This window comes from Rhinoraja longicauda, chromosome 10 (assembly GCF_053455715.1).
Source record: "Rhinoraja longicauda isolate Sanriku21f chromosome 10, sRhiLon1.1, whole genome shotgun sequence".
Classification (NCBI taxonomy): Eukaryota; Metazoa; Chordata; class Chondrichthyes; order Rajiformes; family Arhynchobatidae; genus Rhinoraja; species Rhinoraja longicauda.
In genome coordinates, this window is record NC_135962.1 from 44,276,368 (window position 1) to 44,514,055 (window position 237,688).

The 237,688-nt window shown below is 43.7% G+C and overlaps 1 protein-coding gene across 1 annotated transcript; it reads left to right on the forward strand.

The window, feature by feature from the left end:
* Window positions 1–5,703: 5,703 nt before the first annotated feature.
* On the forward strand, window positions 5,704–228,992 carry slc24a4b (solute carrier family 24 member 4b). Its single transcript, XM_078406780.1, has 16 exons — window positions 5,704–6,072; window positions 6,916–7,029; window positions 138,022–138,098; window positions 146,767–146,841; window positions 150,510–150,594; window positions 152,216–152,319; window positions 156,051–156,125; window positions 167,351–167,376; window positions 168,407–168,460; window positions 178,697–178,785; window positions 182,834–182,986; window positions 193,321–193,487; window positions 200,043–200,157; window positions 204,068–204,180; window positions 209,847–209,912; window positions 220,388–228,992. Exons 1-16 carry the CDS (start codon window positions 5,922–5,924, stop codon window positions 220,538–220,540), a joined length of 1,617 nt encoding a protein of 538 aa, XP_078262906.1. The 5' UTR covers window positions 5,704–5,921; the 3' UTR covers window positions 220,541–228,992.
* The last annotated feature ends 8,696 nt before the right edge of the window (window positions 228,993–237,688 follow it).

Here is a 237,688-nt window from a genome sequence, read left to right on the forward strand (position 1 = left end):
TTCACCGTCCGGCGCGGCCTGGAATAGGCCGTGGACCTTTCACCGTCCAGCGGGGGCTTCAATATCGGGAGCCCCGACCGCCCCGACGTGGCAACTCCAACAGCCTGACCGCGGGAGAAGAAGGCAGGGAAGAGAAAAAGACATTTTGTCCTTCCATCACAGTGAGGAGGGACTGGAGGAGACTCACTGTGATGGATGTTTCTTTTTGTTTGGTGTTAGTTGTGATTGTATGTGTTATTGCATTTTTATTGATTATTCTTATTGGTCTTATTGTTCAACTGCGGGTAATGTTTCATTTCACTACACATTTATGTGTATGTGACAAATAAACGACTATTGACTATTGACTATTGATATGATGCCTAAAATTGCTTATAATATTCCAAATGCGGCCTTACCAGCACCTTATAGAGCCTGAACATTACATCCCTGTTTTTTTGTATACAAGCCCTCTTGAAATAAATGCTTTCTTTACTACGTATCCACTAACTCCTCCCAATCTCTGTTCTCTCCTGCCCAGTCATGTATCCTCCTACTGCCCTCCACAATACCTCTCCTTCCCCTCACCCGAGAACTAGTTCCCTTATACAGGTGACTCACTGAGCTTATCACTTTAGCTTGTTTATTTTCCTCTCTCAATACACAAGCTTGTCCACACAGAAGGCAGCACTGACATTATGAGCATCAACAAGCAGAAGACAAAATGTATAACTGTTCCCATGTTTGGCTTGAGCTGGAATGTTGTTGTTTGTAGGTTTGTTTTTTATGTGTATGTATGCGTGTGTGTGTGTGTGTGTATATATATGATCTGTTTATATGTGTATATATGCGTATGTGTATATATACACACTGAACTTTTTTTCTCGTTTATTATATTGTTTATAGTGTTTACATATTCTGTTGTGCTGCTGCAAGTAAGAATTTCATTGTTCGATTTGGGACAGATGACATTAAACAATCTTGATTCTTGACTCTCGTGTTATGAGCTGGGTGCCACAAATTTGCGAGAAATTCAAGGGTCTGAAATAATTGCTGATACTGTTTACCAGGATGCTGAGAGTCTTCAGTTATGTAGAGAAATGGAAGAAATGGAGACTGTTCTTTGTAGAATATCTAAAAGACTATTCATGTTAATGAAGTGCTACATCAGATAGGGGAGAAATGTTCCCCTGATATATATCTGTAATCAGATGTTATGAGCTTAAAATAATTGCCAAAATGCTAGAGGTAGCATGGTGGTTAACTTACTTGGCTGGCATCCAGAAAGCCAGACCAATGATCGGAAGACATGTGATCAAATCCCACTGTGACAGCTGGAGAATTTAAATTTAAGTAGTTAAATAAATCTGGAATTAAAATTGCAAAGCTAGCGTCAGTAATGGGAACGATGCAATGGCCGGCTTGCTGTGCAAACCTGTCTCCCTGTCTAATGACATTCGAGAAAATAAATCTGTCACTCCTGCTGGTCCTGCTGGTGACTCCAACTCCCTCTTTGACTCAGAGGTCCTTGGGATGATCAATAAACGCTGTCCCTGTCAAAAAAATACAAAGAGCGATTTCTTCACATAGGGAGTTGCCAATGTACTGAGTGTACTTCCTCGGAGGGTGCATATTGCAGTGGAAACTTTCAAAATCAAATGGGCATGGATTATCGGGCAAGGGCTGGAGGATAGAAATAAATTATACAACCCTTTCAAAGATCCAGCAGAGATTCAAGGGATCTCATGCTGACTTTTGCACAACAAGATCCCTTTATTCTAAAAGTGTAAAGTTCCCTACTGTTACGTCTGTGCTGTAAAGGTAATTTGCTTCTGAAATTACCTCAGGAACAGAATTGAAGCTTGTATTCAAGTTTCAAGTCTCAGAAGGAATTGCTCGTGGTGAGTTAGACAGCCCGTTGTTAATTTAGAAGAGTCCACTTTTCTATTTACGTCGAGGCCCACTTGTACATGATGAATCAAGAACCGGAGGACATAGGTTTCACGTGAGATGGGAAAGCTTAAATAGGAACCTAAGGGGCAACATTTTCACTCAGAGTGTGGTGGGTATATGGAACAAACTGCTGGAGGAGAAGGTAGTTGGGGCATGTTCTACAACAGCATTTAAAAGACAATTGCACAAGTACATGGATAGGAAAGGTTTAAAAGGACACAGACCAAATGCAGGCAAATGGGATTAGCTTAGATGGGGCATCTTGGTTGGTATGGACATTGGGATGCAGGGCCTGTTTCTGTGCTGTATAACTCTATGAGTCACAATTGAACATCCAATTACTATCACACTGCATTCTCTAATATCTTGTGCATAGGTTGGCAGCTACATTTCCTCTGTTATAAAATTATTTGTGGTGGGAAGCCGCTAAGCACGTCAGGATGATAAAGATATGGTACATTATCATCTCTGAGTGCTCAGGGTTGCCAGACATTACAAGCAGCATCGCACAAATGCAAGTCTTTAAGGGTCTTTCTGGGATTGTCTGCCATTTGCTAAGTATCTCCCAGTGTCCACAAAATGATACTTTAGTTTAGTTTAGAGATACCGTGTGGAAACAGGCCCTTCGGCCCACCGTGTCCGTGCCAACCAGCGATCCCATACACTAGCACTGTCCTACACAGTAGGGACAATTTACAGTTTTTACCAAAGCCAACTGAGTGACAAACTTGTACATCTATGGAGCGTGGGAGGAAACCGGATCACCCAGCGGAAACCCACATGGTCACAGGGAGAACGTCCATACTCCATGCAGACAACATCCTTAGTCAAGATCGAACTCGGGTCCCTGGCGCAGTTAGGCAGCAACTCTACCACTGCGCCACAGTGTCACCACAAATATTGGCTTCTTGACAAACGCACAGTCCACGAAGAGGTGGACGATCATCTGATCCACACCACATTCCTCTTCAAGACAATATGTGGATGGAATGAAACTCTGGCTGTGAAGGAAGCAGCCGATGGGGTGTACCTCCTTCACTGCCGGGCAAGTGAGCTCTTAGATTGGTGATCTCTGGCAATGAGGCATTCTTCAAATAACTTGACAGTCTACTCAGGAAGCTATCCCATAGGATCTATCATATCAAATCTCCCACAGGGCCTGCAGGGTGCTCTGCGACGACCACCGCCTGAAAGACTTGTGGTCAAATATATTTTTCTGCAGGAACTTTCTGCGCCAGGCCCATCCTTCGCAACACCGGGGACAGGTAGAACCTCAGCAGGTAGTGGCACTTGGTGCCCATGTGCCTTGGCTCTCCGCTCCGCCTGATGCAGCCACACCTGAAGGTGGCCATCAGGATGACCTTTTTTTATATCAAAAAATACTTTATTCAAATAATAAATATCATTTACAAAACATCTTTTTTAACAAGCCCATCTGACATTTCCGGAGGTTACATTCGATACAGGCATTCACTTAGACATTTACATACATTTACCCAGTATCCCTTATTTGGAGGGGCGTCTCTCTCCACCACACCCTTCCCCCCATGTCCAGCAGCGGAAGGACCCTAGACTGTGCTCCTCCCCCACAGGGCCTTAGCGTTGGCTGTACCAAGCTTCAGTGCGTCCCTCAGCACGTACTCCTGCAGTCTGCAGCGGGCCAGTCGGCAACATTCCTTGACGGACAGCTCGCTCCGCTGGGAGGCCAACAAAGCTCGGGCAGACCAAAGAGCGTCTTTCACCGAGTTGATGACCTTCCAGCAGCACTCGATGTCAGTCTCCGAATGCGTCCCTGGTAACAGTCCTGTAGATCACAGATTCCTCTGTGACGGAGCTGCTCGGAATGAATCGTGACAGGGACCCCTGCAGACCTCTCCAGACTCTCTTGGCAAATCCACACTCTGTGAAGAGGTGGGCCACCGTCTCCTCTCCGTAGCAGCCGTCCCGGAGGCAGCGTGCGCTGGTAGTGAGGTTCCGGCGGTGCAGGAAGGATCTGACTGAGAGGGCTCCCCTCACTGCCAGCCAAGCCAGGTCTTGGTGCTTGTTGGTTAGTTCTGGCGATGAGGCATTTTGCCAGACAAGCTGGGCAGTCTGCTCTGGGAACCACGCCACAGGATCCATGGAGTCATTCCCCTGCAGTGCCTGCAGGACGTTCCGTGCTGACCACTGTCCGATGGACTTGTGGTCCAAGGTGTTGGTCCGGAAGAACCTTTCCACAAACGACAGATGGTTCGGCAATGTCCAGCTGACTGGCACATTGCATGGCATCTGCGTCAGGCCCATCCTTCGCAACACCGGGGACAGGTAGAACCTCAGCAGGTAGTGGCATTTGGTGCCCACGTGCCTTGGCTCTACGCTCCGCCTGATGCAGCCACACACGAAGGTGGCCATCAGGATGAGGGCCACGTTGGGCACGCTTTTACCCCCGTTGTCTGCCGACTTGTACATTGTGGCTCGTCGCACCCGGTCCATCCTCGACCCCCAGATGAAGTGGAAGACAGCCCGGGTGATCCCCTTGGCGTAGGAGGGAGGGACAGGCCACACTTGCGCCAAGTACAGCAGCCCCGAGGATGACCACAGAACAGACTTGACCCGATCAGTGATGACCTTGGAAAAGATGTTGTCACCTCTCCCCCCCCCCCCAAACCCGTCCGGTCCCGCATGTAAGCCATGGTAATCAAATGATTTTTTTTTTCTCTGAGACACATCACGCGTTATAATTACGCAGCAACGACCTGGCACGCTTCTTTTTACTAAATGCATACACATTTCTTTGAGGATAACTTGGGAAAACGTGTCAACCCTGTAAAAACTACAGCCGCCCACAAATACTCCCAGGCACGTTTAACTGGGCGCTGAGAGGGGTGAGGGGTGTGATTCTTGGTTAAAATCGGATGGCTGTAACTCAGGCATCTTGCGGGCTGAAACACACACACACACACACACACACAGACACACACACACACACACACACACACACAGACACACAGACACACACACACACACACACACACACAGCTCCCGGGGAAATCTAGCGCCCACGGTTTTAATAACTGCTGCCCCTCGCTCGGGGTGACTGAACCACAAGGATGGCTGGTGTCCTTTTGAAAAGCTTTGTTCACTACTACTCTCTCTCTCTGCATTCAACCCACCGCGTGTGTGCATTACACACATACACACACACACACACACACACACACACACACACACACACACACAGGTGTGAGCTGGATAAAGGCCAAGCCTCGCTAGCTGGGCTCTTCAGTACGTACCGAATACCACAGCCACACCGGACAGGCAGATATGGGTCTATGTCGGAAGGGGCTGGGGCTGGGACTGGGACTGGGACTGGGGCTGGGACTGGGACTGGGACTGTCCGGCGGTCTGGTCAAGGGATAGAGGAAAGGGTTTGGATTGGAGGTCACTCGCGGTCAGAGGCAAAGTTAGAGAGAGGTCGAAGGATGAAGATCAGATGAGAAGGAAAGAGGGACCAGGGAACCACAGTGGAACCTGGGGGCGACCTTGCATTGCATCTGCCAAATACAAATGTTTTAAAATGTATTAAAGAGTAATTTATGTACTGGATCATTTTCGTTTTGTTCTGATCGTCCCCTTTCGTATTTATTTTTTTAAATGTGGTTGGTGGGGACAGGGGGTCAGGGATTTTTTTTTTGTTTTTTGTTGGTAAAACCCCGTTCCTCGTCATTACCCGGAGCGAAGAGCGTCCTCAAACTGACAGGCTCCTCTTTCTCTCTTGAAACCTGGTGCTCACATGTGATCTCGACACTGCATCAAGGGTTTTTTTTCTTCTAATTCCTCCCCCCACTCTCTCTCTCTCTCTCCTGTTAACGGCGTGAAATGAGAAGTGGCGCCGGAGTTTAAACAGGCGGTCAAAGGGGGTGGGTAGCCGGGGCTCACCACATCTCGCTGTGATCATTTTACTCCTACCCCCCCAAAAAAAAAGAAACACATCGAATTTGTAAGAGGCGATGGATTCAGGCATCAGACGGCCGAGAATCACAGCGTTTGAAAAAATGACCAAAGTTCGCAGGAGGAGAGAGATGATTCTCTATCAGATTGGCGTTCCCTGCTGCATTCTGTTCCTGGCCTGGTGCATGTGTAGCCTGCTCTCCAGACTAGGTGAGTGAGCTCGGTCTTCTTCAACTTTCCCACCTGGTATCTGTGCTGGCAAAAGGCTTTATATATATATATATATATATTTTTTAATTTTTTTTTTAAACTAACGATAATTGTCCTTCCACTGTAGATATCTAGATAAATGAGGGTATTTATTCACAAAATAACTCAGCAGGTCGGGCAGCATCTCAGGAGAGAAGGAATGGGCGACGTTTCGGGTCGAGACCCTTCTTCAGACAGACTTTAGATAAATGAAGGGTCTTACGTCCGTGTTTCAAAATGCATTGCAGGCAATTTAGACAGTTTAGAAGATTTTTATTTTTAAAGAATATATATATATATATATATATATTTATGCTTTTAAGTTTGTATTTTCCCCTTGTTACACCAGCGGAGCGGTGAACTTGCAGAGAACGAGCCTTGCACTGAGATCGATTGGACTGTAATAGCCGAGAAGGTTAAGGTGATTAGAAATCGGCCACTCTGCAATACAGCTTTGCTAACCTGCCACCTGCAAGTTTCCTCAAGAATACCACCGCACATAAAGGCTCCCGTGTTAATCCTGTCAGTCTTGTCCAACCCCGAGGGGTAGCATAGGCTGGATATTATTTTGCAATAAAATGGAATTCGTTTTATAAATTAACTTTATATCGCGGGTTTGTCCACCTTAATGGCTATATGGTTCAATTGGATGCAAGTTTGAGAGATTGTCCCTGTATGTAGCGTGTTAGTGGTGGGTTTAAAGTACAATGAGGCGCTGGGTCTAGTAGGGTTCGATAGGTGACCTGAGCTGTCGAGTCGATATCTCCCTTGTAAGTAACTCATGCCAATTGTTCATCCGAACAGAGCGAGAGAAACAGACTGGACAACAAGCCGTGCGGGACCTAAGGTGGTGGAACAGGAAGTTAATGGCAGCGGCGAAGGACAACGGTACCCAGACAAAGAACTGTACCGAGCCAGGTAAGGGGCACTCCAGATTCCGCCGGCTGCACAACAACATCATCATACTTCACACCCAGGAGAACCTTTTTACTGCGAGGAAACATATAATAAACGGCAATTGAAAAGGGTTTGGTTGGTGTTCTAGTCAAATATGCGCTGCTATAGTAACCCGTTTAAATGAAGATGTCAGTGTGTGTTTGTGTGTGTGTTGCTGGAGCTATTGCCGTGGAGCCGGTGAGACCAAAGGGAGCAATTACTGCAGACACGCATCTTCTCAATGGAAGCTCTCTTACAGTTTCTTACCCCGTGTAGTGACGTTTAACACTAGGGAAAATACATTTCGTGCAGAGCGATTTCTGGAACTACCTTGATCGCGATTATCAACACTAATTAGGTCTCTCACCAGTTAAGGATTTGCCTGGAGGTTGGCTTACATCCAAAGTAAATCCCCCTTTTGATTTAATTATATTTTTTCCTCTCTCTGGCTATTGCAAAATAGTCTTGTAGCTATTTCAACTTCTATGGGTTGTTGATGTTCTGTTTTAAAACTGTTCTAATTTGTTTCATTGGGTTGTTTAAATTAATACTGACTAGCTAATTAATTTATTGCATCGTATGGTAGGTGCATTCCCAATCTCGTTGTACCCCTGTACAATGACAATAAAGATATATTGTATTGTATGGATTCACCCTCCTTAACTTTGTGAACTTTTGGTTGCACAATATTCTGGCCCATCTCTTTTATTGGCTTCATTTGGACAGTGCCTTGTCACTGTAAAAGGCAGCAAAGAGCCCGGGCAATAACCAAATGGTTATTTAAGTGATTTTATACATGATCTATCGGAATTTATATCTGAAAGCTATATGATTCGGGATGTGTTTTTTTCCAAACGGCTTGGACCGTTGAGGTGGAATTTGAGAACAAAGATTCAAGGGGTTATCTGTTACATGCATTGACAATCTGAATGTAAGAGGAATGATTTGCAGGTGATATGATGATTGTCAGTGAGGTGGCTGGTGTTTAGCAACAGTATAATATTGGTCAGTCGGTAAAATAGGCTGGATGGAATTTAATCCTGAAAAACGTGAGGTGACGTATTTTTTGAAGTCTAATATGGCTAGGATAGACAGATTGTATGATAGAATCCTGAGGGACTTGGTACTTAATACTGAGGGCAGATTATACATATCCAGGGACCACTGAAGGCATCAGCACAGCCAGATGAGATGGTGAGGACACTTGCCCTCATCACCAGAATAAGGCCACACACAAACTAGTGGAAGAACATGTCATAATCCACAGGGTATCATATCATATCATATATATACAGCCGGAAACAGGCCTTTTCGGCCCACCAAGTCCGTGCCGCCCAGCGATCCCCGTACATTAACACTATCCTACACCCACTAGGGACAATTTTTACATTTACCCAGCCAATTAACCTACATACCTGTACGTCTTTGGAGTGTGGGAGGAAACCGAAGATCTCGGAGAAAACCCACGCAGGTCACGGGGAGAACGTACAAACTCCTTACAGTGCAGCACCCGTAGTCAGGATCGAACCTGAGTCTCCGGCGCTGCATTCGCTGTAAAGCAGCAACTCTACCGCTGCGCTACCGTGCCGTAGTTTACCACCCACTGGTATGAACATTGAATGCTCCAATTTTAAATAATAATCTCCTCTCTCTTTTGTATGCATCCCTCCCCCTCCAAATCCCACCTATATCCCTCCCCCTCCAAATCCCACCTATATCCCTCCCCCTCCAAATCCCACCTATATCCCTCCCTCTGGCTTTATATTTCACTCATCTTATCTGATGCTCTTTTGTCTTCCTTTCATCCCTAGCCTTTGTCATCTACTGCACCCATCTGCCCCACCCATCACCTGTATCCTCCCATCACTTGCCAGGCATTGTGGCGCCCCCATCTCTATTTTCCAGCATTATCCCCACTGCTACAATCAGTCTGAAGAAGGGTCCTGACCTGTAACATTGCCAGTCCATTCCTTCCACAGATGCTGCTGGACCCGCTAGAGCTACTCCAGCACTTACCTCTGTTAGCTGGGGTGTAGAATATAAACATTTAGAATTTGTGATGCAGCTGTATATCTTGTTGGTTAAGTTGTAGCTGGTGTATTGTGTGCAATCAGGTTGCCATGACTGCATGGAAAGATATGACTAGAGTCATAGAGTACTACTGTGTGGAAACAGGTCTTTCGGCCCAACGTGCCCACACCGGCCAACATGTCCCAGCTACACTAGCCCCACCTGCCTGTGTTTGGCCCATGTCCCTCCAAACCTGTCCTATCCATGTGCCTGTCTAACTGTTTCTTAAACATTGGGATAGTCCCAGCCTCAGCTACCTCCTTTAGTTTAGTTTAGAGATACAATGCGGAAACAGGCCCTTTGGCCCACCGGATCCATGTCGACCAACGATCCCTGCACATTAACACTATCCTACATACACACAAGGAACAATTTACTTTTATATCAAGCCAATTAACCTACAAACTTATATGCCTTTGGAGTGTGGGAGGAAACCAATATCTTGAAGAAAACCCACACGGTCACAGTCCTGTAGCAGCTTGTTCCATACAACCACCATCCTTTGTGTGAAAAAGTTACCCCTCTGACTCCTATTAAATCTTTTCCCCTTCATCTTAAACCTTTGTCCTCTTGTCCTTGATTCATCTACTCTGGGCAAGAGACTCTGTCCATCTCCCCAACCCCTCAACCTCCTGCACTCCAAGGAATAGAGTCCCATCCTACTCAACCTCTTCCTATAGCTCAGATCCTCTAGTCCTGGTAACATCCTCTTACATCTTCTCTGTACACTTTCCAGCTTGACAACATCTGGCTACTAGTTGACTACTGGAGAGGATGACAGGGGATTCACCAGAATGTTGCCTGGGATGGAATTTTCAATTATGTAGAGAGACAAGATAGGTTCCATTTATTTTCCTCAGAGCCCCGGGACCTGGCTGAGGTGTACAAAATGATGAGAGGCATGGATAGTGAAGAAAGTGGGAAATATTTTCCCTTGGCAGAGGTGACTCTGACCAAAGAGCACAGGTTTACCACAAGGGATGTAAGATATGAAAGGGATTTAAGAAATAAAATTTGTCTCCCAGAGGGTGAAAAACAAGTGGGAATATACTGCTGGAGACAGGTGCCCCAGGACATGGGTGGGCGGCACAGTGGCGTGGCGGTAGAGTTCCTGCCTTCCAGCGCCAGAGACCCGGGTTCGATTCTGACTATGGATGCCGTCTGTGTGGTTTGTATATTGTCCCTGTGAACTCGTGGGATGTCTGCGGGTGCTCTGGTTTCCTCCCGCACTCCAAAGACATGCACGTTAGTAGGTTAATTGGCTGAGGTTAAATTGAAAATTGTCACTAGTGTGTAGGATAGTGCTAATGTCCGGGGTGATCGCTGGTCGGCGTGGATTCAGTGGGCCGAATGGCCTGCTTCCGCACTGTATTGCTAAAGATATTTAAGAAATAGTCAAACAAGCTTTTGAAGAGCCGCAGTGGAGAAGGCTGTTCTGGAAAATGGGGATCAGTACAGATAGATACGTGATGGCCAGCACAGACACAGTGGGCCAAAGGGCCTGCTTCCATGCTGTATGCCTCTGTTCACCAGATTCATGGAAATAAAATCAGAGAATACTGAACAAACAGCCTTATTATCTCTCTAGATGGCTTAAAAGTGTCCTGATGGAGGACATTTAAAGGAAAGGGCTTGATAGTGTGTTTAGATATTTATGGGGAGATCTCAGCCGATGACCTTATTCACCAGATTGATTCCTGGGATGGCAGGACTTTCATATGAAGAAAGGCTGGATAGACTCGGAATGGTGGTGCAGGCTGGAAGGGCCGAATGGCCTACTCCTGCACCTATTTTCTATGTTTCTATGTTTCTAAAAAGTGTCCATTGATAAAATGAAAACAAAAGTCTACAGTTGAAACTACACTCAGATTGGTGGGAACACGGATAATAACACAGGCACATTGAAGGAAGATGGGCAATAAAATGATGAACATGGTGCAGAAGTGATGTTGACAATGAAATATTAAGTGAGGAAACACTGAAGCTTGCGCATCTATTTGGCTGAATAGCGTGTTTAGTTTTGTAAATTTCTGTGAAATTCTGTGTGGTGATACAAAGTGGGCTGAATTTCAAAAAGATGAATATTCCAGTAATTAATCTGTTGCGACAGAAGACGGACAATTATTACGTGAAATTGATCAAATACTGTAAAAGGTACCGTGAAGCAGATTTCAATATGATCGTATAGTTAATCAATAAGGTGTAACGCACAAAGATATTAGGGGAAGAGGAAGGGATGGGCAAAAGGAATCCATTTAAACTGTTTGTTAATTTCCAATCGGGTAAAAACATTCTATATTTGTGCACTTGTCAGATAAGGCACCAAGGCACATTCCTTGTATATGCATACTTGGCCAATAAACATTCATAACACAATGTACCTGGGGGCTTGGTTTGGGAAATCTGGGAAAGACCTCCTGTGGTTTGAGTTATTAATTGGTCTTCCGTGAACTATTCCCCAGGCAAGTCACTGTATTATCTTCCGCTTTAATCTCAACAGGCAATAACGGAAGAACCTGAACATATGAAGCGAGGAGTAGTGTCCCTCATATTCAGACCTATATTTGTGTGTATCCACTGTTGATGTGTGACTCCTTGGGAGCCCGTATCCATTTGATACGTCAGGCTCTTCAAGGTAGACATTGGTTCCTCCAAGGCGATGGATAGAGCTGAGCACAGAGTCTAAAGAGCACCCATTTCGAGCTTGTTCTCAAGTCAGACCATTCCCCATTCTGTCGGCACAGCTGCAATGTCACTAGGTTGCAGTCTCAGGGTAGGCTGCATATTGCCGATGCCAGATGAGATGTTTGTCTGTGTGTAATTGCATGGTGCATGAGTGATTCAAAAGCCTGGGTCAGTGATCAAATAATGAGTTCAAAGCCCACTATGGCAGCTGCGGAATTTAAATTCAGTCAAGTCCTAAATACATTTTAAAAAGTAGTACCGGTAATGGTGACACTGAAATCATCTGAATATTACAAATAAAAATATTTTCCTGGTTTACTTATGTCCTTTAGAGATAGAATTTTGAATCTGTAGTTGTTTTGTCTTTTGTGTCTGTACTCTCTGTATTGTGTTTGATACTTAGCTGCCCTTTGAGACTGCCTTTTAATCCATGCAGCTTCAGAACCGTTAGAATGGGCAGCAGTACTTCAATTCCACGTTATACTTTACACACACACACACACACACACACACACACACACACACACACACACACACACACACACATGCCTTCCCCTACATGTCTGCAGCAGCAGATTACATACATAAATTGTTGTCTAGGGAATGGTGTGAAAAGTAGAGAAATGAAGAGAGAATGCCTATTTCTTTTAGAGGAATGATGATGAGCAACCTTTACTGGAAAATTGTTACAAAAGGAGAGAGACCAAGACGATTATCCTCAAGCACAGCATGATTGCATAGTGGACAGTTTTGATACCGAGATGAGGGGTAGTAGTGGTTGGGTAATGGTACCACAATATTAATTCTGGGCAGCGAATTAAAATGGTCAATGTTGAATTAGCAATGTTGATGGTCAGTGTTGAACTGCACATTTTATGTTCCTGTTGCTTTGCCTTTGAAATTAAAAATCAATGAAAGGAAAAATCAAACTGAGTGTCTTATGCTATCAGTTATTTTTCCGCCTTTTACTAAAGTTAATTTAGCTGCATGGAATGGTTGAAGCAAAAAAAAAACCCCCAAAGGATTTTCAAGGTATTATGGGATTTAAAAAGGTTGAAAAAAAAGTTGTTTATCACGCTAAGTGGAAGTGAAGAATATTGGAGGTGATTTGTAGAATGTTGAAGAAGGTACCAATTCAGTGACTCTAAACAAAATCGATACCCTTCAAGAGAACGTAATGTAATGGTGAGCGGTCTACTTAATTGCTGGATTATTGTGTACTATAATTTACAGCGATTACCTTCTCGTTACTTTTGAATTCATCTCTGCTGCTTGCTAGTGAACAATGTGCAAAACGGAATAACTGGGTATCAACATCAGCAACCTTTGTGTAGTTGGTATCTTTTTCCAACAAGCTTCAAGTTAAAGAGAAAAATGCTATTCAACCAGAGAGGAAGATTGTAAGACACGTGAGCAGGGGTGAAGAAGTAGATTTTATGGAGAAGTTAACAGTTTTAGGAAGGAAATACCGGATGTTGGGACCAAGGAGTGGAATGATTACAATAGGGAGTGCTCAGGAACCCAGATCTGGAAGGCAAAATGATTTAAGAGGGTTGTAGGACTGAATGAAGTTACACAGGTAAGAGTTTTTTTTAAATCTACCGATATCCAAAGCTTCCTATTAATGCAATGTATTCAACATTTTTTTAAATCAAAGGTTGTGCTCAAGCATTGTGTCTTTGAGATTCCAAAAGTGACAAAGAATGTCAAGAACATGATGCTTCTCATTATTTTGAACAACATTATGCAACAGGGTCTATGGTGCCGTTTGTGATGAGCTGTGAAGCCAGTATTTAAAATGGGAGTGGAGAACATGGAGCTGATCGAGCATGAATCAGAGAACATAATCTGCTTGGTGTCCAATCCTTCACATTAGAAGCGTTTTAATGCTTAAAACAATTGTTGTAATGTATATAGAATGTTTGAAATGTGTCAGGTTGTTCTTTAATTCCATTTCAAGCAGCTGGACTGAGAGAACTCTTGCATTTCAGAGTTCAGCATTTTGTAGAAGTAATTGGAGGATGGGAACCAAAACATTTCTATTTGTGACTAAATTTGGGGCATGGATGGTTCATTTTAGTTTAGTTTAAATTCCCTTTCAAAATCTTACAGATGCTTTTCTTTCATTTTCACAAAATATGCATTTTTAATACTTGCTCCTTTGCAATTTGGAGAGGATGGAAGATCCTCTCTCCACATTGCAAAGGAGTCAGTATTGGTGCACAGGAGCAGGCCCTTCAACCCATGATGTCTATGGCTGGCCACGATGCTAATTTGAACTGCACATCTACCTGCACATGATCTATAATCCTTCCACTCCCTTCTCTGTTCATGTGCCTGTCCAAATGTTTCTTAGATGTTTCTATCATATTTGCATCTACCACACCTGGCAGTGCATTCCATGCACGCACAATGCTCTCGATTTAAAAAAAAACAAAAAACATGCCCTTGTACAGGATATCTCCTTGACACATATCCTCCCTTACCTTAATGTTATGCCATCCAGTATTTGACATTTCCATCTGGGGGGAAAATATTGTGACTGTCTGTCCTATCATAATTTTATATATTTACTAGACCAAGTGGACCTGTTGCAGCACCCTCTCCTACCCCCCTCCCTCCCCTCCCCCCTCCCCCTCCCCCTCCCCTCCCCACTTCCCCTTCCCCCTCAACCCCTCTTATGCACTCCCCACCTCCCTCCCTCCCTAGGAGATAGATTTAAACTTTAAAATGTGAATAACTTAAAAAATATAACACCGATTTCAATAAAACTACTTGCATTATCACTAAAGTGACACCCGATCTACACTTTCAGGAAACTATGGACGCGTCTTTCTATCCATATATATCTGGTCTATATCTTAATATAGCAGGAATGTGGATCACATTTTCCTGGTGGCCTGTAGAATCTCAAAAATATATTGTAAAATGTGCCTTTGGATCTGAAATACTTTAGGATGATGTGGAAAGAAATATATTTTCAACAATAAGAATAAAGTTCTGGAAGTTCCTGCATGACTTTTTTTTTGGCATTAATATAGCAGTATTATGCCATATTAATGGCATTTCCTCAAGGAGTATCCAACTTTCAAAAATATCTTGTTAGTGTGCCTTTTGTCTGAAAAGTTTTAGGATGAGGTGGAAAAGAAGATGATATATTTTCCCCAACAAGACTGGAGTTCTTGTGGGAGTACTTGCATGACTTTTATTTTTTCACCATCATTCAAACATTTGCATAAATACATTGTGTCTGTACAGACATGGTTACAGATAATAAACTGATTCAGGGCACATTCGAAGATGTTAAAACAATCTGTCCATTTCTGTGCGACGTCTATTTGTGAGAAACCCATTTCTAAAGGAAGATGAAATAATTTATTCCGTGAATTATCTGTGGGGCGTATTTAATTATTACAATTTATTATATTATTAGGATCAGGTGTAAAGTCGAGTGCAACAGTTGTGTCAGGTGCACTTGTAAGGTTTGCGTAGAGTTGGTGGAAAGCTGCTGATTATCTCTGGTCATTAAAAACTGCACCAAAGTTTGATTGAGAGATTGGATTTTATGACACTTGAGCCAAAGGTCAAGATCAGCACTGACGGGCAGTGATTCTGCAAGTGAAACTGGTGGCCATGATAAGCGTAAATGTTGATGCTCTGGCTGTTATACCTTTGGAAATGTCCCTCTGATCCCCTTCTTTATATTGTGCTTGTTGCAAAAAAAATAAAAATGCATGAGCAATGGAAATCTTATTTTACCATTTGAGTTACAAATGATTTTCAGCGCATTTCACGGGATTACATCTGCTGGACCCTGAAGAAAATTGGATGCCTGCAATGAGTGCTCTCACTATTCCAGCGTTCCATGAGGGAATGAAGTGAGCGGTCCAGTATGGTATGGACCACCACCCAAGTTTAACGTTGATGTTAGCATAATGCTAGCTTTTGCATTTTCTGACAATAGCCCCTCAGTTTCAAATCATTTGGCTTCAAGTGTAAGAAGTTTAGGGAAAAAAAACTGCAGATGCTGGTTTAAATCGAAGGTAGACACAAAATGCTGGAGTAACTCAGCGGGTCAGGCAGCATCTCAGGAGAGAAGGAATGGGTGATGTTTTGGGTCAAGACCCTTCTGCAGATTGACGTCAGGGGAGGGGGCGGGACAAAGATAGGATGTAGTTGGAGACAGGAAGACTAGTAGGAGAACTGGGAAGGGGGAGGGGATAGAGAGGGGAAGCAGGGACTACCTGAAGTGGGAAAAGTCAATGTTCAAACCGCTGGGGTGTAAACTGCCCAAGCGAAATGAGGTGCTGATCCTCCTATTTGCGCTGGGCCTCGCTCTGACAATGGAGGAGGCCCAGGACAGAAAAGTCAGATTGGGAATGGGAGGGGGAGTTGAAGTGCTGAGCCACCGGGAGATCAGGTTGGTTGAGACGGACTGAGCAGAGGCGTTCAATGAAACGATCGCCGAGCCTGCGCTTGGTCTCGCTGATGTAGAGAAGTTGACACCTGGAACAGCGGATACAGTAGATGGGGTTGGAGGAGGTGCAGGTGAACCTCTGCCTCACCTGAAAAGACGGTCATGGTCCTTGGATGGAGTCGAGGAGGGAGGTAAAGGGACAGGTGTTGCATCTCCTGCAGTTGCAGGGGAAAGTACCTGGGGAAGGGGTGGTTTGGGTGGGAAAGGACGTGGACCAGGGAGTTTCAGGGGAAACGGTCTGCGGAAAGCAGAAAGGGGTGGAGATGGGAAGATGTGGCCAATGGTGGGATCCCGTTGGAGGTGGCGGAAATGTTGGAGGATAATATGTTGTATACGCTGGCTGATGGGGTGGATGGTGAGGACAAGGGGGACTCTATCCTTGTTTTGAAGAGGGGGAGGGGGAGAAAGAACGGAGCTGTGGGATATTGAGGAGACCCTAGTGAGAGCCTCATCTATAATGGAAGAGGGGAAGCCCCGTTTCCTAAAGAATGAGGACATCTCTGATGCCCTAGTATGGAACACCTCATCCTGGGCACAGATGCGGCATAGATGGAGTTTTTACAGGAAACACGGTGGGAAGAAGTGTAGTCAAGATAGCTATATAGCTATGGGAGTCTGTGGGTTTGTAGTTGATTTTGGTCACTAGTCTGACTCCTGTGACGGAGATGGTGAGATCCAGAAACGGAAGGGAGCTGTCGGAGATGGTCTAAGAGCAGTATGGAAATACTTAAGAGCAGTATGGAAATTAGAGCAGTATGGAAATTAGTGGTGAAATTGATGAAGTCCGAGTTCTGCATGGGTACAAGATGTAGCACCAATGCAGTCGTCAACGTAGCGGAGGTAGAGTTCGGGGATAGGGCCAGTGTACGCCTGGAACAGCGATTATTTGACGTACCCTACAAAGAGGCAGGCATAGCTAGGGCCCATGCGAGTGCCCATAGCTACACCTTGGATTTGGAGGAAGTGGGAGGAGTCAAAGGAGAAGTTGTTGAGGGTAAGGACCAGCTCTGCTAGGTGGAGGAGAGTGTTAGTAGATGGATATTGGCTGGTTCTATGGTTGAGGAAGAAACGCAGGGCTTTAAGACCCTCTGGGTGGGGGATGGAGATGTAGAGTGACAGGACATCCATAGTAAAGATGAGGGGCCTGGAAAACGGAAGTTATTGAGGAGATGGAGAGCATGTGAGGTGTCTTGAACATAGGTAGGGAGGGATCGGACCAGGGGGGATAGGATGGAGTCGAGGGTGAAAGGGGGGAAATGGGAAATGAAGTGCAAGATCCAAATTTGTCTGATACAGAATCTCAACCCAAAACATTATCCATTTCATCTTTCCAGAGATGCTGCTGTCCTGCTAAGTTACTCCAGCATTTTGTGTCTATCTTTGAAATAACCTATTGAGTTCAAATTCAGGATCCAGCAAAAGAAGAGTTGGTTTCACACTAAAACTTGTGAGAAAATCTGAACGATACTGAAAATTAGTTATTGGACTAGATTTGTAGTTGTTCATTTAAAAGAGAAAGCTTGTTATTATTTTGTGAAATGTGTACCAAAAATATAACAAAATATTCATGCTTTTGTTTGGAGCTGTAAAAAATGGTATTATCTAAAATACCATTCTTTGAATAAATGGGCAACAGTACTGTTTCTATGTCTTCAGGGAGATATTGTACTCTTTGTATCCATGTGTTGGACATATTGTGATTATGTTGAACAGGAGACCTCTGTTTGACTATGACTAGAGCAGTCAGTCTTAAAACAGGAGCTTGAAGACCCATCAAGTAGAAAGGTCAGGTGTTCTGCCTTGCAAATAAGTCCCTTTTCTGTTGTGATGCCTGTTGACTTTGTGCATTTATGGAAACATTGCATAGAGAAACAAAAGCTGTATCATGTTATTATCCTCATGCTGTTATAGTATCTTTCTAAATGGTACTCAATCCAAAGCTACGTTTAGACATTTTTTTTAATACTGTGGTTTTAGTGCAAAGTGTGACTCTCTCACAATGGTTCCTCGTAAAGGAACAAGTAAATGACATAAATTTGCCTTAAATACATGTTCTTTCAGCAAACGATGCATATTGTTCGCAAGATAATTTCTTGACTTGCACAAAAGAGAATGATGAAATGTCTTCTGCATCGAAACTGATTTCTTATTCATTAAGAAGTAAATTCTTTCTTGGCCTAAACAAATTTGTATCTTGTCTCAAATTGAACAAATTTTCTTTCATAGATCACAGCTTCTGTCAAAAATAAATTCTTTTGAATAGAAATAAATTACCTCTATGCATGGAATGTGCTTACTATTGAGGAAATAATAACTCAATCGACAAAATAGTCCCTGTGGCCATCGGAAGAGGTGGTGAATAATACATTAAAAGAATAGACTCGGTGTTGCCTAGGCAGATAGTAAGCCAAAGGGTTGGAGGAGATTTAGGAACCAGCAATAGATAAACAAATTATTGATATGAAAGGGGAAGGTAACATAAACATGAAAATGTCCCCAAAAATTGTAAAAAGGTGAAAATCCCCCAAAATTGAAAATCTGCAATGATGTGAAAATATACAGGTAGCATCTGTAGAAAAAGAAACAGAGCTAATGTTTCAAGTTGAAAACCATTAAATGAATTGGAAAAGTTCTGAAGAAGGGTCTTCAACCTGAAATGTTGTTCTTTCCGCAGATGCTGCCCGACCTTCTGAATATTTGAAGCATTTTTTTGATTAAGAACTTGTATGGCTTTTTATAAATGAAGAATATGGCAAAGGCAAATGTGGTTTCCATAGAGACAATGACAGCAGAAATGATGATGGGAATAAAGAAATATTGTGGCGCGTCGGTAGAGGCCCGAAATAAAGGCAAGGAGCCACAATATCTTCATAGAAGAAGACAGGGTGAATGTACCAGAACTAATGGGGGGAGGGGGATGGCTCTTATGACTGAGGAACATTGTTGTGCTTGGAAAGAGAAATGAATGGGAATAAAAGCAAATAAATCCTCTGGGTCAGATAACCTGCATTGTCCTGAGAGAAATCCATGAAGATGCATTTCCTTAATTTTGGAATAGACCCAGCAAATTGGGATGTAGAAATGATTAACAGAGAAAAGTGCCCAATTATTGATAATTTTCACATATACAAGTTGTCAGTAAAATGCTAGGGTCTATCTGTTGAGTGAGTGGGCAGATGCGGTTGAGTGAGTGGACAGATGCGTGGCAGATGCAGTATAATGTAGATAAATGTGAGGTTATCCACTTTGGCGGCAGAAACAAGGAGGCAGATTATTATCTCAATGGAGTTGGGTTAGGTAAGGGGGAGATCCAGCGAGACCTGGGGGTCCTTGTACACCAGTCACTGAAAGTTGGCGTGCAGGTACAGCAGGCAGTGAAGAAAGCTAATGGAATGTTGGCCTTCATAACAAGAGGATTTCAGTATAGGAGTAAAGATGTTCTTCTGCAGTTGTATAGGGTCCTGGTAAGACCACATCTGGAGTATTATGTACAGTTTTGGTCTCCTAATTTGAGGAAGGATATCCTTGTAATTGAGGCAGTGCAGCGTAGGTTCACGAGATTGATCCCTGGGATGGCGGGACTGACATATGAGGCGTGTATTCACTGGAGTTTAGAAGGATGAGAGGGGACCTAATAGAAACATATAAAATTATAAAAGGACTGGACAAGCTAGATGCAGGAAAAATATTCCCAATGTTGGGCGAGTCCAGAACCAGGGGTCACAGTCTTAGAATAAAGGGGAGGCCATTTAAAACTGAGGTGAGAAGAAAAAAATTCACCCAGAGAGTTGTGTATTTGTGGAATTCTGTGCCACAGAGGGCAGTGGAAGCCAAATCACTGGATGGATTTAAGAGAGAGTTAGATAGAGCTCTAGGGGCTGGTAGAATCGAGGGATATGGGGAGAAGACAGGCATGGGGTATTGATTGGGGACGATCAGCCATGATCACAATGAATGGCGGTGCTGGCTCGAAGGGCCGAATGGCCCTCTCCTGCACCTATTTTCTATGTTTCTATGTTTCTATCAATGTGGCCATTTGCTGGTGTTATCAAATCATAATACTATTAGGCAGATACTATTAGGCAGTGACAACAAGACTTTTTGCAAAGGAAATCACATTTGACAAATGTAATAAAGCTTTTATGAGAAATTTCCAGTAGGATGGTCATGGATCAACCAATGGATGTAGAATATCTGGGTGTTTCAAAGGCATTTGATAAAGGCACCACTTGAACAATTGTTACATAAAATAAGGGCTAATGGGAAGGGGGTAATGTGTCAGCTTGAGTTGGTGAAAGGGCAGAAACATGGAACAGAAGTAAAAGGAACATTTTTCCATTTGCCAGGCCATTGCCAGTGGGATGGCTTAAGTATCAGGACCAGGCCCGCAGCTATTCACAGTTTACATTAATAACTTGGATGAAAAAAAGGGAAGAGTAAGAGCAACCAGAGTTTTGTCAATGGTGCAAAGTTGGAAAGTAAGTTTTTTAGATTTTTAGATTTAGAGATACAGCGCGGAAACAGGCCCTTCGGCCCACCGGGTCCGCGCCGTCCAGCGATCCCCGCACATTAACACTATCCTACACCCACTAGGGAATTTTTTTACATTTGCCCAGCCAATTAACCTACAAACCTGTACGTCTTTGGAGCGTGGGAGGAAACCGAAGATCTCGGAGAAAATCCACGCAGGTCACGGGGAGAACGTACAAACTCCGTACAGTACAGCACCCGTAGTCAGGATCGAACCTGAGTCTCCGGCGCTGCATTCGCTGTAAGGCAGCAACTCTACCGCTGCGCCACCGTGCCGCCCCTGTGAAGAGGACACGCAGCATCTATAATAAATGGGATTTAGTTTGATGAAATGAGTTGTTAAGATAGTTGTTGATGGAGAATAACGAGAAAAAATGTGAGGTTATCCATTTTAGTTAAAAAGCAAATGTAAAATGGCCTGTTAAATGGTTAGAAATGGTACATCAGCACTTTGATATCCTATGTAAACCCGCATCTGCAGTTCCTTGTTTCTAGAAATGGTGCATGTTGGTGTGCAGAGGGTTCTTGATATGTTGGTTCATTTGATGTGGAAAGCAAATGCGAAAAAGTACAAGGCAGATAGATAGGCAATAGATGGATATTTTCTACTGCGTGGATTGGGGGTTGTGACAACAAAAAGCCTGCAGGAGCGATGTCAGATACCTCCATTCCAGTTCGGAACATTATCGAACCCATATCCTTTTTCAGAACACTGTCAGAGGTCGTATGTTATCAGAAGGCTGGTGGACCATCTTCCTTCCAGATCATAATTAGCTCAATACTTCTGCATTCTGCAGGCCCAGAATATGGTTGCCTCCCCCTCCCCCCACCTGTCTAATGCCTTTGCTATGGAAGCATACATGGTGGTATCCCACAATTTTATTATCATGATTTTTGAATTCGGTATAGGTACGTTTCCATTATTTAAACTGCCGTAACACAACGATTGTCTATATGTAATTTTGGTTTTCATATACAAGATAATGGATGTTTGTGTAGGAAGGAACTGCAGATGCTGGTTTAAAGGGTGATGGGAATTGATGTTGGTTGCTGGGCTGGATAGAGTGGATGTGGGGAGGATGTTTCCACTAGTAGCAGAGTCTAGGACCAGAGGTCAGAGCCTCAGAATTAAAGGGTGTTCTTTTAGGAATGAGATGAGGAGGAATTTCTTTAGTCAAAGGGTGGTGAATCTGTGGAATTCATTGCCACAGAAGGCTGTGAGAGCCAAATCATTGGATATTTTTAAGGCAGAGATCGATAGATTCTTGATTAGTATGAGCATCGGGGGTTATGGGGAGAAGGGAGGAGAATGGGGTTAGGAGGGAGAGATAGATCAGCCATTATTGAATAGCGGAGTAGACTTGATGGGCAGAATGGCCTAATCCTGGTCTTATCACTTATGAAATGGATATTTGCCTTGGAATAGTTCAGCATAGAGTCATTGGTATAATTTCCGGGTTGAGGGGATGGTCCCTTTGAGCAGAAACTGAATGATGTTGGCATGGATTCAATGAAGTTTGGAAGAATGTGATGGAATCATATTGAAATATCTGATTTTTGAGGATAATTTGTAGGATGGAGGTTGAGAGATTGCCTGGAGTTCAAGGACTGTGAGATAGTTTTTTATTTAGTTTATTGTCATGTGTACCGAGGTAGTGTGAAAAGCAATTTTGATTACATGCTAATCAATCAGCAGAAAGACAATACATGATTACAATCCATCCATTTACAGTGTAGAGATACATGATAAGGGAATAACATTTGGTGCAAGGTAAAGTCTGCAAATTCCGATCAAGGATAGTCTGAGGGGCACCAAAGAGGTAGATAGTAGTTCAGCACTGCTCTCTGGTTGTGGTAGGATGATTCAGTTACCTGATAACAATTGGGAAGAAACCGTCCCTGAATCTGGTGGTGTGTGTTTTCACACTTCTACACCTTTTGCCCGATGGGAGAGGGGAGAAGAGGGAGTGGCCAGGGTGCGACTCGTCCTTGATTATGCTGCTGGCCTTGCTGGGGCAGCGCGAGGGATGAAGAATTGGCCTTTTATGACTTTAATTTGATGTTTGGCACTGGCGGAGGGAATGAGTGTTTAGGGTGGTGGGTAAGGTGCCAATCGAGTTGGCTGCCTGTTCCTGGATGGGGATTGAGCTCCTTGAGAGTTAGCATCGCACTCGTCCAGACCTGGCGAGTATTCCACCATGATTCTGACCTGTGCTTTTGTAGGTGGTGGAAAGGCTTTGCAAAGGCAGGAGGTGAATCACAGGTTGCAGGCTACCCTGCCTATAACCTACCCATGTTCCCATGGTGTTTACAAAGCTGCTTCAGTTGAGTTTATTGCCAATATTCCCCTACAGTATTGATGGTGGGAGACTGGGTGATAGAAATTGCATTGAATGTCAGAGTGTACATAACCCACTCCTTTGCTGTGTGATACATCCCCTTGATTTTGTTCTTCTCCTGATGAAAGTAATCCCCTATATTTCTGCCTCCCTCTGCCTCTATACATGAGAGCGAATGACAAGCTTTTTGAAAGGTTTGGATGTATTGGATTTTAAAACAATGCAGTGTATATTATGCTCATGACTGCCATAAAAAAAGCACATTCAGTGAAAGGTTTATATATATTTTTTAAAATCTCTATCAAAATCTAAACACTTGTTTCATAAGCTCGCCTCTATCTCTGTAACCATCTCCAGCCCAGTAACTCAATGCAAACACTACCTGTTGTGCTCATGTGATTTAAATTATAATCATTTCTGGGTGTTTTTATTTGGATGGCAAGCAAAATAGTTTTTCACAGTATCTCAGTGGACATGACAATAATAAAATAATGCCAATAATAGACAACACCAGGGAGACCAATTCAGACTGCTTGTATACCCCTATCTCTCTTTTATCCTTTCTCCTTCTGACCTTTCCATTTTGCCAAGCTATTAATTATTTACCCCAATATCCCCAAATCGTTACTTGAGTCAAAGATATTTGTGTTCATGGCACTTCTAAGAAGTTCCTCGGCACTTCTTGTGCCATAGAAACATGATACACTCAAAGGTTGTATCATGTTACCTGTCCTTAACTGTGATGGAAAATCACTTGATCTCCATTTGTTACGAAGAACATGAAGAGATGTACATTTGCCCAAAAGGCAATTGCTTAACCAAGTGCCAAAGTAATAGGAAAACCCCCTTGATCTCTCGCTGTCAGTGATACTGAGCACATGAATAGACAGCAGTGGGACCCAAAGGCAATTGCTTCGCCAAATACTACGCCACTGGAGACTGTTGTGAGAGGAGATTCTTTAGTGAACTTGTGGACACAATGTTGAGGAGTATTGAAGGTAAACAAATTGTGCATCCTCGTGCCATTTCTCAAATGTGAAATGGATGCAACACGTGTCAGTTTCTGGGCATAAGGTTCTGTGCCTGTTCTGTGGTGGCAACGAGGTTCCAGTCTTATTTCCTTTAGTGAGTTTAACAGTAGCGTGAAAGCAATACTGCTTTGATTTATAGAATCAGAGTTAACTTTAGAAAAAAAAGAACAGGTGAAGAATTGGATAAAGGTTTACTTTCACCAGTGGATTTCATGTGATAGGAGAAGAATTAGGCCATTCGGCCCATCAAGTCTACTCGGCCATTCAATCATGGCTGATTTATCTTTCCCTCTTAACCCCATTCTCCTGCCTTCTCCCCATAACCCCTGACGTGAAAGGGAATTCATAGTTAACCTACTGGGCTCTTTATAGATGTGATAAGTAGGTTAAGGTGGAACCAGCATGTGTGGTCCTTTTAGATACACTGAAGGTAGAGTTAGCAGCTTTTGGCAGAGGTGCTGCATCACAGCTCGGAGCAACCTGGGTTCAATCCTGATCTCAAGCGCTGACTGTGTGGAGTTTGCATGTTATTCCTGTGTAAAATGGGTGCTTGATGGTCAGTGTGGACCACGTTTTTGTACTGTACCCGCAGACAGTGGTCACAGCCTGCATTGCCATGTCTATCATAATTCATTTCATTAGTAACTAAATTTTCCAGTTATAATGTCCAACTGCCCTGAAAATGATCGGACAAATGATTTGGGTTCAAAATGCCTCAATATTGCCATCTTGGGGCATAAAGATGGGTAACCCATGTTGATCTTACCAGACACACCCGCACCCTGAAAATAAAATAAAAACTGGCTCTTTGCAGCATTAAACGATGAGGATCTTTTCCGAGGCGTCTCTGTGTTGATTGTTCGGTAGCTACAAGGAAGAGCACACAGTTCTTCTACTGCTGCATGCATTTTGTAATATTTTTTTTCCCCCCTAGAAGTGCTGATAGAAAAGCACTTTAGTAAACAATGATGATGAAACTGCACTATCAGTTATCATACCATTTCCTTACAAAAAAAATAGTGGGCAGAGTTTGAAGGATAGAGTTATATCAGCCGTTAAAGAAATGGAAGATAAAGGGTTGAGAACCTTTGTTTGTCAGTTGCACAGAAAAACAATGACACGATTCCATTTACACTTGGAAGTGAAGCATGGTCTCGACTTGAAACACTGACAATTCCTTCCTTCCCCTCCACAGATAGTGCAGGACCCATTCAGTTTCTCCAGCAATTTGTTTTTGTTGCACATGGAACTTCTGAGGTGGCACAATAGCGCAGCGGTAGAATTGCTGCCTTACAGCGCCAGAGACCCAGGTTCCATCCTGACGATGAGTGCAGTCTGTACTTAGTTTGTACAATCTCCCTGTAACTGCGTGGGTTTTCGCTGGGTTCTGTAAATTGTAAATTATCCCTAGTGTTTAGGATAGTGCTGGTTAGTGTGCAGGGTGATTGCTGGTCAGTGTGGACTAGATCGATCGAAGAGCCTGTTTCCACGCTGTAGCTCTATAGTCTTCTTAATGTTATCTGTTTTGCTTGATAATACTCTGAGAAGTTGTTGAGCATTTGTACTCTCCAAGAATTAGGACTCCTCCCTTTTTAATTAGGGAATTCAGAAATCCATTTTTAATTTTCTAGCTGATTTGAACATAGCATAGATTTTGCAGCATGTTTTGCCATTTAGGATCAAACCTGGGAACTTCAAAATCCCCAGAAATTTTTGAAAGATACTGAGGGCCTTTGGAGTAAGCTGCAGGTTACAACTGGAAGGCCATTTCTACTTGGAATACGTTCCTACTTCTCGCCCAGAGTCACACGTCTGTAATCCAGTTCGCAACTGTGTTTGTGCTGTGATCTGCAGTCTGGAAGGTCTTGTTCTCAGCTGGTTACCGAACTTGCCAGGAGCACCAAGGCACCAAGGCAATGATAAAGTACCATTCTGGTGAAATAGTTTGTAGAAATAAGAAACTGCAGGTTAATACACGAAAGGACACAAAGTGCCGGTGTAACTCGGTGGGTCAGGCGGCATCTCTGGAGAACATGGACAGGTGACTTTCTGGGCCGGGACCCTTCTACAGACAGTGGAGATGGTGCACTATGAACAATTAACAACCGAGGCGGCATGGTGGTGCAGCAGTGGAGTTGCTGCCTTTCAACACAAGAGATCCAGGTATGATCCCGACTGTGGTTGCTGTCTGTATAGAGTTTGTTCATTCTCCCCGTGATGAGAGAGGATTTTATTGAGGTATACAAAATTAGGTAGGGTGAATAGAAAAGACCTTTTCCCTTAGCAGTGAGGTTAATGACGACAATTCTTCAATAATTAGCTTTGAAGTGATTAGAAGACGAGTTGATGAATTTCCTTTTCCACCAAAGTGTGGTGAGGGATCCAGCACTAACAACCTGAGAGGTATGATTGATGCAAGTATATTTCACATGTATAGAAAGTCATAGAATATTTTTGTTATAGAAGGCAATTCAGTCCCACTGTCCTGCTCTTTCCTTGAAAGTAAGTTGCTTTCCATCAAATGTTTTATTCAATTTCCTTTTGAAATCATTAATGATCTCCATTTCCACCTCCTGCTTGCTCCATAAACAACTTCCTTGCATCTCTTTGTATCTCTTGCCCAAAAGTCTAAACCCCTTTGTTTAACAAATGCCTATCCACCTTTAAATAAACAGATTAAGGATTCTGCTCCCAGCACCCAAAGACTCTCTGTTCTCTAAGAGAAAATAATGTTCAACTCGTCTGTCTGAAATTGGCCAAGACTTGTATTTGAATAGGTGGTGGGTATATGGAACGAGCTGCCAGAGGTGTTAATTGAGTTAGATACTATAACAAAAATGTTAAAGCCACTTGGACAGGTACTGGATAGGAAACAATTAGTGATATGGGGCAAATGGGAATAGCTTGGATGGGGCATTTTGGTTGGCATGAATGAGTTGGGCTGAAGGGCCCGTTTCCATGCTTTATGTCTCTGACTCTAAGATTCCTCTGTTTTCTCTATCTCAATGGCAAATACTCTCTCCACAAATGTTGTAGTCCGTGGCCTATTAGAAAAAACAGGCAGACAACCGAATTCGTTTGACCTCTTTATTCTACTCACCCAGGTGGGAGAGAGCTTAGATACCGAGGCTTTCAGAAACGCTCAGGAAGCTAGTGTAGTCTCTCTCCCTGAAAGCTTACATTTACACACCTTTTATACCCTAAATACATGTGCCAGTATTTTTCCATCACTGCCTTATATGGCAAGTTTACAATGCCCTATAAATCTTTATGTGTCTTTCGGGACCTCCGTGTCCGTCATGTCCATCGTGACCTCTTCTTTCTTGGGAACAAAGGGCAGTCCATATGGCAAGATGTTCTTCTTAACACTTCAAAGCTTTGAGGCCAGTTGCTGATATCAGAGGATACGATCAGCCATAAACCCCGCTTCCATGCTGACAAAAGGATGCCCCAGGAATAATCCGAGCTGGAGCTTTTACACTCCTGCAATAAAACCCACATTGCTGCATTTGTAATGTTAGCCCTTACACATACAACTTGTCAAATGCTCTCAGATGTTATATGTTTTATTCATGCTGTCTCATTCTTCTAAACTCTACCAGCCTGGTCTATCCACCTTTTCATCATAAGACAACCCCCCATTCCAAACATCAGCTTTGCAAATTTGCCCTGAAGTTGTTTTGGAGCATCAAGATTATTTCTTAAGACTAATACTATACACCACACTAATGACGTGTGTTAATTATCACCCTCTGGAGTTCCAATATGTTGTCATGATTCCACACCTTCAGGAATGTGTCTCCATCGTTTGATGTGTGGAGGCAGCCCATGTGGGTTAATGTTGGGCAGGTCTATGGGAGCGGTGAGGCTGGTCAACACTGAGATGTTGGTCTCTGGGCAATACTCCAGCTGGCATGGACAGTGTGGACTGACACACGTAGACATCATCTAGATCCTCCTGTCAATCACTTCCCATTGGATGTGATAGATAATGTCGCCTCGTCCTTTCTATTTGTAGCACAGCTCTTCCCAGCCTCAGGACTTCTCTGGTAATGAGATTAATGGCCCATGACCAACATTGAGCTTTCTTTCATAGAAGGCGACAGTTTGGGTCGGGTTTCTGCAACTGTATTTCTATCTCTAATACACCTCTGTATAACACCGATTCCATTAGCAAGGTAGCAGCATTTATAAATTGTGAAATATCAAGGTCCCAACTACAGTCTTTGTACGACACCACTTGTTGCAAATTGCCAGCCTGAGAAAGGCTCATTAATGCTCACTCTGTTTTCCGTAGACCAATCAACCTTCTATTCGCAAAATAGATCACATCCTACACCATGAGCTTTCATTCACTACGGCAACCTTTGATGTGACACCTTATCAAACGCCTTTTGGCAATCTAAATATGGTACATTCACAGGGTTCTCTTTATCCACAGCTTGTTACTCCTTCAAAGAGCTCCATCGAATTAGTCAAATATAATATCCCCTTTGCAAAACCGTGTTCCCTTTACCTGATTGCATTATCCGATTATCTGTGCTGGCTACTATATGGCCGTTAATGATCACTTCTAATATATACTCCATGGTGGATGTTAAGCTGTCTGGCCTATAGTTTCTTGCAGATAGACACAAAATAATGGATTTTTTGGGGGTCGAGACCCTTCTTCAGTCTGAAGAAGTGTCTCGACCTGAAACATCACCCATTCCTTCTATCCAGAGATGCTGCCTGTCCCGCTGAGTTACTCCAGCATTTTGTGTCTATCTTCAGTTTAAACCAGCATCTGCAGTTCAGTCCCACACCACAGTTTCTTGCTTTCTGTTCCCATTTTTGCATGATTAGAGGACAGCTGATGTTCTTACTTTATTTAAGAAGGGATTTAGGGATAAGCTAGATAACTACTGGCCGATGAACTTTATGCCAGTGGTAGGAAAATCATTGTAAAATATGCTAAGGGTAGGATTTGTGTATGTTTGAAAACACAGAAGCTGAGCAGGAGTTGTAGCATGGTTTTGCTTAGGAAATCCAGTCTCACTAATTTGACCGAGTGTTTTAAGGAGTTAACAAAGAGGATTAGTGAAGCAGGATGGTAGGCCTATCCACATCTACACAGTAAGACACTTGACAAGGTCCTGCGTGGTTGGCTGGTCCAGAAGACTAAGACACAAAGGATCCAAGGCATGTTAGCTACTTGAATCCAAAATTGACTTGGTGATGGGAGGCCGGGGGTAGTCGTGAAAGGATGTTTTTCTGATTGAACGTTTGTTAATACAGTATCAGTGCTGGAATCCTTGTTGCTTGTGATATTTATTAATGACTTGGATATGAATGTGGTAGGTATTGTCGTTGATTGAGCTATATAAAATTATGTGCCATAGGTAAGGTAGATAGTCTGAATCTTTTTTCCAAGATGGAGGTATCAAAAACACAGTGGCGTAAATTTGTCAGGGGAAGGAGTTTTAATGGGGGTTAAAGGAGGAAGTTTTTTTTCCACGGAGAGTCTTTGATATCTGCTACCAAAGGAGGTGGTGGCATCAAATGCAATTGTTGCATTCAGGATCATTTTAAGGCATAACAAGGTAAGGCATAAAAGGATAAGGTCCTCATGGGCAAATGGGATTAATGTGGATGGGCATAACGGTTGGCATGGATGAAAAGGGGTGTTTTCTGTGCTGTTTGACCCTATGACTCTATGCATCTGCTATTTTCCAATGAACTGGAGGCAAGAAAAGGTCAGAACAAATCAGGCAGATGACCTCAGCAAGGGTGGAGCCCATAAAGGCCCATAGTTGGCTGGGAAGATGTGATCAGGGGAGGGATACGAGGAAGTGAACAGTGGAACTGGTGGGAGGGGAGGAGAGGGATTGCAGGAGTTACTTGAAATTAGAGAAACCAATGTTCAAAATGCTGGGTTGTAAGCTGCCCAAGTGAAGTATGAGGTGCTGTTCCCCCTCCACCCCACCTCAACTTTCATTTTAGAAGAAGGGTTCACTTGTTCTTTTTCTCCAGAGATGCCGGAGATGCCTGTTGAGTTACTCTAGCAATTTGTGTCTATCGTCGGTATAAACCAGCATGTGCAGTTCCTTCCCACTGACTTATTCACCACATTGTGTATTTACATACATGCCTTTGAATTCTTGTCGTTTGTTCCCACCTAACAAAGTACACCCCCTTCTCAAACCCTGTCCAACGCTCGGTATTTGATAAGCACCTGATGCATGCCGACCTGCAGGCTACAGAGCAGGAGATGGAAAATGGGATCGTTCTGAATAATTGTTTTTCTTTCAGCTGGCAAGGGCATGAATGGCCTCCTGAGTTACAAATTGCTACTCCTATAATATATTGAGCAGCTAGCTACCTTTTCATCATTACTAGCTGGATACTCAGGAACTGAAGTACACCATTTTCTGTGCACAAGCTCAGCACACAAGTGAAGAGGTGTTTGCAAATGTCATCGCCATGGCAACAGAGATTCAAGGGGAATCTGTGCCCCATTTACACTGTTCTGCCTCTGAATTAGCACTGGCATTATAATATCGCCCTGTTGGGCAGTTCTTGCAGGATGCATTCAGTGTGGATCTGCTCAGTTTGTGCAGATGTAAAGGAGTTAGATTCTCACAAGATGCCCATTTCCCTGATTAACTCTAACCATGCCGGACCATCCACCCTGAGCGATTTTGCTGTTATTTCAGATTTGTGTGCTTCCGATCATTTTGACACCACTTCATGACTTATTCAGGTGCACCCAGCCATATACGACTTTATTAAGTAGCAATGTGGCTGGCAAAAAAAAAAAGGAATCGGAATTGATTTTTGGGAAATAACTAATGAACTCAAAGTCAGGAACGTGAACTAGTTCCTCGCATCATCTCCGTGCCCAAGCTTCTCGCCTTCCATGGCATCTTTGATCTTTGATGATCCTTTGAGCTCGGGAATACAGAAGCACAGATTCATGTCCTTTGTGGATCAGTATCCCGTGAAACAATGGGAATATCATGTCCCCGAGAAATTTCCTTCCTGAGTTCAGTTCCACAGATTCTGGGCAACCGGCAAAATCATGACTAGTCGTTTTATTTCAAAAATAGATTTTATTTATAATACACAGTAAATATAATTGTGACTTAGTGACTTGGGAAAGCGACATTCATATGGTACCATCAACTCTATGCTTTCCCTTGCAATGTATCAAAGCCACTCGTTTCCTCACGCAAAATGCCCGTGAAGTGATCGAGAGGTGGTTGCACATGAGCCAGCTCTTCAGTAACTGCAGGGCTCTCGACTGTGTTCCTTCTGCGTATCGCCCTTGCAGTGGCTACACTGAACTTCAGAGCATCCCTCAGCACACACTCTTGTACCATGGAGCATGCTGGTTATAGCACTCACTTGCAGGAAACGCCTTGCACTCCACAACCACCAATTTTGGGCAGGCATCTCTTTTTACCGAGTTAATGATCTAGCAGAAGTTGTCTCGGAGTCTCTGGGAACAACCATAGATCACAGAGACCTCTGTAACGCAGCTGCTCAGGATGAACCTTGACAAGGCCATTGCATGCTTTTTCCCGACTGGGCTTGATGAATGCACAGTCCACTGTGAGGTGAATGATGGGCTTGTCTGCATCATATCCATCTTGAGGGCTGCATGTGAAGGAATGAGCTCCGGCCATGCAGGAGGGATCTGGCAAGGAAAAGCTTCCCTCGCTCCCAGCCTGACGGCATCTTGGTGCTTCTTTGTGAGTTTAGTTTAGAGATGCAGCGCGGAAACACGCTGGGGACAATTTACAATTGTACCAAGCCAATTACCCAGCAGACCTGTAGGTCTTCGGAGTGTGGGAGGACACTGGAGAACACCTGGAGAAAAAACGCGCAGGTCACAGGGAGAACATGCAAATTCCACGCAGACAAGCACCCGTTGTCAGGATCGAACCTGGATCTCTGGCGCTGTAAGGCAGCAACTCAACCGTTGTGCCACCCAGTTCAGGCATGGAGGCATTCTGCCAAATGACTGACAATGTGTTGGGGAAAGTATTCCACGCAATCTATCAGATCCTTCTCCCATAGGACGTTCGGAACACCCTGTGCTGACCAGATGCTGAATCTGTGGTGATGGGTGTTCTCCTGCAGAACCATATCTATGAAGGACCGGTAGTACAGCAAGGCCTGATTGTGTGGAGTATTGCAGGGCAATGATGCCCATTCCATCCTTTGCAACACGTGAACCTAGCAAGTGGCAGTGCATTATTCAGCTGGGAGGGGTGCAGAGAGGCATGCAATTCGATTAAAGCTGAGAACGACACACAGAATTTAAAGTAGGATGATGTACTGAATTGATTGCCTTGGGTTTTGCAGCTGTTCAATGAACATGCCCTGTGCCTGAACACAGTGCCAGGGGTGGTGGTGGAGGCAGATACGATAGTGGCATTAAAGAGGCCTTCAGAGAGGCACATGGATATTCAGGGAGTGGAGGGATATGGATCACGTGCAGGCCGAGGAGATTAGTTTAAATTGGCAACGTGTTTGGCATGGACGTTTTGAGCTGAGGGGCCTGTTCCTATACTAGTTTAATTTATTGTCACATGTAGCAAAGTACAGTGAAAAGCTTTTGTTGCATGCTAACCAGTCAGTGGAAAGACAATACATAATTACAGTGGAGCCATCCACAGTGTGTAGATGCATGATAAAGGGAATAACGTGAATAACATTTACTGCAAGATAAAGTCCAATCAAAGATAGTCTGAGGGTCTCCAATGAGGTCGATGGTATCTCCAGACTGTTCTCTAGTTGCTAGTTGGATGGTTCTGTTGCCTAATAACTGCTGGGACGAAACTGTCCCTGAACCTGTTTTCACACTGTTTTATGTTGTCTTTTTATTAAGATGACAGTGTTTCATTTGGAGACACAAGTGTCTGCAGAAACTGGAATCTGAAGCAACAAATAATCTACTGCAGGATCTCAGTGGGTTTGGCAGCATTGGTGGTCTTAGATGGACAGTTAACGTTTCTGGTCTGGATCCTTCATCTGGACTGTCCATTTCCCTCGGCAGTTGAATCTCAACCTGCTGAGTTCTTCCAGTAGATTGTGCTTCATTGAAGTAGCTTGTTTACATAGATTTTGCTGGCTTATTGTGTCCTCTTATTATCTAGGTTAATGTGACTAGGAATCAATAGCAATAACATTGTTGTGGCAAGGTTACGATAAAATTTACATTTGGAAAATTGCAATTGGAATGTGGCAGACTTGCATTTGAGGACCAGCGCTCAGGCCTCCTCAATGCCTGAAGGGCCTCCAGCCGAAACGTCGCCCATTCCTTCTCCCCGAGAGATGCTGCCTGTCCCGCTGGGTTACTCCAGCTTTTTGTGTCTCTCATTTTGTTTAAACCAGCATCTGCAGTTCCTTGGTACACCTCTCCCTACCTTGGTACATTTATCCAGCAACAAGCGCAGCAACGAGGTCAGTTTAAAGACTCTCGGCATGGTGGTTGGGAGTTTGCAAACGGGAGACTTGTTTTTGGATTCGGGGGAAGCATCCCATTTTGCTCAGCTGGAAATCAGCTTGTGCAGACATGAAGTAGAAAGTGGAATACAAATTGAAACGTCATTGAACTGAAATGTTAACTCTGTTTCTCACTCTGCAGCTGCTGCCGAACCTGAGTATTGAATACCTCTAATATCCACTGCTTTTATTGCAGATCTTAAGCATCTGCATTTATCTTTGCTTTTTTTGTTACTTGTGGTCAACTGACTTTCTAACACTCGTTCTATGGTTCATAAAGTAATGACTTTGTACATGTGGTTCTTCCATGGCCAGCACGTGCAGGTCAGGAAGGCAGCAAAGCCTTTTGTAGAGGAGTGCTGGGGAAAAATTCTCAAGTAAAATAAAACAGATAAAATCCTAACAGCAATACCCTGAACGCAAGGTATGAGGTAATTAGTTGGGGGTTGATTGTAAACACAATAGCCTCGTATATGGGTTTTCATAAGATGTGTGATAAAGTGTTCTAATTTCATCTTCAATGCCGTGGGTCTATTCATCAATACAGTGGTAATAAAAAGCCTCAGTGACTTACAATCATTAGATCTGTCAATGTCACGCACATTTTGAAGATCAGTGCACAGTATTTGTATCCTTCAGGTGTAGAGATATTTCAGTGATAAAGGTGGGTCCTTGCACACATGTACCCTGTGCTGCTTTGCATAGTGTGTTCTGGCACAGCCATTATCCACCAAAATTTCATCAGCAGTTACCGGGTAAAATGACACTCAAGATTTGAAGTTGCTCGTGATTGCAATGAGCTTCATGCCTTAAAAAAAATTAAACTTGATTCGAACAATGTTTACTTTGTAACTTAATCTGAAGAAAGGTATTGACCCAAAACATCAGCTATCCTCATTTTTTAGAGATGCTGCCTAACCTGCTGAGTTACTCCAGCACCTTGTGTCCTATTGTGTATTAACCAGCATGTTTAGTTCTTTGTTTCAATATTTACTTTAGCTTCTGTCTCATCATAACGATTACTTCAAATGGTAATCCTCACGTTTACTGTCGGGGTTATGGGGAGTAGGCTGGAGAATGGGGTTAGGAGAGAGCGATAGATTAGCCACTATTGAATGGCGGAGTAGGCTTGATGGGCCTAATGGCCTAATTCTGCTCCAATCACTTATGACCTTATGATATGTGGAGATCCTGTAAGGATAATACCCAATGTATATTTTCCATTCTTCATCTATATGGCTGTATTTGCTTGTACATAAGGTGCTCAGTGTCCTGTTAAGCTCCATTGATTGATAATTGAAATTGGAATAATACAAGGATTAAAAGCCCAGGTTTAATGTGCAGAGCGCAACTGTGGAAGAAGAGGCACAGAGTTTTCTCCATTTATAACACTTCTAGCGGGTCTCTCTTGTGTGGTCTTGAGTTTTTGTCTTCTTGCAGGGCCAGTGCTGTGAAGATTCAGGAAAGAAAGCTGAGCTGGGCCAAAGCACCAGTTCCATGCCTTCAATATCTTATTTATCAAGAAAGATTGAGATTCCATTCCGATTGAAATTGTTGCCATTTGATGGATATGGAAGGGCTGAGTGCGGGCGGGGGGGGGGGGGGGGGGGGGAAGAAGCCTTGGTAGGTGAGTGGTTTGCAAATGAGAGGGCCAGGGCTGTCTTTTTGCCTCTCCATAGAGGTCACGTGTTTTTCAGAAATTTGAGAAATGTTGTGATAATGCAAGTATGACACCGCATGGAACAGAATGGATGTCGCAGAGAGTGGTCAATGCCTAACAGTGGCTGCATATGTGTAAATCAAATTTGATAAATACTTTCTCATTTGGATAGGTGAAGGGGATTTTCAAGTGTTTGATTAAATGTCCCATGCGGGCATTGATATAGATGCTCAAAGGTTCGATATGAGAGATAAGGTAACAAAATAGCAAGAAATGTGTTTAAAAGCGGTAATCTTCACATTTGGGGAACCTTTAACTAAGGATCATACCCAAGGCATACTTTTCACCATCTTTACTCCAAGTCAACAGGGCTTCTTCAAGCATCTACAAACATCTACAAGTCTGATCCCAGGAATGCGTAGGCTGGCATATGATGAACATTAGAAGGCACTGGGCCTGTACTCGCTGGAATTTAGAAGAATGAGGGGTGGACCTCATTGAAACATACAGAATAGTGAAAGGCTTTGATAGGGTAGATGTGGAGAGGCTGTGGAGGCCAAATCAGTGGATATATTTAAGGCAGAGATAGATAGATTCTTGATTAGTACGGGTGTCAGAGGTTATGGGGAGAAGGCAGGAGAATGGGGTCAGGAGGGAGAGATAGATCAGCCATGATTGAATGGCAGAGTAGACTTGATGGGCCGAATGGCCTAATTCTGCTCCTATCTCTTATGATCTATCTACTTACATTCTCATCAAAAGTTAAAGTTAATTTATTCACAAAATTTATTCACAAAATGCTGGAGTAACTCAGCAGTTCAGGCAGCATCTCGGGAGAGAAGGAATGGGTGACGTTTCGGGTCGAGACCCTTCTTCAGTCTGAAGAAGGGTCTCGACCCGAAACGTCACCCATTCCTTCTCTCCCGAGATGCTGCCTGACCTGCTGAGTTACTCCAGCATTTTGTGAATAAATCGATTTGTACCAGCATCTGCAGTTATTTTCTTATACTAAAAGTTAAAGTTAAGTGGTGACTCCGATTCATAAAGAAACAGAGTTGGAGTAATCTTAGGATCATTATTTTTCTATTGGCTTCAGTTCTATACTTGTGTGCTTAACTCCTGTCACATTGTGTTACGTGGGAGTCTTTGGTTAAAGTCAATCCGTAAATCAGCAAACCAGAAGGCATAACAAACACTAAAGTAGAGACACGAGAAACTGCAGATGCTGGAATCCTGGACAAAACACAAAGTGCTGGAGGAAATCAGTGCATCAGGCAGCATCTCTGGAGGAAATGGCCAAATGTCACCTGTCTACATCCTTCATAGATGTTGCCTGACCCGCTGAGCCCCTCCAGCAAGAAAAACATGATTTGAAAACGGTCTGGAAAACTGGGAATTTGTGTGAAAGAGTGAGAAGAGAGGCAGAACTGTGGCACAACATGGTTCGGGGCAGGAGAATGAAGGATCCCATTTTAATTTTACAGCAGAGAATGGCTAAAGGGTCTACAGCCCTCGTGTCAACATCCTCAGCACAAAGTAGGCAGTGAGCATCAGCTACCTGTCACCTGCTGTGGTGCGAGCCGTGGTATTTAGAAGGGTGCATTGAATTTGCAGGGACTCCATGAGCCATAGGACCTAGGTTTAGGGTGAGGGGGGGAAAGATTTAATAGGAACCTGAGGGGTAACCTTGTCATGCAATGGGTGGAGGTTTATGGAACGAGGTGTTGGAGGAGGAAGTTGAGGCAGGTAACTATCGCAACGTTTAAGAAACATGTAGACTGGGACACGGATAGGACAGGTTTAGAGTGATCTGGGCCAAATGCAGGTAGGTGGGACTAGTGTAGATAGAAGTAAGGAGTTTGTACGTTCTCCCTGTGACCTGCGTGGGTTTACTCCGAGATCTTCGGTTTCCTCCCACACTCCAAAGACGTACAGGTATGTAGGTTAATTGGCTGGGTAAATGTAAAAATTGTCCCTAGTGGGTGTAGGATAGTGTTAATGTACGGGAATACTGGGCGGCACGGACTTGGAGGGCCGAAAAGGCCTGTTTCCGGCTGTATGTATATGATATGATATGATATGATATGTGTGTAGGCCGGTATGTGCAAGTTGGGCCAAATGGCCTGTTTCCATCCTGTAAGACTCTGACTCTATGATTCCATGAGTCTGAAAAACTTTGCTGGTTGGAAAGGTCATGGGATTGGCTGGAAGGCATGTGGAGCTGCTGAAATTGTGTCTAAATTGGGGAAGGCTGTCAAGCTTTTGAAATGCTGATTTAACCACTGCTTTTCACTATAATAATAATAATAATGCATTTTATTTATATAGCGCTTTTCATATACTCAAAGACGCTTTACAGAGATTTTGAGAACATAGGGAAATGAATAAATAGATAAATAAGTAAATAAATAAATAAACAGAGAAAGGAGACAGAAGGTGAGGTGACCTTCAGTGGTTGAAGGCAGTACTGAGCAGGTGAGACTTCAGCGATGTTTTGAATGTGGTGAGTGTGGACGAGTCTCTAACGGTTTGGGGTAGTGAGTTCCATAGGGTGGGAGCAGCGATGGAGAAAGCCCTGTCCCCCCAGGATCTGAGTTTGGTCCGGATGTGGGGGGATAGGAGATTGGCAGCGGCAGAGCGGTAGGTGCAGGTGGGAGTGTGCCTGTGGAGGAGGTCGGTCAGGTAGGATGGGGCCAGGTTATGGAGGGCTTTGTAGGTTATGAGGAGGATTTTGTACTGGATTCTCTGGGGGATGGGGAGCCAGTGGAGTTTATAAAGGACGGGGGTGATATGGTCACGGATCGAGGTGTGTGTGAGTAGACGGGCAGCGGAGTTTTGAATGTATTGAAGTTTATTGATGATTTTTGAGGGTGCGCCATAGAGGAGGCTGTTGCAGTAGTCCAGACGGGAGGTGATGAAGGCGTGGATGAGGGTTTCTGCAGCTGTGGAGGAGAGGGATGGACGGAGACGGGCAATGTTTTTGAGGTGGAAGAAGGCTGTCTTTGTGAAGTGTTTGATGTGTTTGTTGAAGGAGAGGGTTTGATCAAGGATGATTCCAAGATTCCGGATGTGAGGTGAGGTGGATACTGGGAGACCATCAATGTTGAGGATGAAGTTTTGGGTGGATTTGGTGAGCGTTTTTGGACCAATGATGATGATTTCAGATTTGTTGCAATTGAGTTTGAGGAAGTTTGATTGAAGCCAAGATTTTATTTCAGTGATGCAGTTTGTCAGTGTAGAGTGTGTGGTGGGGGAGATTGACTTGGTGGAGATGAGGAGCTGGATATCATCGGCGAAGCAGTGGAAGTTGAGACCATGACGGCGGATTAATTGACCAAGGGGAAACAGGTAGAGGATGAAGAGGAGGGGGCCAAGGACTGAGCCTTGGGGGACACCTTGGGGGAGGGGAGCGGTGGGGGATTTACAGTTGTTAATGGAGATGAACTGGTGTCTGTCAGAGAGGTAAGATTTGAACCAGGATCGGGCTGTGCCGGTGATGTTAAGGGAGGTTTCAAGTCGGGTGAGGAGAATGGAGTGATTTATGGTGTCAAAGGCGGCGCTGAGGTCAAGTAGGATGAGGATGTTGAGGTTGCCAGCGTCGGAGGAGAGGAGAATGTCGTTTGTGATTTTGAGGAGCGCAGTTTCAGTACAGTGGTTTGAGCGGAATCCGGATTGGAAAGTTTCATACAGGTTATTGGTAGAGAGGTGGTATTTGAGTTGGGAAGCTACAGCACATTCCAAAACTTTGGACAGAAAGGGTAGGTTGGAGATTGGTCTGAAGTTGTTTGGGGTGTCAGGGTTTAGACCAGGTTTTTTTCAGAATGGGGGTGACAGCAGCGATTTTGAGGGATGGCGGGACGATGCCAGTGGACAGGGAGGAGTTTATTGTTGCAGTGATAAGTGGAGAGAGAGCAGGAAGGCAGGCCTTGACAAAGCTGGAGGGGATGGGGTCCAGAGAGCAGGTGGCAGTTTTTATTCCTGTGAAGAGGTCAGAGAGGTCGGTGGAGGAGATTGGGGAGAATTGAGGCAGGGGCTGACAGGATAAGGGGGGGCAGGTGGTTTGAGGGGGAGCAGGTGCGTTGGTGGTTAAGGTGCTGTAGATGTTGTCTATTTTGCTTTGGAAGAATGAAAGGAAAGTGGTGCATTTGTCAACTGTGAATGATTGGGAGATGGTGTCCAGGGGGCTGAGGAGTTTGTTTATTGTAGAGAAGAGTGTTTTTGGGTTTCCGGAGCCAGAGTGAATTATTTGAGAGTAGTAGGTGGAGTGGGCACGGGAGAGGGCATCTTTATAGTGCTGTATGTGGTCTTTGTAGGCTTGGGAGTGAATTGTGAGACCTGTTTTGTTGCGGAGTCTTTCAAGTTGGCGGGCATGAGTTTTCATCACGCGGAGTTCAGGGGTAAACCAGGGAGCAGAGTGGGTGAAGGAAACTGTTTTTGGGACACTATGGGACATACCAACCTTGAATCCAAAAATAAATACATTAATAACACAATTACAATGGAATATATGTTATTTACTGAAATCCAACGATCACTCAGTTATGGGATGAGGCATCCATTATACTGTGTCTATGGAAAACCCTAAAATCTACATATAACAGTCTGAGTCATATGATACCCTCATTATGGCAGCTCTCTCTGGTAGCAGGGATACAGGATTGTTTAATTAAGACTCTGAGGGATAGTTTAACCTAAATGTTTTGCTTGCTGTGCATTTTTCTGAATCCCTGATTTCATGTGTACTTCAACAGCTCAGTAATTTAATTGATCAAGGTGAAGGCAACACTTAATTGAAATAGAAAAGCACAGCATTCACTGTAAATAATCTGCAAAGGGAGCTATGACTTGTCTGAAAGAGTTTTATTTTAAAATCTTTATATTTATATAGATCAGGAGTCTTGGCTTTAACTTGAGGTCATAACGAGTAACTGAAGCTTGTCCTCTGTTTAAGTTACTTGATGAACGTGTTCAAAATAAAGTCAATTTTGCCTAAGGCTCTGTCAAAATGTTTTATATTTTATCAAGAATAAAGCAGGAGAGTTAATTTTCTTTAATTAATTTGCTCATTAGAGTGCTGGGAGTTGTGAGACTGTGCTTGTAGACTTCACAAAGAAACTTTAAGCATTCCCCACACCACTATAATTGGGCGGGACTGTTATATGAGGAAAGACTGAAAAGACTTCGCTTGAATTCACTGGCGTTTATAAGGATGAGAGGGGATCTTATAGAAACATATAAAATTATAAAAGGACTGAACAAGCTAGATGCAGGAAAAATGTTCCCAATGTTGGGGGCGTCCAGAACCAGGAGCCACAGTCTTAGAATAAAGGGAAGGCCATTTAAAACTGAGGTGAGAAGGAACTTTTTCACCCAGAGATTTGTGGAATTCTCTGCCACAGAGGGCAGTGGAGGCCAAATCACTGGATGAATTTAAGAGAGAGTTAGATAGAGCTCAAGGGGCTAGTGGAATCAAGGGATATGGGGAGAAGGCAGGCACGGGTTACTGATTGTGGATGATCAGCCATGATCACAATGAATGGCGGTGCTGGTTTGAAGGGCCGAATGGCCTCCTCCTGCACCTATTTTATATGTTTCTATGGGTGTTGGACGTCATTCCTAAAAACACCGGCTTTCAGACACTGGCCAGCTCTCTTGATCCACATGGAGATTGATATGGACCAAATGCCAATGGAACCCTTTAGCTTAAAAAAACCCCTTTGGTCCCTCTGGCAGGGAGGGTGGGGCAGGAGGTATCTCAGGTAAATTCAGAGTGACGTCAGGGATAAGTTGTAGTTTAGTTTAGAGATACAGTGTGGAAACAGGCCCTTTGGCACGCCGGGTCCATGCTGACCAGCTTTCCCATTACACTAGCTTAATCCTACACACTAGGGAAAATTTACAATTTTACCAAAGCAAATTAACCTACAAACCTGTGCATTTTTGGTGTGTGGGCGTAAAATGGAGCACCCGGACAAAACCCATGTGGTCACGGGGAGAACGTACAAACTCAATACAATCAGCACCCGTAGTCAGGATCGAACCTGGGTCTCTGGTGCTGTAAGGCAGCAACTCTACTGCTGCGCCACCGTGCCGCCTTTAAAAACATAGAAACAAAAAACTGCAGATGCTGGTTAATGCGCAGACGGAAGAAAGGATTGGACCCAAAATGTCATGTTCTCCAGAGATCCTGCCTGACCTGCTGGGATAAGCTGTAAACAAAGTTATCTGGTCAATGAGAATTGTAGTGAGTGGGATAAAAGAACATCGACAAATGTCTTGGCAAAGTTTTCCTGCATTCCCCACATTCACTTAGCAAGCTTCCTTTCTCATTCCCAGTCCCAACAACAGGGATTCACATTGAATTTTGTTTTTGTTTCTCTTTTACCCATGCAGCCTGACCTTGTCGAGTATTTCCAACATTTTGTTTTTACTTTGAATTTCCAGTATCTGCAGTTTTTATTTTTTATACCTATCATTGCTAATCCCATACACATGAACAATACCAATCAAAATAGGAGACGGGGGTGATGACAGAGGGCTGTTTCGTGGTTTAGTCTTTTGACAGGAGCTTTTACTGGACCTGGCAAATAGAGCATAAGTGTTCAACGAAACAGTCGCCTGGTCTCATCGTTTAGAGAGGATGACACATTGAGAGCATCGTGTGCAATGGATGATATTGGAGGAGGTGCATGTAAACCTCTGCCTGACCTGGAAGGGTTGTTTAGGTCACTGAATGGAAGTGAATGAGGAGGTGCTGCATGAGTCTGCAGTCTCTTGTGTCACTCTCCAGCATCTGCAGATAGCTGTGTCATGTTATTCGCACAAGATTCCAACATCTGCAATAGACAATAGACAATAGACAATAGACAATAGGTGCAGGAGTAGGCCATTCAGCCCTTATAGCCAGCACCGCCATTCAATGCGATCATGGCTGATCACTCTCAATCAGTACCCCGTTCCTGCCTTCTCCCCATACCCCCTGACTTCGCTATCCTTAAGAGCTCTATCCAGCTCTCTCTTGAAAGCATCCAACGAACTGGCCTCCACTGCCTTCTGAGGCAGAGAATTCCACACCTTCACCACTCTCTGACTGAAAAAGTTCTTCCTCATCTCCGTTCTAAATGGCCTACCCCTTATTCTTAAACTGTGGCCCCTTGTTCTGGACTCCCCCAACATTGGGAACATGTTTCCTGCCTCTAATGTGTCCAATCCCCTAATTATCTTATATGTTTCAATAAGATCCCCCCTCATCCTTCTAAATTCTGCAATCATAGAGTGATACAGCGTGGAAACAGGCCCTTCGGCCCAACTTGCAGAAACTGACCAACATGTCCCATGTCATGTCCAACATGACACTGGTCCCACCTGGTCATGTTTGGCCCATATCCCTCCAAACCTGTCCTATCCATGCACCTGTCCAACAGTTTCTTAAATGTTGGAATAGTCCCTGTCTCAACTCCCTCCTTTGACAACTTGTTCCACATACTTCTGTCTCTTCTGACACTTCCAACTCTTAGCCCACCCATCTTGTGCTACCAGCTATCTCCCCTCTACTCCATCAGTCTGAAGAAAGGTCCCGACTCGAAACATCATCCGTCCATTTCCGTCTGCAGGCATTGCCTGAATCGCTGACCTTCCCAGTAGTTTGGTTCCTTGCTCAGGATCCCAAGCATCTATAGATATTCTCCATTTATCCAACCTATTTTTGCTTGTAGCCTCTTCACTTCCTCCGTCCAATTTCTTCCCCACCTTTTTCGTTGTTTGCAAATTTGGATAGATATATTGGAGATTAGCCTGGCACAGGAACCTCTTTACATAAGTAGTTGTGTAACTGTATTTTAGTATACAGATTATGGTGGAAACTAGTTTGAAGTTTATTCCAAACCTTTTGATCCCAATGCAGCAATCTCCCCTCAGTGAACACTTGTTCCCAATGTACAAACATTGCAGAATAACTCCCTTGAAATCTTTGCGCAGTCTGAATCAGAAGAGATGGTCCCTGGTGATTTCAGCCACCATTGGCAGTGCTTTGCAGTTGAGCAGCAGTAAATATTAAAACGCATATGGGAACATTTTAATACAAAGGACTGAGTCAATATTCACAGTATGACTATTCCAATGCCACCAAGGCCAAGCTTTTAATTCTTAGAGTGATAAGGGTTGCACTTAAGTTTGGAATCTCTACAGTGTGGTGAAAGATCAATTCACTCCTTCACTGACCTAGAATTCTCTATATAAAAATAGCGCACCATTTTTCACTGTTCGAAGCACTGGCTTTCGGAAAGGAAGTTTAACCAAGGCAAGGTCTACTCATTCATCTGCAAGTGAAAATTTGCATGACGCTGGGTTAGATATGCGATATGTGAAGAGTGATGCCACAAATTCTTTGATAAGGTCCCACATAGGAGATTAGTGGGCAAGATTAGAGCACATGGTATTGGGGGTAGGGTGCTGACATGGATAGAAAATTGGTTGGCAGACAGGAAACAAAGAGTAGGGATTAACGGGTCCCTTTCAGAATGGCAGGCCGTGACTAGTGGGGTACCGCAAGGCTCGGTGCTGGGACCGCAGCTATTTACAATATACATTAGTGACTTGGATGAAGGGATTAATAGTAACATTAGCAAATTTGCAGGTGACACAAGGCTGGCTGGCAGTGTGAACTGTGAGGAGGATGCTGTGAGGATGCAGGGTGACTTGGACAGGCTGTGTGAGTGGGCAGATGCAGTTTAATGTGGATAAATGTGAGGTTATCCACTTTGGTGGTAAGAATAGGAAGGCAGATTTTTATCTGAATGGTGTCAAGTTAGGAAATGGGGAAGTACAAAGAGATCTGGGTGTCCTTGTTCATCAGTCACTTAAAGTTAGCATGCAGGTACAGCAGGCAGTGAAGAAAGCTAATGACATATTGGCCTTTATGACATGAGGAGTTGAGTATAGGAGCAAAGAGGTCCTTCTGCACTACAGGGCCCTAGTGAGACTGCACCTGGAGTACTGTGTGCAGTTTTGTTCTCCAAATTTGAGGAAGGACATATTGCTATTGAGGGAGTGCAGTGTAGGTTCACTATTGTTAATTCCCGGAATGGCGGGACTGTCGTATGTTGAAAGACTGGGGCGACTAGGTTTTGTATACACTGGAATTTAGAAGGATGAGAGGGGATCTTATTGAAACATATAAGATTATTAAGCGATTGGACACGTTAGAGGCAGGAAACATGTTCCCAATGTTGGGGGAGTCCAGAACCAGGAGCCACAGTTTAAGAATAAGGGGTAGGCCATTTAGAACGGAGATGAGGAAAAACTTATTCAGTCAGAGAGTTGTAATTCTTTGGGATTCTCTGCCTCAGAAGGCAGTGGAGGCCAATTCTCTGGATGCTTTCGAGAGAGCTAGATAGATAGTGCTGTTAATGATAGCGGAGTCAGGGGGTATGGGGAGAAGGCAGGAATGGGGTATTGATTGTGAATGATCAGCCATGATCACATTGAATGGCGGTGCTGGCTCGAAGGGCCAAATGGCCTCCTCCTGCACCTATTGTCTATTGTCATAAATGTTGATCTAGATTTCATTAACAAAGGCTTTGGACACAAATGATGGGAGTGATGTTAAAGTTCTCCAAGGTAGCTCCTGGCTCATACTTCTTCCAACACTGATAGAGGTGGCTATTAATCCCATTAATCCCATCTTCCAGCAGAAGAACCCCATCAATCCTCTTTATTTTCTCTCTCTTATTTTCCTGAACCTTTTGCAACTTGTGTCAGATCACATGCCCATCAAGTCTCCTTTGATTATCGCTCCCACCTAACTGCACCAGGGAATAACAAAGAAAAATATGCAGAAAGGAACTTCAGATGCTGGTTTACACCAGTGACAGATAGTAAATGCTGGAGTAACTCAGCGGGTTAGGCAGCATCTCTGGAGAAAAGGAATTGGTGATGTTTTGGGTCGACACCCTTCTTCAGACTGAGGGTCAGGGGAGAGGGAAACTAGATATATGAAGGGGGTGCAAAGAGCAAATGAAAGGAAAGTATGCAAAAGGACGAATCAAACCCAGCAACGATGATCAAGATGGAGCCCACAATGGTCCATTGTCAGCTGTGGTGAAGGTGATAATGAGTGAAGCTAATGAGTGAAGCAGTGAAACTAAGCAGGATGATAGTGAAGCTAGTAGGATGACTATAGTGGGAGAGAGAGGGAATGCAAGGGTTACTTGAAGTTAGAGAAATCAATGTTCATACCCCTGGGTTGTAAGCTGCTCAAGCAAAATATGAGGTGCTGTTCCTTCAATTTGCGTTGGGCCTCACCTTGATACTGGAGGAGGCCCAGGACAGATAGGTCAGTTTGGGAATGGGAAGGGGAGTTAAAGCCTTTAGCAACTGGGAGATCACAAAGGCCAAGGCAGACTGAGTACGAACAAAGAGACAACTTCGGAAAAGCTGCCTAAATTACTAGCTTGGCTGGGGGGATGTGGAGGAAACCAGAGTATCAAGAGGAAAACCTCATGACCACGGGGAGTCTGTACAAGCTGCACACAGAGACGGCACCCAGGGTCAGGATTGAACCTGGGTCACTGGATCTGTGAGACAGCCACTAACAGCTACGTCTCTATGTGATTATTAACAGCACAATTTATAGACTTGGAGTGCGCAAGCCACTTGATATATAGTCCCAGCACACATCAAAAAGCTGATGCAGCAGAAATATTTGTCCAGTTTCTGTAGTTCTGAATATTATTTAACAAGAGAGATATCTGATCTGTGGAAGATTCACTAAAATGGCAGGTAATAGTTATTAGGTCATCCAGAAGCTTTATTTCATTTCCGAAGACGCATTACAGCATAATAGTCTAATTATTAAAGATCTAAGTTCCATGTATTTGGAATAACACAACCATCTCTGAAATAGACCTGAGATTTGGGGCCTTTTTGTTGCACCAGAGCAGTGATGTGTAGGAAGGCAACTAATAGTCTTTATTCCATGTATGAAAGGGTTTGAAAAGGTATTTGTCAGTGGGTTGAGATAAAAGAGGCAAGACCTCACAATTAATATTAAAAGAGCAAAGAATAAGTAATTTCACACATGGCTTTGTTAAAGCACGGAATGGTTCAGCACAATGATGGCGCGGTGTTAGTTTATTGTCACATGTGCCGATGTTCAGTGAAACGCTTTTGGTGTGAGGCATATAGCTTCAGCACAATGATGCAAAGACCTAGTAAGACCACAGCACCCATCCAGCATCTCCACAGCATGTACTAAAGACACCTACTCCGTAAGATGTTCATTTCAGTCAAAAATAGGACAACGAAAGCATTTTTGTTTTGATTTAATCATCTGATTCATCCCAAATTGTTTAGAACTGTTCTAGAATTTCAGTACATGCGATTTGTTGCTAGTGTTCCAGCAGGCATTGGTTAGTGTGCACCTTTTTCCCATTAATCATGCAACAAAGAAGCAGTATTCAAAGTTGCTATTTTAAACTCCTCTTGCAGTTGTTAAGGATGAATGTTTCATTTGCAATAAAAGCAACTGTTGCATTAACATCGCTGATAGAAAATTTTGTGGCAGAATTGAATTATTGATTAGTAAATGTTGCAATCTTTACATTTGCACTAAAGTTAGTAGAGAAGGAAATGAAGCAGTTAAACCAAAGTCCATTGATTAGATTGGGGAAAGTGAAGAACAATAGATGTAGGGCGGCACGGTGGTGCAGCGGTAGAGTTGCTGCCTTACAGCGCTTGCAGCGCCGGAGACCCGGGTTCGATCCCAACTACGGATGCTGCCTGTACGGAGCTTTTACGTTCTCCCCGTGACCGCATGGGTTTTCTTTGAGATCTTTGGTTTCCTCCCACACTCCAAAGACGTACCGGTACGTAGGTTAATTGGCTTGTGTTTGTGTAAATTGTCCCTAGTAGGAGGATAGTGTTAATGTGCGGGGATCGCTGGTCGGGGTGGACCCGGTGGGCCAAAGGGCCGGTTTCCACGCTGTATCTCTAAACTAAGCTAAACTAAAATTAACTCTTCCGGATCTGCTTCACAGTCGTAATTCATAACTTGGCTGCTCTTCTATAATTTACTGACCAGTGTATATAGAGTTTGGAAGAAACATTTTGTTGATTTGTGTCTTCTCTGCCTCAGAAGGCAGTGGAGGCCAATTCTCTGAATGCTTTCAAGAGAGAGCTAGATAGAGCTCTTAAGGATAGCGGAGTCAGGGGGTATGGGGAGAAGGCAGGAACGGGGCCAAATTGTTCAGGGGCTTGACAAATTGGATACAAGGATAATGTCTGGAATGACAGAACCAAGGGTCCCGGTCTGAAAATAAGGTTTCAGCCACTCAGGACAGGGTTGTGGAAACCTTTTTTTCCCCAATGAGAGAGGATGGTTATTCTTTGAGATTCACTGCCCACTGGGATTATGAAGGTTCGATTGCAAAACACAAATGCTGGAGGAACTCAGTGGGTCAGGCAGTCTGAATCGTCGTCTGTCCAATCGTCGTCTGTCCATTCCCTCCAAAGACGTACAGCTATGTAGGTTAATTGGCCGGGTAAATGTAAAAATTGTCCCTAGTGGGTGTAGGATAGTGTTAATGTACGGGGATCGCTGGGCGGCACGGACTTGGAGGGCCGAAAAGGCCTGTTTCCGGCTGTATATATATGATATGATATGAGATGCAATCTGACGTGCTGAGATCCTAGAGCACTGGAATAAGATGTTGTTTCACTTTCTAATTGATTGCTGTGCCCATTTTTTAACAAGGAGGCACCCAGGTCAAACTGAACAACAATGCACGCGCCATTTAAAAGGCGCTTTGCTTTTCTATTTGTGTAGGAAAGAACTGCAGATGCTGGTTTAAATCAAGGATAGACCTAAAATGTTGGTGTTACTCGGCAGGACAGGCAGCATCTCTGGAGAGAAGGAATGGATCACGTTTTGGGGCAAAACCCTTCTTCAGTCTGAAGTATGGCTTTTGTTTGTATCAACTTAGACACATTCATTCACATTGACTTTATAGCACAGAACCATTTAGAAACTCAGTCCCTGGTGGGTTTTATTGTGATACATTTCACTCTGATTGTCTGTAAATACAATTTTTTTTAAAAGACATCAACTTCAATCAAGATTTTAATGTGCCTCTGCCATCTGTAAATGTGTGGCAGGGATCCTTTTCATTCCACAATGGATTGAGTAACGACTAAATCTTTTATGAAATCGGAATGACGTAAAGACAGTGCCTGAAGTTATATTGTTGGTATCTGAGCCTATTGCTCCTCACTAACAGACACTGTAGATGGAAGATTCTATCTATCCATCATTGGTGGCGATCGCTTGAGGTAGAGTTTGATTGTAACCCTGGTGGGTCCCTTCAGTGGTATGTCCATCCAGGCCTGGGCCTGACGCCTTTTAACGTGGGGAGACTAGTGCATGGACTGGCAATGCATGGTACTTGAAGGAGACAGACCCAGGTCCAACTGCATGGACTTCATGATGGTTGGGAGTCTATCCCCATTGCAGCCTCCGTCCACTTTCTCAGCCATTGTGGTGCTTCACCTACTGGCCAGCCACCATCCTCCACCTGTTTCACTGTTCAGGTCGTCTTCTTGGGTTGCGATCTGAAAGCAACCTTCCCTTCAACTATTCCATCCTCGGTGACCCTGCCAATATCATAGCTCCAGACAATTTAGTTCTCAGGATCTTGGTACATGCGAGGTTCTCCAGAAGGACTAGGGAGAGTCATAGAGTGATACAGTGCAGAAACAAGCCCTTCGGCCCAACTTTCCCACACTGGACAACCTGTTCCAGCTGCACTAGTTCCACCTGCCTGCGTTTGGTTCATAGTTCCCTCAATGTGGCTCCCGGACGATAGGGTGGTGAAGATGGCTTTTGGCGCACTGGCCTTCATCAGTATAGAAATTAGGACGTTATGTTACAGTTATTGACTTCATGAGCTAGTTATCAAATTTAGAAAGCCTGGTGGAGTACATGCCCTAATCAGTATCAATGGTGCTGAAGTGGAAATGGTTGACAATAGACCGAGCCAGCACCACCATTGCTATTGAGGGCGTGCAGCGTAGGTTCACTAGGTTAATTCCCGGAATGGCGGGACTGTCGTATGTTGAAAGGCTGGAGCAATTAGGCTTGTATACACTGGAATTTAGAAGGATGAGGGGGGATCTTATTGAAACATATAAGATAATTAGGGGATTGGACACATTAGAGGCAGGAAACATGTTCCCAATGTTGGGGGAGTCCAGAACAAGGGGCCACAGTTTAAGGATAAGGGGTAGGCCATTTAGAACGGAGATGAGGAAGAACTTTTTCAGTCAGAGAGTGGTGAAGGTGTGGAATTCTCTGCCTCAGAAGGCAGTGGAGGCCAGTTCGTTGGATGCTTTCAAGAGAGAGCTGGATAGAGCTCTTAAGGATAGCGGAGTGAGGGGGTATGGGGAGAAGGCAGGAACGGGGTACTGATTGAGAGTGATCAGCCATGATCGCATTGAATGGCGGTGCTGGCTCGAAGGGCTGAATGGCCTACTCCTGCACCTATTGTCTATTGTCTATTGTCATAATGTGATCATGGCTGATCATTCTCAATCAGTACCCCGTTCCTGCCTTCTCCCCATAACCCCTGAGAGCTTCTAGTTCCTTGGCATTAATATTACCAATCATTACACATTGCACAGTGACAGCCAAGAAAGTACACCAATGCCTCTACTTCCTGAGGAAACTGAGGAAATTCAGCATGTCTCCAATGACTCCTACAAACTTCTGCAGATGCACCATAGAAAGCTTCACAGCTTGGTTTGGGAACAGCTCTGCCCAAGACTGCAAGAAATTGCAAAGTTGTAGATGTAGTCCAGACTATCACACAAACCAGAATTCCCACCCTGGACTCCATCTGCACTTCATGTGGCTCAGAAAAGTAGTCAACGTAATCAAAGACTTGTCCCATCCCAGTCTTTCCTCCCTCTCCCTGCTCCTGTCTAACAGAAGGTAAAAAGCTTGAAAATGTGCACCAGCAGGCTCAGGAACAGCTTCTCTGTTATCAGGTAGAGTTGATGCCTTACAGAGCCAGAGACCTGGGTTTGACCCTGACTACGAGTGCTGTCTGTACGGAGTTTGTACTTCCTCCCTCACGGTGCTCCACGTTCCTCCCACATTTTAAAGACGTGCAGGTTTGTAGGTTAATCGGCTTCTGCAAATTTTCCCTATTGTGTAGGATGGGACTAGCGTATGGGTGATTGCTGATCGGCAAGGACTCATTGGGCTGAAGGGCCTGTTTTCATTCGGTATCACTAAACTAAACTAACCTAAACTAAACTAAACTAAATTAAACCCCATGTGACTGCCTAAGATTGAGAAAAAGAACATTTATGGCTTGTTGAATCCCTGTGGGATAGAGGCTGCTCCCCTCTGACATGACATTGGGCTGTGTTCTCCTTCCTAGAGGAAGCTTTCTCTTCTATCAAACGTGAAGACCTTTGGAATGACATCCACCACCAGCTCCAAATGCAAGGCATGTTTTTTTTAAATGAAAAAAAAATCCCACAAAATGCTGGAGTATCTCAGCTTGTCAGGCAGCATCCCTTGAGGACCTGAGAGAGAGGGGGGGGGGGGGGAGAGAGAGGGGGGGGGGGGGGGGAGAGAGAGGGGGGGGGGAGGGGGGAGAGAGAGGGGGGGGGGGGGAGAGAGAGGGGGGGGGGGGGGAGAGAGAGAGAGAGAGAGAGAGAGAGAGAGAGAGAGAGAGAGAGAGAGAGAGAGAGAGAGAGAGAGAGAGAGAGAGAGAGAGAGAGAGAGAGAGAGAGAGAGAGAGAGAGAGAGAGAGAGAGAGAGAGAGTGACTGACTGACTGACTGACTGACTGACTGACTGACTGACTGACTGACTGACTGACTGACTGACTGACTGACTGACTGACTGACTGACTGACTGACTGACTGACTCTGCCTGGCCTGCTGAGTTACTCCAGCACTTTGTGATTTTTCTTTGTAAAACCTGCATCTGCAGTTCTCTGAGGCTCTTTTATTTTTTAAATGATGGAGGTTGAATTTCATTAGTGCTTCTGAGCCTTAACTGTGAGCGAGTCTTGCTCATAATTGTGGTCCTCACCAGTAGCTGGGAGATAAAATAATTTTAGTTTGTTTGCAGCATGAATTCTTTGTACGGCCTGGTTGAAGGGATGTGAGTTAATGTCACATCACAGCAGCAGAATGCGCTCTGGTGATCTCCAGTGTAACTCGCAGTTCGTCAAATGTTAAAATCACCGGGTGGTGTGAGTGCAAAGGCTGCATTGTCAATTTTGAAATAAAACGTTAGGAAAGACATTTGGTGAAATTGTAGTTTGGAGTTTGGTTCATGAGAAGGAGGATGTTTCCAATTAGAGGGCAGGGGTTGGAGAAGGTGGTCGGTCATTGTCCAGTTCTTGGAATGATGGGTCTTAAAGCATGGCTCCTCTTTGGATATTGAGCAAAGAATGTCAGGCAGAATCTCGGGCCCAGGATTGCTGCATCTCAACCAATTGAAGCAAGGTGATTGGCTTCAATCAAGAGTCATTTAAATCTAAAGAAGGCACTAAGCGCTTGAGAAACTCAGTGGGTCGGGCAGCACCCCTGGAGAACATGGATAGGTGAGATGAGATTTCGGGTTAGGACACTACCCGTGCCAAAATGTCACCGATCCATGGTCGAAGGTCCCCAACCTGAAACGTAACCTAACCATGTTCTCCAGAGATGCTGTTGAGTTACTCCAGCACTTTGTGTCTTTTTTCTAAACCAACATCTGCAGTTTCTTGTTTCTAATTTAAATCTAGGCTGGAGGACCCAACCCACAGACATTGAGCAGTGGTTGGAAGCAGAGGCAGGATTAACAGAGGAACATTTGAGATAAACTGATCAATTATCGGATCAATTAGCAAATGGTTAAGGTTCCCACAGCAGGAAATGTGAATGCAAAGTTTGGTTGTTTTCATACTGGCTCTGATTTCTGTTTCAAATGATGGAATTTGCTTTACTATTTAAAGGACAAAGAGGAGCAGTTCAGGAATTTAGTTACTTGAAGTGCATGAAAGGGCGGCACAGTGGCGTAGCGGTCGAGCTGCTGCCTTATACAGCTCCAGAGATACTGGTTTGATGCTGACTACGGGTACTGCCTGAACGGAGTTTGTTTATTCTCCCTGTGACTACATGGGTTTTCTCCAGGTGCTCCGGTTCCTTCCCACACTCCAAAGACGAACGTGTTTTTCGGTTAATTGGCTTCGGTAAAATTGTAAATTGGGAGTACAGAGAAGGTTCACCAGATTGATTCCTGGGATGGCAGGACTTTCATATGAAGAAAGACTGGATAGACTCGGCTTGTACTCGCTGGAATTTAGAAGATTGAGAGGGGATCTTATAGAAACTTACAAAATTCTTAAAGGGTTGGACAGGCTAGATGCAGGAAGATTGTTCCCGATGTTGGGGAAGTCCAGAACAAGGGGTCACAGTTTAAGGATAAGGGGGAAGTCTTTTAGGACCGAGATGAGAAAGTTTTTTTTCACACAGAGAGTGGTGAATCTGTGGAATTCTCTGCCACAGAAGGTAGTTGAGGCCAGTTCATTGGCTATATTTAAGAGGGAGTTAGATGTGGCCCTTGTGGCTAAAGGGATCAGGGGGTATGGAGAGAAGGCAGGTACGGGATACTGAGTTGGATGATCAGCCATGATCATATTGAATGGCGGTGCAGGCTCGAAGGGCCGAATGGCCTACTCCTGCACCTATTTTCTATGTTTCTATGTCTATGTTTCTATGTCCCTTGCGTGTCAGATAGTATTGGTCTACGGGGTGATCGCTGGTCACCGCGGACTCATTGGGCTGATGGGCTTGTTTCTGCTCTGTAATCTCTAAAGACTAAAGTTTAAAGAATCAGGTGATAAAGAATTTGTGGAGCTGTCTAATTAATTAAAGAGTGGTTAATCATTGCAGAGGCACTGTTCGTAGAATGAGGAAGGGCCACTTGGTTTATGAGGTGATCTATTCTGATTGATGTTGAAATTAAAATAATAATGAAATAGAATGCATAAGTGAATTTTGGATATTTGTTATGAACTGCAGATTTATCCTTTGGGGGATTAGTTTGGGAGATTAACATATTAAGATTGGGAGCCAGAATATATTGTGGTGCATGATTTTGGAATGTTGTTGCACTCGTATGTCATTCTATCGCAGGCCTAGGTTTCTGATGGCAACTGCAGTTTCAATTCATGTAGAAATATAAATGTGATACATTTATAACATTATTTGTTACATGAGCCATACAGGTAGAGCAGAGAACTTGATCAATGACGTTGTATTTAATGGACATGGGACAACTGCCTGGCAGGATGGCAGAGAAGTTTAGGGAAGGAACTTCAAAGGTTTAAACCCTTTAGGGTCTTGGTATCTGAAGGGATAACTGCCAATGGTGGAATAATTTACAGTGGAGATGATCATGAAGCCAAAACTGAACAAGCACAGAAATCCTGGAGGGTTGTTTGGGGTTAGATTAGATGGGAAAGCCAAGAAGGGAAGTAAGATTGATAATTTTCAAATCAGGGTATTGATTAGTTAGGAACCAGTGTAAGCCAGCGAGTGCTGATGAGCTGGGTGAACTTGATTTGTTGAGAGTTGGGGGAGGGGAGGAGAAATAACCCATGTGTTGAAGTGGAAGATGTGGGTAAATTCTTAATCTGTGCTGGCAGTTATCTTCACAAAAAAAAACCTAATGAATCTGATATTATGAATAAGGGGGAAGAGCATAAAATATGGAACGAATAAGCATCAGAAATGAGGTTGACCTTTTTGAAAGTGGATAAATTACCAGGCTCTGACAGATGACATCCATGTTTCGTTTAGTTTAGAGCTACAGTGTGGAAACAAGTCCTTTGGCTCAGGAAGTCTGCGCCGACCAGCAATCACCCGTACACTAGTTCTATCCTACACACGAAGGACAACTTACTGATGCCAATTACCCTACAAAACTGCACGTCTTTGGAATGTGGGAGGAATCTGGAGCACCCGGAGAAAACCCACACGGTCACAGGGAGAATGTACAAACTCCATAGGGACAGCACCTGTAGTCAGGATCAAACACTAATCTCTGGCGCTGTAAGGCAGCAACTCTCCGCTCTGCCACTATGTTGCCTGTCTTTTAAAGAAAGCAAGGGTTTTCTAGAGAAAGTTAGATTTAGCTCCTAGGGCTAAGGGAATCAAGGGATACTAATTTTGGAAGATCAGCCATGGTCATATTGAATGCTGGTGCTGGCTCGAAGGGCCGAATGGCCTAATCCTGCACCTATTTTCTATGGTTCTATGGGAGACAACTGCAGAGGTTCCAACCATTATCTGCTATGTGTGTTGGCATCAGGAGAGTATACCATAATATATACCAGAATAAGCACGAGCAGGTCTATGACCTTGTCGGTTATGGACTGAGAGAAAGGGTGAGGGATGAGTTCAATGAGTTCTGGTTTTAGCCAGATTTTACATGATTAGCCAAGTGTTGTCCATTCTGTTGCGTAACATTTTTAGAACTGACTATTTCCACAAATCCCTGGTGATTCAAACACTTTCGGTTGAGGCAAAACACCCAGGAGTTCCTTCAAATGTTTAGTTTATCGGGAGCACAGTTGTTTGTTGGTGCAAGAGACTTGTGGAACATGTCAACACTGTCCTTTGAATAAAAAGATGCACATGTGGAAATAATGGAATTTGATAATAGTATTTTGGGAAAACTGAAATATGAAAAAAAAACTAAAATATTGAAAGAAAAGCTTGAGTTTTGTAATGAATTTAATATAGTATAATAGCACCATTTACAAATTGCAGTAACACTTTGTACATTTAACAGCATAGTCCACTTTTCATACAGTTTTCAGTGCTTCAGCTAACAGGCCCGAAGGATGGCAATCTTGGAACAATGGTGCAGACATTCTCGAGCATTTTCCAGGTGAAAGATCTTGATCAGTATGAACAGAGAATACAGAGTCTGAAGAAGGGTCCTGACCCGAAATGTCACCTATCCATGTTCTCCAGAGATTATGCCTGACCCGCTGAGTTCCTCTTGCATTTTGTGTCAATCTGTGGTATATACCAGTATCTGCAGTTCGTTGTTTTTAAATGTACAGAGAAAATGACTGCCGTGTGCCCTCGCTGGTTTATAAACTTCATAACCAGCACATCTCCAGGAATGTTCTATGTTGTATGAATGTGCTTCGAGGCTGCAGTTTGTTTGGGCATTTGCTAGGTGTCAGAACTGCAAGAATAAAGCAAGAGCACTTAAAAAATCATTAGGGCAGAAATGCTGCTGTGTTTAAGGGACTGGCACTTGTTGTCTTGTGAATTTCCCTCTGGGGAGCTTCTGTCTTAAAAGAATTAATCTCCCCAAAAGGTCAGTGGGATAGTTTTAAAACCGCAACTTGTGTCTTCTTGACAGCTCCGAAGTGCTTTTTCTCCTGCCTTTTAATGGCATGCAGTCTTGTTCCGGAGCCAAAGTACGATGCAAGGGAATTTATGGGCAAACGAGGACTATTCCCCAGGTGAATGCAGTCACAGGGTTTTTGCATTGCAGCTTTGAGCACTCGGACACACCTGGCTGAATCTTAACAGGGTGGGCTAGAGCCCATAGCAGTCATTGAAATGCAGAAAAATCTAGAACAACAACCAAGCTGGTCACAAACACTGACACTTTGTTTATAATTTAGATTAGTTTAGTGATACAGCACGGAAACAGGCCCTTCAGCCCACCGAGTCCGTGCCGACCGGCGATCCCCGCATATTAACACTATCCTTCACACACTAGGGACAATTTTACACATATGCCAAGCCAATTAACCTACGCACCTTTGGAGTGTGGGAGGAAACGGAAGATCTCGGCGAAAACCCACGCAGGTCACGGCGAGAACGTACAAATTCCGTAGAGACGACACCCGTAGTCTGGATCGAACCTGTGTTTCCGGTGCTGCAAGCACTGTAAGGCAGCAACTCTACCGCTGTGCCACCATGGCCACACTATTGTTTTATACGATGCAGGACAAGGGAGGAATGGCCTATTTGCTCGGGGGAAATTGCTTGGTTATTTAATTATAACAATGAGATTTATTGTCTAATAAGGCCCGTTATCAGTCTTCTGAACGGTCCTTCCATGAGCCAACAACTGTCTGATTCACTTCCACCCCATTGTGGAGATTGGATTTTGGTCACTGGAACTGATGCGCTACAATGCTGACAACTATATTCTGCATCTACCCCTTTGCTCTCTCTATTGTACTTGTGTTAGACTTGATTTTATTGATGTATTATCTGATCCGTGTGTAGGAAAGAACTGCAGATGCTGGTTTAAATCAAAGGTAGATACAAAATGCTGGAGTAACTCAGCGGGACAGGCAGCATCTCTGGAGAGAAGGAATGGGTGACGTTTCGGGTCGAGACCCTTCTTCAGGATAAATTGTGGATGAACTGGTTGTCAACTACAAAAATTCCATAGATTCTCCTACATTAGAAGGGAGCAAATGTAACCTAACTAGTTATGGAAGAGAGAATATAAGCTCAGTCCACCTTGGCCTATGTGATCTCCTGGATGCCAAACATAGAAAATAGGTGCAGGAGTAGCGCATTCGGCCCTTCGATTCAGCACCGCCCTTCAATATGATCATGGCAGATCATCCAAAATCAGGACCCCGTTCCTGGTTTCTCCCCATACTGACGTTTCGGTCTTGGGCCTCCTCCATTGTCAGAGTGAGGCCAAACGCAAATTGGCGGAATAGCACCTCATATTTTGTTCGGGCAGTTTACAACCCAGCGACATGAATATTGATTTCTCTAACTTCAAGTAATCCTTGCATCTCCTCACTTTCCATCCCTCCCCCACCATAATCATCTTACTAGTTTCACAGCTGTCCTGTTGAGTTTCATTATCTGTGTATCTCATTATCACCTAGCCCACAGCCAACAATGGACTGTTTCCTTGATCATCATTACTTTTTTTGCATATCTTTCATTCATTTGTTCTACATCTCTCTATTTCACCATCTATATCTCTCGTTTCCCTTTCCCCTGACTCTCAGTTTGAAGAAGGGTCTCGACCCAAAATGTCACCTATTCCTTTTCTTTGGAGATGCTGCCTGATCTGCTAAGTTACTCCCCCACCTTTTGTGTCTATCTTCAATATAAGGAACCACAGATCAGTTGGCTTGACACCAGTAGAAGGGTGCTAAGGAAGTGGTAACAATGTGTTTGTAAAATTAATATAGGCTTGGGCAGAAGTTATGAAAGCCATGTATAGGTAACCAACAAATCAGTTAATGCTTTTAGACTTTCAGAAGGCCTTCAGGAAGGTGCCTTGAGTGAGATTAGCAAAAGAAACACTTGCAATTGGGCATAATTTACAGTTGTGCATTGGCAATTGGTTCATGGATAGAAAGCAAAGAGTGGGAATAGCAAGCTATTTTCCAGTTGGGGCAAGGAGTGATTTTTGGAGAATGGCAGAGATCAGTATCGGGATCTCAGTTGTTCATGTGTAAGAAGGAGCTGCAAATGCTGGTTTGAACCGAAGATAGACACACAAAGCTGGAGTAACTCAGTGGGACATGTAACACCTCCCATGTGGAGAGATAAAGAACAATGAATGAAAGATATGGAAAAAAGTAACGATGATAAAGGAAACAGGCCATTGCTAGTAACATCACCATCTATATCTCTTGTTTCACTTATCCCTAATCAGTCTGAAGAAGGGTCTCGACCCGAAAGGTCACCCATTCCTTCTCTCCCGAGAGGCTGCCAGTCCCGCTCCAGCTTTTTGTGTCTATTCTCAGTTGTTCATAATCTATGTCAATGATTTGAACAATAGGATCAAGTGTAATATACCCAGGTTTGCAGATGATACCAAGCTGGGTGGTAAGTTGGTCTGTGAGGAGGATGCAGTAAGCCTTCAGAGGGATATTGATAGGCTAGATCAATGGGAAAAGATGGGGCTGATGGATGATGGCTTATGTGGGAAAAATGTGAAGTCACGCGCTTTGGTCAAAAACAGAAAAAGACAACTTTTTGAAATGGTGAAAAATTGAAAGATGTTAGTGTCATCTAACATCTGATCCGTGTGTAGGAAAGAACTAGGGTATCCTTGCACACAAATGTCAGAAAGGTCAGGGTATCCTTACACACAAATTACTAAATGTTAGCTTACGTGTACAGAAAGCAATAAAGAGAACAAATGCTATGTTGGACTTTATTGCAAGATGCTTTAGTTATAAGAGAAAACACATCTTGCACGATTTATGTAATGCCTTGGTGAGACCTGAAATATGCACAGGTCTGGTCTTACCACTTTAGATATACTTGCGACTGATGCCGTTAATTGAGAGTTCATCAGATTGATCCCTGGGATAGTGTTTTTTTGTGTTATGAGAGATTCAACAGACTGGATTGATCCTTCCTTGAGTTTAGAAGAATGAGGTTATTGTAATATTAAAAATTCCTAAGGACTTGAAAAAAGATATACAGAGTTGATTTTTCTTCTGGATGAAGTATCGATAATTGTAGGTCGGGGTTTGAAAAAAGAAAAAAAGGTTCACACAAATAGAGATGAGAAGTTTCTTCAGTCAGAGGGCTATCAATCTTTGGAATTCACTGCCCAAGAAGGCTGGGCGATGTTCAGTTACTAAGTATGTTCGAGAGAGAGAGAAAGATGGATTTATAGATATTAAGGGATCTGGAGTAATGCAGGAAAGTGGACTTGAAGTAAAAGAGCAGTTATGATCACACTAAATGTCAGAGCATGCACAAGGCATACAACTTCCTCCTGCTCCTATTTCTTGTGTACATGTACTTGTGTTTAACTTTCCATTAAGGATGCTGTAACATGACCAGTAAGCAGTAGAGTTGCTGCCTTACAGCGCCAGAGACCTGTGTTCGATCCAAACTGTGCGTACTGTCTGTAGGGAGTTTGTATGTTCTCCCCGTGACCTGTGTGGGTTCTCTGCAGGATATACACCTAGTTAATAGTTTTGAAAGCAGTATTTTCTTACCTCGAAGAAGCAAATCTCCAGGATCTACGAAATGGGCTGCCCATTTTACATCTTGCCCAATTTTCTGCACTTTGATCGAAGTTAATCATTGGAATCTGAAGCACTTTACAGTAAAACATTTTTGAGGTATAAAGTAAGGGCCACAGCCACATCTTTGCACATAGCTACCCCATAAATGACAGACACAAAATGGTGAAGTAACTCAGCGGGACAGGCAGCATCTCTGGAGAAAAGGAATGGGTGACGTTTTGGGTCGAGACCCTTCTTCAGAAGTCTGAAGAAGCGAGATACCAAACTCGCTTATTTTCCAGATGCAAGTATATTGATCTAATTTATACAATCACGAGATTATAACAGAAAATTAGAATGTCAAATACTGATTAAAACTATCCAATGCTTGTTATTCATCGTCACGATCTCGCTCACTCACCGAAGCATAAAGCGATAAAACCTATAAAATCATTGTAGTTTTGTACAAAATGAACCATAAATACATCTAGTTAATAGTTTTGAAAGCAGTATTTTCTTACCTCGAAGAAGCAAAACTGGAAAACACGGATGAAATGCAGGTGTGTATACACGCAGCAGCTCAGCCGGCGAGAATGTTTAGCACGAGTGACCTATGACCTGGGCATGAGCAGTCAAGATACCGACTCGCTTATTGGCTTGGTAAAATTGTAAATTGTCCCTAGTGTGTAGGACAGGGTTAGTGTGCACGGGTTTGGTGGTTTCTGCTCTGCATCTCAAAACTAGACATGACCTGGTTACACAGTAGATAGAAGTGTATTTTTGGGAAATCAATTAATCTTCACACATAATGGAGAGAAAAATGCAATACTTACTTCAATTATGGAAGTGGACCGTTATGAAGAGATGAACTCCATGTGGATTTGATCAGTCTTCACTCCATCAGTTTTAAAGATGTCATTTGGGGAGCGTATTGCTGATGGATGATAATGAAAGTCATGAAAATGACTTAAATATGATGTTTTAATTGCACTGTTCTGCTCAAGAAAATGAGTAATTCTGAATAAAACAATTATTTTCAAGGGAATGATGCTTCCTGAATAACGTTCCAACATATCAAGCACAGAAACAGATAGAAAACATGATTAGGTACCTTGGTAAAATTAGTAAATGTTTTTTTTTTAAATCCTTTAGGTGAACAGATAGTCCTAATCACATTTGTTCAGTTCTCACCTTCCACCCCACCAGTCAGCGTATCCAACAAATCATCCGCCAACATTTCCGTCACCTACAACGGGACCCCACCACTGGCCACATCTTCCCATCCCCTCCCCTTTCTGCGTTCCGCAGAGACTGCTCCCTCTGTCTTCCTGTCTCCACATATATCCTTCCTTTGTCCTGCCCCCCTGACATCAGTCTGAAGAAGGATCTCGACCCGAAACTTCACCCATTCCTTCTCTCCTGAGATGCTGCCTGACCTGCTGAGTTACTCCAGCATTTTGTGAATAAATACAGTTGTTCACCATCGCAGTTCATCCCATGTCTTTCTTTTTGTCATCTGCTTATCTATACAAGTAAAGAAAGTTATTTAAATGTAACATCCATGTTGACCCGTTTGACATTGTAGGAGTAGATAAGATAAACATTAGTTGCTGCGTGGATTGTGTACAATAATTTGTGAATTTGTTTGTGGATTATATGACGTGCATTATATACAATCGATCTTGTGCATTTAAAACACTTGGAATCTTCCAAGAAGATGCTTGGGCAGGCTGGGTAGATTCTTTAAAGTTTACATCTGTGAATAGACACATTGCATGTGCTTATTTTACACAATTTTTGAAGAGATAATTTTATTCAAAATGAAAAAAATGTGACATTTTGAATATAATTTTAAAAACAATAGCTTTATAGCATTCTTTCAAGGATAAAGTGGAAGTGGTTGACGGAACTAACACAAGGTTTGGAAATATTAAGGAATTGAATACAGTCTGATTATATGTTACTATGCTTCCCATATGAATCGGTGATGGAATACTATGGAATGACTGGTTGTAAGGTTGAAAGTTAGTACAGAGAGATTTCATTAAATGCAAAGAGATCTTGTTCACTTTCCTGCAAAATGAATGTTAAAATTAATTTACCATCCACAGTAACTGCAATTTGTGATGAAAGATGAAGTATTTCTGTCAATATGCTGCCTGACCTGCTGAGTCTCCTTCCCATTTTCCGTTTTTATTTCATGGTCCCTGCACCTGCAGTATGGTTGACTTTCAGGTGAGTAGTTTAGGCTGATTTATGCAGATTAGAAAAATCATGCAGCTTATTGTCTCAAAATTTCCTCTCGGTTTCTCCTGCCCATGGTTACTCGAGTGAGAAAGATAGGACTGAGGTCACCAGTACAAGACATCTTCTGCCAATACATTTTCAGTGATTTACCAGTTCCTCTAGTTTGTGCTCCTTCTCGTCTGCTGGTTTAAAAAAAAAAGTGTTGTTACCTTGCTAAAGTTATCCATACACCTATAGCAAGCTTAGACAGATAATAATGGAGCATCACATAAAAACTGCTTTCATTTGACATCCCCTTGCTTCCACTTTCCAAAGGTGAACTTGAAATTGAAGCACGTGTTTATTATTGTTTCACCAATCTCAGGTTAGTTTAGTTTATTGTCACGTGTCCCGCGGTACAGTGTGCTAACCAGTCAGCAGAAAGACAATATATGATTACAATCGGTCCATTTACACTGTATAGATCCATGGTAAGGGAATAACGTTTAGTGCAAGATAAAGCCAGCAAAGTCTGATCAAGGATGGTCCGAGGATTATCAGAGGTGGATAGTAGTTCAGCACTGCTCTGTGGTTGTGGTAGGTCCAATTTCAGAACCCCATCCCTAAGCTTAAAATGGATGAAGGGTTGGACCTGGGATCTTGTTTGTTTAATGCCCAATGTCTTAGCCAGCAACACCAGAAGCAGCAATGCCATATTATCACCCCATCAGAAATATCTACTTCTATCAGAGTGCATCAGTTCAATTTGAGGTTCAATCGCGTTCGAATGAGGGCTCAAACTGGGATAAGTGCACAAGAATAAATTATTTCAAAATGCATTTTACCAGTTCATATAAAATGGTTGACTTCTTGGGAAGTAATTTAAAAGCACATTCCAGTGCACGGTAAACTGTAAAGTTGACTTATAGTCGTACATTTTTCCAATGATGTTTCATGCAAAAAGAACAAAGGGTGAAATTCAACCCTGGGAGGATTGCAGCAGAATCTGTCAATTCTGTAACATTGTTTTCTCAAGAATGCTGGAGATTAAGGGGAGACCTGACAGAGGTACAAAACTATGAGATGCATAGATAGCGTAGACAGTCAGAACCTTCTTCCCAGTGTGGAGATGAGAAAGACTAGAGAACATTGCCACACTGGTGGGTAAGGCTAAGCAGCGCCTTTACCACCTTAGACAATTGAGGAAATTCAGAGTGTCTCTGAGGATCCTTCATTGCTTTTACTCTGGGGCTGTAGAGAGCATCCTGTCCGGCAACATTACAGTCTGGTTTGGGAACAGCTCTGCCCAGGACAGGATGGCCCTGCAGAGAGTAGTGTGTTCGGCAGAACGCACCATGGGAACTACACTCATCCCCCTGCTGGACCTATACATCAGGAGGTGCAGATCCAGAGCAAGCAAGATCATGAGGGACCCCTGCCACCCCAGTAACGGACTGTTCCAGATGCTACGATCAGGCAAACGCCTCCGCTGTCACGCTGTGAAAACGGAGAGGATGAGACGGAGCTTCTTCCCACAGGCCATCAGAACTGTCAACTTTTATAACCCCAGAGGCTAAATTTTTGTCGACACTAATAGTAACTTATTAACTTTATTTATATGCTGTAACTGTAATTATTTTTTGTGCACAACCCGCAGGCATTGCCACTTTCATTTCACTGCACATTGTGTATGTGTATGTGACAAATAAATTTGACTTGACTTGACTTGGTGAAATTGGCAAAGGCTATAGGGCATAGCTTTAAGGTGATGGGGGCAAAGTTTAAAGGAGACCGTGCCAGGCATGTTTTTTTACATAGAGGGTGGTGGGTGCCAGAAACACGCTGCCAGGGGTGATGGTGAAGTCATATATGAGAGTGGCGTTTAAGAGACTCTTAGACAGGCACATGGATATGCAGGGAATGGAGGAATATGGATCAGGTGCATGCAGATGAGATTTTTACCTGGTACTTTTCAATGTTCTAAATATCTATTCTGATATTTGTTGCCCGTTCCACACCATGTCCAGTTTTAGGGGCCATTGAGGTCTATGGAAATCAGGCTAAGTGGATTACGGGCATCTATTTTCAGACAATCACTGAAGGATATAACACGGCAGAAGGCCATTCATCCTATCAGGTGCATGCGGGCCAAAAATGAATTTTCAATTAATTCCACTTCATCCCCTAGTTCATAGCTGTAGATCATAGTTCTCCAGATACTTTTTCAATGTGGTGAAGATTTCTGCATTCATCAGCCTTTTCAGCAGGAGGATCCAGCTCCCTACCACTTCTGAAATATTGAAAGATATAGCGTGGAAACAGGCCCTTTGGCCCACTGAGTCCATGCCGATCATTTATCACTCTTTTGCAATAGTTTGATGATAAACCACTTTGGCATCCTCTACATACCAGGGGCATTTTAGACAGGCCAAATTAAGCAAAAACCTCGTCTGTCTTTGGGATTTGGAAGGCAACTGGAGCAGCCAGATGTCATTGGGAGAATGTGCAAACTCTGCACAGATAGCATCCAGGATCAGGATCGAACCTGCGTCTCTGGCACTGTGAGGCAGCAGCCCCCATCAGTGCTGCCACTATGCCGCTTTACAGACTGAGTGAAATACTACTTTTCGCAACTACTTTTGCTAATCCTTCTGCAATTACCTTAAATTTATGTCCCTTCTTTTACTGATCTCCCTGAGTCATGGGGCCATGGAACTACACAGTATGAAAACAGTCCCTTCAGTGCACTGCCAAGCTAACCATTAAGCCACTAATTGCACTCATCCCATTTTGTCTGAAGAAGGGTCTTGACCTGATACGTCATCTATTCCTTTTCTCCAGTGATGCTGTGTGACCCACTGAGTTACTCCAGCCTTTTGTGTCTATCTTTTTTCCACGTGAACTTCCCTTGGATCGTACTAGCTACCTGCACTTTAGGGACAATGATCCTTTCACCTTGCACGTCTGTAATGGAGGAAAGCAGAAGACCGAGAGGAAACCTTTGTTGTCACAGGTGAAGGTGTCAAATCTACACAGACAGGTGTTCAGGATTGAACCTGTGTTACTGATACTGCTGCGGTATTAAAGGTGCCTTGTGTTCATATCCGCTACCCTTATAGCTCTTTGTGAGACAGATCATAATATTTTATGATTTTATTATTCTCTATGTTGTTAATGAAACTACATCTCTGATCTAGTAATTAAAAATCAGAAATTAATGGAAACAGAAGATCAATATTTTCCACATTTTATATATTTATTTCAAGTTTAGTTTGGAAATACAGTGCGGAAACAGGCCCTTCGGCCCATCGAGTTCACACCGACCAGCGCTCCCCGCACATTTACACTATCCTACACACACCAGGGACAATTTATGTTTATACCAAGCCAGTTAACCTAAAAAAACCTGTACGTCTTTGGAGTGTGGGAGCAAATTGAAGATCTCCGAGAAAACCCACGCAGGTCACGGGGAGAACATACAAGCTCCGTACAGACAAGCACCCGTGGTTAGTCTGAAGAAGGGTCTCAACCCGAAACGTCACCCATTGATCAGTCTGAAGAAGGGTCTTGACCCGAAACATCACCCATTCCTGCTCTCCAGAGATGTTGCCTGTCCCGCTGAGTTACTCCAGCATTTTGTGTCTATCACCCGTACGTAGGATTGAAGTCAAGTCAAGTCAAGTCAATTTTATTTGTATAGCACATTTAAAAACAACCCACGTTGACCAAAGTGCTGTACATCTGATTAGGTACTAAGGAAAAAAAATGAAACATACAGTAGCACGCAAACAGTTCACATCGCCTCCTCAATGAGCCTCAAACGCTAGGGAGTAGAAATAGGTTTTGAGCCTGGACTTAAAGGAGTCGATGGAGGGGGCAGTTCTGATGGGGAGAGGGATGCTGTTCCACAGTCTAGGAGCTGCAACCGCAAAAGCACGGTCACCCCTGAGCTTAAGCCTAGACCGTGGGATAGTGAGTAGCCCCAAGTCGGCCGACCTGAGGGACCTGGAGTTAGAGAGGTGGGTTAGAAGATTTTTGATGTAGGGGGGAATGTCCATTTAGGGCTTTATACGTGAATAGGAGGAGCTTGAAGTTGATTCTGTACCGTACAGGGAGCCAGTGGAGAGAGGCCAGAATCGGGGTGATGTGGTCCCTTTTACGGGTACCCGTCAGGAGTCTCGCTGCGGCGTTTTGGACCAGTTGCAGGCGGGACAGGGAAAATTGGCTGATCCCAGTGTATAGGGAGTTGCAGTAGTGTAGGCGGGAGGAAATGAAAGCGTGAATGATTTTTTCTGTGTCGTCGAATTGGAGGAAAGGTTTGATTTTAGCTATGGTACGAAGTTGGAAGAAGCTGGCTTTTACCACAGCGTTGACTTGCTTATCAAATTTTAATGCCGAGGCAAATATCATGCCGAGGTTTTTGACATGCGGTTTGACTAGGCAGGATAGGCTTCCAAGACTGCCTGTTATCGATTTGATGGAGTCGGGGGGGCCGAATAGGATGACCTCAGACTTGCTCTCATTTAATTGGAGGAAGTTCTGTGCCATCCAACATTTTATGTCCTCAAGGCAGTGTAAGAGGCTGTTTAAATTTGACTGGTTGTTGGGTTTCAGGTGAACCCGGGTGTCTGGCGCTGTAAGGCAGCAACTCTACCGCTGCACCACCGTGCCACCATAATATTTTCTGCATCAGCAATTTTTTAATATTCATTTATTCCAAGTGATTTAGAATGAGAGATCTTCCACAGCCTTGACCTAAAAAATCCCCCCCCCCCCCATAACGCAATTTTTTCCAATTAGGATCAGTTAGGAAGGAAAACCACTTAATTTTCAAGTGCATTTTGTAGCCTCCAGTCATCCCATGGGGATTGAGATAGCCAAATAAGAAGTTTTGAACATGTACTCTGCGTTGTAGCAGAGGAAATACAGCCTCTAAAGGCGAAACTGAATCAATGAGAAAGAATATCATTTCGGGGATGTTCTTTGTGGATTGGTAGTGACCTGGTTCCAGAAATAACCTCCCTGCTCCTTGGATACTGGCGTGGAATGCTTGGACACGTGAGGGCACTGGAAGAGTGAAGAATTGATGCAGTAAAGCACGAGTACAACGTTCAGCTTCTTGTCGAGACCAAGAAGGGTCTCGACCGGAAACATCGCCCATTCCTTCTCTGCAGAGATGCTGCCTGTCCCGCTAAGTTACTCTAGCATTTATGTGTCCATTTTCAGTTTAAACCAGCATCTGCAGTTTCCTCCTACACGTTTAGGTTCCAGTCTCTGATGTGGAATAAACCCAGAATCTTCTAACTTAGCAGCCACGAATGCTGCCAACTGGGCTACAAATGATATACACTGAATGTCAGTTGGGCACAGAGTCAGAGTTATACAGCATGGACACAGGCCCTTCATATCAACTCATCCAGGCTGATCAAGGACCTCGACCATCTGAGCTCGTCCCATTTGGCTGTATTTGGCCCATTTCCCTCTATCCTGACCTATCCATGCACCTGCCTAAATGTGTTTTAAATGTTGTAGTTGTTCCCGACCCTACAGCTTCATCTGGCAGCTTGTTCTTCATCCCCACCAGTCTCTGTGTGGCAAATATTGCCCCCCACCCCCCCCCCCCCCCCGGTTCCTTTTAAATGTCCCCCCCCCCCCTCTCAACTTGAACCAATTCCTTCTTGTTTTAGACACTCCTACCCAGGGGAAAATGCCATGAACATCCATGTTTTCAATGCCTTGATGTATCTTACATAGAAACATAGAAACATAGAAAATAGGTGCAGGAGTAGGCCATTCGGCCCTTCGAGCCTGCACCGCCATTCAATATGATCATGGCTGATCATCCAGCTATCTTGGCGAAGATAAGAATGAGTGATAAATAATTGTCATAATGCAATTTATTGGCACCAGAAGCAAAATAAAATGGTACATCACCACACAGCAGATTCACTGCATAACCACAGCAGTAGAGGAGACAAGAAGTAATGCAGCATATCCTTCACTGTCCACTTATATGTTGCAATCCCCCATCCTGCAGTAGTTACTCATGGTAAATCATCTGTTACAATCTTGTTCAAAGATTATGATGCAATTGGCCTTCTGGTTTAAGCACTAAGTATGCTCTGATTATTGATTTTTCAGGAAAAAATAGTTTAAAAATAATTCTGGGTAATTACTGCACCATGTATGTCAGGCACTAACTTTGAAGTGTACTAAAGAGCATATAAAAATATCTTGCCATTGGAATAAAATCAGTAACGTTTTATTTAAGGGCATCAGGATTGGTGGTGTTTTCATATTAATAATCTTTTAAATGGTTACACAGGTATTAAATGTTCTTCTGCATAAGAAGGTAAACACATTGAAGGTGGCGATAGTGGTATAATGTAAAAATAGGATAAACTTTACTTTGCCTGGAAGGTATCAGAAAAAGCTGGAGTAACTCAGTGGGTCAGGCAGCATCTCAGGAGAGAAGGAATGGGTGACGTTTCGGGTCGAGACCCTTCTTCAGACTGATGTCAGTGGAGGGGACGGGACAAAGAAAGGATGTAGTTGGAGACAGGAAGACAGTGGGAGAACTGGGAAGGGGGAGGGGAAGGGAGGGGAAGAGAGGGACAGAGGAGCTATCTAAAGTTAGAGAAATCGATGTTCATACCGCTGGGTTGCAGGCTGCCCAAGCGAAATATGAGGTGATGTTCCTCCAATTTGCGGTGGGCCTCACTGTGACAATGGAGGAGGCCCATGACAGAAAGGTCAGACGGGGAGTGGGAGGGGGAGTTGAAGTGCTGGGCCACCGGGAGATCAGGTTTGTTAAGGCGGACTGAGCAAAGGTGTTGAGCGAAACGATCGCCGAGCTTTGCCTGGAGATCACTATGAACTAGAAAATCAGTAAAGATAGACACAAAATACTGGAGTAACGCAGCCGGACAGGAAGCGTATCTGGATAGAAGGAATGGGTGACGTTTCAGGTTGAGACCCTTCTTCAGAAAATCAGCAGGCAGCTTGGCGAATTTACCAATCTGCCGCATGTATTACAGTCCAGGTTTTCCCCGATAATTAACTTGGTACGTAACTAGAGCACATCACGAGAGCATATTTTAAAATTGATGAAAATCCCGGTTTATGTTACGTGCCAGAATAAAAACAACACGTGCAGTTGGCCAGGCAGCATCTCATTGAGAGAGCTTAATTTCCAATAAAATTAATGTTTCATTGCCCTGAACCATTAATCGTGGCTTTCTCTTCACAATGGCTGTTTGATCTGCTAAATATTGCTAGTGTTTTTTATATATTTTTTCAGATTTCCACTTGCTGTACAATTGAGAAATAAAACAAAGAACACAGAACTGTATAGCAGAGGAACAGGCCCTTCGGCCCATTGTGTCTGTACCGAATGCAATGACAAGTTAAACTAATCTACTCTGCCTGGCTGTGACCCATATTCATCTATTCCCTGCATACCCATGCTTATCTAAAAGCCTCTTAAACAGAGCTATTGTTCAGACACATACTGTCTGTGGGGAAAAATAACGTACCCAACTCATCTTTAAACTTTCCATCTCTGACTTTAAAACTAGACCTTCAAGTCTTTGACATTTCCACCTAGGTGGAAAGGGGTTCTGACTGCCTACCACAAAATGCTGAAGTAATAGCGGATCAGGCAGCATCTCTGGAGAGAAGGAATGGGTAACGTTGCGGGTCGAGACCCTTCTTCAGATTGATGTGTCACTGATGTCTTCACATCAGTCTGAAGAAGGGTCTTGACCTGAATCCAGAGATGCTGCCTGACCCGCTGAGTTACTCCAGCATTTTGTGATACCTTCGATTTGTACCAGCATCAGCAGTTATTTTCCTACACTGACTGCCTACCAAATCTATGCCTCTTATAATTTTTAAATATTTCTATCATTAATAGAATTTTAAATAATTCAATGCTGTGGAAAAACAGTCAAGATTGTCCAAACTCTCCTGATAGCGAATACCTTCTAATACCCTCTAGTCCAGACAGCATCCTGGAAATCATCTTCTACACTCTCTCCTTAGCTTTTACATTCTTCCTGCACATAATTCTTCAATTGAGGGGTAAACAATGTTTTATAAAGCAGCAACATGACTTCCTAACTCATATACTTAATGCCTCGACTGACAAAGGAAAGCACACCGACCGCATGCCTTCATTACCACTCTATCTACTTGTGTTGTCACTTTCACGGAACTATGGACTTGGACCCCAAGATCCCTCTGTACATCAATGTTGTTGTAAGAAGGAACTGCAGATGCTGGTTTAAACCAAAGATAGACACAAAAAGCCGGACTAACTCAGTGGGTCAGACAGCATCTCTGAAGAAAGGGAATATGTGACGTTTCGGGTTGAGACTGAGAGTTCAGGGAGAGGGGCACTAGAGATATGGAAGATGTAGGAAGGAACTGCAGATGCTGGTTTACACTGGAGATGGACACAAAAAGCCGGAGCCACCCTGCAGGGCAGGCAGCACCCCTGGAGAGAAGGAACGGACAACGCCTCGGGTTGAGATCCCCCGCCCCCCCCACTGTCTGAGGAAGGGTCTCGACCTTCAAGTCACCCACTCCCTCTCCCCAGAGACACTGACCATCCCGCTGAGCCACTCCAGCATTCTGTGTCCATCCTCAGAGATATGAAGATGTATACTTTACCATTACCAATGACCTCCAATAAGTACGCCACCTCACACTTGCTTGGATTAAACTCTATCTTCTATTTCTCCACCTGTGTATGGAACTGATCTGAATCCCATTGTATCATATGGCAGCCTTCCTTATTGTCTGCAACTCCACTGATTTTGGTGTTATCTACAAACTTATTAATCAACCCATCTATCGCACAAAACAGAGGTCCCTGCACACATCCTTGCAGAACACCACTGGTCACAGACCTCCAGCCAGAGTAAGAGCCTTCCACCACTACCCTCTCTGTCTTCTATGGGTAAGTTCATAAGACATAAGATCAGAATGAAGCCATTCGGCCCATTGTCTGCTCCACCCATTCGATCATGGCTGAACGATCTTTCCCGCTCAACCCCATTCTCCTGCCTCCTCCTCATAATCTTTGACACCCTTACTAATCTAGAACCTATCAATCTCCGCTTTAAAAGTACCCAATGACTTGGCCTCAACCGCCGTTCGTGACAATGAATTCCACATATTTATCACCCTTTGGCTTAAGGAATTCCTCCTCATCTCGATCCCGAAGGTAAGTTCTTTTATTCTGAGGCTGTGCTCTCTGGTCCTAGACTCTCCCTCGGAAACATCCTCTCTACATCCACTCAGAGCCTCGACTCGAAACGTCACTTGTCCATGTTCTCCAGAGATGCTGCCTGTCCTGCTGAGTTACTCCAACACTTTATGTCCTTTTGTGTATTAACCAGCATCTGCTTTCCTCGGTTAATGCAATGAGGAGGTTGGGAAAACTTAGATAGTTTTCTGTGGAGCAGTAGAGGCTGAGTGGAGACCTGATGGAATGTACAATATTTTGAGAAGCAGAGATAGGGTAGACAGTCCGAACCTTTCTCTGGGGGTGGAAATCTCAAATACGAGAGGGGGGAAATCTGAGGAAGATGTACAGTACAAGTCGTTATTACACAGAGAATGGCACGTGCCTGGAATGTATATAGGTGGTTGTGGGAGCAAATATAATCGCAACATTTAATAGCATTTTAAATGGGCACATGGAATTGAGAGATATGGCAGAGGAGATTAGTTTAACTTGGCTTTCCATTTGTCTGATGGATAGAGTGGCAGCTGATTTCAAGGTTTAATCAGCCTTGATCGAATGGCGGTGCAGACTCGATGGGCCGAATGGCCGAATTCTGCTCCTATGTCATGATCTTATGACCTTGTACACAGCAGTTTGCTTGTCTAGCACTCCATCCTCCACCCTAAACATGTATTCCCTTTACCAACAGCACCCTGTGGCTGCAGCACATACCATCTACAAATTGTACTGCTGTTACTTGGCCAGGCTACTCTGATATCACTGCCCAACCCTGCCACCTTTACCACCTCGATCGATAACCAAAACCCACACATGGTCCATCACCACCTGCAGGTTTACATCCAAGCTGCTCTCCATCCTCACATGGAAATGTATCACCAGCCTTTCATCAATACTGAGTCCAAACCATGGAGCTTCTTTCCGAAGACAGTGTAGGAATTATTTTTGCCAGAAGAACTGTGCTGTTTCGAAAGGTGATTCACTGCCACCTTCTCGGGAACAATTAGGGGTGGGCAATAAATATTGCCATTGCCAGCATGACCTAGATCATGAAAATGAATCAAGAACATTTAGAAATGAGCTTCTGCCTCTGGCTAAGGAATTTAATATTTATCTCTGCCCTGAAGAGTGGTTGTTGATATGGTCGTTTCTACTTATTTTGAAACCAGGTGTCGAGACTGGTTCCTTTCAATATCATTACCAATGCCAAGTTATGATTTCCACGTAATCAAATACTAAGAGTAAAGCACTTGTTTATAAAACAATAATATTGCAAAGTCTTTTTCAATATCATTTTACCACCACACAGTGTGTGACATTCTTATAGTTAAGCCTTAATTTCAAATGCAAATAATTTTCTTTGCCAAGGCTTGTATGGTGGCTGTGTACTAGTTATCATGGAGGTCTATAAGTGCTGTTTATGGCTTGTCTGGAATCTAGCAAAGCAATGAAATGTGGCTATATTATTTAGCCCGCAGAAAGTTCTATTAACTTATACCTGTCCTGAATAAATCTCCTGTAATCTCTAAAAATCACAAACCTGTGCTTCGATCTGTGAAATATCTCCCTTGTTGCAGTGTTCTCAATTTGCACAGAACTGCAAGCGTTATTTGTTGCTTGACTTGAACGGTATAATCTTCAATTTTATTTGCATTCTGTTGCCAGAAGCCTAATGAAGGAAAGATATTCCTGGCACTTGTCCTTTTGGTATTGGAATGGTAATTTATGCAACTGCATCACAATCTACATTGCAAAAGCAAATGTGAGAATCTTGGTGTTTAATCAGTTGAGGGAAGCACCATTCGAGCTGCCAAACAGAACAGGAGAAATACGGTGGTGTGATGCTGTGACCCCTGGGGATATTCACACCAATTTACTCCAAGAAATCGTTGCAATCAATCAAACTAACTCTGAACTTCATGATGACAGAATAATCCTTATTATAGCATTATAACCGAAGCACTTGCATTCGGTAAGTAAAGGCTAAGTAAATGAATAAATCCGGAAGAATAAAACAATAGACAAGGTAAATTTAGTCTAGCGATACAGCGTGTAAACAGGCCCTTTGGCCCACCAGGTCCGCCCTGACCAGCGATCCCCGCACACTAATGCTATCCTAAACACACTCGGGACAATTTTGCATTCGTACCAAGCCAATTAGCCCACAAACCTGCACATCTTTGGAGTGTGTCCCACTGAATTCTTAAACATACTTCGACTCCATCCTATCCCCCCCTGATCCAATCCCTCCCTACAGATGTCCAAGACACCTCACATGCTCTTCGTTTCTTCAATGACTTCCGTTTACCAGGCCCCACTCCCTCATCTTTACCATGGATGTCCAGTCACTCTACACCTCCATCCCCCACCAGGAAGGTCTTAAAGCCCTCCGTTTCTTCCTCAACCACAGATCCAGCCAATTTCTGTCTACTAACACTCTCCTCCGCCTAGCAGAGCTGGTCCTTACCCTCAACACCTTCTCCTTCGACTCCTCCCACTTCCTCCAAATCCAAGGCGTAGCTATGGGCACTCGCATGGGCCCCAGCTGTGCCTGCCTCTTTGTAGGGTACGTCAATCAATCACTGTTCCATGCGTACATTGGCCCCATCCCCGAACTCTACCTCCACTCCATTGACGACTGCATCGGTGCTACCTCCTGCACCCATGCAGAACTCGCTGACTTCATCAACTTCATGACTAATTTCCATTCTGCACTCAAATTCATTTGGACCACCTCTGACATCTATCTCCCTACTGTTTCTGGATCTCACCGTCTCCATTACAGTAGACAACCTATTGACCGACATCTACTACAAACCTACTGACTCCCATAGCTATCTGGACTACACTTCTTCCCACCCTGCTTCCTGTAAAGACTCTATCCCCTTCTCCCAATTCTTCCATCTATGCTGCATCTGCGCCCAGGATGAGGTTTTCCATGGTAGATCATCGAAGATGTCCTCATTCTTTAGGAAACGGGGGTTCCCCTCTTCCATTATAGATGAGGCTCTCAGTAGGGTCTCCTTGATATCCCGTAGCTGTGCTCTTGCTCCCCCTCCCCCCATTCGCAACAAGGACCGAGTCCTCCTTGTCCTCACCTTCCACCCCATCAGCCGTCACATAGAGCATATAATCCTCCAACACTTTTGCCACCTCCAACGAGATCCCACTACTGACCACATCTTCCCATCTCCACCCCTTTCTGCTTTCCGCAGAGACTGTCCCCTCCTCAACTCCCTGGTCAACTCGTCCCTTCCCACCCAAACCACCCCCTCCCCAGGTACTTTCCCCTGCAACTGCAGGAGATGCAACACCTGTCCCTTTACCTCCCCCCTCGACTCCATCCAAGGACTACGGCAGTCTTTTCAGGTGAGACAGAGGTTCACTTGCACCTCCTCCAACCCCATCTACTGTATCCGCTGTGTACTTTTGTACACCAGCGATTGTTTCGCTGACACCTCCGCTCAGTCCGTCTTAAGCTATCTGATCTCCCTGTTGCTCAGCACTTTAACTCCCCCTCCCATTCCCAATCTGACCTTTCTGCCCTGGACCTCCTCCATTGTCAGAGTGAGGCCTAGCACAAATTGGAGGAACAGCACCTCATATTTCACTTGGGTGGCTTACACCCCAGCGGTATGAACATTGCCTTCTCTAACTTCAAATAGCCCTTGCTTTCCCTCTCTCTCCATCCCCTCCCCCTTCCCAGTTCTCCCACCAGTCTTACTGTCTCCGACTGCATTCTATCTCTGTCCCGTCCACTCCCCTGACATCAGTCTGAAGAAGGAACTCGACCTGAAACGCCGCTCATTCCTTCTCTCCAGAGATGCTGCTTGTCCCGCTGAGTTACTCCAGCATTTTGTGTCTATCTTCTATCTCTTTATCTTTTGGTAGACATACAATATATTCCTTTATTCGTCCCACACCGGGGAAATTTACATCCGAGGGTGAGATACATTCAGATGAATGGCTAACATTTGATGAAAGTGAACAGGATCATTATTACACTGAACTTTCGGATCATTATTAGATGTTACAGCATTGCCACATTGCAAGTGGTTGCCCAGAAATAAATAATACATTTACTGGTCTAAACTACAACTAGTGTATCCAGCAGCATTTCGCTTGGACAGCTTACAACCCAGCGGCATGAATTTTGATTCTCTAACTTCAAGTAACCCTTGCATTCTCTCCTCTCTCTCTCTCTCTCTCTCTCTCTCTCTCTCTCTCTCTCTCTCTCTCTCTCTGTCCCTCCCCCACCCTAGTCGTCTTGCTAATTTCACTGTTTGTATCCCTTCGTAATCACCTTGCCCCAGCCATCCACAGACAATTGTGGCCTCCACCGTACTGAGTCATCGGTGCAGGCTCTGCTTTGTTCTGTACCTTCCCATCTCTCTAGTTTCCCTCTCCCTGACTCTCAGTCGAAAGAAGGGTTTTGACCCGAATCATCACCTATTCTTTTTCTCGAGAGATGCTGCCTGACCCGCTGAGTAACTCCAGTATTTTGTGTCTATCTTCGGTGTAAACCAGCATCTGCAGTTCCTCCTTACACCATTTCAGTATCTGATTAGATATCGCAGAATCAAGAACACACAGCTCCTGGCCAGTACTACATTATAGAGCCATAACCACATCAAAATGACACCTGAGAGGCCAGGAAGCACTTCACGGATGCTTTATGAATATGCTGCATGTTTATCTGTAATGATTATTTTGTACCTTAAAAGTCATTAATGCTTTCGTATCGACTTTAATATTTTGGTTATGTTTTGTCATTGATGAAATAAATCAAAACAAAATTGTTTTGCATTCAAGGGAAACTATGGATTGGCCTCAGGACATGTGGAACTGCTGTGTAAATATAGGTTCTTTCATTTTTTTAATGTGATGTTCCTCCATCTGGCAGTAAAAATATTTGCTATAAACTGCTTATTGCTTCATTAAAATGGAAGTTGAAGGAATATCACGTGGGCACATTAAAGATTCATCCTCTAATTTTGGCAATGCTCATTTTTAACAGGGAATTCAAGAGCAAACCACTGAATATGCTGGAAATATTCTGCAGGCTAGATGGCACCTGTGGAGGGGATTTTCATGAAAAGTCATTGATCTGTTTCTTCAGCTGGCGTCTTGTCCGACAGTTGTCTCACCTAATTTGATGAGGTGCAGTTTTTCTTTTGTGCTCCATTTTCTAAAAGGAAGACAGAAACGGGTGCCATTTGTATTCGGAGCTCTCGAGAAGATGCGATGAGAATGGGATTGCAAGAGATGGTACAATTTGTGATGGGGGAACCCACAAGATTGAGTTGCCCTGATGGTGAGCATGACATGATTTAGATTTTCTCAGCTGGCATGTTGTCTGACAACTGTCTCACATGCTGACTTTTCCTGGCTTTCAAGAAGGGGACATCCATGTTTAAGGATGCTCATCGTCTGGGCTTTTCACTGTTACTGTTGAGCAGCAGGAACAGAGGCCTAAAGTTCCACACCACCAGATTCCAGAACAGCTACTTTTCCATTACCATGGGGCTCTTGAACTGACTGGCTTACCTTAGCAACAGAACACTGCGGACCCAAGGATTCTCACCGTCCAGGCCATGTTTTCTTCTCATGGCTAATGTGGGCAGCAGGTATGGTGACCTGAAATCCCACACCACCAAATTTCGAAGCAGCTGCTTTGCTATAGGCATGGGGTTTTTGAACCGACCTGCACAACCCTAATCTTACCTCAGCAACAGAACATTACAGACCACCTCTTCCAACACTATGCAACTCTACTCAGCAAATATCCACATATATTTCCTGAGCTGATGAGCAGTTTTAGTAATTTATTTTGTTTAAAATTAATTTTTACCCTGCAATATTTGCGAGGGACTTGATGTATCTGAATGTAACCTAATCTCAATCTTAGTAGACTGCAGAAATAGAATACACGCTGATTTCAGTCATTATTAATGATTTCTGCAAGATAACATTTGATAAGGTGCATTTTTTTATATTGTGCTCTATTTTCCAAAAGGAAGATAGAAACAGGTGCTATTTCCTATGTATTCAGGGGTTTCAAGAACATGGATGGGGGTGGGGATTGAGAGAGAGATGGTATAATTTGTGATGGGAAACACAGACGATTGGTTTGCCCAGATGTTGAGCATGACATGATTTAGATTTTCTTCAGCTGGCATCTTGTCCGACAACTGTCTCACATGCTGACTCCACCTGGCTCTCAAGAAGGGGACATCCATCTTTAAGGATGCTTATCGTCCGGGCTTTTCACTGTTGTTGTTGAGCAGCAGGAACAGAGGCCTAAAGTTCCACACCACCAGATTCCAGACCAGCTATTTTTCCATTACCATGGTGCTCTTGAACCGACTGGCTTACCTCAGCAACAGAACACTGTGGGCCCACCTCATGCACTGCTATGGACTCGTTTGCCAATTGTGCTCTGCGTTAATATCTTTTTTTTTTGTAGCCTGTTTCCTTTCACTCTAATATAAGTGTAACTTATGTTCAATGTTTGTGTTGATGTGTACGTACGTCTGAATCTATCTGCTTGTGATGCTGATGCAAGCAAGATTTTCATTATACCTGTACCTTGTAGCGACCATAGGGATTGGTCCTGAGAGTCGAACCCTCGGATTGGCCAGCAAGGTCACATGGTGGTGCGACCATAGGGATTGGTCCTGAGAGTCGAACCCGCTGATTGGCCAGCTAGGTCAGGTGGTGGTTTTGGGGCCCAAAAACCAGGCAGTGGGAAGAGAACTTCGATGTGAACAGTTTGAGTTAATGGTTGTCTGTAATCTCGTTTGTTATCCTTTGTAATTGAATATTGCTGCCGCAATAAACTTCTTTAACAAAGTACAAGCCTCCAGACTCGCCATAACCTCAACATACTTGTGCACATGATAATAATCTCGACTTGACTTGTAATAGAGCTAAGAGCATAGCTATATTTGACAAGAATTTATGATAATTTAACAATCCCACATCTACCTTTAGCTCAGTTACATTAAGTGAGGCAGGAGCATTGGTTCCCTTGAACTGGCTTGGTTCATTTAGCAACCCAAGTGGTGTCCTAAATCCTGTACTTCATTTCCAAAGAAGGCATACACGTTTCTTTAGACATCCTCCATTCTGCTCCATACTACTTCCTGATTTCAGATGCGTTTTGGTCTTGAGACTCTCATAACCAGTCATCCAGGTTTGCAGCGACCTGCAGCACTCTTCCACGAATAATAGCAGGTGCAACCGAAAAACTCCGCAGAGTACCCGGTTAAATTTGATGACAGTCGGAGACTTCTTGGACCGATCCTCTAACACTGTTGATGTGCATGACTCCCGTCTCACCTGCTGCTCTCCCAAACAAAACTGTAAATAGGTCTTGCATTCTCGGAATGGGATACAGTTCCAGAGTCAAGACTTGATTAACAGTCAGTTTGCAATCTCCACAAATTCGTCATATTTTAACGGGTGCTGCCCATTATATTTATTTGCTGAGACGTCTGCCAGCTTCTGACTCCAGTTTTGGCTGCATTGCATTAGACACCGACACTGCAAAGACGTACAGGTTTGTGGGTTAATTGACTTCTGTAAATTGTCCCTGGTGTGTGGGATAGTGCTAGTGTGCGGTATGATCACCAGTCAGTTCAGACTTTCTGGGCCAAAGGGCCTGCTTCCAAGCTGTATGTCCAAAGTACACATTCCCAGCTCCTCTGTGTAAGCCTTCATGACTCTCTCGTATCATGTAATGTTTCAGCCTCACCCATCTCAATGCAATGACTTTCTTCCAGTCCAGGGGACGTTCTTCCAACCAGCTCCTGCACTTCCTGACAGATCTGGAACGCATGCAAACTACTGAAGGCAAGATTTAAACCGCCCATTGGTACTTCACTGCCACATCATCAACTTAAGCACTTCAGTGCCTTTTTAATTTCGGGTGCGGTGTTGTTTCGAGTCTGGTTCATCAGGGGATTGTACCGTTGTCAAGCTCAACATTTGAAGCGCCAACAATCACTTTCACGACAACAATAATAATAATAATAATAATGCATTACATTTATATAGCACTTTTCAAACACTCAAAGACGCTTTACAGGGATTACTAGAACATAGAGAAGAAAATAAATAGATAAATAAGTAAACGAACAGAAAAAGGAGACAGAAGGTGAGGTGACGGTCAGTGGTTGAAGGCAATGCTGAACAGGTGAGACTTCAGTGATGTTTTGAATGTGGTGAGTGAGGAGGAGTCTCTGACGGTTTGAACAATGAACGGTTCTTCCTTTGTGAACTCAGCTCCTTTTGTATTAAACATCGCAAACACTCCCTATATCACTGCTTCCTTCACATGAAGACAATGGTGACAGTGTCTTCCTTTAATTTCTTTCTTCCATTCCATCTCCTCAATTTTATACTTAATTTTACAAGCTTTGGCATCCCGGACCTTTAAACAAACCACGTTTGTAACAATTGTTCTTGCCTGAACCACAGTCAGTAGTGCACGATACCCTCCGCGGCAATAGCAGCCTTTGTTTATCTGTTTTAAATGATGCTCGGTTTGCTTTGACGCAGTGTGTTTTGGCCGTGTCTGCCGCCTGCACTGTTACATGGAACCGGCAATCCTGTAGACTTGCCGATTCCACCACTTGACACATTTCAGTGTGTGTTCTCTAAGGTCAGGCTCACCTCTGATGAGAACTGCCTCTGGATCTGATAATCACTAGCTTTCCCCATAGCATCTCAGAGAGTGTGCTACCAGTAATTGGAATCTTGTGATGGTTTCCTCAATTCTGCCACTTACCAAGCTATTCATGTGTTATGGTTTTCTTAACCGTGAATCAAATGTAAACTATTGCATAAATCTCAAAGTGCTGGAGTAAGTCAGTAGAAGTTCAAGAGAGTGTTTGTTGACATACCGAATCTCCTTAAACATCTATAGAAGTAGAGGCGTAGATGGGCTTACTTAATGATTGCATTAATGTGCAAGGACAAATCTTCAGAGATGCACATGCCCAGGAAATTGACGACTTTGACTCTCTCCATTACTGTCCCTTTGATTAGTACGGGTGTCAGGGGTTATGGGGAGAAGGCAGGAGAATGGGGTTGAGAGGGAAAGATAGATCAGCCATGATTGAGTGGCTGAGTAGACTTGATGGTCCAAATGGCCTAATTCTGCTCCTAGAACTCATGAATGTATGAAGACATCGTTTGTGAATCCTTGGCTTTCCCCTTCTAAAGTCAACAATCAGTTCCTTGGTTTTACTGACGTTAAGAGCAAGATTGTTGTTCTATATCTCTAGGTTATGTGAATATATGTTTTTTTTAACAATAAAGAAAACAGTGAATTACTTGCACATCTGACATATACGAGTGTATGTGCACATACATAGAATTGGTTTATTAAACCAATCACACATGTTCTAATAGTTTCTCATGCCTCTTCATGTTTCTCCTTACATCTACACTGCCTGGGTTAGATGTATAGAATGCCCATGTAGGTACACACAGTAAGCTCTTCATCATGTAGCTTAGTGATGACCACTCTTGCCTCGGAGTCAGATGTTTCAGGGTTCTGGTCCCACTTCAGAAATTGAACACAGAAGGCCTGGCCGAATCTTCTGTGCTTACTGATGGGATGGTGTACTGTCGTTTGGATGAAAAGTTGAACCAAAACCCCATCTGCTCTCTTAAAAGGCTGTGAAAGATCCAACAGCACTCTTTTAAAGAGGAGCGGAGAGTTGTTACCATGTGCAGGCCAATATTTATCTTTGTCAATATCACTGGAAAATGATCTGTGCATTATTGCATTCCTGCTGAATTTTAACATGATTATGACTCTAATAAAGAGTCCATGGTGAGTCTGAAGAAGGGTTCCAGCCTAAAACATTGCCTGTCTATTCCATCCAGAGATGCGGCCTGACCTGCTGAGTTCCTCTAGCATTTCGTGTTTTACGCAAGATTCTACCATCTGCGTTCTCTTGTACCTCTGTCTCGTTATTCTTTGTTTAGTCATTCCTTACATTCAGTCAGATGTCTGTTAAGATTAGCTTAAAGTTAAAAACAAAACAAAGATATTCCAGTGTAGAAAGGAACTGCAGATGCTGGTTTGCACTGAAGATGAACACAAAATGCAGGAGTTACACAGCGGGTCAGGCAGCATCTCTGGAGAAAAGGAATAGGTGATGTTTTGGGTCGAGGCCCTCCTTCAGACTGAGAGTCAGGGGAGAGGGAGACTAGGGGATAGATATTTCTCAGAGGAACTAAGGACAGAAGATATTCCTCTTGTTCTAACCATTGCTCCTCTAAAGTCTCTCTTGTTTTTCTCACTTTCCCGGTTCTGATGAACGGTCCCAAAGCTAAAATGCTAAACTTTTTCTCTTTCCACATGTTGTGCTTGACCTGCTGAGTGTTTCCAGTATTTCCAGTTTTTAATTAATTTAAGGTTCTCAGTTGGCATGAAGGCACTGGTGAACGCACTGCCATTTCTCTTGAGGCCACAGTGATTGAACAGTTTTAAGCAATTGTCCTGGACATTAGGTCCACTCCAGTGGGGAACTTGCTGGAGGTGAATGCAGCAGTGTGGTGAGAACGATGGGGAAAAGTCACGCAACATTGCCGGCACTGAGATTGGACCTGCTTTAGACCTCAGAGATACAGAGCAGAAAAAGTCACTTCGGCCCACCAAGCCCGTGCCGAACACGATCCCCCGTATACTAGCACTATCCTACACACAAGGGACAATTTGCAATTTTACTGAAGCCAATTAACCTATAAACCTGCACGACTTTGGAGAGGGAGTGAACCGGTGCACCCGGAGAAATCCCACGCAGTCAGAAGGCGAACGTACAAACTCAGTACAGACAGCCCCCCGTAGTCAGGATCGAACCTGGGTCTCTGGCGCTGTAAGGCAGAAGCTCTTCTGCTGTACCACTGTGCTGATGTGGACCTCTTAGTATGCTTCTTGGCATGATGACTTGTAGATCAGTGTGTATAATGGAGGCAAATTTGTGAAGACAGCCGGGTTTGACAGCTCAGTTGTATTGCAAATTTAGTTGCTCTCAAATCCATTGTCTGCTGCAATTTGAAATGATTTTTAAAAAATTACCCATTCTTGAATCTTAATGAGAGGTCAAACCACATCACCAGGGAAGAATCGTGTAAGAATAAGAACGCGATATTTCACAATAAAAATGTTTTGTAAGGTTAGAGACTAAGCTGTGAAGAGATAGTAGGCACACTTTAATCCATTCAAATGTAATCTGATACAAGTTTCACAGCGCTGGCAGTTGTTAAATCCAGATAAATTACAGCCAGGGACCCTTGGAAGCTGGAGTGGTGATAAATCAGGGGGTTTATAGGCATTGCATCAAATTATTTGTTTATTAGAGTAGGCTTGTCAAAGAATATTGGAAATCATTATAGGAGGCAAATTATTGTCCACTTTGCAAAGTTTCGAGCACTAATGCTGCACAAGTATTGTAAGTGGTAAATCGTCACCTCCGAACACACAGGAAATCAATGGAATTTGAAACGATGGGTAAACATTATCCATTTTCTTAAGGCTTCCCAATAGCAATGTTCCCGTCATCATAAAAATAATTGGTCATCCACCAACTTCAATCGAGCATGTTATTCCAATGGCTACTGCATGCACTGGAGATGATTTTATGATCGATCGCCATTGCGTGACAGTGAGATGTATGAACCGGTGGGAATTCACATTGGAAAATGTGACGTGTTCACCCCTTTCTAACATAAGTGTTTTGTGTTTAGTTTAGAGATACACCGTGGAAACGGGCCCTTCGGCCCACCGGGTCTGTGCCAACCGTTTTTGGGGTGTGGGAGGAAACTGAAGGTCTTGGAGAAAACCCAAGCGGTCACGGGGTGAACATACAAACTCCTTACAGACAGCGCCATTTAATCAGGATCGAATCTGGTGCTGAAAGGCAGCAGCCCTACTTCTGCACCACCGTGCTGCTCCTAAGTGTCTTGAGGAAGGGCTACCTGGTCAAATGTAAGAGTGATTTTTGCCAGTGTAAACGTAAGAGAGGCAGCAAACGCTGTGTGGGGAGGGAAGAGGTGAATCCAATGTGTGTGGCCCTGTCCATTTCTTCAGCCATGCTTCACTGGAAGCTCACTGGCTCTCTGCCAGTCTGTGGCAGCTCACTGCCTTTGGCCCACAACCAATTGTCATGTACACTGAGGTACAGTGAAAAGCTTTGTCTTGCATGTTATCCCAATTTACTATACATAAATGTAATCAAGTCAAACCCAAGTACAATAAATAGTGGGAAGATACAGATTGCAGAATATAGTTCTCAACATTGTCGCACACCAGTTGCCCAGAAGAGGTCCAATGTCTTCAATGGGGTAGTGGCAAATCGCATTCGTATGGAAGGACCGTTCAGATGCCTGATAACAGAGGGGAAGAAGTTGTTCCTGAGTCTGGTGGTGCGTGCTTTCAAGCTCCTGTGTCTTCTGCTGGATAGGAGCAGGGAGAAGAATGGAGCAAAGGGGAAGATACAGAGTGCAGAATATTGTCCTTAGCATTGTAGCGCATCAGTTCCATAGACATAGTCTGAAGAAGGGTCTCGACCCAAAACGTCACCCATTCCTTCTCTCCTGAGATGCTGCCTGACCTGCTGAGTTACTCCAGCATTTTGTGAATAAATACCTTTGATTTGTACCAGCATCTGCAGTTATTTTCTTACAGTTCCATAGACAATGGCCACAATGGAGTAGAAGTGAATCATGACAGAATGCAGTGAGTGGCATCGTTACATGTTTAGAAAGGAGAGCATTTGGATTTATTCATGGGCCTAAAATGCCTCCTCCCATACCCTACTCCCCCCCCCCCCCCCGCCCTGCCTAATCTCCCCAAAGGGAAGTTTTCCCCTTGCTGTACACTGACCCCAATGGGGATCTAGCTGGTTTTACTGAGCCTGTTGGTTGGTAATTGAGATTCTGTGCTCAGAGACACTGTCCAATAGCCGATAATGATTTGGAGGGAGGACTTAACTTAGCTCGCAGTTCATTGTTCAGCCAAGAAAATCAATTTATTCTGAAAACAGTAGCCTAGAAATTATAATTTGTGTTCAAGTCATGTTCTCTGTTGTTGTTGTGTGATGCACCAATGATTCTATGGTTGCAAACCCCAAGAGTGCCTAAGGTTGAAGATGCCAGACCTGAGTTGCTATTGTGGCATAAAGGAAAATGTATTTGTGTGGGGTGTTGGGAATGCTGGGAAGAGGGTTGATAACTGGAGGCTTGACAAAGCCTGGGTGGTGGGGAGGGTGTTGACCATGGGATGACCAAAGCTGCCTGAGGGGTCCTTACCGACAAAAGCGGAGTGTGGGATGGTGGTTGCAGCGAGCATGAAAACTGGATCTGGGTGAATGGATCAGAGGACAGGCGAGGGCTGAGTTGAAATGACATGATATCTCTGCTTTAATGGGTGTGTGGAGATCAGGGCTTCCACCAGGGACTTACTGGGTGGTAGTCAGACCAGAATTCAAGATCTGAGTTGGTCAGAGAGTTGAGTCCAGTGGCCATCATGAATGTGTCATTTAATTACTTAAAGGAGCCAGGAAAAGAGAGATTATGAAGCTGCAGCAATTTCCCCTTGTGAAAGTAATTCACAGAGTCATGCAATGTGGAAACAGGCCCTTTGGCCCAACTTCCCATGTACACGAGTCCCACCTGCCTGCGTTTGGTCCATGTCCCTCTAAACCTGTCCCATCCTCCAGAAAATGCAGTGGATGGAAAATAGTTGCATACAAATTGCCTGTGTAAACTCATTCTCGGACACTTCTGGCAGTGCAGCAACCAAGCAAAATGCTGTGCAGTACACAGTTATTTACAGGCTGGATGACAAGCAATTCCCTCCATGCAATCAATTGCAATGGGCTTTCTTTCTTGCCTGTTACACTGAGTTACATTATACTGTTGCCTCATCCATGCTAGATTGACATTTCTGTTGCCGGGGGAAAACAATGCACTTAATGGGCTGCAAGGACATTGGGTCCCTGTCCAGGAAATTCTTTGCCTTTACTTATTCAGTGTAAAATGTGGAGGAAATGGAACCAGAGCAAAGACCTAGGAATCAGTAAAAAACTGCCTTCTATATTGACAAGGGCATCTTAAAATCATTGAGTCTTACAGCATGGAAACAGGCCCCTTGGCCCAACCTGCCCACACCGACCAACATGTCCCATCTACACAAGTCTCACCTGCCTGCTTTTGGCCCATATCCCTCTAAACCTGTTCAATCCATGTACGTGTCTAAATGTTTCTTAAACATTGGGATAGTCCCAGCCTCAACTACCTCCTCCTGCAGCTCATTCCATACGCCCACCACCCTTTGTGTGAAGCAGTTACCCCTCAGGTTCCTGTTAAGTCTTTCCCCCTCACCTGAAACCTGTGTCCTCTGGTTCCCGATTCCCTACTCTGGGCCAGAGACTCTGTGCATCTACCTGATCAATTCCTCGCATTAGTTTTTTGCATCAGAAAGCTCTGCTTCCAATGCTGTTGAACCTTGTGTTTATTCCAATATTTGTTTCTGCTTTCAGTAACATGTATGAACCATTGATGCATTACAAACTCCACTTTGTCGGCTCATTGACTTTACTGCAATTTGTTTACAACAATGAATTAGTTGAATTTATTACAAGTATATATAGTATCCCCCACTTCTGATGTTCTTGCTGGATATATAGATGTTATTGCAGCTGTACTGATTGGATAACTTTTTGCTCCATCTAAGTTTCTCCAATTGCAAATTAACAGCAAGTAACAATCAAGATTAAAATAAGAAAATACTGGAGAAACTCAGCTGGTCTTATTTTCGTGGAGAGATAAACAGAGTTAAAGCTTCAGTTTAATGACCTTTCATTAGAATTGGGAAAAAAAAATAGAGATGAAAACATGGTATAAGAGGCAAGGAAAGAATGAGAGGGAAGATTTGTGGGAGGATGGAAGGCAGGAGAGGTTAATTGACAAACGAGACATTGGTGCAGTGCTATGAGGGAAAAATAATGAGCAATGTGCATCGGGACATGAGGAAGCTGAGGACAGGTTTATAGTCCGTGTGAGTGGGAGAAACGGAAATAACTTTAGAAATGACAAGCAGACAACGGTGGAATATCAGAGAGCTACAGTAAAATGCAGAAGAAGCAGAAAGTGACACTCATCACCAGAAAGTATTGAACATTGTTCAATCGAGGAGTGTCCACTCAAGAAAGTAATCTGTAGCTTTAAGGTCCAATCAACTGAAATAGTTACCCAGAGAGAATTCCAAGTGAATACTTTCCTCTTAAGCTTTCAGGATGTTAGTTGGTTAGTTCGTTGTTTGGTTAGTTAGTTAGTTAGTTGGTTGGCTAGTTAGTTAGTTACTCAGTTGGTTAGTTGGTTAGTTAGTTAGTTAGTTAGTTGGGTTTTAGTTTATTGTCACATGTACTGAGGTACAGTGAAAAGCTTTCTAATCAGCGGAAAGAATATACATGATTCTCATCGAGGAATTATTAAGAGCAATGAATTACAAAGAGCAAAGAACTTATTTAACTGTCCATAAGCACAATTGACACCATATTGAGAAAGATTAGGTTGATGTTGTCAAATGCTTTGTGAAGAGTGTGGATGATACTTATAGTGGAAATGGTGTGTTTGTCTTCAATATGCCATGTATTTCCTTTTTATTGAGAATTATGCAGCATCTAGTTGTGCACCTTTAGTTCTAAGACAGAGCCAGAGATGGTCTGACAGGGTTTGAATCAAAGTCAAATGCATCTGCAAGTTGTTCACCAGCCTCAAGTGAATGGATTACTTTAAGTACCTAAAAATTATGAATTTCAACACTGTTAAACCCCATCAGTTCATTAGCTGAGCAATGCCAGTTGATCAACACCATATTTAGAAACATAGAAAAATAGGTGCAGGAGTAGGCCATTCGGCTCTTTGAGCCAGCACCGCCATTCAATATGATCATTGCTGATCATCTAAAATCAGTACCCTGTTCCTGCTTTTTCCCCATTTCCCTTGATTTCTTCAGCCCTAAGAGTTAAATCTAACTCTCTCTTGAAAACATCCAGTCAATTGTCCTCCATTGCCCTCTGCAGCAGAGAATTCCACAGATTCACAACTCCCTGGGTGAGGAAGATTTTCCTCATCTCACTCCAAAATGGCCTACCCCTTATTCTTAAACTGTGACCCCTGGTTCTGGACTCTCCCAACATCGGGAACATTTTTCCTGCATGTAGCCTGTCCAATCCCTTAAGAATTTTATAGTTTCTATAAGATCCCCTCTCATCCTTCTAAATACCAGTGAATACTAGCCCAATCGACCCATTCTTTCATCATTTGTCAGTCCCACCATCCTGAGAATTAATCTGGTGAACCTACACTGTACTCCCTCAATAGCAATAATGTCCTTCCTCAAATTAGGAAACCAAAATTGCATACAATACTCCAGGTGCGGTCTCACCAGGGCCCTGCACAACTGCAGTAGGACCTCCTTGCTCCTAAACTCAAATCTTCTCGCAATGAAGGCCAACATGTCATTAGCTTTCTTCACTGCCTGCTGTACCTGCATGCTTACTTTCAATGAGTGATGTAAAAGCACACTCAGGTCTCATTGCACCTCCCCTTTTCCTAATCTGACACCGTTCAGATAATAATCTGCCTTCCTGTTCTTGACACCAAAGTAGATAACCTCACATTTATCCACATTATATTGCATCTGCTATGCATCTGCCCACTCACCCAACCTATCCAAGTCACCCTGCAGCCTCATAGCATCCTCATCACAGTTCATATTGCTACCCTGCTTTGTGTCATCCGCAAACCTTAACATCTGAGCAACAAGAATGACACTGAGCGACCACAAAGATCAAGGTTAATTATTTTTCTAATTGATGTTGGATTGATGAAGTTACTAAGTTTGAGGAGTTGTTGACGTAACTACTGTAGCACAGGAGAAGTTTACTGTCTAAATCCATTCTGTGTGAAGTAATCCTGTGATGTGTTATCTGCTGGAACATTTTAATTTTTTTCATAATCAAGGGTTCAGCCACTGTGTAGGTTTGTAAACAATTTAATGTTCATTTGTTGTATTTGACCTCAGAGGAATAGCAAGTGAATAGCTGTTGTAAATGATAGAGGATCAGACTGGCAGCTTATCATTCTGTTCCATGTTATTGCCTAACGTACCAAAGAATCTCACTTGCTCCCACTTGTGTATTCAGACTCCTCCTCAAACATCTTCATCAATCCAACATCAATTAGAAAAATAATTAACCTGATCTTTGTGGTTGCTCAGTGTCATTCTTGTTGCTCAGATGTTAAGGTTTGCGGATGACACAAAGCTGGGTGGCAGTGTGAGCTGTGATGAGCATGCTATGAGGCTGCAGGGTGACTTGGATAGGTTGGGTGAGTGGGCAGATGCATGGCAGATGCAGTGACAAGATTTGTGCTACTGCCTGACAAAATAAATATTATAGAGTGTTCGGTTTTCCATTGTTCTCTCTGTTCAAACGAATAGTGGGCTGGAGTTGGACACAAATGGCTGGAGTAACTCAGCGAATCAGGCAGCATCTCTAGAGAAAAGGAACAGGTGACGTTTTGGGTCGAGACCCTTCTTCAGGCCCTGGTGTAATAAAACACATGTTGATTTACCTGTTCATTAACACAAATTCTTCTGCTAAATTAATTAATCATCACAAATGAATAAGAAATAATGATATACCAAAGAAAAGAAAATCAGCATTTATTGGCATGAAATGTAAATATAACTACAAAAATGATTCAAGGTTGTTAAGAAACTGGATTCAATGGTTCCATTTTATCCATAACATTGACAGAGGTGATTTTCTGAGTATGTTGTGACAATGGAAGAGTTCCAGCCATTTACACACGTTGAGAAGTGGAAATAGACAATAGACAATAGACACTAGGTGCAGGAGTAGGCCATTCGGCCCTTCGAGCTAGCACCGCCATTCAATGTGAGCATGGCTGATCATTCTCAATCAGTACCCCGTTCCTGCCTTCTCCCCATATCCCCTGACTCCGCTATCCTTAAGAGCTCTATCTAGCTCTCTCTTGAATGCATTCAGAGAACTGGCCTCCACTGCCTTCTGAGACAGAGAAATCAAAGTCTGAATACGCAAGTGGGAGCAAGTGAGATTCTTTGGTACGTTAGGCAATAACATGGAACAGAATGATAAGCTGCCAGTCTGATCCTCTATCATTTACAACTGTTATTCACTTGCTATTCCTCTGAGGTCAAATACAACAAATGAACATTAAATTGTTTACAAACCTACACAGTGGTTGAACCCTTGACTATGAAAAAAATTAAAATGTTCCAGCAGATAACACATCACAGGATTATTTCATACAGAATGGATTTAGACAGTAAACTTCTCCTGTGCTACAATAGTTACGTCAACAACTCAAACTTAGTAACTCTTCATGAATCCAACATCAATTAGAAAAATAATTAACCTTGATCTTTGTGGTCGCTCAGTGTCATTCTTGTTGCTCAGATGTTAAGGTTTGCGGATGACACAAAGCTGGGTAGCAGTGTGAACTGTGATGAGGATGCTATGAGGCTGCAGGGTGACTTGGATAGGTTGGGTGAGTGGGCAGATGCATGGCAGATGCAATATAATGTGGATAAATGTGAGGTTATCTACTTTGGTGTCAAGAACAGGAAGGCAGATTATTATCTGAACGGTGTCAGATTAGGAAAAGGGGAGGTGCAATGAGACCTGGGTGTGCTTTTACATCACTCATCGAAAGTAAGCATGCAGGTACAGCAGGCAGTGAAGAAAGCTAATGACATGTTGGCCTTCATTGCGAGAAGATTTGAGTTTAGGAGCAAGGAGGTCCTACTGCAGTTGTGCAGGGCCCTGGTGAGACCGCACCTGGAGTATTGTATGCAATTTTGGTTTCCTAATTTGAGGAAGGACATTATTGCTATTGAGGGAGTACAGTGTAGGTTCACCAGATTAATTCTCAGGATGGTGGGACTGACAAATGATGAAAGAATGGGTCGATTGGGCTAGTATTCACTGGTATTTAGAAGGATGAGAGGGGATCTTATAGAAACTATAAAATTCTTAAGGGATTGGACAGGCTACATGCAGGAAAAATGTTCCCGCTGAACCCTTGACTATGAAAAAAATTAAAATGTTCCAGCAGATAACACTTCACAGGATTACTTCACACAGAATGGATTTAGACAGTAAACTTTTCTTGTGCTTCTTGATACAGATGCAACACAAAGCATAAATCCTGTAGTAAAGAACTGTGTGTTGGGATAATATTCATAAATTTAAAAGCAGGCTCCTTATATTATGTCTTTTGATGACGAAAGCAAGAAATGAAATATCAGGATAAAGATACCAGAACGTGGCTTGATTTGTGGAACCTTTCCTTGGAAGAGAAAATATGTTAGCAGTGGATGTATGATGTATTATTTCAATGGTTTTCAACTGATTCAGTAATGGAGGAGATGGTTTGATTTAGCTTTGAGATTTAAAATTTACTGTTGACAGTTCAACATTTGGCATTCATTCCAAATTTTTTTTTCTCTCTCTCTCTCTCTCTCTCTCTCTCTCTCTCTCTCTCTCTCTCTCTCTCTCTCTCTCTCTCTCTCTCTCTCTCTCTCTCTCTCTCTCTCTCTCTCTCTCTCTCTCTCTCTCTCTCTCTCTCTCTCTCTCTCTCTCTCTCTCTCTCTCTCTCTCTCTCTCTCTCTCTCTCTCTCTCTCTCTCTCTCTCTCTCTCTCTCTCTCTCTCTCTCTCTCTCTCTCTCTCTCTCTCTCTGTCTCTGTCTCTGTCTCTGTCTCTGTCTCTGTCTCTGTCTCTGTCTCTGTCTCTCTCTGTCTCTCTCTCTCTCTCTCTCTCTCTCATAAGTGTTTCCAAATGTCACACCTGGAAGGCTTCTTCTTCTTATACTAATATTGAGACCGTGTCTTCAAGACCTAAACTGATCCGTGGAACATATGCCAATGTATCCTCTATAACAGCTCTGTGAGAATTCTGTGGATGAGCAAGGTAATAATAGGGTGTGTTATGCCAATTTATATTGATCGGACCTTTCCACGGACTATATTTAGAGATGGTTTGACACACTGTGCAGAGGTCAGCAGAGTGGTGCAACATCGTAGCTTCAGCGGCTCACGATTCAGTCCTGATCTCTGGTGCTGTTTGCCCGTGCCAGGTTTGCGTGTTCTCCCTTTTCCTGGATTGGTTTCATTAACTGTTCTGGTTTCCTCCCACATTACTAAGACGTGTTGATGGTAGGTTAACTGACTGCTGTGAATGACCACGGAGTGTAGGTGGGAGACGGAAAAATCAGATGGAGTGGAGCTGATGGCCATGTGAGAGGAAATGAATGGATGGTCGTGATGGTGGGTTTGCCCCGAGAGATTGATGGACCAAATGGCCTCCTTCAAATTTGAAAGGAAATATTCAATGTAGCTGTGGTGTTGTATGGGTTTCGGCCAATTTAGAATTTACACCAGTAATAACTGGTCTATGTGCAAAAATGTCTCAAACCTTCAAGGATTATACCCAGACCCACATACTTATAATTATTTGAAGATAATTTGAAGAGGTCTGAAGAAGGGTTCAGACACGAAACATAACTCGTCATTCTCCAGAGATGCTTCCTGACCCGCTGAGTTACTCCAGAACTTTGTATTGATCTTAGACAATAGACAATAGACAATAGGTGCAGGAGTAGGCCATTCAGCCCTTCGAGCCAGCACCGCCATTCAATGCGATCATGGCTGATCACTCTCAAACAGTACCCCGTTCCTGCCTTCTCCCCATACCCCCTCACTCCGCTATCCTTAAGAGCTCTATCCAGCTCTCTCTTGAAAGCATCCAACGAACTGGCCTCCACTGCCTTCTGAGGCAGAGAATTCCACACCTTCACCACTCTCTGACTGAAAAAGTTCTTCCTCATCTCCGTTCTAAATGGCCTACCCCTTATTCTTAAACTGTGGCCCCTTGTTCTGGACTCCCCCAACATTGGGAACATGTTTCCTGCCTCTAATGTGTCCAATCCCCTAATTATCTTATATGTTTCAATAAGATCCCCCCTCATCCTTCTAAATTCCAGTGTATACAAGCCTAATTGCTTCAGCCTTTCAACATACGACAGTCCCGCCATTCCGGGAATTAACCAGTATAAACCAACATCTGCAGTTTCTTTCTACACACTTATAATTATTTAATTGTGCCAGGGCTGTTTGAGGCCCCTTGTCATCATTGAGAATGTGCTGGTGAACTTTCTTCATGAGCCGAAGGCTTTTCTTCAATGTTTACGGCGATAGGTTTCTAGGTTTCAGCAGCAGAATTCTGCATGGGATGTGAGTGCAATTTAGCCCAAAGAGAGGAGAAAATAACAGAAAGATGAAATTGTTTTCATATAATGACTGGGAATTTCAGTCATCTTGGTATATGGAGGCCCCCGCAAGGCGTAAAGAGCTACTGTTAACAGAAAGACAAATTTCTTCTGATGGTCAATCAGTAAAATAATGTGGGCTGGTTTAAATACGTCTTTTCAATTTACCTGAGGCGCAGTCTGATGGAATACTTCTGATTCCTCACAGTCAATTCACTTCAAATTAGGTGAGTCAGGATGCAGGTCACGATCTCGTCTTGCTACTGGCATGTGATCACCTCGCCAAACCCCTCCTGGGTACAAATGAGTGACTGTGCCCCTTGGTTTTCCAATACTTCCACATGGCCGCGGGAATTCTGGGACCTCTCTCCCGCGTCACCACAGGATACTTTCTATGTGGGGATCCAAATCTTTTCTCACAAGCAGCTTAACGTCTGACTCAGTCAGTCACCCGAGCTCGTAAGGGTTATCGTAACATGAAAGTGAGCAGACTCTCTTCCCAAGTGCATTGCGGTTCTGCACCAAACCCAAGAGAGGTGCCAACTGAGCACTTGCCAGTCTTTGATGCAGTGGCACAGTGGCATACATTACGTGAAGTCCCTCAGTCTCAGAGCGCACTCTAGTTTCTTTGATTTGATTCCTAATTCTTAACCCATATTCCCAGCACCGCCCCATCCCGCAAAATCCTGCATCGAAGCTCATTCCCTCTGCATTCCATATCCTTACAATTACAACATGTGACTTGGTGTCGGATGTTTGCTAGATTTTTAGTCCCCCAGCTGGCAACCACGGAGCTGGAAGCAAAATGCTGCGTATATTTGAATTTCACACGCTGCCGGTTTCTGAAGGCCACTGGGTTCTCATCTCATTTAGGGAATCAGTTGTGTGATCCAGCGCACAGATCCATTCATCACGTGGAAGAGCTACCACAAATCACCTAGCACACATTCTTTATGTTCATTTAAAGTCAATTACACTTCCTTCCTCTAACCTTTCCAAACGTCTTTCCTATCTATTATCTATTACTCTGTAATTACAGTCATGAACCTAATTAAATATTTTAAATTGATGCTTCTGTGCTTGTGATGTGAGAGAAGGGCAATGAATTATTCACTTCATGACATTATATCTCCTGAAGTAAAAGCTTACACAAGTTGAGAAACTACATTCCTAAAATCTTCAAAATTTAAGCCGAAAGTTTGGGGTAGAACTGGATTATAATACAATGAGAATTTGTCATGAATCCATAGTATCTCACACTGTACGCGTCACAGTTACTGATGCTACAATACAACACTTTAATGCCTCCCTTCTATCATTGGCTTTGCAATGCAATCCTTTCTCCTCAGTCTTTACATTTTCAACCTCTATCAAATCATGCCTTGACACACTTGAGTTTGAGAATGGCTAAGATGGCTGACAGCATTCCCTTATGTTCCTGAGACTTCCAATACATCCTGAAGGAATAGATAGAGAGAGCCTCTACCATCCAGTGACAGTGAATATAGGGGTGATGAGGAGAAACCTACATTTTGAGTTGGGCCCATTGGGGTCCATCAAAAACTTGACTTAATGTTAATAAAAGAACCAATCACAAACCATAGTTTAAGGTGAGGGGGGCAAGATTTTATAGGAACCTGAGGGGTGACAAAGGGTGGTAGGTATATGGAATGCACTGCCAGAGGAGGTAGTTGATGCAGGTACTATCACATAATTTAAACAAATATCTGGACAGGTACCGCGGATAGGATAGATTTAGAGGGACATGGGCCAAATGCAAGCGTGGGACTGGTGTAAATGGGACATATTAGTCGGTGTAGGCAGGTTGGGCCGAAGGACCTGTTTCCACGGTATATGACTCCATGACTAACAGGGGAAGCCATGGAGAACACCTGAACCTCGCCTGTATCAATCTGCACTGATTGTCTCATATGAACATTCGAACTTGGAACAGGTCATTTGGCCTCTCGAACACGAGTTCTGGAAACATTCTATCTTCAGAGAGAAGACGCTTTTCTTCATCAATACTTCATGGGCAACCATTACTGTAAAACAATGATCCCCTAATCGTAGATTCTCCCACAAGTGGAAACATCCTCTCCATACCCACTTCACTTAATGTTTCAATCAACTCACCTCTCGCCTTTCTAAACTCTATCAGCTATAAACCCAGCCTGTCCAACCTTTTCCTCCTAAGACAATTTGCCCATTTCAAGTGCATTAACATTTTGATAACCTGTTATCTAATTATTTGCAAATCCCAGCAGTTCAGCATGTGTCTTGCCTTTTGCTGATTCTCCTGTTCCCTTTAAAATCACCTGGGCTCCTGTTCCTGGTCTCCCCTTAACACAATGCAGCCCCGGCTTCCCTCTGACCCTTTAACACAGTAGGTCCCAGTTCCCCAACTCTCTTTAATGCGATTCCTCCACTCAAATTAATATACGTGGGCCCTGGTTCCCACCTTTACATTTGTGAGGCCACATTTCCCACACTCCCTTTGAACATGCTGTATTGGGTTCACCGATTATTGATTATATTGCTGTGTAACATTGAAACAAAAAGTGAGTTAAAGGCATATTAATTGGAACAACATCCTATACTCTAGAAAATATGCCAGTCCTACCCCACCAAAGTCCTGAGTGTGCCAGATCCACAGAGTTTTACTGATGATACAAGGAACTGCAGATGCTGGTTTACAAAATAGACACACAACGCTGGAGTAACTGTGGCAACATCCCTGGAGAGCATTGATGGGTGACGTTTCAGCTTATGACACTTCTTCATATTGATTGTTGGGGCGGGGTGGGGGGAGAAAGCTGAAAAAGAGGAAGGGCAGGACAAAGCTGGCAGGTGATAATGTAGAAACAAGGAACTGCAGGCTCTGGTGTACAAAAAAGGTACAAAGTGCTGGAGTAACTCAGTGGGTCAGGCAGGCGGGATTAGTGTAGGTGGGGCATATTGGTCAGTGTGGGCAATTTGGGCTGAAGGGCCTGTTTATGCTGTAAGATTCCATGACTCCATGACTATAACTCCTCTTGACTCATCCACCCACCTACTCCAGGGGCAATTTACACAACGCATCAAATGGCTGTCTTTAAGATGTTGAAATAAACTGGAGCAGGTTGGGGAAACCCACATGGTCACAGGGAAAACATGCAAAGTCCTCACAGAGGACTGGAGAACAAGATTGAAGCAAGATCTCTGGAGCTGTGAGGCAGCCAGTCTATTAGTTACATCGCCTTGTTACCCAAACAGGTATTGGATCTCTTATTAGCAACTCCATTATTCTAATGCTGACTTCAGGTATGTGTCGTCCAAGCCGATTTTCACCAAAATGGCAGGCAGTGGATTTCTAGTTAGTACTCTGGCTAGACACAGTGGCTCAAAGGTAGAGTTGCTGCCTTGCCATGCCAAAGACCCTGGGTTCGATCCTTACTTCGGGAGCTGTCTGTACAGGGTTTGTACTTTTCCCCTGTGACCGCGTGGGTGACCGCGTGGGCTTCATCCGGGTGCTCCGGTTTCCTCCCACATTCCAAAGACGTGCAGGTTTGTAGGTTAATTGGCTTCTGTAAATTGTCCCTTGTGCGTAGGATGCGAAAGTGGGATAACAGAACTAGTGGTAGACACAAAATGCTGGAGTAACTCAAGCGGGTCAGGCAGCAAGCATCTCTGGAGAGAAGGAATGGGTGACGTTTCGGGTCGAGACCCTTCTTCAGACCCATTCCTTCTCTCCAGAGATGCTCCCTGACCCGCAGAGTTGCTCCAGCATTTTGTGTCTACCTTCGATTTAAACCGGCACCTGCAGTCCCTTCCTTCACTAACAGAACTACTGTATGGGTGATCGTTGGTCGGTGTGGACTCGGTGAGCCGAACGGCCTGTTTCTGCGCTGTGTCTCTAAACTAAACTACTCAGTGTGTTTGAAACTTGTCATATTAAAGATTTAGGAGGCCGCTTACTTTACTAAAAAGCTATTGTGGTGTGATTGATTTCCTAGGTCACTATTGCAAGGTAATTTCTCTCACAGCTACAATGGAGATAAATTATTTCGTATATTTAAACAGATTCATACATTTGGGGAAAGTGTGAGTGTAGTTTTAGAAACATGAATACAGAAGCAGATAAATAAAGATCACAATAAAGCAATCACAAAAGCAGTTTTAGAAAATAAAAAAAACAACTTGCAAGCTTTTTCAGGTCTCCAGCTGCATTTTCCCTTATTTAAACAGTTTATCGAAGAAGTAAATGGGTGTTAGAAAGATGCAATTCCAACCGAGCGTGCCATAATTAATAACTAAACACACAGAGTTCAGTTTAGAGATACAGCGCAGAAACAGGCACTTTGGCGCAGCTAGTCCACACCGACCAGCGATCCCGCACACTACGGACAATTTACTACTATACCAAACCATTTAGCCTACAGACCTAGATTTTGATTTTAGAGATACAGCGCGGAAACAGGCCCTTCGGCCCACCGAGTCCACGCCGCCCAGCGATCCCCGCACATTAACACTATCCTACACACACCAGGGACAATTTTTAAAAAACATTTACCCAGTCAATTAACCTACATACCTGTACGTCTTTGGAGTGTGGGAGGAAACCGAAGATCTCGGAGAAAACCCCTCGCAGGTCACGGGGACAACGTACAAACTCCGTACAGACGGCGCCCGTAGTCAGGATCGAACCTGGGTCTCCGGCGCTGCATTCGCTGTAAGGCAGCAACTCTACCGCTGCGCCACCGTGCCGCCCTCCTGTACGCCTTTGCAGTGTGGCAGGAAACTGGAAATCCCAGAGAAGGTCCATGCAAGTCACAGGGAGAATGCACAAACTCCGTACAGACACGAACCCGTAGTCAGGATGGAACCGGGCTCTCTCGCTCTGTAAGGCACCAATTCCGCCGCTGTGCTACCGTGCCGCCCTTGGTGGAGTTATTATGGTTTGGAAAAGTAACTGCAAAAGGGAGTTGGGTAAACTCATGAAGGGAAGTTAATTTTGAACCACTGGGGCAAGAGAAGTGGAATGGGGCTCATTGATTGTTTTTTTTTCGAAGGAATGATGCAGGAATGAGAGACCATGCACCCTCTTTCTGGGCTGGATAATTCTACGATTGAGGGGAAAAGAAGATGCTTGATAAATGACAGGTTATTGAAAATGAGATTGTGTATGCACCTAAGGTAGGCACAAAATGCTGGACTAACTCATCGGGACAGGCAGCATCTCTGGAGAGAAGGAATGGGTGATGTTTTGGGTCGAGACCCTTATTCAGAATGATGCCGGGGAGTGGGTGGTACAGAGATAAAATGTAGTCGGAACACTCGTCGGAGAGAAGATAACTTCTTCAAAGTAGACATACCTTGAGGAGATTTCGCAGTGGAGCTGACAAAATGTGTAGGAAAGAACTGGAGATGCTGGTTTAAATCGAAGGTAGACACATCTGTGGAATTCTCTGCCTCAGAAGGCAGTGGAGGCTAATTCTCTGGATGCTTTCAAGAGAGAGCTAGATAGAGCTCTTAAAGATAGCGGAGTCAGGGGGTATGGGGAGAAGGCAGGAATGGTGTACTGATTGTGAATGATCAGCCATGATCACATTGAATGGCGGTGCTGGCTCGAAGGGCCGAATGACCTACTCCTGCACCTATTGTCTATTGTCTATTGTCTATTGTCTATTCCTTCTCTCCAGAGATGCTGCCTGTCCTTTTGTGTATATATACCTCACAGCTCCAGTGATCGTGACAGAGTTCAGTGCTGTGCTCTCCGTGTGGAGTTTGCATGTTCTCCCACGTGTGTCTGTGCTTTCTCTTCCCCAAGCTAATCTGGTTGGTGGGATAATTGGCCACTGTAAATGATCCTTGGTGAAGATCGTTGGCAAGGAGCATTAGCGGGAGTTGATCAGCGTGCGAGAGAGAATGGGCTTCTGGGAAATAAGTGAGGGAATGGACTCGTGTCATTTCGAATCTATGAAAATGAAAGATAAAGTATAAAATTTGCAGCTGCACAGTTAACTTGACAAGTGATTCTTTTAATTCTGACCAGGCATGCCACTTTGGAAGGCTCATTAAACTGGAGCATTGGAAAGCTTTTGCAAAAGCAGAAGTTAATGAACTGCAGTGGAGTTTTGTTGGCAGCCAACACGGTGGCAGAGACTGAGAGGTGCATTGTATTAGAGCAGAAGGAAGGTGAGAGTATCGCAATGAACCCAGGTTTCAAACATTCATTGATTTAAACATGTGCAATCATTGTGAAGCTTCTGCTCAAGAAGGTTGGTATTGAGGCTAGCTAGGCACCATCGTTCTTTGTTTACATGGAAACCTGTCTTGACTGCATCTTTGCAGAATATTCAAGAGAAAATTTCGCCCGTGAAACTGAGATGCCACTGGTATTGCCATGTACTCAATGCCAGCTCAAAGTGCAGACAGGCACAGCTCCTGTTTATCACTCAGGTGAGATGTTAATAATGTAAAAGGGTGGCTGGGTTCTTGGATCCAACAATGAAAAGCTGGTGCCAAACCAACTCAACAATAAATTTGATACCTCAAAAATATATATCTTTGAGACTGAGATGCACCAACAGATCATATGGAACTGAACCGAAGGTATTTATTCACAAAATGCTGGAGTAACTCAGCAGGTCAGGCAGCATCTCAGGAGAGAAGGAATGGACGACCCATCACTGGTCTCCACCAGAACTGATCAATCAGAATGGTGCAGCGCAGTGGTGGAGTTGCTGTCTTACAGCACCAGAGACCCGGGTTCAATCCTGACTATGGGTGCTGTCTGGATAGAGTTTGTACATTCTCCCTGTGACTCTGTGGGTTTTCTCCAGGTGCTAAGGTTTTCCTCCCACATTCCAAAGACGGCAGGTTTGTAGGTTAATTGGCTTTGGTAAAATCGTAAATTGTCCCTAGTGTGTAGGATATCGTGTGTATATATATAGGATAGCGGAAGTGCATGGCGGCGATCGCTGGTCGGCACGGACTCAGTGGGCCAAAGGGCCTGTTTCTGTTCTGGATCTCTAAAGTCTAAAGAATCTGTTATCAGTAACACAAACAATGTCAACAGCAACAGGACTATCACAACACATCACCGACACAACAGACCAATTCATCACAGAGAGGGAAGACCACATCCGTGAAATAGAGATGTAACTTTTCACCATCTGAGAATTTTGAATATTGCTTTAAGAAGGATGAATGGCAATGAAAGGTTAAAGCCCATTCATGATAACATTTTTAAGAACAGGGACTCCAAGTGGACGAGGTAGTTCTCTGGATGAGTCCTAACCAGTGATTCATAACGAAGAGAGAAAAAAAGACACAAAATGCTGAATAACTCAGCGGGTCAGGTAGCATAAGAAAATAACTGCAGATGCTGGTACAAATCGATTTATTCACAAAATGCTGGAGTAACTCAGCAGGTCAGGCAGCATCTCGGGACAGAAGGAATGGGTGACGTTTCGGGTCGAGACCCTTCTTCAGACTGATCAGGTAGCATTCCTGGAGAACATGGATTGGTGATGTTTCAGATCGGGTGCCTTTGTTCAGACTGATTGCTAGGAGGGGACAAAGAAATGTGGAAGAGAGAAGGGGCAGGACAAAGCCTGGCAAGTGATAGACGGATACAAGTGAGGGGGTGGTTTTATTAATCGGGTGGTTGAATAGAGGCCAGAAAATGTGTGAAATAAGGATAGAAGAGGAAGGAAAGAAGGTGGAAAGGGAGGGCCAGGGGAGAAATGGGTGTGAGTCCAGGTGGGGCACAGGGAAGAGGGGTGGGTGTGGTTTAGTGAGTCACCTAAAATTGGAGAATTCAATGTTCATTCATTTGGTTGTAAGCTACATAGGTGGAATATTCTAAATATTCTGAAGAAGGTCCCAACCCGAAATGTCACCGATCCATTTTCTCCAGAGATGCTGCCTGACCCGCTGAGTTACTCTGGAATTTTGTATCTATCGTCGGATCTATCTACCATTGCTTGCCTGAAAAACCACTTACATTTTCAAACAGTTGCAAATGCTCTGAGGCTTGCCCCAAAGATCGAATTTGGCCAAGGATAAATTCAAAATATTAGGTTACACATCCTAGCTAAATTAAAATGTCAACAGTTTTGCATGGGTAATTGTCAATATCCGAAAGATGACTCTGAACCAGTGCAAAACATCAGTTAGGCATAATCGGAGTACTGTGTTCACTTTGGGTCACAATGCTTCAGGAAGGATTTGAAGGCATTTAGCAATAATAGGAATCTGAGGGGTAACTTTTACCACACAAAGGGTGGTGGGTATGGAGCACGCTGCCAGAGGAGGTAGTTGAGGCTGGGGTTCTATCCCAACGTTTAAGAAACAGTTAGACAGGTACATGAATAAGACAAGTTTGGAGGGATATGAACCAAACGTAGGCAGGTGAGACTAGTGTATCTGGGACATGCTGACCGATGTGGGCAAGTTGGGCCGAAGGGCCTGTTTCCACACTGTATCACTCTACGTTATATCCATGTTATGTACAGAGATGATCTGCAAGGAACGGCAATGCTACCTGGTACCAAAGCAGATCTGGGGATGGGCTGGCCATTGGAGGAGAAAAAGCTAAGCTGGTGGGAGCCTGTGGTGTGGGGCTTCATGGATTAAGGAAGGGTATGGTTGGCAATCAAAATTTTAGACTGGAGATGGGCTCCGACCCAAATTGTCACCTATTCCTTTTCTCCAGAGAATCTGCCTGATCCACTGAGTTACGCCAGCATTTTCTGTCTGGCCTGAGTAGAAGGTAAGTATTGGACTTATCTCAGTCAAGCAGGTCACTGGCACCTTACAACATAAAAGGCAATAAACCGTTATAAAGCACCAGTTCGTCTCAGGACAATGTGACCTTACCTCCATGGCAACAAGAAACCACTTCAGTCGATGTGTGTCTCACATAGAGGTCCTCGTCAGATGTGTTAACACAACTGGCACTCTGCAATGTCTCATGAAATTTCCAGAGTGACACAAAATTACCTGGAAATAATTAATTTTCAGTCAGGTAGCAACGTAATAGTCAATAGTATATTTCTCAGCATTTTCTCAGCCATTGTTTATGGGCGGCACGGTAGCGCAGCGGTAGAGTTGCTGCTTTACAGCGAATGCAGCGCCGGAGACTCAGGTTCGATCCTGACTACGGGTGCTGCACTGTAAGGAGTTTGTACGTTCTCCCCGTGACCTGCGTGGGTTTTCTCCGAGATCTTCGGTTTCCTCCCACACTCCAAAGACGTACAGGTATGTAGGTTAATTGGCTGGGTAAATGTAAAAATTGTCCCTAGTGGGTGTAGGATAGTGTTAATGTACGGGGATCACTGGGCGGCACGGACTTGGAGGGCCGAAAAGGCCTGTTTCCGGCTGTATATATATGATATGATATGATATGATTGTGCTCAGTAAAACTCCGCCTGTAGATTTCATTAACTCATAAATTACAGAATAAAACAAACTTCCATATTTTTTCAAAACTGGAAGTAAATGAATCTCAAGGCCTTGATTAACCAGCGTTAATGTCACAGAAATTCGAGCTATTTCAAGGAGCTTAGATTGAACTAGTTATAGTCTGAGAATGTATGATCTTTCTGCCACATTTTAGAACAATTTTTAATGAGATAACCGCTTTTAGTAACTTGTTAAGGGAATTACATAGGTTTTAGATTCGTTTTTGGGCTGCTTCCATTATAATTTAATTTTAAAGATTAATTGGATAGGTTCATTTTTAATTCCAAGAAAAGTTATTTATACCTAGCAGTGTCTAACTTCATACTTATTCCGATAGGATTCTTGTTTATCATGACCATGTGGGGGACTGAAGTATACAGTTTGATGATAGGTTCATATTTAGATTGAATGAATACATTTTAGGCAACATTTTGACCAACAAACCAACCGGCATAATTTTACTAGGGTTGACAGAGACTGTCCAGATGACCTCCATATCTTAAGGGGAGAACGTTTTCTTGCATTACTAGTGATTAAAGTGGGCATCGTCAACTGCGGGGGCAAGAATATGTGACTTTTAGACTTTAGATTTTAGAGATACAGCATGGGACCACGCCCTTTAGCCCAGCGAGCACCCCGTACACTAGCACTATCGTACACACGCTAGGGACAATGTACAATTTTTCCAAAGCCAATTAACCTACAAACCTGTGGGTTTGGAGTGTGGGAGGAAACCCACGCGATCACAGAGAGAACGTACAAACACCGTATAGACAGCACCTGAAGTCAGGATCGAACACAGGTCTCTGGCGCGGTAAGGCAGCAATTCTACCACTGCGCCTGCCTGGTACAGTGCAACTGGTAGGCAGTTCTCTTTTATGTTTACCGCTGGTGATTGAAGGTAGATACATCGCTAGAATTTATATTATTGTCCTGTGTGTTGTCCTACAATTATCATTACATTTTCAATTTGTTGAAAAGCAAGCCATCATCCTTGTTTATCGAGAAGGTCAATGCAAGTGGAAAATTCATTGATTTACAATGAGCCCATCGCAATTTTGACAGCATGGACTTTAAAAATGATAAAACATGAGGGATTTGCAGACAAAATGATGGAGAATAGACAACCAGAATTTGGTCTGATCGAGGGCTAGATTGTGCTGGATCCACAGCCTAGATTCTCAATGCTACTAATGTCCGTAGATGTGGAGGGGTGGATGAGCTGACGAACTGCACCAAGTGGCATCAGACGTCAGATAGAGCAAGCTCCCAGTATTGTACAGGCTGCAGGAAGCTTAGCCTAAGGCTCCCAAGAAGCTCTTATGGCCTTTAACAGCTAACTGCTGTCAAAGGTCTTGGATGACATTCATTGTTCAGTTGCAAAAAAACGAACCCACCAATAAATAATTAAACATATTAAAATAAAATAAGCTTTGAGTTGACTTGTGGTTACATTTTTCCACAGGATCAGTGACCCCGATCAAAGGGACAAAGTCAATGTCAGTATGCTTGCCTCCCCCAAATTTGGAGACCAAAACTGCACACAGTACTCCAGGTGCGGTCTCACTGGTGCCCTGTACAACTGCAGAAGGACCTCTTTGCTCCTGTACTCCCCTTGTTATGAAGGCCAACATTCCATTGGCTTTCTTCACTGCCTGCTGTACCTGCATGCTTCCTTTCAGTGACTGATGCACTAGGACACCCAGATCTGGTTGTACGTTCCCTTTTCCTAACTTGGCACCATTCAGATAATACTCTGCCTTCCTATTCTTACCACCAAAGTGGATAACCTCACCCTTATCCACATTAAACAGCATCTGCCATGCATCCGCCCACTCACACAACCTGTCCAAGTCGCCCTGCAACCTCATAGCATCTTCCTCACAGTTCACACTGCCACCCAGCTTTCTGTCCTCTGCAAATTTGCTAATGGTACTTTTAATCCCTTCATCCAAGTCATTAATGTATATTGTACACAATACAATACAATACAACAGTACAATATATCTTTATTGTCATTGTACCCAGGGGTACAACGAGATTGGGAATGCACCTACCATACGATGCAATAATTTAAGTAATTTATACAACAGCAACCCAACAAAACAATTGTAACAGTTTTAGACAGGGTAAAGTGCAAGTTGATCTATGCGTTGTGACCATCCGGCTCAGCAGGACCGGTTCATAGCAGCTATGACCCTTGGGATGAAGCTGTTCCTGAGTCTGGAGGTGCGGGCGTAGAAGGCCTTGTATCATCTGCCCGATGGAAGGAGTTCAAACAGACTGTTGCAGGGGTGTGAAGAGTCTTTGTGGATGCTGGTGGCTTTTCTGAGGCATCGTGTGTTGTAGATGCCCTCCAAGTCTGGTAGCTGTGTTTCGATGGCCCTCTGAGCTTTATGGACTACCCGCAGTAGAGCTTTCCTTTCTGCCTCCGTGCAGCTGAGGTACCACACAGGGATGCCATGCGTTAGGATGCTCTCTATGGTGCAGCGGTAGAAGGTCGTCAGCAGCTGTTGGGGCAGACCAGACTTTTTCAATGTTCTTAGGTAGAACAGTCTTTGCTGTGCCTTCTTGACCAGCGCAGCAGTGTTATTGGACCATGTTAGGTCCTCCGAAATGTGAGTGCCCAGAAACTTGAAGCTGGACACTCTCTCCACACTGTCCCCGTTGATAGAGATCGGGGCTGCCTGTCCCTCTGTTACTCCAGCATTTTGTATCTATCTTCAATTAAAACCAGCATCTGCAGTTCTTTCCTACATACTTTTTAGTTTAGTTTAGAGATACAGTACGGAAACAGGCCAATCGGCCCGCAGAGCCCAGGCCGACCAGTGATCACTGGCGCACTACTTCTGTCCTACATACTAAGGGCAATTTACAGAAGACAATTAACCTACAAACCTGCATGTCTTTGGAATGTGGGAGGAAACCGGAGCACTGGGTGAAAACCCACGCGGTGACAGGGAGAATGTACAGACAGCACCCATAGTAAGGATCGAACCCGGGTCTCTGGTGCTGTAAGGCAGCAACTCTACCGCTGCACCACCATGCTGCCCCAGAATGCTTTCACATTGTGGAGGAGGCACCCTTTAACTGTCAGGTTTCACGAGCTTCAGAAAAACCAGCCGGTAACAGGTAAATAGAAACCAAGTTTGTGCTGTCATTGATTTATGATGCTTCCCTTCAATAGCGCTGCTCCAAAAGAAAGAGGACAAATAAGAAAGCACAAAATGACTATCAGGTATGTCAGTAAACCATATGGGAATTCTGTGGTTGAGAAGAACATTGATAGTCATTTGACCAGTCACTCTCTCTAGAATTATCAAATCATTTCATGATGCAGGCTCGATTTATACTTGAAGCAATTTTGATAAACTGCCAAACTTTTATCATTTCTGACCTGAAAAAAAAATACACCTCAAAACACTAGCTGCAAATTATATAATTTAGTTCATGCAGCACTTTCAAAGAGGACTTTGCCAGAATCATTTCGGAAATGTGGACAGATTGTACAATTACAGTGGAAAAAATAGAAAAAGGAAGAATGCACTCAATTCCAGGTTATATTGCCCTGGGGTATTAGATGTCGTGCTCCTTGGTATAATATGCTGAACTCACTACTACTTGGTGAGTGAGGTAGATTTGTTCAGAGTGATGGATAAAATGTGCCAGTGCATGAGGTTTGTCCAAAGTTGCTTTACTTTTCTGATCCCTCTGAATGTTGCACTGAATGTCCTAATAGAACACGCAAGCTGCATTGAACCCATTGCATTGTAATTGAAAATTATGGAGGTGCAGTGAAATGATGGCCAAAAAAAAAAAGTGATTCTCCCTCTTTATTGCCTCACAAAGTTGCCAGGCACTCCTCTCTTGTCCCCTTCAGTTTGTTCCTGAGCCCAGGGTGTTTACTTGTGCATTGGTCCGCTGGGAGTTGTATTTATGCGAGTTTGGGAAAGAGTGAGGGTATTGCTCGAATTTGCTAGATTGAATTAACAGCAGCGGTGGTTTAAACCTGGGTTACTTATTTTATTTGTTGTTTGGAAGTATTCCCATTGTTAACTATTCCCATCAAAAACCCATTCCTATTTGCCACTGAGGAAGTGGCATTGAGCTGTTGCCGTCCATGAGGCTAAAGGTCACCCACAAAGCTCCTGAGCAGGATGTTCAGAGGCTGAGAGCTACTGATGAGGTGAGGGAACAGAGATTGACCCAGGTGGGAACAAGATCTCATTGCATCAAAAGCCCACAAGGTCCTTAAAGCTTTTGCCCCATCCTTCAATGAGACCAAGGCTGTAGATCATCAATTACTGCCAAACCCTTTATGCCTCACTTCTTTTCAGGCAATAAAATCTGTCATTTTCAATCTACTCCGTGACTGAAAGTGCATAAGTGATAAGACCAGAATTAAGCCATTCGGCCCATCAAGTCTACTCTGCCATTCAATCACGGCTGATCTATCTTTCCCTCTCAACCCCATTCTCCTGCCTTCTCCCCATAATCCCTGACACCCTTACTAATCAAGAATCTGGCAATCCCCACTTTAGAAATATCCATTGACTTGGCCTCCGTCACCGTCTGTGGCAATGAATTCCACAGATGACTGAAGAGATTCCTCCTCATCTCCTTTCCAAAGTCCCAAATCTCTGCATGTACCTTCCAATTCCAGGTTCTGCAGCTTGAGACGCCGCCTTTTAACAACTTTGCCATCAAACCCTCTCAGGGTGAGAAACATTGATGTGTTGTTTCCATGCATGTACTGCTTTCATGGTGCTAGGTGTTAGAGGTCACAGGTTTGGAAAGAGAGTGATACAGCATGCAAACAGGCCCAACTCATCTATGCCGATCAATGGGCATCTATGCCCATTTGCCCGCACCTGACTCAAATGAAGAAGGATCTCGACCCAAAACATCACCCACTCCTTCTCTCCAGAGATACTGCCTGTCCCACTGGGTTACTCCAGCTTTTTGTGTCTGTCTTCATATTCCTCTCAACCTTTCCTAAACATGTATCTGTCACAATGTCTTTTAAATGTTGTTATTGTACCTGCCTTGACCACGTTATGGAGTTGAATGATGGATATTTAACGTTTACCCGAGAATGTTTGCACAGTTCTGGTTTTGTATATACTATTTTTTATTCTGAATAAAGTTTATTTTTATTTTTAAGAATACTTCTGACCAGGGAGATACTTTAATTCCCCTTCGAGAAACTTGTGACACAAATGTTCCGAGTATAGTGAACTGTCTTGGATTGCTTCATTATGCTGTGAAGGCATCAGCAAATAGCCCGGCAATAGTAAAATACTATGAACACTGGAAATCTGGGATAAACAAGCAGCAGCAGCAGATTGAACAGGTTATAAAGGGGTAAGAAGAAGAGAGGTATTAATGTTGGGATTTATTATTAGATTGTTGATCTTTGACTACTGTAATGAGTTGGGTGGGACTGGACCTTAGTCCTCCCCTGTAGTAGCTCCAGAATTGCACTAACCTTTTGTGGTTGCATAATAGCCAATGACCTTCAGACCTCTTCCATTGGGTTATTGCAACCCTCACCCTGTGCTATTCTTTAACATGGTCCACTTGAAACAGGAGTAGTAATTTTACAACTATAATAAAAGTGATAAAGGAAGTAAAATAAAGAACAAACTCATTCGTTGGAAGTGTACGGCTGGTCTGTGATGACCTACCATCAGAACTGTTTAATTTAGTTTTGAGATACAGCGCGGAAAAAGGCCCTTCGGTCCACCCAGTACACACTGACCAGTGATGCCCGAACACTAATACTAACCTACACACACACTAGGGACAATTCACAATTTTACCAAGCCAATTAGCCTACAAAGCTGTACGTCGTTGGAGTGTGGGAGGAAACCTGAGCACCCGGAGAACACCCACACAAGTTACCACCTGGGGAGAAGGTACAAACTCCATATAGATAGCACCCGTAGTCAGGATCGAACCTGGGTCTCTGCACTGTAAGCAGCAACTCTACCACTGCGCCACCATGCTTCCCGAACATGCCGCGAAGAACTCTTTGATTTGAAGTATTCATTCTCTTTCCCTCTCTCCCAGGTTAGTATTTCCGCTGTTTTCTGGTTTTATTTCTGAATTCTGACATCTGCTGGAGTTTTTTACTCCGCCTGTCTTGTAATATTGAGGTGCAGTAAGCTGCGTACTAAACAGCTTCTGCAGCTGGTGGAAAGGCCCAAGATCGCTTGCCAATTTTACCAAGTTCTGTTGTTAGCAGAGCCTGCCAAAAGCATGCCTTTTTGGAGGTCAACATTAGCCTCCTGATCTCCTGCTGATTTTCATCAGATCTTTGCACTGGGATATAGCAGTGATATAAAAGCTGCTCTAGTCGTTGAATGAATTTCACTCCTGTGGTGATGTAATTTTCGTGCATTCATCACAGTCATTCATGCAATCAGGATAACTGTCTTTCCTTAATGTTCGTACAAATAAAGCAGCTCATTGAAAAGAAGACATCGTGGCGTAGCGGTAGAGCTACTGCCTTACAGCGCCAGAGACCTGGGTTTGACCTGACTCTGGGTGCTGTCTGTATGAAGTTTGTACCTTCTCCCAGTGATCTGCGTGGGTTTTCTCCAAGATCTTCGGTTTCCTCCCACACTCCGAAGACGTACAGGTTTTTAAGTTCATTGGCTTGGTAGAAATTTAAATTGTCCCGAGTGTGTGTAGGATAATGTTAGTGCGCGGTGACCGCAGGTCAGTGCAGACTCGGTGGGCCGAAGGGCCTGTTTCTGAGCTGTATCTCTAAATTAAACAAAAAAACTAAACACTGCAGTCTTGAATTTGAATCTGCTCTTGTAACCATATTTTAAGGACATGATCACTGCCTGGCAGCATCGATCTGAGACATGGGAGTTAAAATCTCTTCAGTCCCATGCTGAGGCTGTCACGAGCACATGGCGTTTGGCTTGTCTTACCTGGCTAAATCCTGTTCCCAATTAAGAGCTGAGCTCACAGCACTAAATGTGGTATCGGATCCAAACCTCACTGAATGATGAGCTCCAGGTGCTCATGCAACCCTGATGATGCATAATTAGAACTATTTTAATGTGAATTCATGAAAATGAAGAGTGGAGTTAAAGACTATTCTTCGGTTGGCCATGAAATCCCCTGCATGTGCACAATGATGGTTCTGTAAACTTTCCAGCTGTGAAAAGTGTTGTGGCACAGGCTCCATGTCTACACCAGATGATTAAGTGCATTGCAGTCTGTTGCTTTTCATTAGGAAGATAGAAAAGTAAATGATTTTATTTATGAATAATGCATTTTTAATGGTATCTTGGTGCCCTTGAGGAGGACTTGAAAGTTTTTTTGTATCTTAGCCTCTAAATACAATTACTACCATGTCAATACTTTTCTTTCCAATATGCTTCATGTCACACCTGAGAAGACATTACAATAACAGTTAGTATATTCCGACAATAAACAACAACATGACTTATAGAGTCATAGAGTTTTACAATGTGCAAACAGGCCCTTTGGCCCAACTTGCCCACACCGGCCAACATGCCCCATCTACACTAGTACCACCTACCTGCGTTTGGCCCATATCCCTCTAAACCCGTCCTATCCATATACCTGTGTAAATGGTTCTTAAATATTGCGGTAGTACCTGCCTCAACTACCTCCTCCAGCAGCCCATTCCATACACCCACCACCCTTTGTGTGAAAAGTGTCTTTGAACTCTTCTGACTTAGTTTTCGCACCACAGAACACTTCCTTTGATTGGATATTTTTCTATTCCAATTGTTTTGCCGTTTTGTTTTATTTGGAAAATTACTATCTTGCTTTAACTGGAACACACCAAGGGTGCATATGATGAGTTTTGCAATAACCCACGTAATGAGTTGCCTGATGAAAGTCACTTTGCTGACACAGTATCTATCACGCTGCATGGTAAAACATGATGCAAACAATCAGAATACACTTCAGAATCAAACACTTACTTTCAGTCATAATATGGGCCTTTTATATATAATCATTGACGAGGTTATACCATTTCCGACAATCATGCCATACCCTTTCCTATACAAAACATTTTACATCATTCAGATTTGATTTACTTTCTTTCTACTTTTAAAGCAGAATAATGGACTTTGACTTACACGACACCAACATGCCAGGATTGAGTGAATGTGGAGAGGATGTTTCCACTAGTGGGGGAGTCTAAGACCAGAGGCCAGAGCCTCAGAATAAAAGGACATACCTTTAGAAAGATAAGAAGGAATTTCTTCAGTCAGAGCGTGGTGAGTCTGCGGATGTCATTGCCACAGACGGATGTGGAGGCCAAGCCAATGGATACTTTTAAAAGCGGGGATTGACAGATTCTTGATCAGTGCGGGTGTCAGGTTGTGGGGGAAGACAGGAGAATGAGGTTGAGAGGGAAAAATAGATCAGCAGTGATTGAATGGCGAAGTAGACTTGATGGGCCGAATGGCCTAACGCTTCTCCTAGAGCTTATGAACTTATAAATAGACTTGGTGACAAGGAAGTCATCTTTAATATCTTTGGCGAGAGTAAGGCCAAGTATTTCATCAAGCAAGAAAGTGAGCAAAGATGAAGCTATTTTCATAACATAGCCTTTAACATATTAAAGGCTTCACCTTTAATAATTTTCTTACTTCATGAAATTCTTGGCCTTACCAAGAGAATTGGCTGTGACATATTGAAAGATTGTGTCATATCAGACCGGCACGGTGTATAAAATTGGTGCAGCTAGTTATTGATATTTCATGGTGGTCATGCCTTTAGCTTCCGGCATCAAAAATTCATTTCCCTCTTCCTCCTACCACCCCCCCCCCCCCCCCCCCCCCCCAATGTTTCTGCTTGTCTATGTTTTTCTTTAAAAGTTAATGTTTCTCCTTTTAAAAGCTCTTCGTGATCAATATTTTTCCCATCTGTCATAACATCTCCTTACGAATTTGGTGTCAGGTTCTGTTTGTTAAATTGGTTGTGAAACAATGGATCTCTCAGCGTGACATAAGTAACATTTCCTCCCCTACTTCCAAAAGCATGAATAAATCTTGTCTGAAAAGAACAAAATAAATATCAGTTATATTCCCCTACTGAGGGAACAGAGGGGATCAAGTAATGACTCAGATATTTCCCTGTAAGAGGATTAAAGACCATTGAAACAATGAAGATAGACACAAAATGCTGGATTAACTCAGCAGGACTGGCGGCATCTCTGCGGAGAAGGAATGGGTGACGTTTCGGGTCTCGACCCAAAACGTCACCCATTCCTTTTCAACAAAGATGCTGCACGTCCCGCTGAGTTACTCTAGCTTTTTGAGTCTTTCTTAGAGTTAGATAGAGCTCTAGGGGTTAGCGGAATCAAGCGATATGAGGAGAAGGCAGGCACGGGTTACTGATTGAGGATGATCAGCCATAATTTATGCTGTAACTGTAATGCTTTTTTTGCACAATCCACAGGCATTGCCACTTTCATTTCACTGCACATCGTGTATGTGTATGTGACAAATAAACTTGACTTGACTTGACTTGACTTGACTTCATTGATCACAATGAATGTCGGAGCTGGCTCGAAAGGACCAAATGTCTTCCTCCTGCACCTATTTTCTATGTTTCTATGTTTCGATTTAAACCAGCATCTGCAGTTCTTTCCTACACATTGAAACAATGGAGTTCGGCAGAAGTGGCTGTGTGTGGCAACGTGTTATGAACAAGGTAGGCAAAAATCCAATGCTCCAGCTTGACCACAATGGTCATTTTCACATTGATGGAGACAAAATTCACTATTCCTGTTGGAGAGACATTAGCTCTGCAGCATGTTGACTTGCCACTCCGTGACCCTTGTCAAGAATGTCATCTCCATTTGAAATAAGTGAATTTCGTACAAGGTTTTGTGTAGCCCTGCTCAATGTTACCGATTAAGGACAAGGCAGAAATAACATTGAGATGTAGTCATTGTGAACATGAGGTTTAAGAACTGGCAGGAAAAGTCATGCAACCCTCTAAGCCTGCTCCATCAGTGAGTAAGACTGTGCTTGTTTGTTTATTTCGTACTCATTTTCACTCACAATTCCCATTTTGCCTTTATCGTACACTTATATTTGTACACTTTACCCAGTGTACAAATTCCATTAATCCCAATTTTGAACGTATTGATCAAATGAAAATCCACAGCCTTGGGGGAAGAAAATGTTAAAGATGTACAACCCTGAGTCCAGACCTAAGTAACCAAACCCCCCCCCCAGCCCCAAGATTGATATCCTCCCTTCCCCGGAATAGGCACTTCCGTTTCCTTTCTCAGAATTTTTGCACATCGCAATAAGACTATCTCCCATTTTCAGAGCTCCTGTCATATCAGCCGACCTTATGACACAGATGTTATTGAAGCACCCACCCTATACTCCGACTGACGTGTGACGTACATTGTGCATACCGTGTTTTCTGAAAGAAACCTTTGTTCAAACGCAGGCTTATGTGGCAGCTGCAATGGTTAGTTTTCAAGAACATGCAGTCGATTTACATCTATGTACTGTACAAGCTGTGAGGCTGATTGCATCTTTTACAAACAGATTCGGTCAAATTCTCTGAGATTGAAGGATTCTCTTTACCCCATTGACTTTCTCTTCTAGTTTAAGCATTTTTAGGACTGTAAACTATTTTTTTCGTCAACTGTTGGTGTCCGTATACAATGAGATCACAATCATTTCCTGGCAACCTTCTCCAACACAGTCTGTAGTGCCTCCACTCTTATGTAGCTGTTTGCAAATGTCGAGGTCCTGTGTCATTGATTCAGTGTGATTCCACAGTAACTTATGGACAATGCATTCCTTGGCTTTTTGCAAGCTGTTTCTTTGGCTTTTTCTGTTTAGTACTCCAACTGCAAAAATTAAATCATGCAAAAGCCGCGCTGTATCTCTAAACTATACTAAAATTTGAAATAGATATATTCACAATACCTTATTCCCTGATCTATGAATATTGCCTCACTGCTGCTCTTATCTAACGGCAATAACGTGCCACAATGGGACCCTTTAGGTGAATTATGTCATGTGTAGTGAAGTACAGTGAAAAGCTTTGTTTTGCATGCTGTCCAAACAGATCAGTGAGTACTGTAGTATACACAAATACAATCAAGTCAAACTTAAGTACAATAGATTGAACAAAGGGGAAGATAGAGTGCAGAATATAGATGTGTAGGAAAATAACTACAGATGCTGGTTCAAATCGTAGGTAGACACAAAATGCTGGAGTAACTCAACGGGTCAGGCAGCATCTCAGGAGAGAAGGAATGTGTGACGTTTTGGGGTCGAGACCCTTCAGACTGAAGAAGGGTCTCGACCCGAAAAATCATCCATTCCTTCTCTCCTGAGATGCTGCCTGACCCGCTGAGTTACTCCAGCATTTTGTGTCTACCTTCGTGCAGAATATAGATCTCGTCATTGTAGCGTATCTGTTCCGTAGACAAAGTCCAATGTCCACATTGCGGTAGAGGTGAATTGTACAGTATCCTAGCTTATGAAGGACTCTTCAGAAGCCTGATAACAGAGGGGAAGAAGTTGTTCCTGAGTCTGGTGGTGTATCGTATTGTAAACCTATATTAATTCTGTTTCAATCAATGACCTCTATTGCAAAAGATCACTACAGTGCACCTCGTAGAACTTTGCCACACAGTTCTGGTCAGTCAGGTTCAACCCTGACCGCCATGGCCTTCTGCGTGGAGATTGCATGATCTCCCTGCGACAGCCTGGGTTTCATTTTGGACCTTTGGATTCTTCTCATATGAATTAGCTACTGTAAATTCTTTGGTGGTAGGGGAATCAGGGGGCAGTCTTGGGCAGGAGAAAAGTGACAAAGGGAAAAATGGCATAGATTTGATGGGCCAAATGGCCTCTTTCCACATCATGCTAAAAATACAAGAACATTAAAAATAACTGTTCTATATAATATAATGGTAGTGATTAGAAAACTTGTAGCTTATTGAGGATTATTACATTCATGAATATATATTAGATTACAGTTACAATTTATGATATCAATTGAACCCATTGATGTGCTTACTTCCACTATTCTTCATATAAAGTGACACCAAAGACTCTTAAATTCACAGCATACTCCAAGGCCTCTCATTGTTAAACAAATCTGTCTTTTGTGTTGTTTTGTGTTCAAACCGCTCTGCTGTTTCTCATTAAGTCATTGGATGCTACAAGTATTCACCAGATTTATATTAAAGATTTATAAATTTTCTCAAAAGCAGACACTTAATGTTAACACCAAGCAAGACCAATGGGTTTTCAAAAAAACATTTAGAAAAATGCTGCGAGATTAATTGACTTTGAAATATTCAGAACTAAAAATGAGAATATCATCAACGGTATTTATTCACAAAATGCTGGAGTAACTCAGCAGGTCAGGCAGCATCTCAGGAGAGAAGGAATGGGCGACGTTTTGGGTCGAGACCCTTCTTCAGACTTAATCCTTCTTCAGATTATATCATCAACGGTGTTCATTTGTAAATTAGATGCCCACTGTCAAAGTAGCTAGCATTCGTGTGCAGAGACACGGAACTGCAGATATTGGATTCTGATCAAAACATGAAGTATGAGAGGAACTCAGCAGGTCAGTCAGCATCAGTGGAGGGAGGGAATGGTTCAGATCGGGACCCTTCTGTAGACTGATAGGAGAAGGGAGGAGAAAACTGGAAAAGAGAGAAAAAAGAGACATCGGTGAAGGGGAAAGGATTTAATAGGAATCTGAGGGGTAACCTTTTCTCACAAAAGGTGGTGGGTGTATGGAACAAGCTTCCAGAGGAGGTGGTTGAGGCTTGGACTATCCCAACATTTAAAGAAACAGTTAAACAGGTACATGGATAGGATAAGTTTGGGGGGATATGGACCAAGCACAGGCAGGTGGGACCAGTGTGGCTGGGACAAGTTGGCCGTTGTGGGCAAGTTGGACCGAAGGGCATGTTTCCACACTCTCTGAGAGATGGGAGTGGGACAAAGCAAGGCATGTGATAGGTGGATACTGGTGAGGTTGGGGGTTGAAAAGCAGATGGGTGGAGTACGTGAAATAGATTAAAGGTGAAAAGGAGATTAAAAAAAAAATCTTTCAAGGAGAGGAGATGAAATGCAAAGCTAGAAGGGGGGGATAAAAAGGAAATGGAGGACTTGGAGATGGCAGGTAGGTGTACAAAGGAGGGGAGAGGAGCAGGGTGGGAGGGTGGTTTTGTGAAATGATGGGAGAAGGGAAGGCACTGAGCTGGGGGTATTAGCAAAGAATGAGAATGTGTGGCGGGGGGAGGTTACTTGAAGTTGGAGAATTTAAGGTTCATAGGTTTGTAAGCTACCCGTGGAATATGAGGTGCTGTTCCTCTAGTTTGCGTGTGGCCTCACTGTCAACGGAAGAGGACAAGGACAGAAAAGTTGGTATGGTATTGGGATGGGGAGTTGAAATGGTTAGCAACCAGGAGCTTTAGCAGATCTTGGCGGACAGACCAGAAGTGATCAGCGAAATGGTCGCCTCGTCTTTGCATGTCCCCACCGACGTAAAGGAGATGACATCAGGAGCACCAAATGCAGTAGAAAAGGTTTGAAGGGGAGCATGTGAACCTCTGTCTCACCTGGAAGAGCTACAGGGGTCCCTGGGTGGAAGTAAGAGAGAAGGTGTAGAGATTGCAGGTAAAGTACAGGTTGCAGGTAAAATGCCTGGGGAGGGGGCGGGTTGGGTGAGAAGGAATGAGTGAACCAAGGAGTTGCGGAGGGAGTGGTCCCTACGGAAAGTGAAAAGGGGTGGGGACAGAAAGATGTGAATGGTGACAAGATTACCCTGCAGATAGCAGAAATGGCATGACATTTTGGAAGTCCTCAAGTTCCCCACTCCTCTTCTTATCTGACACCCTTTTGTCTCCTTTGCACGTCTAATCTTTATCAGTTATTCCTCCTCAGCAGATCAAAACCCGCCTCACCTGCATCCACCTATCACTTGCCAGGCTTTGCCCTGCCCCCTCCTCTCTTCCAGCTTTCTCACCTGTACTCCTAACGGTCTGAAGAAAGGTCCCAACCCGAAACATCGCCTATTTATTCCCTCCACAGATACTGCTTGACTGTTGAGCATTCATGTGCAGGCAGTGTCAATGAGTGCTACAGGCGATCTGTGCAGAACCTAATTATTTACTTCCCCCCCGTCCCCCGTCCCCGTCCCCGTCCCCATCCTCCCCACCTCTATCTTTCAGTTTGAGGAAGGGTTCCGACCTGAAACGCCACAGTTTCTAGAGCTGCTGCTTGACCCGTTGAGTTCTCCAGCATTTTGTGTCCACCTGATTGTTCACAAACTCATTCCCACCACATGTGGCTCCTGACCAAAGATACTAGAGGAACAAGATGGACCACTCCATTGAAATCGCCTATACTGAAGTGTAGTTCGCAAAGGAGCGTAACGTCTGCCATTTCAGTAGGCAAAACCCACCGTCCGTTATGCCTCTCGCAGTGTGATAATTGTTTTGGGGGAACAGTATGTGTGATGATACCATTAAAATGCAGAATATATCTCCTCTATCAATTCACAGATTTTTGTTATTTTTCTTCTTAAATATTTCTGCAAGTTTCTGCCTACTAAAATGGCGCCATAACATGCTACGGTTTTTAGGGTCGAGTGGTCTATCTTGTTCCTCTAGTATCTTTGCTCCTGACCGGTAGCAGGAGTTTCTTCTAGCCCCCCAACTAACTGCTGTAAAGAGACTCAAGGAACTGCAGATGTGGAATCTTGTGTAGAACAAAAAGTACTGGAGTAATTCAGCTGGTCAGGCAACATATCTGGAGAACATCAATACAGGTGCTCCTCAACTTACGATGGAGTTGCGTTCTGAGAAACGCATTGGAAACCGAAAATATCGTAAGTCGAAATGCATTGAATGCACGTGATTACGTGCCAATAGACAATAGGTGCAGGAGTAGGCCATTCGGCCCTTCGGCCATTCAATGTGATCATGGCTGATCATTCTCAATCAGTACCCCGTTCCTGCTTTCTCCCCATACCCCCTGACTCCGCTATCCTTAAGAGCTCTATCTAGCTCTCTCTTGAATGCATTCAGAGAATTGGCCTCTACTGCCTTCTGAGGCAGAGAATTCCACAGATTCACAACTCTCTGACTGAAAAAGTTTTTCCTCATCTCTGTTCTAAATGGCCTACCCCTTATTCTTAAACTGTGGCCCCTGGTTCTGGACTCTCCCAACATTGGGAACATGTTTCCTGCCTCTAATGTGTCCAACCCCTTAATAATCTTATACGTTTCGATAAGATCCCCTCTCATCCCAGAAGCAAGCTGTGGCTCGCTAAGGGTCGCTGCCGTTTGCACCATCGCAACGTCAAAATATCGTAAGTCGAAGCATCGTAAGGCGGTGAGCATCTGTAGTAACATTTTAGGTTAGGACCATTCTTTAGTCTTCTTGATCAATTTCCCTCCTGAGATTAATAATGTTCTATCTTATAGTATCGTTCAGTCTGAAGAAGGGTCACCAGTTCCTTTTGACCCGTTGAGTTGCTCCAGCTTTTTATGCCCTTCTTTAGATTATCTCCTTCAACTGCACTATAGTCACTGCTGCTGCTGCTCCAACAGCTTCTGTGGTAGATTAGTGATTTGGCACAAAACCTTGGCTAAATTAACGGTCCATTTTAATCTATAACTCAACTACTCACTCGTGTCATTATAAGAGCAACCGTGTCTCTGTGGGTTTAATGACTGGACATAACGATGCCAATTTAACATCTGTCGAGTTCTGTAATTTCACTGAACCGGAACTTGATTAAGCTGGAGAGCGATTGACAATGATGTGGCAGATATTGGAAGGCTTGAGTTACAAGGACTGTGATTTTGCTGGAGAGAAGACGGAGGGGTGATTTTACAAAGGTTTATAAAAATCATGAGGAGCATAGGATTGATTAGGAGGCAGAGATCAGCCATGATTGAATGGCGGAGTAGGCTCGATGGGCCGAATGGCCTAATTCTACTCAAACTTCTGACAGTCGGCCTGATTTGCTTTTGTACAGGAGGTATCATAATGCAACCCCTATGGCATCTGTAAAGCATGTAAAAGTCAGCATCCGCAGTGCGTTAAACAAGGATATCTGCTTACCTGTCAGAAGTTCTTAAACTGCCTGACTTGATCAAAGGGAAGGCCGCTGCTAAACATCTGTAATGATGCCGTACGGATCATTGAAGTTGTTTTAAAAAAAAGCATTGTGATGTTTTAAACGTTTAAATAGGCGGCAAGCCTGCTATAACAGGCCGTGTAACCTGCTGGATAATTAGAAATAAAAGGGATGGATTTATAGCAAAATGGAAATCTGATCCATGTAATCCCATAACATGGCCAGACTGGGTTTTTAGACGTGAATGGAAATGAAGCCAGTGTGTTACTAAATCAGGAAGAACTAAACATGTGATAACGTGAGTCAGGATCATCAGATCACATCGAGTAGGATGTTGCCATATACAGCAGGGTGGAATTAAATTGCTTGTTTGCATACACAGCATGCAGAATGATAGATATAACAATAAATATCATAAGACATAGGAGCAGAATTAAGCCACCTGGCCCATCGAATCAGCACCTCAAACACAATGGAGAACGTGAAACCGCCGAATAACGCAAAGATCGTGGACACTTGGCCCTTTGCGCCTCGTTCACCATTGACTAAGATCATGGCTGATCTGATTGTAACTTCAATAGATACGCCGCCCCAATAGTCAGTAGGTCAAGCAGCATCCATAAAGAAAGAAACTGACACACAGCTTCAGCTTGATGAGCTTTCCTCAAGAGCACAAATTAAACAAATGGCTACTAGTTTCCAATTGATATGTTTATTTGGGCCGATTTTGGAACCAAGCCCCTGCTGAAGTCGAGAAGCTCAATCCTTGGGCCATCATGAGGCCTCAAACCCAATTAACAATTTCCACAAGGTGCTGATGGTGCGAAGTCCTGGCCAGTTGTACCTTTGGGAGAGAGGAACTGGTACAGGCTCTGGACAAATAGCATAGAATGGTAATGTTGAATCCTGATTCTTTTAAGTGCACAGAATTACTTTTGTTCAACAGAAGCTGCTCTTCCCTCAATATCTTTCCCTCCCATTCACTGAAAAACACCTCAAGGATGCACTGTACATTGCCTTTATCTATTTAAGTACTCTGGTATTATTTTAGGCGGGTCACTAAAACACCTGAAAAAAAATGGCTCATTCAATTTGGACAAATTGTCGGATTTCCTTAAAGTGCAAATTTTTCTTCTTTAATTGGGGCTGAGTGAGGCAATTTGGCACCAAGGAATTGCAGCAAGAAGGTCCAGGTTCTCTCCTGACTTTCAGAACATAGCATGGTGATTCCTATTTCATGTTGGAAATATTTACCAAAGAAAGTCATGGTATTTCAGCGCCTATTATGCAATCTTCAGCACCTGAAGCACAGGATTAGGTTTGCAGACACTTTCAAACAACGTGCGTGTGTAAACGGATTTGAAAACCAAACAGGTGGGTATTTATTACATGGAGACAGTGCTTCTATCATGACGCATTTTCTGCCTTAAAGTAACTACTGCGTTGATGTGGCAGTGTTTAGAGTTTGGAGATACAGCGTGGAAACAGACCCCTCAGCAACCAAGTCCGCGCCGACCAACGATACCTGTACTCTATCTAGCACTATCCTACACACTAGGGACCCATTTACCATTTTTACCAAGGGTCAAGTAATCAACAAACCTGCACGTCTTTGGAGTATGGGAGCTACCGGAGCACCCGGGGAAAGCCCATGCAGGTCTCAGGGAGAGCGTGCGAACTCCGTACGGACAGCACCCGTAGTCAGGATATAACCCGGGTCTCTGGCACTGTAAAGCAGCAACTCTACTGCTGCATCATTGTGCCAGTGCCTTCTAATTTTCCTCTGCACACCCAGCTGTAAATGTAATGTCCGACTTGCTATCGGATCACTTGAATGAAGAATCAATCCTTCTTATCCTGTATTGATAAATCTATTCAGGCAGTTTTCTAACAGTCACTATTTTTACGGTTTTGCCAGAAATACGGACTAGATAAGAATACATTTCTGGTCTCACTGCAGGCAAGCCTAGAAATGACAGGGAGCAAAATCATTACATGTCCACAGACCATTCCTCTTTTGTGCTTGTTGGCATGTGCTGGTTGGGCCGAAGAGCCTGTTTCCACGCTGTATTTCTAAACTAAACTAAACTAAACTGAACTAAACCACTGGTCAGAGAATCTTGCAAGATACATTCCTGATGTTCATAGAGTCTTACAAGGTGGAAACAGGCTCTTTGGTGCAACTTGCCCACATTGGCCAACATGTCCCATCTACACTGGTCCCACCTACCTGCGTTTGTTCCATATCCCTCCAAACCTGTCCAATCCATGTACCTGTCTAAACGTTTCTTAAATGTTGCGATAGTACCTGCCTCAACTACCACCTCTGGCAGCTCGTTCCATACACCCACCACCCTTTGCGTGAAAAGTTACCCCTCAGATTCTTCTTAAATCTTTCCCCCCTCACCTTAAACCTTTGTTCTCTGGTTCTGGACTCCCCTACTCTGAGCAAGAGAGTCTGTGCATCTACCCAATCTATTCCTCTCATGATTTTATACACCTCTATACGATCACCCCTTATCCTCCTGCGCTCCAAGGAATAGAGTCCTAGCTTGCTTAACCTGTTCTGATATCATTTCCATCAACATTCTGCAATGTCATTGTCATCATTCTGTGACATCAAAGACACTTGTATTTCTGTAAAAAAAAAACATTATTTCCTAATCAGTGATGTGGATCCCTTTGCTCCAGAGGAAGATTCATCTTTCATTGATGTATTTTGTGAGCTGCCGCCTTACAATGAGAGTTGACTTGGAGGTATGCAAGACTGCCATTCCTATATTAGTTTCCTTTATTATTCTCTCCATTCGAATTATATTCAATACCATATGTTTCTGACCAGGGGATCTCCCAACATTTTGCGTTATATTAATTTCCTGATGTACTGAAAGAGTCAATTTTATAAAATCGTAGTGGAATGATTCTCATTTTGCTATGAACGTTGTTGTACGTGAGTGGTAGCATGGGGAGGGCTGGGAGGAGAAGGTTGATGGGAACGTGGAGGGAATAAAAATGTGGAATGAGTGTGTGGTGGTTGGCATGGCCTTTGTGGGCCAAACGGCCTGTTTATCTGCAGTATGACTTTATTTTCTGGAATGGGATTTAGGGTATACGTTTCAGGTTTTATGGTTCAGTCTGGGCCTGACCAACTAATGTCCGACAGAGAATAAGGCGATTCTCATTGTTTACAACGCATCTTTAACTTCATTTGATTTCCCAATATGCTTCACAGGACTAGTATCAAATAAGATCTTATGTTGAGCCAAATAAGGATGTTTTGGGGTTTGGTGTAGATCAAGAGGGTAGGATGAGAGGGGTCAGCTATCATGTCATATCGTAAAGTTAAAAATACAGTTAAAATGTTAAAATATATTTGAGGTTCTGAAAATATGTCTTTGATTTTTTTTTAAACTGTGGGCATCATTACATTACCTGAAATAAGTAATGGGCAGATTAATGACATTCATTCATCAATGTTGATTGACTACCTTATAATATTACTTTGTCTGTAATTAGGTAAGGGGACTGAAAAGATGAAGGTGAAATATCGTTTTTTCTTGTCTTTTATTTGCTATGATTCTTTCTTTCGTACGTCAACTACAACGATCAAAAGTGGCAATTGGTGCTTCCGTGTACTGTAGTTGACGCTTTGCTGCAAATGTTGCCAGTTCCGTAGAACTACCCAGGGTGGACGATGAGGACGTAAAGCAGCTCCCACCCCTTGCTATGATTGATAACGGTAGTAGTAAGGTCCAGGGAACCTCCTTTGCTTGGCTGTCTTCTGATTATTCCTTTGAGAAGTACGAAGCAGAAACGTTCAGTCATCTTTTACTGCAGCTCATTCTCAGATGTACTGAAAGAGCCAATTTTATAAAAGCGTAGTGGAATGTTTCTCATTTTGCTGTGAACGTTGTTGTACGTGAGTGGTAGCATCTGGGGGGCTGGGTGGAGAAGGTTGATGGGAACGTGGAGAGAATAAAAATGTGGAATGAGTGTGTGGTGGTTGGCATGGCCTTTGTGGGCCAAACGGCCTGTTTATCTGCAGTATGACTTTATTTTCTGGATGGGATTTAGGGTATATGTTTCAGGTTTTATGCTTCAGTCTGGGCCTGACCAACTAATGTCTGACAGAGAATAAAGCAATTATCATATCATATCATATCATATACATACAGCCGGAAACAGGCCTTTTCGGCCCTCCAAGTCCGTGCCGCCCAGCGATCCCCGCACATTAACACTATCCTACACCCACTAGGGACAATTTTTACATTTACCCAGCCAATTAACCTACATACCTGTACGTCTTTGGAGTGTGGGAGGAAACCGAAGATCTCGGAGTAAACCCACGCAGGTCACGGGGAGAACGTACAAACTCCTTACAGTGCAGTACCCGTAGTCAGGATCGAACCTGAGTCTCCGGCGCTGCATTCGCTGTAAAGCAGCAACTCTACCGCTGCGCTACCGTGCAATGCATCTTTAACATTAATGGATAGAAATAGCAACAGAGACACAAGAAACTGCAGATGCTGGAAACCTAAGTAAAAACAAAGTGCTGGAGGGACTCAGCAGGTCAGGCAGTGTCTGTGGAGGGAATGGACAGATGATGCTTTGAGTCGGGGCTCTTCTTCAGACTGATAACAGTCATGGATAAGAGTTTCAGCAGCAAATAGGCTGAGGCAGAGACAAACATGGGTGATGTTAAGAGTGTAAGTAGGTGGCCTTAGTAATGGTGCAGATATGTGGTGGATCTTAATAGCTGGCTCAACTAGGCCTCCTCCATTGTCAGACTGAGGCTAAACGTAAATTGGAGGAAAACCCTCATATTTCGCTTGGGCCGTTTACAACCCAGTGGTATGATTATAGATTTCTCTAACTTCAAGTAACCCCTGCATTCCCTCTCTCCAATCCCTCCCCCACCCAAGTTGCACCAGCTTCTTATTCTCACCCAACAAACAGCCAACAATGGCCTGTTTCCTTTATCATCGTTACATTTTTGCATATCTTTCATTCATTGTTCTATATCTCTCCACATCGTCGTCTATATCTCTCATTTCCCTTTCCCGTGACTTTCAGTCTGAAGAAGGGACTCGACCCGAAACGTCACCCATTGCTTCTCTCCAGAGATGCTGCCTGTCCCGCTGAGTTACTCCAGCTTTTTGTGTCTTTCTTCAAGTACAGCGCAGGTGGTTGAGGTAAAGGATTGGAGCTGATGACTAAGGGTGAAGTTTATGGCAAGGATAAAGCTGATGACTTTGGCCTTCCTCTTCAGCATTTTGCTGGAGGAAGATTCTGCACATTCTGGGACTGGATGTTGGATAAACTGGCAATATGTGTACAGTGAAGGGTCAGAGAGATACTGGTGAGACCTGACATTGCTCAGGTTTGCGAATGGCGTTCCCACGAGAAGCTCATAGGTAGGAAAATGGGGGATGCAAAATTATTGGGGAAAAGATAGGAATAGGAGGAAACAGGAGGTGGGAGGGCACTCTAGTTTTAGAATCCTCTGCCCAGGGGATAAGCCTGTGTTCATTTGTTTGTTCCGGTTTCAGGCGCTGTGCACACGGCAGCCAATAGGCTGAGCATAGAGCAGCAAATAGGCTGAGGCAGTTGCTTGTCTTTTTTTTTTCACTTTTAATTTAATTTTAATTTCAAGTTTTTGTGTACCTTGTGTGTTGTCACTGTTGGTAGACCAATTTCCCTCCGGGGATGAATAAAGTTCTATTGTATCGTATCGTGTCGTATCCTATCGTATCATATCGTATCATAAAGTTAAAAATACAGTTAAAATGTTAAAATATATTTGAGTTTCTGAAAATATGACTTTGATGAAAAAAAACTGTGGGCGTCATTACATTACCTGATATAAGCAACGGGCAGATTAATGACATTCATTCATCAATGCTCAATTCTTTACGAAGATTAATGGGGGTAACATACTAAGACGTAGTTTGAACAGGAGGCAAAAGTCACATGGAACAAGGAGAGATGCTCTTAGATCCTCAGCAGTAAGAGATAACGTTCAAAGTTTCTAGACGTGAGCAGTAATTCTGGCCAGCATGTTAATTCATGTGGAACCGTACTGATGAGCAAATCCCAAGCAATTAGTTTTAAGAACAGTACGTACATGAATTGTTTATTGACATTTTCTCCTTAAGTGAATTATGGACTTGGGTGTAATACAGCTGGTCACTATAAACCTATCACACAATGTGATCATCCATCTTCACGCAGCATCCCTGCACAAACAGGCTTTCACTTATTTAATGCGTGTCCAAATTGGTAGCTACACGGGTGGCAAGGGTGTTTTGTTTAAAGATAGGTGCGAACACCACTGAATATGACACTATTGCATGTAGAGACATTGAGAATATATGAAGAGGATTTTCTTTACCGAGTCACAGTGAAAAGCTTTTTTTGCTTGCCAACCAGTCAGTGGAAAGACAATAGATGATTACAATCAATCCATTTACAGTGTGTAGATACATGTTAAGGGAATAACGTTTAGTGCAAGGTAAAGCCAGTAAAGCCCGAACAAAGAAAATGTGATAGATAGTAGTTCAGGACTGCTCTCTGGTTGTGGTAAATATATTTGAGTTTCTGAAAAAAACTGTGGGCATCATTACATTACCTGATATAAGTAACGGGCAGATTAATGACATTCATTCATCAATGCTCAATTCTTTACGAAGATTAATGGGGATAACATATTAAGACGTAGTTTGAACAGGAGGCAAAAGTCACATGGAATAACGACGTTTCTGACTGAGCCATTCCTAACGTCATGCCCTGAGCCATGGGTGACGTTACCCATTCCTTCTCTCCAGAGATGCTGCCTGTCCCGCTGAGTTACTCCGGCTTTTTGTGTCTATCTTCGGTTTAAACCAGCATCTGCAGTTCCTTCCTGCAAGCTTCCTAGAGATTAAAGTTGTCCGTGGATACTCCCGCAAGCAGGTCCACTAAGGACACGGCCAGGAACTCCGCCTGGGCCAGTTGCTTTCTGCAGGTTCACCCTCAGGAATGCCAATCTAACCTCTGCAACAGTGACCCCGGGAAGAGGTACCCTTGAGTCTGAAGGGTCAGGTGTCACCATAGTTTTAGTTTTGTATATATGTTATACAGTGAATAAAGTTTTGTTTTTAAATTTTTTTATAAAAGGACAATGAGGTAAATCTGTAGCCCTTGGCTAGGCTGTATTTTCCAGTGTGCCCCTCCCCCCCACCCCTCCAGTGCCAGCCCCAGCACATTCAATGTGTGTGACTGCAGTATTGAGGCTGTCTGAGCATCGCCAGTTGACTGCACTCACAGAATGGCTCTGACAGCCAGCATGTGGCCTACCACCATACCTGACCCTAACACAGCCTAATGATGGCCAAAGGTGTCAATGTTATTGAATGTTTTGTGAAAATACTGAAAACACATCCGGGAAAAGTTCCCTAATATTTGGCATGAAAATCAAAACAATTGCTCATCGAGTCATAAAGGTATGTAGCACAGAACTGGCCTTTGGCCCAACTTGTCCGTGCCGACCAAGTTGCCTAACTGAACTAGCCTCGTTGCGTACATTTCTCCCACGTCCCTCTCAACTTTCCCTATCCATGTACCTGTCCAAGTGTCTTTTAAATATCATAGTTGTACCGGCCTTTACCCCTTCCTTTGGCAGCTCGTTCCATCTAAGCACCATCCTCTGTGTGAAAACCATGCCACTCTGAATCCTTCCCCTCTCAATTGAAACCAATGCCCTTTTGTTTTAGACTGTCATATCTGGAGGAAATGGTTATTCACCTTATTTATGCCCTTCATGATTTTATAAACCTCTGTAATGTCACGCCTCAGTGGTTGATGCACCAGGGAAACACTTCACAGCCTCTCATAACTCAATCCCTCCGGACTGGTATCTTCCTCTGAAATCTATTTTGCACCCTTTCCCGTATGTTGATGTCCTTCTTACAGCAGTGTGACTGCAACTGCATGCAGTACTCTAAATGAGGCCTTACCAACGTCTTGAACAGCTGTAATATGATGTCTCAACTCCTGTACTCAATACCCTAACCAATGAAGACAAGCAGGCCAAGTATCCTCTTCACCACCCTGTCTACCTGTGTCATCACTTTGATGGAATTATGTGCCTGCACCCCTCGGTCGATCTTTTCTATAACACTCCCAAGCTCCAACCATTTACTGTGTAAATCCTTCCCTGTCTCAGTAGGGTACCTTTGGTGAATGCTGGCTGATGACCTCAACTAAAGCGTAGGGAGGCCATAAGGTCAGAGGTATAGGAGTACAGAGACTCCGAATCTATTCCAGTTGTTGCAATATGAGACAGCAATACCATGTGAGAAAGTATCACTGCTCAAACACATAGGCAGCACAATCCAATAACATTCTTTTGACTTTAAACATTAGAGATACAGCATGGAAACAGGCCCTTTGGCCCACCAAGTCCGTGCCGCCCACTGATCACCCTGTACACTAGCACTATCCGACACACTAGGGACAATTTACAATGTTACCAAAGCCAATTAACCTACAAACCTGTACGCCTTCGGAGTGTGGGAGGAAACGGAGCACCCGTAGGAAACCCACACAGTCACGGGGAGAGTGTATGAACTCCGTACAGATAGCACCCGTAGTGAGGATCGAACCCGGGTCTCTGGCGCTATAAGGCAGCAACTCTACCGCTATGCCACCGTGCCACCCTACTTTCTCTCATGTCATTACTCCTTCTCAAGTCTGCAAAGACATCCAGCAAGGATGAGAAGGGGAATGTGAGGATGTTACTCAGGAAAAAGTAGCAGCTAAGCACCTATAATTGTGTAGTTCATTGGGGATTCAAAATTGTCGTTCAATCACAAGGAAGAGCAACCAATCTATCGAACGTCCATGTGAGTCTCCTATCAGCATTTTGATGGCTTAGAACAAGACAAGCACTTGGGCACACCACGGAATTATATTACGGATAGTGGTATTATCAGGCATTGTACTGGAGATAATGTTATTTATGAAGGGGAAATCATGCTTGACTAATCTTCTGGAATTTTTTGAGGATGCGACAAGTAGAATGGATAAGGGAGAGCCAGTGGATGTGGTGTATCTGGACTTCCAAAAAGCCTTTGAACCACACAAGAGATTAGTGTGCAAAATTAGAGGACATGGTATTGGGGGTAGGGTATTGACATGGATAGAGAACTGGTTGGCAGACAGGAAGCAAAGAGTAGGAATTAATGGGTCCTTTTCAGAATGGTAGGTAGTGACTAGTGGGGTGCCACAAGTCTCCGTGCTGGACCCCAGTCGTTTACAATATATACTAACGATTTAGACGAGGAAATTAAATGTGACATCTCCAAGTTTGCGGATGACACAAAGCTGGGTGGCAGTGCGAGCTGTGATGAGGATGCTATGAGGCTGCAGGGTGACTTGGATAGGTTGGGTAAGTGGACAGATGCATGGCAGATGCAGTATAATGTGGATAAATGTGAGGTTATCCACTTTGGTGGCACGAACAGGAAGACAGATTATTATCTGAATGGTGTCAGATTAGGAAAAGGGGAGGTGCAACAAGACCTGGTGTGCTTGTACATCAGTCACTGAAAGTAAGCATGCAGGTACAGCAGGCAGTGAAGAAAGCTAATGGCATGTTGGACTTCATTGCAAGAAGATTTGAGTTTAGGAGTAAGGAGGTCCTTCTGCAGTTGTACAGGGCCCTGGTGAGATCGCAACTGGAATATTGTGTGCAATTTTGTTCTCCTAATTTGAAGAAGGACATTATTGCTATTGAGGGAGTGCAGCGTAGGTTCACCAGGTTAATCTCCGGGATGGCGGGACTGACATATGATGAAAGAATGGGTTGACTGGGCCTGTATTCACTGGAATTTAGAAGGATGAGAGGAGATCTTATAGAAACATAAAATTCTTAAAGGTGGCAGTGGAGGCCAATTCACTGCACGTTTACAAGAGAGAGTTAAAATCTTCGGAATCAAGGGATATGGGGAAAAAATGTCTTGGGAATCAAGGGATATGGGGAGAAAGGAATCAAGGGATATGGGGAAAAACAGGAACGGGGTACTGATTTTAGATGATCAGCCATGATCATATTGAATATGCTGGCTTGAAGGGCCGAATGGCCTACTCCTGCACCTATTTTTCTATGTTTTCTAAGTGTCTAAAGTATTTGTCAAGAGTGACAAAACACATTTATTTTCACATTGACCTACAGTACTTCCAAGCCACTTCCTATAATTCTTAACCAGTGAATATTTTTTAACAGGTTGTCAGTTTTTGTTTAGATCAGTTTCAGTTTGGTTTACTGTCACGTGTACCGTGTGTGTTTGGTTTATTGTCACGTGCACAGGTACAGTGAAAAGCTTTTGTCGTGTGCTAACCAGCCAGCGGAAAGACAATACATGATTACAATTAAGCCGTTCGCAGTGCACAGATGCATGATGCAAGAATAATAATAATAATAATAATAATAATACATTTATTTTATATAGCGCTTTTCAAGATACTCAAAGACGCTTTACAAAGCAAACAAGACATAAAAACAAACAAACAAACAAAAGATTTGTCCTGACGGAGAAGCGGCGAACAAATAGCGCCAGCTTCCTCTCACGTCAGGGTCCGGCAGTAGACAATAAAGAACACAAGACACACAATTACAATTTAACACAAACAACCATCACAGTGATTGCTATAGGCACACCCTCACTGTGATGGAAGGCAAAGAAAAGTCTTATCTCCTCCTCATTCTTCTCCCGTGGTCAGGCAGTCAAACTGCTGCCTCGAGGCGATCGAGGCTCCCGACTTTTGAAACCCCCGCCGGGCGATGGAAAGTCCCAGGCCGAGCCGAGCAGGCAGATGAAGGTCCTAAGCCCCCACCGGGCGATGGAAAGTGCCGCGGCCGAGCCACGCAGGGCGATGAAGGTCTTGCGAGTGGGTCGATCGAACCTCGCGCTTTGGGGCGGTCGAAGCTGCTATGGCTGGAGCTCCCGAAAGCCGGTCGCCAGCCAGGGACCTGCGAGCTCCCGATGTTGCGGTCTACAGGGCCCACGGCCGAAGCCTCCGAGATGGTAAGTCCAGGCCCTGCGACCGGAGTCTTCGAGGTCGATCCCAGCTGGAGGCCGCCGACTCCACGGTGTTAGGCCGTAGCGCAAACGGAGATACGACACGATAAAGGTCGCATCTCCGTTTAGTTTAGTAACGTTTAATAACGTTTAGTGCAAGGTAAAGCCAGTTAAGTCTGATCAAAGATAGTCCGATAGTAGTTCAGGACTGCTCTGACAATGCTTAGTTTGCAATTCAGTCAAGTTGCAGCTGGAATGCTTTAGGATTTTCATCAGACGGTTAGCAATTAACAGTCAACTGTAATCCAGAGTCTGGGCAGAGAGTTCTCTCTGTACTAGTTTAATGAAGTGTGGTAGCGTGGAAGGCTGTAAACAGCACCTCAAACAATCTCAGATATTCCATCTTGAACGATTTAGGTAATTTCAGCATGAAAATCATATTATCCAAAGCGAGAGTTGCAATCACAGTTTGATCAATTAATGTAAAAGTTAAGTAATAATTCTATATTGAGCACTTTGAAAAAATTTGCAGTTGGAAGCATTTCTAAAGTTAATAATGAACATGCAATTTATGAGCCCAGAAGGGAAAAGCTGCTGTCCATAATATATGTACAGAGACCATTGTATTTATTACTTTATGAATATCATGCAGTGAAGGAAATATATGCCTTGCCATTAAGGCGGGAAGAGTATATGCAAGTATCTGTGGTCTGTTTCCAAATGGATGATGTCTTAAACATGCCTGAACACCAGATGCTCTGAATGCCCTGAACATTTTTGCTGAATCTTTCAGTGAAATATCTCTTTAATTAATATTTAATGATGCATCATCACAACATAGTACTGTCACTTAGGTTAAGTATTCGAGTTCTCTGGTGTGTGAAACCTGCAACCTACTAACAGCCAGTTCTTCGGTCTCTGTTGCCTCTGAGCTAAGGTGAACATGGAAGTATCAGCTTTAACCTAACCCAGATGTGCTATTGTTACACACCAGGTCCTCAGACACCCCCTGTTTTCTAACATACAAAATACAGAAAAAGGCCCTTCAGGACATGAAGCCTGTGCCAAACATGATGCCAAATTAAACTAATCCCTCCATACCCTGCATGTTCACGTACTAATCTCAAAGCCTCTTAAACACCATTATCATACCTGCTTCCACCATCACCTCAGTAGTGTATCCCAGGCTCCTAACACTCTCTGTGTAAAACAAACTTGCCCCCTACATTTTCTTTAAACTTCCCCCTCTCACCTTAAAGCGAAGTCCTCTAGTATTTGATGTTTCTACCTAGGAAAAAGATTCTGACTGTCTACCCTACCCGTGCCTCTCCTCATTTTGTCAACCTCAATCATGTTTCCCATCAGCTTCTGATGCTCCAGCAGAAACAATCCAAGTTTGCCCAACCTCTCCAGAGAGCAATACCCTCTAATCGAGGCAACATCCTGGTATCCTGCTTCTGCACCCTCTCCAATGCAACTACATCCTTCCTGTAATCGTACAGGTAGAACTGCACACAATACTCCAAATGTGGCATCACCAAAGTTGTAGTATTGATCCAAAGAACATTGAATACCAGCAATCATCAGTGTGATAATGAGCAGGTAGGTGTGGGGAAATTGTTCGTAGCTTTGAACCCATTTATCAGCTAGTGGAAGGGAGTTGGACTTTGTGGGACTCAGTAACTTGTTCATTGATTAATTTCTAGTTAAATCTGTTTTAATGATGTGGATTGAAGGATACGTTTTGTCCAGGAGCAGAGGATATCCCATGTCCTTCAAAATAGGATGTTTTATGTCCAACTGAGAGAGCATAGAAACATAGAAAAATAGGTGCAGGGGTCGGCCCTTCGAGCCAGCACTGCCATTCAATAAGAGCATGGCTGATCATCTAAAATCAGTTCCTGTTTTTTTCCCCCGTATCCCTTGATTCCTTTAGCCATGAGAGCTAAATCTAACTCCTTCTTAAAAACATCCAGTCAATTGGCCTCCACTACCTTCTGTGGTAAAGAATTCCACAGATTCACAACTTTCTGGGTGAAATTTATTTTGCTCATCTCAGTCCTAAATGGCCTACCTTATTCTTAAACTGTGACCCCTGGTTTTGGACTCCCCTAGCATCGGGAACATTTTTCCTGCATCTAGCCTGTCCAATCCTTTAAGAATTGTATAAGTTTCTAGAACCAGATAGGAACTCAGTTTTGTTCACTCATCTGAAATATCATACAGCACTTCTTCAATGAGAAGAAGGGAGGCAGTATTTCAGGGGTGGTGAAGAAGGCAGATTGTTGGAGCGCAGTAATTCTGATCTCCCTTCAATTTAATGGGTTTCCTGATGCTTTGAACACAAGGAGAACTTGTGATGATCTTATAAATGAAACGTACAGAGTTAATATATAATCCTTAAAATTATAAAACCGGTTAAATCGGAAAGTGGTAATCTTATTAAAAAGATAAGATGGGATTTTGTATCCTCGATGCAGTGAGGGTAAAATGAAAACTTAATGGAGAGGTTCAAAAATAAATTTGAACTCTTGTCGTGAGCAGCAAAAGACATGATATGGTGCTTTGAATCCAGTGGAACCAAATTTCCGATGTAGAATGTGTGAATTTTATTGCATTGCATGTTTAACACATGAGACAATGGGCACTCTTTTACCCTGTGGAGCTTTAATGAAGCAAAGGATGTTTGTGGCACCAGTTAAGAAGCATGGATTTATGATGAGTGACATGGCAACCATGCTAAAGATGTGGGTGATTTTCCTCATGCAGTGTTGTTATGTTCCACGATGTACTTCCTGGAAAACGTGGTAAACTAGGTTGAATAATAGCTTTTAAAAAAAGAGAACTGCAACTGGGAAGAAAACTTAAAAAAATCAGGGCTTTGTTCAAAGACCAAGAGAATGAATATACGTAAAGATTTTGCGAGACAGGTGATATAGTCACTTTGGGTTGAATAACAGCAAACTTGCTATTTTTTGGCTTGACGTGTGTTGATTCTTTTACAGTTTTCGTTCTCTATAAATCAAAATAAAAATTCTGTTGCATGTTGGAGAGCTCCGGGTAAAGCATTAAACTGGTATATTTGGTGATACTGGCCTCCTCAGTACAACACAAGCTGTTGTTCACAATATGTGTGTTGTTATGAATCCTACAGAAATTAAAGCCAGTTCTCTGTCGCCTCAGTTCACTTTGATCTACGCACGATCTTCTCAAAAGGCAGTAGCTGCACTCTTTTTTGATTCCTTTTGTTACCTGCTCACAGTCCACCAGTATTCCAATCACATGGTTACCTTTTTGAATCAATGTAATTTAGTTTTTATTTTATTTTGTTTTCTTGAATATTGAGCAGTTTGGCGTTAACAGGTCAGTCACAGGGCAGGAGGGTGAACTAAAGAATGTGATTAGTTTAGTTTTTGTCTAGAGATACAGCACAGAAACGGGCCCTTCGGCCCACTGAGTCCGCATCGACCAGCGATCGGATCCTCACACACTAACACTATCCTACACACACTCAGAACAATTTACAATGTTACCGTACTGATTAACCTACAAACCTATAGGTTTTTGGAGTGTGGGATGAAACCGGAGCACTGGGAGGTCATGGGTAGAACGTACAAACTCCGTACAGACAGCACCCATAGTCAGGATCTAACCCGGGTCTCTGGCGCTATAACGCAGCATCTCTACCGTTGTGCAACCATGCTGCCCATTACCGACGTTGCTGTTGTGATGTTGAAGTGGAAAATGTATTAGCTTTACCTTCATGATTTTCACTGACAAATAATCGGAGGTCATTGCATGCGAAGTCGTTCAAATCCAAATTATTGCAGTTCATGCTTGCAAGTGGAATTAGCAGTTTGCAGTCTCCCTGCAGATTTAAGTGCCCTATTTTTGTCCATTGCAGACTGCAATAAGCACAGCAAAATGTTATGTTTGCCACATAAATTAAGCATCTTTTTTGTTCTTATCATCGATCTGTTTTGCTGTTCAAACCATCATCAATCAGAATCTCATTGCAATGTTCTGATCAATTTCAGAACTTTCCCTGAGATCGATTCTGAAATACAAAAAGAGCTGTCATTTACTTCATTTGGATATTTGGTTGTGTTGTTTCCTAGGCAATATGGAAAAAAGAGAATAGACTTAATCGAGTAACACCCAGACTGCAAAATGAGTTGCTTCTGTAATTCTGGCGAAATGGCTGCAATGTCAGAATTTCTGGAAAAATTCAGCATACATTTTGCCAAAGAAAAATGGGATCAGCTGTTCTACTTTAATAGGCTTCCCATTGAGGAAGGCCATGAGGATCTTGGCACTTACAACAGTTCCTTACTTTCTCTTGCCAGAGAGTGATAAACACGAAACTGACCAGTCTGAAGAAGGGTCTCGACCCGAAATGTCGCCCATTCCTTCTCTCCTGAGATGCTGCCTGACCCGCTGAGTTACTCCAGCATTTTGTGTCAGCCCGAAACTAAACATCAGTTTGGTTTGCATCCCATTGCTATCCAAGATATTGAGGAAGGTATACAGCCACGTGGGAATTAGTGTGTAGGAAGGAACTGCAGACGCTGGTTTACACCGAAGATAGACACAAAATGCTGGAGTAACTCAGCAAGTCAGGCAGCATCACTGGAGAAAAGGAGTCGGTGACATTGCGGGTCGAGACCCTTCTTCAGTCTGAGAGTCTGTGGAAAGGGAAATGAGAGATATAGATGGTGATGTAGAGAGATATTGAACAAAATGAATGGAACCGTCACCTATTTCTCTTCTCCATAGATGCCACGTGGGAATTAAGTCTGCCAAAGCCTGCAGTGATCTGGAAAGCAGAGTTTAAACACCACCACTTAGGTGGAAATGGATTTCTTGAAGTGAATAATTCAAGAGACGGAGTTTCTTCCCACAGGCCATCAGGACTGTTAACTCTCATATCACCAGGGACTAATTTAAATTTACTGTATTAATTTTTTTTTTGTGTGTTAAAATCTTTCTTTTTTTTTCTATTCTGTTTTGTAGTTTAGCACAATCCGCAGGCGTTGCCACTTTCATTTCACTGCACATCTTGTATATGTATGTGACAAATAAACTTGATTTGACTTGACTTGACTTGAATAATTCTGGAGAATAAAACCAGTATCAATAATAGCACCCACAGAACTACTAGATTGTCATAAAAGCTTACCTAGTTCACCAGTGGTGAACGGTTAAAGTAATTTTCCATCCTTTACCATTCTGGCCTGTATTTGTCTACAGACCCACCTGTGTAATTGACTTATGACTGCCATTTGCAATGACCAAACATTCGGGGGGAATTATGGATTGATATGACATGCTGGACTTATAAGCAATGTATCCATTCTGTGAATAAAGAAACAGAAAAGATAAAATGTAAATAACTGTTGGGCTGTAAAATAACTGACCAAACCAAAATTAGTACAGCTGAGACTGAAACTGAATGAAGTGTCATGGGTGTTTTTTATCAATAGACGATATTGTCCAACAAAATGGTTTAAATCATAAGTGATAGGAGTACAATTAGGCCAATCAGCCCATCAAGTCCACTCCATCATTCATTCATGGCTAATCTATCTCTCTCTCCTAACCCCATTCTCCAGCCTTCTCCCCATAACCTCTGACACCTGTACTAATCTATCTATCCCTACCTTAAATATACCCACTGACTTGGCCTCCACAACCTTCTGTGGCAAAGAATTCCACAGATTCACCACCCTCTGACCAAAGAAATTCCTCCTCATCTCCTTCCTAAAAGAATGTCCTTTAATTCTGAGGCTATGACCTCCAGTCCTAGACACTAGTGGAAACATCCTCTCCACATCCACTCTATCGAAGTCTTTCACTATTCTGTGCGTTTGAATGAGGTCCCCCCTCATTCTTCTAAACTCCAGCGAGAACAGGCCCAGTGCGGTCAAACGCTCATCATATGTTAACCTACTCAATCCTGGGATCATTCTTGTAAACCTCTTCTGGACCCTCTCCAGAGCCAGCACATCCTTCTTCGGATGTGGTGCCCAAAATCACTTTACAATTGTTTAAACCAACTGGGTACCTAAAATGTTCCAGTCTTGGTTTTATCTTTATGGCATGAGCCAAGGAGCCAGATGATTTTTCACAGATTAAGGACTTTGTTCAAAACTTTCAAATTTCTAATAATTATTCTTCTCTGCTGAGAATTTTCAACAAAAGAATTGAAAACACTTGATAAAATTGTTCCAAGTAACAAAACACCAGAAATTTTGGAAATGTGAAATAACAAAAAATGCTGATAATACACAGTAGGTCAGGCAATTTGAGTCCATGAAGAGTGGGTAGGGTAATGGTAAAAAGACAGGTTGCATCTTCTATGTGTAGCAGAGATGAGATTAAAATTATCCTTACTGGCTGTTATCATTTTAGTCTTGTCCAAATTGTGCAGGTGCCTTGGCAACAAGAGGAATTAGTTCCATATTCTTTGTGAAATAGCGGTTTATAAAATTCGAAAAGATAGCGAGCTCACCAAAATGTAACTGGCAGCACATTAGAGCGGACCTCCTGAAGTTTAGTTTAGTTTAGTTCAGTTTATTGTCATGTGTACCGAGGTACAGTGAAAAGCTTTTTGTTGCATGCTAACCAGACAGCAGAAAGACAATACATGATTACAATCGATCCATTTACAGCGTATAGATACAAGATAAGGGAATAACATTTAGTGCAAGTTAGAGCCAGCTAAGTCCGATCAAGGATAGTCCGAGGGTCATCAAAGAGGTAGATAGGTTCTGACATGAAACGTCACATATCCATAATCTCCAGGGATGATATGATGCCTGACCCACTGAGTTACTCCTGCACTTTGTGTTTTTCCTTGGCAAATCAGAATCTGCAGTTCTTTGTTTCTACCTCCTGAGTTCACTGATGTGTTTTCAGGCAGACCTAGCCAGCAATTGTCCATCGAAGAATTCCGCTGATGTCCATCCACCCGCATTGCCAAGATACCTCATAGAAACATAGAAAATAGGTGCAGGAGTAGGCCATTCGGCCCTTCGAGCCTGCACCGCCATTCAATATGATCATGGCTGATCATCCAACTCAGTATCCCATACCTGCCTTCTCCCCATACCCCCTGATCCCTTTAGCCACAAGGGCCACATCTAACTCCCTCTTAAATATAGCCAATGAACTGGTCTCAACTACCCTCTGTGGCAGAGAATTCCACAGATTCACCACTCTCTGTGTGAAGAAAAACGTTCTCATCTCGGTCCTAAAAGACTTCCCCCTTATCCTTAAACTGTGACCCCTTGTTCTGGACTTCCCCAACATCGGGAATAATGGAGCAGGGATCAGTACTCCTGCATTTCCAATTCTAACCTGACTTTTTCAGTTGGTTTCCTCGTTCTTCTTTTTCCAAAAGTCTAGCAGTTCATTTGATTATCTGATTGACCTATTTGATTTTAATTAATTCAAAGTTACAGCATATATTGGTTGCTAACAACATAGATCTGAAGCTTCATTACCAGTAGATTAGTGGCTAAACTTGATTCTGCAAGTTAAAAGTTGAAAATTGCACTACTAAGACTTGGAGTCATTGAGTCATAGAATGATACAGTGTGGAAACAGATCCTTCGGCCCAACTTGCCCACACCAGCCAACATGTCCCATCTACACCAGTCCCACCTGCCAATGTTTGGTCCATATCCCTCCAAACCCTATCTAACTGTTTCTTAAATGTTGGGATCGTCCCTACCACAACTACCTCCTCTGGCAGCTTGTTCCATACATCTTTGCGTGAAAAAGTTAGCCCTCAGATTCCTATTAAATCTTTCCCCCTTCACCTTAAACTTATGTCTTCTGATCCTCGATTGATCTACTCTGGGCAAGAGACTCGGTGCATCTACCCAATCTGCTCCTCTCATGATTTTATACACTTATACATTTTATACACTTACATCTTTTCTGTCTGAAATAATCTTTCTTCTGAGGACATAGTTCCTATTTACATATTTTGTACCCTAATTAAGTTCTATTTTACTAAAATTAGGGCAAAAATATCGTTCTCTTCACACAATCATTTGTGCCATTCATGCCTTTGGTTCAATTTAATAATTTTAACAATATACTAAAGTCGTTTTTGCCTCTACATTTTTCCATGATTTTTTTCCATTATAAAGTTATGTACACCTTCGCATAACAGTGCAATTTTACCTTTTTCACAAGTCGTGGGACTGAATGTTATGTACAATTTGTTATGTACAGAATGTTATGTACAGTTGCACATAGGGACTGGCTCTCCTCTGTGTCCAGTTGTTTAATTTTACAAACTGTTAGTGCTTGTGCTTAGAGCGTCGAGCAAATGTCCAACCATGGAGTAGGTGGAAATTGTATATGACCTTGGTTTCCATTCACAACTGTAGACAATGGTATAATGTTGCTATACTCCTGATGGCATGTGTGAAACATAACGTGTTTCATCAAGAGTAAGCCTGTTTCCGTTATGTTTTTAGCCACATTCTCTAATACTTTTTTCGCTCTGTGCCCGGCCAAGAAAAGAATCAGAGAGCGTGACTAAAAAACGACAAAAGTCCATTGTGTGCTTTATAAAGATTATTGCTCTCATTAGGGGCAGCACGGTGGCACAGCGATAGATTTGCTGCCTTACAGCGGCAGAAACTCAGGTTCAATCCTGACTACGGGTGCTGTCAGTATGAAGTTTGTACGTTCTCCCTGTGACTGAGTGGGTTTTCTCCGAGATCTTCGGTTTCCTCCCACACTCCAAAGACGTACAGGTTAGTAGGTTAATTGGCTTGGTATGAGTGTAAATTGCCCCTGGTGTGTGTGGGATAGCGTTAATGTGCGGGAATCAGTGGTCGATGCGGACACGGTGGGCCGAAGGACCTGTTTCCGCAGTGTATCTCTAAATTAAACTAAATTTTACTGAAGCTTGTTCTAAGCAGATGTCTCTTCATTGATGTTAATACCAGTCTTCTGCCTCCCTTAATTGCGCAAATAAATTTTCTAATCATTTTGGTACTGCTTTTGTTATGTTACTTAGAATATGCAATCTCTTGTTCTCGCATATCTTGAAAAGAAGTTCCTGAGAATGCTTTTGCAGTCTTTGATGTATGTTGTTCTATTACAGCTATCCACGAATTTCCAAGTGATTTGTTTACCAATAAGGAAAGGCAACAAGGAGGAGTATTACTTCATATAACAGGAGTAAGTACAATTACACACATTTTCAGTTGAGTCTGCTCCATTGGCATATTCATTGCCTGTGTTTTTTTTAAAAATTTACAATATGTTTTGTAGTTAAAATAGCTACAAACAAAGGAAACAAGTTTTATTCCAAGACAAAATGCGACTTTCTATCCAATTTTTACTTCATAAAGATAGATAAGAATATAAGAAATAAAAGCAGGAATGGCCATTTTGAACTCCATATCAACTTCACCATTCAATCAGTTCATGGTTGATCATGAACCTCAGGCACACCAGCCCAATGTCTTTGGATTTTCTTAATGTCCAAAACGCTAATCAAATGTTATCTAATACTGAAAAATACATAAATTCTGACTTGCTATGAGAAGTTTCATTTGGAAAGAGATAATGAGATAATCATTTGTAATTATTAAGTCTGTGCCTTCAAAGGGACTCATAAAACTGTCCATGTTATATTTTAAATAATTGAAAGATTAATTGCTAGGCTTAAGAAACCGTTAAGTCATTGACACTATTTAGCTGCGTACGCCTGCACAAATATGAATGAAAATTGCCTTGTAGGCACATGCTTTGCATAGTGCACAGGGAAGGAATGATATCCAGCACACAAGTGTATCTCTAAAGCCACTTGGCAGATAGCACACATTAAGTTAAATAAATATCTAGTTAAAGATCATTTCCACGAGGCCAAGTCAATGGATATTTTTAAAGCAGAGATAGGAAGATTCTTGATTAGTACGGATGTCAAAGGTTTTGGGGAGAAGGCAGGAGAATGAGGTTAGGAGAGAGAGATAGATCAGCCATGATTGAATGGCGGAGTAGACTTGATGGGCCGAATGGCTGAATTCTGCTCCTAACACTTATGACCTTATTTCCATTATCTGAGAAACCTGCAAATGATGCCGTTCCATTTCCGTCAGATATCATATCAACACAGCACATTCATAACCACGGAAAGATCATCAGGCTTACCTAAGGCCGAGCACCGTCCATGTTTTGAACTGCACTACTTCATTATTTCAGGGGCAATTAGGAATGGGCATTTATTGCGAGCTCAGCCCACATCCTTCAAATGAATGTAAGGTTTCCTCCCACACTCCAAAGACGTACAGGTATGTAGGTTAATTGGCTGGGTAAATGTAAAAATTGTCCCTAGTGGGTGTAGGATAGTGTTAATGTACGGGGATCACTGGGCGGCACGGACTTGGTGGGCCGAAAAGGCCTGTTTCCGGCTGTATATATATGATATGATATGATATGAATAGATCCTTTGCCATTTAATGTATTATTCATCATTCAAATTATCCATAAGACTTCCTCCAAGCATCTAAAATGTAAATTATTTTAAACTTTCCACATAACCAGCTGTCTTAACATTTAAGATGAGTGTTTCAGATAGTCTGCTGTGCTGTACTGGCCAACATTAATTTTAATAGTGGCCCATCAGCTCGTTTATATAGTTTTAACCTACTTTTTGTGCTATTTTTTCAGGGTTAGATAACCTTTCATTCTTTGAGATTTTATCTGCCACCATTTCACATGTAAAACATGTCCCTGTGTTCCTTGTGTTTTCCCAGCTCTCACACTGGAGAGCAAATCAAAAAATATACCTTATTTTCTCGAAATAAATTAGCTCCTTTAATTATTGCATCAGCGTGGTTCACAGGGACTCATAAAAAAGTTATCCACGTTATTTATTTTTGGTAATTGAAGAAAGATGAGCTGTGTCAGGCTCAAGGGAGGTTAAATGGCCTATTGTTTCTATTAGATTTTTAAATTGCTTTGCTGCGTTATCTGGGTCCTTCCTTAATCTTACTGTGCTGACTCTGTTCTCTTCACATACAGTAATATACACCGATGAACCAAAACATAATGACCACTGACATTGATTATCTTGTTACAATGGCACCTGTCAAGGGGTGGGATATATTAGGCAACAAGTGAACAGTCAGTTCTTGAAGTTGATGTGTTCGATACAGGAGAAATGCTACAGATTCCAGTATCTGCAATCTCTCATGCCTCCACTTGTGAACAGTTTGCTTATTTGCTCCATTGTTGTCTTTTGTGAATACCGCGCGGAAAACAGAGAGCTTTGTTTTACTTTTCTTTAATGGAGAATCTCTCACTTCCACTGATGATGGAATCTTTGAGTAGGGTCAGGCTGTGTGTTGTAGATAAGGCTGTTTATGCATTGGCCAGTTGAGGACATAGAGAAAAGAACTTCCGCATCAGTTGAGCATGAACATCTCTTGAAACCATCAGCAGACTGACTTCAGGTTACTGTAGTATAACATTCACGGCTGCTTTTACAGCTGCCAGTTTCTTTTATCTCAAGCTGATCTTTAAAACTGCTGAAGGTTTTTCTCAAGCACTCTCACATTGCATTAGATGCTATGTGAACTCCCAATTCCTTCCACTGGCCCAGTAGACCAATGTCTTATAATATGGGAGAGAATCTGAGAACAAAGAGGGACCCAGCGGTGGACCGCCAAGAGTAACCCAGCAGACGGGCCGCCGAGAACTAAGAGGGACCCGGCTGGGGGTGACCAAGAACAAAGAGGGACCCGGCAGGCCATCTCTGGCCACCTGCGAGAAGATAAGACCACTAAGAACTTTTGAAACTTTGTCGGCGCCAGAAATATGGCAACACTTTGTGTACTGCCTAGGTGAAGTCTGCTGTGCGATTTTACCAGATTATATGCAAAAACAAAGAATTTCACTGGACCTAGGTACATGGAGAACAAAGTTTCATTGAGATCTTTAACAGGACCTTGTTGTGCTGCAGCTGACTTCTGAGAATCCTGTTCTTCAAATATCTTCCCGGCATATTTCCTCAAATATCTATTTAAGTTATGAGATTTCTATTGTTTCACCTCAACCCCATTGTAGTCATTGGACTTTGTCCATGGAACTGATGTTCCACCTTGCTGAGAAGTATATTCTGTACTCGATACCTTCACTCTACCTATTGTATTTGAGATTGACTTGACTGTATTTATGTATAGTTTTATCTGATCTGGTTATCCCTGTCCCTCTCGTTCCCCACCTGACCTCACCCACCATTGCACCCTTTCCCCACCTGGGTTCACCTATCACATGCCAGCTCTGAGCCAGCCCACTCTCCCCTCCCCACTTTCAGTCCAGGGCAAGGGTCTCGATTCAAAACCTCGACTGTCCCACTGAGTTCCTCCGGCAGATTGTTTTGTGCTTAACATTTTGTTCGCTTGCCTAATTATTTGCTGTTCACATTAGTCTTTTGTGAATCATGCATTAGGACACCCAGTTCTTACTATATCTCAGCGCTCCACGGCTTCTTGCCAAATAGATGGGGGGGGTTTTTCATTCCAAAATAGACAATTTTATTTTCCCACATTCTATTCCATTTGCCAACTCTTTGCCCACTCTACTCTCTTAATTAGCTTTGTGTCATCAGTAAATTTAGCAATCGTACCTTGAGTGCCTTCATCCAAGTCATTTATATATATAAACCGTGTGGCACATCACCCTCAGCATCCTGCTGATGAGAAAAAGATCTCTTTATGCCTGTTTCTATTTCCTGTTCGGCTCCGTAGAAGGGTCTCGACCTGAAATGTCACCCATTCCTTCTCTCCAGATGTGCTGCCTGTCCAACTGAATTACTCCAGCTTTTTGTGTCTATCTTCTATTTCCTGTTTGCCAGGCAATCTTCCATCTGTGCCAATATTTTACTTCTTTCACCGCGAGATTCCCAGAGTGCCGCAGCCTGCAGCAGGTAGTGACTGAGGTGGACTCTGCGGCCGAACGCAAGACCCGGTGGACCGCGGCCTACAAGGGGAGGCCGCTGAGCCGACCGCTGCTCGGAGAACCTGGCGGACCACGGCCTGGATGGGGGGAGCCGCTGAACCGTCCTCTGCTCGTCCTCCAAAGACCAGAGACCAGGAGGATGGAGCCGGTGATGACACTGGACGTGACCGACGAGAAGTGAGGCCGGTAGGATAGGAGAGGGAACCGGGGTTTGGCCTACCGGCCCCACCTGGGTCGCTGCGAGAGGCTCTCCGGAGGCACAAAGGTGGACGGGCGAGGAGAGGGACGCCAGTTCACAGATTGATCCGTACATCCAAGGGAAGACGACAACTGGAGGCCCGCGGAAGCCCGGGGCATGCCTGGAAAAGGCACTGCTCATAATATCTAGATTGTGGAGTGGACTTTGAAAATGGCACCCAAACGTGGTGGTGCTTTCATGCAGGAACAATTTCACTACAATTTGCTAATCGGGGATGTGCTCAGGTATGACAATAAGCTACTAGACTGTTTGTAAAAAAAAAGAATCTCAGTGTGTGTTTGCACTTTGCACATGTGATAATAAAAGCACCATTGAGCATTTATTTTCCACATTTATCTATGATATACAAAATCATTACTTTCACCACCCTTGGAAGAAGGGCGGCACGGTGGCGCAGCGGTAGAGTTGCTGCCTTACATTGGATGCAGCGCCGGAGACCCGGGTTCGATCCCGACTACGGGTGCTGTCTGTACGGAGTTTGTACGTTCTCCCCGTGACCTGCGTGGGTTTTCTCCGAGATCTTCGGTTTCCTCCCACACTCCAAAGACGTACAGGTATGTAGGTTAATTGGCTTGGTAAATGTAAAAATTGTCTCTGGTGGGTATAGGATAGTGTTAATGTGCGGGGATCACTGGTCAGCGCGGACTCGGGGGGCCGAAAGGGCTTGTTTCCGTGCTGTATCTGTAAACTAAGAAGAACACTCCAAGACCCACAACCCTCTGAGGTTTTGATATGGAGTCACTGATAATTGATAAAATGACCGAGCCTGGTGGACCCAATTGTTACCTGTGGGTATAACGTCTGGTGACTGTACAGTTCACCCTTCCTTGCGTCAGAGATTCACCCGTTGCCCGTTCAACAGCTGCCAGTGTATGCTGGCAACTGACCAGGCAACCTTTCCTGACCTCAGTATCTACGTGGCTGAGAGCTCTTACTTTTAAGGTAGAACTTCAACTTTCAAATCTTCACAACACTTGCTTTTCTATTGTTGAGCCAAGCTGACGCCATGTTGATGTAAAATGGCAGGTATGTACGGACGACAACTGCACAATTGCACACACCACGAGACACAGTTAGTTAGCTCTGTCTGGATCCCATCCCTTGGTTCCATAATTATCGGAGTGTCTGCTTGTGCTATTGAATTCATCAAACTGCTTCTCTCGCAAAATGGCAGTTCTCAAATCATTCTTGTTTACTTGCTCTGTGCTCAGGCTCAGCTCTATGTTAACACAGCTCTATTTCTCACATTCACTGACCAGCTGTTGACCATATGGCTTTTCTTCACTGTTCTTTTAAAAAAAAATAGTTCCAGCAACTCTTAACCAGTCACATTGTCTCCTCCAAACCCAGTGGAATGTTTAACATAGACAGGCACAAAGTGCTGGAGTAACTCAGCGGGTCAGGCACCATCTCTTGAGAAAAGGTATGGGTGCGGTTATGGGGTTGGATGCTTCTTTAGACCGTGCTGAAAAGGGTTCTGACCCTATCGTCACCCATCCTTTCTTCTCCAGAGATGTTGCCTGGCTCGCTGAGTTACTCCAGCACTTTGTGTCTATTGAACTTTCTGAAGAAGAGTCCCAAGCCGTAACATCACCCATCCTTTCTTCTCCAGAGATGCTGCCTGACCCGCCGAGTTAACCCAGCAGTTTGCATCTTTCCTTGGAAAACCTGACATCTTGTCCCCGGCTACACACGGCTCCTAGAATGGATGTGGGTGTTGAGTTTGGAGACAGTGAGCCTGTTCTCTGTCCAGCAATGTGCACCGTATGTGGCTTTGGTCACTCTCATGCCTTGCTGCTCTTCCTTCAATAGTTCAATATTTCCTAACAACAATGGCAGTGCTTCGAGTGTGGGTGCACCCAAGAAGCTTTGTGATAATTTAATTGATGAAAGATGGCATTAGTCATGATTAGGTCATGCATGTTGCACAGTCTGTGGCAGCAGGCCATTGCTATCACATTTTCCAACTCCATCTTTGCCAATATTTCCTCTTCAAGGAAAATAGAACAAGGGATTAGTGCGGGTGTCAGAGGGAATGGGAGAGAAAGCAGGAGAATGAGGGTGAGAGGGAAAGATAGATAGATCAGCCATGATTGAATGACGGAATAGACTAGATGGGCTGATTGGCCTAGTTCTGCTCCAATAACCTAGGAAGGGAGGGGGGGAAGGGGGGGGGGGAGGGGAGGGGCATGGTTTATGAATAGGGGTGGTCCATTTGAGCTGGAGTTGAGGAAGAATTTTAAATGGGCATTGAAGGCCAAACCATTAAGTATATTCAGGACTGAGACAGATACATTTTCAAATAAAAGGTGAGTCAAAAGTCAAGGAGCAATATGAATCCTGGGGGTAAATTTTTTCACACAAAGGGTGGTGGGTGTATGGAACAAGTTGCCAGAGGAGGTAGTTGAAGCTGGGACTATCCCATCGTTTAAGAAACAATTAGACAGGTACATGGATAGGACAGGTTTGGAGGGATATGGACCAAGCACAGGCAAGTGAGACTAGTGTAGCTGGGACATTGGTGGGCGAGTTGGGCCGAAAGGCCTGTTTCCACTGTATCACTCCATGACTCTATGACTTTATGAGAGTGGGCAGGAGTCTAAAGTTGAGACAAAGAACAGTTTATCCATGAACTAATTGAATGCTGGAGCATTCCTAAGGTGCTGTATGGTCTAGTCTTATATTCATATGTGAGCCATTCCCGCAAGCGTTGAAGTGATCCCTCGCCAGATAGCACACATACATGCATGTGCCTTTGTGCACATACCTGAACTCTGGATCATGTGTGTATGTGAGGCCACAAAATTGGCAAACTGCTCAATGTCAACCTTTCATGAGTAAAATGCTGCTAAATGTGGGTATTTAGGTCCTCTTAATGCAAGTTATTAAAGGGATGTGGATTATTATGACTAAGTTGAAAGGTTGCTACTTGTTTTGTTTATTTGTGACTTCCACTATCCACACTATTTTAAAAAGAGATATCAGTTCATATTATTCAACATTTTTCTGTGCAAAGAAATGGAACTCCGAATGCATTCAATATAAATCACAACAAGCAACCTCACGGCAGTTTACAATGTGAATTATGTCTCTCGACCTTGGAATTCCTGTAAAGAAATGTGTTACATCAAAATATGCTGCTCTTTGTCTGAACGTTTGGTGTATCTTTATCGTTGAAATAAACTGATTTGTTTTTCTGGCGTTGAGAATGTCAGGAGTTAATTAACATTATCCTGCTGGCATGGATAGGGTGATTGATAAAATAGGTAAGGCGATCAATTCTCAAAGACAGCAACAAACACTGTTCACCTCACCAATCAAAGATAGAAAAGCCGACAGTTACTAAAAATAAATGCTGCTTCCGTTTGTTGACTTCTGGCTGAGAGAACTGACTAGATCCTTTGAGACTTCTGGATGTGTGTATTTATTCCTGTGCTCCCAAGGTTAGCTATTGCAATGTTTGGGGCTTTTTGTATAACATACATGCATTACCATTTGGTATAGTGTTACGATATGCAATTTTCCTGAACTGTAATTATTTGGAATAAATTTATTTTTATACTCCAAAGTTTTATTATGTGAACATATAAATCCATAATTCCCTGTGTGGATTCTCTCAGTACTCCACACATTTCAGCCCGTGAGCTTGTTTCTCTTGGTTTATTTTTGGCACTAAAGTTGAATCTGGAAAGGGATCTTCAGGGCTCTTCAGTTCACTGTCTATCCAAAGTGAATTTGAAAAAGTCCTTTGTGAGTATCTTCTTTGGCTGACCTTTTCCTTCAAACTACAATGTTTCACTGGAAAAGAACAAAAAATGTATCCAAATGGTGATGTATTAGCTTTGGGAGCACAGCTAAGCTGCCAGACACTGAATTCTAAAGGTACGCATGCTGACTATTTCATGCACAGGGACTGCCTCGGAATACTCCAGCTGATGTCAGACATATCAATAATACACCGAGAGAAGCTGAATGCTGTTGGCTTTACACCTAGTTCTGCTCCTATGTCTTATGGTCTTATACAGGGTGTCAAAGGTTACGGGAAGACGGCAGGAGAATGGTGTTGGGAGGGAAAAATAGATCAGCCATGATTGAATGGCGGAGGAGTCTCAAAAGGCCAAATGGCCTAATTCAAAGGTTGCGGGAAGAAGGCAGGAGAATGAGGTGGAGAGGGAAAAATAGATCGGCCATGATCGATTGGCGGAATAGACTCGATGGGCTGAATGGCCTAATTCTGCTCCTATGTTCTTATGATCTTACCATCAATAACATAGAATGTACCTATATGTTTGGTTCCTTCTTGTTGCCTTGGTTTATCATTGGCATGGAAAAGGAAACTGATAAATTAGTTAACTAATAAACTGCTTCTCGGTAACATGAAAATTGGAAAAGCCACTCTCCAATATCTCCCAGGAAAAATCCACTTACGGTGTATAACATTTACATTACACGTATAAATGAAGAAAGGGCAATCCCTGGACTGGCCCTTTATGTCTTATGTCAGAATCCTAACAGAAATCAAGTCGAAAACTATTTTTGAGGTAAGGAGAGAAATGTTGAAATCGTTGAATGAAAAAGTATTTTTAGGAAGTCTGACTAGCATTTGTTCTTCTCTATTTACAGGCCATGTATATGTTTTACGCACTGGCCATAGTTTGTGATGACTTCTTTGTTCCAGCCTTAGAAAAGATATGTGAGGTATGTTGAACTGCATGTACTTAACACATTGATAGCACCATTGACAAAGATGATGTCTGAGGCCTATATTATGCAGCAACAATTGATTAAATCCTGGCCTTGATATTGACACCCAGATCCAGTGAAATTAATAAAAACATGTTGCCTCATTCAGAGTATACGTTTGTTTATATTAACCAGAAACATTAAACAGTAGTTGTTTTGATAGATCTGCAGAGATGCATTTTGAAGTCACGTCTTTGATGCATTCTGCCAATGTGTTCCTCTTTGGCATTCACTTCAATGTTGTGGTTCTTAAGAGGCTAATGAGAGCAAAATGGGAAATTAAGATTCTTCCGCATATGGGACGGAAGGTGGCTGGATGGAGTGGGTGGATGGTTAGTTTGTGGATTGTACGCATCTTCTGCTGTTTACACAGGCTCCCAACACCATCTCGAATGTTCCTTCTCTATGTTGAGTGCCTGTGGGCTTGAGATTCCTCAGAGTCACTGGGAATGTTGCATGTCTTCAAAGAGCTTTGAGCACATCCTGGAATCTTTTTCTCCGGTAATCTCTGTAATGTATGAAATCCCAAAGGTGAAGGGGGAGATGTAACGTATGCAACGTTTGAATTCGTCATAAAAATGTAAATACAAGCGCCCTCTAGAGGGCAGGCTTTCTATTCAATAAAAAGAGACTACTTGCAGAACTCTTGGGTGCTGGACGCCTCTTGATTGTGCAAGTCACAGTGGGGCCATACCCAGACATTACATGGTGTCAGAAGTGAAGAAATGGCAGGACTCAAGCCACCGGGACCACCCTCAATACAAGGGAACTTAGACAAGAGTATTTAAGGACTGCATAAGGGTGTTCCAGCTGTGCGAGACGGTGACGGAGCTGACGAGTAGGCCAGAAAGGATTCGGTGTGTGACGTTACTTGCTCAGTATGCCGGCCGCTCAGCAGATTTAAGAGGCCTTTCAGTTCCCCTGGAGGAACTTGACAAGATAAAAATGTCAATGAAAGAGGCCCGACCCATCAATGAGAGAGGCCAGACCCATCAATGAGAGAGGCCAGACCTGTCAATGGGAGAGGCCAGACCCATCAATGAGAGAGGCCAGACCCATCAATGAGAGAGGCCAGACCTGTCAATGAGAGAGGCCAGACCTGTCAATGAGGGAGGCCAGACCCATCAATGAGAGAGGCCAGACCTGTCAATGAGAGAGGCCAGACCCATCAATGAGGGAGGCCAGACCCATCAATGAGAGAGGCCAGACCCATCAATGAGAGAGGCCAGACCCATCAATGAGGGAGGCCAGACCCATCAATGAGAGAGGCCAGACACATCAATGAGAGAGGCCAGACCTTTCAATAAGAGAGGCCAGACCCATCAATGAGGGAGGCCAGACCCGTCAATGAGAGAGGCCAGACCTGTCAATGAGATAGGCCAGACCTGTCAATGAGGGAGGCCAGACCTGTCAATGAGGGAGGCCAGACCCATCAATGAGAGAGGCCAGACCTGTCAATGAGAGAGGCCAGACCCATCAATGAGAGAGGCCAGACCCGTCAATGAGAGAGGCCAGACCCATCAATGAGAGAGGTCCAACCCATAATGAGAGAAGCCAGACCCGTCAATGAGAGAGGCCAGACCCATCAATGAGAGAGGCCAGACCCGTCAATGAGAGAGGCCAGACCTGTCAATGAGAGAGGCCAGACCCATCAATGAGGGAGGCCAGACCCATCAATGAGGGAGGCCAGACCCATCAATGAGAGAGGCCAGACCCATCAATGAGGGAGGCCAGACCCATCAATGAGAGAGGCCAGACCCATCAATGAGAGAGGCCAGACCCATCAATGAGAGAGGCCAGACCCGTCAATGAGAGAGGCCAGACCCATCAACGAGAGAGGCCAGACCCATCAACGAGAGAGGCCAGACCCATCAACGAGAGAGGCCAGACCCGTCAATGAGAGAGGCCAGACCTGTCAATGAGAGAGGCCAGACCCGTCAATGAGAGAGGCCAGACCCATCAATGAGAGAGGTCCAACCCATCAATGAGAGAGGCCAGACCCATCAATGAGAGAGGCCAGACCCATCAACGAGAGAGGCCAGACCTGACAAAGAGGGAGCGCCCGACAGGCCCGACCCGCTGAGTTGCTCCAGCATTTGTGTCTATATTCTTGTAGTTTAACATGATTTTTGGGTGTATTTATTCTTGTATTTTAACATGTTTGTTCGGTGTCTTTATTCTTTCAAAATATGCTGAATGAATTGTAAAGAATGGAAGATGCGATCAATGCAAGTTAATGTAAACTCTGCTTATGTTTAAAAAAAAGAATCACGTTATCGAAGTGCAACAAATGATCTTTATTGCTACCGTGGCCTCGAATACCACTTGGTAGGCTGTTGATATTAAGTGTTATAACTAGCGAGCAGTCAGCACCCCGATCGTATTGGCCAAAACATGAGCAATTATCAGGAAAGAAACCTCAAAGGTGAAGGGGGAGATGCAATGTATGCAACGTTTGAATTCGTCATGAAAATGTAAATACAGGAGATTTTGTGGAGACAGTGTTGGTCTTTTATCAGTACCTTCAGATTTAGACTTTAGAGATATAGCGTGGAAACAGGCCCTTCGGTCCACCAAGTCTGCGCCCACCAGTGATCACCCCATACACTAGGGATATCCTACACACTAGAGACTATTTACAATTTTACCAAAGCCAATTAACATACAAATCTGTACATCTTTGGAAAAGCAGAGCACCCAGGGAAAGCCCATGCTGTCACAGGGGGAACATACAAACTCCGTCAAAGACAGCACCCATAGCTGGGATCGAACCAGGGTCTCTGGTGCTGTAAGGCAGCAACTCTACTGCTGTGCGACTGTGTCACCCCAAATATCTGCTGCCATATGCAATCCAGAAATCAAAAGTGTGTAAGGATCACTTATGCATGATAGACTATGTGTTTTGTAGCAGGTCTGAGATCTTGATCTGCAAATACCCTTTTCTTCAATGAAACAAAGGGCACACAGCACCATGGACAAACTTACAGAGCCACCAAACTAACTTGTTCGAACCACGTACCCAGTCTTATTATCACATTTTACTATCATAACATTTAAGAAACATTTAGACAGGTACATGGATAGGACAGGTTTAGAGGGATGTGGACCAAATGCAGGCAGGTGGGACTAGTGTAGATGGGACATGTTGGTCAGTGTGGGCAAGTTGGGCCGCAGGGCCTGTTTCCACACTGTGTCACTCTATAACACGGTGCTGCAGCTACCACAGAGTTGCAGAAGAGTTGGTGTTTGGAAAGTCAAGCTGGTCCTGTACAATCGAAGTTTGGCTGATCGCCTTTGCCTTTAGAAATGAGTTTGTTTGCTTGAGATCACACTTACTTTGAAAACTAAACTCTATCTGCCAAGGCATATAACTCTAATATGAATAATGTAGACATCAACAGCTGGACAGAGTGATTGATAATTCATCAAAAATTATTATAAAATAAACAACAAAAGTGATGATTGAGAAACTATCCTTTGTTTATAATTATCCGCACGTTAACAGATGGGTAGGAACATCTTGAAAAATCACTGCTTTCCAGAAGTCTCAGGGTTGCGAAAGTGTCATTGTGAATCTGAATATTTGTGATATCCAGTAATAACATATTTTTTTATTAACGCAGAGATTACATTTGAATGAAGATGTTGCTGGTGCCACCTTCATGGCAGCTGGAAGCTCAGCACCAGAGCTGTTTGCTTCAGTCATTGGTAATGTCCTGACATAATTCATAAATCTTCTGATACAAATGTAAAATACTACAGTTGCTCTAAATCCAAAATAGAAAATGCTGGAAATGCACAGCTGTTAAGCATCATCTGTGGAAAGAGAAAATAATTAACATTTCAATTACAATGAAACGTTCACTGACCTGAAAAGTTTATCATGATTTTTATTTTTTCTGCCACATGCTGCCAGAGCTGCTGAATATTTCTAGCACTTTAGATTTTTTAATTATGTAATTATTCCTGTATATTGATTACACACAGCAGTTAAACATCCAAAAGCAAGGATCTGTTTATTTGTCTTACTCTAAAATTTAACAACCTCCAACAAGCTCTAAACTACATAGATAGTGCTCTATTATTTGTTTGTTTTTTATGTGTGCATATACATATATATATATATGTATGTATATATATATATACATATAATGTAGGAAAATAACTGCAGATGCTGGTACAAATCGAAGGTATCGCAAAATGCTGGAGTAACTCAGCAGGTCAGGCAGCATCTAGGAGAGAGGGAATGGGTGACGTTTCAGGTCGAGACCCTTCTTCAGATTGATCAATATATATATATATATATATATATATATATATATGTGTGTGTGTGTGTATATATATATATACATTATATATATATGTGTGTGTATGTGTGAGTATATGTACAGGTATATATGCACACTGAACATTTTTTCTTGTTTGTTATATTGTTCACAGTGTACTATGTTTACATATTCTGTTGTTCTGCTGCAAGTAAGAATTTCATTGTTCTATCTGAGACATATGACAATAAAACACTCTTGACAATCTTAACTCTTAACTGCAAAGGGATATGTGTGAGTCTATCACTGTCCAGGAAATCTCTCCGAGCCTCTGCCAATTTAGCGTTTCACAAAGTCATGGAGCTGTACAGCATGGAAACAAGCTCTTTGGCTCAACTTGTCCGTGCTGACCAAGTTGCGTAACCAAGCTAGTCTTGTCTTACAAGACTTTCCCATCCATCTATCCGTCCCCGTGTCTTTTAAATGTTCTCGTTGTACCTGCCTTGATCACTTCCTCTGGAAGCTTGATCCATATATTTCATGAAGTGTTCAAAATTAGCACACCACATTTATTAAACCTTCCTATCTCCCTCTATCAACACAGATTAGTTCTTCTCAAATCAAAGTGAGTTTCATGAAAGAGTAATTAGAAATTCCATCCCTTTGGGAAATGAACCATTGAGAATAAAACCTATCCTGACCTTTCCAATCTGAAGAAGGTTTCTGACCCGAAACGTCGCCCATCCTTATTTTCCAGAGATGCTGCCTGACCTGCTGAGTTACTCCAGCACTTTGTGTCTATTTATCCTGACCTTTCTTTTTAAATTCATTCTTTTGATTTTAACAGTCGGCACATACCAATGATTTAATTTTGCACACAAAGAAAATCAAATCATCATAATTGTTATCTGTAATTTGTAGATGTAATTTAATTTGAAAATAGTTTGCAGATCAACTTAATCACTTGGATCTTCCAAAGAAATTCAATTACTGTTTCTTAATTTTCTTATAATGACGTCTGGTGAAGCAAATGCAAAGGAACATGTTCATTTTTGTTCTTATAGGTGTCTTTATCACCCATGGAGACGTTGGAGTTGGAACTATCGTTGGTTCTGCAGTGTTTAACATTCTGTGTATCATTGGTGTCTGCGGAATATTTGCAGGACAGGTCAGTCCTATTGAAGATAGTCCTGTTGAAAAATATTGAGTCAAAGTTGAAAACTTTACCAACTTGTTCAGAATGGAAGTTCTTGAAAGCTCACCTGCCTGCTCCAATGTTAACTCCCCTGGTGTCATTGGGGAGGGAAGTGAATATTAATTTAATGAGAAGAGGAAAAGATTTAATAGGAGTCTTGAGGGGTCACTTTTTCACACAAAGGGTGGTGGGTGTATGGAACAAGATGCCAGAGAAGGTAGTTAAGGCTGGGACAATCCCAACGTTTAAGAAAAGAAACGTTTAAGACAGGTATATGGATAGGACAGGTTTGGAGGGATATGGACCAAACGCAGGCAGGTGGGACTAGTGTAACTGGGACATTTTGGCTGGTGTGAGCAAGTTGGGCCAAAGGGCCTGTTTCCACACTGTATCCTCTGTCTCCATGACTCTATGACATGGGGCAGACAGAAAGTCCAATTATATCCTGCAGCAGAAAGTCTTTCCTTATGTAAGTTTGGTATTCAGAATTTTTATATCTCTGTATAACTCGAAGCAACTATTCTTACCGTTCATAACTGCTGTTTGGCTCAGAATCTTGTCATCTTATACAACGTTTATTTCACCTTAAAAATAAGTTATGGGTATTGCTTCAACAATATCTTGAGATATTGCAAAACAACTTTTAGTAGCATTTAAGTTGAAAATTTAAGTAACATTTTTCTTGATGTTTAATTTGGCTTAATTTAAAAGCTTTAGACTTTGGCGATTTGATATTCTCATCGGTCCAATTCTGAAAACTCTAAGTCTGTAACAGTGTTCTTTTAAACATTTCTCCTTTCATCATTTTAGTTGCTGTTTTCAGAATCTTGCTCTGTAAATTTGCCCAGATGACCAAGTGTGCAAACGTACGATAAGCAGAATTTACCAAACCTGCTTTAATTCCATTCCGTCTGATGAAAAAAAATACCAATGATTATTTCAATCCTTGTGAGGGAAGCTGAAAAAAATAAAAAAGAACACTGGCTCAAATCTCTGAAGACGGGCTTGAGCCCACAGTGTTGTTGTGGCTCAGAAACAAAAATGCTACCAACTGTGCTGTATTTTCTTAATTTTAAATATCTGAAGAAAGTACATGACACATCAAACATGGTATTTGAAAAAAGACACTTTAATGGGCTGATTAGCCTTTCTGTGTTGTAATCTTTTTTTCACACACTCAAATAAAAAGAACATAAGTAAAATAATACTAATGGGAAATAAGAATATAAAGGAATGAGGAATTCCAGTTACCAACATTCTTAACATCTCAGAATAGCAAACAAGTGATATTTGCTTTTAAAGAAGGTTGATCTATATTGCTTTAGTCAAAAAGCAGTGTTTCAAGAGCCTTTTGAGATCCAGGAATGAGATTAAAGCTTGATGTTTTCATGTTAAAAATTTGAGGAGGAGGATAGGTTTTACTTTCCTCAAGAGAGATCACACTGTCACAAAATCCTGGAATTAATCTCAATTAATTCAAATGCCACCAGGAATTGCTCGCACGTTCTTTTAATTATCCTGATGATTTTGAAATAATACTGGCTTTTTCTACAATAAATAATTGGGGAAAAAAATCATATAGAATTTAAAGTAAAAGGAGTAATCCAACAGACAATTAAAGAAATATTTCGCCTCCTGCTCCTTGCAGTTCTTAAAAAGTGAATTAGGTGGTACGTTTGTGCCACAATTAATAATTCTACTGCAGGGTGAGCTATACTGCACTCCAAAATGCATTGCCTGACAAAGTAATGTAGAATAATACTAATAGTGTAACAATATGCAGGCACCACGTTTTTTTACAGGGGGTGATTATGTTTTTGAAAAGCAGCGCATAATTCAAAATCATGTAAATTAATAATATACGGGTCTATGCAGCCAGGTGTAAATTTGAGCGTGTTATTTGAAAAATTCGAGTGCCTAAATCTGACTTTGGTATTTAAAGAACAAGCGCGTTATTCTTAAAACAGGCGTAAATCAAACATGCGTAAAATGTGAGGTGCCTGTAGTACCTTATGAAAATTCAAAGCAATTGCCTAAATATGTGGGCTGCAAACTACCATTATTTGGCCTGATCCAGCCCCGCCTGACCCCAAGCCAACATAAGGTGCAGGCTGATCAAAGGGCTAGCGATTGCAACAGGCAGCGTAGAAGTGATCTGAAGAGAAAGGCTGTGCTCAAAGGAAGGAGAACTTGGGAATCATCTTGCACAACACTGTCCATTGAACACTGAGGCCGGCAGATGCTGTGTGCAGGACGATGGTGTGACAGTGCAGAATCTTTACAAGACATTTCATTGCTGAAACCTGTGTGAGATGCTCTTATTATTCTCTGTGAACAATAAATATTGTAGGTTGCACACAAAGGCTGCAATTCCTGCTTCAAGTGAAGAGAGGTGTGGTGTGTGGCCTCGGTTCATAAATTCATATTGTTTTTCAGCATGGAAACTGGCTTGTCAGCCCAACTCGTCCAACATGCCAACCAAGATTCCAATCTCTGCTAACCCCATTTGTTTGTGTTTGGCCCATATCCCTCTGAACCTCCAAATATTTTTTAAATGTTCTAATTATACCTTCCTCTGCCACCTCGGGCAGTTCGTTCCATATACCCGTCATTCTCCAGATGAACAATCTGTCCCTCGGGTACCCTTTAAATCTTACCCCTTTTCCCTTAAACTTGCACCCTCTAATTTTAGACTCCCCTACTCTTTGGCCGTGACTATCTACCTTATCTATGCCCTTCATCATTTTATAAACCTCCATAAGGTCACCCATCCACCTCCTTTGCTGCAGGGAAAACAGAAAACAGAAGAAGGGTCTCGACCCGAAACATCGCCCATTCCTTCTCTCCTGAGATGCTGCCTGACCCGCTGAGATACTCCAGCATTTTGTGTCTACCTTCGATTTAAACCAGCATCTGCAGTTTTATTTCCTATAAAACAGTCTCAGCCTTTTTAATCTTTCCTCAATTTCACGTTTGATGAGGTTGAGGTGAGCGTGATTTATGTTGGGTAAAACTGCTGTCGACACAGTTTGTGGATACGAAAAGGTACATGAATGGGCCCAATTTCCATGTTATAATGGGTTCTGGTTTTCACTATTTACTGCCCATCCCTAATCACTTGAGTAAGATGGGTAAATGTAAAAAATTGTCCCTAGTGGGTGTAGGATAGTGTTAATGTACGGGGATCACTGGGCGGCACGGACTTGGAGGGTCGAAAAGGCCTGTTTCCGGCTGTATATATATGATATGATATGATATGATGGTGGTGAGCCACTGCTTTCAGCCTCTGCAGTCCTTCTTGAGAAAGTATTCCCACTGCATTATTGAGTAAGGAGTTCTATTATTTCCCTCTGCACCTTTCTCATCAACTGGTGACCAGTTCAGTAGAGTCTTTGACAACATCCTACCAGCAGATTGGATTCCTGCCATTTAGATTGAAGAATGGTATTTGATAGGAGAAATAAAAAAAGAATAAAAGAATATGATGATAAGGCAAGACATGAAAATGTAGGAGTTGAGGTACTTTTTGTTCTTCGTGTTCCGGCGTTCCTCTGAAAGTCTGAAGGCTCCTGTCAATGGTGGGGATTGGAGGTTCCAGAGGCACTGAATGTGAGTGAGGTAACCGCAGGAAGAAAAGCAGGCAAAATTCTCATGAGAAATTCCACATTCTTCTTCAGTAACTTTACTTTTTTTATCCTTTTCAGATTGTATATCTGACTCAGTGGTCTGTGTTCAGGGATTCGCTGTACTATACTTTGTCAGTTATCATGCTTATTGTGGTAAGTGGAAATCTTTGTTCTACTCGCTTCTGTACTTTACGTCCCAGAACATAAATGCATGAGGTATCACTGATTCTTAATGGCTGTCTCACATAGAAACATAGAAAATAGGTGCAGGAGTAGGCCATTCGGCCCTTCGAGCCAGCACCGCCAATCAATATGATCATGGCTGATCATCCAAAATCAGTACCCCGTTCCTGCTTTCTCCCCATATCCCTTGATTCTGTTAGCCATGATATATTTGAGGTGCACTATCTGTGGTGGTGATATGCAAGGTCCAGGTCTAGTTATTGATATCACTGGGATGCTGAATATATAAACAAACATCAAGATAATACTTCAAAATGAAGTCAGTCAAATATTTACTCTCACATGCTACATGTCCCACTTAGGCAATTTTTTAGGTGACGGCCGGTGACTGTCATAGTCGTAGCAGGTCACCGAAAAAATGGCGACTGGACCCCCCCTATGACAACGTCTACGGCAAGCTACAACAACCTACCACCTAGACGACGTCACATAAAATAGTTTTAATATTGACAAATATCTATAGTGTTATCTACTCAACCATTTACTCTACGTAGCCTTTGAGATCTCAAATGCGAAGGTGCGTTGGTCATCTCTGAAGCTCTCACATCAGATGCTAGCAATGCTGCTCTGCAGGCTACGCTGAGTCCTGGTGACTCCTGACCCCATATCCTGACCAGCTTTGGCTGCATCACAGAATTCATAGAGTAACTCCAATTCACGCTCATCATGTACCTGCTGATCTTAGTCCACCACCTTCCTGAGTGTCGTGTACATATATTGACTGATCTATTTCTGTCCCAGTTCCCAGACTCCCAGTTCTTGTATTACCTCCCTATGGCTCCATTTTATGAACCCCCGTCCCCCCAATGCCCTTGTGGTTGGAGTCCTCCCACGGGCTTTCCTACTTCAAACCGTCCTCCCAGCTTCTGGATCCTCTTCTTGCCCTGCACCAGTCCATCCACGTTGGGCTTCAATCACATCAGCATCTCCTCCATATGTAGAAACAATGTAAACCATTCAGATCCTTTGTTTGACAACTGGTGCCTCTGCCAACGGGGGGGAGAGCACCAACATGCAGCTTTTGGAAGGGATGAGCTAGCCACTTCCTCTTTTGCAGTAGCACTGTGACAACTGTGGTTTCAAGAGATCTTCACTGTGCTCAAAAAATCCTAACTTCCCTTAAAGTATTGGTGAGCCACCACCTTGAATTGCTGTAGACCTTCTGGTGGAGTTACTTCTACATTGCTGTTGGGCAGCAATCCCAGGATTTAGACGCAGCTACAAGGAAGGACCAGTGGTACATTTTCAGGCAGGGAAATGGATTGGGTGGATGGTGCTGCCCCTGTCCTTAGTGATAGATGTTCCAGGATCTGAAGGTGCTGTCAGAGCTGGCTGAGTACTTGGATTTTGCAGCTATTACACGCTGCAGCAACTGTGCTCTGGTGATGCATGGAATTAGTGATCGGCATAATGGACGGGATAGCAAATCAGGGTGGATGGTGTTGAGCTAAATGGGGAGTATTCCACCATGCTCTTGACTTGGGCCTTGAAGATGGTGAAAAAGGAATTTATGTGAGGAGATGGGTCGCACAATACAGGATACTCAGCCTCTGACATACAGCCACAGCCACAGTATTTATGTAGCAGGTCCAGCTGCATTTTGGTGGATTTTGGTGGACTTGGCAATAGTAATGTCATTAACTGTCAGTCTCAGCCCATTTGTTAGTTAACCCCTTGCCCATACTTGTGTCATCTCTATTTCTGATCAGCCTACATTTTGAGGTCATCCAAAACTGCACGTGCAGTAAACCCAATATGTCTCCTCACGTGTTCACTGATCTACACTACTTCATGTTCAGCAAAACTTTCATTTTAAAATTCAAATTCCTGTGTTCAAAAACCTTCCATCTCCTCAAACATTCATATTTCTAAAATCTCCACCATGTATATAACCTTCCCACGTAACTTTTTATCTCTCCAATTCTCTCATGTTTCCAGTGTCTCTTACGAACTTCTACAGATGCACTGTAGAAAGTGCAATATCGGGTTGCATCACAGCTTGATTTGTGGGCAGATCTGCCAAGACCGCAAGAAATTGCAGAGATATAGATGTAGCCCAGTCTATCACGCTGACAAATCTCACCACCTTAGACTCCATCTACATTTCACAATGCCTCAGAAAAGCAGCCATCATAATCAAAGACTTGTCCCTCCCCGGTCATTCCATCTGCTTCCTGCTCCCATTGTGCAAAAAGTACAGAAGCTTGAAAGCGCGCACCACCAGAGTCAGGAACAGCTTCATCCTTTGTTTCATCAGGTTTCTGAAAGGTCCTTTCATAAGCTACAGTACTGCCCAATGCACCTCTATGCCATTGAGGGGATTCTACTTTATTTCTGGCACTGATGCACTACAATAATGAGAACTATATTTTGCACTCTGTATCTTCCCCTTTACTCGACCTATTGTACATGAGTTTGACTTGACTGTATTATCTTATCCGATTCGACAGCAAAGCTTTTTATTATACTTCGGTTCATGTGACAATAATAAACCTAAACTTAAACCTATTAACAACATCGAATGAAGCTTTATGGCCCTTCAGACCTCACCAACACTAAAAGCAATGTGATCAGTACTATTTCCCTGCATACTAACCTGCACCCTATTCTATACGTTCTCCAAATTATTGATGATGCTATTGTCTCTGTTTTCAGCTGCCAGAGCCTTAATTCCTTCTCCGCTTCTCAATCTTTCTTTCTTTCGCTCAAACATGCCTCAAAATATTGCCAAAGCAACAACACTTGGTCACTGCTCTGATATTTCCTTTCAAATGTTTCAAGGGTCTTTTATTGTCACATGTACCAATTAGGGTTCACTGATTTGCGAATTACCATACAGCCATACGGAAAAAAAAAGCACCAAGACACGCAACTGCATAAAAGTTAACATAAACATCCACCATTGCAGGTCCCCCACATTCCTCACTGTGCTGGAAGGCAAAAAAGTCCAAACGTCTTCCTCTTTATTCTCCCGCGGCCGGGGCAGTTGAACCATCCATGGGGGCAATCCAAGCTCCTGCAGCCAATGGTGGAAGTCCCCGCGTCGGGGCGATCGAAGCTCCCGCTGCCAGTGGTGGAAGCCCCCGCGTCGGGGCGATCGAAGCTTATGTATCAATTGCTCAATAACATTCCCACAAAATGATTTGCAACATTTTGACTCGATAAAAAGATTAGTTCCATTTGCTGTTTACCTTGTCTGAAATCCATACAATGTACTTGACGTCCTTCCAGTATTTAGTATATGCTATTTGCACCCATGTTACAATGGAGTTTATTGAAAGTCGTGTTAACAGCCTTAAAAATGTGTCCATTCTGCTGCCGAATGATAGGCATGTTGCAACCAACTGGGTGTCTTCAGCATATCCTTGCTGGCCTTCAGTTCTGGTTTTTTTCTCTCTTTTTTTTGCCTTGTTTATTGAAATTTTCCCCTTGTGAATTGTGGACATGTGTGTACTAGAGCTGGTCACTATAAACCTATCACGTTATGTGATGTTCCATCTTCACACAGCATTCCTGCACAAACAGGCTTTCACTTTTTTAATGCAATGCGTGTCCAAATTGCTAGCTACATGAGTGGCAATGGTGTTTTGTCTAAAGATAGGTGCGAACACCACTGAATATGACACTGGGAATGTATGAAGAGTTTTTTTTCAGTTCCGGTTTCACTTTTAGTTTATTGTCACATGCATCGAGGTACAGCGAAAAGCTTTTGTTGCGCGCTATCCAGTCCACAGAAAGACAGCACATGATTACATTCGAGCCATTTACAGTGTAGAGATACATGATAAGGGAATAACGTTGAGTGCAAGGTAAAGCCAGCAAAGTCCGATCAAGGATAGTCTGAGGGTCACCAAAGAGGTAGATAATAGTTCAGCACCGCTCTCTGGTTGCAGTAGGATGATTCAGTTGCGTGATAACAGCTGGGAAGAAACTGTCCCTGAATCTGGAGGTGTGCATTTTCACACTTCTATACCTTTTGCCTGATGGGAGAGCGGAGCCCAACAAATGGAATTCAGCAAACCCAATCATGACATTCCTTGGATGCCCCCTAACCTTCGAAATTACTTGTGTGCCTTTGTGTTCTGTGTTGTCTGAGTTTATGTGCCTGTGATGCTGCACCAAGATTTTCACTGTATCTGTACCTCACCATTCATATGTTCATAACTTATAGGAGCAGAATTAGGCCATTCGGCCCTTCAAGTGCCACTCCACTATTCAATCATGGCTAATCTATCTTTCCCTCTAACCCCATTCTCCTGCTTCCCCCCATAACCCATGATACACATACTAATCAAAAACTATCAATCTCTCCCTTAAAAATATACATTGACTTGACATCAACAGCCTTCTGTGGCAATGAAGTCCACAGATTCACCACACTCTGATTAAAGAAATCCCACCCTCATCTCCTTTCTAAAGGTACGCCCTTTTATTATGAGGCAATGGCCTCTAGTCCTGCACTCTCCCACTAGTGGAAACATCCTCTCCACATCCACTCTATCTGGGCCTTCACTATTCAGTAAGTTTCAATGAGGTTCCCCTCATCCTTCTAAACTTCAGCGAGTACAGGCCCAGTCCTGTTAAACGCTCATTATATGTTAACCTAATCATTCCTGGGATCTTTCTCGTAATCCTCCTCTGGACCCTCCCCAACACTAGGACATCCTTCCTTGGATATGGGGCGTAAAACTGCTCACAATACCCCAAATGCGGTCTGACCAATGTCTTGTAAAGCATCCCCGTTTTTACACTCTTGTCCTCTCGAAATAAATGCTAGTGCTTGTGCTTATATAAGCATGTTCTTGTGCTTACAACAGTAAATTTGACTTGACTGTGCATAAATAATGCAGTGTCAGTGGTGGGTGAAGTGCAGAGAAGCACAACCTCACTTCGTTCATTTTTAGTGAGACTGGGACCATTGATCATCCTGAAGAGCAAGACCTTAGACGTCCCAGAGAGGTAAATCTGATGATTTTGTGCTGCCGCGGGAGGCAGCACAACTTGTGGTAAGCTTTTGATGCCTCAGGATTAGCTTGGAAAAAAGTAGCAAGGGCGAGGAAATAAGTGACAGGGGAGACATCAAATGTGAGCAGTTCAGAATACAACTTCAGTGCCCTGTGTAGCAAGAGGATCCATCAACTGTGGGATAGAAAAATAACTGATAGTTATCCAGATTTTCAAAGGACTTGAGAACAGGTAAGTCGGGAAGACTTCTTGAGAGAAGTGTCTGTGAAGAAAACAACCAAAGTTGTTTATGTAGACTGCCTTCAAAGGATTCAGGAACAAATGCATCAGGGGGACTCACTGTACCATTGGAGCGGGCAAAATAAGGAATATAAAGATGCGTGGTTTACAGCAGAAAAGTTTCACACATAGAAGCAGAAATGGAAAGCCACACGCTTAGCATAGGAAATGGGTCCATCATACTGTATGTGGAAAATGTCTATCCTGTTTAATCTACCATCAAAGTATAAAGGAAGGGGAACAAGAAACAGATGAGCGATGGCCAAGAGGAGCTGGTATGTCCCTCTAAGCTCTATAAAATAACCCAGATCACTGTTTTGGCAGGTCCCACAGCATTGTACTACCAATCACTCACCTTTCTCACCTCCCCACCCCTGCCCGCACACCCCTAGCCTCAACTTCTCTTTGACAGAATGAGACCACCCCCTCCGTCCCAAAGACCCCTCATTTAAGCCTGGTATTATAGAACCTGGAGCCCCTATGCTGCCTCTAGACACCAATCTCAACATGCATCGTATTTTTGTAGTGGATTCTATCTTTGCTATCCATTTTTGACCTACACTTTCTTTCTTTTTTGTGCTTTAGTACAAAATGGAATCTAGATATATTTTAACAAAACACCATTGAGAAATGTGTTCTGCAGCCTCCTCATACTGGTGTTCCTCTTGATGTCAAGTCATTGCCGATTATACCCATATTTGGCATTGTGCTGCAATTGAAGGCTATAACCAAATGCATTCTCTGTAGAAGCCGTTTCACCTGTTGAGCATTTCCATCATTTTCTATTTTTATAGTCAGACTTTCAATAACCAGAAATTTTGTACACTGCCACACTCAAAATCAATCTTGGCACTCAAAATCAATATTTTCAGGAAGTAAATTTCTGACCTTATTTCATTTATTTGTACAGAATTGTTACATCGTTCAAGGGAAGAATTCAGACTGTCAGGCTTGATGTGAAAGCAACGTCGCTGATTCCACTCAACTGTCCCCTCTCCTTGTTCTTGCACATTATATCCTTTTAGATACTTATCCAGCTGCAATTGAATCTGCCTCTGCCAATATCTATCATGTGCATTCCCCACCCACACCAAGCACTGCATAAATTATTCTTCCTTGTATCACTTTTAATTAATTTGCTAATTATTAGTTATATATCCCCTACTTCTTGAATCTTTTGTCGTTGAGGGAGCAAATTTTCAATAATCTGTACTCAATATTTGAAAAAACTCTACTCACAACTACTTCTGTTCTAAGGAGAACAACCCAGCTTCTGTCAGCTAGCCACAGAATGGAAGTCCCTAATTTCTATAAACATTTTTTCAGTGAATTTCTTCTGTATCTTCACTGTAGCACTTTTTTTCCCCCATACGTGGCACCCAAACCTGGACAAGATACTCCAGTTGTGGCAGAATCAGTGTTTTCTAAAGGTTCACGATGACATCTCACACTTTAAGATGGTGTTTATCATACAACACTCTCTTTCTTGACAAAGAAGCTGAAAGTGAAGAGAAAGAATCTTTAGCGTCAGGCTCGATGTAATAGCAATCCACCCCACTCTCCCGCTTCTCTCCCCAGAGGAACTTACCACTGGAGCAGCCATCTTATCATATCATATCATATCATATCATATCATATACAGACAGCCGGAAACAGGCCTTTTCGGCCCTCCAAGTCCGTGCCGCCCAGTGATACCCGTACATTAACACTATCCTACACCCACTAGGGACAATTTTTACATTTACCCAGCCAATTAACCTACATACCTGTACGTCTTAGAACAATACATCTCTTGGAGAGGCCATCAAGGCTAACTAAAAATTAAGAAAATGACAGAACATTAGTCAATCTTATAACTAGGGCTAGCATCAGCAGGCAAGACTGCATGGAATTAGTTTTCAGTTTAGTTTATTGTCATGTGTAACGAGGTACAGTGAAAAGCTTTTGTCGTGTGCTAACCAGTCAGCAGAAAGACAATATATGATTGCAATCAATCCATTTACAGTGTATAGAGACACGATAAGGGAATAACGTTTTAGTGCAAGGTAAAGCCAGCAAAGTCAGGTCAGGATAGTCCGAGGGTCATCAAAAAGTAGTTAGTAGTTCAACACTGCTCTCTGGCTGAGGTAGGATAATTCAGTTGCCTGATAACAGCTGGGAAGAAACTGTCCCCGAATCCAGTGGTGTGTGTCTTCACACTTCTCAGCCTTTTGCCTGAAGGGAGAGGTGTGAAGAGGGAGTGGCCAGGGTGTGACTCATCCTTGATTACGCTGCTGGCCTTGCCGAGGCAGCGTGAGGTATAAATGGAATCAATAGAAGGGAGCTTGGTTTGTGTGATGCTCTGGTCCAAAATTAGAACCAAAATGCATGGTATGGTAAAAATATTTTGTCCAACAGAAAAGTATAGCAAGAAATTGTGGAATTCCATGCCACAGAGGGCTGCGGAGGCCAGGTCAGTGGATATTTTTATGGCAGAGATAGATAGATTCTTGATTTATACAGGTGTCAGGGGGTATGGGGAGAATGCAGGAGAATGGGTTAGGAGGGATAGATAGATCAGTCATGATTGAATGGCGGAGTAGACGATGGGCCAAATGGCCTAATTCTGCTCCGATCACTTATGAACTTATAAATGGCATTCCAATATTTTGAGAGAAGGATTACGAACAATTAATCTAATTTTGTTTAACTCAGTACACAATTAATGCACCTTTTAATTTTTTCTTAACCAAAAATTGGTCATGAAGCTGCTTTGCAATATAGCTTTAAGCTAATAACATTTGTATCTTATCTTTGTTTTCTACACAGCTCTGATAAAAAATATATAACATTCCCATTCCACAAGGCTTTATGCATTTGTCCTTAAGGCTCACTGTTCACATATGCTGACATGGAGACTGGAAGTTTTTATTGACTGCTTGAAGTCTGGCTATTTTTACACTGAGCTGTCAAAAAGATGGCTGGAAACTCACAGATCATCTTGATGGCAGGCTGCCAATAAATGGCAAATTCGTTTGGGACTTCGCACTAAACTCCACATGATAATAGAAGGAAATTAATTGCTAGGGACAGAATTAAAGTGAGTGATCCTTTCCCAGTAGTTGAAAGTACAATGAACTGGCACTTGCATAATGCCAATACATATCAACTTGATAAGTAACTGGAATCAGTAAAGAATATAGATTGGATTATCAGTAAAAACATTTGCACAATATTAATATTCTGGTCAGTGAGGCAAGGTCGTGTATAGCAGAAAACCAGTATTGACATTAAGTCGAATAGGTTTTATGAAAGATTCGTGATGATTGGAATTATGAAATACAAGTAATGTAAAAAACTGGGTTGAGTGATTGCAAACTCTAACAAATCTGTTAAGAATATTTGTTGTGAAATATTGTTTTTAAATTAAATGTCTAGATAGGAAAGCGAAAATAACTCTCAAATATGTCACATGTATCGTGATGTTTGCAGAGAACTTTATAGCTCATGAAACATTTTCTTAAATATTATCGCCATGAAGGTACCACAGCCAACAATGAAATAATAACAGATCACGTGTTTTAATCATGTTGACTAAATGATATATATTTGCCAGGAAAACAGTCAAAACCTTCCTTGGCCCCTTCCAACAGTTTCACAAGACGATCATAATACCCCCTGCAGCCGAAAAGTAGGGTCCCAACTTGAACCGTCACCTATCCATGTTCTCATAGAAAAGGTGCCTGACCTGCTGAATTACTCCAGCACTTTGCACTTTGTGTCTTTTTTTTATAAACCAGCATTTGCAGTTCCTTGTCTCTACACACCCTTCTGCAGACTGCTGCTCATTTTAGACCAGCCTGGGTTCTCATCACCTCTGATGGTCCAGTATGCCTTCAGAAAAGACAAGGCTTTGACACCCATAATTGCTGACCCACTCTGCATTCAATTCCCCTCGTATTTAAAAACCCATGCTTAGATGAAGGGATTAAAAGTACCATTAGCAAATTTGCGGATGATACTAAGCTGGGGGGTAGTGTGAATTGTGAGGAAGATGCAATAAGGCTGCAGGGTGACTTGGACAGGTTGTGTGAGTGGGCGGATACATGGCAGATGCAGTTTAATGTAGATAAGTGTGAGGTTATTCACTTTGGAAGTAAGAATAGAAAGGCAGATTATTATCTGAATGGTGTCAAGTTAGGAAGAGGGTATGTTCAACGAGATCTGGGTGTCCTAGTGCATCAGTCACTGAAAGGAAGCATGCAGGTACAGCAGGCAGTGAAGAAAGCCAATGGAATGTTGGCCTTCGTAACAAGAGGAGTTGAGTATAGGAGCAAAGAGGACCTTCTACAGTTGTAGCGGGCCCTGGTGAGACCGCACCTGGAGTACTGTGTGCAGTTTTGGTCTCCAAATTTGAGGAAGGATATTCTTGCTATTGAGGGCGTGCAGCGTAGGTTCACTAGGTTAATTCCCGGAATGGCGGGACTGTCGTATGTTGAAAGGCTGGAGCAATTAGGCTTGTATACACTGGAATTTAGAAGGATGAGGGGGGATCTTATTGAAACATATAAGATAATTAGGGGATTGGACACATTAGAGGCAGGAAACATGTTCCCAATGTTGGGGGAGTCCAGAACAAGGGGCCACAGTTTAAGAATAAGGGGTAGGCCATTTAGAACGGAGATGAGGAAGAACTTTTTCAGTCAGAGAGTGGTGAAGGTGTGGAATTCTCTGCCTCAGAAGGCAGTGAAGGTCAGTTCGTTGGATTCTTTCAAGAGAGAGCTGGATAGAGCTCTTAAGGATAGCGGAGTGAGGGGGTATGTGGAGAAGGCAGGAACGGGGTACTGATTGAGAGTGATTGAGACTGAATGGCGGTGCTGGCTCGAAGGGCCGAATGGCCTACTCCTGCACCTATTGTCTATTGTCTATTGTCCTTTCTTGTTTCATTTATATTTAAGTCTGTTTCATGTCTCTTTATTTTTTATTTGGGTTATATAAGATTATTAAGGGATTGGACATGTTAGAAGCAGGAAATATGTTCCCAATGTTGGGGGAGTCCAGAACCAAGGGCCATAGTTTAAGCATATGGGGTAGTGACACACTAACATTTAGAACGGAGATGAGGAAAAACCTTTTCAGTCAGAGAGTTGTAAATCTGTGGAATTCTCTGCCTCAGAAGGCAGTGGAGGCCAATTCTCTGAATGCATTCGAGAGAGAGATAGATAGATCTCTTAAGGATAGCGGAGTCAGGGGGTATGGGGAGAAGGCAGGAACGGGGTACTGATTGAGAATGATCAGCCATGATCACATTGAATGGTGGTGCTGGTTCGAAGGGCCGAATGGCCTACTCTCTTGTCGATTGCTTAGCGTGCCATCTAGGCCGAATGGCCTACTCTCTTGTCGATTGCTTAGCGTGCCTCAGAAGGCAGTGGAGGCCAATTCTCCGGATGCTTTCAAGAGAGAGCTAGATAGAGCTCTTAAAGATAGCGGAGTCAGGGGGTATGGGGAGAAGGCAGGAATGGGTACTGATTGTGAATGATCAGCCATGATCACATTGAATGGCGGTGTTGGCTCGAAGGGCCGAATGGCCTACTCCTGCGTGTATTGTCTATTGTCTATTGTCTATATCATATTAAGTCTTTTTTGAAACAAGAGGCACACAGACCATGGATTATTGCCCTGGTGGGCATCTCATCTAGTTTCACAAAGGACAAGTTATATAACTAGTCATTATCAGTGGCTATCAGTCCGGGAGGCTTGCGGTTGAACCAGTGATCACACTAACTGTAAAGTGAATCTCAGAATGGTAGCAATTTAAAAGATTTAATTTTCAAATTATTAATGTTAACTCTGTGACATGAGAAGCAGTCACAAGGTTAGTGAAATTATTTCATTACTTTCTTTCCTTACAGTTCATGTATGATGAGAGAATTGATTGGTAAGTAGTATGAATCAATAATTGTCTTCAATGTTTAACGCATCTGGAAAATTATTGACAAATTATTGGAATTAAACTTTACCAATTATAGGAGATTGAGTTTTCACACAATGACTGTGTGAAACAATTCAATAATAATAAACAAATACAATTATGAATTTTTATTTTCTAGACAGTGATCAAGCTGGTGTTAAAATATATATATGCCTTGTGACAAAGTTCATCTGTTGTCTATTAGGTGGTGTGTATATCTGATAAGGTGCCTTGCTACAACATTGTACTGCACCACAAAATGACAGCATGAATCTTTAATCCAGCATGGTAAACTTTGAGACCCTGGCAGGACAGCATGGGTTTGTGCCAAGTTGTTGGTCAGGCACTTCACCATGAATGTCTTATGGTGATTCAGCCAAGTCTTTTTCATATGTCTCCCAGTATTTTGTAACAGTGCAATATCACCTGTGCCCTTCAATAGAACAGAGTTCTGGAGTAACTCAGTGGTTCAGGCAGAATCTCTGGAGGACATGGAGAGTCTGAAGAAGGGTCTGAACCCAAAACATTGCCTATTCAGGTCCTCCAGAGATGCTTCCTGGCTGGGTTTAGGTTTATTGTTGTCACATGTACCGAGGTACCGTGAAAAGCTTTGTTTTGAAAAACTTTGTTTTGAAACGATTTGTTTAGGGGTAGAGGTGAATGGGACAGTACCCTAGCTTATGACTCACTGAGTTCCCCCAGCACTTTGTGTTCTATGCAAGATTCCAGCATCTGCAGTTGCTTGCTGTCTACATTTTAAGATGCCCTTGAATAGTTCATCTCTTTGCTTTCACAACTGGGAAAAGGTTGTCAGCATTTCGAGTGCTCATGACATTGATATCCTCAGGCTCAGAGTAAGAATGTAAGGTACAAAGTGCAGTTATTATAACTGGTCATTCCCATACACATTTCCAGGATAATTGCTTCCAAGGTGCTTTAACTGAATCTACTTTCCTGTTTCATTTATAACCATTGATGTTCTGTTTATTTCTTTGAGGTGGGAAGGCCTTATCCTGATCCTGATGTATGCAGGCTATATACTTGTGATGAAGTAAGTGCTCTAATTATTTGTTTTGTTAACTGTGCATAATTGCGTAAAATGGGATGATGTTTATGGAATAGTTTAACATAGAATTTATTCTTTTCTCTCTACACCACTCTGAACAAGGAATATTCAATGCTTTCTTTCCCAGCTCATTACAGGCACGTTAAAAACATTTAGTAACAGTCCCAATCTTTGTACAAAGAACAGCACAATCATTGACCTGCTGAGTTACTCTAGCATTTGTGTCTATCTACAGCACAACCATTGACCTGCTGAGTTACTCTAGCATTTGTGTCTATCTACAGCACAATCATTGACCTGCTGAGTTACTCTAGCATTTGTGGCTCTCTACAGCACAACCATTGTTAAATGTAAACTAGTTAAGCATCACCAAGTCTAAGAAAAAAAAGATATGTAAAAGGAAAATTCAACAATTTTTACAGCATATATGCTGATGTTAATGATTCAGGCGATACCTTGGACTTACTTTGGATGGGTTTCACATCAAACCGTCTGGATAAACCACTTCACTTAGTTAAACTAGCAATACAAGTTGATAGGCTAATGCAGTGTGCAGGGCATAATGTCGAGGCACTTGGGTTTGTTTGCACAGGTGAGAAAGCGCAAAATCAACACACTGCAGCACAGTGGCGCAGAGGTAAAGTTGCTGCCTTACAGCGCTATGGATCCAGGTTTAATCCTGACTACGGGTGCAGTCCGTATGTGGAGTTTGTACATTCTCCCTGTGATCACATGGGTTTCCTCTGGGTTCTTGGCTTCTTCCCACATGACAGACTTGTAGGTTAATTGGCTTCTGTAAATTGTCTGTAGTGCGTAGGATTAACCTGGTGTACAGGTGATTGCTGGTCAGTGTGGACGGTGTGCTGACAGAACTGTTTCCACGCTGCATCTCTAAAACTACAACGAAAAACATGAATGCAATTAGCATCCTTAAAGCAGTGAAGTTTCCCAACACAGTTTGCAGGAGGTTTTCAAACAAAACTGACATCATGCCATCTAAGATTACTTTAAGACAGCTCATCGAAAGCTTGGTTGAAGAACCGGTTTTAAGTAGCATCTTAAGGAAGTGTAGCAAAGCTGAAAAGTTTCAGGAGGAAATTCTAGAACTGAGGGGCCTAGCATTTGAAGTCACAGCCATCAATGGTGGAGCAACTATAACACCAGAGTGGACCAGATCATTATTAGTGCAGAATGCTTAATGAGTCAAAAGAGAGAATAGAGGCAAAGAGAAAATAAGGATATAATATTTAATTTCCATAATGCATTGATTTAATGTCCTTTAGCACAGAACAGCGGTGCAGCTAGTAGAGCCACTACTTTGCAGTGATGAGGATTTGTGTGTAATCCTGACCTCGGGTACTGTCTATATGGAGTTTTGCACATTCTTCTTATGACCACAGGAGTTTCTTCTTGTTTCTCCGGGTGCCTCCCTCACCTTAAAAATGTGTGCATTGGTAGGTTAATTGGCATAAGTTGCATCTCGTGTATATGTGAATGGTAGCGTCTGGGAGGAGTTGCTGAGAATGTGGGGAGAATGGAAGTAATGGAATAATGTATGATTAGTATTAATGGGTGGTCCGTTTCCTTGCCGGGGTCTCTATATGTCTCTATATAACTCTGTGATGTTGGATTTGAAGATGACATTCTGACTTTGTACAGAAATGTAAAGCAGCCGGTAGCAATTCATCAGTCCATCTTGTGTAGGAAGGAAATGCAGATGGTGGTTTAAACCAAAGATAGATACAAAAAGCTGGGGTAACTCAGTGGGTCAGGCAGCATCTCTGGAGAAAAGGAATAGGTGATGCTTCGAGTCGAGACCCGTTTTCAGATCAGGTAATAGGGGACATTTCGGGTCGAGAACCTTCTTCAGATCAAGTCTGAAGAAGGGTCTTGACCCGAAACGTCACCTATTCCTTTTCTCCAGAGGTGCTGTCTGACTCGCTGAGTTACTCCAGCTTTTTGCATCAGACCATCTTATTCAACTGAACATAAATATTGTTATGTATTTAGAGTCTGATATTAGGCTGAGGATCAGTTTAGCCTATAGAAAGGCTATTGCAGCACTGACCAAAATGCAGAAAAGTTTCACAAGGAATTAAGAGATTTACTGTATATTTATCAATAAAGGGCAGGTTCCCTTCCATTCATAGAGAAGGCCAAGAAAGTCCTGATGTGGAAGGGATTCAATAACATGGGGTTGCTGGCTAGGCCAACAGTTACGAGCCATCCCTAATTATTCTTGAACTGAGTGCTTTATGAGACCACTTCAGATGATAGGTAACTACATTGTCATAGGTGTAACCCTCGATTTCTGCCATTGAATTACTTCAGCCACTCTGGGCTGTGGGGAATTATTGGGCTACAGTTAGTTTCTTTACTTGTCTTTAATTACTGGCAATCACAGTAGCAGGTAACTCAACATGCAGTCTCCACCTGTCCTCCAGGAGACAGTTACGCTACAGACTAACCAAAATCCCACACAATAATAATAATAAATACTATTAGTAGTCACATAATAATAACTGTGCAATAATAACAATAATACTGCACAATAAACAACAGCAATGCAATACAATAAACCAAGATTACATGGGATTCGCGGTGGTATCAGTGGATATTTTTAAGGCAGAGATAGATAGATTCTTGATTAGTACAGGTGTCAGAGGTTATGGGGAGAAGGCAGGAGAATGGGGTTAGGAGAGAGAGAGATAGATCAACCATGATTGACTGGCGGAGTGGACCTGGGTCTTAATTCTACTCCTATCACTTATGACTTATGATTCACAAGTTATAGGAGTGGAATCAGGCCATTCAACCCATCGAGTCTACTCCGCCATTCAATCATGGCTCAATCATATGGGTCATATATGAGCCAGACCTGACAAAGGCAGCAAATTCCCTTCCTTAAACCGCATGAGTGAGTAGATGGCGTTTTACAAAAGTCTGCTGCTTTTTATGGTTACCATTGCTGCAAGTGTATTTTTTCTTTCTAAACGTATTTAATCAACTGATGGATGATACTCCACTACAATACCCTTCTTCAGAACGTCATTCATCCATTACCTCCACAAATGCTACCTGACCCTGTGAATTCCTCCAGCACTTTGTGTTTTTCTTCAGATTCCAGCATCTGCAGTTTCTTGTGTCTCCTCTTCATTTCATCATCTGATTGAATTTAAATTCTCCAGTTGCCAAGTGTGGATTTGAATATCTTTTTGGATTATTTGCTAAACTCTGGATAACAAGTCCAATGATTTAACATATCCAGTGATACACTGGAACATAATCAACGTGCAGAAGTGGTGTTAATTCCAGAGCAAGTGGAGAGAAAAGTAAATCTGACTACCACATGCATACATTTTGTATATTTATGTGAAAGTCACTTAAAAGTCAAATAAAAAATTTAGGATGGATTTCATTGCCAAGAGAGAAGTGTGAGTATGTGCTCACTGCCATCTGGATGATTAATATATGCATAAGAAGAAGGCCAAAAAGATAGGGTATGAAAAGATAATTAGAATGGGAGAAGATCCTTAAGGAATTCTGACTCCAGTTTAAGCTAGTTAGAATGAACCATTCCCTTTCTGCACATTCTCTACTGTGATACAAAATATATCATCGGTACTTCACAGGAGCCTTTAATCAATGCTGGAGGGAACTCCCACTCAAGTCAGTTCTTGTCTCAGACATCACTTCTGAAACTGACAATCTTGTGCTTCAGGGAAGGCTGTGGAAAAATATATTGTTCTGAATCTTAAACTAAAGTCTCATTTTTCCAGGTGCTAATCCATCAATGTGTCTACAGATGGACACAAAAAGCTGGAGTAACTCAGCGGGTCAGGCAGCATCCCTAGTGAAAAGGAATAGGTGACGTTTTGGGCCGAGACCCTTCTTCAGATCTGAACGCTACCTAATCCTTTTCTCCAGAGATGCTGACTGACCCGCAGAGTCACTCCAGTTTTACGTGTCTATCTTTGGTTTTAAACCAGCATCTGCAGTTCCTTCCTACACACTATGTCAATGGAGTTTAGAGATTAGTTTGCTTTAGAGATGCAGCATGGAAACAGGCCCTTCAGCCCACCGAGTCCACACTGACCATCGACTAGTTCTATGTTATCCCACTTTCGCATCCACTCCCTACACACTAGCGGCAATTTACAGAGGGTAATTAATGTGCAAAGCTGCACGTCCTTGGGAAGTGGGACGAAACTGGAGCACCCAGAGGGCACCCACGTGGTCACAGGGAGAACGTGCAAACTCCACACAGACGCCACCAGAGGTCAGGATTGAACCCGGGCCTGTGGCACTGTGAGGCAGCAGCTCTCCCAGCTATGGCACTGTGCCACCTGATCTCTTCAACCCACTCAAATAAACCAACAAAAAAAATAATCAGCAGGTTATGTTTTCCCATGAATAACCAGTACAGAAGTTGTCTTTTCTTTGAATGCCAATTTTTTATTTTGCATTCTTCTACCTTTTTTCCCCCCCACAGGACTTTCCAAACACATTACAGCTGTTTCTGCCCCCAATTGAAAAATATTTGTTGCGGTATTTATGCCAGCTGATTTTAAAGCAATTTGTTGTGGAAGCAGAGTGCTGAGCTTTGAGTCAAAACATCCATGGAGAATATTCAACACCAGCAGATGATCACAGGGGGAATAAAAGCGTCTATAGTGAAACAGAAGTCTGGACATTATTTCCTATTTTTGCATAAGGTCAATCGGTGACACCCAGGGTCACATTTCTCTGGTCATTAAGAAATTCAGATGGTGAGAATTCAGGAACTGACATGGTGGATTTTGTTAAATATTAATCTCCCCCCACTCTTCACCTTTATTACACTCTTTGCCTTCTGCCATCCAGCCAACCTTCAATCCATCCCTGCATCTTCCCTCTAATACCATCGGCTCTCATCTTGTTTAGTAGCCTCACGTGTTCAGTTTAGTTTATTGTCACGGGGAGAACATACAAACTCCATGCAGACAAGCACCCGTAATCAGGATCGAACACGGATCTCTGGCACTGTAAGGCAGCAACTCTAAGGTTCTACTACCGTGCCGCCCTAAAAGTCTCCTACTTCCCGGAGAACCCTTCACCAACTAACAGCCTCTCCCAAATTGCAAGTTCCTGTCTAAAATTAGCGACCCCCCCCCCCCCCCAATTTAAGACTTTGGCTTGTGGACCACTCCTTTCATTTTCCATAACTATTTTAAAACTGATAGAATTATGGTTGCTGGTCACAAAGTGCTCCGCCATGGACACTTCCATCACTTACTCAGTGTCATTTCCCATGAGGAAGCAGAATGGTGCCCCTCGCTGTACATATTGCTTGAAAATAAATTCCTGGATACACTCAACACATTCTTTCCCATCTAATCCTTTAGCACCATGGCTGTCCTAGTCAATATTAGGGTAATTAAAATCACCTACTATTACAATCTGCTGAGCACATCTGAGAAGGTTGTTGACTACAACCTTCCCCCCATTGACGAACTGTGCACTGCAAGGGCCAGGAAGCGAGCGGGCAAGATCATCTCTGACCCCTCTCACCCTGGCCACAAACTCTTCGAAGCACTTCCCTCTGGAAGGCGACTCCGGACTGTCAAAGCAGCCACAGCCAGACATAAAAAAAGCTTTTTTCCCCACGATTGATAGTTCTACTCAATAACCAAAGTCTGTGGTGTCTTTTTTACTCTGGTTTATTTTCACCCACATGTTTAGACTGTAATGTTGTATCCTTATTGTTTTGATGTGGTTATGCTTTATTCTTAATTGTTAACTGTATGTTTGTGTTGTCATTTGTGAGTGGAGCACCAAGACACATTCCTTGTATCTGCATACTTGGCCAATAAACTTATTCATTCATTCATTCATTCATTCATTCATTCATTATCTCCTCATATATTTGCTCCTCTAATTTCCGCTGACTATTTGGTCTATAGGAGGATCCCATCAAAATGGTCACCTCGTCTCATTTCTTTGTCAAGACAAGAGCGTTTTATTGTCATACTTCACAAAGTGGAATATGAAATTCTGACTTGCAGAAGCACAACAGATATGTAAACATAGTACTCAGTAAACACCATTATAAAAACTTTTTCACTCAGAGAGTTGTAAATCTGTGGAATTCTCTGTCTCAGAAGGCAGTCGAGACCAATTCTCTGGATGCTTTCAAGAGAGAGTTAGATAAAGCTCTTAATGATAGTGGAGTCAGGGGGTATGGGGAGAGGGCAGGAACGGGGTAATGATTGTGAATGATCAGCCATGATCACATTGAATGGCGGTGCTGGCTCGAAGAGCCGAATGGTCTACTCTTGCACCTATTGTCTATTGCCTGTAAACAACAAAAAAGTTCAGTATGTAAGAAACAAGCAATAATAGTGGAAAGGCAAAAACAATGGCTCCAAATCTGTGTAGTTCAGAACTTAGTTGGAGGTTGTAGTGTTTAATCACCTGATGGTTGTTGGGAAGAAGCTGCTTCTGAACCTGGACATTACAGTTTTCAGGCTCCAATACCTTCTTCCCGATGGCAGGAGTGAAATGAGAGCAGATAGAATGAGAACAATAAAGGTAGCTTCATAATATTAAGTGGGAAAATTTTGATTCAAAATCAGAGAGGTATATATAAAAAGAGCTGTAGGTTCTGCTGTAACATCTTGGGATGGTCGGTGGAGCAAAATAGTCTTTTTCAAACTGTATATTCTTATTTTATATGAAAGGGAGCGAATGGGGTGAGAGATTTCAATCACTCACACACAGAAATGTGCAAATTGTTCTTTATTTTTACTTTTAAAGTAAGTGGCATGCATTATAAGGATAATCATAGCTGGAAGTGATTTGAAGTACAAAATCTAATTGAGAATATAACGTAGCTTCAATCATACCCACTCAATATTTTTATATTGTGTATCTGGGGCGATGCGATTTATATTATTGACTGAAGAATTACATTTATATCATTTGGAAAAAGTAGGGAAATTTAATCTATAGCACATTACTGGGAAATGCCATCACTCTGTATATTAAAGGCCTAAATACTATTGCATTTGCAGTGTTTATGATATTCAACTAGGTCATGAATAGATTTCATGTCAAGATTTTGTTGGCATTCACTGCTTTATTCCCAATGATCTGGCATGGCCTCTCATGTTTATTTAGCTCACCCTGTTCTATTACATACCCAGGTATTGGGTAACATTTCAGTGTTCGCCTTGTTCAAGAGATGTTTGTAGAACATGTGAAAGAAAATGTATTTTGTTTTGCTCATTCTGTCGGTGACATGAGAGGAAATTGGTTCCAAGATCAAGGAAAATTGTTTAAGCCCGGATTAAATCGAATCACCTTTTCCTCCAAAGGTCATCACAGTAACATCCTGTACCATAGCACACTGTGAAATAAACTTTCCTCAACCAACGTTCGATCGATTATTGTCAAGCTAGGAATACTTCAGACTTTTGGACAGATGAACAGCATGAGTGGCTTACTTCATCTGACATTGTCTTGCTTTCTCCTGCAAAAAGAGATGGGAGTGATTGAACTGCACTATCGGGATTTTTTTTCCAGTTTCAAGACCATTAAGTGAGAACATTGAAACAAATAATGAGTAATTGCCAGAATGTTATGTCAGGGAAAATTATTTTTTAAGTTCCTAGGTGTATTTATTACCTCAGTTCCATTGCCAGCAGATGGCCAATTATATAAATTGTTTTCTTGAATATTTGGAGCAGACATAAGTCTAATGGGGAGGAAAAATATAAAGTCGTTTTGCACTAGTTTTTTTTTAAGAGCGAAGTTGAGTAAAAGTTGCTCGATAACAGAATTGATTGGTGTTCATTCCATGGGGAACAAAGTCTATTAATGGACATCAGCCTTCTGATGCAGAGGAAGATGGTTACAGACGGTGAGAAGCATTGGGCAGAAGCTCGTGCAAGATCATGCAATTATAAAGAATAAAATAATATTATTGTCAGAGATGGAGAAATGCCAGCTTATATTTAACATAGTTGATGCTTCTAGTGATGACCAAAGGTTATGGAAGGTATGCGGGATATTACGGACCAGTGGAAACGAGGCAGAAGGGCAGTTAAAATCCCCTTGGCTCCAAACCCAGTCGCCAAACACCATGAGCTATTCTATCATTTTAATCTGCACTTTAAATTGAACCACAAGGGCATCTCCCCAAACCACCAGAGCTCTATTGTAACATAACAAAAAGAGAAATAACTGCTGCGTAGCAAGGAACTACAGATACTGGTTTAAACTGAAGCTAGACATGAAATGCTGGTATTTATTCACAAAATGCTGGAGTAACTCAGCAGGTCAGGCAGCATCTCAGGAGAGAAGGAATGGGTGACGTTTCGGGTCGAGACCCTTCTTCAGAATGATGTCAGGGCGGTGGGACAAAGGAAGGATATAGGTGGAAGCAGGAAGATAGAGGGAGATCTGGGAAGGAGGAGGGGAAGAGAGGGACAGAGGAACTATCTAAAGTTGGAGAAGTCGATGTTCATACCACTGGGCTGCAAGCTGCCCATGCGAAATATGAGGTGCTGTTCCTCCAATTTCAGGTGGGCCTCACTATGGCACTGGAGGAGGCCCATGACAGAAAGGTCAGACTGGGAATGGGAGGGGGAGTTGAAGTGCAGACTGGGAATGGAAATGCTGGAGTAATTCAGCGGGACAGGCAGCATCTCTGGGTGGAAGGAAAGGGTGATGTTTCCGGTCGAGGCCCTTCTTCACACGGAGTCAGGGGAGAGCGAGATACAGAGATAAGGAAGTGTAAGGTGTGAAAATGAGACAAAGGGGATGGCGAACATGGAAAATGTAGAATAGATTATTGTTAGCTAGGAGAAGGTGACAACAAAGCAAACAGAGATAAAATGTAAACGAGGACAGTCAGACTGGTCGGAGAAGTGGGAAATGGGGTAGGGATGGAGAGAGAGGGAAAGCAAGAGCTACTTGAAGTTAGATAAAGTCAATATTCATACCGCTGGGTTGAAAGCTGCCCAAGCGAAATTTGAGGTGAGTTTAGTTTAGAGATACAGCGTGGAAACAGGCCCTTCAGCCCACCGGGTCCGCGCCGACCAGCGGTCCCTGCACATTAACATCATCCTACACCCACTAGGGACAATTTTTACATTTACCAAGCCAATTAACCTGCAAATCTGTACGTCTTTGGAGTGTGGGAGGAATTTGCACTGGGCCTCACTCTTACAATGGAGGAGGCCCAGGACAAAAAGGTCAGTGTGAGAATGGGAGGGAGAGTTAAAGTGTTTAGTAACCGTGAGATCAGGTAGGATTAGGCGGACTGAGCGGAGATGTTCAGCGAAACGATCGCCGATCGTGCGTTTGGTCTCGCCAATATATAGGAGTCCACGCCTGGAACAGTGGATACAGTAGATGAGGTTGGAGGAGGTGCAAGTGAACCTCTGCCTCACCTGAAAAGACTGTCAAGGTCCTTGGACGGAATCGAGGGGGGAGGTATAGGGACAGGTGTTGCATCTCCTGCGATTGCCGGGGAAAGTATCTGTGGAGGTGGTGGTTTGGGTGGGAAGGGACGGGTTGACCAGGGAGTTGCGGAGGGAATGGTCTCTACGGAAAGCGGGAAGGGGTGGAGATGGGAAGATGTGGCTAGTGGTAGAATCCCTTTGGAGGTGGCAATAATGTGGGAGGATTATGTGCACTATGCGACGGCTGATGGGGTGAAAGGTGAGGACCAGGGGGAACCTGTCCGTGTTGCGACTGGGGGGAGGGGGAGCAAGAGTGGAGCTGGGGGATAGTGAAGGCTCCATCTATGATGGAAGAGGGAAACCCCCGTTACCTAAAGAATTAGGAGATCTCAGATGTCTTAGTATGGAAAACCTCATCCTGGGTGTAGATGCGGCGTAGACGGAGGAATTGGGAGTGGGGGATAGAATCTTTACAGGAAGCAGGGTGGGAAGACGTGTAGTCTTGATAGCTGTGGGAGTCAGTAGGTTTATAATAAATGTCAGTCGATAGTATATCTCCTGTGACTGACAAGGAGAAAATGATTTTTTTTTAATACTTGTTTGAAATAACATTGACAATGCAAATATTGTGTTAGTTCTGAGCGCTTTAACCTGGAAACGATTGTATCACAAATACAATATATACTTATTGTATCTCTGTCAATAAACCTCCCTGCAAATTTAACTAACAGCAAAAATGATGTGACGTGCTATGTTATGTGATATTTATTGACAGGTTCAATACCCAGATGAAGAATTACTTTGTGAGCAAGCTGATGAAGGATGTGGCAAATGGCAATGTGATCGGCAATGAGTTGGAGGATGGTAATATTGAATATGTCAATAGTTTTGATGATCCATCAATCCCATTGTTATCCAGAGGTAAGGCTAACCAGACAGACAATGGCCAGTAAAAACCTTTTATCAGTACTTGGCGTTTGTTCAATTATTGAGTGACGCCTCCAACAGTTCTCTGAGTGTTCTTGTCAACTGCTATTCAATATCGAGCCATAGGGCCGTACAGCATGGAAACAGGCCCTCTGGCCTAACTTGCCATACCGACAAACGTGCCCCAACTACACATGTCCCACCTGCCTGCATTTGGACCATCTCCCTCTAGGTCTATCCTATCCATTTACCTGTCCAAATGTTTTTTTTAAAGTTGTGATAGTCCTTGCTTTAACTGCCTCCACCGGCAGCTCATTTTTTTACCCATATGTTGTGGGTTGTGTAAAAAAAAGTTGCCCCTCGGGTTCCTATTAAATCTTTCCCCTCTCACAAGCTTATGCCCTCTGGTTTGTGATTCCCCTTACGCTGGATAAAAGACTCTGTACACTTACCCTATGTATTCCTTTCATGATTTATAAGATTATAAATATCTCTATAAGATTATCTCTATAGGATTATCCCTCATCCTCCTGTGCCCCAAGGAATAAAGTCCTAGCCTGCTGACCCTCGCCCTATAGCTCTGGCCCTCGAGTCTTGGCAACGTCCTCGTAAATCTTCTCTGCACGCTAATTTTGATAGGGTGCACCTCTGCATTTTGTTGCAAGTGGATTCAGCGAGAAAGCTAATTTTCTTCTTTCAAAGTGGATCTTTGTCAAAAAAGAATTGTTGGGGCCGCAGTGACAACGAGAAATTGAACCGAAATTCTTAATGTTTCATTTTTTTTCACAATCAGGAGCAGTAGCGTTCCTAGGAGTGATTGTGTTGAGAAGCTGAAGGCTGTAAAGTTGCTGCTCTGTCATGCGGAAGATGCCCTGCTGGGAGAGGGCGCCAGTCACAAAGTGGTTCCGCCGCTGCCAGTGCTGTCCTGCCCATTCCTCTACTGACAGCATGATCTGTACACGCAAGATGCGGTCACCCAGCATGAATCTCGGGGAAATCTTTGTGTCTCACCCACCTTTCACCTTCTAGGATGCTGGATGTTCCACAGGTGAGGCGGGACGATTCACTGCAAGAGGGACAATTTCTCCACCCCTTCAACCCTCCCCCCTCCAGAATTCCCTCCCTCCACAAATATACCAACAAAATAACATTTTACAAAAAACCACTGATTATAGTTTGGGAATTATATCAAATTAATGGCAAACAAATAAGTCATTCAGCCCACCATGTCCATGTCAGCCAGGAATGGCCTTTCCATTAGTCTGGCAATCAATCTCGGAGAGCCATGAAGTCATACCACATGGAAACAGGCCCTTCAGCCCAACTTGTCCATGTTGATCAAGATGCCCCCATCGAAGCTTGTACGATTTACCCATATTCGGCCTATATCCATCTAAACCTTTCCTAACCGTGTACCTGTCCAACCCTCACCCAGGAACATTTTTATGTGCCCCTGGTCAATGATCTTTCTGTTAAATTAAGCTGATACCTACTGTTTACCTCTCTGGGCCTCTCATAATTTCTTTACCTCAATTAAACTCCCTGTCTGTTTTGTTTGTTTCATGAATGCAACCCAGCTTAATCCTTGATATAATTCTCTGAGTCTACAATATCCTTGTAAATCTTCTCTGCACCATTTTGGTATTATCATATACTTTTCTGTAGTGTATGGTAACCAAAACGATGCACAGTGGTGTTGCTGCGGGTGAACTAATGTCTTGTGCAGTCCGGTGTGTCCTTCCTACTCTTGCATTCTGTACCTCAGTCAATAAAGGTAACTACCTTTGATGACTTCTTAGCCACTTATTCCCCTGTCCTGCTACCTTCAGGGACTTGTGAAGATGCACTTCAAAATCCCTCTACCTGATATATTCTGCCATTTAGCATGGATGTATTCCTTTGTCCAAGAAAGTTAATACATTTAAATACTGGAAACACATTAGGTTGGTGCCTACTTGCCTCAACCCTACCCTCTACCTAACCCCCAGCTCATAAAAGATTTCATCAGATTCCTTTTCCACACATCTGGAGATTACTCCAACTAATAGCCGAACGTTTAGCAATGATGTTCAAAGTACTCAAGAACAGATTGAAAGCATGGCCATCATAAACTTTCAAATGGAACTCAATTCACAGACTTAGACGACTTGTGAGTATTGCTCTTTAAAGCATTTGTAACAACTATGTAAAAATGAAAGAATTTGCAATATTCGGCTTCCATTTTAAATTACTCCCCAATCTTCCAAAGTTAAGTATGGTTTGTCCTCAACTGTGGTTCATCTGCTCACTTTGCTGAGAACCAGTTCATTTCTATGAATTGTTCTTCATCTCTCTCACTAACTATTGTCCAAAGTCTGTCTGCTTAGCCTTATTGTGTTTCCCAGTTCTTAATATCTTTCATAACAACTTTCTGAATACTGCTTTGTCTTTTAAATGCTGTTCTTAATTAACAATATTTTCTGCAGTAAGTAACGAATAACTGTAATCACTCTTAATGCATTAACAATGGCCTGGGCTAATAATATAGCTTCACTAACCTTAACACGAGCAATACGTAAAATGTCTTGTCCTGATGTCTTGGTTCCCTTGAACTAGAGCAATGAGATGAGAGGTGAATTTATGCATTTTTGTTTAGTTTTGTTTACTGCTCTATCCATCATTTTAACTTATTAATTAACTTTACAGGCATGAAGCTGCGACTATTATAAATGCCTAGGAGTTAATCATTACAGATAAACAAATTATAAATTATACACGGAAGCAAACAAATATGTAACAATTAACAATCAAGCTGCACATTTGGATTTATTTAGGTTAATCATGCAATTAGAATGACTGCAGAGTGAAGCTGCATAAATTAGATTTCAGACTTCAGAAGGCCACAAAGTGCCGGGAAATTCTAAGCCTTGTGCTTTCTAGGAACAGATGGTATAGTTTAAAGGATGTGCACACAAGCTACTTGGGAGTTCTGGAAGGTCTAATGAGATTTGGATCAAACAGGAGGATTTAGTGATAGTCATTGAACACCACAGCACAGATAGGCCTTTCGGTCCATCATGTCCATACCAACCATCAATTACCTATCTGTACTTCATCTATTTAATATCACGTGGTCCATAGCCTTCTGTGCTTTAATGATTCAAGTGTGTGCCTGAATATTTGCCTCTGTTGTCACTCAGGTAGTGTGTTCCACTGTGGGAGAAATAGCTCCTCCTCAAATCCCCTATATAATTTCCCTCCTTGCCCTAAACATTTGTCCTCCATTTGCTTTTGTTTAAACTCATTTAATGTGAGTAGGTTATTGTGGCTGTAGAGATTAAGATTATCTCACTGGTGGAAGAGACCTTTATGGTGGTGTTCTCTGTTGGCCTGCCATCAGAATTATTCATACCCAACCCTTTAAAAAACAAATGTCTTTATGTTTCTGTTCTCCAGTTCTAAAAGCATTCAACATGGAAACAGAAAAGGAACAGTGATTAAAATGTTCTAACCTTAACCACAATGGCCGTCTTTGCATGTGATGCTGGCTAGTGAACAGAGCTGTCAGTCTGAGAAATATAAAATTTCACCACACTCCCCCACTTAAATTTTCCTCGTTTCTTGGGCATTTGGCTAACACCCTATCTCCATAACTCAGGGACATTGAAACTATGCAACACAGGTAAAACATGGGATCTTGAGTGCTTAGATCTAGTGCGATTCAGTCGCACGTTAGGACAGGTTTTGTTTCTGAAAAATTGACTTTAAACTGTAAATATCGTAATCTGTGGCCCTCTAAAGTCCAAAATCTAACAGTAAAGATATTTGTCATGTTTAGATGTGATTATGGACTGGTTATATTTTGCGTGACAGGCAGACATTCTAATCGTTATTTTCCAGTTTAAAAGAATGAACCTGAAATACAGTTCTATTAGGCACCAGCTCTTTATGCTGGTCTTTGAGCTATCATGGATTCACGTACAATGTGTTTATGTCCAATGACTAGTCCAGTCTGCCAATGGTGTGGACAAGGAGATCTGTGCAGCAGAGAAATGTGATGGGATTGAAAATGGAAATGTCCCTCTGGACATAAATGCAAAAGAAGATGATAACAAGGATGAAAATGAACCAGAGCTCACGTCACCATTTTCTCCACCAGGTGAGGATTAATGTAGAAGATATGTATTCTATGTATCTTAGATATGACCATCTTAAACTCTCAAAGAAATCTAAGATGCATGAGTAATATGTTTAACCAAACTACAATGAAAAATCAAAATGTACAGATGCCTACCTCTGCAAGGAATTATTTCCAATAGCCAGTGAAAACACAAAAGTATTGTACTTCTGTATATTTTCCTTTAAATGTCCTTCCGAGATAGTTCTTTGAAGTTCAGACCAATGGTGTAACCAAAGTTACATAATCCCTCCTTTTTTGTGGTTTTTATAATAAACACCATGAAGAGAAGAAATTCCACGGAATTTACTGGCAAATTAGTTTGAGCCATGAAGTCTTTCAGTCAATTACCTCAATAGAAATTGGTAGTAGTGGAAGATAAATCCATGCAGGGATATAATATATCTCCTATTCTGAGGCTGAACAGAATCGTTGTAACATTTATAAGGTCATTGGAAGTCTGAAAGACCATTGAGTCTTGGGTTGTCCATCGAGAAAGATCATGAAAGGTTCGTAACATGTGGGCAAAGCCAACATTTACTTCCTATCTCCAATATCCCTTTGGAATATAATGTGAATATCATATTAAACAATATGAGCACACCAAATCATATACCTGTATGTGGATATACTGAATACTGCGATAATACCCCTTGATAGCATTTTTTTTAATATTGCAGGGATGATTCTAGCAAAGGTCTCTTTACAACATGTAGGATCACAATTTCTCAGCCCATCAAGTCTACTCCGCCTTTCAATGATGGCTGATCTCTGAACCCCTTTCTCCTGCCTTCTCCCCATAACCTCTGACACCCGCACTAATTAAGAATCTGTCGATCTCTGCCTTATAAAATATCCATTGACTTGGCCTCCACAGCAGTCTGAAGCAATGAATTCCACAGATTCATCACCCTCTGACTAAAGAAATTCCTCCTTATAGCTGATGGGAAAGCAATGGGCAGCTTATATTATATTTACCCTCAGAAACATTTGATGTCCACCTTTGGTACTTTAGTTTAGTTTAGTGATACATTGTGGAAACAGGTCCTTTGATCCACCAAGTCCGCACCGACCAGCAATCCCCACACATTAACACTAGCCTACACACACTGAAGACAATTTTACATTTTTAACAAAGCCAAATAACCTACAAACCTGTACATCTTTGGAGTGTGGGAGGAAACCGAAGATCTTGGAGAAAACCCACGCAGGTCATGGGGCGAACGTCCAAACACCGTACAGACAAGCACCCATAGACAGGATCGAACCCGGGTCTCCGGCGCTGCAAGGCATCAACTCTACCGCTGCGTCACCTTTCTTGTTGGTTTTTTGCCTTGCTGCAAGTTTAATTACTCCATTGTCATACTTTTCCTAGTCTCTTCCACCAGGACTATTGTTCAGCAAAGGGTTTCACTGTTGTCCATTTAATAATTTTTTTTATTATGATCCACTGTTGTTTGTACTATTGATCCCTTGCGTTCCCATTTGAAGTAAGCACTTTTCTTATCTTTTATTTCCTTTACAAAAGAGATGTTATTCCTTAGTCACAATTAGCAGGGTATTACATCATTTTGTGCAGTTTGCGAGCAAGTATCCAATTGCAACTTGGTTAGAAGTTAGACACAAAGTGCTGGAGTAACTCAGCGGGTCAGTCAGCATCTCTGTGAAAAAAGGAATAGGTGATGTTTTGGGTCAGGATCCTTCAGACTGAAAGTGGAGGTGAGGGGGGGGAAGTGGGGGTGGGGGGTGGGGGGGGGACTGGAAGCAAGAAAAGGCCAGAACAAAACATTTTCTCCAGAGATGCTGCCTGACCCGCTGAGTTACTCCAGCATTTTGTGTCTATCTTAGGTATAAACCAGCATCTGCAGTTCCTTCCTACACATATGTACACACACACACACTCACACAAAATCTTGTGTTTTTCTTTCCTTTGAATTGATCTCTGCCTCAGTATCCTGACCTCTGGCCTCTCTGCCACAGAATCATGACGTCTAATCTCTCACATAGATCTTGCCAAGTAAACTATCCACTCTGTTCCACATCAATATCCTGACATCTTACCTCTCTGCATCAGTCCCCTAACGTCTAACCTTTCCTCGGTGCCCTGACGCCTAACCTCTCCCCGTCAGTATCCTGGTGTCGAAGCTCTCCATGTCACTATCCTGATGTTTCATCTCTCACACCGATCTTGCCAGGTAAAATAACCGCACCTTCCTTTTCCTCCAATTTGTTATTTTGGTATCGCGACTTATGTTTGCCCAACGGCCATATGGGATCTACTTCAACAACTGTGAGTGGTAAAATTAAATATACTCACCTGGCACCGAGCCTCATTGTTCAAGCCACCCTGTGAGATACCCTGCTCACTGTGTGAATTGTTTGGAGGGATTAATGTGCTTGTCCTACACCCAGAATCTGGCTTTCGGGTTCAATGGTCCCTTTTATTGTCACATGCGCACAATGGAATTATTTTCTTACATACAGTCCTGTCGAGTACAGTATTTCTATACCCAAGCACATCACCAATTGGCAAGTGTACAGAAATAGTCTACTGATCAGTCGATTCAAGAGGCACCATGTTTTGGTGCTATTTTCAAAGTCCAGTTCACACTCCAGTTATGGGCGCTGCCTGGTCCAGGCAAGCCCCGGGCTGCTGCGAGCCTCTAGCCATCGCCTTCCTCAGACGTCTGGATCAACTTACGAACCCACGTCCCCCTCCTCGCCCGTCCACCTTTCTTCCCCTTGGCGCTCTCCCGCAGCCGGCATCTCCACGAGACTCTCGTGGGGCTTCTTCAGATCCAGGGCGTGCAGGTGACCGATGGTGGGCAGAGGAAGGGGTAGCGGGGAAGGAAGTCGAGTGCTCCATGGGACTCTGAGCCAGGGCGAAAGTAGAGGAGAAGCTGGAGGGTGAGGGCACTGAGGATCAGTAAAGTGGTTGCGTCCAGCGCCATCTCCAGGCTCCAAGTTGGGTCAAGTCACCTCTGAATCACGACTCAGATCGGAACAGCACACAAAGAAAATCTCATAGATCAATGGTCAATCTCTCACACAAGTCAGCTTAACCAGGCCTTATTGCTGTATATACTAAAGGGCATTTTTGAGTGCGAACACAGAAATAATCCACTATCCTCCAAATATTCCCGTCCTTTATTCTTGTTATAATAAATACATGTGGATTCGGCAGTTTAACAATAAATCATCAGGATGTTGTTCTTCTTAATTGGGGATTGTGATCATTAGTTATAGATTTGTACAGACATGCCTGACAGCAGCTCCCCCATCCTTCTGGAAGGCAATGACTCTTCCTTTGTTTGCCTGCTTTCGTGCTGTTATCAGTGAATAGTCCTACATTGTAATTCCCATACATAGCTCTCTTTGTTCTAATTAACCGTGCCTGCAGTCTAAGCACTTTTCCACTCTGACTACTGCGCAACTTTTCTAACATGACCTTAAGCTGGGGGGTAGTGTGAATTGTGAGGAAGATGCAATAAGGCTGCAGGGTGACTTGGACAGGTTGTGTGAGTGGGCTGATACATGGCAGATGCAATTTAATGTAGATAAGTGTGAGGTTATTCACTTTGGAAGTAAGAATAGAAAGGCAGATTATTATCTGAATGGTGTCAAGTTAGGAGGAGGGGGAGTTCAACGAGATCTGGGTGTCCTAGTGCATCAGTCAATGAAAGGAAGCATGCAGGTACAGCAGGCAGTGAAGAAAGCCAATGGAATGTTGGCCTTCGTAACAAGAGGAGTTGAGTATAGGAGCAAAGAGGTCCTTTTACAGTTGTACCGGGCCCTGGTGAGACCGCACCTGGAGTACTGTGTGCAGTTTTGGTCTCCAAATTTGAGGAAGGATATTCTTGCTATGGAGGGCGTGCAGCGTAGGTTCACTAGGTTAATTCCCGGAATGGCGGGACTGTCGTATGTTGAAAGGCTGGAGCGATTGGGCGTGTATACACTGGAATTTAGAAGGATGAGGGGGGATCTTATTGAAACATATAAGATAATTAGGGGATTGGACACATTAGAGGCAGGAAACATGTTCCCAATGTTGGGGGAGTCCAGAACAAGGGGCCACAGTTTAAGAATAAGGGGTAGGCCATTTAGAACGGAGATGAGGAAGAACTTTTTCAGTCAGAGAGTGGTGAAGGTGTGGAATTCTCTGCCTCAGAAGGCAGTGGAGGCCAGTTCGTTGGATGCTTTCAAGAGAGAGCTGGATAGAGCTCTTAAGGATAGCGGAGTGAGGGGGTATGGGGAGAAGGCAGGAACGGGGTACTGATTGAGAGTGATCAGCCATGATCGCATTGAATGGCGGTGCTGGCTCGAAGGGCTGAATGGCCTACTCCTGCACCTATTGTCTATTGTCTATTGTCTATTGAGTTACCTTTGCAAGGTTAACCTAATTTTCCATCATCCTTTTCCAGTGTGTAAGGCACTAAAGGTCGACCATAATATAAACTTTCCCCATTTTCTTATCTACTGGTAAGAGGAGATCCCTTCTTCAATTCCATTACTGCATCTGAGGATTTTTTATGTAACAGCTACACTATAATGACAATCAATGAATAATGAACCAGTATCTGTTGGTTTCAGATCAAGCAGAATTTTTGGATGTCCCTCTTGAATTTCTTTTTTTTTTGAGCCTGTACATACTTGCTATGTTCCTAAAGTCTAATTTGGAGTGGAATTCTAGGTTTATTCTGTCATTTTAGCTTACCTTGAGAGGATCATTTTAGAGAAGAGTCTTGCACAAATGGGCTAGGTTTTGCTTTAAGTTAATTTTTAGTGCAGCATGCATGAAGAAGCTGCAGAACTGATGGAGAACAGAACTTAGACGTCATCAGTAAAATTGGGTGTAGGTGTGGTCCCGATCTCCCAACCAAATTCAGTGCGACACTTACACTTTTTAAAATTTGAACTTTCTTCGTAACTGTAACACTCTAGTACATGTGAATGGATTGATTGTATTTATGTACCATGTGACTAGACTAGATGGCACGCTAAGCAATCGACAATAGACAATAGGTGCAGGAGTAGGCCATTCGGCCCTTCGAGCCAGCACCACCATTCAATGTGATCATGGCTGATCATTCTCAATCAGTACCCCGTTCCTGCCATCTCCCCATACCCCCTGACTCCGCTATCCTTAAGAGCTCTATCTAGCTCTCTCTTGAATGCATTCAGAGAATTGGCCTCCACTGCCTTCTGAGGCAGTGACTTCCACAGATTTACAACTCTGACTGAAAAAGTTTTTCCTCATCTCCGTTCTAAATGGCCTACCCCTTATTCTTAAACTGTGGCCCCTGGTTCTGGACTCCCCCAACATTGGGAACATGTTTCCTGCCAACCCCTTAATAATCTTATATGTTTCGATAAGATCCCCTCTCATCCTTCTAAATTCCAGTGTATACAAGCCTAGCCGCTCCAGTCTTTCAACATATGACAGTCCCGCCATTCCGGGAATTAACCTAGTAAACCTACGCTGCACGCCCTCAATAGCAAGAATATCCTTCCTCAAATTTGGAGACCAAAACTGCACACAGTACTCCAGGTGCAGTCTCACTAGGGCCCTATACAACTGCAGAAGGACCTCTTTGCTCCTATACTCAACTCCTCTTGTTATGAAGGCTAACATTCCATTGGCTTTCTTCACTGCCTGCTGTACCTGCATGCTTCCTTTCAGTGACTGATGCACTAGGACACCCAGATCTTGTTGTACGTCACTTCCCTGTATCTCGATACACATGACACCAGTCCTCATTCAAGCCGTTCTTGGTGTGATTTGTTACCAGTGGCCACTTAGTTCTGCAAAGATTTCATTGACAGGGTGCTTGCTCCCTAGACCTTGGCTAGAGAGGGCAGAGCAAGTACTGTGTGTGAAAGGGAGAGGAGGAGAGAGAGCCTCATTTGAATCCTAAGTGCTTGGTCTCAATGGGATCGTCTTGATAGATTATTTTTACATACCTTTGATTATTTGTTGTTGAACATTGTTGAACAGACCATAATTTTCCTGATGAGGACCGTTTTAAGGCATTAGGCCAATATTTACATGTTTAGTGCACCAAATGCCTTTCATACTTGTCCAGCATGACACTGAATAAATAGCCCTTGTTAACTCTTGCTCACATTGCAAGTCACAATACTGCTTAAGATGGCAAGCACAAGAAATTGCAGAGTTGTGAACACATTCCAGTCCATCACGGTCCTGTCTCCATCCCACCTCTACCCTCCTCCGTCGACTACATCTACACTTCACCCAAACCTCAGGAAAATAGCTAACATGGTCAAGGACCATTTGCACCCCAGTCATTCCCTCGTCTCCCCTCTCCCTTTGGGCAGAAGATACAAAAGCCTGAAAGCACATACCGCCAGATCCAGGAGCAGCTCACTGTTATGAGATGGCAGAAGGTATTGTCACGATCTCCTAACCTACTTCATTGCGACACTTGCACTTTTTTCAATCTGCTCTTTCTCTGTAACTGTAACACTCTATTCTGTACTCGGTTATTTTACTCTTTGCACCACCTATCGTAGATATGAACGGCTTGATTGTGTTTATGTATAGTATGATTGAATCAGATAGCACACAAAGCTCTTCACAATATCTCGGTCCTCATCCAAACTGTTCTGCTACTTTCTAAAAGGGAGATAAAATCCCATTGAATTCAACTGACCCTGTCAGGATTTTCCATCCTACACCAATCAATTGAATTGATCTGCAGATACACTAATGCCATCTCATTGAATTTTTGAAACCGTACTAGGTTACTCAGCCACTCAAACTCACAATCAACGTGGTCATCATGGCCTCGGTGATGCGTTGGGTCAGGACACTTCTTCAGACTAGGGTTATTATGCTGAGTCACTCCACTTTGTGTCCTTAGCAGTCTGAAGAAGAGTCCTACCTGAAATATCCCCTATCCATGTTCTCCAGGGATACTGCCTGACCCGCTGAGTTACTCCAGCACTGTGACTTTTTTTGTAAACCAGCATCTGCAGTTCCTTGATTCGACCTTCTGACTACATTGATGTGTTTTCAGGCGGGCTCAGCTTGCAGTTGTCCATCTAAGAATTCCGCTGATGCCCATCCACACGGCCTATCTGCCTTGGGTCTCATTTCCTCTTCAACAGTTCAACAGAGCTTTATTTGTCATTCGGTACCAAGGTACCGAACGAAACTACATAGCAGTCACACAAAAAAGAACACAAGACACATAACCCCAACACAAACGTCCATCACAGTGACTCCAAACACCCCCTCACTGTGATGGAGGCAACAAAACTTCCACTCTCTTCCCCCCACGCCCACGGACAGACAGCTCTTCCCCGACCGACCCGCACAGTCCCCGCGGCCGAGCCGCACCGGGCGCTGAAACGTCTCACGGCCGAGCCGGGCGATGGAAGGCCCCGCGACCAAGCCTTGCGCAGCTAAGTCCCACGGCCGAGCCACACCGGGCGATGTTAAGTCCCGCGGCCGAGCCGCACCAGCGATGAAAAGTCCCGCGGCCGAGCCGCACCAGCGATGTAAAGCCCCGCGGCCGAGCCGCACCGGGCGATGATAAGTCCCGCGGCCGAGCCGCACCAGCGATGAGAAGTCCCGCGGCCGAGCTGCACCGGGCGATGTAAAGTCCCGCGGCCGAGCCGCACCGGGCGATGTTAGGCCCCGCGGCCGAGCTGCACCGGGCACTGTTAAGTCCAGCGGCCGAGCCGCACCGGGCGATGAAAAGTCCCGCGGCCGAGCCGCACCGGGCACTGTTAAGTCCAGCGGCCAAGTCGCACCGGGCGATGTAAAGTCCAGTGGCCGAGCCGCACCGGGCGATGTTAGGCTCCGCGGCCGAGCCGCACCCCGCGCCGTGAGGAAGAGACCTAAAAGAGAAAAGTTTCCCCCACCCCCCCACACACCACCACCCCCCCCCCCCCCCACACCACCACCCCCCACACATACACAACCAAAAAAATACAAAAACCATCCCAACACCGACACGCAACAACAAAAAAAAAGGAAAAAAGACGAACAGACTGCTAGCGAGCCGCAGCCGTTAGGCGCCGCCACTTCCGCTTTTCCGGTACCTGTTTCTATGTTCCCCCATAGCCAACAATTCCATGATCTTTCAAATGCCTCCAATCATTTAGCCTCCTTTACTAATCAGAGTAGAGAATTACAGAGAGCCACCACCATCTGCAAAAAGAAATTCCTAAGGGAACCTCAGCTTTAAATGACTGCCCCTTATCTTGTAATATTATCCATGCATTCAAGAATGAGCTCTTAAGGATAGCGGAGTCAGGGGGTATGGGGAGAAGGCAGGAACGGGGTACTGATTGAGAATGATCAGCCATGATCACATTGAATGGCGGTGCTGGCTCGAAAGGCCGAATGGCCTCCTCCTGCACCTATTGTCTATTGTCTATCCCTCAAAGATAGAGACAAAGTGCTGGAGTAACTCAGTGGGTCAGGCAGCATCTCTGGAGAAAAAAGGATGGGTGATGTTTCGGATCAGAACCCTTCTTCAGACTGGGAAAGGACTGAGGAGGAGAAGGACTCAGACTGGACTGACTCAGAAGAAGGCTCCCAACCTAAAACAGAGTCTGAAGAAGTGTCCCGACCCGAAATGTTACCCACCCCTTTTTTCCAGAAATGCTGCCTGACCTGCTGAGTTACACCAGCACTTTGTGTCTTTCTTCGGTATACACCAGCATATGCAATTCCTTCCTACGCAATATTATCCCTTGTTCAAGACTCTCCCACTTGTGGACACGAGTGTCTTCCCTTCACTATGGACTATTTTCCCTGACAGGGTTCTCATCTCTCTGGGCCCACACTTGTACAGTTTGTCAAAGCCATTGTCTCAGCCTGCCTCCTAGCTTCTTTCCAGCCACCAAATGCACGGGCATTTTCTCCTCTTCAGGTTCTTGGAGAATCATTGCTGCGCTCATAAGCACTGTATAAATACCATCTTGTATTCCTTAACACAAAAATCTACTGTAATTTGTCACAAGCATTTTCAATATTATATCTCACACATTTCCCCCGAACAAATGCTCTAATTTATTTTTCATTTTTCTTCTTTCACTGTCGTGTCCAGGTAGGTATCTAACAATAATACGTAGAGCATAGAGCAGTACAGCACAGGAACAGGTCCTTCTGCCCACAATGTCTGTGCCAAACATGACGTCAAGACCAAATCCTACACGTAATCCATATTTACTTCAGTTTAGTTTAGAGATACACCGTGGAAATGGGCTCTTCAGCCCACCGAGTCCGCACCGACCAGCGATCCCCGCGCATTAACACAAGCCTACACACACTGGGGACAATTTATACTTATACCAAAAATCCAAGCCATTTAACCTACAAACCTGTACGTCTTTGGAGTGTGGGAGGAAACCGAAGACCTCAGAGAAAAATCCATGCAGGTCATGGGGAGAACGTACAAACTCCATACAGACAGCACACGTAGTCGGGATCGAACACGGGTCTCCGGCGCTACAAGCGCTGTAAGACAGCAACTCTACCGCTGCGCCATCGTGCCACCCGGTGATATCTCTCCATTCCCTTCATCTCCATGTGTCTATCCAAAAGTCCCTTAAATGTCACTCGTCTCTGCCACAACCAGTAGCATTTTCCGGCCACTTACGTGTAATTCCCTCTGTGTAAAAAAAAAACGTGCACATCTCTTTTGAAACTTTACCCCTCTCACCTTAAAACGATGTCCTCTTGTATTTGATATTTCCATTCCAGGAATAAGGTTCTGACTGTCATGTTAAAGTGCCTAGGCTTTCACCTTGAAACATTTGTAGGTTGAATGCATGCGTATGGGCAGCTCGCCAGCACACTAATGAAAAACATGTAACCTCAATTTGATTTGTGAACAGAGATTGTTCTGGGCCTTTACCTTTGAATAACCTCAGATAGGGCACATGCCTATTAAAGATCAGTGATGATGCCAAACAATCAAAAGTTCTAAATATTCATAAACAAGCAAGAACCCTTAGTTCATTAAAAATAATGATGCTGCAACTCATTTCACTCTAAACCTCAAATTACATTAATGTTCAGCATGTAGCCAAGCTGCAGATTGATGTAGGCAATGTCTTGGTCTGATTGAAGAAATTTGATGTTCTACTTCACATTCCTGAGTTTTGTACACCACTCTCCCTAATTGTGCATAGTGCTCTCTAGAATAGTACAGCGTGGTTGTGCAGCGGTAGAGTTCCTGTTGAGTAGCATGATCGTATAAAGATTTTGTTGTTTTCATTTTCTAACACCTCTATTTCCTTCACTGTGAAAATCTAATGCTCTAAAACATATTTGTCCACAGAGGGTTGTTTGAATAAGGTGAAGTGGCTGAGTTCGTGGCCGGTCCTCCTCATGCTTTTCTTCACCATCCCTAACTGTGCAAAGCCTCGCTGGGAGAGGTTCTTCATGGTATCCTTCTTCATGTCCACCGTGTGGATCGCAGTCTTCTCTTACTTAATGGTTTGGATGGTAAGGAACAAAGGCTTAACTTAAACTGTTGAAAGCACGTGCCATCCTGAGTCGATAAAGCTTTTTAAGGGATGACGTTTGTAATAAGCCCAGGGTGCTTACATTCTAGATGCTGGAAGTGTCGTGAAAGAAAGGGAGTTGTGTGGTTCAGAATGCGGGAGGGTATCGCTAGAAACAATCAAAAATAGTGCTCGACTCAAAACTGACTGGCTCCGATTAGACTTCTGCACTTTTAACTTCTGAGTTATTCAGTCTTTTGAACTGACTCTATCCATTCAATGGTGTTCCTTATGAAAGTGTTGGATACAAACTGGGGAATGAGGAGGAATGTCTTTTGCCAGAGGCTGGTGAATCCGTGTGATTCATTGCCACAGATCACGGTGAAGATCAAGTCATTGGGTATTTTTAAAGCGGAGATTGATAGGTTCTTGATTAGTAAATGGGCCTGTCCCACTTAGGCGATTTTAAGGCGACTGCCGGCGTCTAGGCTGTCGCCGACAGTTCGCCGTGGTGTCGCGGGCATGATCGTGAGGAGTCTTCCAAAAATCGTAGTGGATCTCGGCGCGTCGCTGAGAAATAATCCTGTTTGAAATTTCTCAGCGACAGCTGGCTTGTCGGCAGGTATCGTTGCTTATTGCGGGCGCTGTCTCATGCTGTCCTCAGGTTTGATAGGTTCTCGTAGATGCATTTAGAAGCACATTATATTAAAATAAGTAAAGTCATTTCAAAATACCATAAAATGCTTGTGTTTAACCAATTTATTTACCGTCAGGACATTTAACAGGTAGATTGGAGGCGACAGTTTGACGGTCAGGTAAGCGTGGGAATTTTTGCGATGTTTATGGCCATCAGCCATTACATTTAAAGTGGGCTCCCAACCCAGATATGCAACCCAGGAACCAGATGTGCATCTCCCTTACATTTTCAAAGAATGCCCACACACTTTTCACAAAAATCCGCTTAACCACTTTAAAAAAATTATTTTTAATACAGCTATCAGTAAACTGGAAGTAAATCCAGTTTATGCCTTGTTACAGTGAGGCTTGGTTTTCAAGTAACCCGGGCAAGAGTCAAAAAGAATTGTTGTGATTTGTGAGTATAAAGATGTACAGGTATGTAGGTTAATTGGCTTGGTAAATGTAGAAATTGTCCCTAGTGGGTGTAGGATAGTGTTGGTGTGCAGGGATCACTGGTCGGCGTGGACTCGGTGGGCCGAAAGAGCCTGTTTCCGCACTGTATCTCTAAACTAGAGATAGAGCCAGAGGTATTTGGCGCAAAAACAAATTTGATCGTGTCGCTTAAGCCAAAAGGTGTCACGTTTAAAGATATTACACACAAAAAAACTGGAAGATGAATTTAATCTGAAGCCAATGGAAAGAGTTGAAAGTTGGTGAGAGGAGCCACAAGTAGGAAGAGATATTTAGTTTTGATTCGATTGTTTTATCGAAGAACTTAGTGTAATACTGCAATTTTGGTGCCTGTTTAGATTGTGCCTTCAATAATAAGTGTGAGTGATGATTGTTAGGTGAACAAATTAAGTCAAAGCCACGAGTAAACATGAGTCTGAAGAAGGGTCTCGACCCAAAACATCACCCATTCCTACGCTCCAGAGATGCTGCCTGTCCTGCTGAGTTACTCCAGCTTTTTGCGTTTATCTTCAGTTTAAATCCTTCCTGTGGCATACAAGACCTGACAGTTCAAGGTATCAAGGTCAGTTTATTGTCACATGTACCAGTCAAGGTACAGTGAAATTTGAGTTACCATACAGCCATACTAAGTGAAAAGCAACAAGACACACAACCACATAAAAGTTAACTTAAACATCCATCACAGTGGATTCCACATTCCTCACTGTGATGGAAGGCAATAAAGTTCAATCTTTTTCCTCTTTGTTCTCCCACGTTCGGGGCAGTCGAACCATCCGCAGTCGGGGTGATCAAAGCTCCCGCAGCCGACGATCGGAGCCCCCGTCGGGGTGATCGAAACTCCCGCGTCGGGGCGGTTGAAACTCTCTCCACGGCATGGAGCTCCTGTGCCGGCCTCTTCTGACCAGAGACATAGAAACATAGAAACATAGAAAATAGGTGCAGGAGTAGGCCATTCGGCCCTTCGAGCCTGCACCGCCATTCAATATGATCATGGCTGATCATCCAACTCAGTATCCCGTACCTGCCTTCTCTCCATACCCCCTGATCCCTTTAGCCACAAGGGTCACATCTAACTCCCTCTTAAATATAGCCAATGAACTGGCCTCAACTACCTTCTGTGGCAGAGAATTCCACAGACTCACCACTCTCTGTGTGAAAAAAAACGTTCTCATCTCGGTCCTAAAAGACTTCCCCCTTATCCTTAAACTGTGACCCCTTGTTCTGGACTTCCCCAACATCGGGAACAATCTTCCTGTATCTAGCCCGTCCAACCCCTTAAGAATCTTGTCAGTTTCTATACGATCCCCCCTCAAACTTCTAAATTCCAGCGAGTACAAGCCGGAGACCGCGGGCTTCACGATGTTAAAGTCCACAGGCCCCGCGGTTGGAGCTTCGATCCCCGGCAAAGGGATCGCAAGCTACGCGATGTTAAAGTCCCGCAAACTCCCACGGCTTGGGGCGCTCGTCGGTCTCCAGGAAAGACCGCCAACTCCACGATGTTGGGCCGCAGTGGGGACGGAGATACGATACGGAAAGAAATTGCATCTCCGTCGAGGTAAGAGATTGAAAAAAAAAATCCCCAATCACCCCCCCCCCCACCCACCCCCCTCATAAAACAAACCAAGGAACATTAAAATATAATTTTTAACACATACTAAGAATAACAAAAAAGAAGAAAGGACAGACATATTGTTGGCGAGGCAGCCACTGCTGGTGGTGCTGCCCAGTGTTCAACTTGTATATAATGTTGTCCTGTCAATGGAAATGTCATTCAAGGACATTAGAGGATGTTATTCACCAGATGTGGCCAGTATGGCCAGAGTGCATTTTTATGGAAATGTCAACTACCAGAGGGCTTCGTTTTAAGATCTCAGGAGGAAAGTTTAAAGGAGATGTACAGGCATGATTTTTTTACAGAGCGGTAGTTGCCTGGAACATACAGCCTGGGTAAGTGTTGGAAGCAGATGTGACAGCAATGTTTAACCTGTTCATTGCCAAGTGTTTTTTTCTCACTACTGGCCATGACCCGAGTACACCCAGAAACCTTTTCACCAGAGAGGTATGAATTTGTGGAATGCTCTGCCACAGCAGGCAGTGGAGGCCAATTCACTGGATGAATTTTAAAGAGAGTTAGATAGAGCTCTAGGGGCTAGTGGAATCAAGGGATATGGGGAGAAGGCAGGCACAGATTACTGATTGTGGAAGATCAGCCATGATCACAATGAATGGCGGTGCTGGCTCGAAGGGCCAAACGGCCTCCTCCTGCACCTATTTTCTATGTTTCTCTGTTTCTACACTCGGGGGTGGCACTGAACAGATTGAAAGGCATTTAGATGGAGGTATGAACAGACAGTGAGGAAAGCGAATGGCATCTTTGCCTTCATAGTGAGTTTAGGAGCAATGAGGTCCTACTGCAGTTGTACGGGGCCCTGGTGAGACCGCACCTGCAGTTTTGGTCTCCTAATTTGAGGAACAACATTCTTGCTATTGATGTAGTGCAGCTTAGGTTCACCAGGTTAATTCCTGGGATGGTGGGACTGACAAATGATGAAAGAATGGATCAACTGTATTCTGACTATCTGGTTGCAAGTTCAGTCGGACACCATTGATGGAAAGCAGTCAAAGTGAAAAGCTATTTATTCACAAAATGCTGGAGTAACTCAGCAGGTCAGGCAGCATCTCGGGAGAGAAGGAATGGGTGACGTTTCGGGTCGAGACCCTTCTTCAGACTGATGTCGGGGGTGGGACAAAGGAAGGATATAGGTGGAGACAGGAAGATAGAGGGAGATCTGGGAAGGAGGAGGGGAAGGGAGGGACAGAGGAGCTATCTGAAGTTGGAGAAGTCAACGTTCATACCACCGGGCCGCAAACTGCCCAGGCGAAATATGAGGTGCTGCTCCTCCAATTTCCGGCGGGCCTCACTATGGCACTGGAGGAGGCCCATGACAGAGAGGTCAGACTGGGAATGGGAGGGGGAGTTGAAGTGCTGGGCCACCGGGAGATCAGTGGCGTTAATGCGGACCGAGCGCAGGTGTTCAGCGAAGCGATCGCCGAGCCTGCGCTTGGTTTCGCCGATATAGATGAGTTGACATCTAGAGCAGCGGATGCAATAGATGAGGTTGGAGGAGGTGCAGGTGAACCTCTGTCTCACCTGGAAAGAATGTTTGGGTCCTTTGATGGAGTTGAGGGGGGAGGTAAAGGGACAGGTGTTGCATCTCGTGCGGTTGCAAGGGAAAGTGCCCGGGGTTAGGGTGGTTTGGGTAGGAAGGGACGAGTGGACCAGGGAGTTGCGGAGGGAACGGTCTCTGCGGAATGCAGAGAGGGGAGGGGATGGGAAGATATGGCCAGTGGTGGGGTCCTGTTGTAGGTGACGGAAAGCTATTCTGGCTGAGGTTGTGACAGGCATTTTGACAAATGGAATGCATGGCACGACACCATGGACGGTAAGCAAACTAAGAAAAGAGGCTGACAAGAACGGGATGGGACTGACAGAAAACTCAAGCTGGAGCAGAAAAATGTTTTAGAAAATGATGCTGAAAGTAGCATCTTGACACATTGTCAAGAAAGTATGACAACATATTCAGACAGCTCCACTGGCATAGCAGGGCTTAATAAACAATTTGTATTGGAGGTTATTTCTGCTGAGGGTGACCTATGGAGCGTGTGATACTGTCAGGAGGTCTCCCATCCAAGTGCTGCCCATACATGGTTAGGGCGGCACAGTGGCGCAGCGGTAGAGTTGCTGCCTCAGAGCGCAAAAGACCCGGGTGCGATCCTGAGTACGCGTGCGATCTGTACGGAGATTGTACGTTCTCTCTGCGGTCACGTGGGGTTTCTCCGGGAGCTCCTGTTTCCTTCCACATTCCAAAGACGTGCAGGTTTGCAGGTTAATTGACTTCTGTAAATTGTCCCTCGTGTGTAGGATAGAGCTGGTGTACGGAGATCGCAGGTCGGCGCAGACTCAGTGGGCTTGTTGCCACACTGTATCTCTAAAACTAAAAACTAAACTAAAACTAGCTTAGTTTCAGTGATGCGATGGGATCAGAAATTTCTTAACTAATACCACTCCTAATGTAGCTTTGTTCCTGTGGAATCCAGTTTATTATTTCATAGTGTTAACATCTTTATCATTCATCGTTTCAATTTGCCCCCCCCCGTCAAATCAGTCAGAATAATACCAGACAATTTCATAAAATAGATGCAGAAGGGTCTCGGCCCGAAACGTCACCCATTCCTGCTCTCTAGAGATGCTGCCTGTCCCGCTGAGTTACTCCAGCATTTTGTGTCTATCTTCGATTTAAACCAGCATCTGCAATTCCTTCCTACACATTCATAAAATAGATAATGTGTTTTAATGAATAAAGGGGTTGTGTGCAATAGAAGTCTATATAATTTGTAGCAATTTCCCTTCCATTTTATGGTGCGCATTGTAGATTTTGTCTTAAAGTTAAGAGTTAAGATGTTGGCAGATGAGATTAAAAATTGCTCATTTACTTGAAAAAAAAGAAGAAAACTGTGGGCAATAAGAGCTATCCATAAACGGATCCAGTGGGCAGAAAAGTTACAATTGGAATTCAGTGTGGGGAGGGATAAGGGAGTTTGGGAGGGCAAGCAAGACAAGGTAATATGCAGCAAATGATAGGAAACTGGGAAAAATAAAGGAATGAAGGGGCTTGGGCAAGTATGTCTGCTGATTCGTGATGATACAAGAAAAGGACAGGTGGATCAGGTGATGAAGATGGACAAAGGGGATACTCCATTAGCTCTGGCATGGTCTGCAACAGCGAGGAGGTTATGTACGTCCACAGGTGGGCCCCAACTTCAGATAGCGAGGCGATAAAGCTGCTGTCTAGACTGTACGTTTTAGCTGTGAAGATTGGCTGGGGTGTACGCTGCAGTGAGATTCACAGCAATGTACACAACTGTGAGAGCTGAGATCAAACTGATGGGAAGGACATGATCAGGAGTAAGGCCGAGTAGCTCTAGTTGGAAGCCACGAACACAATGGACCAAAAGGCTTCAATCAATGCCATAAATGTCTATGATTCTGCGATAAGTCCGAGCCAGGCTGCTGCCTCCGTTCTATTGACTGTGTTCACATTCAGCAGAATAGTTATGGTTTGGTGGCAGCATTCTTGCATGAAATTGAAGATTTGGAATTGTTTGATGGCTGGCAGAGGTTGATAAAAAGGCGTTCTGCTGCCAGCCACACTACATAAGGCAGACCCACGCATACAATCTGCTACATTTATTAAATTCATATGCCAGACAAACATCTTGTTTTCATGTCCATCTTTGTTAGAGCCTTGGGGAATGCTGTGCTTTAAAGTGGTTATTTATACAGTCCTCTTGAGTTATTGTTTAGCACGTGTATTTGACTATCCTCGTGTTTCTTTGCCGTGTTTAGGTCACTGTCATTGGGTTCACTCTCGGAATTCCAGACATTATCATGGGGATCACATTTCTGGCAGCAGGAACAAGTGTTCCGGATTGCATGGCTAGCTTAATCGTGGCCAGACAAGGTAAGACCATATTTTATTCATGCTATGCTGTTTTATAATGGAGTTGTGTGGTGCAAACAGGCTCAATTCGATCGGCTTCGCAAGGAATCAGTCATAATAGTTTCCAGTCATCCAATCCACCTTTAAAATAACCCAGCTGTTAGATCAATAAGGTTGATTTATTTTTACTCCCCCCCCCCACCAGAAAAAAAATCCATCGTAACATTGATTGTTTTTATGGATTAGGAATGTTACCTGGTCAGACGTCAATGCCTCAGTAATTTTAATTATACAGCAGGCTCTTGTAAAAGTAGTTGGAATGAAAAATAGGTCATGGTCATTATTTGTTCCAGAGACGGCATGGTTTCTAAGAGACTGATGCCGAGATGTATGGTCATTAGCATTAAAGAGTTGCATCAGCACTATATGCATCGTGTTTAATGCTAATGAACATGAGACCAGGCAAAGGTCAATCTACAGGCTAGTGATACGGAGTAATAATGTACTTATTTCACCAATTCCATAAGTGAATGGAGGATAATGGAGCCTATTATGTACAGAATACACTTCAGTGGTATCTCAGCCTCCAGGCTGACTGTTCAGACTTATTACTCCCATGAGAATGCTCACTCCAACACAACATCATGCTCCTGGCTTCACCACATTGAGAGATCAGTGGAATTGCTGAAAAAGTTATGTCAAATTACAGATAATATATAGCACTATTTCACCTCTCTATATCTTTCTGTTCATTTCTCCCATGTGTAATTACCCAATATATCCTGAAATGTATTTCTACATTTTGCCATAAAATGTGGTAGTCAGTTACACATCCAGACTGATTAATTGCTAAAAAGTCTTTCCAATGTCAAACTTCCACTGATGCTGGAAACTTCCTGAAGAAATTCAACACCATCTAACTGTCCCATGCCTTTGCTATTTTCCAAGTTCTTTAAGTCAAGTCAAGTCAATTTTATTTGTTTAGCACATTTAAAAACAACCCACGTTGACCAAAGTGCTGTACATCTGATTAGGTACTAAGGAAAAAATGAAACATACAGTAGCACACAAACATATCAGCCCTTACAAAACAGTTCACAGCACCTCCTCAATGAGCCTCAAACGCTAGGGAGTAGAAATAGGTTTTGAGCCTGGACTTAAAGGAGTCGATGGAGGGGGCAGTTCTGATGGGGAGAGGGATGCTGTTCCACAATCTAGGAGCTGCAACTGCAAAAGTACTCATATTTGGTCACATAGTCAATCTGTTCCCAATTTGTATTACCTAGTGTTTACAGTCCATGTTATAATTCGCCTCTCAGTGCAAATATTCTTCCAATATAGCCCACCAGCCCAAACAATGGCTCAATGTTCAATGGCACTTTATTGTCTTGTATACCAAGGTACATTGAAATTCATTTTTGTATACAGTTCCATACAAGTGTCATTATACATAAGCTCTCCTTAGATACAATACAAGTGTCTGGGAATAATACACTGCGACAGTATACAGAGTCGCCAGGTTTGGCGCCATTTTAAAATCCCAATTATTATAGAAACATAGAAAATAGGTGCAGGACTAGGCCATTCGGTCCTTCGAGCCAGCACCGCCATTCAATATGATCATGGCTGATCATCCAAAATCAGAAACCCGTTCTGGCTTTTTTCCCATATCCCTTGATTCCCTTAGCCCTAAGAGCTAAATCTAACTCTCTCTTGAAAACATCCAGTGAATTGGCCTCCACTGCCTTCTGTGGCAGAGAATTCCACAGATTCACAACTCTCTGGGTGAAGAAGTTTTTCCTCATCTCAGTCCTAAATAAACTGTGACCCCTGGTTCTGGACTCCCCCAACATCGGGAACGTTTTTCCTGCATCTACCCTGTCCAATCCGCTAAGAATTTTATATGTTTCTATAAGATCGCCTCTCATCCTTTTAAATTCCAGCAAATACAGGCCCAGTTGACCCATTCTTTCATCATACGTCAGTCCCGCCATTCCGTGAATTAACCTGGTGAACCTACGATGCACTCTGTCAATGGCAATAATGTCCTTCCTCAAATTAGGAGACCAAAATTGAACACAATACTCCAGGTGCGGTCTCACCAGGGCCCTTTACAACTGCACTAGGACCTCCTTGCTCCTAAACTCAAATCCTCTTGCAATGAAGGCCAACATGCCATTGGCCTTCTTCACCGTGCTGCTCACCGAGAGACAATTATTAACAGTTAAATGTTTGTACCATAACACAGTCAATAGCAATATCTCACCACTTTGCTTTGTTTCAAATACATAGAATAGCACAGAAGATCTATATTATATTACTAAAACTCTCATCTTGTAGATTTGTGGGTTTGTGGATAGATTTGTTCCCGAAATACAGCTAAAACGGTACGCGATAGCGCAACAATTTTAGGCCCACCTTACTCACCGTTGGCCTATGGTTCAAATGGTTGTTATATTTTAAAAGTTCTTCACTTTTTAAACTTTAAAAAATCACTTTTTTAAACTTTAATAAATTTGATTGCCTCCACCACCACCCCCCCCACATGGGGTCTGGCACTTCCTGATTGGCTACCTCCATGTTTGACATCACAATGGGAAACCAACGGGTCCGCGCATGCGCAGTTGGGGCCCATTGACCTAATACTTATGTAAGATGTGCGCAGTTGGGAAAGGGTTGCCGCTCGGAGGGGGGCTGGACCCGCCCATGTGATGGGAGTGGCGGCCAATGAGGGGGGGGGAGAGACCTCTCCTGCTACTGGCCGACGCGATGGCCGACCAGGCCCGGGGTGAGTGGCTCCCTCTCCCCTTTCCTCTCCCCCCTCGCCTGACCCCAGCCCCGGGGGAGTTTTAAGGGGGGTTGAGGGGGGATGGAGTGGGGGAGTGTCGTCAGTTGGGGGAGGGTTGCCGGGCCAGCAGGAGAGGTTTGGGCCCAACGCGTCCACGCCCGGCTAGTAGACACTAAATGCTGGAGTATCTCAGCGGGACAGGCAGCATCCCTGAAGTGAAGGAATGGATGACATTTTGGGTCGAGACCCTTCTTCCGACTGATAGAAGGCTCAGCATTTTGTGTCTATCTTCGGTTTAAACCAGCATCTGCAGTTCCTTCTGACACATAGAATGGCACTGCACAGCAGCAAGCTCTTTGGGTCATAATGACTGTGCTAAACATGATACCCAATTAAACTAATCCCTTTTCCTAGTCTGTCATAATTTTATAAAATTCAGTCATGTGTCCCTATATTCTCCAATGCTCCAGAGAAAATAATCCAAGTTTGGCAAAGTTCATGCACATGGAAGAAAAGAACAGATCAAAGCAGACGATGATCAAGGAAATGTAGAATGGTTCATAGCTGGATGAGGGGAAGATGACAACGAGGCATACAAACAGTAAAATTAATCAGTCGGACAGTGAAACGAGTTGGAGAAGGGGGAGGGGTTGAGAGAGAGAGAGAAAGGAAGGGCCTCTTGAAGTTAGAGAAATTAGAGGATTATTTCGGGTAGACGCAAGTCTCTTTCCCAGAGTAGGGGAATTGAGGACCAGAGGACATACGGTAGGTGAAGGGGAAAGAATGTAAAAGGGATCTGGGGGGTAATTTTTTCACCTAAAAGGTAGTGGGTATATGGAATGAGCTGCCAGAGGGGGTAGTTGAAGGAAGCAGGGACTATCACAACGTTTAAGGAACAATTAGACTGATACATGGATAGGACAGGTTTAGAGGGAAATATGGGCCAAACGCAGGCAGGTGGGGCTCATATAGCTGGGACCATGTTGGCTAGTGTGGGCTAGTTGGGCTGAAGGGCCTGTTTCCACATTGTATGTCGCTACGACTCAATGACTCTAAATCAATATTCATACTGCTGGGTGTAAGCTGTCCAAGCGAAATATGATGCTGATCTTTTTGAAAATATTTATTTATATTTTTATATAGGAATGGGTGACATGGCGGTGTCCAACACAGTCGGAAGCAATGTCTTCGACATCCTTGTGGGTTTAGGTCTTCCGTGGGGCCTGCAGACAATGATTATTGACACTGGATCCTTTGTAAGTATTCTGTACTTTTCTGCTAATACATTAAACACCAATAGGATGTATGAAGAAATGCAGGCCTCAAAGCTACATTAAGGATAGCGGAGTCAGGGGGTATGGGGAGAAGGCAGGAACAGGGTACTGATTGAGAATGATCAACCATGATCACATTGAATGGCGGTGCTGGCTCGAAGGGCCGAATGGCCTCCTCCTGCACCTATTGTCTATTGTCTATTGTCTTTTGTCTATCAACACCATTGTAATTTACACTCACCTTCCTTATTCTCCTGTTATCCAGTTTGAAACATAGCTGACTAGAGGATTAAAAAAAAACCTGAATGCAACCACACCGACTTCCCTAACTCCAAAAAGTTTAGTTTTAGTTTAGTTTAGAGATACAGTGTGGAAACACGCCCTTCGGCCCACCGATTCCATGCAGACCGGCGATCCCTGCACACTAACACTATTCTACACGCACTAGAGACAATTTACAATTTTAGCAAAGCCAACTAACCTACAAACCTGTAAGTCTTTGGAGTGTGGGAGGAAACCGGAGCATCTGAAGAAAACCCACGCAGGTCAGGGGGAGAACGTACAAACTTAATGCAGACAGCACCCGTGCTCAGGGTCGAACCCGGGTCTCTGGCGGTGTAAGGCAGCAACTCTACCACTGTGCCACTGTGCAGTCCCTTAAAGATGAATGAAAATCACAAGGTTTATCGATTGCAGGGCAGGCAATGTGCTCATCGGTTAACTTATTTGGGTACTAATCATGTGCCAAGTTGCCCCGGTACAGAAGGTTTAGAGGCTTTGGAGAGGATGCAGAAGAGATTTACAAGGATGCTGCCCGCGTTAGAGGGTAGTCAATCAATAGTCAATAGTCATTTATTTGTCACATACACATAAATGTGTAGTGAAATGAAATGTTACCCGCAGTTCAACAATAAGACCAATAAGAATAATCAATAAAAATGCAATAACACGCACAATCATAAACTAACACCAAACAAAAAGAAACATCCATCACAGTGAGTCTCCTCCAGTCCCTCCTCACTGTGATGGAAGGCCAGAATGTCTTTTCTCTTCCCCTGCCGTTTTCCCCCGCGGTCAGGCTGTTGAAGTTGCCACTTCGGGGCGGTCGGGGCTCCCGACATTGAAGCCCCCACCGGGCGGAGAAAATCCCGCGGCCTATTCTAGGCCGCGCCGGACGGTGAAAGGTCCGCAGCGGGCCGACCTAAGCCCCACGATTCGGGGCGGGCGAAGATGCTGCCGCTGTCGTTGCCGTAGCTCCCGATGTCGGCCCCCACCCAGGGGCCTGCAGGCTTCCGACGTCCAGGCGGCCCGCGCCGGAGCCTCCGGAGACGAGTCGCAGCCGCTCCCGCAGCATCCGAAGGCAGCCAGCGCCGCAGGTGGTGAGTCCGGGCCGTGGGCTCTGCGAACCAGAGCCCAGGTGGTCCCAGGTGCATGGCCGATGGTAGGCCGCAGCGGGAACGGAGACACGACACAGAAACAAAGGTCGGTTCTCCGTTCGGGAGAGACAATGTTACAGTTCCCGTTCCCTCCCACCCACCCCCACCCCACATAACATACAAACACTACACCATATTAAAACTACAATCCATACAAAAACAACAAAAAACACAAAAGACAGACGGACTGCAGGCAAGCCGCAGCTGTGAGGGCAGCGCTGGCTCCTCCTTACTATAATACTATATTAACTATATTAACTATAAGGAGAGGTTGGACAGAAATGGTTATTTTCTCTGGAGCATCAGAGGTTGAGGGAACACCTGACAGAAGTTTATAAATTTGTGAGATGTATAGATGGGGTAGACAGTCAGAACCTTTTTCCCAAGATGAACATGTGGAATACTAGGCGACGCAGCTTTAGGGTCAGAGGAGGAACGTGTAAAGGCGTGGACAAAAGAGTGGAAGGTGGCAGGAACATACTGCCAGAGGAGGTGGGGGAGGCAGATATGATTGCAGCATTTAAGAGGCTTTTAGATGAACAGATGAATATGCAGGGAATGGAGAGATATGGATCACGTGCAGAGAGAAGGGATTAGTTTAATTCGGCATACATATCATGGACTGGAGGACCAACATGTTCCTATGTTGTATTTGTTCTATATGTTCTATGTTTTATGTCATTGTTGCATCTGTAGAGTTCTGGATTTATGAGTGGGTAGTCATAGTAAAAGCTTATAAGCACTGCTTGAGTCAGAGTGGATCTTTTGTACAGCCTGGGAGGGTGAAGGTGGTGTGATAAACATTCTTCAGCTGTCTTAACCTGGGAACAGAAAATACTGGCTCAGGCTGGGATAGGACAGGCTGTTGTGTTTTCAGACATTGCACACAAAGTCTGGTTGGAGATGCACAACGTCGGAGAGATACTGCATAATTGTAGGAGGCAAGACACTTTCCAAACGTCATCCAACAACTTTGGGAGCAGGTAATTTCGGTAGTCAGTAGCATGGGTTAAGTTCTGCGTACCGTGGATGCAGTGTTTGAAGTAGCTCGTGATTCGGGTTCATTTAATGCATCTTTGCGTGTCATAGCTTCTTCCAACTGCACCATGAACCACAGTCACTGCACAACACCCCCATTATTCTCCAAACAACAATCTCTATCACAGGGCTCTGGCCCAACAAGCATATGCTTCAGCTCACCCGCACATATTTCGCAATGCCTGGTGCCACAGACTTAAACTCTGCGACAAGGAAGCATGGATTACTTCTCTGGAACGTCAGAGGTTGAGGGGGCGACCTGATAGAAATAAATACAATGATGAGAACTATAGATAGGGGTGAAAGAGTCATTTTCCCAGGATAGAAATGCCTGTGAGCTTAAGGTCAGTGAGTTTAAGGTCAGATGGCAAAAGTTTAAAGGAGCTTTATGAGACAAGATTTTTTTTACACAGAGAGTGGTAGGTGCCTGGAAGGTACTGTGTTGGTGGAAGCAGATACAAGAGCAACATTTAAGAGACATTTGGAAAGGCACATGAACAGTCAGGGAACAGAGGGATACGGCTCATATGTTTGCAGATGGGGTTTGACTTTAGATTTTAGAGATACAGCGTGGAAACACCTACAAACCTATACGTCTTTGGAGTGTGGGAGGAAACAGGAGCACCCGGAGGAAACCCCCGTGGTCACAGAGGGAATGTACAAACTCCGTAAGGACAGCACCCATAGTCAGGATCGAGCCTGGGTGGGTCTCTGGCACTGTACGGCAGCAGCTCTACCACTGCGCCACCGTGCCGCCCTTTAGTTTGTTCAGCATCAGGGTCAGCACAGACAGAAGAAGTTGTCTTGCCTCCTACAATTATGCAGTATCTCTCCGACGTTGTGCATCTCCAACCAGATTGTGTGTGCAATGTCTGAAAACACAACAGCCTGTTCTATCCCAGCCTGAGCCAGTATCACTTCTGGTGAAGAAGTGATTGGTTCTGGAATCAGAGAGCAGTGGGGAAGAAGCTGTCCTTAAGATTGGATATCTGGGTATCAAGCTCCTGCATCTTCACCTAGATGTTAGAAGACAGAGAAGGGAATGGCTAGGATGTTAACAAGAAGGATGCTGGGGTGAGTGAGGTGGGATCTCCATTCTTTCAGCAGTAGCTGGAGCCTCTCCCCCCCCCGACCCCCCCCCCTCCCCCCCCCCCCCCCCCCCCCCCCCCCCGACCATCTGACTGCAATGCTTGGGTCTCTTGTTTGTGCACTGACGGCCGTGTGGGTAGCATCTGCTTTAAGACCAATAGTTCTGAGAGTTCCCTTGATACAGCAATGATTATCAGGAGACTTTCAGCACTGGAACAATTGACCTTCTCAACACAGTAGCTGATGGATAATAAGGCGAAGTTTTAACAAATGGCTGTTTTAAATCTATTAAAAGGAGCCTCTAGATCCTTAAAAAGTACAACCTTGAGATTGCATATTTCAGAGTCGAAAGGACCTTGTGGCAAATCCCTGCAGACCATAAATCTCTCCTACAACACTGACCCGTATGGCTTGTCACTTGTGGCTCCACACTAGCTGAACGTTGAAGGGATGGAAGGCCTTTGGGTTCTGGGGTATATGTCAATGTTGATCAGAACACCCATCGCCCAATAATGTGTGTCAATGTGAAGCAAAGGGTAGGAATAAACAGGTCCTTTTCAGAATGGCAGGCAGTTGCGAGTGGAGTGCCGCAAGGCTCAGTGCTGGGTCCGCAACTATTTACAGAATATATTAATGATTTGGATGATGGGATTAAAAGTAACACGAGCAAATTTGCAGATAACACAAAGCTGGGTGGCAGTGTGATCTGCGACGAGGATGCTAGGAGGTGACTTGGACAGGTTGAGTGAGTGGGCAGATGCATGGCAGATGCAGTATAATGTAGATAAATGTGAGGTTATCCACTTTGGTGGCAAAAACAAGGAGGCAGATTATTATGTCAATGGTGTCAGATTAAGAAAAAGAGAAGTGCAACGAGACCTGGGTGTCCTTTCTCCACCAGTCACTGAAAGTAAACATGCAGGTACAGCAGGCAGTGAAGAAAGCTGATGGCATGTTGGCCTTCACAACGAGAGGATTTGAATATAGGAGTAAAGAGGTCCTTCTGCAGTTGTACAGGGTCCTGGTGAGACCACATCTGGAGTACTGTGTGCAGTTTTGGTCTCCTGATTTGAGGAAGGACATCCTTGCTATTGAGGCAGTGCAGCATAGGTTCATGAGGTTAATCCCCAGGATGGTGGGACTGTCATATGAGGAAAGATTGGAAAGACTGGGCTTGTATTCACTGGAATTTAGACGGATGAGATGGGATCTTATAGAAACATATAAAAAGGATCGGACAAGCTAGATGCAGGAAAAATGTTCCCAATATTGGTGGAGTCCAGAACCAGGAGCCCCAGTCTAAGTATAGGGGAGGCCATTTAAAACTGAGATAAGAAAAAACATTTTCACCCAGAGAGTTGTGAATTTGTGGAATTCTCTGCCACAGAGGGTAGTGGAGGCCAAATCACTGGATGGATTTAAGAGAGAGTTAGATAGAGCTCTAGAGGCTAGCGGAATCAAGGGATATGGGGAGAAGACGGGCACGGGTTACTGATTATGGATGATCAGCCATGATCACAATGAATGGCGGTTCCTATTAAATCTTTCCTCTCTCTCTAAACCTATGTCCTCTGGCTCTTGATTGCCCTACTCTAGGTAAAAGACTGTGCATTCACTCAATCTATTTAAGTGGATTCTTTGCAGTACGCTCTTCTTTCCCTGCTGAGATACGAAGCAAAAATCAAGCTGCGTTTCTCAATATAAATGTCTCTTGTCGGTTTGAAAATCTTGTAATTGAAGGTGTATGTTTTTTTTCACCTGCCAATGCTCCTTTTGCCCAAATCTCACACTGACTCAGAGGTACAAAGGCTATTTTTTGGATCACGATTGACGATGAAGAAGTTATTTGGACGGACTATTAAATAGCCGTCAATTAAAAAGTATCAGCAAAATTCCAATTTCAAACCCAAATTGCACAGCCTGACCTCCTTTCCTTCACATATTGTTGTTCAGGTGACCGGGAGCGTGAGTCATTATGAGTGCTTATTAGTACTTATGCCTCAGGATGCTTGAACATACTTCAGTTTATCCTAATTGCTGTGACCTGCACTTCACGACTAAATGAATCCATGTTGTTGTTTATAGGTCCGCATCAACAGCAAAGGCCTCGTTTACTCAGTCATACTTCTCTTAGGATCCGTGGCACTCACGGTAAGTAGGCTATATTTCACTCATGCACATGGGCGGCACGGTGGCACAACGGTAGAGTTACTGCCTTACAGCGAATGCAGCGCCGGAGACTCGGGTTCGATCCTGACTTCGGGCGCCGTCTGTACGGAGTTTGTACGTTCTACCCGTGACCTGCGTGGGTTTTCTCCGAGATCTTCGGTTTCCTCCCACACTCCAAAGACGTACAGGTATGTAGGTTAAATGGCTGGGCAAATGTAAAAATTGTCCCGTGTGTGTGTAGGATAGTGTTAATGTGCGGGGATCACTGGGCGGCGCGGACCCGGTGGGCCGAAGGGGCTGTTTCCATGCTGTATACAGTGTGTATACAGAGAGTTGTGAATCTGTGGAATTCTCTGCCTCAGAAGGCAGTGGAGGCCAATTCTCTGAATGCATTCAAGAGAGAGCTAGATAGAGCTCTTAAGGATAGCAGTCAGGGGGTATGGGGAGAAGGCAGGAACGTGGTACTGATTGAGAATGATCAGCCATGATCACATTGAATGGCAGTGCTGGCTCAAAGGGCCGAATGGCCTCCTCCTGCACCTATTGTCTATTGTCTATTGTATCTCTAAATCTAAATCATGATCCCCAATGTTGGAATTCTCTCACCAAATCCATGGTGTAAGGTGAGTGTGGGCTGACATTTTTGAGTCCCAAATTAAGCCTCCTGCTCCATGGACTGTAAGAGTGGCAATATATTGGCCTCAAGCATTGAAATGGCAGGTGGAGGGCAATTTAGTTCAGTCTTGTGAACATCACGGCTTAAAGAAGATATTCATCCATTGAATACGTGGGTTAGTTAGTGAAGGAAGCTTCCATGCTATAGATCTATTCAGACCTTCAGTCTGAAGAAGGATCCTGATCATGAACGTCACCGATCCCTTTTCTCCAGAGATGCCGCATGACCTGCTGAGTTACTCCAGCACTTTATGCCTATCTTTGGTATATGCCAGCATCTGCAGTTCTTGTCCACAAAAGAGAACTATTAATGTTGGTGCCACTAAGAACTGTCGATGCTGGAATCTTAAGTAAAACACAAAGCTTTGAGGAAACTCAAGAGTTCAGGTGACATCCGTGTAGGGGATTGCCGTCAGGCGACATTTTGGGTTCTCAGTGAAGACAAGCATGCCAAACACCTGCATGACCCTGTCCACCTAACTCGCCACTTTCAAGAATCGATGTATTTTGACTCCCAAATCTCTCTGTTCCACAACACTCTCCAGGGCTAAATATTTATTCTGTACGTCCTGCCCTGGTTTGAACTAGCAAACTGCAGCACCTCACACTTGTCTGAGTTAAATTCAATTTGCCGTTCCTGGACCCATCTTCTCAATTGATCTAGATCCTATTGCAAACTCAAATATACTTCCTCGTGGACCAAGATACCACCAACTTTGGTATCATCTGTAAATTTACGAACAATGTTAACTACACCCAAATCATTAATGTAAATAACAAATAACAATGAATCAAGCACTGATCCCTGTGTCTATCCACTGGTCACAACCTTCCACAGATAATCCCTCCACAATTACCTTTCGGTGTGGAATTCTCTGCCTCAGAAGGCAGTGGAGGCCAGTTCGTTGGATGCTTTCAAGAGAGAGCTGGATAGAGCTCTTAAGGATAACGGAGTGAGGGGGTATGGGGAGAAGGCAGGAACGGGGTACTGATTGAGAGTGATCAGCCATGATCGCATTGAATGGCGGTGCTGGCTCGAAGGGCTGAATGGCCTACTCCTGCACCTATTGTCTATTGTCTATTAGCTCCATCCTTCGAGCCAATTTTGAACCCAATTGGGAATCTTGGCATGGATTCCATGCAATCTAACCTTCCAGCCAAGCCTGCCATTTGGGACCTTGTCAAAGGCCTTGCTAAAGTCCATGTAGTCAATGTCCACTGCCCTGCCCTCATCAATCCTCTCGGTGACCTCTTCAAAAAAACTCTTGTCAGAATTGTGAGACAACTTTTCCAACATACAAACCCATGCTAACCAAATAATCATCTTGCCATTACTTTCCAAATTCTCCATAGCATCCCCACCTACCACCCACACAAACGTCCCACCACTGTGTAGACAGAGTATTCTAACTGAGACTTGACTCAAGGAGAAATAGACATGTTTTCATCTGCATTGATATTCCTGTCAGTATATACTAGAACCTTTTTTTCTGCTTTGGAAATAGCCATGTATTTGAGAGATGAATGAGCTAAAATATCCAATTCTCTTTCCTTTATGATTGCTTATTTATTTTCCCTGCGAGGCGTGTGTAGCATTTGACCTGTCCGTATGTACAGCACAGCAATTCTGTAAGATAAATAACTTTTACCAAACGTAGATCTAATCTCCTGATACATCTAGACTTTCTTGTAGGAATTGAGCATCATCTATAGGCTTAACACACAGATCTATCTTGTGCTTAAAGGTCAGGTTCAAAATTACATTGTGAGAGCAGTATTCTTCAGGTGGATGGTGTACTCACTATATTAGGAGTTGTACTCATCAAGCTAATGGCTATTCACCGGTCCAAGAGCTGTAATCTGAGGTTTCAGTTGCTGTACTGCATTTTAATAACCTATATACCAGATTATTTTGTTCAAAGGTTGGTTACCATTGAATGCTGGATTTAATAATGTGCCTTTCTTCTATTAAACATTCCCATGTATCCCCTCGGATTAATTAACAAGAATCTGCTGAAATCTGTCTCTGTAGTTTATTTTGAGTTTAGTTTAGTTTTGCACATTTCATTTAGATTAGTACATTTCATTAAAAAAAGATACAAAGTGCTGAAGTAACTCAGTGGGTCAGGCAGCATCGCTGGAGAACATGGATGGGCAACATTTTGGGTTGGGACTCTTCTTCAAACTGATTGTAATAGGGGGGGGAGAAAGCTGGGGGCAAGACAAAGCCTGCCAAGTGATGGGTGGATAGAGATGAGGGGGGGAGGGGTTTGTTGGACAGATGTTTGGACAAAGGCTAGGGGTGAAAAGACAAAAAATGTGAGACAAGGAGAGAAGATGCGTGAATGTGAAGCCAAAGGAAGGAATATAGGTGGAGGTGAACAGAGGGGAAGGAAAAGGGGAAAAAATGAGTGTGCATACAGGTGAGGCACGGGAACAGAGAGGAAGAAAGATGCGGGAGGAAAAAGAGGTGGGGATTGTCTGTACGTTAAATACCTAAAATTGGATAATTCAATGTTCACACCGTTGTCTGAATCATTTCATAGCTCTGCCAGTTATATTTTTCATCCAATTTTATTTATTAAGAAACAACTAAAGTAAAATCTGTCGATGGATCTTATCAGTTTATGAGATGCAGAGGTTAGGGTAGTTATGAAGCAGGCTCTTACAGATTTACGCTCCTTGAAATATTAAATTAAACATTACCATGCGCCTCATCTCTGCCCTTTTCAGTGTACCACACAGACCCCCTATTAGGTGTAATACACTGGCACAGTGGGCCAAACAGCCTCCCAGGATGTAGGTTTTCTCTGATTCTGAGGACAAACACCAGAAAGATGAAGAGACATCATTACAAAGGTTTCTGTGGATTGGCAGGTTGCGAAGCATATTCTTCTTTCTCATCAAACTCCTCTTTCCAACACAACTCTGAATGAAAGTTAATTGGAGGGCACTCTCACCAGAAGACTTTGTCAATTCAGTTCGGCCGCGTAACATGACATTCCCAGATCCATCTTAACAACATCTCTGGAAATGCCCTTACTCTAGTACACTGGGGAACATTCAGAGTTGAGAAAATTTCATTCCCTGTACCAAGTTCATTCTCCGATTGGCTGAGCGATGTTTACATATCTGTTGTGCTGCTGCAAGTAAGAATTTCATTTGTTCCGTTTTGACAATAAAACACTTTTGACTCTTGAAATTTGCCCAATCTTCTGAGCAGCTGGTTTTAACCATGTACCCTCTCCCCACAAACCTTGCTACTGGATTTGCCTCCATCTTCAGCCTCGTGTATTATTGGAAAGCAATTATCACACAATGAGTTCAAAGACATCATTGTCAACTTAGTTTTAAATTTACACTGATTTTATTCCCAATCAGGTCGTGAGGGCCTAATTGCTCTGATTCACTCTGAGGTACTAATCACGAGGAGTAAATTAAGGGTATGGCATCAAACAGTAATGCAAAAGGCCTTGCACATATCTTATGTCAGGTTGGTCTAAAGCACTTCCCTATCTGGGAGCTACTGCTCTACAGATCGCATGGACTGGAGATGGACTGGATGGATGGAAGTAAAGATCCTGTGATGGACTAGGCTATGTTCACCACTTTCTGCAGCTTCAAGTGGTCAAGAAGAGAGTAATTGCCATACCAGACTTTCAAAGAACAATGGCCGTCAATTGGTGCGTAGCAATTCCCCAAAAACCAACAACAACTTTCAACAGAGAATGTTGATTTAAGCAGGAGCTCAATGATCCAAGGCTAGATATGGATAAAGGCATGTGAACAATCTAAAATTCCCAATGTTTTCTATATCTACTGGGAGCAAGAACATATGTGATTTAAAGCCACTAGCTCGTGAAAGGTTGGATAGTTCTGAAGATTTGCACGAATGTTCCTGAAGTCATACAGGTGTTCAGTGTTAGACACAAAATGCTGGAGTGACTCAACAGGACAGGTAGCATCTCTGGAGAGAAGGAATGGGTTGAGACCTTTCTTCAGACTCCAGAATTTTGTGTCTAACTTCAGTGTAAACCAGCGTCTCCAATTACTCCAGCGTTTTGTGTCTGCCTTCGGTATAAACCAGCATCTGCAGTTCCTTCCTGCACAGGAGTTCAGTGTTAATCTTTACAAATTCTTTGCTCGGAGTAAACAGATGAGACTGCATGACAAATTTAAGAAGAGTTTAGTTTAGTTTAGTTTAGGGTGGAGATTAGTTTAGAGATATGACATGGAAACAGGCCCTTTGACCCATTGAGTCCACACCAACCATTGATCACCCGTTCACACTAGTATCTATGTTATACCACTTTCTCCTCCACCCCCTGCACACTAGAGGCAATTTACAGAGGCCAATTAACTTACAAACTTAGGGATGTGGGAGGAATCCGGTGCACTCAGTAGAAACCCACGCAGTCACAGGAAGAAGGTCCCACATAGGAGATTAGTGGCCAAAATTAGAGCACATGGTATTGGAGGTAGGGTACTGACATGGATAGAAAATTGGTTGACAGACAGAAAGCAAAGAGTGGGGATAAATGGGTCCCTTTCAGAATGGCAGGCAGTGACTAGTGGGGTACCGCAAGGCTCGGTGCTGTGACCGCAGCTATTTACAATATACATTAATGACTTGGATGAAGGGATTAAAAGTACCATTAGCAAATTTGCAGATGATACAAAGCTGGGTAGTAATGTGAACTGTGAGGAAGATGCTATGAGGTTGCAGGGTGACTTGGACAGGTTGTGTGAGTGGGCGGATGCATGGCAGATGCAGTTTAATGTGGATAAGTGTGAGGTTATCCACTTTGGTGGTAAGAATAGGAAGGCAGATTATTATCTGAATGGTGTCAAGTTAGGAAAAGGGAACGTACGACGAGATCTGGGTGTCCTAGTGCATCAGTCACTGAAAGGAAGCATGCAGGTACAGCAGGCAGTGAAGAAAGCCAATGGAATGTTGGCCTTCATAACAAGAGGAGTTGAGTATAGGAGCAAAGAGGTCCTTCTGCAGTTGTACAGGGCCCTAGTGAGACCGCACCTAGAGTACTGTGTGCAGTTTTGGTCTCCAAATTTGAGGAAGGATATTCTTGCTATTGAGGGTGTGCAACGTAGGTTTACTAGATTAATTCCCGGAATGGCGGGACTGTTGGATGTTGAAAGACTGGAGCGACTAGGCTTGTATTCACTGGAATTTAGAAGGATGAGAGGAGATCTTATCGAAACGTATAAGATTATTAAGGGGTTGGACACGTTAGAGGCAGGAAACATGTTGGGGGAGTCCAGAACAAGGGGCCACTGTTTAAGAATAAGGGGTAGGCCATTTAGAATGGAGATGAGGATTTATGGTTAATATGGATTTCAGATAATTCACTGTTAGCTAAATTAACACAACTCTCTCTAGAAATTTGAATTTACCCTTTTTTGACTGAGCCAAATTATGTGCTGTCTATAGTCCAATTAAATCACGTTTCACGTAATGAAATGGGCTAAAGCTACATTAGCGGTTCATTTACAGAAGTTTACATCGAATGAAAGTGATGTCGTTCAATCCAAAACTAGGGTCTTGAATCTGATCGAAGCAAATGGTCAGAATGAAAAGAGCAGTTTGGTTGTTATTGATCGGGAAAGTATGAATATGGATGGGCAAGGAATAACGCATTACAGGTCCACCACTGATTTTCCAGCACCCTTAGCCAGAGCCCATCTGGATTATCCATTTCAGTCTAATAGAAGTGAGCATATCATTTCCTCCACCTTGACAATCAACACTGGTGTTCTTTGGGCTTTTGTGCTCGGTCCCCTGCTCTACCTCCTGTACGCTCATGACAGTGTGGCCAAGTACAGTGCCAGTCAGGAAGTCCAGAAGCCAGAAGCAATTAGGGGGATTTAGCAGTTTTAGGCCAGACCAACAGAGGTCAGGGCCTCTGAGGGGAGCCCAAAGGTACTGGAACAGTCTGCCTTGGCCACCAAGGGGCCGAGATACTGACCCGCAAAGACAACCGCAGAAGTCGGCTATGGGAATGGATCTGCCGACTCTGGTTGGGCCGGAGTTTCAAAGCTCTGGCCGCAGGGGGAAATTTGACCCGCCTATCGGTACGGAAGTCCCGATGAGGTTGAGATCGGCCCCCTCACCCAACCTAGGCACCACATTTTCAGGGGGACATCCGGTGGGGGGGATTTCAAGTGCGCACTCCACAAGCTCAGGCGATGAAGAGAAGAGCAGTTGCCAGATTAGGCTGGGATGCATCCTGTCAGAATACCTTCTGTAGCGCATTGGTAAACGTTCGAGAGAATCCTTGTGAAAAAGCATAAACTTCTCAGCTGCCGAAGAAAGTAAATACACTATTGCACTTTCTTGATCACCGCATCAGTGTGGATGGACTAGATCAGGTTGCTGATGGTGTGGATGCCTAGGAATCTGAAGCTGAATACCATTCCTACAGCAGTTCCATTGATGTGGATAGGTTTGCGCTCACCCCCACTCCTCTTCCTTAAGTCTACTCTTTCATCTTGCTGATGTTCACGACTCGGTTGTTCTCATACCATGACACAAGGATTCCCCATCTCTTTGCTGGATCCCTTCTCATCATTGCTGTTGATTTGTCCGACAACATTGTTATCATCGGCGAATTTAAAGATTGAATTGGCACTGTACTTGGCCACGCAGTCATGAGTGTACAGGAGGTAGAGCAGGGGACTGAGCACAAAACCCTGAGGAACACCTGGGTTGAGTGTCAAATGTGGAGGAAATGATATGCTCAATTCTAATAGACTGAAGTCTGCAGTCCGGAAGTCCAGAAGCCAGATGCAATTCGGGGCCCCAAGGAGTTTAGAAATATTTAGAGGGATTCAGCAGTTTTCCCTGAAGCATAGATTGACCTTATGGAGTTATACAAAATCATGAGAGACATGGATAAGGTGAAAGATCACAATCTATTTCCCAGAATCGAAGAACAAGAGGGTATAGGTTTCATGTAAGATGGGAAAGATTTGAAAGAGACCTGCGAAGCAATTTCTTAAGGCAGAAGTTGGTGTGTACATGGATTGAGTTGCCAGAGGAAGCTTTAGAGCTAGGTACCATGGCAACATTTAGAAGACAATAAACCAAGTGGACCTGTTGGGCCCAAACCTCTCCTGCATTGGTGCAGCACCCTCTCCTTAGCTTGCCGGAGATGCAATTGTTTTCCGGATCATATCTCCGGTTGCTCTGCGGCCTAACATCATGAAGCTGGAGGCCTTGCTAGAGACTGACTTTGAGCCCCACCGCAGGGCCGTGGACTTGCCATCAGAGCGTGCAATCCCTTGCCTGGTAGCGACTCTCCAACCGCGCGTGGCCTGCGGACTTCAACATCGAGGAACTCGCAGTCTCGGGTGGAGACCGATGTCGGGAAGCTCCAGCCGCAAAAGGTTTCGACCACCCCCGACCCGGGTCTGATCGCCCGACACGAGGGAGCTGAGATTCCCCCCGATGCAAGAGCTTGATCACCCCAATGCGGAGGGCCCAAACATCGCCGGGTGTGGGAGTCAAGATCGTCCCGTCAACGGAAGGCTCAAGGCCCCCGACTGTGGGAGAACAAAGAAGGGAAGAGATGGAACTTTATTTTTCGCCTTCCATCACAGTGAGGAATGTGGAGAAGTCACTGTGGTGGGTGTTTATGTTAAAATGTATTTTGTGTGTTCTGTTGCTTTTAATTGGTATGAACCAAGTGGACCCGTTGGGCCCAAACCTCTCCTGCATTGGTGCAGCACCCTCTCCTTCCCCCCCTCCCCTCTCCCCCCTCCCCCCTTCCCTTCCCCCCAACTCCATCCCCCTCAACCCCACTTATCCTCCCTCCCTCCCCCCCCCTCCCATCACCTCCTCCCTCCCTCTCTCCCCTCCCTCCCTAGGAGATAGATTTAAACTTTAAAATGTGAATAACTTTAAAAATATAACACCGATTTCAAGGAAACTTCTTCCATTAGCACCAAAGGGACAACAGTGAGTAAGGAGGGCCTAAAACTGCTGCACTATCATGTGCCGCTTTGGCTGTAGGTCAGGAACAAACAAACGAGAGTTTTAGTATATAGATGACTGCTTTAGCAAGTCAAATTCCTTGTATGTTGCAAAACATACTTGGCTAACAAAGTATGAGGGGATGGAGGGGTTTGTCCAAACAAGGAGTAGTTGTGGAGACTCAAACTATTCTCAACTGTTTAGAAAAAAGACAGGTAATCACATTGAAACAAACTTCTTACAGTTCACGACAAACGGATGCAGGGAGGATGTGTAGGAAGGAAGTGCAGATGCTGGTATAAACCGAAGATAGACACAAAAAGCTGGAGTAACTCAGCGGGACAGGAGGCACCTCTGGTCTGAAAGGTCTCGTCCTGAAACGTCACCCATTCCTTCTCTCCAGAGATGCTGCTTATCCCGCTGAGTTACTCCAGCTTTTTGTGTTTTATCTGCAGGGAGGATGTTTTGACCATTATAACCTGTGGTCACCATATCAGAACAAGGGATAGGTCAGTTAGGACTGGGATAACAAATTTCTTCACTCAAATGGTGGCGATCATTGGGAATTCTCTAGGTCTGTTCATTCAATACAGAGATGGGTAGATTTTCGGGATATGAAAGGACAAAGAATAATGCAAGAAAATGGAGCTGAGGTGGAAAATCAGAAATGATCGCACTGACTGGTGGTGGAGCCGGCATGAAGGCCAGGAGGCTTGCTCCTGCTCCTAATCCTCATGTTCTTAATCAGTTTGCACACAGAATCATCGGCTAAAATGGGACGTTTGCTTTTCACTGCACTGATCCCAAGGAAGAGCATCAGCCTTTAAAGGAACTCTCCCCAAGAGAGCATCAGAACAGCTGCAAGCAACACTGCCCTGGGGTTGATGGAAAACATAGGGGCGGGCAATCATCATTTGGTACAGATGCTCTGCGCCGTTGTGATCGTTTACCTTGTGATGCGACTGGCCCTTTGCCAGTGGGAGATAATAGATTCAGCATCCAGGGGCCAAGAGATTACAGTGCTGTTGTAAAATGTGTTAAAGGGCTGGAATCAGTGTTGGAGCAAGCAAGGTTAGGATTTCCATTGCCCTGAGCATTGAATAGCGAGGCTGCCAGTTGCCACACACAAAACATCAATATCATATGCATCGGAAGGAACTGCAGATGCTGGTTTAAATCGCAGATGGACACAAAATGCTGGAGTAACTCTGCGGGACAGGCAGCATCTCTGGAGAGAAGGAATGGGTGATGTTTGGGGTCAAGACCCGAAGCATCACCGATTCCTTCTCTCCAGAGATGCTGCCTGTCCTGCGCTGTTACTCCAGCATTTTGTGTCTAATATTGTTTGCATGTCCCTTAATCATCGTTTTACCAATTCCTGTTTCTGGCTAATATGTCAGAGCTCAATAACAGTCACAGTCTCCAATTTATGGCAAAAATGTAGGAAATGTGCAGAGCCTGTCATTACTGTCATTTACCCAGGTCAATATCCCGGTGGAGGCAATTTCATCGGAAATCTTTTCTAAGTGATCAAAGCTGGGTAGACTCATAATCTCTGAAGAATTGTCAGATGAAAAATGGGTGCTAATAGATGCACTTTCCATAGTTTCATGTTTCATCTCATTTTGCTTCGCTGTGAAGACTAAATGCAATTAAATGTCATGATAGAAAATATTGTTTGATTTGAGACCTTCAAAACTACCAGCTTAGTATATGCTGATGGCTTATTTAGGTGTTACAAGATGGCAGTATTTATTTCTGCTGTAGTAATGCAAAATATTTGTGATTCCAGGTGTCTGGTATTCATGTGAATGGATGGAAATTGGATAAAAAGCTGGGTATTTATGTGCTGGTCCTCTACGCTGTTTTCTTGTGCTTCTCAATCATGATCGAATTCAATGTGTTTACTTTTGTCAACTTGCCTATGTGCCAAGCCAGCATTTAAGCATATCTGAGCACCACAGGATACCATCAAAAAAAGAACTGTCGTAAGCTGCTCTTGTTTCTTTCTTTGGTATATAAAGAATGTTTTATTTTGACTATTTTGAAAGTTAAAGCAGCTTTTAACACGGAGCCAAAACTATTATTTGAAAAGAAGACTGCTGACTGATTATTGTACACTGAAGTCGAACTAGGAGCTCTCACTCCCTCCTCTGGAGCTTCTAAGAATTGCGCCCATGATTTAACAACTTGACTCCAACATCTGGATCTCCTGTGTGTTTTACGGCCTCCTGTTTGTGCACATGAGTGCGAAATTATAACGTGTAAAACAGCAAGAGTGCTACATCTCAGTCTTTTAGTTCATGGGACTTCACCACATATACTATATGTGGGAAGCAATGTGTTGGGCAGTCTTTTCTGACCTAATTTTACGTAGGGCCACGATACATGTTGATGCCTATGTCTGTTTTTGTTCAGAAACTTAAAAGAGTATATATTGGAATTGTGTGGATATGAACAAGATAATTTGTATACTCGGTCAATGTAGCTTAAATAATGAATGAAATGCTAAACTTGTACATTTTAATAGGAAAGTATATATGCTGACTTCATGTTTGAACTTTGATTCATAGTATTTTGATACTATGCTATATATATATATATCTATAGAAAGAGCATACTAAAGATAGAGTTCTTTTATGAATAATGAATATTGTAACATTTTTAAACATTTAATTTGTTTGTTCCAGCTGTGATAAACATGGATGAACTCACTTTATGACTAAATTATAAGGTGCAATATTGTTCCTACAACATGTTATGATATTTTTGGCAATATAATATTACTCTGTATCATCTTCACCGCATATAATGTGAACACATGAACAAGAGTCTCTGTTTAGGGGCTTCTTGATGTTTTTAATACCTTTCATTACAGCCTTGGAAAATTGAAGAAAAGGGATGCTAGCCCTTTAATTTGTATATTTTCTCATTTGATGGTTGCTTTCTGCATGAAAGGCAACAGACAAAACAAATGAATCTTTCTTGCAAATCAGTTCAAGGTTGTACAATTAGATATGGCATGGCAACTTCTTTAAACATGCCTATCCTTGACTATTGATCTTATATTTACAATTTTAATGTAGAACTAACAATGATTTTTAAAACTACTTTTTGACTGTAAATCGCCATTTGACTTTTAGCAAACTACAAATTAAGCAAAAAGCCAATTCTGGGAAATGATGAGATAGGCCTCCAAATTTAAACATACATGTAGACATAATAGCTTTACTGGCAGCATCTTTTTAAATGCCTATCCTCGGTTATTAATCCTATATTTATAATTTTAATGTAAAACTGGCAAAAAAAAATTTTAAAGCTGCTATTTGATTATAAATCATCATTTGACTTTGAGCAGGCATCAAATTAAACTAAATAAAATTCTGAACAGTGATGAGATGGGCATAGAAATGGAAACATGCAAATGGACTTAATTGTTCTACTGTAAAGCACACATTACATTGGCTATCCATGCGTGTGTTACTACTGAACTGCTCTGCATCCTATTTACAATGATAGGATATATGTGTCTTCAAATCAAACTATCACATGTTGCACAACTGTGATGAGTTTGCATTGAAACCCTCTCGCAGCACCTGCAAATGCGCACCACTTGAAGACACTAAATTATTAAAACGCTCCTGGTGCATCTTTCAATCCTTTTCTCTTTTAATGTGAACACAGTCCATTTTTAAGGCCATCTTAATGGTATTGTGGCAATAAAATTGATAAACTGTAAACTGAATCATAGGACACTGAAAAGTCATTTAAAACTTTTCACATTGTAGGTTGTTGATTAAGTATTTATGGTCTTGTCTGTTAGACTAATTTAGAGGATTGATAAACTGCAGTCAGTCTTCTGGGTGCACAAAAACTGCATGTGTTAGTGTTATAAACTAGCATTTTACATTGTGCCATTTACAAACTCAATACAAGTAACTACAAGTTGCAAATTTCAATGACATTCTCACACACTCAATTGTTTTACTGGATTCAACAGCCTACATCGTAATGCTAAACATGATCTAAAGAATGACCTTAATAAATGATTTATGGAATGTGCAGCCCCATAAAGATCTGAAAGGTCCACCATTGATCCATCTTGTTGAGCTGGATGATCTAAGTAGAGGTAGCCACAATTGGGTTATTGGTTAATCATTGGTTATTGTTGAAGGGGGATGTCATTGAGGGTCTCCTCTCGGATGATTATCCCACAGTTCTGATTTCAGACTACATCTCTGTGGGTGTATCCAACCTTGGTGTCCTCTCAGGTTGACTAAAGCTGTCTGGCTATCTGGGGTGAGATGATAGCACTGAACATACATTCAGACCTTTAGCTGGGGGACAGAAAATGTTAGGGAAGGGATTTGCAATCATTTTGTTAAATGGCTAACCAGAATCCACAGATGTTCCCCTCTCACTGGTGCGATAAAAAGGAATTAATTTAACCTATAGCTTGTGATCTTACTAGCCACTGGCTGGTATTTGGGTGGGAGAGGACCCTTGCTTCCAAGATGGCGCCCAACCCAGGTGGCTATTTGCTTGCTAGCCACAGAAGCAGATTTACAAACCCATATTACAGTTGCTCCACACTCTTAAATCTCTATTCCTACAGCAACATTTCTTACTTTAACTATGCTATTCCCTTATCATGTATCTATACATTGTAAATGACTCGATTGTAATCATGTATTGTCTTTCTGCTGACTGGATAGCACACATCAAAAGCTTTTCACTGTACCTCTGTACACGTGACAATAAACAAAACTGTAAACTGTAGGATTGACGGGATAGTATTGTCTAGTTTGGTCACAGATTAATGAAGGGCATTAGGGTTACGTGGCTTGTTAAAGATTGGTGTTACACCTCATGAATGCCCTCATGGTGATTGTCTAATCATGACAGTCCCATTGGGATGGTGTGCCCCCTTCCTGAAGTGCTGTCCTCCTCTCACAGTGAGTGATTAGAACGTCCCAAAGCACCATGAAGTTCTTACAAAGAGTAATCATTTTTGAAATGTGGCAACCAATTTATGCACAACAAGGTTCCAGAAATAGCATTCCAACGATGGCCAAATGTCCTGTTTTTTAAAGAGGTTGGCAGCTTAACAAGGCAGCTCAATGGGTGTACCTCAACTACCCTTCAAAATAATGCACAGGGTTTTTTACACGCACATGATAGCGCAGATTGACCCAAAGTTTTACATCCCACCAACAGCGTGGCATTCCTTTCAGAAATGTACTTGCATGCTGACCATCTCCTCAAGTCTTCGGTGTGAGGTACACCAAGAATCTTCCCAAAGCACTTAAGACCATAGGAGGTAACAGTGGGCCAAATATCCTCTTCAGACTCATTTGCCATTCAATAAGATCATGGCCGATCCTCTTCCCCTCCCATTCTCCATGTCCCTTGGTGTCCAGAAGTCTATTGACCTCAGTCTTAAATATATTTGACTATTAAATATATAGTTTATGTATAAGCTATATATATATATATTCACATACTATATATTTAATATCGTTAAATATATATTATATATATTTCATGGAGAGATAATTCCAAAAGTTTACAATCCTTTCAGTCAAGAAATTTCATGTCCATATCATATCTATTCAAATGTCATATCTTCTTGCCCTATGTCCCCAGAGGAAACTACTGTTGACCCTCTCTGCCATTCTCAATCACATATCCACTCAGTGCTCTGCATCCCAGTAAGTTTGGTCCAATTTTAGTTTTGCCTTTTAGGACAACCGCGATCACTATTTCACCACATCTACTTGACGTCAAGTGCATCTTCCTTCGGTGTAGAGATGGAGGTACAGAAACAAACTGCTGGCAACTGAACCAGTTGGCGCTGTTATTTTGCCACCAGTGACTCTTGCAGTCATTACAGTTAAAGATGGGAATTGTCCCCACATCTTGGTGCAGGAATATCAAGAAGGAGAGAATATTACTTAAATTTATTAAAAAATCGAGAGCACAAATCACCATCTGCTTCCCACTCCCACATATCTACACTGTACTATCCCAGGGAAGGAAAATTGATTAGCAAATGAAGGGAAATGAACCAATGACCCATTTAGTGCAACCAGCTTCTCATCTTTCAGGTCCACAATCAAGCTCCTTCATTTCCTGACTCAGCTAAATTTTGGGAACTGAAGATTTTAATTATTTTCCCTTGGCGCACTTGCAATTAAGGAAAATTGGGATTATTTGCCTGAGCTTGCTATCCCAGAGGGATTAACAATCAAATATTTATGGCATTCGGAGGTACTCTTGGAAAGACCAGCTGGAAATTAGCAGTTCCTTTTCCTGATGGGCATGAGTAATCCAATTCATCTACCATTTCTCAATGGTAGATGAGTTCATGAAAAATTGCAAGAAATTGAACACATAGACTAGATACAGAGAATTAACAAAATAGGGGAGTGAGATAGTGTAAATGAATGAGTGGCAATTTGCTTATGAAGATTGCTGATTATCTTACTCTGCTTTGCTTTGTAGCAGTTTAATCTACGTAATTAGTATCACTTTGGGTTGGCTGTTGAAGCCAATGACCAATTTTGGGGACAAAACAATGAAACGGTTGAAATCTTATATTTTCATGAAAGCCACAAGATAAATGATATTTTTTTTCCGCAAATCAACTTTCAAAGTTATATTGGATTTTTGAGCATTCTCAAAGTAAAGTTTTTGGGAATTCTCATGCAAAGTTTTATAATTAATATAGTGTTATAATGAAGGTCCTGCTGGAAAAGGAAAGATAATTATATTGTTGAAAATCGCTTTGGGAGAGGAAAGAAAAAAGTACTATTTTTCTGTCTGAACTCTGTTGGTATTTCAATTACATTCTGTAAAAGAGAGTTTATTAAGAGATTGTTATATAAAGAGGGGTATTTTAATAGATGTTTTTTGATACATTCATGTATTCTGTATTGCTGCTGAAAGTTTCCAAAGCCAGAGTTATCCAAGTGCATGGTATGGTCTATTGAAGAAAGAAACTGAGATGTTAACGTGTGTTCTCTTGACGGATGTCTGACCACTAAGAGTCTCTATAATCTTCTGTTTTTGCCTCCGATTTCAATCATCTTCACTATTAAGTTTTACGCTGTGGTATTGTCTTATTCAGATCAACTTCTTCTGCTATCTACCATGCACAACCTGTTCCATTCTGGTGTATTATGAAAATATTGACTATGACTTGAAATGATCCAAATTCATTAAAAAGAAATGTGTGTCAAATCAAATTAGTAGGCTACTTTATATATCCCACATGTGTAACTTATCAAGCACGCAGAGGATGATATTTTCTTAATTATACCAGCTTATTATTTCCGTGCTTGTATCTCGACAGTAACAATGATCTTGCACAGATTGTTGATGTTAGCACAGTAATAATCATCACTTAGTATGATGCCTTTAAAAAGTTAGGGTTGCCACCTCTAAGTCCGTCAGTGTCCAGAAACGCTGATTTGTGCAATGTCCTGCCCATCAAAGTGAAACCAATCCTAGGTAAACACTGAATTTTAGACACCCCTTGTCTCTAAGGTTGAAATTAGTCAACCTTGTGTTGCACAGTAAGCCAGTGAGTCGGGCAATATTGTCAGCTTTGGTAAAATAGTTTTGTTGTAATTACGTAGTTTAGACTGGATAGATGGGAGGCAATTTAGAGTGACCTAAATGATATCTTAGATGAATATATGAGAGGGGTTACACTCTGCTTCATATAAGCACTTTAGGAAGACACTCCAGCATCTATCGAGTGGGATCAGAAACCCAAATGGCTTGCTTATGTGTAAGGGAAATGCATAATATTTAATGTGCTATCTTCTTCTCTGGAATAAACTAAAATTGTCGATAACAGTTTGGGACCCAACTCAAAGATGCATGATGAAACAAATATCATGACTAAACTAAATTGTTTCGCTTACGCATTTCCTTTTAAATCCTTTCTAATGAAATATGGGTTATGAAGCAATCTAGGGTCTCATTTTTTTAACTATTATTTTTAAAATTGAATATGGAATGTTTCTATAAAGCTGAAGAAATTGGACCTCGGTCACTCAATAAAACACAACAATGATATATCGTGTTAGAGACTGATCAGTTTCCTGTTTTAGATTGGGATTCATTTTTAAGGTTGTCCTTAGAGAATTCCAGTAACTTGGTTACAGACCTTTATTTGAATTTTGTATATTTACTGTAAGTGGCAATTGCTGGGAAATTGCTTTCAGACTGGTATTGAGGCAGCAACTGTTAGGGCACTGGAATCATATCAAATACTTGGCTCAATTATGATTTTTATTTGACATAACTGATTAAACAAATGAAATCAACTTAGAGATTGCATCTCAGGACTTGGAAGCAAGAACTGAAGGTCTGGTGTGAGACCTCACTTCCTACCTACAACATGGTGAATGGTATGCACAGCTTCTTTTGGTTTACCTGTGGTGCAACCAAAAAAATAATCTTTGACAAACATCTTCCTTTTAAAGCCTATTTGGAATCACAACCAGTTTGTATGAGATCAATTATCAACTGACATTTCTTTAGAAAACAAAATTCTATTGAATGAAAGATTGCCTCTAATTATCAAGGTCAGTTGGTCGTGCTTTTGTTACCTCTGTGTTGGATGGCTGAGTCTCTGATCCAGGTTCTGAGTTCATACCTTAGCTCACACCCTGAAACAATTCTGAAAAATATTCCGCACACTTGGGGCATGGTAGAGTTGCTGTCTCACGACGCCGGAGACCCAGGTTCAATCCTGGCCACGGGTGGTGTCTGTATGGAGTTTGTACGTTCTCCCCGTGACCTGCGTGGGTTTTCGTCGGGAGCTCCAGTTTCCTCCCACACTCCAAAGACGTGCAGGTTTGTAGGCTAATTGGCTTGGTATAACTGTAAGAAGGTACCCTGGTCAATACGCTCCCCCAACCATCAGAGATTCACTGGGCGAAGACACAAAATGCTGGAGTACCTCAGCGAGTAAGGCAGCATTCATGGAGAACTGGGATGTAATGCTGAGGCTTTATAAGGCACTGGTCAGACCGCATTTGGAGTATTGTGACCAGTTTTGGACTCTGTATCTGAGGAGGGATGTGCTGCCATTGGAGATGGTGCAGAGGAGGTTTACAAGATTGATCCTGAAAATGATTGGATTAATGTACGATGAGCATTTGACGGCTCTGAGCCTGAGCCGGAGTTTAGTAGGATGAGGGGAGACATCATTGAAACTTACCGAGAAGTGAAATGCCTGGATAGAGTGGATGTGGAGAGGATGCTTCCACTAGTGAGAGTCTAGGATCAGAGAGCAGTTATTAGAATAAAAGGATGTATCTTTAGGAAGGAGATAAGGAGGAATTTCTTTAGTCATAGGGTAATGAATCTGTGGAATTCATTGCCACAGACGGCTGTGGAGACCAAGTCATTGGGTACTTTTAAAGCAGAGATTAACAGATTCTTGATTGGTAGAGGTATCAACGGTTATGGGGAGAAGGCAGGAGAATGAGGTTGAGAGGGAAATTTAGAACAGCCATGATTGAATGGTAGAGTAGACTCGATGCGCTAAATGACCTAATTCTGCTTTGATATCTGTACATGGACAGGTGCCGTTTCAGGAGTCAGACACAAGGGTCCCGACTTGAAACGCTGCCTATCCATGTTATCCAGGGATGCTGTCTGTCCTGCTGAGTTACTTCAGCACTTTGTGTCTTTCCTTGGTAAATCAGCATCTGCAGTTCCTTGCTTCTACAGATTCACCGAGCCTTCATTTCACAACCGTGCTGCGTGTTGCATTTTCCTACAACGCAGTAGTGCTCGCATTTTGAAGGTAATTTATTTGATGAGGTGCTGTACAAATGCTGGTCCTTACTTAGTTCTGCTCAATTTATATTTCACTGATATGCATTGATCCAAAAGGAAGAGAATAGTGTGATAGGATGGAAACACAGTGCATTACATTACACAGAACATTGCTCCGGGTAGTGACCAAGTCTTCATTGGGCCCGAATACAGTTTATCCAAAACTATCAAGTAACATTCTGACACACTTTAGATTTCTAAGTTAATTAATAGATTCTCTTAGAAAAATGGCAATATCTTGTGTATATTGTAAAAGTCATGCAATAAATATTTATTCAAAATGCATATCTAGAAAAAATTGTAGAATGAATGTGACCTAATGCACTGTGAATGGCACTTGATGTGGATTTATGTGTATAAACTGAGATTATATTACGTAAAAAGTTAAATTAATTGAATGTATTATCATCCCGTGACTTATGGGTAGATCAGAATGCCTGCACATTTTGTTGTATCCAGAGCAACCGACGGAAGATACCTTATCAAGCAAATGTTAATACATTGATATATGAACATGTAATGCAATGTGCATCTTTAAATAAACACTATTAATACAATGCTGTATCAAAACAAGTGATTTGTTTCTGTCTCTGAATGAAAACCTGTGAGGGCAGCATGGTGGTGCTGGGGTAGAGTTGCTTACTTACAGAGCCAGAGACCTGGGTTCGATCCTGACTACGGGTGCCGTCTTTATGGAGTTTGTTCGTTCTCCCTGTAACCGCATGAGTTTTCACCCGGTGCTCCGGTTTCCTCCCACATTCCAAAGATGTACAGGTTTGTTGGTTAATTGGCTTTGGTAAAGATTGTAAATTGTCCCTAGTGTGTAGAATTGTGCTAGTGTGTGGGAATCACTAGTTTGGGAATCACTAATCACAGATTCATTGGGCCAAAGGGCCGGTTTCCGCACTGTATCTCTAAACTGAACATAACTAAACTAAAAGTAGACACAAAATGCTGAAGTAATTCAGCGGGTCAGGCAGCATCTTGGGAGAGAAGGAATGGGTGACATTTCAGGTCGAGACCCTTCTTCAGACTGATGTCAGGGGAGGGGGGGGGGCGGGACAAAGATAGATTGTAGTCGGAGACAGGAAGACTAGTAGGACAACTGGGAAAGGGGAGGGGATAGAAAGGGAAAGCAGGGTCTGACTGAAGTTGGAGAAGTCAATGTTCATACCGCTGGGGTGTAAACTACCCAAGCGAAATATGAGGTGCTGTTCCTCCAATTTGTGCTGGGCCTCACTCTGACAATGGAGGAGGCCCAGGACAGAAAGGTCAGAGTGCGAATGGGAGGGGGACTTGAAGTGCTGAGCCACCAGGAGATTAAGTAGCTTAAGGCGGACTGAGCGAAGGTGTTCAGCGAAACGATCGCCGAGCCTGTAGAGAAGTTGACACCTGGAACAGCGGATAGAGTAGGTCAGGTTGGAGTAGGTGCAGGTGAACCTCTGCCTCACCTGGAAAGACTGTTTGGCTCCTTGGATGGAGTCGAGGGGAGTGGTAAAGGGACAGGTGTTGCATCTCCTGCGGTTGCAGGGGAAAGTACCTGGGGAGGGAGTGGTTTGGGTGGGAATGGACGGGTTGATCAGGGAGTTGCGGAGGAACGGTCTCTGCGGAAAGCAGAAAGGGGTGGCGATGGGAAGATGTGGCCAGTAGTGGGATCCTGTTGGAGGTGGCGAAAATGTTGGAGAATTATCTGTTGTATGCGTCGGCTGATGGGGTGGAAGGTGAGGACAAGGGGGACTCTGTTCTTGTTACGAATGGGTGAAGGGGGAGCAAGAGCGGAGCTGTGGGATATTGAGGAGACCTTAGTGAGAGCCTCATCTATAATGGAAGAGAAGAACCCCCGTTTCCTAAAGAATGAGGACATCTCCGATGCCCTGGTATGGAACACCTTGTCCTAGGCACAGATGCAGCGTAGGTGGAGGAATTGGGAGTAGGGGACAATCTTTACAGGAAACAGGGTGGGAAGATGTGTAGTCAAGATAGCAAAGTTCCTTGTCGTCGATCAGAAGCAACTTTGATTTAAAGCAACGCTCTATTTCTCTCTTCATTTTATTTTTCACATGATGTACATAAACCATAGTCGATTTGACCTTTATGGTTTATATGCACTTACACATATATATCTCTAGTTTCTTTCTTGTGATTTCTCTCTCTCTCTCTCTCTCTCTCTCTCTCCCTCCCTCCCTCTCTCTCTCTCTCTCTCTCTCTCTCTCTCTCTCTCTCTCTCTCTCTCTCTCTCTCTCTCTCTCTCTCTCTCTCTCTCTCTCTCTCTCTCTCTCTCTCTCTCTCTCTCTCTCTTTTTTTTTTTTTTTTTTTTTTTTTTTTTCCTTTTCAAAGACTTTATTCAGCACATTCACATGATACATCACATCAAAACCACATTCAAGGGTTACAAGTCATCAAATAGTCATTATAATACAATGTTGCCTTCATTATTTACAATGCTCTCAACCCCCCGCGGTGACCAGCGCCCACGGAAGGCCTCCATAGTCCCCGTGGTCTCCGCGTGTTCCCTCTCTAGGGTCACGCGCGCACGGACGTAGGCCCGGAAAAGGGGAAGGCAGCCGACTCTGGCAAGACCATCGACCGCCCGCTGCCTGGACCCGCGAATGGCCAACTTGGCCAGGCCCAAGAGCAAACCGACAGGGAGGTCCCACCCCCCCGAAAGACCCTCCCCACCCCCTGCCTTGTGTCCAAACACTAGAATCGTAGGACTAAAGTGTAACCAGAACTTGAGGAACAACCCCTTCAGATATTGGTACAGGGGCAGTAACCTCTCACATTCCATATAGACGTGGAACACGGTCTCTTCGTCACCGCAGAAAATACAGGCGGTCGGCGAGCCCGTGAACCGGCTCAACAGTTTATTACACACCACCGCTCTGTGCAGCACTCTCCACCCCAGGTCCCCGATGTAAAGGGGAACAACTCCCTTATAGAGAGCCCCCCACTGAGGACCGTCCCCGTCTTCAGGTGGTAACACAGACCGCCAAGATGTATCAGGGCGGTGTACGAAAACAAGGAGGTGTAGAATGTGCAGGAGCATTCTGTACAGTGTGCGTCTCTTCGCATCACGAAACAGCACGCTGGGCATCTCGGAAAGGCGGCTCAAGTTGTGCGGAGCCGGCGCCCGGGAGAGATCCCGGAGCCTAGGCCCGATGAGCAAATCTGACGGAGCGGGGGTAAGCTCAGTCAGAACTACTCTAGGCACACGCCTCTCCTCGACACCCGCCATGACAGGGTGAGGACCAGCTGCTCCCGCAGCCACAACGTCCCCCTCCCTTTGTGGAGCAACACGTCGGCTGAAAACAACCAAATTCCTCACTCTAAGCACGTCCCGATAGAAACTAGGCAGACCCCGTAAGGCGGGTCGACTGATGCCCGCCACCGGCAGCCGCGAAACCCCCCCGTAGGCAACAACCCCGACGAAAAAAATACGTGGCCAGAGCGTGCCACCTGGGGGGGTTCTCCGTGTACATATACCTCCGCAGAGTCCTGAGACGGAGAGCCGCCACCTGGGTACGCACGCATACCAAGGACTGGCCGCCCTCCTCCAACGGGAGACTCAGGACTGCTGCGGTAACCCAATGCTTCCTATTTCCCCAGAAGAAGTCCACCAGCTTCTTCTGTAAAGTAGTTGCAAAGATGGAGGGCGGGACAAGAGTAGCCAGCCGGTACCACAACATGGAGGCCACCAGCTGGTTTATGACCAGCACCCTCCCCTGAAAGGAAAGGACTCCAAGCAGGCCTGACCAGCGTCCCAGCCGGGCGACGATTTTCATCTCCAGCTCCTGCCAGTTCGCCGGCCAGGCATCCTCAGTGGGACTCAGGTACACCCCCAGATAGAGGAGGTGCGTGGTGCTCCACGCATACATCACCATCTCCTCCGGCAGGGAGTCTACCTGCCACTGACCCACTAATAGTCCAGAGCATTTACTCCAATTAATCCTGGCGGATGATGCAGCCGAGAAAGTCCTCTGGCAGTCACGCATCCTCCGCAGGTCACCAGGGTCAGTGAACGTAAGGAGCACATCATCGGCATAGGCTGAAAGAACCACTTCCACCCCCGGACCTGGTAGAGCCAGGCCTGTCAGCCTCCTCCGAAGAAGACACAGGAATGGCTCTACACAGACCGAGTACAACTGACCGGACATGGGGCACCCCTGACGAACCCCCCTCCCAAAATGAATGGGAGCCAACAACACCCCATTAACCTTCACAAGACACTCCGCTGCAGCGTACAAGAGCCGGACCCTGGCTACAAAATGCGGTCCAAATCCGAACGCTTGCAGCGTCCCGAATAGGTAGTCGTGGTCTACCCTGTCAAAAGCCTTCTCCTGATCAAGAGACAGGAAGGCTACTGACTGACCAGTGCCCTGAGATAGATAAATCAGGTCCCTAACCAGGTGGATGTTATCCTGAATGGACCGACCAGGGACTGTATAGGACTGGTCAGGGTGAATCAGTTGAGACAGCACAGAGCCTAGGCGATTTGCCATCGCCCGTGCAAAGATTTTGTACTCTGTACAGAGGAGAGAGACCGGGCGCCAGTTCTTCAACAGGCGGAGTTCACCCTTCTTGGGCAGCAGGACAACGACTGCTCTGCGCCACGAGAGGGGCATCTCCCCGGTCGCCAGGCTCTCCCCCAGAACCTTCATATAATCATCCCCCAGGACATCCCAGAAGGCTCTAACAAATTCTACCGTCAACCCATCCAGCCCAGGGGACTTGCCCCTCCTGAGCTGGTGCAGGGCACGTGTCAACTCCTCCAGTGATAAGGAGTCATCCAGAAGATCGAACGCTTCCCTATCTACAGTCGGTAGACCCTCCCACAGGACCCGCTGAGCCTCCCCGCTGCAACCATCTGCGGAGAACAGGGTCCCATAAAAGGACTGGACTAAAGCACTGATCCTCTCTGGATCTGTGACAGAGGAGCCATCATCCGCGAGCAGCTCTACGAGCTGTTTGCGGGCTCCCCGCCCCTTCTCCAGAGAGAAAAAGAAAGGTGACGCTCGGTCCAAATCGTGCAGCATTTGGACCCGCGACCTCACGTAAGCTCCTCGGGACCGCTCAAGCAGCAGGTCCCTCAAGGCTTCCTTCTTCCCCTGAAACTCTCCCCATTCACAGGAGTCCTCACCAATCCGACCCAGGCGAGACTCCGCCCCCGATAGCTCCCTCTCGAGCCTCTCAACCGCTGAGTCCCGCCTTCCGGTCGACCCCCACGTATATTCCTTACAAAAGAGGCGGATGTGAGCTTTCCCCACATCCCACCACTGCCTAAGTGAAGAAAAGCTCCCCTGCCTCTCTCTCCACTTCACCCAACTCCGTCTGAATGACTCCCGGAAACACCGATCCTCCAGCAGCTTGTTATTGAAATGCCAGTAAGCAGACCCAGCCCGCGTGCGCCCCGGATTGAAGTCCATGCGCACCAGACAGTGGTCCGAGCATGGCACCAGCCGCATTGAGGCCGCTGAGACACGGGAGACAAACGCACCGGAGATATACATTCGATCAATGCGGGAACCGCCCCCCTCAGACCTCCGCGAGAATGCGTTTGAGTCAGGGTGGAGGTTCCGCCATGCATCCACTAGCTCAAAAGAATCAAGCAAGCCTCTCAGTTTCTTTGCTACAGCGGGGGCACACTGAGTACCAGAACGATCTCGCACCTCAAGTGTGCAGTTGAAATCTCCCCCCAGAAAGACACACTCTCCTCTTTCAATAGTGCTCAACAGAGCAGTCACCTCCTGAAGTAGGCAGGCCTGCATCGTGCCGCTGCTGGGGGCATACACGTTAATAAAATGCAACGGCATGCCATCCAGACTCACAGCCAGATAGAGCAAACGACCTGGCACCACTTCCTGCACCTTCAGGATCTCTGGCTGAAAAGTCGGGGCCAACAGAAAAGCCACCCCGCTCGAGTTTGTGCTGAGGTGGCTCATGTAAACCCCCCCTTCCCACTCCAGTCGCCAGGTGGGTTCGTCACCGACAACAGTGTGCGTCTCTTGCAGAAAACACACCGCGTATTTCCCCTCTCTCAGGACTTGTAAATGCTGAAATCTGCGAAAGCTCGCTCTACTGCCATTTAAATTTAATGTAACTACTGTGAATTTGCAAACACGTTGGAATTATTTCCTCACATTGCTCTTGGTCGCAGAACCATCCTCCTTGAGGAACTTTGAGAATTCCCCAAGCTGATGCCTCACAGACGCAGGAATATCACTATCCTTGCTGCCAAGGATGCTATCAAGATCCTCAATAAATCCTGGCAGCTCTCCCCACCGCCTCTTCGCTGTTTTCAACTTTAGTCTTGTGACTTTTTAGATGTTTGAGAAAGTCCTGAATCTCACGGATAAGGGTTGCGTTAAACACAGCCCTGAAGTCTGGGCGCTCCGCCAACCCACTCACACCTGGAGCAGCAGCCTCCTCTACACATCGCTCAAGGCCAGTGTCAGAGTCTGTGGGACTACAGCTTGCTGAAAGCTCACCCACCCCACTGCACAGGCCGAGCCATCGCTCTCCCCCTCCTCCGGCGTGACACCACCCCCAGGATCCATGCCGAGGGAGGGTCCCCGATGCCTCTGACAGCAACAAGCTGTCCGGTAAAAGGCTAGGCTCCTGCACTCTCCCATCACACCCCACCTCTGGGTCTGGGGAAGAAAAAACAGCAGGCACCCCCGGGGGTCCCAGGTGTTCTTGGAGTCTCCCCTACTACCTCAACCGATGAGGCATCACTCCCCTCATCACTTCCACTGGTTCTAATACAGAGCTCAGAGTGGAACGTTTGATCTCCCGCTCCTCCCCCCTCAGGCTGACTCTGCTCATCCCCCATCCCAGGGAGCACATTTCCAGGGGAGTCAAACCCATCAACCGGCGTGCCATCACCCTCAGAAGGCCCTGAAACGAGGGGACCTCCTCCGACCCAGCGGACACACTCCCAGGGGCATCAACCCCGCTACCCGATGAGATGACTCCCTCGGAAGGCCCCAGAGATGAGGGGGCCGCCACCAACCCAGAGGACACGGTTTCAGGGGAGGCGATCCCAGTAACACCTGCAGAAGGTCCCTGAAACAGAGGCTCATCCTCCGGCCCACAAGTCACCAGTCCGTGGTCACCGCTCTCGACAGGGGTGGAAGGTCTCGAAATATCCGTCCCCCTTAATTTGGGCCCACGCTCATGCTCTTCCTCGCTTTCCGACAGCCTTCTTTTTGTCCCGGTGACCGGGGGAGGTGCGGTGACCTCCATAGAGGAAGGGTCCTCCACCTCCGCACCACCCGCTGCCCCCTTTCTACTCCCATGTTTGCTCCCCCCTGCCCCCTTCCGGTTCACCTCAGCTCCTTGCTGAGCCAAACCAGGTGCGCCCTGGACTTCACTGGGCCCACTGGGCAGGAGCCCATCTGCTGTTGATTGATTCCCTTGGAGGGGCTTATCCTTCTTCTTATCCTTATTCTTAGTCTTCCCCTTCTGCGTCACCCAACCTCCCTCCCCCCCTTCACCCTTCCCCTGCGCCTCGCCATCTACCACCTCCACAGGTTCAGGGTATGGGGGGGGGGGGGCCCTCACTGCTCCGGGTCACCAAGGTAGTACTTGCAGCCTCTGATGGGTTGGCAGTGCCATCCCGGGTTACCGAGACGGAGCCAGCAGCCCCAGCCGAGTCAGCAGTTCCACCCCGGGCTACCGAGGCTTGGAGGGCCGCCCCGGATGGGCCAGCACTGCATTCCTGGGCCCCTGCGTTAGAATTTCTCGCAGTGGCCCGGCTCCTGGGACACTCTCTACGGAGATGTCCAAACTCCTTGCACGCGTGACACTGTGCCTCTCCCCAGCTCCAATACACGCGATTGGAGAGACCCTTATGCTCCACAGCGAAACTCCCCTCGGCACCCAACCCCACTTCCACCTTCATAAACACGCGCCTCTTAAAGCTCAGCACCCCTTTCTCATACGGGTCATTCCCGGGGTGCATGAGCCTAGTAAGTTTAGACCGCACCTCCCCAATCTTCATCAAGTGTGGAAGGATTTTTGCATCCCGGAGAAACGTGGGACAATTCCGTAGGAGAACCGATTTTACATTGGACACCCACGGTTCCACCTGTAGATGGACCCCCTCCACCGTGAGCCCCTTCTCCAACACCTGGGCCACATCCTTCCGGGACTTCAGTATCAACTGAACCTTCCCTCCTGCACTCTCGGAAGAGGCAATGACATCCCTCTTGAACAGATCATGCAAGCCCTTTGCAATTGCAGCCCTGCTCCACGTGAACCCGGTTTGAACCGAGATCCCGTAAATATCCCAGTCCAAGTCAACATGAGGCTCATCCACGAGTGGCCTCGAGGCCGCCGTCGAAGCCGCCACTGCGTAGCTCTGAACCTTAGGCCGAGCCCCCGCCTTCATGACAGTGGCACACCTCAGCTCCAGGGACAGCAGCACCTCAGCTCAAAAGCGATCCTCAGAGACAGTCACAGTCTGAATGAGCAGCAGAAGCAGTTTCCTCCAGCCAGAGAAAGGAAAGTCCCCAAGCTCACCTCCACAGTCCAGAGCAGCTTTTGGATGGCTCTTCAAAGCCCTGACAGAAGCAAAAGATACCCTCTTCACGTTAAGCCCAGGCAACAGCACTGTGCAAAACGGTATTGGGGCAGAGAGTCGGTGCTATAAATGTCAAAGACACCGAAATCAATCCTACCCACGATCTCCAGGCACTCTTGGCAATCCGCCAGCCACGGCTGCTCCCACCGCGGTGCAGAGGAACTCAGGAATTCCACACGAAATGGAGAAATCCTTAAACAAAGGAAAGTTTCCACAGTCCGACGTTCGGTCAAACTATGAAATCTCACTGCAACTGTTCCTCCTCCTTCGACAAGAACCTTGAAAGGTTGCTTCAAAACTTCTCAGTCGCCGGAGCAGAGAAAAACACGACCTCTCTCTCTCTCTCTCTCTCTCTCTCTCTCTCTCTCTCTCTCTCTCTCTCTCTCTCTCTCTCTCTCTCTCTCTCTCTCTCTCTCTCTCTCTCTCTCTCGCTCCCCCTCTCCCCCTCTCCCCGTCTCCCCCTCCCTCCCCCCCCCCCCCCCCCCCTCTCCTCAGCACATGGTTCTCCCTATCATGATCACTGTTCTCTCTCATACATTTCATTAGGGGCTACCCGTACACATTCGCAATCAGTGACATCAAACCTATTTCCAGAAATCCTAATATTGTGAATACAATAACTATGAACACATGTCAAGATATTTTTTCATTCTT

Coding starts and splice junctions, on each gene's coding strand:
- slc24a4b (XM_078406780.1), top strand. CDS start 5,922: ATGGATTCAGGCATCAGACGGCCGAGAATCACAGCGTTTGAAAAAATG. Junction 156,126..167,350: donor CAGTTATCATGCTTATTGTG/GTAAGTGGAAAT, acceptor CTTTCCTTACAG/TTCATGTATGATGAGAGAAT. Junction 178,786..182,833: donor CGGCAATGAGTTGGAGGATG/GTAATATTGAAT, acceptor TCCAATGACTAG/TCCAGTCTGCCAATGGTGTG.